Source organism: Vipera berus (genome assembly GCF_964194415.1).
Source record: "Vipera berus genome assembly, chromosome: 8".
In the NCBI taxonomy this organism is placed as follows: Eukaryota; Metazoa; Chordata; class Lepidosauria; order Squamata; family Viperidae; genus Vipera; species Vipera berus.
Genome location: NC_138211.1, coordinates 19,776,205 through 20,062,021, shown reverse-complemented (window position 1 = coordinate 20,062,021; position 285,817 = coordinate 19,776,205). Strand labels below are relative to the sequence as shown.

Below are 285,817 nucleotides of genomic sequence, written 5' to 3'. Positions count from 1 at the left end.
AGTTTGTCAACTGGCAGGAGTAGGCAAATAAGGCTTGGTGAGTTTATTGCCTTTTCAGGAGCATCAAATAAGGCAGCGCCCATGACTGAGGCTGCCCTCCTTGAGTCTGTTGATCCTCTACCTTGCCCCACATCCCTGCCCCACGTGAAAAAGGGGGAGGACTGGCAAAGCCAAACAGGAGAAATTGAAAAATGGGCTCAGAAAGAAGATGTCTTCCCCACAGCCCCAAAGGAGTTCTTCATCTTTCCAGATTTAATTTACATAGCAAAAAAAAAACTTTATAGGCACAAGTGCGTGAAGGAAAGTGACTGTGATATGCAAGGAAGGCAGATTTTACAGCAAGAGGAGGCAATTGAGCATCCAAAGCCTGTTATTGGGCTATTAGTTCCTCCCTCTCTAATTACCTGCTCCAATGTCTTTCTCTGGCTCTTTTAACCCTTTCCTTCCAGGGTGGACAAAAAATCTTTTTTTAAAAAAAAAGAAGAAGAAGAAAAGCTTACACTTTCCTTTTAAAAATAGAAAAATCTCCTTTGATTCCTGGGAACTTCCAAAAACCCACAATGCCATTTGATGACGGGGAAAAAGGGATGAATTATGCCTGTTTTCTTGGACTTGTTATTTGAACTTCCCAGCCTAGCCTGGGATCACCTGGTGGTCTCCCAGCCAAGTACAGGTAGTCCTCTACTTACAACAGTTCATTTACCAACCATTTGAAGCTATGTCACTGAAAAAAGTGACTTATGACCATTTTTCACACAACTGTTGCAACACCCCCATGGTCTCATGATCAAAATTCAGGCACTTGGCAACTGACTCATATCTATGACGGTTGCAGTGTCCCAGGATCATGTGATCACCTCTTGCAAGCTTCTGACAAGCAAAGTCAATGGGGAAGCCAAGTTCACTTAACCATGTTATTACCTTAACTGCAGTGATTCACTTAACAACTGTGGCAAAAAAGGTCATAAAATTGGGCAAAACTCACTTAACAAATGTCTCGCTTAGCAACAGAAATTTTGGGCTCAAGTAAGTACGTAAAGCACTACCTGTGCTAACAAAGTTTGATCCCACTAAATTTGTATGGATGCCTAGCTGGCTTCCTCTCCCTCCTATATATTTTCAGGATTCTGTGAGCTATAAACAAAAATGGGGGTCGAAAAAGTCAAAATGTCAGCCACTGCAGTGTGACATCTTGTTTGTGCATCACATCACACTACGGTGGCTGCCTTCCTGATTATTATTTTTTTTTGGACCGTATCCTGTGGACATACTTGAACAGAAGCATCGTTCACTCAGCATCTCTGTGAAAATATGAATGTTTGCAGGATGGAGAGCAACACTTGGAACGGTGCTCATTTGGCACACGGCAAAATGCTTTGGCAGAGGCTCTGCTATGTTGCGAGTGTGAAATGAGGCATGCACCTCACAGCTGGAGAGGAGCAGAAGGTGTTAGAAAAACCACATGTTTCTGGCAACCAGTAGCCAATTACAGGCTTCAATTGCCACCGTGCTTGATTTTGGGTGGGCAATTTTCTGTCTGTGGATGTGTAAAGATTCAAATAATTGTTCCTTCAGTTTTGTGAATGTCACAAGGTTCTTTTAAAAATAAAAAAATCAGTCTTTTGCTACCCACGTGCTAATTCCTTGGAAAAAGCAGAATTTTATCTTGGGGATAAAGTTTGATCTTTCTCCATTCTTTTTCTGCATTTGAGCAGGCACGATGGTCTAATCAGTTTCACAGTCTTTTACTCCTAGTCGTTCTTCTCCAGACATCCTTCTGGATCCTTCAGCCTTTGCTATAGGACACTGAGCTTCTTGTCAGACTCAAAGATTCTGACAGATTTTTTTTCCTTGTTGATGTTACTTGTATGGTTGACAGATAAGTGAACAAATGAAAGCTGGGGAAAGAAATTGATTGTCAGGCGCAAAGAATCAGGATCAAGTTTCAATCTAGCTAATTCATTGCTCATGCCTATAGGATAAACATCTTGTCAACTGGTGATTAGCACTAAATTGGCACTAGATAAGAATTAACTGAATTCAAGAGGGGCTTGGCTAGTCTTAGACTGTTTTTGGTGACGTAAGGACTCCAGGCTGTTTCCTCGCTTGACTCCTTCCCCAAGCTCTCCCTGTCCTCTGGTCTATGGAGATTGTCAGTCATCCAGGTCATAGTTATCCCAAAGGTGCTTTTTCACGAGGCAATTGGACTTGCTTATTTTTTCTTTGAAGGCGTTTTGCTTCTCATCCTAGAAGCTGTCCCTGTCCTCTTCTTGCCCTGATTCAAGTCAGCCCCATCAGTAAGTTTCCTTCAGAACATCAAGGCTTCCACTGGGATAATTTTGGACAATAAGTGATGGATAAATTTAAAAAAAAAACACTGGGATTGAAAACAAGTCATCATTGGCCCCATATAATGTCTGCTCTTTCCTTAGGAACAACACTCTCTTTCAAGAAAGGTGTTCAACCCTTTTTCCTGGGGAAAAAAAGCAAACCCAAAGCGGTTATGGAACTCCCTTCCTCTTCACCCTTACCCAAAGGGACTATGGATGGCATCACCGGAGCTTAAATCCAAAGGCATGTAGGGGCAGGCTCTCCTTTCCCCTTTTAAAAGGATCGCTAGACACCGGCGGGAAGAAAGAGACCTCCATTTCAGCCCAGATGCTTTTCTGCAGTGAAGGACCTTATTCTAGACTCTATTAGAAAGGCAGTAGGAAATTGGTGCTGACGCTAAGCAGAGCATTAAAGGGGAGAGAGGATTTAAAATTAAGAAAACATCTGAGATTTGAAGGCATCGAGTAATTTCAGCTTAGGGAAAGAAGATGAATGGAAAAGAGGTTGACCGCCTTCAAATATTTAACAGACTCTTTCCAAAGGATGTCGGATTTCTGTGGAAGGAGATTGAACCTGGGCATAATGGATGCAGCAGAGCCTTGGTAAAAGATTCAGATGTGTCACAAAATAAAGATAGGAGAATTTGGAGAGAAGCAGCCCCATCTGATTGGCAGTCATCCATTTTCCCCCCCCTTAACAGTGTTTCCAGTCAATTCTGTTCTTCTCCTCTCTTATTCCTTCTGCTTCTCCTTCTCCTTCTCCTGTCCTTCCCCCTCATTCTTCATCGTCATCCAGAAGAAGCCTCACACCCCAAAAATATTATGCCCTCTAACCCAGTATTTTTAACCTTTCTGCCTAACATCCCAGCTCTCTGTTCCACGAAGAACCTCTATCTCCAATGGTGTCAAACATGCAACGTCCTCAACTTACAGCAATTCATTTAGCAATTCATTTAGTGTTCAGAGTCACAACGGTGCTGAAAAAAGTGACTTACGGCCGTTTTTTCACACTTACGACCATTGCAGCATCCCCTTGGGCACGTGATCAAAATTCAGACGCTTGGCAACTGACTCACATTTATGACGGTTGAAGTGTCCCGGGATCATGTGACCAGCTTTTGTGACCTGACAGGCAAAGTTGATGGGGAAGCCAGATTCACTTAAAAATGGTTTCACTAACTTAACAATTGCACTGATCCGCTTAACAGCTGCGGCAAGAAAGGTCATAAAAATGGGGCAAAATTCACTTAACCACTATCTCGTTTAACGACATATATTTTGGGCTCAATTGGGGTCGTAAGTCGAGGACTACCTGTATTCAAAGTTATCGTAACCCTGAAAAAAGTGACTTATGACCAGTTTTCACTCTTACAACCATCGCAACATTCCTCATGGTCACGTGATCAAAATTTGGGTGCTTGGCATGTGGGGGGGGGTCACGTGATCCCCATTTGCAATCTTCCCAGCTGGCTTCCGACGAGCAGAAGTCAATGGAGGAAGGCAAATTCACTTAGCAACCGCATGATTCATTTAACAACTGCAGTGATTCATTTAATTGTGGCCAAAAGGTCGTAAAGTGGTACAAAACTCAACTACTGCCTTGCTTAGCGATGGAACTTTTGGACTTGGTTGTGGTCATAAGTGAAGGACTACCTGTACTATAGATTCTGATATTTCCTCTCAGATAATTCTGTTCGCTGTCTTTTTATTTCCTCCAGAATTATACTTGGCGCGTTCATTTTAGATTCCTTCCCCAGAATTGTTGAAGTGGTTGAAGGTCACGTAAATTAATCTAGTTGGATCAGCAGCTGAAAACATCTTTCTTCTGCTATTTACTGATTTTTAAATTTAAGCTGGATGATTATACTTCCACGTTTGGTTGTTTTTGAACATGTTTTGCCAAGCCTGGTGCTTCATCACACGGAGAGGAGGATATAAATAGAATTAACCAAAATAAAGAAATAGCTACTTATTTCACAGAGTCAACTGCTTACGTTCCCCAGCAACCAATGCAATATATAGCCGTCTTCAATAAGATCAGTTAAAATCCTTATCCTGTGACAATTCCTTTAACCACCCATGTTGGTGGCCTGCCATGTACAAGAGAATCAAATCCACATTTTCTGCAGGGGGCAGCTAAGAAGATCACCCGTAAAAAGCAAGCAGAGCTTTGATTGATCAGTGGAACAAGTTGCGAATGCTCCAACACTGGAAGTTTTTAAAAAGAGACTGAAATGGAATTATGGGGTCTCCTGCCTGAGCAGGGTGTTGGACTAGAAGACCTCCAAGGTCCCTTCCAACTCTGTTATTCTGCTCTGTACCATCATGGGTGCCACCTTGACTTTTTGATCCTGGGAACACGCCTGGCTGTGCCTTTTGTTGTGGTCTGTCCAGCCATTTTCATCCTATATCTCTCATTATTAAGTAATGACATGATTTCTTAATTTTATTTATTCAATTTATATGGCCACCCGTCTCATGAGATGTTACTCTGGGCAGCATATAATGATCCAAATCGGGTAGCTTTTTGTCTTCTGTCTTTTTTTCATAATCATAATCATAATAGTAAAGTTGGAAGGGACCTTGGAGGTCATCCAGTCCAACACCCTGCTCAGGCAGGAAACCCTATACCATTTCAGACAAATGGCTGTCCAGTCTCTTCTTAAAAACTTCCAGTGTTGGAGCATCCACAGCTTCTGGAGGCAACTTCTGTTCCACTGGTTAATTGTTCTAACTGTCAGGAAGTTTCTCCTTAGTTCTAGGTTGCTTCTCTCCTTGATTAGTTTCCATCCGTTGCTTCTTGTCCTGCCTTCGTGTGCTTTGGAGAATAGCTTGACTCCCTCTTCTTTGGGGCAGCCCCTGAGATATTGGAACACTGCTATCATGTCACCCCTCACCCTTCTCTTCATTAAACTAGACATTCCCAATTCCTGCAACCGCTCTCCATATGTTTTAGCCTCCAGTCCCCTAATCATCTTTGTTGCTCTTCTCTGTACTCTTTCCAGAGTCTCAACAATTTTCACAGATTTGAAACATAAATAATAATATTTGGGAGTAGAGAGGTGCATATACAATGTTGCTTAGATATTAATCCTCAACTGATGAGCCCAAAGCTTTGTCACAGTCCTAGACAACAAGCATAATATTTCTGGGGGGGGGGGTGTCTTGGGGGGAGTTGATGGGAGAAGATTTCTGTTCTGAAGGTGAAATTGAATATAGAATCAGTTGCTTGAGGAATGTTCATCTGGCATTTTTTCTCTATCAAATGAAGTTTTCCAGCTCCATTTTCTCCTCTTGTCTTTGAGGTGAATAAAATGGTGAATGCATTCCACTGTAAAATATTAGAAAGAAAACAGTTGGAAATTAGTTAGAAATTAGAAAGAAAATGAGTCTCTGGAAAGAGTGCAGAGAAGAATAACAAGAAAGATTAGGGCACTGGAGGCTAAAACATACGAAGAACAGTTACAGGAATTGGGTATGTCTAGTCCAGGGGTCTTCAAACCTGGCCCTTTTATGACTTGTGGACTTCAACTCCCAGAATTCCTCAGCCAGGCACGCGTGATAGCCGTGTTCCAATATTTGGGGGGCTCCTATAAAGAAGGGGGGGGGTCAATCTACTCTCCAAAGCACCAGAGGGCAGGACAAGAAACAATGGATGGAAACTAATCAAGGGGAGAAGCAACCTAGAACTAAGGAGAAATTTCCTAACAGAGAGAACAATTAACCAGTGGAACGGCTTGCCTCCACAAGTTATGGGTGCTCCATTGCTGGAGGCTTTTAAGAAACTGGATAGCCACTTGTCTGGAATGGTAGGGTCTCTTGGTTGAGCAGGGGATTGGACTATAAGACCTCCAAAGTCCTTTCAAATTTGTTATTCTGAATTCTGTAGTTGCTTTCCCCTTTGCATCCCAAAGCAGGAAGAAGACCAGGTGCCATGGCTGCTTGCCATCGCCTCCTGCCTCACCTGGAGGATGCAAAAATACCCTTCTTTCCACCACCAAGGCTGCTGTGTACGGCTGACCGCTAGATCACCCTGCAATGAGGTTTTTTTTTGGCTTTGCTGGAGGTAGCCAGGACTTGGTAAAATGAGCAAGCAACCTGCCACTGGCTGGAAAACCTCCTACGCTTACCTAAAGAATCCAGTCACTTTAATTAAAGTGGGAAGCTCTAAAATTACTGGTTTCTGGCTTGGCCAGAGATGTCTGCTGCTTTGCGGTCAAGGGTGGGTCTTGGATAGACCGAAAAGGCCATGTAGGAGCCACACAGCTTGCACCGTGATGGACAGCAGAGTTTATCTAGGTCCTGGCAAGTGTGAATGTAACATTGTCACCCTGTTTGTGCTTTCAGGTCTTGGTGGGTCCAATTGCAGGTTGGTTCTCCTGCATTTTGTGGTCATGTGGCTCCCTTTCCTGATCCACTTGTGTCTGGACTCCCTCTCCCATCATCCCCGCTGGTGTGCTGGATGATAGGACACCCCTCTAGACACCTGGAGAGTCTCAATTTAAGCAGAGCTCTCAAAAGGTATCTTGAAGGGCGGGGGAGGGCCCAGATTTTTAGGGACAGATATAATAAATTTGGGGAATAGATGACTGGCTTCCGCATTGGTGCCGGGCTCAGAGATGGATGATGTTACGGAAGGGGCAGTACTTGGGGAGAGGGGGTTATGGTGCTCCAGGAGCCAAGCCAGGGAGGTCATCAAACCTAGTTTGCTTTGTAATTGAGTGTTTTTTTGGGATTGCTTATCCCAGCTTCAGCAACACTCCCAAGAGGTGATGGTTAAAAAAAAAAGTCTGGAATAACCTATATTGAAATTTTTATTTTTACTATACTGACTGCAATTACACGAGATTAACCTAGTTTGTGAATTAACCCGGTTTCTGGGAGGAGACAAGGCACTGATCCCTCCGCCGCCGCCTCCTCTTCTCACCATTCCTGAGTCCTCGGCTCCCCCTAGTGGATATTGGCGGTCATTGCTGACAATGCAACTCGCTCTGCCCCCGGAGATTTCTTATTGGTTGCCTGTTGCCGTCCCCTCGTCTTCGATTGGACCAAGCGCCTTTCTGTATCCGGAAGGAGGTAAGATGGCGGCTGTAAGACCGGCGTGGGCGGATGTTTTTTCCGGGGGGGGGGGGTCGCTGCATTTTCACGTGTCTTTAGCTGAAGGAGGGGAGAGCATTGTAACACATACACCCCCTCGCAAGAATTATTAGGGCTAGAGCAAAATTGGCTTGTGTTGTTATTCCCATATTCCCACCCCCATCCTCCACAGCCAGCATGGACCAAAGAGGGGAGCTGGGACCCGACAGGTCTGCCAGAATTCAGCAGGCATCAAGATAGAAGGTGGCTTTCGGTGGCGGCGTTTATCTTAATGTGGAAATGCCTTTTAACTTTCCAGGACTTTTTAAAAATCTCCCTTGGGGTTTCCTCGTGGTGCCCCATCCAAGTCACAAATCAGCGTTTGGCTCTGAAGAGAGCTTTGGAGCCAGCTAAGGATGCTCAAGGGATGAGCTTAAATGTCTACGGCAAGGGTCTTCAAACTTGGCCCTTGTATGGGAAAAAGCAATAACAGGACATTGATTGTATATAAGGATTGAATGCAAGCACAATTAAGACATGTATAAGCTAAATAGTATTGCTAAATGTAACAAAGATGTTTTTACTTAGTTAATAATAACTGTATTAGCCTAATATGAGATAGTAGCTATTAAGGGAAACAGAGAGGAAATATCTGATGTTGTAACTTGAGATGTATACTAAAGACTTATGTATGTTATTGAATTATTGATTAGCCCAGTCACCACGCTGCTTTTGAAATACTTAATTGTAAAATTAGAAAATTAATATTATTTTAAAAAACTTGGTCCTTTTATGACTTGTGGACTTCAACTCCCAGAATTCCTCAGCCAGCGTGCCTGGCCAAGTTTGAAAACCCCTGGTCTATGGACTAGTTGCCTTGTGAAAAGCACCTTTGCGTTGAGCTTAAACTGCGCCCGTTCTGCCGATGAATTGAAATTTATTTATTTTATTTATGGATGGATGGGACTTATATGCCGCCCTATCTCCCGAAGGACTCAGGGCGGCTAAGAACAATAAAAAATACAGTAATACAAAAGTTAAAAAAGAATTAAACTAGCAGCCCCAATACTAAAATTAAAAACATTTTAAAAATCCCTGTCGTCAGTCCAGGTCAGCCTGATGGAAAAGGAATGTTTTAAGGCCACGGCGAAAGGACCGGAGATCCGGGGCCATCCGGAGCTCAAGGGGAAGTTGGTTCCACAGGGCAGGCGCTCCCACAGAGAAGGCCCTCTCCCTGGGGGTCACCAGCCGACATTGTCTAGCCGACTGCACCCTGAGGAGGCCCTCCCTGTGTGAGCGCACCGGGCGATGGGAAGTCGTTCCCGGCAGCAGATGGTCCTGCAAATATCCCGGGCCAATTTTGCATTGTGGATGTCATACCAGCCCATCTCTTGCTCTCCAGAACTGCAAAGAGGGACTGCCCTGTTTCGCTGGCTACTTTTGGGGTGTCTTCCCTCCCCTGAAAAATTTGGCTCTCCCTCTCTTTAGACCAGGGGTGTCCAGCCTTGGCAACTTGATGAATTTTTGGTCTTTGTTTTAATGCAGTGCCCTGGATTTCTATAGCAACTGAACCACAAATTATTATTAGTTATTGTAGCCTGTCTTGCCTTTTCTCCGAGTGCTCCAGGAGATACCATGAGGGTCATTTTCTAAATTCAAAACTGGTGGCTTAGAAATAATAACAGGTCCGATTTTTATTTGCTCAACCATTCTGATTGTACAGTTTTTGCAGCCATAAGTTACAATTATTAAAACTGGCCTTGGCAATCCGCAGTTTTGTTGGCAGTGCTTTATTATTTTGTTTAGATTTGGCGTAGCCTTTCTTCCAACTAACAGACATCTCTTTGTTTCATGGCTACCTTATATTGCAGCAATTTGCCTCATTAGTTGGTGCTGATTTACTCTGCATCGGGTTTAGGTGCCTCTGATTTAAAGCACCAAGCCACATTAGTGTTTGTTGTAAATAGTAGAGAGTTGAACTTCACCTTGATTGCTGTAAAATGTGCTAAAAGTTCCTTCTTATGGGAGATGGCTGCAGAATATAAAGCAGCAGATACCCTGGTGACGTTAATGGCTACTACGTTGAGATGCTTGTGGATGATACACATGGAGGGTGTTAATTTTTAGGAGCCTTAGATGGTTGCTAGTAATTCACTTTTCCTACTTTAATAAGGCATCCACTTCTAAAAGACAGAGCAGAGGAGCTATAATTAAATGGAGGCAGGGTGCCTGATGTGAGTGTGCTGATAGGTAGGAAAACCACTTCCTTTTCGCTCCTAAAAAGCTGAAAATGTGCATCAGTCATGATTGGGTAAAACAAATTCAGTCCATTCTTTGAAGACTCCATAAGCTTTAAATTGGGGGCCTTTGTAATTTTTCAGCATCTCATCAGTGACCCCAATTTGAGTTTATTTCAAGGCTTTAACAATGGGCTTATTATTCCTTCCTCGCAGAAGGCAAAAATCATGTTTCAGGAGGGAGCTGCCAAATGTGGTTGGTGTGTGTGATTGAGTGGGATAGCAGTGAATGCGAGCATGCACAAAGAAAGAGAAAGAGAATTTGGAGAATCATGTCCCTCTCCTGGTTTAGAGCTTTAGAGAAGATACAGCAGTTCCTAACAGGTTGAGCACTATTATTGTTTGGCCATCGCAGGCTAAGAAATAATGTTTTTCTTGCGTAATTCTGTCTTTGTTCCAGACTGTAGTGAGTAGAAAAAACCTCTTTCTGGAAACGGCCTTCTCTTTTCTAGACAATGTGCTGATCCGTGGTTGACTCATGTATCAGAGCCACATCTTCTCCTTTGCCAATAAAGAATTTTTTGAGAAGATGGAAGAGTGGCAATGACTTGGTCACCGGGACACCATGAGGATGGGACCTGTTCCTGCCACCCCTCTTCAGTGCAGAGTGTTTGCCAGACTCTGGATGAGATGGATTTTGAAAGAGGTATGGAAACTCTGGGAAAAGATGCAGAGGCTCAAGATAAGGACAGGATGACTAGCTTTAACTACGTGGCTGTCTTCCCAGTGCCATGCTGCTGGAGATGACAATCCTGGAAGCTAGTGGTTGCCATCATTCCTTGTGGCAGTGAGTTCCAAAGTGGATTTTTTTTCTTTATCAAAATACTAAACAGCAGACTCTTGTCACCTCATTGCACTTTTTGTGGTGTTCTTCAAGGTATATGGTTGGTTTACAAGAAAACAAAGCACGGTTTCTAAATACTAATTTGTTGGAGAACAAGCAGGGGGAAAGAGATCTCTCTCTCTCACACACACACACACACACACACACACACACAGAGATGTTTTCTTTTTACTTTTATATATTTTTTATTATTTATAAGTGAGATTTTACTGAGCTCAAGAATTTGTAGTTCTTTTTTTAATATGAAAACAATTCTGTTTTGTTTTGGTAATTTTTGTTCACGTTACATTGAGCATCAGTTGTACAGTCATGGTAATTATCTTTCCATAAACAAGTGTTTTTGGAAATTTATCTCTGTTTTTAAAAAAGATAACCTCTGTTTTTTAAAAGAGAAAACAGTTTCTAAACACCTACTGTCCACTGCGGGACAGAATGGTGGTGTTTTCTCTCTTTTTTTTTTTTTGAGACAGTCAGAATTCTGCAAAATACAGTCTTTCCATTTCTTCAGGTCCCTTCATCCCGCTGGTTATCAAGCAATGAAAGGAGAGGAGAGAGAAACACCTGTAGAGTTTGGATTTAATCACAGTCTGAAAAAGGGAGTGGATGTTGGAGAGAACCTGGCTGAGCCAGCGGAAGGAGTCAAACAGACTATTTGTCTGGAATCCCTGTGTGGGCACAGGAGAATAAAGTCCAATCTCCCTTGAATGCCATTGAACCTTATTTAGCCTCATACAGGTGCAAACTGTCAGTCTGAGAAGATTCCTTCAGAGAGACTTGAACAATAAAACAGCTAATTGAATTATTTACCTATAGATTTGGTTGTTCCCCCCTGACAGTGGTTGAGTTGCAGTTCCAACATAGGCAGGGTTTCTGATTGATTAAAGCCTGTCGCTAATTTAAGGTGTTCCTTATTCTGAATCCCAGCAAAAGGATTTACCATTTTTACTATAATAACAATAACAACAACAACAACAATAATAATAATTGTTTGCGTAGGGATCTGGAATGCTGCGCTGAATGGAGACCTAGAAGGGGTCAAGAGACACATCCTGAGACATGGGAAACCTAATGAGCCAGACCCTTTTGGATACACAGCTTTGGTGAGTGCATTCAAAAGCAGGCAGAACAAGTAAAGAGACTCCCAAAGGTTTCAGAATGAGCTAGCCCTTTCGTGGGACGTGGACCACTAATTTAAGAGTCGGTTCAGAATAACTTTTTACGGGAAGTTCTGCTGCATGTTTTGGAATGGAAACAGGGTTACCCTCAATCTTGGTCAGAGTTCCCTGGAAATTGTCAAAATATTTCAAGAAACCTGATGGCAGGACTGTTAAGTTGGGTTAGGGCCGTGGTGGGCACACGCACCATCGCCCCACTCCTAGGCCTTCAGCTGGGCTTTATAAAACCTTTTCGCTTTAGGCCTCCGCCGCCTTATGCAAAAAAAAAAGTTCAGTCAATCAATTTCAACTTCTCGTGGGGAAAAAAAGATTCGCAAAGTTGGAATTGATTGAACATTTTAGTCCCACCCAATCTACCGTTACCACCGCAGCCATGCCCCCCAATGGGCCATGCCCGCCCAATGGGCCACACACCCAATGGGGCCACACACCCTCAATGGGCCACACCACCCAGCACCTGACGATACATAAGTGGGTTTTGGGTTGCAGTTTGGGCACTCGGTCTCTAAAAGGTTTGCCACCACTGGGTTAGGGCATTATAGCGTGCGAGGAAATACGTGGTTTCATCTTCTGCCACTGGAGAATTTAGCACAGCAAAAAGATCCACGATGGATTCTTTCCGCAGGACGGAAGGCAACGTTTTCCTTGTTGCAAAAAAGGCGAGGCTTTCTCGACTTACTGTCACAATGGAACGCAACATTTCTGTTGCTAAGCAAGACAGCTCTTAAGTGAGTTGTGCCCCCATTTTATGACATTTCTTGCCACAGTTGTTAACTGAATCACTGTAGCTGATAGGTTGGTAGCACTGTTGTTAAGTAAATATGGTTTCCCCCTTGGCTTTGCTTGTCAGAAAGTCGCAAAAGGGGAACACGTGACCCCAGGACACTGCTGTCGTCGTAAATATGTCCCAGTTGCCAAGTATCCGAAGTTTGATGACGTGATCACGAGGATGCTCCAGTGGTCGTAAATGTGAAACATGGCCATAAGTCCCTTTTTTTTCACTGCTGTTGTAACTTTGAACAGTCACTAAACAATCAGTTGTAAGTTGAGGACTTACAGCTCAATTGCTTTACAACAGAGGTCTTCAAAGTTGTCCCTTTTATGACTTGTGGACTTCAACTCCCAGAATTCCTCAGCCAGGCACGCGTGCCTGGCTGAGGAATTCTGGGAGTTGAAGTCCACAAGTCATAAAAGGGACAACTTTGAAGACCTCTGCTTTACTGCTTTTAATGGTGCCCCATTAAGGGAGCACCCACTTCTGAAGGAAGAGTCTCTAAAACTCCAGTGGGGAAAAAAATATCTTTACTCTTTACTCTATATTAAAAAAATGTTCTGTATTGACCTTTCTTTGGAACAAATTAGAACAAAAATGCTAGGCCATAGTGTTGGGAGATTTTCAATCTCTGAGGCAGAGCGCATTAAACTTTTATTAGCAAATGCATTTCTTTATATTAGCATCAAGTGCTAACTTTATTATCTGCTAAAATTAGAAAATAGTTAATTTTACTAGATGCCAAGTATGTGGTAACTCTAGGTTTAAATTTGTTAACTTGTTTTAGAGCTGTAATTTTAGATATTCTTAGAGCGTTCTTAATGTCTGCATTAGTTATTGTATTTTAAATCGTTGGTGTTTTAATGTGTTATGACCAGTGGTTACCACAATACACTTTCTTATTTACGGAGGGAGGGGGGAACTAATTAGATGTCTGGTTGATTTATTAGGTAGAGAACTAACAATGTAGGAAAAAGTGCTTTACATATGGTATGGAAACCTGAAAATGATTTATAGTAGGTCTTTAAAGCAGCTATAGCATCCTTTGGGCTTGCACAGATGCATGGAAAAAGATGTGGCTGTTTTAATGAATAGCGGGGAAGTGTTCGTGTGACACACATCTTCCAGATGTCTCTAAAGCAGTCTTTCTCAACCTCAGCTGCTTTAAGCTGGGGAATTCTGGGAGTTGAAGTCCACACACCTTAAAGCAGCCAAGGTTGGGAAACACTGCCCAAAAGCATTGTCAGCTTCTCCGTCCATCAAGTCACATATAACCTAAATGCAGTAGTAACAGCCCTGTAAAGCAAATTGCGTGATATCAGGACAATGAAAGCAGGAGACAAATATTTCTCTTAAAATAGCAACATGAACAGGAAAATGAAATAACCCAACTTTTATTGAAGATCTGGGAATTTTTCAGCCCGGGGGGCCACACCTAGCCTTTTGACTGTCCCTGCCCAGCCCATGGATTTTTGCCTGGATTGTGGGACAGAGACCAAAATTCTTCAAGAAAAGAAGCAAATTATAAACAGCTTCCCAAGAGAAAATTTAGGTCTTCTGGTCTCTCGTACCTTTTGGTCCTGAACTGTTTAGATTTTACGGAACCAGGTTCTTGACAGGGAAACAAACGATGGAAGTTAATGAAATTGATCCAAGGAGAGCAAGGCTGATTGATTAGTTGCCTGTGCTAGTCTTCACCTTGTCTAAATTTAACTTCGGTTTGTTCGTGCTTTTACCCCCTCGATGGGTCCCATCAAGGATTCCAGCCTCCTTGGCACCTGTTTTAACAGGGGGAAGGCAGAGACAGACTTTGCATCCCAGGGCAAATCGGGATGTATCGTTGACATTTTGGTTCCAGATCTGAGTTCGCACGAGGCACAGTTAGGCAAGGTAAAGCCTTGCTTGTTGCATTCACACAACAGGCTAAGCTTCATTTCTTTCAACCTGAGGACCTTCATTTGGGAAACTCTTGGTTGTGTGAACCCAGCTTCGTTTGATTAGTTTGTGATTTGATTTGTTTGGGACACAATGTATTGTGTGGCTCCAGAAAACAGGTTTGTACAGTAGTCAAGGTTACAATTGCTTACTGGCAGGGGTCCTCAACCTTGGCAACTTTAAGACTTGTGGACTTCAAAGCTGGCTGAGGAATTCTGGGAGTTGAAGTCCACAAGTCTTAAAGTTGCCAAGGTTGAGGACCCCTGACTTAGGGCATATGGTATGAATTCTCAACTACACACATGTCACCCACTCAGAAGTTGAGGTGCCACACAGGCCAGACGTGGTACATTTTTCAGACAGCGAGCGTTTCTCTTTCTGCAGCACTATGCCAGCCGCAACGGGCATTATGCCATCTGCCATTTCCTTCTGGAGCATGGAGCCTCCTGCAATGTCCGCACCCATGGCGGGGCCAGCCCCTTGCACCGAGCAGCTTTCTGTGGTCACGCAGCCATAGCCAAACTACTGCTGGGCCACGGAGCTGATCCAGCTGCCACGGATGACGATGGGAAGACCTGCCTCCACAAGGTGTGTGTGCAATGTGTGTTTGTGCAGAACACCCACCCACCCCCGGTGCCCCCCTCCCGCCCCTTGCTAGACACCACTCCACTTTTTTCCCGAAGACCAAGAGCCTAAAGCTTTAGTTAGACCATCACAGGCCATCTCCGAGACTGTATTGTGGACAACTTAAAAGAAACTTAAGTTTACAGCAAGCAGCTCCAGTCAATCCTACGGAAGCCTTTTTTTTTTGAAGACAGCTTGTACGGGTAGTCCTTGACTTACCACGATTTGTTCAGTGACCGTTCAAAGTTACAACGGCACTGGAAAAAGTGACTTACCACTGTTTTTCAGATTACCACCGTTGCAGCGTTCCTGTGGTCACGCGATCAAAACTCAGATGTTTAGCAACTGATTTGAATTTATGATGGTTGTAGTGTCCTGGGTCGTATGATCACTTTTTGTGACCTTCTGACAGGTCAGCTGGGGAGTGAGATTCACTTAACAACTATGTTACTAACTTAACCATTGCCATAATTCAATTATCAGCAGTGGCAAAAAACGGTCGTAAAGTGGGGCAAAACCCAACAACTGTTTTGCTTAGCAAAAGAAACTGGGTGCCATTATGGCTGGAAGTCAAGGATTACTGGTAGAAGCAGTTGCCAACAATAAGTAGGAATGTGGGAATCCCGAGTGTTCGTGTAGACTGCTGCTCACGTTTACCTTTTGAAAATTGCTCCATCTTTTCCCAAGTTCTCAAACTGTCAGAGATAAACATAGGAAGAGGGGCAGGGAATTTAGTGGGGAGCCCTGGAAGAAGCAGTGGGGTGCATCCACATTAGTTAGCTCTTTGCTAAGAGGGTGTTTTGTGACTGGCCATGAAGAGGCTCACTATTTCCCCCTTCCCCCCCCCATAGCTGCCATTTTGCGGGAGTGCCCTCAGTACAATTCCAGATGGCTCATTGGTCAAAAATGATTGGGAACCCCTGAAATGGAAGATAAGAAGTGGTGAGCCATGTTGTTGGCTTTCCCAATTGCATAGCTTCTAACCCAGGGGTAGGCAACCTTGGCTCTTTTATGATTCGTGGACTTCAAATCCCAGAATTCCTGAGCCAGCCATGCTGAGGGGAAAGGGAGAGGTTTCCAAGCTGAGCCATGCTGGCTCAGGAATTCTGGGAGTTGAAGTCCATGAATCATAAAAGAGCCAAGGTTGCCTACCCCTGTTCTAGAAGGTTCACAGCACTGTCTCAAAATTCCCAAATTGCCCTCTGGTGCAAAAATGCTTGGGGATCCCAACAGCAGAGTATGGGATGAGCCAGTGATTTTGGCTGGGGATAGTAGATTGTTCCTCTGTCTCAGTGGATAGGGAAGACAGGAAGCTCCTGGTGAGTTTCACATGATGAAGGTACCTAGACTGTTCCTGGCCTCCAGGCTATGCTGGAAATAAGTGTTCAAGTTTAATCATCTGGAGGTAGATTTACTAATAGTAAATGTGGCAAGGCAGCTTCCTCTATAAGCCCTGGGGAATTGAGCTGGAGTCATATCTGAACATGTTTGAGATCACATAGACCAGAGGTCTCCAAACTCGGCAACTTTAAGACTTGTGGACTTCAGCTCCCACAATTCCTCAGCCAGGGAATTTTGGGAGTTGAGGTCCACAAGTCTTAAAATTCCAAGTTTGGAGACACCTGACATGGACTAAGCTTTGTGTCTACATTCCCATCACCCAGGACTTGATATGCAGTTGAGTGTTTGCAAAAATTAAGTCATTCTTCCCTTGCTTCCTTCTCTTCCATCATCTTCCCCCACCACAAAGCCACCTCTGTTGCTCAGTTGGTCAAGGGGACAGGTCATGGGGTGGGTCTTCTCTTTCCACTGGTTGAAGAACCGCTGAGATGGTTCTTCTCTCTTTCTCCAGGCAGCAGAAAATGGGCACCAGGAACTCTGTGACCTTATCTTGGAGCACCACCCTCAGCTGAGGCATATGCAGGACAACAGCCAGAGACGTGCTGGTGACTTGGTTCCTGCCAAGAATGAAGGCTTGCAGAGGAAACTTTTAGATCTGTGATTTGTTCATTGACAACCTGGCTGTTCCCGAAGCCAAATATCCATGTTCCGTCTTCTCTTCTGAAATTGCAAAGAAACTGCTGAACTGAATTTTGTGCCCAACTTTGCAGTGTGGTATTTTTCAATTAGATGTTCTTCAGCCATGTGGAGATCACGGTATTCAAAATTGTCCAACCAACATGCTGCCCCAGAGCATCTATAGAGGTTGGGGAAGGAAGATATAAGGTGTCATTGGTCTGAACTTGGAGAGTGTTTCTGCCTGGCCTAACTTTAGGAGCCACAGAAATCAAGCGGATGGGGAAGATAGCAGCCATCACGCTAGGACAGGGGTAGGCAACCTTGGCTCTTTTATGACTCGTGGACTTCCAACTCCCAGAATCCCTGAGCCAGCACAGTAGACTCTGAAAGGTGTAGGGCAGGGGTCTCCAAACCTGGCAACTTTAAGACTTCCACTTTCGGGGGTTGAAGTCCACCAGTCTTAAAGTTGCCAGGTTTGGAGACCCCTGGTGTAAGGAATCTCTGTTTTCCAAAAGCAGAAAGATCAGTTGCACTGATTTAGAAAGATGACATTTTCATCTTGGTTTCTGCAAGCTTCCCCGTCACTGTGATCCTGGTTCATTTTCCTTTTTCCTTTTTTAGATTTGGTATACGGGTAGTCCTCAGCGTACGACCATAATTGAGTCCAAAATTTCTGTTAAGTAAGACAGTAGTTTAAGTGAGGTTTTCCCCCATTTTATGACACTGCTTGCCACGGTTGTTAAGTGAATCCCTGCAGTTGTTCAAGTTAGTAACACGGTTGTTAAGCGAATATGGCTTCCCCCATTGACTTTGCTTCTCAGAAGGTCACAAAAGGGGATGAGGTGACCCCGGGACACGGCAGTGGTCATAAATATGAGCCAGTTGCCAAGTGTCTGAATTTTGATCACCTGACCACGGGGATGCTGCAATAGTCAGTGAAAAATGGTCATAAGTCACTTTTTTCAGTGTCGCCGTAGCTTTGAATGGTCACTAAATGAACTGTTGTATGTCAAGGACTGACTACCTATACAGCTGTGTTAAATATCTTTTATGGCTGTTCCATTGTTTAATTGCTAAATCAATTAACAACACCTACATTGAGTAAAGGTGATTCCCTAGATCAGGGGTCGGCAACCTCGGCTCTTTTATGACTCGTGGACTTCAACTCCCAGAATTCCTGAGCCAGCATAGGAGTTGAAGTCCACGAGTCATAAAAGAGCCGAGGTTGCCGACCCCTGCCCTAGATTAATTAGGTTTTTTTCCCCTATGCAGTCCTAGACGTTAAGAGGATACTTGAATTTAATATCAATACTCTATTCCAAATTAAAAACACCCCCCAACAGATGACTGCCTGGTCTTTGTTTGATGACATCTCCTGAAAGGGAACTCCAGGGCTCTTAACGGATTGGAAGTTCTCGCTAAGGGTTCGTTGGGCCTTGCCTCCCTTCCACCATATCTGTAAATCAGGAGCAGATCTTGGTTTTGTTCTGTTTGACATCCTAGCTATTTGAAGTATGCTTTAATGTTCCTCTTAAGTCCAGATAGACTTAAAAGTTTTCCATATATTTTCCAGGCCCTGATCTTTGCCTTTCCTTCATTTACTCTGAAATGCTGCCCAGGACACAGTCTTAATTTTAATATAACTTACCAGGACTCTTTCTTTTAGACTTCTATCTGTGTCGCTTTAATGACACTGCACTCAGACAATCTGTCAAATAGTGAAAGAATATGTCACTTTGTTTACAGGCCCCGTTTTCCACCAAAGATGGTAGCCTTCAAATCCTTGGTTGGTAAGAGAGATAGCAAGCAAGGTTTTTATTATTATTATTATTATTGCTTTTAATCTATAAGCTGGAAAAAGGGAAACAAGTTACCAGATGCACAAAAATTAAAACCCAAACCAGGAAAGAAAGTCGGAAAAAGCCGTATTGAAATAGACGGATATAAAACAACAAATTGTGGCTTTATGCAAGTAAACCTTGGTCTGTGTTGCATCCTGTCAGTTTGGAAACCAGAATGCCTCTCCTAAAAGGATACGTGCTCTTGAAAGACAAAGGGTGCTTTTAAGGTTTTCTCCGTGTTCAGATTCCTGCAGATGCATTTGTTTTGTTATACCAACAAAAGAGCTTAATCATCTTCAAAGGCTTGACATTCTTAATTACTGCATTCAATCCCAGCAAAAAAGAACAGGGCACGTTTTAATCTCTCCCAAATTGATCTTAACAAAATAAAACTTGCTCAGTCTGATACAGGTAGAAGTTCCGTCCGCATTCTTTTTTTCTAGGGCTCTTCTCAACTGGCTTTTCTCTAGAGTCGCTGGGCATACAACGCTGAGCATCTCCAGCTTAAGGTGGCCGTGGAATTGTAAACGGCACATCTGCCAAATTGGGAAAGGTTGGTCTGTCCAAATAGAACACTTGGGCCACACTAGCCTTTCACCGAAGCTCTTGCTAGGATAGCCCAGGGTGACCAGGGTTGCCCTGGATCACGGAGTGGGGGTAGCTTCTGGAAGAGAACAGAAGGTTCTTCCCATGTTCTGTTTGGGGGAAATAAAACCGGCCATTTGAGTAGAGCGGGGGTCTTCAAACTTGGCCCTTTGATGACTTGTGGACGTCAGCTCCCAGAATTCCTCAGCCAGCGTGCCTGGCCAAGTTTGAAAACCCCTGGTCACCCAGCGTGCCTGGCTGAGGAATTCTGGGACTTGACATCCACAAGTCATCAAAGGGCCAAGTTTAAAGGCCCCTGGAGTAGAGGGACGTCACCCTCTTTCTAGATAATCTGGAGATGAGAAATAATCTTGGCAGGCTAGATGCTTTCCTTGGTGGACTTCGTTAAGAGTTGGTTCCTCAAAGAGGCAAAAGGAATTTCGGGGCTCTCAAATGAGGCAGCCTGGGAGAAGAGGTTTGCTCAAGAGAATCCTTCCACCCACTAGAGTTTTGGTGTCCCAGAGGTGGGTTTTCCAAAAGACAGTTGATCTATCATTTTTTGAAAACATTTCACTTCTCATCCAAGAAGCTTCTTTAGTTCCAACTGACTGGTGGGGAATGGAAGTCTTTTTGTAATTTCCCCACCAGTCAGGAACTTGGAGCAGCTTCTTGGATGTTTTCAAAGGAAAAACAAAAAAGTCCGGTTGCCTTTTGGAAAAAGCACCTTTGAGATAACCATGGTCTGGACGATTGAGAATCTCTACAGACCTTTAGATTTCTGGGTGGGTTTTTCCCCCCCCGCACCTAGGTATGGAAGATAGCCTGATACTAAACCATCTGTTTTTGGTGAAAGATGTAATGAAGCACCTTCTTGCGTCTTCTTCACGAAGAGAACAGTTGAACCTCAGCAGGCCCAACTATAAAAGTCAACACGGGACATGGTTGCCTGTCTTTGTGGGAGCAGCAACAGAGGCTGATCTTCTCTCCTTTTGACAGAATTGCCTCTGGCTGCAGCTTTCCTCGTGGGTCTCTCTGCTTGGCAGAAAATGGGGAAAAAAGTCTCCCTCAAATTGAACTTGACACCGCCATTTTGTGTATGAACGTATGTAGAGCTTTGGTGATGAAATGGTAATTGTTTGTCATTGGGCTGTTCTAGGACAGGGGTAGGCAACCTTGGCTCTTTTATGACTCGTGGACTTCAACTCCCAGAATTCCTGAGTCAGCGTGGCTCAGCTTGGAAACCTCTCCCTTTCCCCTCAGCATGGCTGGCTCAGGAATTCTGGGAGTTGAAGTCCACGAGTCATGAAGGGGGCCATAGTTCCCTCATGGTGGCTCAGGAATTCTGGGAGTTGGAAGTCCACGAGTCATAAAAAGAGCCAGGCTTGCCTACCCCTGTTCTAGGACATCTTCTTTTCCTCTCCCCCGCTTTTTCCTTTCCCAGCCCAGCATGTAGCCATGTTGTTTCCCGGTGGCCTCTCTTCTAAGGATGACCCAGCTTCAGGCCTGCTTTGGTTTTCGAGAGAAGCCAAGGTTTCTTGTTTCTTCCTGTAGGAGAGCACATTCCCAGGTGGTTGCCAGTAGCATCTCAAAATAGTCAACCGAGTGATCAGGAGATCCTGTGATGAGGCAGAAGAGCCAACATATCCCCCGTCTGGCTTTTCCTCCATTCATCAGTCTGTGCGCTGGGGCTGCCAGCGGGAAAGCAAAGTAGGGCACGACGTTTGGCCTCTGGCATCTCTCGCCTCGGAGAGCGACAGGTGAACGCCCACCTTTTTCTTAGGGCAGGTATGGCACTCTTGTTCCTGCAGTGGGATAGATCCTGCAGTGGGATAGATCACCTGGCACTATGGCTGAGGGCACTGGAAGAGGGAGGCCTTCTTTCTCTTGCGCCTCTCTTCCCGGATCTCACCTTCAGAAGAAGCTCTGGCTTTTTGAAACAGGATACCTGCTGTCCTTGAAAGCCAAGCGGAGGGGCTTGTTTTGAGCGGGAAGAGAAGGAGGGGAACGCCATAACAGTGTGGGAAGATAGAATGTCAGCCTTGCGAGGCTATTTCCATCTGTAGCTGTAACACGAACTCTGGCACAGCCTAGTGACACACAGTCCTGGATTTGGCCTTGCGGTAATCCTTCAGCCTTTTTCGCACCAGGCAGGGACTCACAACAGCAGCCAAGGAAACCTTGAGTTGGTTTAGGGTGGGGGGAAATAGGAGGGAACCTGGCTAGATTCCCATTTAATGCTTCAAATGTTAAACTGTAGTTTATAAACACAACGGCCTAATTGCGTAACCCTGATAAGCCATACCTTGGCATAACGGGGCCAGAAATCTTCTCCAGAGGTTTGCTACAGTTATGAAAGAATATAATAGAATGACAGAGTTGGAAGGGACCTTGTAGACCATCTAGTCCAACCCACCCATCCAAGCAGGAGACCCTACACCATTTCTGACAGATGCCAGTCCAGTCTCTTCTTGAAAGCTTCCAGTGATGAAGCTCCCACAACATCTAAAGGCAAACTGTTCCATTGGTTGATTGTTCTCACTCAGGAAATTTCTCCTTATTTCTAGGTTGAATCTCTCCTTGGTCAGTTTTCATCCGTTATTCCTTGTATGGCCTTCAGGTGCTTTGGAAAATAGGTTGACCCCCTCTTCTCTGTGAGACCCCCCCCCCCTCAAATCTTGGAACACTGCTATCATGTCTCCCCTGGTCCTTCTCTTCATTAGACTAGCCAAGCCCAGTTGCTGTAACCGTTCTTCATATGTTTTAGCCTCCAGTCCCTATGATTTCTTTCATGAGCTCATAGCAGGAATAAACTCTGGATGTTCTGCTTTAAATGTCAATGTAACATATTTTCTGTGCATTAATCCCCAACCCACCGAATGGCTTCCCTAGGTAGGTCACTATTATATGATGACGTTCACACAACATGTTCACTGGGTGTCTTAGAGGGGCCAAAGATTAAGTTTATTGTTTCCTTTGGTTAGAATGCTTTTAGCTGAGCATTAGGCAAGCCAGCCTGTTAAGTTAGTTCATAGTTCAGTCTAGGTACAAACCTAGCAAAAGGGTTTAATTAGTTATCAGGTTAAGTGTGTGTGTGAATGCAGCCATTCAGTTCTTTAAACATGAAGCCCTGCAGGACTCAGATATCCATGTTCAAGGAATTCACATTTCCCTTGGAGATTGAATACATCATGCCTTTCTACTTTAGTCATCGGCACCCGGCAGAAGACCTGATGATATCATAGCTCATCATGGTGTGTCATTGTGCAACTCTTCCACTTTCGTGATCAACACTTCTAAAATTCCTTTCCCCCCCCCCCCAAATTGATTATTAATTTTACTAAGGCAGGAGGTCTCAGATTGTATTCAGTAAGAAAATTATGGTCTAATACGTCAAACCATTCTCCCCACTTCTGGCTGTGCTGGGAAGTCCAACAATCGTGGTTCTTGGTCATTCTCTATCCACTCAGCAACGTGGAATTAATTTGACATTTTAAAAATGGGATTTTTGTGGAAGTGTGTCTGAAATGAGGCTTGCCTCGTTTCAATTTTTCTCCGAAAAAGCTCAGCACTTGATTCTCATTCTTGTCTTCAGAATGAAAACTCCCAGGTGACAAGAAACATTTTCCTAAAATGAGTGAGTCACTCTCAGGTGCACGATTCTTGTATTTAATGCTCCTACATTCTCCATTACTCAACCATAAATATACAAATTGCTGTTAGCTAATGGTGGAAGCAGCCTATTATGAAAAATGTCAGCTTTAAAGTCTGACTACTAACTAGCCTTAGAGGTGCAAAGCTGCATGAATCTGGAAATCTTGGATCTTCTTAATGTGTTGGACTCTTAACGCCCATCAGGGCCACTAGCAAGGGACTGGGGGAGTCTTAGTCCCGAACACACCCTAGACCAGGGATCCTCAACCTTGGCAACTTTTAAGACTTGTGGACCAACTCCCACAATTCCTCAGCCAGCAAAGTTACATGGCACTCCAGCAAAGCTGGCTGAGGAATTCTGGGAGTTGAAGTCCACAAGTCTTAAAGTTGCCAAGGTTGAAGACCCCATGTCTAGACCCCATCCTCGCCCATCCTCTGCCTTAGCTCTGCAACAATGCAGGGAAACATTTCCCCAAATGGCTTTTTCTGACAGGCTGTAGCCATTTCTCCTGGGCCGATAGGAAAGCCAAATCTGGTTGCATCAAAAGCTTGGGAAGCTCAACAACTGAAATGTTGACTTAATGGCCGGTTCCCTCCCTCTGTCCCTCTGGATATGGGCACTCACTAGAGGCATTTAATGAAGTTATTTTAGCGGGTGTTACATGGCACTCCAGCAATCCAGTTGCTGGGCCCAGAGGAGTTTTGGATGGCAGCCTAAATCCACCCTTCCCAGGACGGAATAAATGCAGCTGCAGCCGGACAAGTCAGCGGAGAGAGCATTGTGGCTCTGGAAGGGAGGACCATGGAGATCCTCAGCATTCAGCAGTTGGTAAGACTGAGAAGAATTGGGGGTGTGTGTGGAGGAACTGCAGATAATAAAGCATTAGATAGATTGATAGATTGATAGATAAATTGACTGATGATAAATTGATGATAAATGATAAATTGATTTATAGAAGATGATAAATTGATAGATGATAAATTGATAGAAGATAGATGATAGATAAATTGATAGGTGATAGGTGATTGATTGATAGATGATAAATTGATTAATAGAAGATAGATTATAAATTGATAGATGATAGATGATAAATTGATTGATAGAAGATAGATGATAGATAAATTGATAGATGATAAATTGATAGATGATAAATGATTTATGGAAGATAGATGATAAATTGATAGATGATAGATGATAAATTGATTTATAGATAGATAGATAGATAGATAGATAGATAGATAGATAGATAGATAGATAGATAGATAGATAGATAGATAGACAGACAGACAGACAGACAGACAGACAGACAGACAGACAACCTTGTCATTTTTAACTGGGCACAGTGGCACACATTAAAAATGAAATCTAGTTACTTGCTCTCCAAGTGTACACATACATAACACACATTTAAACCTACTATATACAACATATATATAGACCTACACCCTTACATATAACAATGCAAACAATTGAGGGAATTGGGTATGTGTAGTTTAACAAAGAGAAGAATTAGGGGGTGACGCGATAGCTGCCTTCCAATGCTTGAAGGGCTGTCACAGGGAAGAAGGGGTCAAGCTATTCTCCAAAGGGCAGGACAAGAAAAGATGGGTGGACAAGAAATGATGGGTGGGAAGCTCATTAAAGAGGGATCCAGCCTAGAACTAAGGAGAAATTTCCCGACAAAACAGTAAATCAATGGAACAACTTATCTCCAGAATTGTGAGTGCTCCATTGCTAGAGATCTTCAGGAAAAGATAGGACAGCCATTTGTCTGGGATACAATAAGGTCTCCTGCCTTGAACTGGAGGTTGGACCTGAAGGCCTCCAAGGGTCCTTTCCCAACCCTCTTATTCTATGTTCTAATCCAGTCCAAGACTGACTTGTGAGTTTGGGTAAGAGTGTCCCACTTGCAGATCAAATCATAAAGATGATATGAGGGGAGAATGCAGAAAACTGTGGGATGGGTTTTTACATCCCTCAGGCCAATTAAACTTCTGATGTCTGCTTTTGCATCACAGTCAGGAATTTGATTAATTTGAACTCTTGATTCCAACAACTCCCCCACCACCACCCCATTGATGAATGTGATGTGCGAAACCAGCTTGGTTGGGTTCCATGTATTGTATGAACCTAGAAAAATGAGGTCATGAGAAAGCTGGTTAAATTTGTTATCCAAATGCAGGCAGACTCTACTCAAATTTCATTTTTGTTTTCAAGCGGGGATTTTTTTGAAAAAAAAAAAAACAAACAAGATTGCCTCTCACATAGAAACCTCTTGTGTTTCTGTGCCAGTTTAGCTGATGTGTGCAGGCACTAAATTTTTCCACGGTGAGGCAAAGCCAGCGTGCATGGGGAACGGCCAGAAACTGGGTCATTTCAGTAACCGGAGGAAATAGCCTTGGGCCAGGAAGGGAGCAAAAATTCTTACAAAAATTTGAACGGTTGCTCCTCAAGGGGGAATTAAGAATAAAATCACAAACATCCAGCACTATGCAACTCATCAGCATTCATGGCCGACAAAGCAGGCTTCTGAAAACTTACGGATTGAAATTCAGAACCCTTTTTAAACGTTTCTCTTTAATCTTACAATATTTCAGCTCACCTGCACTGAGCTGAGATCTGGATCTGCATAAAATGTGGGGTATTTTAACTTACAATATGATGGATCCCTTTTTGTAGCTGGTAATGAATCATATTTTTGCCACTAGCAAGTGATGAATAGCGTGATGAATAATGTATAATAAATGTTGAGTAAAATATAATCATATATTCATCACCGCTTCTACGTGCCTTCTCAAACTTTTGGCAAAGATCAATGTTGTCATAGTTAGACCTGGCTATCAACCTGGTCTAGTTGTTTGCAGAGCTTTGGGTTGTCTGAATCCATCTCCCCCCAAATGACATAGATGGGTTTATACAACTCTAAACTAGGATCCTAAGGGATGAGGTGGCTCAGTGGGTTAGGACGCTGAACTTGTCGATCAGAAGGTTGGCAGTTTGGCGGGTCGAATCCCAAGTGCCGCGTAACAGAGTGAGCACCTGTTACTCGTCCCAGCTTCTGCCAACCTAGCAGTTTGAAAGCACGTAAAAATGCAAGTAGAAAAATAGGGACCACTACGGTGGGAAGGTAACAGCGTTCCGTGCGCCTTTGGCGTCTAGTCATGCCGGCCACATGACCACGGAGACGTCTTCAGACAAACGCTGACTCTTCGGCTTTGAAACGGAGATGAGCACCGGCCCCTAGAGTTGGAAACGACTAGCACGCATGTGCAGGGGAACCTTTACCTTTACCTTAAACTAGGATGCTATAGAATGGTAGCTAATAGCCCAGTGTCTGTGAGAACATTATCCATTGACTCAGACTGTTGTGTGAAACAACCAGAACACTGGTTGTTTATTGGTATGGATGTGGCACACACTGTGAATAGCAATTTTCTTCTTGTCCTGGATTTGGGGTGTCATGTGTTAATGTGAACCCATACTCCATATTTTCTCCCAGAGTTGAATGTTCTCTGAATAGAAATATGGGATATAAGTTGAATCAATAATTTGAAAGAGGACTTCATAGATGTTTGTGGTGCCTGAAGGCAAGTGCTTGAAGAACTGTGAGCTACAGAAGATGAATCAGCCAAGTTTTCATTCCCAGGAGCAGACACGTTTATCTGCCTGCACAATGTGTGATGTTCTTTTTTAAAACCAAACTCTCAACTGTAATCTTCCTGCTGTTTTCGCTTCTGCCTTGTTCGCTGGATGGGCTCTTCTTAACATGGTAGATTAGACTGAAATAGGAGTAAATTGTTTCTGGTTCAGCACATTAGAAAAAGTCCATCTAAGTCATCACGTGTGTAAACCAGGCCATTCTATTAAATCAGAAAACAGGATGATTGGTTGGTGAAGGGATAGGATGTACTGACAACCATGATTTAGGGCAGTCTTTCTCAACCTTAGCAATGTGTGGGCTTCATGCAGGCTAGGAATTCTCTAGGAGTTGAAGTCCACACATCTTGAAGTCGCTAATTTGACAATCACAGGCTTAGGAGTTGTCCTATGTACACTTTGGGAGATTGAGCAACGTGTGGCTGAGATTTGATGCACCACGCCCTTTTTTCTCAAGTGTCAATACCGCTTTTTTCCATGATTTTTTTTGTCCGCTGACACTATCAGCTTAACAATTAGAAATATGGAGGAGTCTTTGACATTCTCAGCCTTGGACCGGTCAGTTTTCCTGCCCTGAATGGATAACAATCCATCCAATATTCCTTCTCAAATACTGAATTATATTTTGAGATGGTCTCCTTCTAGGTGGCGAGGCTGTGGGATTTCCCTGCACCCCTTTTAAAAAGGTCCAGATGCCTCATGAACTCTGCCAAGAAGAAAGCTCTAGATTGGGGGGGAAATAAGTCAAGAAAATCTCTTGCCTTAGAAGGAGAGAATCGTTTATGGTACAATAAGGGATCAGAAAGGGCTGCAGGAGGATGAGCCCAGTTGTGCCTGTGGTATCAATAAAGAGTTGGCTCTAGGCTCCCCGTCCCACCCCTTCCTCAATCCTCATTTGGCACGGAGCACCCGAGAAACCAGAAATCAGCTGTTCCAATTTAGGTTGATCCATCAATTCCCACACGTCTGAGCCCACAAACATTCAAGATTCCTGATTCCCAATACAATAGCACAAGGGTAGGCAACCTTGGCTCTTTTATGACTCGTGGACTTCAACTCCCAGAATTCCTGAGCCAGCATGGCTGAACATGGAAACCTCTCCCTTTCCCCTCAGCATGGCTGGCTCAAGAATTCTGGGAGTTGAAGTCCATGAGTCATAAAAGAGCCAAGGTCCCCTTCCCCTGCAATAGCACTAGGTCAGGAATCAGAAGCCTCCAGTCCTTAAACCTAATCTGGTGTAATGGATTATTTGACCCACAAGGACTCTGCCGAATGGTAAGGAGCATGGCTGTGATTTTGTTACCTAGTGATGCTTTATTTTATTTATTTATTTTAATTCCATTTATATCCCGCCCTTCTCCAAAGACTCAGGGCGGCTTACAAGCTTAGCAGTAGCCTTCATGTTCAAAAGATCTTTCCTCTCTACATCCAAGTAGGTGGAAACGTAGTATGATGGAGAGAAGTCTTGGGTCAGTTAGAGCAGACTGTTTGTTTCTTCAGTTGAGGGTCTTCACAACTCCCCAGAAAACCCTGTGAACGCTTCATAGGTGTCAATGGAGGAGAGAGGTTCTCCCCAAAACATCAACAAATCCATTCCTGGCCTTGAGACAGCAGGGATCTTATTTTTAGTGGCTGCCTCAGGCCAAAAAACCTGCTTGCCCTCTTATAAAAAAACCATTCAAGATTCCTAGGAGTTTGTTAGCCTAAGAAGGAAGGAAGCAGGTTGACCATCTTGTGGTGCCTGGAATTCCCCAGGAGAGCAGTGGAGACATTCCTTGGCTGCTTGGCCTGAGAAGGTGGGAATGCCAAGATGGGATCGGGTTTCGATAGCGATGAGGTTGAGGGCTCCTGTTCCCTGAGCCATAGGCTGCTTCAGCTGGTTCATTTCAGAAGACCTCACGGAGAAGTGCTCAACTTGAGTTCCTGGGTCCCCAATTGGTCCCTAAAAAAAGCCCTTCCCCAGTTGGGTTCTTTAAGGAGACAGAAAGTGATTTAAAACAGGATGGCTGTCTTAAGTTCTTTGGTTCCCCAAATATACAAAGCAAGCAGACCGGCTGGTTTTGCACATTTAACCCAGTTAACTGAATAAGCCCGTTTTCTGGGTTTGCCCAGTACAGTGGATTCTAAACTAACCAAGCTGGCTGATTTCTCCAACAGGCTAAAGCACTGCCTCCTACTCTCAGCAACTTTCAGATGTGTGGACTCCCAACTCCCAGAATTCCCCAGCTGGGGAAGTCCGTCAGTTGAAGTCCACGCATCGGAAAGTTGCCGAGTTTGGAGAAACATTGAGCTAAGCCCTACGAGTGCCGATTAACCCTCCTTCCCCAAACTGCGTCCCGTGTGCAAATGCAGCTGCTGGTCCTCAATTTGAGTAGGTTCACGTGTTGTGTGAATGCAGCTGGTATTTCTCCCGAACTGTGAAGGCTCTGTAAGTGGGGAGAGACAGAGGGCAGACCCTTGGTCTGAGGGCTCCTTGCTCCCCTTTTATTCCCCTAAAGGGGGTCTGCATCCATCAGGAAGCCCCTTTGGACAAGCTCCCCGATGCTCTACTGGATCCTGCCCTGGGCAGAGGCTGTAATAGGTGAGCTGCAGGGGTCCTTTTCCTCCCAATTAGTGGAGTGAGCGGGTCCCAGGGGATCTTTCCCTGGGCCACAGAGGGGATTTGGGACCCGCTCTGCCTCTGGCGCCTGGCTGTCTCTGCCTGCCCTTCGGCAACCCCTACTGGCAATGTGACCGGGCACTGACACCGCATCATGTTTTTGCAGAGTGTCACACCCTGAGGCCTGTGTATAAATAGAAGTGGCTTCATCTGGGGCATGGGAGGCATGTCAGAGCTGTTCCCCCCCCGGTGAGGGAGGGGCACGGCTTGGATGGCTTGGCACTTTGCAGAAACAAAATGCCTTGGCCAAGGAGGGCACTCCAGGTAGCTGGGTGAAGGGAAGGAGAAGAAGGTTCCATAAAATTGGGCTATTATGGCGTTCCATCGTCTGTCCTGAAAGCTAGAAACCCAACAGAAAACTGGTTTTTCATAGGATCCTCCCATCTTGGGGTTGGAAGGACCAGATCTATTCAGTGCAGGGATCCAGATCAAATTCTAAGCTTGTAAGCCGCCCTGAGTCTTCGGAGAAGGGCGGGATATAAATGGAATTAAAAATAAAATAAAAATAAAAATTCTCTCCAGATGTCTGTTCAGCTTCTGCTTGATCCCCTCCAGTGAAAGGAAGACACCCTCCCTGGCCAGTGTCCCGCTTCCCTTACTTTTAGGAGGTTCTCCCCCCTACCTCCCCCCCAAAAAAATTAGTTGGAATTTATCTCCCCTTGTTGTTGTTAGCTGCGAAGTTAACCTTTTTCAAGTTTTTGGAGAGGGTGAGCATATCCCACTTTCAAAATCTCAAAATCGAACCCACCCAAGTTTCTCCTGGTGAGTTTCCCGCCTGTTGCTTGTTCCGAGTGGTGAGAAGGAATTTTTTTCATGGTGCCTAGAATTGGATCCCATCCCATCTCTTCCATTCAGACTCTGCCCATCCCCAACCTCGTGCCTTCTAAAGGCAACTGATGCCAACCACCGTCCCTCACCAAGCCGACAAATTATTCCCCAAGGTGATGGGCACTGGGACTGAACCCGGGTGAAAGCTGCCGGATCAGAGCCACCCCTGTTTGTCCTGCCTGACATCCAGATGCATCTGTGCTTGTTTACTTCGATAATTTATATCCTGCTGTTCCAGAACAAGGCACATACCCAGCAGATGACAAGGCTGGAGTTTGATTTAAAACACAATTAAAATAACGTGACAAAGCAATCAACCAGAAATAATTCATAAGCTGCTGTCGCTTTAAAAATGCATGAGGAGCCAGAATTAAAATAACAACATGTGATGGAATTGTTTTCTAAGTTCATCTCAAGGCAGCCAGTGAAAGAAAAGCTGTAAATGGAATGCTTAACACAATCCCCTTTCCTATTTCTGTCATTCCGTTGCCAATGTTGGCAGATAGACTTCGCCTGAATCTGGAGGCTTTGTTAGGTGCTGGTGTGACTATTTATGCCCAATATTTTTTCTTTGCAATGAATTTTTGTGGTTTCTCTTTAAACCAGCTAAACAAGGGCATGCAGCTAAGCCTAGTATTGACACTTGTCCCTCATTTTTCTGTTCAAGTATCTCCCTAAAAGAACAGTTTAACCCACTGCATCTGGATCAAGCCGTTCAACTTGTTAATTTTTTTAACCTTAATTTTAGGTTATTTGTGGTGATGATCTGCATATTCTGAGTAACGGCATCATTTTGATAATCAGGGAAATATGTCATTTGCATCCGCAGACGATATGGATGGATGCAAATGTCATTTGGGATTTAACAGACACCTTTCGCTCTCCAATTAGTTTGCTTGAATCACAAGAAGTAGAACACGTTTGCTGTTGTTTCTGATTAAGTGCCACTTGGTATGCCTTGTTTTCACACAAACCCCCCAAACTGGGTCAGATAAAGACCTACCAAGTATATTTGCTGACTTTGAGTAGTATTAACTTTGGTGTGAATGAATTAATTCAGTAATGAGTTAGGAGTGTTGTCGGGATGCAGCCTTCCCTACAGGGTAGCCCTTCTGAATACAAGTGGGGAAGGAATTGATTAATTAATTGAATTGTCTGGATGCCCATCTCAATTGAATGGTTCTGGATGGCTAATAAAACCAATAAGCTGCAACTATAACACCTCCCTCAGACTTATCTCTATTTGTGTAGAACTGACACATCTAGGAAAAGAGATGGACAGTTCCCCTCATTCCCAGAATTATTAGTTGAGTCTTTAAAATACCCCACCCAACACCCAAGCACCACCCTCTTTTTTTTGAACTCAGATTTTTAACCCGTCTTGTGCTTCAGTTTGAGTGACAGTCCCAGTGGACCTTGATGCTTCTGCTCAGTGGTGCTAGCTACCAGCTGTCCTTCCCTAAGGGGAAGAGGGGGTCAAGCTATTCTCCAAAGCACCTGAAGGCAGGACAAGAAGTAAAGGATGGAAACTTATCAAGGAGAGAAGCAACCTAGAACTAAGGAGAAATTTCCTGACAGTGAGAACAATCAACCAGTGGAATGGCTTCCCCCCAAAAAAGTTGTGGCTGCTCCATCACTGGAGATTTTTAAGAAGAGATTGGACAGCCACCTGTCTGAAATGGTCTCCTGCTTGAGCACGGGGCTGGACTAGAAGACCTCCAAGGTCCCTTCCGACTCTGTTATTCTGTAATACAATTTTCTCATGGAATTGAGTTTCCACCTTTCAGTGAACCCTTCACATTTTAGGTTCCCCACCCTTGTAAAGAGATGGAAGCAGAAGGAAGGGGCAGTGCCGCAGAATAGGGTCTTGATCCGTTCTCCATAATTTGTAGCTCACCAACACAGCTCGGTGTCGTCTAGAAAACATGACTCCATGAGTGATTGCCCCCATTTTATAGTGGTTGTCAGTTCCAGGGCCTTCTTGATGATGGCACCCATTTTGCAGTAGCCCTGATAGACTAGCAAGGCTAGTACTCTTTCAGGGAGTTTTCTGAACAATAAAGATAAGAGGGCTTGGTATCCCACTTTCCAGGAGCCTGGGCTTTCCCGTTGTGTTAGATTTTAGCTTTCATAATCCCTAGCAGCACAGCTATGAGGGGTGGGAATCATGGGGGATGAAATCCAACATATCATTAGTCTGAGGAAGGCAGAGTGGCATTTGACAATCTCAGCAACTTTAACGTGCGGGAAGTCAACTGCCAGATTTCCCCAACCAAAGTCTGGGAGCTGAGGTTCACACATTTTAAAGCTGCTAAGGTTGAGAAATATGGCTGTAGACCCTCCCTCCCTCCCTCCCTCCCTTCCTTCCTCAATCATCCAAATCAAGGTTGCCCCAAAGGTGCTTTTTCAAGAGGCAACTGGAACGTTCTTTGTTTTTCCTTGAAGCTTCTTGGATGAGAAGCGAAATGTCTTCGAGGCAAAAGAGTGGCCGCTTGAAAAAGCACCTTTGGAATGCCTTCCTGGTTGCCTTTTAAATCTAGAGTGAGCCTCAGTGTCTGGATTCCACTTCTGGAATTTCCATCTCCATATGCATTTTTCTTTCTTCAAGGGCATTGCAGAGAAGTAACTACAACAACCGATCAAGGAAGCCATATTAACTGCTAATAGAGCAACAGAGCTTGAAGAATAAACACTCATTAGCTCAAGAACTAAACCAATTGTATTGCCAAAACATTATTTTAGCACGATGGACCTCCTGCTGTGGCTGATGAGTTAATTAGATAGCCAAAAGTAGAGCACAAACAAGGGGGCATCTCTTAAAATTTGTGACCTGCCTCCCCCTCGCAAAGTGCATGCCGATTCTCTCCACCTCCCCATTCTACACCCCCAGCCCCAAACACACACACACACACACACACACTTTCCAACTGCTGTTTTCTATTTCTATTTTCTGGCTCGGCTCCCATATCATCTATTTGAGGAAACAAATCACCTCTTTTATTAAGGCTGCAAATGTTTTGTTTTTATTTCTGCAAACTTCTGGATTCCTTCTACTAGACCCACGCTTCCTTGTCTCCCAGCAGCCCCCATTTGGGGGTGTAAATGCATTTGAAGGTCTCTCACGACCCAGAGCCAGGGGTAGGCAACCTTGGCTCTTTTATGACTCGTGGACTTCAACTCCCAGAATTCCTGAGCCAGCAGGAATTCATGAATTCTGGGAGTTGAAGTCCACGAGTCATAAAAGAGCCAAGGTTGCCTAACCCTGACCCAGAGCATCCTTCTTATGATTGGTTTTCTCCCTGGTCTCCTTCCCTAGGTAAGTGAGGAACGGCCCGAAGAGAAAGTTGGCTGTTTTGCAGCAAGGGCGAGAGACACAGCCTGGGAGCCTGAACGATGGCGTTCAGGTCAAGCTGGGCCCTGGTGGGAATCGGTGGAAAGAGAGAAGCAGAAAGCGGAAGACGAGAAGAAGAAAAAGGTGAGCCATTTGCTGAGTTTCTGTAAAAGCTGTAGAAAGATGGTGAAGCAGGAATTCGGTGCTAGCAAAGTGGAAAGGATGGTGTGTGTGTGTGTGTGTGTGTGTGTGTGTGTTTGTATCAGAAGGACCCGAGACCAATTTTGGCTGACTTTCAAAGTTTGTTAACATATCCTTTAAGCACAAAATAGAATTTCTGGAATCCTTGGGGTAACTTTCCTGACCTGGCTTACCATGAAGGTTTGGGATCAATCTTGATAATCTCTTAAAGAGTTTCTCTGCCGTCTCCAGTACCAAAGAGAATCAAGATGGAGTTCTTTTGATCATCTTTATAATGCTTCTGCACGTCTGAACAGTACCCAGGCTGGAAAGAAGGGAGCACCCTTCAGGGGCTGCAAAACTCCAGATTACCACCAAAGGTGACAATGGTGTGACATCAAGATGGTGTCAGCTCTTACAATCCACATGAATGGGTTTTCTCCAGGATGCATTGAACCCCAACTTGATCTTTCAGATTGTCCAATAGTGCTTCAACAATCACACTAATTGAGACTATTCACCTTCCTGCTGCAGCAACTACTGCTTTGCTGCCATTTAGGGGTGACCCTGATGTTTGCAGCTTGGATAACCTGGATCTGAAGAGGCCAGGTTTGTCACCACTTAAACAGGGATCTCACTTGCTTGACTTTGGGCCAGGCCCTGTCTCCTGGCTCAACAAGATTGTTTTTGGAGGAATAGATGAATGGGCATCATCATGTGAACTCTTGTGGGGTGTACAATCTTTGTGGGGAAGCATGCTTTGGATTATCCCAGTTGGGCTTGGGCCAGACTCTGGCTGACCTCTAGAGGGCAGCAAAGAGATCCAGAATGCTGATTCCTTCTCCCTAGGGGTCTTCTAGATCAGGGGACCCCAACCCCTGGTCCATGGACCGGTACCGGGCCGCGGCATGCCAGCAACCAGTCCGCAAAAACAAGCAAAGCCCCATCTGTGGGATGCAGGCAGCACACAAAACCACGTGCTATCCGGTCCACGGAAAAACCTCTCTCCACGGAACCAGTCCCTGGTGCCCAAAAGGTTGGGGACCTCTGTTCTAGATATTTGCAGCTCAGATCTGGTGTCCTGACTTAACAACTGTGCAATGAGCTTATTGTTTCTCACAATGGCGCTATCATCTTTTCCAGCTTGAGGCCCTCAATCATGCCAGGTTGAAGATTGACACCTTGGAAGACTTGGCGGCCATTGTCAAGCGTCACAAGCAGAAGAAGAAATGTAAGAAAGTGGTCCTCCCCAAGCCCCAGGAGCCAGAAATTATTGTGAGTATTCTGGGGGGTTTCCTCAAACGTGCAAAATCTCTTCGGCTTGTTTGAGGAGGAGTCAGGCTGCCCTGAGAGCTCCAAGGGTCTATCTCCGAGATGAAATTAGATTTGGCCGTGTCCAGAGACAGCTTAGAGCACCCCGATCAGACACTGGCAAGAGCTAAAAATGGCTTTGCTTGTCGGAATTCAAAAGTGGACTTTTGGGGGGCAACCGATATACACTGGGCTCCACCCTGCTTGCCTCTGAAACTTGGCTTTTCCCCAGAAGCCTGTGGGCCATCTTGGCTTGGCCGGGAAGTCCCCTGGCCTTATGGTCCACCCCAGGTCCCAACTTACAACCACAATTGGGACCAGAATTTTTCATTTCTATGCAAGCAGACTTTTAAATGAGTTGAGCCTGACTTTTTGACTTTTATTTATTTATTTTATTTTTATTACATTTATATCCCGCCCTTCTCGTCCTGGTTTTAAGTGAATCACTGGAGTCGCTAAGCGAGTCACCTGGCTGTTAAGTAAATCTGAATGTCCCCATTGGCTTTGCTCGTCACAACCTCGCAGGAAAGGTGGCAAATGGCCACTGGAACCATCGCAAATAGGTGCCCGTTGCCAGGTGCTCAAATTTTGGTCACATGAGCGCGGTGACGCCACGACGGGTTGTGTGAGGACTGGTCATAAATCCCCTTGTCCAGTGCTGTTGTACCTTTGAACGGTCGCTAAACGAAAGGTTGTAAGTTGGAGACTATCTGGACTTTCTGGCTGCAATTCCAGAGGAAACAAATATTATCAGAGCGGGGGGGGGGGGGCGGGGAGCAGCTGAGATCCTGAGTTTCAGGAGATTCTCCAGTTCTCTTTTAAAACTGGCTCAGTCGCTGAGATTTGTTCCCGTATCTGATCCAATTTAAATGCTTTTTTTAAATCGGTGGCAAATCCCCAAAGGCCTACGAGTTTTAAGACGGAGATAAGGAGAGCCACATCTCTTTATACACATTTTTCAGATTAAGTACAATTTCATCTCCTTCCTCCACATGTTTTCCAGCTGTTTCTGTTCTTTCACCGTAAACATTCTTTAGGTGGCATTGAATATAGCTGTATACATTTCTTTTGCTTCTTTCATTCATTTAGCAGCACTATTTTGAAAGGCAGTCAGTCTCAGGGGAAGCCTCTATTTCTGGAAAAGACAAATGTAAAAAAAGGAGGGTGGATTAAAAAAAAAACTTGCAATGAGAAGATAAAAATTATCCTTCTCTTTCTGCTTCTTTATATAAAACATAAAGACTTCTTCGTGTCCGTGATGTTTCCTTGGCAACAAGATGAAGGTAGATTGCCATTCTTAATAAAAGGAATAACGGAATAACAAGAGCTAGAAGGGACCTTGGAGGTCCTCTAGTCCAACCCCCTGTTCAAGCAGAAGACCCTATGACATCCCAGTCAAGTGGCTCTCCAGTCTCTTCTCAAAAGCCTCCAGTGATGGGAGTACCCACAACTTCTGGAGGCAAGCCGTTCCACTGGTTGATCGTTCTAACCATCAGGAAATTTCTCCTTAGTTCTAGGTTGCTTCTCTCCTTGATTAGTTTCCATCTGTTGCTTCTTGTCCTGCCCTTCAGGTGCTCTGGAGAATAGGTTGACCCCTCTCTTCTTTGTGGCAGCCCCTCAAATATTGCACACTGCTATCACGTCTCCCCTAATTCTTATTTTCACTCGACAATTCCCGCAACCGTTCTTCATATGCTTCCAGTCCTCTAATCACCTTCGTTGCTCTTCTCTGCACTCTTTCCAGAGTCTCAACATCTTTTTAATAATATGGTGACCAAAACTGGATGCAGTATTCTAAGTGTGGGCTCACTAAGGCTCTTAAGCACCCCAAAAAAATAAAACTTCCGTCTTTTCTTTTCTTAGATAGAATCAGTGGAGCCAGAGCAGTTTCTTGCTGCCGCGTTGGACAACCAGATTCTTGTTGTCAACAAATATCTAGCAGATGGAGGAGACCCCAATACTCATGACAAGGTATGGTGGGATCATCAAGGAGCGCCCGCCCTGCCATTTGCAAAGGGACTGACATTTCATTCGAAATCTGCACGATGCTTGAAGCAAAGGAAGGGTGGGGGGAAAACAGATCCCAAGTTCGTTTTAGACAGCTAGAATTTGAAATCCAAAGCAGTGCTGCAGTTTCATATTCATATTTCATATATTTTAACGTTCATTTTGTATTTATATATTTATAGCCCGTGAATAGGGGCTACAGGGTCATAAAAAGGGAGTTTAGGACATCTGAATGAATGGGGACAAAAAAAGGGGTGGTGGTTTCCCCCCCCTCCCCCCGCTTTCTAAACTATGCATCCAAAATTTTGCCTTTTTGAAGTGATTTTCTGCCAGTTGAGCTGGTCGCATTAAAAGTAGCACGGTATTCAAGCGCCACCTGCTGGCCACCAAGTGCATTGACTGTGCCACATCTATAGACCAGATGTCTATGGAGATTCTCAGCCATCCAAGGTCACGGTTGTCCCAAAGGTGCTTTTTCAGGAGCTTTTTCAGCTGCCTTATGGGGAAAAAATCACCTTTCAGTAGAGAAACTAGTACCAATAAAGGAGAATATTTGTAGCTTAGGGTTGGAACGAGGGGTCCTCGTTTGTTTTCTTGCAGACATTTCATTACCAGACTAATATCATCAGTTCTAGTCAGTATTAGCACTGATGAGGTTGCCTAGTTTGGTAATGAAATGTCTACAAGAAAACAACCAAGCTCAGAGAGCACCAAGGATCCCTCAGAGAAACTAGTGGTGCATAAAAGTGAGTCTTGGGCTGTATCTGGCACAGGATGCTTTGTAAGCATGGATGGACGCTTTACCTTCCTTCACCCTCTTTTCTGTGAAAGCTGTGCATGGGGAAATAGATGCATTAGGAATACATTGCCCCCCTCCCCCAGACCAGAGTGGTGGGAAAGCCAGGCTGGAGAATTATCCCAAAGCGATAACCTCCTCATTGCTCTCTGCCACAGTTCCAATGCACAGCCCTGCACCGAGCCTGTTTGCGAGGCCACAAAGAGATTGTGGACAAGCTGCTGGAAGCGGGCGCCAAACTGGAGCCAAGAGACATGGTGAGCCTCGATTGACGGCTTATGAATCCCCAATCCCAGAGTTTCTGAGATCCCGGAGTGCTGATGTTGCAGAGAATATGGAGCATTTTGTACAAAGCGAGAATCGCTTTTTCTCCTTGCATGCGTTCCAGGAGACCTTTTCCCTGAAATGGGAGGACTGGGTCCCTGGTTTGTCAGCCTTCCCAACCTGCTTTGTCAGCCTCCCCCAATTTCCTTCCTGGCAGGAAATAGTAGTTCAACAGATGCAGCACTCACAGGTCATGGAAAGCTAGTTACAGCATGCCAGACATTGGATGCCCATTTGCCTGGATGGCATAAGGACTCTTGCCTCTACAAAAGTTTGAAATAACAGTAACAAATTTTGCATATGCACTATAATTTTGAAAAGCCAAGTTTTCGCACCCACTGGAATATCGTCTCACACCCCAGGTTGGGAACCCCTGCTCTAGTTGGACTAGAAGACCTCCAAGGCCCCTTCCAGCCGTATGCCTCTAAGTGGCACGGGTTGCAGCATTTCTGCCTGCCTGCTACTATGAAGAAAAAAATGGTTGCACTGGTAAAACTTCTCAGCACAAAGAGGGAAGTGTAGAAAGTTCGTCTCCAAGTTGCTCAAATATATTTTTTCCCCATACAAAGTCACAATGCATATTCTAAAATGAAAAGCCATCCTCTATTTTCACTTCCTCTTTGGAGGGGTGGGTCTGTTCAAATCTTTGTTCACACATTTAGAAAAAGTCAAATTCTGAGGCATGGATTACAGACATGAACTCAGTTCTGCTCCACCTAGCCTGCTCCACTCCTTCTACCACAAAAGACCAGCAAGGAAGGCATTAAATATCTCTGCCAACGGATATTCCGAGGAAGTAGGAGCCTAGCACTTATAACATGTTTAGCCTTGGCTAGGACCCAGAGGAGAGGTGCTTGGATTCCAGAGCCGGATTGATTGGGAACTGAAAATATTTCAGGAGGCAGATAACATCTATTCCGTAGTCCAGAAAATTGGATAGGTGCAGTTCCCAGGAATCAAGAGTGTCTTTACCTTTCTTAAAACAATAAAAAGACACCTCTTGTCCCTTGGGGCAGCAGAGCTAGGATTGTGTTTTTAGAGGTAGGGGTGCTTAAGGTGAGAGCTGCCTGTTCTGGTCCAACTTTCTCCTGGGTCGATCCACGGCACGCGTATCCTTGTTCTAGTAAGATGGCAACGTAGCCTTTGTCAATTGGTTCCTTTGGATCGCAGGTCCCCAAATTCCTAGCTATGCTGGCAGAGGAATTGCGGGCGTTGTATTCCCAGCTCCTGTAAATAGAAAGCCACTTTGGTAGTACTAGGCAACTAATCGGCACCTTTTGATGCTTTTCCTATCCGGCTACTGAGCAGGATGACCAGCAAGTTCTCCAAATGGTCTTTCTAAACTTTCCATGTGATGCATTGGAGGGTCTTCTCCATTCCCTCCTAAGAGTGGAAATCTGACCTGCGGTATTTGGAAGGTTGGAGAAGGCCTAAGAATGAACTTAGTGAGCCTCTTCTGTTTTGTTTGGCACAGCTGGAGGCAACCCCCTTGTTCTGGGCTTGCCGTGGGGGACATCTGGACATCCTCAAGGGGCTGATCAGCCGTGGAGCCAAAATTTCCACACGGGACAAGGTAAGCAGTGGAAAGATGGGGATCCCCTTCCCTGCACCTAAATAAGCCACGTCCCCACCTAAGGATTCATGGTGGACCTTCTGTTCTGGTTGCAGCTATGGAGCACCCCCTTGCACGTGGCTGTCCGGACTGGCCACTGTGACTGCGCTGAACATCTCATTGCCTGTGGAGCAAAGATCAATGCCCAAGATAAGGTGCAGGAAGCAGGGGGATGAATGCAGGGGGTATCTGATTCTGGCCATGTCCAGCTCAACCTTCATTAGGGTGCTGTTCTCCCAATTCTCTTTTCGTGGGAGAAACATTGATAATAATGTTCGATAGCCATTTCTATGCCCTTTAAAATTGACCCAATGATAAACTCTGATCATGATCAAACATAAGAGCAATGATAAGGCACCTCTACAGGATATCAATGAGGTGGTGTTAATTTCTTTGGCACTAAACGTTCTTCAACCAAGCCATTGGGTAGGGACCGTGGCTTGGTGGCAGAGAACTTATCTGCATCCCGCAAAACTCAAGCTGCCAGCTTCTCCAAATTCCTGGTGGGGAGAGGTCTACATTGGGACTTTGGAGCACTTTGCCAGTTAAGGAGCAGATTGACACAATAAAGCAAGTCTAGGTTATTAATGCAGGTACTTCATATAGTAAATATACAAAGCTCAACAAGGAAACTTTTTATGGCTTATTATGAGATGGGTCTGGATAATGCTCACAATCTGGCTGGCTTCACTATTGTATTCTCTTTGAACAGTTTGAATCCAGTGCATTAATCCATGTCTTGGCGCAGTGTATGAACCAGGTCGTATAATACAGATTCCTGACTTTCCTTGCCAAGGATGCCACTCCAAGGATTGGACAGGGGTCTTTGCTGGCTGAAATGCTGAAATTTTCCAGTAGCCCCTTCCCATCTTAGAAGCAGGAGCAAGATGGAGAGGACTTCATGCACTCTTGCATTGGCTGCATCTATAAAATATGTTTCACCAAGTCACTAAGGACCCAATCGATCAGAGGTGTCCAATCTTGGCAACTTTAAGAAGTTTAAGTCCACAAGTCTTAAAAACTGCCAAGTTTGGACACCCCTGCAGTAGATGCATTTGGACTACACATTAAGCTTGATTACTTGAGACTCATTGTTGGTGGCTTAACCTGAAATCCAAACCCAAACCCAAACCCAGTCTGGTTAGTCCAGGGGTAGGCAATCTGGACTCTTTTATGACTCGTGGACTTCTATACCCAGAATTCCTGAGCCAACTATGCTGAGTTGGAGTCCACAAGTCATAAAAGAGCCAAGGTTGCCTACCCCTGGGCTACTCCAAAGCAATGTGCAAGGCCAGAAAATGAGTTAATCCATAACCAAATTAAGTGTGTTGTACGAGCGCAGACACTCTCTCTTTTCCTGGCCAGGAAGGAGATACGCCTATTCATGATGCAGTCAGGCTAGGACGATTCAAGGCGGTCAAGACCCTGCTGATGTATGGGGCAAATCTTAGCATCCAGAATGAGGTGAGCAAAAAACTCAGGATGGTGGTGGGGTGCTCCGTTGCTAATGTAGCATCTTAAGTGGGGGCAGAGATACTTTTTGGAAGTATCTGGAAGAACGCGAGTCAACCTGGTGCTTTAGTGCCCCTATTCATATGGAGATGCGTAATTTAATCCAGAGAGGTCCAACCTTGGCAATTTTAGGAAGACCTTGGGGGGTTGACCTCCACACTTTCTAAAGTTGCCAAGGTTGGACCTCCCTATAATTTAATCCCTTAACCATTCCTCATTGTGGGACAATTCCCTAAAAGGTCTTTCAGTGGCTGGAACTGTCACAGATAGTTCAAGAAGGCAGGTTTAAACGTACCTCCATCATATAATGCTTTTGTTATAACTATTATCAGGAGTTAGTGCAAAAGTGAAAAGTGAAAGAAAAATGGCCTTGTAGTTTTGGGGAGCAATGGCAGGCCTGGGGTGGGTCGGAAGGCCCGCTTTACTGGAGGGAAGAGTTGTGATGCACGTTCTGTAGCTGCCCTTCCGTTGAGTGAGGATATTTTGTTAGGTTCTTTTATAGCTTTATGTTCTCCGAGCATAATGAAAAAAACATCCTTCTGGATGGATGACCAGTGAGTTGAGGCAGCAAAAGGAGTGGGGAGTGGTCATATAGGCCAGGTACAGGTTAACTCTTCCTCATGAGGACTGGCATGCTGTTGAGTAAGAGAGAGCAAGTCCCAAAGGTGCTTTTTCAAAAGGCCCCTGGACTTTTTGTTTTTTCCTTGAAGACATTTCGCTTCCCATCCAAGAAGCTTCTTCATTTCAGAAGTGAAGAAGCTTCTTGCATGAGAAGTGAAACCTGACCTGGATGACTGAGAATCTCCAGACGGGAGGGGGGGGAGAGAGAGTGAGCTTTGTGGCTTGTGTCCAATGGATTTTTTTTGGAGGGGGGGCTCTACTTTGCTTCTAACTATGAGCCACTCTTGTGTCTTGGCAGGAGACAGTCACCCCAGTAGACCTGGTGAAGGACTGGCAGACAGGGATCCGGGAGACGCTGCAAATGTGCGCCAACCGGCAGCAAGGTCAAGCCAGGAGCTGCTGAGTGTGCATGCGTGTCCGGGGGGGGTGGGGGGTTATCTTGGATAATGGGGTATTGACTCTACAAGCCAGCAAACCCCACCCCCTTACCTTCACCACCCTGTGACCAACTCTCACCATCCTTGTCCCTGTTTTGCACCAAACTGGGCAGATTAGCCTTTCCTCGTCAATCCTGGTGTGGAGAGAACAACAACAGCAATAGTGGGGAAGAGGCTTCTTGAACCCCCAGCTGAGATGGGGCAGCCGGCTGGGCTCTGGAACCTCCTGCAATTTTTGTCTCTGGAGATGGGAGACTTTTTTTGTGCATGCAGCAAACCTGGGCAGGGGGCAGCCTTGGCACTCCTGCATTCCTCCTGGCTGCCGCTAGAGGGCAGCCCGGCTGGGCCTTAGGCAAGGGAAGTCTCCAGAGGGAAGCTTTTGCCTTCCGGCCTCCAAAGTCCAGCGGGCTTACGCATCCTGGAAGCCGGTGTGTGTGTGTGTGTGTGCAAGGAGAAAGGCGAGGCTCCCCTGCCAACTGCAGGGGGCCAAAACAGGCCTGACCCAAGCATCTGCCAGTTAGGGATGCAGATTTTTTAGGGGACTGTAAATGTCACGAGAGCTGACCCCTGCAGCTGGGTCAGCCTCCAAGGGACGATGCCACTCCGGTAGCCCAGCTACTCCCTGGATCTGCGGAGAAGCAAGTCCCGCCTTTTGAGAGGAAGCGTCTGGCCTCGCTGCCAACCTGCCACGTATACTGGTGGGGTCTGGGCATCAGCTCCGCTGGAAGGGGCATCTTGTCACAGCCCTCCCCGATGCTGGGGTCGAGGGCTGGGGAACTCTCTTCCAGAGGCGGGGTGTCCTGCGGGGAGCTCCTCAGGACCCCGGAGGGAGGCCAGATTGAAATCCTCCCCCGAGCTCCTTACCCCAAAAGATGAAGCTCTTCTCTGGAACGAGTCAGCATCTCCTGGTGAAGCAGATGAGAAGCGTTATCCACCTGCCTTTTTGGGCTCATCTCTTCAGTCGGTAAAGCTGCCGGCAGCTGCTCCCTCGTCGCCATTTCCAGCCATTGCTGATCTGGTGTCCTCTCTCTTCCCCCCCCCCCCTTCGTTCCTTGGTACATTAAAGAGGACGACGAACTTGGTGCTACAGCACTGGATCCTCCGACAATTCAATCCCTTCAATGAAAGAAGGGGCCAAATACGGCCAACAGCGCAGTTTGCACAGGGCCGGCCGGCCATCCTTTTGCAAGCTCCATGACGGACTATTCCAGAGGGTGGGGGGCGACACATGCCAAGCAGGCACCCCCCTTCCCTCTAGTAACTCCCTTCACTTGGGGGACTGGGCTCCCCCTATTGACCTCTACCTATTCATGACTTCCAAGGTCTGCCTTCAACAAACGTGCCCCAGAGCCGGGAGGGGCATCAATGAAGCCAGCCTTGCTCTCTCTCTCTCTCTCTGGAACGGGATTCGTACCCTACCGGCTCTGGTGATTATTTATTTATTTATTCCCGCCCTCCCCTTCTCTCTCTTTTCCAGAGGAAGGGCGGCTGAGACGATTACTTGAATTTTTCTTTGTAAACCAGTGACGACTTGACTTCTTTGCATCGACTGTGACCCCAAAGGTGTCATAAATGATACTGTAGTCCTTTTCTCTTAAGTCGGGGTGGGGGTGGGGAAACTATAGCCCCTTTAAGACCAGGGGACTTCAACTCCCAGGGTTCCTGAGCCAGCATGACAAACTCCCAGGAATTCTGGGAGCTGAAGTCCCAGATAAAGGGGCCACAGTTGCCCAGCCCTGATTTAAGTCACACCAGGCCATCGTGCCCAGGCAATTCATCGGTCTTAGCCACCTCCCTGGCTTTGAGGTTGCTTGGCAGTGGTCTTTGGTCTTCGGTATCATCTCAGGACTGTCCCCCCCACATCCATGCCCACCGCAACAGCCCCTGACTGCGAATGGAGGGTGTGTGTGGGCAAGACTGGGGGGTGTGGGGGGGTTCCAGAAAGAAATTCCACTTAGGGGGCTAACTGTACATTGCTAAGACTTCTGTCCCTCAGAACTTTGTGAGGGCGGTGCTGCTGTGATGTGATTTCTCTTTTGTAAATAATAAAAAGTATTTCTGTGTCTTGAAAGATGGGGAGTTGAGAGCAAGTGTGGCTGTTAACAAAAGGTTGGTCTTGAAATCGCTCGTCTTTTCTAGGCTGGAACGTGACTTTTACCTTGAAAGGTAAAATTTATTTACACCCACTGAACAGACATTTAAGGCCCCCAATTTCTGTGCAAAAAAAACCCCCGCCCCCAAAGTCATCACCTTGTCCGTAGATTGCAAGAGTCCTCCAGTCCAAAGTTCCTGGCAACAAAATGCTAGTGTATCAGTGAGGGAGGTTCCAGCCCAGCCCAGTCTTTGCTGTGCTAGCTTTCTACCTGCGGGGTCCTGCTATTTCTCCCCAGGCACTCTGTGGCAAGCATTCACCATGGTTGTCTTCTTGGAATCATCTCAGATGCGTTTCCTGAAAGTATGGCATGCCAGCCAGCCGAATTAGGAGGGAGATGCTAGTTGTTCTAATGCTGCCAAGGAAACGGAAGAATCTGCTTTTCAAGGCAGAATAAGGATCTACTCAACCTGGTTACTAGAGCAACCCATTTTCTGAATCCCCCCCCCCCAATACACCAATCCCAAAAACACGCTGGGTTCAACCCACATGCTAAACTGCAAAACAAGCCAAGGTGAACATTAACCTAGTTTAGCATGTTGTGCCAATGCCTCAGCTAGATCTTGAGTGGACCAGGCTTCGCCTGCATGTGACTGCAGACCAAGAGACAACATCTGCCCAGCAGTAACCATCAAAGGATGGTAAGGAAGGAGAGACCTATTCCCTCTGGTGTGTAAGCAGCCACCGCACATGTTCGACAGCTTCTTCTCCTCCTCCTCCTCCTCCTCCAACTGCTGTCTTACAGATTAACTGGGCCTAATCCTGAATACATAGTTTGAGGGCCTCACAATGGCTGACTGGCAAAAGAGCACATCTCCGGCAAAAGGATAGGCCTGCCCAAATCAGACTTTCACCCCTAGGTCTTCTTGAGGCTGGGGAAAAAACAAACAAACAGTGCATCTCTCCAGCATGATATGCTTCCTAAGAAAAAAGTGGGGGAAAGGGGGGGTTTAACCCCCATCCTGTTTTTAATCCCTGACCCTGAATCATGGCGATAACTCACCTCAACTAGGAGAGAGAGAGAAAAAGATACAGGTTTCTCCTGCCATCATCAGTAACTTTATATTCAGGGGTAGGCAACCTTGGCATGGCTCAGGAATTCTGGGAGTTGAAGTCCACGAGTCATAAAAGAGCCAAGGTTGCCTACCCATGGGATAGATAATCCCACCGGAAGATACAGCTTGTGGGCAGGTTACAAACAAAACTACCCAAACTGAACAACGCAAACAATTCAGACACGTTCTGCTGTTGGCTGTGAAAAGGGAGAGGCTGAGTGAGGGAGGAAAAGGGAACGGGATCCTCCCCTGAACCCTCGGGTTTCTTTATCGACTTGTAAAAAATAAGATTTGGGGATGGGCACGTCCCAGAGGGAAAATACTGTGTATAGTAATGAGACGAGGGAAACGTCTCTCTGCCAAAGCCGGAGCGGAGAGCTTCTCTCGCCCAAGGGAAAAAATGGAATTGCCAGCCAGAGCTTGGAAGAGGAAATCCAAGACGGAAGATAATCCGGGGGAAATCGGAGATCCGGTGTTCTTCCCAAGTGGGCAAAAGGGGCAGCCCCAGAAAAAAAAAGGGGGGGGGAAAGCAGCCACGGGAGAGAGAACAGGCTGGGAGCCACGTAGCTGCCTCCCCGCTTCGCTGTAGCAGGAGTCTCTTGGCAGAAATCCCTGTTTGATGCAGGGGAGCTGATCCAGGGCCAACAGGAAGCTGGCAAGCCCAGTGCCAGGAGGCAGATGTATGTGCAAGATTCCCAGAGCTGGTCTTTGGCACTGTTTGGGCAGGGAGTGTGGGGTGCTGGGCCCGGTGCAGGCACTCGGGTGAGCTTGGGGCTTCCCAAGAATCATGGCTTGCAACCCAGATCAGCATCGGAAGCAGGCAAGATGGCAGGCCTGCGGGGTCGGCCCCAGAGCCGAGATGGGGGCCTGCCAGCCAACGACAGGTGGCACAAACGAACTTTTCAGGCCATTGCTGCAAAATCGGGCAGAGTCTGGCAAGTGGAAGTGCTTTTAGGGGAGCTGCAGGCGGGGCCCTCCAGAGATTTGCATGGCAGGGAAGTGAAAGCAGAGACGCTGAGAAGGCAATGAGCAGGAATGGCCTGGAAACCGCCCACCCCCACCCCATCCGTCCATTTGCACCACAGCCATCAAAAGAGTGGAGTCTGTATTTGCTGGCCACTGCTCTCCGCCACGAACGCCCACCAACCCTCCGCAATCAAGCGCTGCTTACAAATTGTCTTATGCGTAGTAGCCCAGCCGGAGCACTGGAAGCCACTGGAGTTTGGTCCAGCCAGGTCCCCTCCCCCCGAGAGGGCCAGGCTCCTACCGGCTTAGGAATTGTCTTTTTGCAAACGCAGCTGGCCAACGAGAAGTCCGTCCGGAACCCGGGCAGAAGCCAGGAGAAGTGCTGGAAATTTTAAGGGAGGGGACCCTCCTGGGCTGGCCCGCCTGCAGCCCTAACGCCACATGTGGAAGTCAAACCCCCGTGCTCTGGCTTGTCTCTTCCTGGAGATTGAACTTGCTTCGGCTTTTCCCTGGAACATGGAGACAAGGAGCAGCCATGAAATGTAATGGCACAACCCTCGCAGCGGCCTGGCAGCAAAACAGGATAATCTAAGGGAGGGGAAGCTTTCTGACCAGGAAAGCCAGACGTTGCAAGCTGCAAAACAATTCCCCCCAAACCCCTGGCTGAAATCTCAGCTCAACCCAATCTCTTAGACCAGGGGTTGGCAACCTTGGCTCTTTTACGACTGGTGGACTTCAACTCCCAGAATTCCTGGGCCAACATGGCTCAGCTTGGAAACCTCTCCCTTTCCCCTCAGCGTGGCTGGCTCAGGAATTCTGGGAGTTGAAGTCCATGAGTCATGAAGGGGCCATAGTTCCCCCATGCTGGCTGAGGAATTCTGGGAGTTGAAGTCCACCAGTCATGAAGGGGCCATAGTACCCCCATGCTGGCTCAGGAATTCTGGGAGATGAAGTCAACGAGTCATAAAAGAGCCAAGGTTGCCTACTCCTGTCTTAGACAGAGCACGCTTTTTAAATGCCAGCCTTCCGCTTGCAAGGGGGAATGAATGCAGCTGGCCTACTTGACAGGTATGTTGTGGGACCCTGAAATTGATAAGACAAATAAACACTGTCTCTTCCTTACATTAATTGACATGTGATCTATTCTACAAAGCTTTACATGCATGATTTAGGGATTGCTGGTGGACAGGGACCTCTGTTGACCCTCTTTGCACATTTTCCCACTCATGTTAATCTCCGCAAGGTCCAGACCAGTATTTTTTATTTATTTTTTTTGACCTTGGCAGCTTGAAGAATTCCCCAGCAACTTGGTTATTGGCCCAGGGGCCTCATGGCATGATGTACATCCAGGTGTAGCAGCATTCCCTGAAAGTGCCATCTTGGTTCCCATCCCGGCCAGAGTGTTTGAAATCCTCCTTGAGGACTAGAAACTTTTGAGGGTTTGCACAGGGTTGGCCCCTGACTGTCCAAAAGGGAGAGTGCCAAGGCAGGAGAGGGGAGGGAGGAAACAAAAGAAGAAATCTGAAGATATTTACCTTGTGGTTTAAAAAAAAGAAAGAAAGAAAGGGACTCCAGGCTATGGCAGAGAGGCCTGTGTTAAATGCAGTTTTCAATTGTGCCAAAGAAAGAGAGATTTAGCGGGAAGGCTGGAAGGAAGAAGGAAGAAACAAACAGGAGGAAGAGCGTTGTTTAGCTCCTGTGGAAGCAGAGGCGCAGAAAGAGAACAAGAGAGACCTTTGGAGAAGCCGGGCCAAGAGCTCCAATGATAAGAGGCTCTTCGGAAGCCACTCGAGGCACACACACACACACACCCCTCCAAGTGCCTGGATGTGACCCGCCCCACCTGGGGTCATCCACTCCTCCTGCCCCATCACCTTCTCCCGGAGCTCCTTAGCTCCCCAAAGCTCTTTCCCTTTCCCCTGCAGAGCGAGCCAGGCGGCCCCTTCCCTCCGCAGTCTACGCTTAAGGTGCCCACCAGCCCTTTGCTCGCCCTTTCTCGCTTCCCTCTTCTGTGCCGGAGGAGGCTGCGAGCTCTCGGGGGCAAAGGCTTCCACCGTCAGCTCGAGGGGCTGCCAAGAGCCAAACGGCTGTCAAGTCAGGGGAGGGTCCCAACCGCTCGCCCCAGAGGTGAAAGGGCCCACCTGCTGCCGCGTTTTTGTCATTGAGGAGCTTCGTCTGGCTGCTGGGGATGATTTTCAGATCCACGGCCTCCGGGGATTGCGGCGAGTTCTGTATCCTCGAGGCCATAAGAGCGTTGAGGTACTGCAAACGGGTGACCTGAAAAGACGCCGCCACGTGCGGAAGTTCAGCCAAAGACAGGTAGTCCTCGACTTATGACCCACCAGGGAGCCCAAAATTTCTGCTGCTAAGTTTGTTAAGTGAGTTTTGCCCCCTTTGACGACCTTTTTGGCCGCAGCTGTTAAGTGAATCACTGGACTTGCTAGTAACACGGTTGTTAAGTGAATCTGGCTTCCCCGTGGACTTTGCTTGTCAGAAGGTCGCAAAAGGGGATCATGTGACCCTCCCGGGACACTGCAGCCATCATAAATATGAGTCAGCTGCCGAGCATCTGAACTTCGATCGCATGCCTGTAGGGATGCCGCAACAGTTCATAAAAATGTTCACAAATCACTTTTTCCCAGTGCCGTTGTAACTTCGGTCACTAAATGAACTGTTGTAATTTGAGGACTACCTGTAATATTAATAATAATCACCACTGTCACTCCAACTACGATACCGCTCTTTCCCTTCCTTGGACAAACCCAGAGCCAAGTGAAAAAGAATAAAATCTTCAATTAAAAAAAAACAAAGCACAATTCACAGTGGCGCAGTGGTTAGAATGCAGTACTGTATGCAGGCGCCATCCATTGGGGTAGCCATCTTTCCTTCTTGCCAGGGGGTCTCCAACCTTGGCAACTTTAAGACTTGTGGACTTACAACTCCCAGAATTCTCCAGCCACACAGTCTGGGAATTGAAGTCCACAAGTCTTAAAATTGCCACGTTTGGAGACTCCTGATCTAGTCAACCAGTAAGAACTTGTTAAAGTTTCTACCCTGGAAGTAAAGGAGAAGTGTGTGGAACAAAAAGCAAGTCTGTTTGCAACTTCTGAACTTGCTGTGTCCCTGCTGTGTCCCAAAAGCCCTTAAGACCATTCTATTTTTCAGGGAGGGAGTCGTTTCTTTGGTCCAGATGAAACATTTTAAAAGCCATAGCCTTTTTCTGAATAATGGCACGGTGGTTAGAATGCAGTATTGCAGGCTGACTCTGCCCACTGCCAGGAGTTCGATCCTGAGGTTCACTCAGCCTTCCATCCTTTCAAAGTGGGTAAAATGAGAATCCAGATTGTTGGGAGCAACCTGCTGACTCTGTAAAACTGCCTAGAGAGGGCTGTAAAGCACTGTCAAGCAGTATATAAGTCTGCTATTGCTATTTTAAACTTTCGATTAAACAACCATTTGAGATAGCAGTCACCATGCAAATATTCCAAGAGAAAACGAGGGTCTTTCAGCTGGCGTTTGCAAACACATGATCTGACTTCCCCATTGAATTTGCTTGTCAGAAGATCACAAAAGGTGACCACGTGATCCCGGGACAATGCAACCATCATAAATACATGCCAGTTGCTAAGTGTCCAAATTTTGACCACGTGACCCTGGGGATGCTGCAATGGTCGTAAATGTGAAAAATGGCCATAAGTCACTTTTTCAGTGCCATTGTTAACTTCGAACGATCACTAAACAAATGCTTGCAAGTAAGTGGAAGACTACCTGTACTCACTGGCTTATACAAACTTAGATCTCCCTCTGCCTAGCAAATCACTGGCGGTCAGTGCTTACCTTGATGAACTGCAGATCAGTGAGTGCTCGGACGGTGTAATCAGGGCAGTATGCCGAATAATTGGTGGGCTCTGCGCAGTCAACCTGTTGTTCACGACGATTCATCCGCAGAGTGGACACTGGGGACTGATGGACTGTTGAAAGGAAAAAGCAACACTGTGGGTGGCTTGGAAATAAGATAGTGAAGCCATGATTATTTTTTTTAAGGGAACCAGGTTTCTAGTTCTCATGAAGACAGCACATGGTTCTGAACGGATTTGTTGCCTTTGCTAAAAGTTACTACAGGTAGTCCTCGACTTACGGCCACAATTGAGCCCAAAGTTCTTAAGTAACTTTTGCCCCACTCTATGACACAGTTCCTTGCCACAGTTGTTAAGCGAACCATGGCAGTTGTTAAATTAGGAACAAGGTTGTTAAGTGAATCTGGCTTCCCCACTGATGTTGCTGGTCAGAAGGTCGCAAAAGTTGATCCTGGGATCCTGCAACCATCATAAATATGGATCGGTTGCCAAGTGTCTGAATTTTGATTGTGTGACCAGGATGCTGCTGCCATGGTCGCAAGTGTGAAATATGAGTCGTAACTCATTTTTTTCCAGCGCTGTTGTAACTTGGTGCGCTCATTAAAGCAATGGCTGTAAGTCGAGGATTTATCTGTATTTTGATTTCTGAGTGTGCATATGTGGATCACTTTTTCAATGAGGAAAAAGGCATAGGAGGAAATGTACTTTTTCATCCCACCATGGATCCCAATTCAGGCAGAGACCTCCGGGTGGATGACAGCCATCAACTAGGCCAGGGATAGGCAACTTCGGCTCTTTTATGACTCATGGACTTCAACTCCCAGAATTCCTAAGCCAGCCACGTTGAGGGGAAAGGGAGAGTTTCCAAGCTGAGCCATGCTGGCTCAGGAATTCTGGGAGTTGAAGTCCACGAGTCATAAAAGAGCCAAGGTTGCCTACCCCTGGACTAGGTTAACACTGGGAAGGCAGGAATGAAAACTGTGGCAACCTTCACACTAGCAAAGCAACACAAATAGGAGTTGAACAGCCTCTGGCCTCTGCTTTAAAAGGGTGAGCCAAATACACACCGATCTCCCACAGCGGGGCATTAAGAGTTAGCTGGCAGAAAGGTCTCTGGGGTGAATTCCCCACCTCCAAAGGGGCTGCTCCCCTCAAGACTGAGCACGGGACTCACCTGAAGAAGGAGCGGTAAGTGCTGAGACACCGTAATAGGTGAAGGCGCCATTTTCAAACTTCAGCCCTTCCTTCCCAATCTCGACTTCAACCCTGCCCTGGCAGAGGAGGAAAAAGGCAAAATAAGCAGAGGAATCTCGGGCTGGATGGAGAAGGAATAAAATGCACTTCTAAGATTCCCAAATCCAATTAAGAGCCTGGATTTTGGTTGTTCCCTTCTTCTTATAAAAGGCTGGTTTTTTTTCTTTCTTAATTCTTCCTTTCACTGATTAGGGGTCACCCCAAACACCTGCCCCAGAGAGACGCACATGGCATCAATCCATCTGCTTTTTCCAAATAGCAAGGCCCATTTTTCTTCAGAGCCAAGGATGGTTGCCTTTTAAATCACTGCTCTGTTCTCTGCTTGTCAACGCTGCTAACATCGGATGTTCTTGCTTTGACAACATATGGAGATGCAGCCATTTTCCTTCTTATCTTTTACTCTTAGAGTTGGAATTAGATGATACTGGGGGGCGGGGAGGAGAAATGTGCATGGGAGTTAGTTAAGACATAACAATATTGCAACAGTGTGAGAACCAAGGTTTTTTTGAAATAAGAGATGATAAGAAATGGCGGGTTCTCGGGTTGGAGAACCGGAGGGAGAGCCTGCATTTCAAACTAATTGGAGAACGTGATTTATGACTGTCAATTAGAGGAGGGAATTGTGCTTTGATGCTATGTGCTCAGGGGAGGGGAATTCAGATTTTGGCATTGCCTATGTACGTGCCGATGCTATGCTACTGGAATAAAGATTCTTTAAGGTAAACAATGCCTACAAGTTCTTTGAAGAGTTTCATTTGTCGGAACCATGACACTGCTGTTTTAAGTACAATCTGTAGGCTTAGTTAAAACAGTCATATTTATAAAAATACTCATAATGTACAGTCCTTCACTTCCAACCGTAGTTACAACGGCACTTATGACCATTTTTCACACAACTGCTACAGCATCCCCATGGTCATGTGATCAAAATTTCGAGGCTTGGCAACTGGTTCATATTTATGATGGTCACAATGTCCCAGGGTTCTGTGATTAAATTTTGTGACCTTCTGAACGAGCAAAGTCAATGGGGAAGCGAGATTCACTCAACAACTTTGTTACTTAACAACTGCAGGGATTTGCTTAACAAATGTGGCAAGAAAAGTCATAAAATGAGGCAAAACTCACTTAACAAATGTCTCACTTAGCAACATAAACGTGGGGCTCAATTGTGGTCATAAGTCGAGGACTATTATGCTCTGTCTAGGACAGGGGTTTTCAAACTTGGCCTTTTTATGACTGGCTGAGGAATTCTGGGAGTTCAAGTCCACAAGTCATAAAAGGGCCAAGTTTGAAGACCCCTGGTCTAGGATATCCAGATTTATTTGGAGATTTTACTGAAGTCTCGCCCAATCTTGCACCCTCCAGATGTGTGTGTGTGGGGGAACTGCAAATCCCAGAATTCCAAGGAACTCAGGAGACCTCACACCCATACCTTCCCTCACTTCACCCTGAGTTCTGCAACTTGCATAAACGAAGCCCTTCATTAATGTCTGTTCCAGCGTTTCAATTCTGGGTCTTTTTCTCCCAGGAAAAAAAGGTGGGAAAAGTCAGCAAAAATCCCAGATTTGATCAATGCTTCGGTCTAGCCTGAGAATCGCTGGTTCCCCCTTCAGAATCTGGGAGGCCAGGTGGGGAAATGTGGTTTCCACAATTGCTTTTAACACACTACAGTCGGCTGCTGTTCTAGCATCACAGCAGAAAGGTGGCACGTGCATATTGCACAACTAAAATTTTAAAAACAGCTTGGCATTTCTTAAAACGGTGGGCCATCTTGCAGCTCAGCTGATACTCACACAAGAGAGACAAAATCACCTTCCTTCCTTTGCTTCCTTTTTTTTCCTGTTCGTTTTACATTTGTTTTAATTGAAACAGGGAAACCTGGCACGTTGCAAAGTAAAGCTTCTCTCTCTTGTATGCTGATTTCCAACTCTCCCAAGGCGTTCGCTTCCAGGCAATTCTTGGAAACATCCAACCCGACAAATAAGATAAAAAGTGGCGCTGACAAAAAAATAAGCCAAGTTCACACGCTTACTTTCTTTCTTTTTAAAAAATAAATTGTTTTCTAACCAGCTCCTTAGCCATGTGACACTTTATGAAAAACATATCTCCTAGGCACTTAGGGTAGGTGTCCATGCGGGGCACAAATGGAACCTGCCCATTTGGTGAGAACGCCTAAGGAACTTGGCCAAGAGCTGCCCTGTCAAAATGAAGGAGAGGGATGTGGACGGGACCACAGATCTTCTCTGTGTAGGCCCCCCTTTGGGGATTCTCCCCACACCCCACAGGTCTGTCAAGTTCTCACCCTCTTGACTTTTACCTCTTTAAAGTTTTGTTTCTCTGCGCTTTCAACCTGAGGTATGTGGCACTGGCAGTCCCGACGCCTTCAGTGTTACGACTTCAGTGTATTGCTACTGCTATTTTTATAATTTTAATGTGTGTAATCTGCCCAGAGCAGGGGTAGGCAACCTTGGCTCTTTTATGACTCGTGAACTGGTTCAGGAATTCTGGGAGTCATAAAAGAGCCAAGGTTGCCTTCCCCTGGCCTAGAGTGGTTTCCTTTGGGCAGGCAAAGGATCGAATACCGAGTCTCTAGCCCACTCTGGAGGGAGGACACACAATCTGACTCTCCTCTTCCTCCTCCTCCTCCTCCTCCTCCTCCGCAATTCAGCCTCCTCCTGGGTGTGGCATCTCACCTCTTTCCCACTTCCATTAACAGTTGACATTAGGACTTGCTACTCATCCCAGGCCAGAAGAATTGAGATGCCGGTGGCTTTTTTCCTCCTGAATGGAGTGCCTGAGGAACAAGAGCTAGCATCTCAGGCTTTTGACTCAGGAGATGGTGAGTCCTGTTCTGGGTTCTGCTTATGCATGAGAAAGGGGATGCAAGGAAATGGCACAATGGACCAGACCATTTTGAATTCCAGGTAAGAAGGGAGGCCGCAGAAGGCTCCCCTTCCATTTAACGACTGAGCAATATTCGGTCTTGGAAACTACGGGGACTTACTAAAGTGCTATTGAAAGTCTTCCAATCCTGCATAGGATTGAAAGTGGTCAGTCCCATGCCTCCCCATTAAATACAGTGGTGCATTCCTTCCCCCCCCCCCCATATTCTCTCCATGCTGCTTTCCAATATGGCTGGCTGGGGAATTCTGGCAGTTGAAGTCCCTAAGACTTAAAGTTGCTAGATCCCTACACTACAGATCCTCAACTTACAGCCACAACTGAGCCCCGGTTTTATGTTAAGTGAGACATTTGTTGTTGTTTTTGCCCCATTTTACGACTTTTCTTGCCACGGTTGTTAAGTGAATCACTGCCGTTGATAGGTTAGTAATCTGGTTGTTAAGCGAATCAGGTTTCCCCACTGACTTTGCTTGTCAGAAGGTCGCAAAAGGGGATCACGTGACCCCGAGACACTGCAACCGTCATAAATATGAGTTACAGTTGAATTTTGATCACATGACCACTGAAGAGGCTGCAAAGGTCATTAGTATGAAAAACAGTTCTAAGTCACATTTTCCAGTGCCACTGTAACTTTGAACGGTCACTAAACACATTATTGTAAGTTGAGGACTACCTGTAAAAGTTCAAAGTATTCTTTAATATTTCAAAATTGATAAGGGTTGCAGTCTCTCTCCAGACAAGATAACAAGAGCCTCTTGAACGGAATAGAATAAAAACTTTGTCACTTTAAATGTACACATTAAAAATGTAATTACATTGTATTCAGCTCTCAAAGAATAACCATTATGTATACACCCACATGCACACATATATATGACACAGAGAAACATCACAATCTAGTTCGGATGTACACATATATATGGTGACAAAAAAGGATCCTGCAAATTTACAAGGCAGATGGCACAAGGAACAAAAGCTGTTACAGTAGTACTGTTATAAATACTTTGAAACCTCCTCCCAGAGGGGAGCAACAGAAACAGACCATGAAGTGGCTGTGTGGGATCTCTATCAATGTTTCAAAGCTCTAAGCACATATAAGCGCTTATAAGCAGTATCCTGAATCACGGGAAACGAGCTTCCTATAGTGTACTCAGCTGTCCTTACCACTCTCTGAATGGACCTTCTATCTTGGGCTCTGCTACCACCAAACCAGACAGTCGTGCAGTTTGTTAAAATGCTCTCAATTCTGCCTCTGTAAAAAGTGGCCAGGACAGAAGGAGTAAGAACCAGCCGTTGGTTCCAGAATTGCCAGCCTGCCAACCTTCAAGCATTCTGATAGGGCAAGAAGGTCATCTAATCCAACTCCCTGCTCAGGTCAGGACCACTAGCCCATCGGTGACAATGATCCTCTATCGGAAGTATTCCTCAACTCACGAGACAGTCTGCTCCTCCTGGGCTGGACCTGGAGGCCCAGCAGCCTTGTTGCATTGTTGGCCAGAGGTTTGCTTTGTTTCTCAGCAGTTGCTTTAGCCTCCAACCTGATCCTTGAACCAGGGCCTTCACCCTCCCTCAAAGTCCTCCCTGTGCACACCCTAGACATATAGTACCTGCAGGATGAGGACAAAGTAATTGACCGGCTGGTTGCGCTGATACAAGTAATGCTCAGCGGCCAAGCGATTGCAGTCGTCAAACTTCACTTCCTGGTTGACGCTGGGGTGCTGCAACAGATGCAACAGGACCTTCTCCGAAATTCGGCCTGGGCTGAAGAGATCCACCTCTGGAAGAGGGGTGGGGGGTGGGGTGGCAACAGGGGAGGCAGAAAACACAGCTGCCATCATATTTTTGAAAAAAAAAGAAAAGAGCTGATTTATTTTTAAAACCAGGGGTCTGCAAACTTGGCAACTTTAAGACTTGTGAACTTCAACTCCCAGAATTCCTCAGCCAGCTGGCTGAGGAATTCTGGGAGCTGAAGTTCACAAATCTTAAAGTTGCCAGGTTTGGGGACCCTGGTTTTAAATACACAAAGCAGACAACAGCAAGGAACTCAGGAATGAGACAAAAAGGTTTTGATTTAGCATCTCTGGAAGAAGGAAGACAGAGAACCAAGTTGGCTTCCCATTTCACTGGCTTTCATGCCTAAGGGAAGCCTAGTTGTTTGGTTGTACTTTTACACCCTCCAACAACAGGAGTTTTCTGGCCAATATACAGCTCTAGTAATCACAAAAAATCTAGTCATATTCAAAACATATGAAATGAAGCCTATTTGACTTAACACTGAAGTAAACATTGAAATACGCCTGGAAAAATGACAAGAGAACATTTATGAGCATTTGTTAGAAATATAGAAATCTTTATTTTGCTTGCAAAATATATTTTAACGTATCAGCTTGGAAGAATCCATCTTGCATTGATTAAACCAAGTTGTGCACGACTTCGTAAGACGCTAACGTGCAAGGTCAAAAAGAGTTATTTTATCCAGCAGGTTTTCTTGCATTTAACTGACTGCTGAGTATTATTATTATTGTGCTAGGACAGAAATATGTGCAACCTGAAGCTTTGTGTTTATCAGGATATGTTTGCCTTTCTCTATTATCTTCTTGAGCTTCCTCTCAATATGCAAATTTTATATTGCTTTATCCCAATTTGGAGGGATTTTGTAATCAGCTGAACCAACAGTTGAGTTGGCAATGAATGCTGAAGATAAGAAAAGTGAAATGACAGCAAACAGATTACTGCACTGCACTGCACTGCACTGACTACAAAAAATGTTTTTTCCCTTTTGTATCATTTCATTATTTTATTTGTTATGTTTATATTTTATCTCTTATCCCGTGGGAGCTGCTCCAGATAAGAAAATGGACTTACGATCAAAAGACACATTGGGCATAAGAAACACAAGACAGCTGTTGAGTGGTTTGCAGAATTGATTAATGTTGACCAACTATGGGGAACTGCAATGAATCACGATTTGCTGATCTATTTATGTGTGTAAATATGTCACAAATGAAGGCAAATATACATGTCCCAGGATAATGTTGCAGGATCCAAACTGGGTCGGTCACTGGGACCAAAGGTTTAATCTTCCGAGCTTTTGGACTCCTGCTGAATCCTATCCCCAGGAAACTTCTCTCTACCAGAATGTTTGCTTTGGGCTAGTCTGTTTATTTATTCTATTTACCACCAGCTTATCTAGTACTTCAGAGCTGAGAAAACAACAGCCAATGATTTAATACCGACCATCAACACCCCAATCCACAACTAAAAAGCCACCCACAAGTAGACACCACAGAAATACCAAGCGTAGAAAAAGCCCAAAGCAACGTGGTGGTAGGGAGAAGTTATTGTGTCTTGGGTTTTTACCCCAGCTTTTTTTTTGGCGTGGTGTAATTTTGTTTTATTCTTTTACGCATTCTTTTCTAATCTGCGTGGATGCCCAGCTTAGAGGGATGTGAGGTTTGACTGTACTGTACGGGCTGTTCAGGACTGGCTCCTTGGCCCCCGTGGTTAATCCTACGCAACTGGTTACGCTTTGAATGAAAATAGTGTAGCTCAGGGGTCTGCAACCTTGACAACCTTAAGACTTGTGGACCTCAGCTCCCAGAATTCCTCATCCAGGCTGAGGAATTCTGGGAGCTGAAATCCACAAGTCTTAAAAGTTGTCCAGGTTGCAGACCCCTGGTGTAGCTAATAAACTGAATTTAAGAGAATGGTCCCCTTGCTCTAGGGATTCTTGATACCCGACGACACTGGGCTATCATCCTGCCTATGGCAGCCTAATGGAGGTCCTTTTCCTTTCTATTCTACAGTTCAAGATTAAAAGGTAAAGGTAAAGGTTCCCCCGCACATGCGTGCTAGTCGTTTCCGACTCTAGGGGCCGGTGCTCATCTCCGTTTCAAAGCCGAAGAGCCAGTGCTTGTCCGAGGACGTCTCCGTGGTCATGTGGCCGGCATGACTAGAGGCCAGAGGCGCACAGAACGCTGTTACCTTCCCACCGCAGGGGTCCCTATTTTTCTACTTGCATTTTTACGTGCTTTCGAACTGCTAGGTTGGCAGAAGCTGGGACGAGTAACAGGCGCTCACTCTGCTACGTGGCACTCGGGATTCGACCCGCCAAACTGCCGACCTTCTGATCGACAAGCTCAGCGTCCTAACCCATTGAGCCACTGCATCCCATTCAAGATTAAACAGCACGAAATGCTGCTAGTCCTTAACCAGCCATAGCCAAAATCCAGCAAGGACTCTGAGGGATCTTTTCTATTTTTTTCTAGGTTGCCCTGGTAGAAAACAAGGAAGAAATAGGAAAGATAAGCTGGGATTGGATTGGAAGGCCTCCAAAATCCCTTCCAATTCTTTAAGTCGGTTTGGCCCAGTGGTTAAGAGGCCAGATTAGCAAGTGGGAAACCATGAGGTCGAGTCCTCCCTTAGCCATGAAAGCCAGTCCCTCTCTCGCAACCCAACCCACCTCACAGGGTTGTTGTTGTGGGGAAAAGGACAGTGTGTCAGATATGTGCTCCACTTTGAGTTATTTGCAAAAAATAATAAAGGCAAGATCCAATTTTTTTTAAAAAAAAAGCAACAATGATTCCACAATAAGACATGCTTCTTTCACGGTCCTACCTCTAGATAAGAAGCGCTGAGTAGCTAGGAGTAGCTGAGGGGAGATCTTCACCTTGTATTCATTGTCAGAAACTTTGAACAAGGAGAAATCTTCTTTCCGGCGGTCCATCAATGTTCCAAGCGGAGGCGGCTTTTTCTTCAACCGGTGCTCCCCTGGAGTTTGGAGGAGGTGAAGAGACAGCGAGAGGAATCAAACTGCACAACTGTTATGGACGTCTGCACAATTCTGTGCAAATTCAGGACAATCACAGGACATCATTATGGCTACAGCCTTCAATTTTGCACCCTGGTATCATTTTAAATAACCCCATCTCCCTCCAAGACTGCAGCCCAAGGAACACAAGAAAGGAATCTCAAATAGAATCACTGAATATGGTTTTCCAGATGTTGTGGCTGACCTAGCGTTCTCAGCATCCTCACCACTGGCCACGCTGGCATCTGTATCTTAATACCTGGCAGACCAGAAGTTACCCATCTCTGCTTAGAGGGTGAGATTCAGTTTTGAGGATGTTGATTCAACTAAAATCCCACTTCTTTAAACACCCCAAAAGCAGATAAAAATGATTGTAGAAAAAAAAAACTAAATCTAAAATGTCCCAAGCATCATTTCCCCCTCCACCTACACTCGTTGAAAATGTTCTGAAAAGTGAGCTATGCAAGTATGCTTTTACAGACACCTGGTAGAAAAAAATTACTTTCGTCTCTTTCAGTAAGCTACACAGCTTTGGAGGTGTGGAGTCAAGAAACAATTAAGGAGAATATTTGTAGCTCAGGATTGAAATTAGATGTCCTTGGTGCTCTCCAGACTTGGCTGTTTTCTTGCAGATGTTTCATTATCCAAACTATCCGAAAAGTGCTTTTTAAAGAGGCAGCTGGACTTTATTCTCCTTGAAAACGTTTCCCTTCTCGTACAAGAATTCAATGTTCTGGAGAAGCTTCTTGGATAAGAAATGAAACGTCTTCCAGGAAAAATAAAGAAAGTCCAGTTGCCTTTTGAAAAAGCACCTGTGGGACGACCATGACCTGGATGACTGAGAAGCTACACGTGCTATTCACATCATCAGTGCTAGTGAGGTTACCTGGTTTGGGTAATGAAAAGTCTGCAGAAAAACAACAAGAAAAACAACCAAGACAGAGAGCACCAAGGACCCCTCAGCCAAGAAGCAATTAAGTGAATTCTGAGGGAGATCTGAATTATGAACAATGCTTTCAAGCTTTGAGGATATCTATCTATCTATCTATCTATCTATCTATCTATCTATCTATCTATCTATCTATCTATCTATCTATCTATCATCTATCTATCTATCATCTATCTATCTATCTATCTATCTATCTATCTATCTATCTATCTATCTATCTATCTATCTATCTATCGGATCTATCATCTATCTATCTATCTATCTATCTATCTATCTATCTATCTATCTATCTATCTATCATCTATCTATCTATCTATCTATCTATCTATCGGATCTATCTATCTATCTATCTATCTATCTATCTATCTATCTATCTATCTATCTATCTATCTATCTATCTATCTATCATCTATCTATCTATCTATCTATCGGATCTATCTATCTATCTATCTATCTATCTATCTATCTATCATCTATCTATCTATCTATCTATCTATCTATCTATCGGATCTATCTATCTATCTATCTATCTATCTATCTATCGGATCTATCTATCTATCTATCTATCTATCTATCGGATCTATCTATCTATCTATCTATCTATCTATCTATCTATCTATCTATCTATCTATCGGATCTATCTATCTATCTATCTATCTATCTATCTATCTATCTATCTATCTATCTATCTATCTATCTATCATCTATCTATCTATCTATAGGATCTATCTATCTATCTATCTATCTATCTATCTATCTATCTATCTATCGGATCTATCTATCTGTCTGTGTCTGTCTGTCTATCTATCTATCTATAAAGAGAGAGATAAAATAGATATCTATATCTAGATAAAACAGATATATCTATATCTATATCTATATATGTGTGTGTCTGTGTATAGATGTATAGATGTGTGTATAAAATGTATATATATATATATGTGTGTGTGTGTGTGTGTGTGTGTGTCTCTGTGTGTGTGTGTCTGTGTGTCTGTGTGTCTGTGTATAGATGTGTGTATAAAATGTGTATATATATATATGTGTGTGTGTGTGTGTGTGTGTGTGTGTGTGTGTGTGTGTATATATATATATATATATATATATATATATATATATATATATATATATATATATATATATATATATATATATATATATATATATATATATATATATATATATATATTATCTATCTATCTATCTATCTATCTATCTTAAAATACAAAATGTTTCCAACTTTCCTCTGAAATGTTTCCAACAACTCCTACATCTTCTTGCCACTAAGGGTGGGATAGAAGAGTCCTGAAGCCCAAAACATCTAGAAGGCATTTGGTTCTTGACCTTTGCTGCAGAAATGGAAGCTTTCATGGACTTTGTAGTAGAATAAATAACCTGTCTTAAATTCCCAGGCACTTGGTGTGCTAAACTGGTAGAAATTGGGGAGGAAAGCCTGAAATGGAGCTTTGTGTGAAGACGGCTTGCTAAATCCCCGAAATAACTCAGTGTTTCTCAATCTCAGAGATTTTAAGATGTGTGAACTTCAACTCCCAGAATTCCCCAGCCAGCATGCTGGAGTTGATGTCTACACATCTTAAAATGGCTGAGATAACTGTATGCAGAGAAGTGTCTTTGTTCCCTCATTCTGGCACCTGCCATTGCTCCTCTGCTCTCGGGCTGGGTTGATGGGCTTCAGAGCTCTTGAAGGCAGATTAGTTGGGCTAAGGAAAATAAGGGGAGTCAGGAGCAGAAGAGAAGATGCCTTAAACAGGCCATACCTGTGTTGGAACCCACTTACTGTAGTCGTCTGACTCATCCATGATCTCCGACTTTATGATCTCTTCAATGACGTCTTCCAGGGTCACCAACCCCATGGCCTCATAGAACGGGTCCCCTTCCCCTTCGTTGTTCACCTTCTGCACAATAGCCATGTGGGATTTCCCTGGAAAGAGAAGGAAGCCTCCAAACGCTCAGCACCCAACGGCAGAGTCGGGGAAAAATGGGTCAAGGCTGCCATCGTTCCCCTCCCAGCACAAGAGAAGAGCAGACAAGGCTTCCTGAGGCCTCCCCAAAGCCATGGATGGGGTGGGTGGGTGTACAGGGAGCAGGACCCAAATCATAGCGCCACCTACGGGACCCCGTGCCCTCTGAGATTTAGATGGTCCCAATCTTGTTGGCAAGACCGGCCTGTTGCTCCAAGTCTTGTCCTAGCCAGCCTGCCGAGTACAATTTCTACATACTTTAAAAAAAATAAATCAGGGGTTGTCCAGCAGTGACCTTTCCAACTAACACTTTTAATTAAAAGGCAGAAGCTTTTGTGAGCTGCATTTCCCTTCTTCAGAGGTCGGGAAGGTTTTGAATTAGATCTTGGTGTAAGAGCTATTTTATTGTTCACATGGTCTGTGCTTTAAATTGTGGTTACTTGCCTAATAATGTATGCTGATGTAGTCATGAAAGTCAAATAAATATTCCCAAAATGGGCATGATAGCTGAGCTACTGCACCTGGGCTGCAAAAAACTGGAGAGCCACTAGGAGGTGACTAGGGGGCAGGGAGATAGAAAATACTGCCATCTGGTGACACATTAGAGTTCTGCAGCCCACAATTGATGATCACTATCTCATTTACTAGGACAGGGGTTGGCAACCTGAAAAAGGAAAAGAGCCACTGGGAACCGGTTCCATCACACACAAAAAAAAATGGGAGCCGCGTGCGTGCGTCCATGCACGCGCATGCGCAAAAAACGTTTTGCGCATGCGCAAAATGGGGTTTTTTGCACATGCGTGGACGCCTGCGGTTGCCGCTTTTTTTGTGTGTGTGATGGAACCAGTTCCCAGTGGCAGCAGCGCCGCTTGTTCGGAAAGCTGCCGCGGCTCGTTTGCAGAGCTGCCGCCTTCGGCAGCCTGCAAACGTGCCGCGGCAGCTTTCCCAAAGAGTGTCGCCGCTGCCCGTTCGCGTGGAGGTGCGCGTGCACCTCTCCAAAGGTTTGGAGAGGTGCGCGCACACCTCTGCCCATTCAGAGAGGTGCACGCGCACCTCTCCAAAAGGGCGGTGCCACTCTCCATTTGGAGAGGTGCGCACGCACCACTGCCTGTTTGAAGAGGTGCGCGCGCACCGGGCGGCTGGGAGCCGCAGGAGACGGTTCAAAGAGCTGCATGCGGCTCCGGAGCCGCGGGTTGCCGACCCGTGTACTAGGAAATATGGGTATTCTCTACCAACTCTCTCATCCCTTAATCTTCAGTTCTGCCCCTGTTGTCTTTGTTTATTTACTTCTCTGGGCAAGTGCAATCCAAAGCCATCACTTCTATTTTCTCTGGGTACAGATGCATTTCTGAAAATAAAAATTATGCTGGAAGACGCCAATTAACATTGCAACAGATCAGTTTCTATGTTTTTAATTAAAAGAAAACATATTTTTTTAAAAAAAAAGGTCATTTGGGGAAGGAGTTTTGATAAGAACCAAGGAAATGACCACGGACTGCACTTTGGAGTTACAGATTTTAAATACGTTTCTTGTGGGCAATATGATGGATAATTATTATTACTTTGCTGAAAAGCTGACCTAGCAACAAAAAGTTTCGAAAAATTCTCTAGTGGAGATAAATGCATTAAAATCTAATTTCCATTTATTAGCAATGCTGAACAAACTTTCTTCCCTAATGGATTACCTCCATCTGTAATAGCAGATGGATAAGCAGAATAGCAAATATGATTTTTTGAAAAGTGTTGACACGTCTTCAAGCACAAAATATATATTCTCTTTCACACACAAACATGCAGACACAAATGGATACATTCCCTCTTTTATTAATTGCTGTTTTCACTCTTTAATTTTTTTTTTAAAAACCCTGTATTTTCCAATATTGGTGTTTCATGGCACTGAAGTTAAATAAGCGAACGTGACAGACAACATCTTTGCAAAAATGCAATTAAATTGATCTAAAATTGTATGGTTCATAAGGAAAGAGAGACCCCAATCTGAGTAATATTCGATATTTTCATTTGGCATAAGGTCTGTACTTAAGCACAATACCAGATGCATTTTTCATCCACAGGCTGGGCTAAAGGGAAGGGTCTCAAATCCTACATGGATGTTTTAGGGCTGGGAGCCACAACCAGGGTCTCCCTGCTCCTAATCCAGACATTTCGTCACTACCCCAGCCTGCTTCTCACAGCAAGATGATAAGGACTAGAGTCACAGAAAAGGCACCAAAGAGCATGCAACCCCTTGAATTATCCAGAACCGCCCGCTTGCAAGGAAGAGGATCAGTACCAACTGGCCATCTTCCCAGATTTTGCAATTACAAAGTGCTCCTCTGCCTTTTGGGGACTGCACACTAGGTCCATTTTGGTTGTAGAGGTAGTCCTTGACTTATGACCACAGTTGAGCCCCAAATTTCTGTTGCTAGGGCCAGGCCGTTAAGTAAATTTTGCCCCATTTTACGACCTTGCTTGCTACAGTTGTTAAGTGGATCGCTGCAGTTGTTTAAATTGGGAACAGGGTTGTAAAGTGAATCTGGCTTCCCCTTGTCAGAAGGGTCACAAAAGCGGATCACGTGACACCAGGACACAGCGAGGGTCATAAATATGAATCGGTTGCCAAGCGTCTGAATTTGGATCGCGGGACCGTGGGGATGCTGCAACAGTCATAAGTGTGAAAAATGGTCGCAAGTCGCTTTCTTCAGGGCCGTTGTGACTTTGAACCGTCACTAAATCAACTGTTTAAGCCAGGGGTCTTCAAACTTGGCCCTTTTATGACTTGTGGACTTCAACTCCCAGAATTCCTCAGCCAGCTTTGCTGGCTGAGGAATTCTGGGAGTTGAAGTCCACAAGTCATAAAAGGGCCAAGTTTGAAGACCCCTGGTTTAAGCCAAGGGCTAACTGTAGTGCGCTGAAAGGAAAAGAGGGTCCATGTCCACAAAGAGGCCTCTGCCTGAATGGGACGCAGATCCAGCCAACTCCCACGTGGGTTTGGCTCTCTGCCAAGTGCTTCCGTGGCACTGAGCTCCTATGCAAGGTGTCTGAGCTCACGGCATCAACAAACACAACCTAGGTCCGCCCAGGTAAGGCCTTTCTAGATATGCCGATGGTGCTTTTGATTCTCTCCCTCTTCATTAAACTAGACATTCCCAATTCCAGCAATCGTTCCTTATTTAGCCTCCGGTCCCCTGATCATCTTTGCTGCTCTTCTCTGCACTCTTTCTAGAGTCTCGACATCTTTTTTACAGCGTGGGGACCAAAACTGGATGCAGTATTATTCCAAGTGTGGCCTTACCAAGGCCTTGTAAAGTGGTATTAGTACTTCACGTGATCTTGATTCTGTCCCTCTGTTGATGCAGCCTAGCACTGTGTTGGCTTTTTTGGCAGCTGCAGCACACTGCTGGCTCATATTGAAGTGATTGTCCACTAGGACTCTGAGATCCCCCTCACAGTTGCTACTATTGAGCAAGGTACCTATAATAGTGATGGCGAACCTTTTAGAGACCGAGTGCCCAAACTGCAACCCAAAACCCACTTATGTATCATCGGGTGCCGGGTGGGCGTGGCCCTTTGGGTGGGTGTGGCCAATTTTGTGGGCATGGCCCATTGGGTGGGCATGGCTGCGGTGGTAACGGCAGACTGGGTGGGACTAAAAAGTTCAAGCAATCAATTCCAACTTTGCGAGAACTTTTTTTTCCCCGCGAGAAGTTGAAATTGATTGATTGAACCTTTTTTTTTTTACACGGCGGCAGAAGCTTAAAGCGAAAAAGTTTTATAAAACCCAGCTGAAGGCCTAGGACTGGGGCGATGGTGCGCGTGCCCACAGAGAGGGCTCTAAGTGCCACCTGTGGCACCCGTGCCATAGGTTCGCCACCACGGACCTATACTATGCCTGTGCATTTGGTTTTTCTTGCCTAAATGTAGGACCTTACTTTTTTCACCATTGAATTTCTTTACTGCTTCATTTTTACTTTGTCCTGCTGGACTTATTGCTCAGAAACAAAGCAAGACCCGTTTTTTCTAGCAAGAGCCATGCAGGAGGACATCCAACAGCTGGCCATTAGGGAAAGGGGACGGTCTGTACATTGTTATCAAGATCCTCATTTGGCATCCCATGTGAAGCTGAGAAGCTTAAGAAAGGTCCCTCCTTAAAAACCAAGAACTTTGCCAGTTGCAGAGTTTAGCCACTGGCTCTGACTTGTGGGGGTTGTAGTCCGACTTCCCTAGAGGTCACCAGATAGGGAAGTCTCAACCCTCCTGAAGGTTGCGGAAGATCCTTCTACTTTGTAGAGAGGGGGGAAAAAATTAGGTTTAGCCATTTCCTTCCAAACAGTTGACCTGCCCTTAGCTATGGAAGTTCTCTGGGGGTGACTACCTCCCTGGGTTGTTAAGGGACACCTGGAAGAAGGAATTTTGGGGGGGGATTGAAGGAAAGGTGGAACGCAAATCTATTGAAGAAAACCACTTACAGCCTAGAAAATAATTATTTGAAGGAAAAGACAAAAACAGTTTCCAATTATGCCAAATCTTTGTCTCAGATCTTTGGGATACTTTGCTACCTTACTTGAGATGAGACAGCTGATGGACTGGCTGCATTTGGCCAATTCTTATCCGTTTGCTTTCGTGATAAATCCTCCTCCGTTGGCAGGTTTTGAACCCCCGTTTTGTGTACGATCCGCCTTGCCCGTTGTCACGCACAAAGTGGGGGCGCTGATGTTTCTTAAATACAAGTGAGCTCTTCCAAAGCAGCTGATTTCACTCTTTCGGGGATACCCCTTTAGGAGAAGAGGCCCTTCCTCGCCTCAAAGTTTCTAGGCTCAGCACAACGGTCCGGAATGTGCTCCATGCACTAACCCTGGCGGCGTGCCAGCGAGCCTCTCCGGAGCCCATCCAAACACCAGCAGGAGGCTGTTTTGTTCTCATGCACACTCCAGGCTACTTCAAGGCTGATGACGCCACCCACAAGTGGCATGATGGACACCTTTCAGCTGGGGTCAAAGGAGGAGCTGAGCAAAAGGGGGAAGTCAGCTTTCCGTCCCCGAGACCTGCAGAGCAAGAAGTCCAGCTGAAGAAGCAAGGAGGAACTGGCTGAGAGGGCATGCTGCCTTCTCGGAGCCCCATCCACAGGCGCAACCCATGAAAACCTCTCCTGCCTCCGCGGAAGAAAGAAGGGCGGCTCTCCATCCATTACCACAGGGGGGGTCTCCAACCTTGGCAACTTTACGGCTTGTGGACTTCAACTCCCAGAATTCCTCAGCCAGCATGGCTGGCTGAGGAATTCTGGGAGTTGAAGTCCACAAGCCGTAAAGTTGCCAAGGTTGGAGACCCCCTGAATTACCAGGTTCGAATTTCTCAAGCGTTGTTTTTTTTTTTGCCCCCCAAACTTGGCAACTTTAAGATGTGTGGGCCAACTCCCAGAATTCATGATGGCTGAGGAATTCTGGGACTTGAAGTCCTCACATCTTAAAATGGCCGAGTCTGAAAAACACTGAGCTGGAGGCAGAGTATTTCACAGAGGATAAACAGTACAGGGTAGCAGAATTGGAAGGGACCTTAAAGGGACCTTCTAGTCACGCCGCCCCCCCCCCCTTTCATCAGGCAGAAGACCATATGCCATTCCGGATAAACAGCTGTCCAATCTCTTCTTAAAAACCTCCAGTGATTGAGCACCCATAACTCCAGGAGGCAAACCATTCCACTGATTAATTGTTCTCACAAAGAGGAATTTTTTCCTTAGTTCTAAGTTGGATCTGTCTTTGTTAAACTTCCATCTATTACTTCTTGTCTTGTTCTCCGGGACTTTGGAGAACATGTATTTGGAGAATTTGGACAGAAGCAGAGAATTTCATGGAACTGCAGTCCAGATATTTCAATAAAAAGCATGCAAAAGCCATCCATTCTGGTGCAGGTGAGATGTTTCAGGTTTCTGGGAACACCTGCACTGCCAGATAGAGCAGAGGCCCCCGACCTTTCGGGCACAAGGAACCGGTTCCGTGGAGAGAGGTTTTTCCATGGACAAGAGGGGACGTGGTTTCGCATGCTGCCTGCATCCTGTGGATGGGGCTTTGCTTGTTTGCGTGGACCGGTTGTTGGCATGCTGTGGACCGCTGCTGGTCCACGGACCAGGGTTTGGTGACCCCTGAGATAGAGGCACATATAAAATGGTTTTTAAAGTAAAAAGGCAACCAGCTCAAACCTTTGGATAAAAATATTTGCCCGTTCCCCAGAGCCTGCTGCTTGGGAGAGAGAAAAATAGAGTGGGCATTCATGATTTGCTTTGGCCTTATCCATCGCTTTCAACAGACGTGGCAGTTAAGGCCACGCTCCTGCACTTTCACAATTTTATTTTGTCACTGAACGCAGCCACATTTAACCAAGAGCTAACCCAACCACATTTGGCAAAGAGTCCTAATGCATGCAGAGCACAATTAAGTTACAGTTCAGCATGTCACCCATACTCAGAATACCAAGTTCACTACAAGTCTCAGGTTCTTCCACCAATGCTCATTTTAAACTGGAGCAAGAGAATTTGTTTCAAACTTTTAGAGAAGAGAAACTGCAGTGAAACCTTCATGGCTGGGTGGGTTTTCCTACCAACGGACAGTCTTGGGTAATAAAAAAGAGAATTTAATCTTTAAAGAAAAATTATAAAAGAGAAAGTGCAGGGAAATTTTTCAAGGAGAGACGATGTTGTGCCAGACAGATTTAATACCCAGAGAGATGAGGTGTCTTCTATTGCCTCAACTATCCTGGTGCTGTGATCACTCCAAAAGCCTGCAGTTTCCCTGGCGTTTTTAAATTTCAAGAAAAGAAATTGAGGCTGTTTTACAGAGAGCGGGGGGCTGGGGGCTGGGGGGCAGCCGGATGGAGCCCAAAATGAAAGTTGCATCATTGAAAGCAACACCGTTTGAAGTACAAAAGCCTTGTTAAAGCTTTTTGAGAACAGCAGAAAAACGGAAGTCTTTTTTCCAAGGAAAGGAAACTTTTGAGCAACTTTACAGCACGGGTTGGAATAGCATTAGTTAATTGGATAAATCGTAGTTAAGCAGGGGCAAATGTGCCGTGCGTGTATAGCCACTCTCTTCCCACCCTCTCCGAGTCTAGCTAAAAATATCAACATGTATAAACAGGCCTTCGTGGACCACTTGCTGGGTGGAAACCACAAGTATGAATCTGATGCATTCCTATAACCATTTGGCAAATGCAGCCAAGCGAGGAACAACCATCTCTGCGCACCGCATGACTCTGAAACAGAGGCACGTTGTGATAATCTACATTCCGATGTGCGGTACCTTCCATAACTTACTGCAATCAAAGCTCCTTGTTAATGCCCTGTTTATCCTCCACAATTAAAAGCTGGAGGAGAGTCTCAAGCTTTCTAATTCCAAAAGTTATGCCAACACTCAGCAACTGCATTCCATTCAACGCAGCAGGCGGGCACCCACTTCACCCCCAAAGATTCATTTGATTTGGCTGTTGGGGTGAATCGGAGCGAAACCGTTAATTCCTGCCCCATGTCGGGTGCGGAGAATCTCTTGGTTATGAGGTCAATCAAAGTGAAGGGAGTCTGGGGGAAGTGCGGTGGCGGTGGGGGGGGGAGGGAAAAATGAAAGCACGAGATTCTTTGGGAGGTTTAAACTCTGGCATAAAACAACCTGGCCTTCTTAGAAGAAAGTGCAGGAGTGGCGAACTCAACCTGTGAATCGGTTGTTTTGTTCTCCGCGAGAGCAGCCAGATCCCCACAGCTATGCTGAGGTCATGGGTGTCACTGGCTTTCCTGCCAAGCAGTTCAGGAGGTAGCTGGAGAAACAAAGACACACACACACACACACACACACACACACACACAAAGGGGCAGGAAACACAGGTTCTTTACTAATGCAGAATAAATTTTCTCTGCCAAGGATACCGCTGCCAAAACTACAATAAATAAACATACAGTATTTACAAATTGAATTGCTTTCCTTTTTAATTTTTTTTTATTAATTTATAATATAAAATACAAAAAACACAAGAGAAAATAGTAGGAAAAAATAGGAAAGAGAAAAGCGAAAGGAAAAGGGAAGGAAGGGAAGGAAAGGCGTTGACCTCCAACTCCCTTTGGTGCAGTAGAATAAGATAATACTGTAGCATCAAACCGCAACTTTTTATTTTTAGATAGTAGTATAAACTAGCCATTTCTACTACAACAAACCTACCTGATTGGTAAAATCCAAAATCCAAGTTTCATTCCCCCCCCCACCTCAAGCACAAAGTCCTTTGCTTTTCAAACGCTCCATCTAGGGCCTGGTTTAGTTCAGATATTGCAACTATAGCAGGGGTAGGCAACCTTGGCTCTTTTGTGACTCGTGGACTTCAACTCCCAGAATTCCAGAGGCAGCATAAAAGAGCCAAGGTTGCCTACCCCTGCACTAAACCATGGTTTGCTTGATTGACATCTACTACTACCATCACCAACACCACCAATAACAGGGTTTTGGGGCTTGCACAACATCGGTGCCAAAATCAAACCAGGTGGCAGTTTAACATGACTGTGTGAAGCCAGCTTCTTCCCCAACTCCTCCATTTTGGATATGGTGAGACTGCAGACTTCAACCCATAGCCATTGGCAGTGGATTATGGGAATTACAACCCCACTGGAAAAGACTGGTCTTTGGAGAAAAGACTTTCACTGCAGCCAGGGATGATATCAATTGTGCAGTGAGGTCATGGTGTGTGTGATGTCACTTGGCCCCTTAGAAAAATCCCCATTCCAGATGCCCTCACTGTAGGTCAGGCAACTGAAATACATCCCCGTCTCCTTAATCTAAACAAGGGGTCTCCAAACTTGGCAACTTTAAGACTTGCGGACTTCAACTCCCAGAATTCTGGGAATTGAAGTCTGCAAGTCTTAAAAGTTGCCAGGTTTGGAGACCCCTGATCTAAACTGATGTTTTCTCTGGCTTCTGCCGGGGAAAAAGCTGACTTGTACTAACTAGCAGGAAGAGGAATGTGGATCTATTGTACCGTCGAACAACTTGTCGACAACACGTTGGAGAAGAATGTATGCAGGCGTCTAAATGAGCCGGATCTCCAATCATACAATGTGGGAAAGGTGCAAATCCCACCCAAAAAATAAAAGCACCAAAGAGCAGACACAATTTTGCAGAGGGAAGTGGAAAAAATGAACCACTTCAACAAGGTCAGTAGAACCAATCGCTAGTGGCTGTTTGAAATTAAAAGGAAACACATACACCCCCCCCCAAAAAAACCTACTTGTGACCTGATTTCGAAGTTAAGATAGCCACACGCCCCAGTCGCTTGATCATATTTTGCGCACTTGGCAACTGGTTTTGCATGACCGTGATTTTTTTACATATTTTTTTTTTGTGGGGGTGGGGGGTCAGTTGCCAGCAATTACTTCCAGTTTACAGCAAAACACGCCCATTGGGTAAAATGGATTCGCTTAGTGACCACTGCATTTGGTTAACGACCACTGCGTTCACTTAACAATTGTGGCATTCGCTTTAAGAAGTGTGGCAGGATAACAAGTAAGTGCACTAACTCCCTCCACAGGTAAATGGAACCTCTAGGGCAGGGGTCCTCAACCTTGGCAACTTTTAAGACTTGTGGACTTCAACTCCCAGAATTCCTCAGCCAGCAACTCTGGGAGTTGAAGCCTACAAGTCTTAAAGTTGCCAAGGTTGGAGACTCCTGCTCTAGGGACAGAGCAGCATGATGACCTACCTTAATGAACTGCGTAGGCAGATCAAATGGCAAAACTCAGGTAGCTCATATCACCTGCCCCGGGCACGGCCTTTCTACCTACCGGCACCTGTCTTTTATGAATACGCAACTGTTTGGTTGCTGCTGTGCTGTTCCTCCAACATAGTGGAAAAGCAGAGCATTATTATAGGAATATCAAGAGAGCAGCCAAGTTATCCCCATGGTTCATTTCATGAAGGAGGCAAAAGTGCTTAAACCCATTCCCCCATCGTGGCCAGCTTCCGGGTTTTTTTTCCCTCTGAAGGTCGATCGAGAGAACACCAATTCATAACAGGCTACATCGTTTTGGAAATATGTAGAATGCAGAGATCTCAAAAGCCCGGGGACCGTGCTTAGGCTGGGAAGTTCAGCAAGATGAGGTCTTATTCATTAAGATTAGATCTTAATCATTCAAGATTAAGCTTGGGTGGGAAATCTCTGGGCTGTAAAACTAGGCTGGGCTGTTGCCGTGATCGTTGCACACACCGATCTGCAGAATCAGTCGTGTGTGTGTGTGTGTGTGTGTGTGTGTGTGTGTACATACTTCCCTCAACTTTATAGAGGTAAGTAGCCTGAAATCATAAACAATGATTTCACAAGTAATAAATAACCCAGAAGTCAACAGTAACGCAGAAGACGTCTAGCTTACCTGAGTACAAAGAATTTTCTTTTAACAGTAGGGCTTTTTGCTTTGTTTCTTTTTTGGCTAGAAGAAAGCTGCTTAGCGCACCTTGGCAGACTCTTGTGCGACTTTGTTTAGAGAGCCATGCAAACCAGACCTGACTTGTTTCACCCCGAGCGTGCCAGGAGCCGAGCTCACGGTTGCTTTTTGGCTTCTGCACCTAGTCTGTTAAGACAGACGGCAGAATTTCAGTTGGGCAGAGCCATTAGTTTTGGTCCACTGCTCTGCTGGCAGGAGAAATTCTCGTTCAGAGAACTGCAGCATTTTGCAAACACCCCCCCCCCCCGCCGCCATGATGTTAGTTCCAGCAGAAGCTCAGCGTCTGGCAAATCCTGGCTTAGCGTGGCTCGCCGAAAATGGCAAGGGCATTGCTGCGCCCAAACATATTCCTGGAGCCAACGCCTTAGGCAGGCCTGAGTTTTTATTGATTTAAGGCTTTTCACTTCTTTAATCCCCAAAGCGGAGATACCGAAATCCAGAACAAACATTCCCTTCTTGCTAATATTTATCTGGTCCTTTGAAATTCAGGATGAACCAGGAACGGTTCAGACACCAGGAGGGGAGACTTCAGTGGGCTACAGGGGGGTGGGGGGGGATGCTTGCCTTGGGCGTATCCTGGGAGAAAGCAAAAACAGGAACTTGGGGGGGAAAGGGACGTTTGCCAAAGGGAGGACGGTATTTTGGAATTTTGCATTCCCCCCCCCCCGCCTGAAATCAAAGGCGTTGCCCTCCCTGCTCCTGCCTGGGCACCTGCTGCCTTTGTTGTTGCTGGAAAGACACAAAGTTCTATCACACCATCCGTTTCCACAAAATAAAGACAGTCCAGAAATAGAAAATTGAAAGGGGGGTGGGGGGGAAGAGGGGGTGCTCTGAAAAGACGCTGGAAATATAAGACTTGAGTCAAGCTGGAGAAAAGTAACTTACTAAATTGAGAGCAGTTGAAGGTGAAACCTTATTCCTACACTCAATGCAGAGAAAAGGCTGCACTCCACAGGTTAAAGCAGCAAGGGCCACTGGGCAACGCTTACTTGTTCCCTGGGTAACGTACAAAGTAAGGTAGTCCTTGACTTACGGCCACAATGGAGCCCAAAATTTCCGTTGCTAAGTGAGAGACAGTTGTTGGGTGAGTTTGGCCTCATTTTACCACCTTTCTTTCCACAGATGTTAAGAGAATCGCAGCAGTTGTTAAGTTAGTGACGTGGCTGTTAAGTGAATCTGACTTCTCCATTGATTTTGCTTGTCAGAGGGTCGCAAAAGGGGATCTTGTGACTCCAGGACGCTGCAACCGTCATAAATATGAGCTAGTTGCCAAGCCTCTGAATTTTGATTTATTTATTTATTTTATTTATTTATTCGGTTTATATACCGCCCTATTCCCAAAGGACTCAGGGCGGTTTACAAGGCAAAATTTAAAAACAATCCAATATAAAATTAAAATAAATTAAAATAAATTAAGCCATGGGGTTCTTGCAAGGGTTGCAAGTGTGAAAAGCGGTCGTGTCACTTTTTTCCAGTGCCGTTGTTAAGTTTGAACAGTTACTAAGTGAATTATGGTAAGTCGAGGACCACCTGTGTTTCATAAGTACCTAAAATTAGATGCCATCTATTGGTTAATTTTATATCCCTTCATTCAGGAGCTGAAGGGAACATAAATAGGGTTTCCTCCTATTCTTTGTTCCCATAAGAGCAACCCAGTGAGGTAAGCTCAAATAAATACTCCCGAAGTCATCTAAGGTGTGCCTATGGCTTGAACCCGGTTTCCCTTCTGCCAGCCCAACATCTTAACCACGATAATGCACCCTCATATCTTATTGTTAGAATATTTTTTAAAAAAACTGAAGCAGAGCAACAATAGACTTTTATTTATAAAACTAACATGCCGTTTATACCACCTCTGCTCAGTCTGCAGCCTTCCAGGTATATTAGTTACCCTTCCCATCATCCTTAGACAGCAGTCTGTATCTGTGAAAGATGGGTGCTGCAGTCCCGTGCAAACACAATTTGCCAGACTGCGAACGACTGGCCTACATACCGCGAATGGTGATGTCCATACAAGGTGTTTTATTTCTTTCATTTAATCAGTTCATTTGCTGGATTTGCGCAATGAGGCCAAGATTAGCAACACAAAACTTATTTTCGACCAACCGGCTCCTAAGAGTCCTATGTGAATCCAGATCATGGCAACACCAGTTTTGTTAATTTAAAACATTAACTGATACATTCAAATGAATGCAAATGCAATGAAAAAAATGAATGTATTTGGTGTTGGGCGGGGGGGTATAAATCCTCCAAATCATCTCTTTTGAAATACGGAAGTTGACAACTGAGGGTGTGGCAGGAGCTCGCAACTGTCCACATCCTACAATTCAGTTATTAGATTTATAGCTTGCCTTTATTTCATACAACTCAAAAACATACGTAATAGCATACATAATGCGCCCGCCTCCTATTCTCCCCACAAGAACCCTTTGAAGTGGGTTGGGCTGAGAGACAATAATTGCCCCAAAGTCACCCAGCTGGATTTCAGGCCCAAGACAGGACTGGAACTCCCAGCACCTTCCCCACTATAAGTCCTCGACTTATCACCACAATTGGGTCCAAAATGTCTGTTGTTAAGTGAGTCAGCTACCACTTTGTCCCATTTTAGGATTGTTCTTGCCACAGTTGTTGAATGAATCACTGAATCGTTGTTCAGTTACTAACACGGTGGTTAAAAGTGAATCCGGCTTCCCCACTGACTTTACTTGTCAGAAGGTCGCAAAAGGGGATCACGTGACCCCGGGGACCCTGCAACCCGTCATAAGTACAAGTTGCCAAGCGTCCAAATTTTGATCGCGTGACCATGAGGCGGCTGCAACAGTACCACAGTAACTTTGAACGGTCACTACATTGTTGTGAGTCAACGACTAGCCACACACCAAACAGACTCCTCAGCAATGGCTGCTAGAAGTGGTGCGCCAGTTGCGACCCTACCTGGACCGAGATGCCCTGCGCACAGTCACTCATGCGCTCGTGACCTCTTGTATAGACTACTGCAACGCTCTGTACATGGGGCTGCCCTTGAGGACCACTCAGAGGCTTCAGCTGGTGCAGAATGCAGCCGCGCGAGTTGTGATGGGGGTCTCCCGATACTCCCATGTAACACCTCTTCTCCGCGAGCTGCACTGGCTTCCGGTTGCCCTCCGGGTGAGATTCAAGGTGCTGGTGATGACCTATAAAGCCCTAAATGGTATGGGTCCGGATTACTTACGGGAGCACCTGCTGCCGGCGTCATCTTCCCTTCGTCCTGTGTGCTCCCACAGAGAGGGCCTCCTCAGGGTGCCGTCGGTCAGAGAGTGTCGGCTGGCGGCCCCCAGGGGGAGAGCATTCTCTGTGGGCGCGCCAGCCCTTTGGAATCAATTACCGGTTGAGCTCCGGATGGCTCCCGACCTTTGCTCTTTCCGCTGTGATCTGAAAATCTACTTATTTGAACAGGCCGGCCTGGTCTAAGGGTTTGGGGTATTTTTAACTATTTATTGTTAGGACTTAATTAATTTAATCTTACTTTTAACTTTTGTATGTAATGCTTTTATTGCCCTGTACACCGCCCTGAGTCCTTCGGGAGAAGGGCGGTATAGAAAATTAAATAAATAAATAAAATAAAATAAAATAAAATAAAATAAAATAAATAAATAAATAAATAAATAAATAAATAAATAAATAAATAATTAATTGAAGTCAGATCTATCAGTTCCCCTGCTGATGACTATATCTCATGGAAGAGATCTTGGGGATGTACATGTAAATACTAAGAATTTAAGAAACGATTTTTTATTTTATTTTATTTTTAAAAAAACCATGTCAGCCTATAACAGGGGTCTTCAAACGTGGCCCTTTGATGACTTATGGACTTCAACTCCCAGAATTCCTCAGCCAGGCACGCTGGCTGAGGAATTCTGGGAGTTGAAGTCCACAAGTCATCAAAGGGCCACGTTTGAAGACCCCTGGTTTATAAACCTAAGACAAAAAGAGGGGAAGGAGAGTGGTCTGATCTTGTGGAGCTGATCAATACAGAGAGGCATACACTGAATTGTAAATGAAGGCTCCAAAATGTTATCCTTAACATGGTTGCCTTTGCACATAAAAGAGGAATTTGTGACAGGGACCTGTAAATGGTGGTAATGGAAGGACCAGGGAAGAGTGTGGGGAAATATTGCATAGCATCTTGAAATGAAGGTGATCCAGGGGAATTTTTCCCCCTCATGAGATGACAAGGCTGAATGAATGCGGGGGCGGGGGGGGGGAGGGAATGAGTAAGAGAAGAAGTGACTGGGCCTTTTGGAGACTCCAGAAAAGAAAAAAATGGGGGGTTTGTTGAGTAATTTTTTGTATTAATCAAATCAGCATTAAAATGATTAAAACTAAAAATACAAAGCTGAACCTGAGGGAGTACATCCACCTCAATAGTGGAACAAATCGAAACAAATCTGTGGCCTGACAACGTAACCAGATCTTAAGGGACTTCTGGGACATTAAAGGGGGCGGGGCTAACCTCATGTCTGAGGAGAGAAAGCTCTATGTGGTGGGTGCCACAGCAGAGAAGGCCCTCCACGTGGGACCGGTCAAATATACGTCCTTGACAGACGTATCCAGCCCTGCCAGATCTAATAGGCTAGGCTGTTACGTACAAGTAGGCCTTGACTTACAACCGTTTGTTTAGTGACCTTTCAAACTTACAACAGCAATGAAAAAGTGACTTACAACCGGCACACACAGTTATGACCATCACAGCATGGAGATCAAAATTCACGTGACCAAAATTCAGGTTTGTTGGCAACTGGCATAGATTTATGCAATGCAGAGCAGTGTGGAAATAAAAAAAACGTGTTACATCTGCAGGTGCAGACAATGTAATTGGTGAACTATTAAAATATGGAAGTGATTTCTTTCTAGAATGGCTCTTCAATCTGTTTAAAAAGTGTGTGAAGACCGCACCTCTGCCGGAAGGATGTTGTTACTTTTCTTGTGTATAAAGGGAAACAGTAGCAAGAGTGAATATCAACATAGCAGACTTGTTTTGTTAAATTTGCCTGAAAGGATGGATACTCTGTAGAATTCCAGATGAAAGAGTGTGAGATGTAACAATGAGCAAGCTTTAGGTGGGCAGGCAATGTGCAGACCAGATGTTTACTTTTTTAGCAGCTGACTGAGAAATATATGCAAGTATGAAAGAAAATCTTGTCAAGTCTGTTAATTTAGAGGAAGTATATGATAAAGTGGGTTTATCAGTGGGTTAGGACGCTCAGCTTGTCGATCAGAAGGTTGGCAGTTTGGCGGGTCGAATCCCGAGTGCCGCGTAACAGAGTGAGCGCCTCTTACTCATCCCAGCTTCTGCCAACCTAGCAGTTCGAAAGCACGTAAAAAATGCAAGTAGAAAAATAGGGACCACTACGGTGGGAAGGTAAACAGTGTTCCGTGCGCCTTTGGCGTCTAGTCATGCCGGCCGCATGACCACGGAGACGTCCTCGGACAAACGCTGGCTCTTCAGCTATGAAACGGAGATGAGCACCGGCCCCTAGAGTTGGAAACGACTAGCACGCATGTGCGGGGGAACCTTTACTTTTCCCTTTTATATGATAAAGTAAGCAGCCTTGATTTAAAAGGTAAAGGTAAAGGTTCCCCCGCACATGCGTGCTAGTCGTTTCCGACTCTAGGGGCCGGTGCTCATCTCCGTTTCAAAGCCAAAGAGCCAGCGCTTGTCCGAGGACGTCTCCGTGGTCATGTGGCCGGCATGACTAGACACCAAAGGCACACAGAACACTGTTACCTTCCCACCGTAGTGGTCCCTATTTTTCTACTTGCATTTTTACGTGCTTTCGAACTGCTAGGTTGGCAGAAGCTGGGACGAGTAACAGGCGCTCACTCTGTTACGCGGCACTCGGGATTCAACCCGCCAAACTGCCGACCTTCTGATCGACAAGCTCAGCATCCTAACCCACTGAGCCACCGCGTCCCTTAGCCTTGATTTACAGAATGTTAAAGAAGAATTCAAAAGAGAAGCGCAGTAGGCTAGAGGTGAAGATGCTTGCCTGCCCCTCGGAAGGTTGAGAGTTCAGTCCTAGGCAGCGGTAGATGTTTCTCTATCAAGGAGCAAAGAAAAAAATATCTATTGTAACAGGAAGGGCAGACAATGCTCAGCTCCATTCAGTCGCCCCCACTCCATCCTGAAAAAGGGATTAAAGCAGAGTTCCCCACCTTTCCAGCTTTGGGGACCGGCAGGGAAAAGGGTGATTTTGAGCAAGCAGCCCGCAAGCTTGTGCATTGCTCCATTTGCGCGAGCGGCGGGCACGCAAGCCTGCTACCTGACAAATGGAGCTTGCGTGCACGCACTCGCCCACTGCTCGCACAAGTGGGGATACGCACACGCTTGCCCAATGCTTCCGCAGCCCGGTTCCGAATGGCTCATGGCCCAATAGTGGGGCACCGCCCTGGGTTTGGGAGACCCCTGGATTAAAGCATTGTAAAAAAAAAAAGAACTTAAAAATTCATTATTATATGGGATAAGAGCAATATATGATGGAAATGAAGTATGTATAAGAATAAATAGAATGCCTGGTAATTCAACATTAAAGGAGTATGACAAAGATGTGTGATATTCCCTTGGCTGTTTATATATTGATGGAATGTTTGTGGTGTATGAGGAGGAGTGTTGGCTTTGAACATGAACACATGAACATGAACACATACTCTTGTATGTAGATAATATCACTTAGTCACTGAGAACTCAAAACAATTTTGGATGAATGTTAGATTGCATAACATAACCACGACAACGGATCTGAAAATTACTCATACGGGCAGTCCTCAATTTACAGCTCTTCGTTCAGTGACCGTTTGAAGTTACAACAGCTCAGAAAAAAGTGACTTATGATCAGTCTTCACACTTAGGACCATCGCAGCATCCCCACAGTAATGTGATCAAAATTTGGGCACTTGGCAACTGGCATGTATTTGTGACAGCCACACTGTCCTGGGGTCTTGTGATCATGATTGGTAACAAACAAACAAAACATCGGAATGAATCAGAATCGGAGTACATAGAAGCGCGTGTGATAAAACAAAAAAAAAATAGGGTCAAGACTGAACAGCTGTTGAAGTGAATAAATTGAATGCAGAATACAGGTAGTCCTAAACCACAACTGAGCCCACAATTTCTGTTGCCAAGTGACACAGTTAAGTGACTTTTGTACCATTTTAGTGCCTTTCTTGCCAGAGTTAAGTGAGTGGATCACTGCAGTTGTTAAGTTAGTCACACAGTTGTTAAGGGAATCTGGCCCACTGACTTCGCTTGTCAGAAGGTTGGCAAGTTGTAAGTCGAGGACTCCTTGTAAAAAAAAATGAATAACCAGCATGGGAAAAGGAAAAGGCTGGTTCACAGCCAGCGGATGAGTATAAATTGAATGGAAATATATATATGTATATTCAAGATGTATATTAAAAGGAAGACTGGGAACTTCAGGCCAATTGCCAAATGCCAGAATTTTGATTGTGTGACTGTGGGGATGGTGCACCAGTTACGAGTTCAAGGACCAGTTGCGTGTCACCTTTTTCAGTGCCATTATAAAATGGTCACTAAATGAATGGTTGTAAATCAAGGACTGCCTGTACTCAGTTTCACCCTGAGATGTGAAATGTAAGATGTAAAACATATCTGAGTCTGGGCATCTTCCACTTTGACTAGAAGGTGGCTTGCTTCCATGCCACGAACACAACTTCACTCTCCCTCAGGGGGAGAAACTTGGGTCTGGGTTTGTGAAGGGGAACCCAGCTCATTTATTACTGTCAAAATTTATAACTATATAGAGTCCTGTGACACTTTAAGGACCCACAAATACATGACAGAATCAAGTCAAATTTTGTAACCCATTTGGGCAGTAGGGCTTAATTTATTCTCAATTTTCTGTATTTGTGCATTTTGACATTTATGTCACTGTTCACCGCCCTGAGTCCTTAGGGAGAAGGGCGGTATACAAATCAAATAAATAAAATAAATAAATAATAAATAAATTACATTACAGCAAGGGATATTTTTCTTCCTGACACAATCGTATCTACCAAAGCACCAGAAGGCAAGACAAGAAACAATGGATGAAAAATAATCAAGAGGAGAAGCAACCTGGAATTGAGGAGAAACTTCCTAACAGCGAGGACAATTAACCAGTCGAACAGCTTGCCACCAGAAGTTGTGGGCACTCCATCACTGGAGGCTTTTAAGAAGAGTCTGGACAACCACTTGTCTGAAATGGTATAGGATCTCCTGCCTGAGCAAGGGACTGGACTTGAAGACCTCCAAGATCCCTTGCAGCTCTATTTCGATTGACTAAACAATCATTTTCTATGAGCAAGCAATTATGTTGGATATAGAAAAAATATTCTATCCAATGAGTCCCAGCCTGCAGAACTGTGCCAGTCCAGTGGTGTTTATTTTTTGCAGGACTTAACTCACCATGTCCCAAGCCAGACTGAGACTTATTCATAAACAGTCCTTATGGTTGAAAAAGCTGGTTTTATAGTTGGACTTTTTTTTATTTTGCCCCCAACCCATATTTTATGCCCACAGGATCATTTTAAGCCACCAAGCACCGTTTTTTCACATGCAGAAACAGCAGACAAATATGGTCACAGACAGTGATCACATTTACACATATATCTCAGGAAGATACAAGTGTCCATAATATAAAGGGATATGTATATAAAATACACGTTTTCCCTCTTGAAGGATCACACGTGCAAACTTATGTAGAAAATGCCTATTGAGGAACAAAATATGGAGCAATCTCCCATCCTGGTGTCCTTCAGGATGTTTTCCTTAGCTGTGACATCTGAGGATTATGAGAGCTGAAGTCCAATCTGGAGGGAAAACTGGCTTAATAGTTTGAACTGCATGGCATGCTGCTAGACCCTGTGGGCCTTTTTACGATGCATTTCTGCTGAAGGTTTGCATAGTTCAAGAGCAGAGAGAGAGGTTAGAGAGTTCAACAGCCAGCAATGTTCACAGATAATTAGATGGCCCAATAAAATTTATCATTTTACTCCGCTCTTGTAACAACTGATAAATCATTAAAGCACCAAGATCAGAATGTACTCCCATTAGAAGCTGTCTTTAAGTACATGAAATAATTTATTCATACACTTCCTACTACAGGCTCTCATTGGATTGTCTTCTCAATTTTTACTGACTGATAACAATTGCACCTAAGACTAAAGATGCACTGAATCATTGAGACGGTTTTGCCCTACTTTATGAATTAGAGATGGTCATTCTCTTGGGTGTCCATAGCAAGATTGTCATACAAGACAACTTTGGAAATATTTTTAAAAGTGGTGCAAAACTGATTCATTAAATGTACTGCTAAATCCCTTTAAATAAAATAAATTACAATACATCTTGCAAACTTTCTAACTTCAAAACACCCCAGATAATACCATTCCTGGACCACTTTAAAAAGGATAAAAGTCTTATTTCATGAGACAGGATGCTACAAACAGTGGGGGACAGGGAAAAAGGAAGACAATTTCAAAATTAGCCCAGCATTTCTTGCTTCTTCACCATTAACACTCTAAGGAAGAGTTCTAGAGCAGGGGTCCTCAACCTTGGCAAAGCTGGCTGAGGAATTCTGGAAGCTGAAGTCCACAAGTCTTAAAGGTTGAGGACCCCTGTTCTAGAGAACTCAGTATCTCAGATAATCTTTTGTACAGTTCTGGTTTGTTCTAGGAAATCAAATGATTATTTTTTTTAGAGGAGGACAAGACGTTAACTGTAAGCATAACCTCACAGAGCTATTCGGAGAATGAAATGATTGGCTGGGCAAAGAAAATGTCACGCATGCAATTTTGAGTTGTGAGAAAGATGGAATAAACATGTACGCCACAAATGGAGGCGTGAACAGATTCTGCAAGGTGTCACTGGATCTTACTGAAAGGATTCCTATAGGGCAGAAGTTCCAACATTCTGTGAGCAGAGGAAAGGATCATGGCAATAAGCAAAATATTTATGAAAGCTATCTTCCAGGATGTTTGTTCATCATCCCTGATCATCTTGCTGGACAATCCTTGCTGGACAACCCTTTAGATAAAACTTCTAAAGAAACTTTCAGGATAGTTCGAAAACCAATTGTCTGTTATATAGCCAGATGCTCCCCAGAATTCAGGTTGCTATCAGTCCCGATGTTTATTTTTTTTATGAAAACTGGATAAGCAATCTACTATATACCCAGTATCTGCTGTGAAAATATAAAGATACATATTTACCTCTCTTGAACTCCTCCAACACAGCATCCAGTTTGGTGTCATTGAAGACAAAGTGAAGCGGGTGATTGTAAAACTTGATGATGGTGCTTAGAGGGGTGCAGTCATCAGGGTCCACCAAGGCCAAGTCCTTGACATAAAGCATGTCCACCAAGTTGGTGCGCTCATCCTCATAAACCGGGATGCGGGTATAGCCGCTCTGCATGATCATGGACATGTTGTTGAAGTCCAGCACCGCGTTGGCATTCAACATGAAGCACTCATCCAGCGGGGTCAGCACATCCTCCACAGTCTTGTTCCGCAGGGCCCCCTTGCTGAACTCCTCCCGCACAAACTCGTTGTAGGGGTCACTGTTGCGGACCATGTCCAGGATCTTCTCCCGCAAGAGATACGTACTGCTGTCATGCCGCAAGGCCAGCTGCAGCACCCGACTGAGCGGCAGCGAGACGGGGAAGGTCAGCAGCATGAAGAACTGGGTCAGCCAGAGTCCGCGCGGTGCCAGCGAGAGCCCCCACCGGGAGCTGACGACAAAGGGCAGCACCTCGGCCAGCAGGAAGGACAAGGCGGCCACGCCAAGGATGGCAGGGACCAGGGCCCCCACGGCCCGGTAGAAGAGCACGGCCAGGGCGGCGTGGGCCAAGGCGCTCAAGAGCAGCAGGGAACACAGGACAAAGGCCCCCCGCTGCCGCACGGGCTCCAGCGCCTTGGAGGCCCCCCGCTCGGCCTCCGAGCCGCAGTCCCGCAGCACGTACAGCTCGGCCGGGTCCAGCCACAGGGTGCTGAGCTGCAAGGTGCGCAGCAGGGCCAGCAGGGCCAGCAGCAGCGCCACCAGGGTGCCCAGCAGCCAGGGGGGCAGCGGCGGGGGCCAGGCCTCCGCCCGGCCACCCCCGCCTTCGTCCTCCGTCACCAGGAGGGCATCTCCCGGGGCGGCGGGGGCCCATTGGCGCCCGGGGCCCGCCGGGCTGCAGAGACGGTACCGGCCGCGGGGGCCCCCGGGGGCCACCCTGACCGTCAGCAGGGCGGCGTGCTCGGCGGCGGGCAGGAGGTGGTGGGCCAGCACCTCCGGGCCTCCGGCGGGGGTGGCCAGGGGGTCCCCCGGGGCCCCCCCGCAGGGCGCCTCCTCCGGCACGAAGGCCGCCCAGGGCCAGCTGCGGTTGTGCAGGCCGGTGCCGTAGAGGCGCAGGCGGAAGGTGGCTCCCGGCGGGGCGCGCACCAGGCCCCCGGAGGCCGAGGCGCCGTCCTCCAGGCGGAAGCCCAGCACTTTGGGGCAGGGCGGGCAGGGCCCCCCCGCGGAACCCCCGGCCTCCGCCTCTCCCGCGCCGGACGACGGCCCGTCTCGCAGCGCGGCCCCGGCGGGCCACAGGACGGCGGCCGCTGCAGCCCAGCCGCAGAGCAGCGCCAACCAGCCGCCCTCGCCCGCCATGGCCGGAGGCAGCGGAACCGCGGCGGCGGCGGCGGCGGCAGAGCCGGAGCAACTCCGAGGGGGAGTGGACGGGCCAGGGAAGGTCAGCTGACTGCCCTCCGAGCGCCGTCGAACCTGCCTGCGGCGCCCGGGCCAATGGCGGAGCCCGCCCGCCGCCGCTCAGCCAATCGGCGACGAGGGGGGGTGTGGCCGGCGCGGCGGGAGGACCGGGCTCAAGTTCGGTGGCACCGCGTTATAAACAAGACGGAGAGGCGGGGGAGCGGAGGGGGCCGCGATTTAAAGGGGCCGCGACCCCCACGTCGTCCGCGTGGCGGGGCGGCTGAGGACTTCGAGAGGGGGAGGAGCAGGAGGAGGAGGGGGCTGAAAGGGCCCCTGCAGCTAGTCCAGGGGTCTTCAAACTTGGCCCTTTTATGACTTGTGGACTTCAACTCCCAGAATTCCTCAGCCAGCTTTGCTGGCTGAGGAATTCTGGGAGTTGAAGTCCACAAGTCATAAAAGGGCCAAGTTTGAAGACCCCCTGAGCTAGTCTAAGGGGCCGGGTAAATGTGAATTGCATTCGATTTATTCTCCTTACTGCTCCTAGTTGCAAAGCATAATTTTTGGGCCAATTTTTGGGCCAATGGCATATCATTAATATAATTAATTAGGATAGAGGTTCAAACAACCATCTGCCCCCTTCAGATCATCGCCTTGCAAAAAGGTCTAATTGCATTCAATTTCTTCTCCTTACTGCTCCTAGATGCAAAGCATAATTTTTGGGCAAATTTTTGTGCCAATGGCATATCATTAATACAATTAATTAGGATAGAGGTTCAAACAACGATCTGCCCCCTTCAGATCGTCGCCTTGCAAAAAGGGCTAATTGCATTCAATTTCTTCTCCTTACTGCTCCTAGATGCAAAGCATAAATTTTGTGCAAATTTTTGTGCCAATGGCATATCATTAATATAATTAATTAGGATAGAGGTTCAAACAACGATCTGCCCTCTTCTGATCGTCGCCTTGCAAAAGCGGTGGAAAGCCAATGCTTATTTGCAGCGAGGCTTAGTCGAGAAGCAGAATGGTGGGGATATGCAGGTAGTCCTCGACTTACCACAGTTCGTTTAGGGACCGTTCAATGTTGCAACGGCACTGAAAAAAGTGACCGATGACCGTTTTTTCAAAGTTGCAACCTTTTGCAGTAGTCCCATGATCACGTGATCAAAATTCAGCTCCTTGGCAACTGGTTTATATTGGTGAGCCTTGCTGTGACCAGCAACGGGGAAGCCAGATTCACTTAGCAACTTGGTTCCGAACTTATCAACTGCAGTGATTCACTCAACAACCGTGGCAGGAAAAGTCATAAAATGGGGCCAAACTCACTGAACAAATATCTCACTTAACAATAGATACTTGGGGCTCAATTGTGGTCATACGTCGAGGTCTAATTGCATTCAATTTATTCTCCTTACTGCTCCTAGATGCAAAGCATAATTTTTGTGCAAATGTTTGTGCCAATGGCATATCATTAATATAATTAATTAGGATAGATGTTCAAACAATAAGTAAAGCATTATGCCTAAAACCTAATTACCGCAGTGCAGAATGCCTTTCCTAGTGGACTTAGCTTTTCCTGAACTGTGCCTTAAAACAAAGGCACCTTTCTAACCATATCCCTGTCCCTACCTTGCTACCTTGCCCAGTTTACACAACAGATACCCTAACAGAGGAAGACCAGTGTAGGTATACTTTTGTGGATAATGCATGCTTATGGCACGTTGATTTTAGCAGCCATGATTACTTGGTGCAAAAGAGAAAAGTTGACATTTGACTCACAAATCTGACTGAAGAAACGAGTCAGCTGTGGGCAATTACACTATCAACCTTGAAAGCAGGAGCTGTTTTGTCTGTCTTTGAGGTTAACGGGTCTGCTCCAGGAAACGAGATAGACTATTCTATAAATGGTTTGCAAGGACACTTTTGTTTTCATCCCCAGAGAATACAAGCCAGGAAAAAAAAATCAAAACAGGAGAACCAACAGAAGTAGCTCCCAGATCTAGATATGCAAAATTGGGCGTCCACTTGGTTCCCTAAAGCCTCATATGTGCTCCCCCAGGGATCCTTTCTCACTTTGCCACTGCGTTGAACTGATTCAGTTACAATGATGTTTGTGTTCCATCAGATTTAGGGTTTGTCCATGCACAACTCTGAAGCATGTCTAAAACAACTATGTGCCTCCCAACGTGATGCCTCTGGCAGTTCAGAATAGAGGCAAGAATTTAGTTATTGATTTATATTTCAATTTATACAACCAGCTCTTTCAAATTCTTGACCCTTGGCTGCCAACAGCAGTTAGAAACATCGTATAATAATGAAATTACCTCTATACACAATTGGTAACCAAGGTTAAAAACCAAAATCACAGTTTTGATAGTAATGAAATTCTCCTCAGTTACAATATCCCAAACGGGCTTTTTCACAAGGCAACTGGACTGTCTTGTTTTTCTTTGAAGACATTTCACTTCTCGTCCAAGAAGCTCGTCCAAGAATTAAAATAAAATAAATAAAATAAGCTTCTTCAACTCTGACAAGATGGTGGGGAATGGAAAGATTTATACTCCTTGCAGACAGCTAGTCACTTGCATTCTTTTAGAGAGCCTTTGATGGCACCCTGGAGGTTTATCTGTGTCGTCAGGGTCACCTGAGTACCGCAATTGGGTGTGGAGCCTTCTTGGAACCGCTGAAAGGACTGTGTTGTTGACTGGAGATAGATAATGGCGTATCCCTCCCCTTCTGTTGAGAGAGGGCTGTTCAGTTTTGACATAGATGGCCTCTTTGATCCCTCTTTCAAACCAGCGGTCCTCTCTGTCCAAAATGTGGACTCTGCTGTCTTCAAAAGAGTGACCTTTTGTCTTTTAAATGCAGATGGCTAAATCTTGTCCTGATGGGCTTCTTGGATGAGAAGTGAAACATCTTCAAAGAAAATCAAGAAGGTCCATTTACCTCTTTGGGATAACCATGACCTGGATGACTGAGAATCTCCATAGACCCTCAGTTAAATAATAAATAAATAATAAATAATAGCTGTTGAAAGATCAGAGGTGTCCTAGTCACCTAGTGGCCACAAGGATGTCACAGAAAATCTAGTCTAGTGAAAAGAAAAACTAGAGGAGACATGATAGCAGCGTTCCAATATTTGAGGGGCTGCCACAAAGAAGAGGGGGTCAACCTATTTTCCAAAGCACCTGAAGGCAGGACAAGAAGCAATGGATGGGAAATAAAAGAGAAAACCAGCCTAGAAATAAAGAGAAATTTCCTAATAGTGAGAACAATTAACCAGTGGCTTGCCTTCAGAAGCTGTGGGCACTCCATCACTGGAGGTTTTTAAGAAAAGACTGGAAAAGCCTTTGGTCCAGAATAGTATAGGACAGTGATGGCAAACCTTTTAGAGACCGAGTGCCCAAACTGCGACCCAAAACCCACTTATGTATCATCGGGTGCTGGGTGGGCGTGGCCCTTTGGGTGGGTGTGGCCAAGGGTGGGCATGGCACATTGGGTGGGCGTGGCTCCAGTGGTAAAGGCAGACTGGGTGGGACTAAAAAGTTCTATCAATCAATTCCAGCTTTGCGAGAACTTTTTTTTATCCCACAAGAAGTTGAAATTGATTGATTGAACCTTGTTTTTTGTACACGGCGGCAGAGGCCTAAAGCGAAAAGGTTTTATAAAACCCAGCTGAAGGCCTAGGACTGGGGAAACAGCGCATGGGCCCGCAGAGAGGGCTCTGCGTGCCACCTGTGCCACCCGTGCCATAGGTTCACCACCACGGGTATAGGATCTTCTGCTTGAGCAGCGGGTTGGACTAGAAGACCTGCACAGTTCCTTCCAACTCTTGTTATTTTTTTTATTCCGTTCTGAAAATATTTGTATTTTTTAGCTGAAGATTTGCAAGCAAGATGAAATGCTTCCTCACTTAATTGCCCCAGCATGATATTAACTCTGGTGCTTGAGGTTCCCTTGAACTGTTGCATCCGTTTTACTTGGAAAACCTAAAGCTCCTGCAGATCTTCCACATGCAAAGGAAGCATTTTATCTCTGGGCAGATATCATTCTGTGGAGTCCTTGATACTCTTTGAGCTTGGCAGTTTGCTTGCCGATGGTTCATTACACAACTAAGTAACGTCATCAGTGCTAGTGAGGATGGAGTTTGCTGCTTGTTTATCTATAGTAGCTTGTCCTGTCAAAGTTGGTGGAGTGTTGTTTCTCCTTAGTTTCTCCACTTTGACTATGGTATTCTGTTTGTTTTCAAGCAGAAAAATATGATGATGATGATTCATCGCACAGTCAGCCAGATGTTTAGCTGATTTTTTAAATTAATAGGTGGCATTTTTGTCCACCTATTAAATTCTTCCCAAGTATGCAAACGTTGTAGTTAGAGATATTGTTGCGGGATGCAAGCTATTTCTAGGAAAGCTGCCTTTAGCAACTGACTGATAATTTTGTCAATGCTGATTTATTATTATTAAAGACATGTTAGATCCAGCTCTCTGAAGATGGCTCTGATGCTTGTAAAGGAAAAAAAGGGGACAACCAGATGCAAAATAGAGGGACTCAGTTATAGTGGTGTTGGGGGCAATGTTTGAAGAGCTGAAGGACCAGGTTAGGGACAGGTTGTCCTGGAGAAAACTGAACTGATAGCACATTATCAATCAACCGGACCAGATTTCAGTTCATACATTCATACGGAGTGGAATGGGACAACTCACCCTGGCCAACTCATCACGGCCATCTTGCCACGGTCAACTTGCCACATCCAACTCATTGCAGGACAATTCAACAATTCCACTTATTTAAAAAAAAATTAAAACATTATTTAAAATAAGTTTAAACATTATTTGATTCTAATTATTTTAATTTTTGCCATTCACATTTCATTTTGTCTCTCCTTTGGCATCCTTTCTTTAATGATTCTATTCCATTATTTCTTCAATATTGGTGTAACCCTTGTCCTGCGGCAAGTTGGCTCTGCCGAGTTGGCCCTGGCGAGTTGTCCTAGACCCCATATGGGGGTGGTTGATTGATTAACACAGATCCCACCACCTCCCCCGCCTGCTCCAGCCTACCCTTCTTTTAATTGGGCCATGAAGTTCTGGATTTTATACTAATGTATTCATGCTGTTCATATAGTTTCTATTTTTATGATTGTAAGCCACCCAGAGTTACCTTGAGGTAAGATGGGCAGCCTATAAAACAATAAAATAAATAAGAGTTGGAAGGTACTTTAGAGGTCATCATGTCCAACCTCCTATATTTCAGGTACATAATACAAAGATCTAACTCGCTGGAGAAGGCTCGGATGCTGGGAAAAGTGGAAGGAAAAAGGATGGACCAAGAGGATGGACTAGGTTACAATTGTGATGGGTGTGCACCATTGGAAATTGCTCAGAATCAATGGCAATTTGATAGCATGGTCCAACTTTTCCTAAGGATATTGCATCACTTAGCAATATCATGTGCTTTGCTTTGGATACGCATCACTTCGGATGTTTTCCAAAAATGAACAACAACAAAATCAATCAGTCCTTTAGTCAATCAGTCATTAAGAAGTCTGACTGGGCCTACTCAGAACCAATGGCTGGAGAAAAATCAAAGCTAACATCTTGATATTTTTCTTTTATTCTTCACATGCATGCAGGCATGATGATGGAACCCAAATTGACCAAATAACTTTATATTATTACTGCTTTTTTGCCAAATAGTTCTATTTTCTGGAAGTCAAAAACATGGGCTAAACCAGGGGTAGGCAACCTTGGCTTTTATGACTCATGAACTTCAACTCCCAGAATTCCTGAGCCAGCCAAGCTAGCTCAGGAATTCTGGGAGTTGAAGTCCATGAGTCATAAAAGAGCCGAGGCTGCCTACCCCTGGGCTAAACCCCTCTTCTTTGCACCATGTCATGGTTAAAGTTAAGAGTATTATTTGGTTTCTATAGCTAACTACGTATTATGATGTATAAACATTTATAATTCGTGGCGTTGTCTGCATCAAATTCTAACATTGCTCACCCACCAATCTCTCTACTCTGTTTTTAGCTGTTGCTCAGGGAAATTGCGGTTTGGGCGCTAGCCATAAATTGCAGGTGGAAGCCAATTAGCTAAGATGGTTAATTTGCCATTATCAAGTTACCCTTGACTTTAATTTGACTGCAGAGAGGGTATTTCGACAGCAGGAGAAAGATAAATCCGCTACGGGATAAAACAGGCATCAATCAACACGAAGACAATGGACACACCTGGGAGTACCCCCTACCCCAGCCCCCAAGTTAGGAAAACGTCTAGCCTATGATAGTCAGAAGCCATGCAAAGTGTTTACTGATGTTTTGAAGAAAGGATTTGTCCAGCACATAGTTATAGTTGGTCTAGTTAGGTGAACCTGGGCCATTTTTTTTGGACCTTCGGATCAGCCTCATTAAAATAGTGTCCTGGCTTCAAACAACACACTGATCCATGGAATCATTCCGATAACCCCATTGCCTGCATTCACATGACATATCAAGGCCACTGTTAGCTGATTATTCATCTTGGCTGCTGTTTGTATGGATTTTGTCACTGGTTTTGCTGTTTGAATGTCTTTTGGTTGTTTTAACGGTTTTGTAATCTTTGAATGGTAAGCCGCCCAGATTCACTTGGCAGAGTTGAGCCCCATAGAAAATTGAACGAATGAATAAATTGAATTGACTAAGTGCACTGAGTTACAAATAGCAATAGCATTTACACTTATATACCACTTCATAGTGCTTTACAGCCCTCTCTAAGTGAGGGCTGTATCTAAGTGAGTCAGCATCTTGCCCCCAAACAATCTGGGTCCTCATTTTACCAACCTTGGAAGGATGGAAGGCTGAGTCAACCTTGAGCTGGTCAGGATTGAATACCAGACTGTGGGCAGAGTCAACTTGCAATACTGCATTCTAAACACTGCACCACCACAACTCTTGGCTTAATGGTCTAATCACCTTTTGCCCGGGTGGGGGTGGGGGGGAGCCAAGCCAGATTTCAGCCCCTTTGCTTTTCCATGGGGTCCTTGGGTGTCTCTGAACTTGTTTTCTTCAAGATGTACTGATGTTACCTAGTGGGTAATGAAACGTCTGCAGAAAAACAACCAAGCTCAGAGAGCACCAAGGACCTACAAATATTTTCATCTGTTGGTACTGATGCAAAACACTTCACTGCCCCCTTTGAAACCAGGAGTCCCCATCACTCTTTGCTTTCCCTGAGTAATTTCTGCACCAGCTAAACAAACTATGACCAGAAAGAACTGGTTAAGTACTGCCCCACCGCAAATTTAAAATGTGCTCGGCTAACCTCTGGCTGTGTCACGTGTCCTGATGCCACTGAATGGTGCGCGGGCAACTCTATTCCAGAAAGAAGCTAAAAATAGGTGAGGTTGGGAAAGAAACCAGGCGTATTTGATTTCATTCCTTCGCACTGAAAAATAAATCTAATTCATTTACTAATTCGTTCATGTGAAGTGTTGGTACCACTTTACAAAGCCTTAGTATGGCCACACTTGGAATACTGCATCCATACTGGTCACCACAATATAAAAAAGATGTTGAGACTCTAAAAAGAGTGCAGAGAAGAGCAACAAAGATGATTAGGGGAGACTAAGATATATGAAGAACGGTTGCAGGAATTGGATATGTCTAGTCTAGAGAAAAGAAGGACTAGGGGGGGGGACATGATAGCAGTCTTCCAGTATTTGAGGGACTGCCACAAAGAAGAGGGGGTCATCTTATTTTCCAAAGCACCAGAAGGCAAGAACCAATGGATGGAAACTAATCAAGGAGAAACAACTTAAAACTAAGGAGAAATTTCCTAATGGTGAGAACACTTAGCCAGTGGAACGGCTTGCCTCCAGAAGTTGTGGGTGTGTCATCACTGGAGGTTTTCAAGAAGAGACTGGACAGCCACTTGTCTGGAATGGTATAGACTCTCCTGCTTCTTTAGGGCATTGGACTAGATGACCTCCAAGGTCCCTTCAACTCTGCTATTCTATGTTCTGTGTTCTACTCATTGGTCATAGCTAATTTTAATTATTGAAAATTTTCTCATTCTGATTTAATTTGATCATCGATCTCCGGAGTGATGCAAATTGCAAGGTTGCTAATTGACCAGAAACACCCCCCACCACCACCACATAGGTTTATGCTGCTCATTTGGCTTTAACAATCAATGAAGGTTCTCACTAATGATGATTACATAAAGTCGCCAGTTTAAAACCCTTTGGCTGGGAAAGCAATTCCTTCTTAGATGCCACATATCTGGAAAGAAGCTTCTGCTAGCTCACTATTCCTGGAATTCTAATTATAAAACAGATGAGACTGAGAAAGGGGGAAAAAACATTTTCATCACTCTTTGATTTGATATTATTTATTTTACCTTTCTTTTACAGCGTATCTTCCCCCCAAGGGAACTAGAATCTTAAAGCTTAGTGTTTGTATTTTAAAATCAGAAACAAAGACAATAAATTACATTAGGTCACCCACAAAGGGGCAAAGGTTCAGAAACATTGTGCTTTCCGTAGGAATAATAATATCAACAGTTTTAAAAAGGGAAATAAGAGACTCCACACACAACAAAAATGTTTAATGGTTGGACAAAAAGCTACATTCAAAGGAAACGTATGGATCGTCCAATTAAAGCCGTTTGAAAGCGCAAAAAAATATCTATTTATAATATCCCTGCAAGGAAGAAAGGAGACCATCCCTGGTTGTAGGTCGAGCTGCCTCTCCTGCATAGTTTAAGTTATACAGGAAGAGAAATTCCTTTCCTCCCAAATTCCAGAATCAAGTATTGCTAGAACCATACCCAACTCAAACCCATTTCTGCTTAGCCAAGTTCGTGCAGCAAGGATAGCAACGGAAAATGGCAGAGGAATGAAAAGGAACAGATAAGACAGTTGGTCATCTTTCCCCCCGAAGTTCTTAAAAAAAAGAAAACAAATTCCTGCAATTAGGAAAATAGAGTAGGGTAGAAAGGATCTTAATTCAACATAAACACAGACACACAAATGCATCCTCCCTTTTTCTTTTTTTTAGGACCAGGGGTGTCCAACTTTGGCAACTTTAAGATATGTGGACTTCAACTTTCAGAATTCTGGGAGTTGAAGTCTACAGGTCTTAAAATTTAACAAGACTGGACACTCCCGCTTTAGACTGTTCTTCTGCCTCAAAATTCAGAAATGGTATTGGGTGTTGGGAGTTCACGGCTCCAAACAACAGCAATTTGGTTTGTGAGAAAGTTCCTTGGCAGAGAATCAGAGTTGGTTGAAGAGGTAGCTTGAGAGTTGATGGAATTGAGCATCTCTGTTTCCTTCTCACTTACTCTGAGCCCGTTTTAAACTGCAAAATTCAGATCAAGGCATAGAGCCCAACCTGATTAGCTGTGCTTAGGCCAAGTGACTATGAAGCGCAGGACTAACTTGCCGAGTGGAATTTCTGACCTCAGTCTTGGCTTCTGGAAAACGAGAACCATGTTCATAACCGCACTGTATGCTCACCATGGAAAATGGGACACATTCCGAATTTGACCTTCAACCTGAATGCAAGCCCCGTGTGGGGACAAGATGTCCACCGGCGCCCATTTGTTTCTGCCCTAAACGAATGGCAAATTTTAGGAGGAGGACCACAGCTTCCAAATGATTCATGCTTTTATCTTGGAACCCCCACCAGTTTTACTGTCAGCTTTCCCCAAGCTGGAGAGCAAGATTCCCACAGCTGAGGCCCAAGCCAATCTTAAGCACAGGAAGAGTCTGCCATATCCCATTTTTCCTTTCCAGTTGTATAGAGTGGCTTACTGGTAACAAACTCACGCTAACAAAGTACCGTACTTCCTCCTGCTGCACAACTTAATTAGACCATACATTCTAGTTCAATGGAAACAGGACCTTTTTCCGTTGGGAGCAAAATTAGCGAACTACGTTTCTCTACTTATCTTTAAATTGCCAAGGATGCAACTTCAGGCTGCCATCCTTGTTATTTTTCCCCAGACATCGTGGTGATGTCTGGCACTGCTATAAGAGAAACCTTCGACATCTCCAAGAACGGAGATGGACATTCTCAAACTTGAAACTCCAGCTGATTTGGGGGAGGCCAGAAAAAGGGTCCCCACTATGCAACTGCTTGGGGCAATCTCAAGCACAGTATGAATTCTGGGATTTGACTTTAAATTCCTTTTGGCTGAGGTCCTGAGGTTACATCTGCACCAAAGCCATTTTCTGTGGCCCTTAGAATATCCTTGAATGGCAGCTGTGCAAATGGGCAGCCTGAACGGCCATCGCTAAAATGCACAGTATTATGCAGTAGAGTTAGTTTTAAAAGCTTCTTCTCCTCTGGATGCGAAACTCAAAAAGAATCAAAAATTCCCCCCCCACCTCTGCCCATAGCAGCTCTGGCTGCTTAGGATTTGCCCATCCTGGTTTTGTTCATAGCAAACCGAAGCCTTTTTTTTCAAAGCGCTTCTGGGATGCACTGGGCTGATAAGAGGTGCTTACAATGATTTGCAGGTGTTTCTCCTATGGATACAGAGCTGCAACGTGATCCTGAGTTATGAAATGAAAATCAGTATGCAAAATAAACCATGATACAAATGAGAGCGAGCAAAACCCGCCATCTGTCTCTCCTCATGAGCTCCTGCACTAGAAACCCCTGAAGAAGGATTCACACAGAGGTGAAACGGAGAACCTCTGAGTAGGAGATATATCAAGCTAGGTCAGGGATCTTCAAACCTGGCCCTTTTATGACTTGTGGACTTCAACTCCCAGAATTCCTCAGTCAGGCACATGTGCCTGGCTGAGGAGTTCTGGGCGTTGAAGTCCACAAGTCATAAAAGGGCCAAGTTTGAAGATCCCTGAGCTAGGTCAACTATTCCCCATAACACACAATTCTGCTGGCCACTCATCTGTTGTGCAAGATGTAATGATTAATTTTAAAACTTTTTTCCTTTACGTAGGAAGCATATCCACTTTAGGAATCCCTTTTAAGATTGACCAAACCTCACTCGGAAGTTGATGAGGCTCTGGAGAATAAAACCTCTGCAATAAATACAGTAAGTGCCATGCCTCTTTAAACAAGGTGCCACGATGTTTTTAATTATTTTAATTTTCTTAATTAAATTCTTAGTTATATAGAGGTTACTAGGTAACTCAGGTGAAATCATAGCTGGGATCTATTAGCATTGTTGTAGCATTGTTAATCATACACTATTTATTAGTGTGCTTGATCCTTTATGAGATGACAAGGGTAGGTGGGGTTTGGGTGAGGAGGAAACTACACTCTTGAATTCAACTGAAAAGAAGAAAGAGGGCAAAACAGAAATGAGAATCATTTAATTCAGTTACATACATTTATGATTTGAATGGCTGACCTTGCTTGATCTCAACAAGTTAAACAAGGTCAAACCTGGTTATGCTGGGACAGGACACCACAAGGAGATGCCAAACTGCAAGTTAGACCACTATTTAAAAAAAATCCTGCAAAAGGCAATGGGAAGTCACTTCTACATTGTCACCCAAAAATAACACAGAAGTATCCATAAAGTCAGGGGGTATCTAATCCAACTCAAAAGAAGAGTAGTGTATGGTAGGCAGCCATCTTGAACTTAATTCCCTCCAGATGTGTTTCATTACAACTCCCATAATGCCCTAGTTTTCATCACCTTTTATCTCTAGGGATGAAAGCCTTACAGATCTGGATGGTTCTCAAGTGTGAGAGAAGCTGTCATTGTGCCCAAGGCCTTGACAGCAAGGATAGGGGGGGGGGAGGAATTTAAAACTCCAGCCGGTTTTGAGGGTCACAGGAAGCAAATTGAAAAGTGGGATGTCTTTTGTAGAAGAAAGCATGAGAATTTAAGACGGCAGGGAGACAGGAATGAAAACGTTCAACCAGGAAGCGCAAACGATTCTGTTTTCTGAGATGGGTTTGCAAATTTTAAAAGGCGTTTCTGAATGGTAACTGATTACAAGTGGAGGGGTTAAATGAGTGTACATTCATAGGTGCTCTCCAGCCTTGAAGAGCTGACTCGCTAATTCAACATCTGGTTTTTTCAAGTTTGCAACATCTGCTGAAGACCTGAGCATTCATACACACAGGACAGACTCCGTGGCATTGCTGCTTCAGATGCAACACCTGTCCCAACGAATGCATCCATAAATGAAACTTGCCTATTTGCTTTGATCCACCGATCGTACTCAGTGTCTTGTTCGCAAAAAAACTGTTATCGAAGATGCCTCCAAGTTGTCCCCACGTCTCACACCCATATGTGTTGTACACGAAGTTGCTTTATATCAAGGTAATAACTGCATGATATTTGGCCACTGAAAATTAACCGCCTGAGCTCCTATTTTGATTCCAACCAGTAGAAAACAATTATTGTAAAAAGCTACAGAAAAACAGAAAGGATAACATTATCTTTGGATAATGTAATAATCAAATTCACTCAGTTTTCCTATATCCCAATAAAACATGGTTTACTTGTGGTCCACAACTGAACCTGGAGGACTTTGGATCCAAGTCAGGATGAAAAAGAAATACAACAAAATATAATTGGTTACTATAGTCACAGCCACGTGTTTGCATCATCTCCCAAAAGATGATCCAAGCATTTTGAGCTGGAATGACAATCCATTTTTCAGCTGCAATACTCGCAGAACGTTCCAATTTTTAATCTTGCCTTTAATTTGCAAGCCCCAAACACCGCAAAGTGATCCCAAAGCTTCCGATTGCACCAGAAACTCACGCCAATGCATAGGGTACCTTGAAACTGGAAATCAAGAGACTGACTATATAGAACTATAGCCCCATTTCGAGTTGTCAAAATGAACAGTACCTCCGGAGACAGACAGTGGAGCATATTCATTTAAATCTTCCCCGGTTAAAAGGAAAGGAACAAAATGAGAATTATTAACCCAAACGAAGACAACTCCCTGCGAGCAGAAACAAAGTACATCAAAGGAAAAGCTGTACCTCTGCTCGACATTTGTCTCGCCACGTTAAGTTTTCTATTTGCAGAAACTTTGGAAAAAAAACCCCAAAACCTAGAGAGGCATTTATCTGAGATACAACCAGATGTAACGTTCAGTTGACCTCTTGCTGTTACTTATCCCACGACTGATTCGGTTAGGGTCCCTTGAAACAGAAGCCAAAAGCTGGAACGAATGGAGAACCCGGGTTGAATCAGGAAAATGAACTTTCTCCCAAAGCAGAGGTCCTTCTGAAAAGGAGAAGGGACAGATTCCACCAACGTGAAAACTCTGGCTGGTTCCTCCGTGTCAGGCACATCCCTGCTCCTCCAATACCCCAATGGCTTGATTAAAGGGGGGGGGGAACAGATAATCCCAAATAATAATGTCTCAGAACTCCCTGAGGTGGGAAAACGAAGTCTTGTCTTATTAAGAGAGGCTGGCTGGCATCTCCACAAACCTGCGTCCCCTCCGTCGAGTTGGGTGCCGCCTTTGTAACTACGTGCTCCTTTTTGAAGGACACCCTTCCAGGGTGGGGAAGGCAGTGCCAGAACTGGGCACTCTGGAAAAAAAAAGGCAGCTGCTTCAAGGTTCCTCTGGCTCTGCCTGCGGCCTGCCTTCCTCTCCGCTGTATTGAGTTAAAAACCAGCCCAGAGAAAGGGGGAGTCTAATTGTCCTGCTGGTCCAGCTTGCTCTGATGCAGGTAGGGAAGAACCCAGAATCGTGCAGGTGACCCAGGATGGGGCCTGTCACCTTAGAGTAGGTGGCTTCCGATTGCTTTCAAGGCTGGCTGGCTTGCTTTCCCCTCCCAGTTCCAAACCCCCTCCCTGGAAAAAACAGGGCAGGCGAGTCGGGAACAGTACCAGAGAGTGCAGATTGCAGCTGCTACCTGAGGTTGATATAGACACACAATCGGAATCTTCTGCGGGCACTCTTGGGTCTTTGGAAAAGGAAAAAAGTGGGCGAGCTGGGCCGGGCCAACTGCCCCAACGCCGGGGTCAGACCACATTCTCGGGGGGGTTGTGGTTCGTCTTTTGATGCTGGCAGTTCCTTTCGTTCAGGAGGCCAATCATCTCGTTGTTGGACGGGGTGCTCCCTTTTTCTGGCGAGGAGGGGTCCGGTTTGGGGGGGCTCCCGTCGGGGGATTGCGGACAGCTCTCCAGGCGGGAGGCCATGAGACCGTTTTGGTACTGGAGGCGCGTGATCTGCAGGGCAAAGAAAGAGAGCGCGGGTGAAGCTCAGTGCGAAGAAGCACGATTTAAACAATGATACTGAAACATTATGATCAACGTAGGATTGGTCACTTAGCCACCGTTTGAAGTTATGACGGACTTCGAAAATGGGACTTACAACCTTGATTTGAAATTCTGATGTCTGGGCCCACCCCTGTGGTCACGTAACCACACTTTGGGTGCTCGATTTATAGAACATAGAATAGGTGGGGGGGAAATGGAACTTTGATTTTGTTTTACCGATTAGATAGATCTGTTGTGATAGAAAATGGCTAGTTTAAACTATTATGTAAAAGTAAAAAGTTGAATGGTTCAAAATTGGGAAAGGAGTCCGGCAAGGCTGTATACTGTCACCCTGCCTATTTAACTTACATGCAGAGCACATCATGAGAAAGGCAGGGCTAGATGAATCAAAAGTTGGAATTAAGACTGCCGGAAGAAATATCAACAACCTAAGATACGCAGATGATACCACTCTAATGGCAGAAAGTGAAGAAGAACTAAAGAGCCTCTTGTTGCGGGTGAAGAAGGAGAGTGCAAAACTTGGGTTGAAACTTAACATTAAGAAAGCCAAGATCATGGCATCCAGCCCTCTCAATTCCTGGCAAATAGATGGGGAAGAAATGGAGGTAGTGACAGATTTTATTTTCCTGGGCTCCAAGATCACTGCAGATGGGGACTGTAGCCAAGAAATTAAAAGACGCTTGCTCCTGGGGAGGAAAGCCATGGCAAATCTAGACAGCACACTAAAAAGCAGAGACATCACCCTGTCAACAAAAGTGCGTATAGTCAAGGCTATGGTCTTCCCAGTTGCAATGTATGGCAGTGAAAGTTGGACCATAAGAAAGGCTGAGCGCCAAAGAATTGAGGCCTTTGAACTGTGGTGCTGGAGAAGACTCCTGCGAGTCCCTTCGACCGCAAGGTGATCAAACCGGTCAGTCCTAGAGGAGATCAACCCTGACTGCTCTTTAGAAGGCCAGATCCTGAAGCTGAAACTCAAATACTTTGGCCACCTAATGAGAAGGACTCACTGGAGAAGAGCCCAATGCTGGGAAAGGTTGAGGGCAAGAGAAGAAGGGGATGACAGAGAATGAGGTGGCTGGATGGAGTCACTGAAGCAGTCGGCGTGAGCTTAAAGGGACTCCAGAAGATGGTAGAGGACAGGAAGGCCTGGAGGAACGTTGTCCATGGGGTCGCGATGGGTCGGACACGACTTCGCAGCTAACAACAACAATAAAAAAGTTGAGGTTCGATGTTAATGCCTTATTCAAGGCATTTAAAGTCAACGCCTTTTCTTTCTTTCTCCCCTTCTTCTCCTCACTCCTCCCTTCCCTATTTTTCCTACTATTTGCTTTAGTATTTTTTTGTATAACATAAACTAATAAAACTGTCTAAACTGAGAGACTTATTCAAGTCTCTAGGGCACGTGGAAAGTGAAACTAAAGTAAATCTTGGATAATAGGACGCAGTTTAATTTAACAGCAATTTATTCTAATAGATGAAATTGAAATTAAGTCTTCCTTGCTTTCTTTATGAATAAATCTAAGAATTACTGGAAAAAAAAGAACATAGAATATTAGTGATGGAAGGGACCTTGGATGTCTTCTAATCCAACCCCCTGCTCGAGCAGGAGATCCTATACCAGGCTGTTTGTAGCATCCTATAGTCAGGTGACCAGAATTCACCATGTTTTCGGATGAAGAAACGGTAGTTCATATAGTCAGGGTCACAGAACAAGATTGCAGAAACTGATTCTAAACAACAGCACAACACAGTCGCCACAAGGGTGTTAGAACGAGAACGTCTGTAAGAGTTATTCTATGCCGTTAATGAAAAATTGGTGGAGTTGAAAAAAGCATTGAAAATGAGGTTAAAATATTGTGGGATTTCCAGATACAAAAACTGACCAACTCTTGGAATGAAACACACCAGATTGAACTGTGGTTGAAAAGAAAGAAGTGTGGATAATTGATGAGGCAATACTGGAAGATAACAAAAGACAGACAACTGTAGAAAATCACAAACGATCAAGAGCTGAAAACAGAAGATGAAAGATTATGGCAAAAATCAGCCATGGTGGTTCCACTGGTTAATAGGTACACTGGATGCCATGTCAAAAAATTTTGGGTGGCACTTAGAAAATTTGCACATTGACAAAATTTCTATTGGTCGATTACAAAATTTCCAGCCTGCTTAGATCCACACATATACCATGTTCTTTGGAAAACTCAATGCATACAAATGCCAACATCAGCAAAAGAACTGGCAGTTGTGATTTCACACTGTGCTGTATGTAATACTAACTCAAGCTGGGCATGGTGGAAAGCAATCTTATATTATGTGCGTGCATAAATTATGCAAAGAAAGCATGTTTGCAACGCCTGTCCGTATTCCTCTTTTGCATTATCTATTGCTTCTGCCAATCATGGGGAGGATGAAAAGCACTGATTCCTTAACCTAACAAATCTTCATCAGCATCATGCATTTTCAGCAAGGACTAGCAACATGGACAGAAGTCACCAAAGGGGAATCACATGACCTCAGGATGTTGCGGCTGCCATAAATATGAAGCAGTTGCCAAGAATTCAAATTTTGATCACATGACCATGGGGATGCTGCAATGGCAGTGAAGTGTGAAAATGGTCATGTCGTTTTTTCCAGTGCTGTTTGTAACTTTGGTCATTAAACGAACGGTTATAAGTCAAGGACAACTGTACATTCCTGGGAAAAAGAAATAAAATAACCCAGAAACACTGTAATCATTTCAGTTGGTTTCTGCTGAATCTATCCATCTTCTTCAGAAATAGAATCTTCTACTGCAGGGGTGTCAAACTCAATTTCATTGAGGGCCGCATCAGCATTGCGGTTGCCCTCAAGGGGCCGGGTGGGTATGGCTTACTGGGTGGGCGTGACCTAGTGGGTGGGCGTGGCCAGCTCTACATTGTTCGCATCAAGGGTGCCTATGGGGGCCTGGGCAGGAGTGGGACAGATCTGAGGGTCTCTGGCAGGAGGAGGGTCTCTGGGCCAGGGCCAAGGCAGTGGGGGCCGTTCCCTCACTGTTTCCAGGATGGCTTCGCGGGCCGCATGAAACCACTTCACGGGCCGGATCCGGCCCCCGGGCCTTGTGTTTGACATGTCTGTTCTACTGAATGCCCATTATCTAAAGATGGAAATGCTCTGCGAAATATTTATATTAAGGCAATCAAATAACTAAAGGAGAGTTGATTACCCAACTATTTTTTTTAAAAAAAAACACACACCATATCATCCCTGAAGTAAAAGGTCCACAGTTTTTAGGGGTCCCATGAAGGAGAGTGGGGGACGGCTGTGGGAATGTCTGGCTGTTCCAGGGGCAGAAGCTCTGACAGAGCAGATCCACTTCCTAGGTCTCCCTAGATGCCGTTGCTTGATTGACGGCACCTGACCCCGTCTGACCGCACAAGACAGACAGATAATATGAGAGATGGGTGGTCTCTAGCACATGTAGGGTTATCCAGCATCCTGAAGCGCATTTTCTTCAGAGCCCTAGCCACAAGGATTCCCATCCAGTTATCTGGAGCCGTGGTTAGAATGCAGTACAAGTAGTTCTCAATTTACAACAGTTCATTTAGTGACCATTCAAAGTCACAATGGGATTGAAAAAAATGAGTTATGACCCTTTTTCATAGTAACGACTATTGCAGCATCCCCATGGTCATGTGATCAAAATTCAGATGCTTGGCAACTGACTCGTATTTATGACGGTTGCAGTGTCCGGGGGGGGGTGTCACGTGATCACCTTTTTGCGAACATCTGAGAAGCAAAGATTCACTTAACCGTGTCACTAATTTAACAACTGCAGTGATTCACTTAACAACGGGGGCAGGAAAGGTTGCAAAATGGAGTAAACTTCACTTAACAAATGTCTCCCTTAGCAACAAAAATCTGGGGCTCAATTGTGGTCATAAGTCGAGGATTACCTGTATGGCAGGCTAACTCTGCCTACATATCAGGAGTTCGATCCTGACCGGCTCGAGGTTGACTCAGCCTTCCCTCCTTCCGAGGTCAGTAAAACGAGGACCCAGATTGTTGGGGGCAAGAGGCTGACTCTGTAAAACCGCTTAGAGAAGTGGTATATAAGTCTAAGTGCTGTCTAAGTGCTATCTGTGGTCCAGACATTGTGAAAGACGTCAAGAGTTTCTCTCGTGACACTCTCCACTTCTTGTGCCCTGAGATCGACACTCATGAAGCTCCAGTGGACACATCTTCAAGACAGAAGCAACCCCAGCTGGGCCCAGCCAACACTGAAATAATAACTCAGTCAATATACAAAACCGGCTTGTTAAGGAGAAGCCATTCTCCTAAGAAGCCAGCTTTCTCTATTTTTAAATAAATCTGCTTTTATGGTATTTGAATGGATAAAATGAAGAATTAGTTCAGTTAAAAACTGTTGGGAGGCTTAGGCCTCAGGCTCACCTTGACATACTGGAGATCCGTAAGAGCACGAACACTGAAGTCTGAGAGATACTGGGAAGTCACGTTGGCACTAAGCTGGTTGTTGCTGCCACTGAAATTGGAAGAGATGGACTCGGTGCGCTCGTGGTAGCAAAGAGACGCTGAGCGATTCAGATTGCTCATATGAGATGGAGAACGTATTTCTGAAACTAGACAGAGAGAAAGATGATCCAGGAATCAGGTTCCATCTATGTTCCTCCATTTAAAAAAAATTCTTTCTTAAAATGGCAACTCTTACTCTGTTTGGGCTGACCTCAAAATAGCTAAGCAAAGCTGGATCACAATGCTGCTAAGGACACCTCAGGAACCTGACCATAAAGTCACCAGACATTGAGGTGGACATGTGGAGTCTTCACCTAAAGCAGGGGTAGGCAACCTTGGCTCTTTTATGACTCGTGGACTTCAACTCCCAGAATTCCTGAGCCAGCATGGGGAAAACTTTGGCCCCTTCATGACTTGTGGACTTCAACTCCCAGAATTCCTCAGCCAGTCATGCTGGCTCAGGATTTCTGGGAGTTGAAGTCCACGAGTCATAAAAGAGCCAAGGTTGCCTACCCCTGACCTAAAGCTTTCTCCCAGAGGCTCATGGGAACGGCATCTCCTCTTCCAGTTTTTTTTTCTCCGTAACAATATCAAGTAAATTAGGCTGACTGGCCAAAAGTCACCTAGGGAGCTTTTGCAGATGGTTTTGAACCTGGGTTCTGCTCCCTCACTGAATTCATGAGTCCACATTTTAGGGTCTTAGGATCCCAAAACATAGTTTGGAATGGCATGTGAGGAACACACCCTTCAAAGTCGGTGGGGCAGGACAAAATTTAAGTCTGGCCTCACTTAAATGGTTTCTCTATATTTAATAGTGTTGTTGTATTCCATTCTAAAAATTACAATTGAGTGGTAACTTTTGAAGAGTCTCTGGGGCCTGGACTTGTTCCTCATCGTGTCACTTCAACACTGTTTGAAACCCCTCTCTTTTTCAATGCAGAAAAAGATGAAGAAACCTGTCTGGCACACAAAACATTTGACTGTATATCATCTTCTTCTAAGTCCAGTTCATACATGGATAACCTCAGAAGAATATGGGGTATCATGTCTGGTGGACATCATTTGCATGCCATCATGTTATCATGTCTTCTGCCGGGGGGTCTGTGACTTTAATGCAAGTGCATACACATCTATGTGCTCCAAAAATATGGGCAGGCTTGCAATTAAAAAAAAACAACAACAGGCCAATTGTGCCTCCTAGCTACCACCCAGATTAACTGCATAGAATGTTTCTGTGCAAACAATAGCCTATCCTAGGATAGGAGCATTCAGGAAGCAGCAGCAATGTGTTGGGACTTCAACATCCAGAATTCATAGCCAGCAACAATCTTGGCCTGGCTGGATCGGAATTCTGGGAATTGAAGTCCCAAGACAGCTGATGGATGCCAAGCTGGGGAAGGCAGTTTTCGTGGCTTTGGCATGGCAGATAATTTTCATTTAATACATTTAATAAGCATTTTAATAATAATTTAATAAACATTTGAGTTTGGGACTGAAAGGAGAGCTAGCGAGGCATCTTGGCATTTTCCTGGGCAATTTTCTGTAACAGCTGCCTGAAGATCCTGTGTTCCTGAGCAAAGTTCTAAAGAGCAGGTCCCCAAACTCATGCTGAAGCACACACACTCCACCCATTGCAAGATCTTAGTTCTTAGAAAGTTCTTAAAGGTCCTAAGAAGAGCTCCACAATTCTTTTGCTACGTGGCGTTGCAGAACAAGATGCAGTGAGCCGGAGAGCAATCTTCACAGCCTCGCTTAAAAGGAGACAGGCAGGAAAGCTGAATATAGTGTGCTATTATATTATGCATCACACTCCTAGCTTTAGCAAAGGGCCCTTAACCAAAGTCAAGTTAAAAACTCAGAAACTGCATTTGTGCAAAAAGCTTAACTTGGTTTGTGTTAAATTGGTTTAAATATTTATTTTGTTTTGTTGCACACTGAGAGCTAGATTGATGCTGTAGTTAAAGGTGTGAGATTAGAACCAAGGGACGTGAGTTTTAGACATGAAAACAGCTGGGGGACTTCGGTCAGTGCCCTCTCTCTCAGCACTTGATAGTAAGTAGCAAATCACTTCTGAAAATGTTGCCAACAAACACCCTGATTATCACCTATTCTCCTCACAACAGGGCGTCCCCAGGAAGGCACAATTTTATTTAATGCAAAAGTCAGTTTGTTCAATTAGTTTATGATTCGATAAACTCCTCACCCCCCATGGGATTCATTCAGTAACAAGTTTATTTTTGCAAAGCCAGGGGGGGGAGAGGAAGGTAGAGGAGAGAGGGGGAGAACCCAAGGCATTTTGGTGACTAGGGAATTGAAACCACATCTCTGCATCCCCCTGTGCCATCTGCACTCCAAGGATCTAAAAAAGTCAAATCATGGCAACTGGATCAAAATTTGTTAATCTGAGATGTTTCGATACTCATCCAAGTAACTTCATCAGTCTAAATAAAAATAAAATAACAATAATAATAATTAGTTAGGCAGAGAATCAGACAGTCGTTGGAATCTACTAACTCTTGCTACACCAACTGCAGAGGTTTCTCCCCAAAAATGTATTGCAATATGTAAATGAAGATGAGTAACAAAATGTTTCAGATTAAAAAACTTTGATCCGGTTGCCATGATATGACCTTTCGGGAGGCTTTTGGCCTGAATGATTGAGTCTCCATTTCCAAACTCCGAGCATCTTTACAAGGAATTATGGTGCATTATCTCATTTATCTTATCTCATTTATCTCAAAGAATTGAGGCCTTTGAACTATGGTGCTGGACAAGTGACTCCTGCAAGTCCCCTGGACTGCAAGGCGTTCAAACCGGTCAGTCCTACAGGAGATCAACCCTGACTGCTCTTTAGAAGGCCAGATCCTGAAGCTGAAACTCAAATACTTTGGCCACCTAATGAGAAAGGACTCACTGGAGAAGAGCCTAATGCTGGGAAAGATTGAGGGCAATAGAAGAAGGGGACGACAGAGAAGGAGGTGGCTGGATGGAGTCACTGAAGCAGTAGGCGTGAGCTTAAAGGGACTCCAGAAGATGGTAGAGGACAGGAAGGCCTGGAGGAACGTTGTCCATAGGGTCGCGATGGGTCGGACACGACTTCACAACTAACAACAAATCTCATTCTATGGCCAACGCTCCTGCATCACAACCTATGCCCCTAAAGTCCAAGCAAAGCATTAATGCGCAGCACTCACCCCCAAGCATCAAATGCAATTTTTTACCTGACAGCTTGGAATGCAAGGACCCTCGCTGTATAATGGACTGGTGCTGGGATCTGTCCGGCGGTGCTACAGGCACACGGGCACACCGAATGGAGGAGGAGAAGGTGGTGTTGGTGATGGTGGAAGCGGAGAAAAGAGAGAGGCAAAAGGAGAAGAAAAATCAACAATAACATTGCCGTGCATGTAATGACAATATTATAGGTGACAGGAAGCAGAGGTGGCAAACAGAGCCCTTTTCCTGCCTTCAAGGACGCCGGCCCTGGGAAAGGAATTGACAGCAGCACCTGAGGCGCTGGGTTCCCAAACGTCGGACCAGAACCGGATTGAACTGTTCCCTCAGAGGGACAGAGTTTTAGACGTTGCCTCGCTCACACCGCACTCAACCCCTGTAATAAAAAGTACAAGCATGTGCCCCCAAAACATCTGAGTTCTCAGTCAAACTCAAGTCTCAAATCCGCTGCCAGAGCAGGGCCCTCCCCCCCCAAACTTACTCTCCAGTAGAGTGGAGTCTTCAAAGTAGGGAGATGACAGAGGCTTTGCAAGAAATGTTAGCAAATGGAAACAACACACACACACACCCAAATCCTGACTGAAGCACGAAAAAAAAACCTTATGCAATCTTCTATAGACAGGTAACAAGATGGTGGGTTTGTTGTCACTGTGAGTTGCGGTGGTGGTGGGGGCACGAAGGGAGGCTCAGCCAACCTCACTGTATACATGTTGTACTTTGATAATCAAGGTTCCTTCAGGAAGTTCTCAATTTACAGCAGATCACTTAGTGAAGTTACAACGGTCCTGAAGAAAGTGACTTACCACCATTTTTCACACTTCTGATGGCATCCTCATGGTGACGTGATCAAAATTCAGATGCTTGACAACTGACTCATACTTATGACGGTTGCAGTGTCCCGGGGTCACGTGATCCCCTTTTGTGACCTTCTTGACGAGCAAAGTCAATGGGGGAAGCCAGATTCACTTAACAACCGTGCCGCTAACTCAAACCACTGCGGCAAGAAAGGTCATAAAATGGGGCAAAATCCACATAAGAAATGTCTCCTTTAGCAACAGAAATTTTGGGCTCAACTGTGGTCGTAAGTCGAGGACTACCCGGATGCCCTTTTTCTCACTTGGGATGCAACTTTGCAAAAAAATACTGCAATGCGTGCAAAACTGTATTGCAAAAAAAAAGTACCTTATCTAACTAAACACAGTCTCTTCCATGATGTCTCTAATGGGTACTTCCAATACTTTCCTAAGACAGGCATTATGCCAGGGGTCCTCAAACGTGGCCACTTTAAGACTTGTGGACTTCAACTCCCAGAATTCCCCAGCCAGCCATGGCTGGCTGGGGAATTCTGGGAGTTAAAATCCACAAGTCTTAAAGTGGTCAGGTTTGAGGACCCCTGCATTATGTGAAAGAAAATAGAGAAAGACAAAGCAGGTGATGAGATAAAAATCATTATGCATCATAGACTCAGCTGAAATGGATCCTTGAAATGATGGTTTTACTCCTTGCTCATGGCAGAAATCCCCATGAAGGCATCCCCACAGATTGTCTAAACACATCCAGCATCCATCAACTTCTAAAGTTGTGAATTCCAGGGTGTGCATGACTGTAGGGGCAGCTACAATTTAAGCCCTGCCCCTTTTGTACATGCACCTAATAAAAAGACTGTTATCATACCCGCCCCTGGACAATTTTGCAGAAAACTAACAATAGCTACTTCTCTCAGTTCCTCCTCCTAAGACTTAGCTTCCATAGCCCTGATCATGTTGCCTTTCTCTACATCACTTTCTCCGACTTGTTCTTTAAAATGTACAGTAAAATGCAAAAATCTAAAAAAAAAATGGCGGGTGACTTTGAAAATCTATATTGGCATCTCTTAGTGGGGAGATGGTTCAGTGCCTGGATGATTAAAAGAAAACCCTAAGAGAATACACACAAGACGAAAAAGCGGTGCATAAAAGCGCTTCTGCTTGAGAGTTGCAAGTAGGTCAAGAAAAGCACAGAAGCTCAGAAGAGGAAGAGAGGAAGAAATGAAGGAAAGGTATGGATGGACAGAAGGAGGAAGGACAAAGAGAAGGAAGGGAGGGAGGGAGGGAGGCATGGATGGACAGAAGGAGGAAGGACAAAGAGAAGGGAGAGACGGAGGAAGGAAGACGTGGATGGACAGAAGGAGAAAGGAAGAACAAAGGGAAAGAAGGGAGGGAGGAACGGAAGGAAAGAAGGGAGGGAAGGAGGCATGGATGTAGAGAAGGAGGAAGGAAGGAAGGAAGGAAGGAAGGAAGGAAGGGAGGGAGGGAGGGAGGGAGGGAGGGAAGGAGGGAGGGAGGGAGGGAGGGAGGAAGGGAGGGAGGGAGGGAGGGAGGGAGGGAGGCATGGATGGACAGAAGGAGGAAGGACAAAGAGAAGGGAGAGACGGAGGAAGGAAGACGTGGATGGACAGAAGGAGAAAGGAAGAACAAAGGGAAAGAAGGGAGGGAGGAACGGAAGGAAAGAAGGGAGGGAAGGAGGCATGGATGTAGAGAAGGAGGAAGGAAGGAAGGAAGGAAGGAAGGAAGGAAGGGAGGGAGGGAGGGAGGGAGGGAGGGAGGGAAGGAGGGAGGGAGGGAGGGAGGGAGGGAGGGAGGGAAAGTAAGGAAGGAGCTAGCAGGCATCTTGCCTTATTTGACCACCCCTGGAGGTACCCCTGATGGTGGTCTCCAGAAGTTACAATCCTCAGTTTCCCTAAACCCTCAGCAGCCCGGCCAAAGGCCAAAGGTCTTTCTGCCTAGCAAGGATGGCAATTCAAGTCCAACTTATGGGCCTCAGGTTGGAGAAGACAGTGATTGACTTAAGTACTGCCTATCCTGGAGTGGAAGCTGAAAGGCTGAATGTCGACCACTAGATGGCAGAAACTTAACATTGAATGTTACCGAAACCAGAAGAATCAACTGTTGTCAAAGAAGAAACTGCCAGCTTGGGTGGAGAAACTTCTCTTAGGGAGTCCTCCCACTGCATTAAAAAGCTGGTTCTGACTGGGTCAAGGCAAGCCTGAGAGCATCGTCTCTCTCGACTGCTCATTTATGATGCAGCTGTTCCTCTGGACCTACGGCGTCTACTTTTTGACACCCGTCCTCTGCCAACTTGTGTTATTTATGAACTCGATTCTTTTTCCGCATTTCCATTAAAAATGGGCAGACAAGGTGGCTTAGGGCTGAAAAACAGGCACAAAGAGTGTGTGTGTGTGTGGGGAAATGTTAGCAAAAAAAAAAAGCAAGCATTGGAATAATAAGATCAGTGACTTTGGAAAAAAAAATCTGGTCAAATAGATGTACTCTGGGTGCTTTCCCAAAGGCAGTGACAGCCCTAGGTGGTAGTCCTCGACTTACGACTTTGGGTGACTGCTCCAAAAAATGGACTTACGGCTCGTCCTTGGGCTTACGACGGTTCCAGCATCCTGCAGTCACCTGCCTGCGATTTGGGATCCCCATTGACTTTGCTTGTGGGAAGTTGAATGGGAAAGTCGGCAGTAGCGATGATAAAGCGGCCCATAAAACGGGTCACTTCACTAAGGTAAGCATCTTTGTCGACTTGACCCTTGCTGGAATACAGGTAGTCCTCAGCTCACCAACCTCAGCTGAGCCCCAAATTTCTGCTGTAAGCAAGGCAGCTGTTAAGTGAGTCTTGTCCCATTTTACAACCTTTTCTGCCACCGTCGTTAAGCAAATCGCTGCAGTGGTTCATTGAATGACGCAGTCGTTAAGGGAATCTGGCTTTCCTCCCTCCACTGACTTTGCTTGTTGCCGATCAGTTGGAAAGGTTTATTGATTTATTTTACGAAGCACCAGAAGGCAGGACAAGAAAAAAATGGATGGGAGCCAACCAAGGAGAGAAGCAGCCTAGAATTAAGGAGAAATTTCCTAACAGTGAGGACAGTTAACCCGTGGAACAGCTTGCCACCAGAAGTTGTGAGTGCTCCATCACTGGAGGCTTTTAAGAAGAGGCTGGACAGCCATTTGTCCAAAAGCTACAGGGTCTCCTGCTTGAACAGGGGATTGGACTAGATGATCTCTAAGGTACCGTTCAACTCTATTCTGATTCAGATGATTCAGGTGATCACATGACCCTGGGACGTTGCAACTGTCAGGAATACATGCCAGAAGCCAAGGGCCCGAATTCTGATCACGTGACCACAGGGATGCTGCAACAGTTGTAAGTGTGTAAACCAGTCTTAAGCCACTTTTTTCAGTGCCCTTGTAACTTCGACCGGTCACTAAATGAATGGCTGTAATTTGAGGACTACCTGTATTACATGCAAAATCATAAAGATAAATGTATGGGTGATTCTAGTCCCCATGGATATCTAAGGAGCGGGGGAGGCTCAATACAAGTAGTCCTCAACTTACAACAGTCCGCTTAGTGACTGTTCAAAGTTACAAGGGCACCAAAAGTCAGACATGACTGATTTTCACACTTATGATCATCGAAGCATCCCCATGGTCATGTGATCAAGATCCAGGTGCTTGGCAATTGACTCGTATTTATGACACTTGCAGCGTCCTAGGATCATGTGATCCCCTTTTTGCGACCTTCTGCCAAGCCAAGGCAATGGGGAAGCCAGATTCACTTAACTACCAGGTTACCTATTAAGTACTGCAGTGATTCACTTAATAAGAGTGGCAGGAAAGGTCGTAAAATGGGACAAAATTCACTTAACTCCTGTGTGTTCTCCCCCTACCCATCTCCCCTTTGTAAACCTCTCCATTTGAGACACGTGCGCAACATTCACAACTTTTGGCCAGGGTTCTCCCGCCCCACACTACAAATGATTTGTTTCTGCCTCAATCTAATTTCTCCATGCATCAGGAAAAAAATCTATAAAAAAATCCCTATTATTTGTCTGAAATGGTATAGGGTTTCCTGCCTGAGCAGGGGGTTGGACTAGATGACCTCCAAGGTCCCTTCCAACTTTATTATTATTATCATCCCCAGGGCTGCCAGCTGAGTTCATTATTTTATAAATTTTTATTGCTTTTATATAAACATATATTTAAACAAAAAAATAAAATAAAATAAAAAATATATACATATAAAAAAACAAGACATAACATAAACAATACAATCAACAAAAATACAACAAGAATACTTAGCTTCCATTATTACTAATCTTACTAATCATTTTCGGGTGACTTCCTCATGTCCCCCCTATCTGCGTTTCTTCATTAATCATCATTAGCAATTTCTATTTCATAATTTTAAATCGTATTTGATATCTATCTATATTTAATTTCTTATCATTTAACAATCATCATTTCATATTGTCCTTAATATTAAACATTAAACTGGGCTGCCAGCTGAGTTCAGATGAAATGAACTGAGAAGGACAACTCGGAGACAAGAGAGGAAAGGAGATTTGGTTTATTTTTATGGCTCTTTTATTGTTTTATGCAGTTACCTACGGCTGAATGATTACTGCTTATCACTTTGCCATTTTGCTTGCAAACACAGATCTTTATTGGTGAGATTTGGGGTGCAGCCCAAAGTTTTAGTTGCAACGGTAGGTCATAGGCCATCTCCGAGACTGTATTGTGGACAACTTAAAAGAATCTAATTTTAAACCAAGCAGCTCCAGTAAATCCTATGGAAACCCTTTTGTATGGGTAGTCCTTGACTTACAACGATTTGTTTAATGACCGTTCAAAGTTGCAACGGCACTGAAAAAGTGACTTATAACCAGTGGTGGGATTCAAACATAACAACCTGTTCTCTGTGTGGATGCCACTTCCGGAAGTCCATTCTGGGCCTGGGCAACAAAAAATTAGCTACCGGTTCTGCCAAAGTGGTACGAACCGGCTGAATCCCACCACTGCTTATGACCAATGTTCACACTTAGGACCGTTGCAGCATCCCCATGGTCACGTGATCAAAATTCAGATGCTTGGCAACTGACTCACATTTACGACGGTCGCAGTGTCCCGGGGTCATTTGCAACCTTCTGACGAGCAAAATCGATGGGGAAGCCAGACTCATTTAACAATCGTTTCATTAATTTCACAGCTACAGTGATTCACTTAACAAATGTGGCGAGAAAAGTTGCATAATGGGGCAAAAGTCACTTAACAAATGTTGGGCTCAATTGTGGGTCATAAATCAAGGATCACCTGTAATTTGTTGAGTTTTCTTGATTGGGGCGGGTAAGGCAAAAATACTGAATTTTGGAGTCTTTGCTCCTTTCTGAGCTTGCTTGTTTGCCTGCAGGTGTTTTATTGTCCAACTAGGAAACATCATCAGTGCTCATTCAAAACACTGAATAAATCAGTGAGTCAACGAATAAACGTTGGAGTCTCAATGTGTTATCTGACATTTTTCTACGCCTCCCTCCTGTCCCCCCCACCCCCCACCCCGCCAACTGAAGTGGGGCACTTACTTGTGACAGAGGGACTCAAAGCCATCACTCCGTAATAAGAGAAAGGCCCCGTTTCAAACTTCATGTTCTCCTTGCCGGCTTCTACCTCCACTTTGCCCTGACAAAGTAAAGCGAAAAAATAAAATAAATTTAAAAAATCACCAGCCTAGCAGCTCACATTGGCTGCCTCTCAGACGCCTTTCGGTGCAGATAAAAAAGGTCAACAGTTTTATTTTTTAAGGAAATATGTATGGCTTTGCGTTTCTCCCCTTTTGAATTCTAGGGGGGAATTTCATCTGGATTGGGACCCTACTTTGCAGAGTATAAGTGGCGGGGAGAGAGGGGAAAGTGACACCTTTGGGAAATGGCCGTCATTCCCAAGCATTGCAATCTTTACAAGGAGTAAACTGGGATTAAAAAAAAACCAAAACAGAATTGCAAATATAAGGGTTTCAATCCAGATTAAGACAACGGGGAGAAGAGGTATTGAAATTAATACTTAGTATATTTATTTAAGGGACGCGGTGGCTCAGTGGGTTAGGACGCTGAGCTTGTCGATCAGAAGATCGGCAGTTTGGCAGGTCGAATCCCGAGTGCCGCGTAGCAGAGTGAGCGCCTGTTACTCGTCCCAGCTTCTGCCAACCTAGCAGTTCGAAAGCACGTAAAAATGCAAGTAGAAAAATAGGGACCACCACATGTGTGCTAGTCGTTTCCAACTCTAGGGGCCGGTGCTCATCTCTGTTTCAAAGCCGAAGAGCCAGCGCTTGTCCGAGGACGTCTCCGTGGTCATGTGGCCGGCATGACTAGACGCCAAAGGCGCACGGAACGCTGTTACCTTCCCACCGTAGTGGTCCCTATTTTTCTACTTGCATTTTTACGTGCTTTCGAACTGCTAGGTTGGCAGAAGCTGGGACGAGTAACAGGGGCTCACTCTGTTACGCGGCACTCGGGATTCGACCCGCCAAACTGCCGACCTTCTGATCAACAAGCTCAGTGTCCTAACCCACTGAGCCACCGCGTCCCTGGGGGGGGGAACCTTTACCTTTTATATTTATTTATACTATAGTCCACATTTAGAGCTAAAATGCAAATATCTATCTATCTATCTATCTATCTATCTATCTATCTATCTATCTATCTATCTATCTATCTATCTATCTATCTGATTTATATAATTGTCCAACTCACTTTTATGTGACTCCAGGCAATTCACTATCAAACAAATATATACCATAAAATCAGCAATGTAACGAATAAAAATAAAAACGCATAGCAGATGAGCCTAATAATTTAATCCAGGCGAGTCCATCCTTGGCAACTTTAAAATTTGTGGATATCAAGTCCCAGAACTCCTCCTCTCCAGCCAGTCTGTTTTAACCCGTTTTAATCTATCATCCCCTCAGAAGATGGCTCTAATGCACACCGAGCCCCAGGTTCAGGCACAAAGCCCAATATTCAAGATCTTACGAAAAGCCAAGAGGGATGGGCCAATCTAATCTCGGAAGGGGGATGATGTTCGGAAAGACGGGCAAAAAAAAGGCAGGGGAACATAGCTGGCTGGGGAATTCTAGGAATTGAAGTCCACATGTCTTAACGTTGCCAAGGTTGGACACCCCTTACTTAGTTTTCAATTACTAGAAAGTTCTAGCAGGTTCTGTGGCCTGAAAAATAAAAAAAAATCTGTTTTATAACACCATAGATGTTCCTTGGAGCTGAATCAAGCATTATTCAGAAAAACTGTATCTGTTGACTGAGGGGATGAGAGTTGGGGGGTGGGCATCCTGAGGCAATTATCACCATTAAGATGCAACAATTAAAGCTCTTTAAAAGCTCCTGCTGTTTTTTTTTTCCTCCTAGGAACTCTGCCAACTGAGGAGAAATTCGGCTCATATTTCCTAGGCCCGAAGCTGCTCTGAGATTCCATGGATTGCAAATGAATCCTAAAAACACACCCAGATCCGACCACAATCCTTCCACCTTGGTTAAACCCAGACCTACACAGGGGCATTTGGAATGCGCCACGATGTTGTCCCGCACATCAAACCATTGCTGAAAGGATGCGCATAATGTAACTTCATTACTGTGCAAATGAGCCGAGTTACATAATTTGAATTGACGCAAATAACACGGTTTCTTCATTGCGCGAATGACATGAAGGTATATAGCGTTGCACGAATAATGTGAATAACAATTTCATCACTGTAATAGGAGAAGAACAGGCAGAGCTGAGAGGCAGAGTGAAATGAGTCATCAGCTTGGCATCGTTACATTGCCACAAATGGTCCAAGACCAATCCCTCCTAAATTTTGTTGACCCTTATCTGGTACCAATTGAGCTTTAGTTGACTAAATTCTTGTGTATAGGCATGAGCAATAAATTCCTTTTTGAACTACAATTTACCATATGGTCCTGATCCTGACAATCACCGCGAGAACGATGCAAGTTATGTAATTCTAGCATTGCCTGAAAGAAGTCAACGATGTAATTTCATTGCTGCACAAAATGGCATGAACAACGTAATTTCATCCTTACACAAAAGGGAGAAGTTACGTAATTTTAACACTGGGCAAACGACACCAACCCTGTCATTTCATTATTTTGCGAAGGCTGAGAGTAGTGTAACTTCATCCTTCGTTGAATGACACGAATAACGCAGTTTCGCCATTGCACGAATGGCACCAATTAGTCATCACTCACAGCCATTGCAAAATGATGACATGGTGCATGTGACATCACCCTGCCCAACAGGCTCCTAAGCCCTTTCCCCCTCTGCCTTCCTCACAAATTGGTCTCCTCCTTGTCAAGTGGAATCCGAGGCAGCCCCATTACCTGAAGGATGAGGATGAAAAAATCAGCCGGCTTGTTCCGGTTGAAGAGGAAATGCCGGGCACACTTCTTGTTCTCCTCATCAAACTTTAACTCGTTGATTACATCACGGTGCTTGAGAAGGCGCAACAAGATCTTCTCCGAAATGAAACCAGGTGTGAACTGCGTCACCTCTGGGGGAGACAAAAGGCAGAGGGTTGACAGCAAGATCCCAGTATTTGAGGGGCTGCCACAAAGAAAAGGGGGGGTCAGCTTATTTTCCAAAACACCAGAGGGAAGGACAAGAAACCATTGATGGAAAGAGGAGAAGCAACTTGGAATTAAGGAGAAAATTCCTAACCATGAGGACAATTAACCAGTGGAACAGGTTGCCTCCAGAAGTTGTGGATGCTCCATCACTGGAACTTTTTTAAAGAAGAGATTGGACGGCCATTTGTTTGAAATGGTATAGGGCAGGGGTAGGCAACCTTGGCTCCTTTATGACTCGTGGACTTCAATTCCCAGAATTCCTGAGCCAGCATGGCTCAGCTTGGAAACTCTCCCTTTCCCCTCAGCATGGCTGGCTCAGGAATTCTGGGACGTGAAGTCCACGAGTCATAAAAGAGCCAAGGTTGCCTACCCCTGGTATAGGGTCTCCTGCTTGAGCAGGGGGTTGGACTAGAAGACCTCCAAGGTCCCTCCGGACTCTATTCTGACAAATGCCTGATGTGAGACTCAGCCAGCAACCCGCTAATGGCAGTCCCACTGGGGAGGCCACAGCAAGCAATCACCTCCACAGGAAGCATAGAACTAATCCTCGACTTACGACCGTTTAGTGATGTTCAGAATTACAGCTGGTCCTCCAGAGCTAATTATGACCCAGTTTCAAAATTCTGATGGCTGCTCCCTCCCGGTGGTCACGTGGATTGCATTTTGGGCACTTGACAACTGGCTGGCATTTAAGGCCCTCTGGTGCATCCCGCAGTCACATAACTGCAATTTACAGGGGTTGTGCCTGCAACTGGTATTTACTTCCAGCTTCCAGCAAACAATGCCCATTGGGTACAAAGGAGCGGCTTAACAACTGCAGCATTCACTTAATGACTGCTGCATTGGCTTAACCACCACTATAAAAAAGGTCATAAAACCGGGCGCAATCATCTGGTGACCTGCTTAATGACTGAGTTGACTTACGACTGTAATTCCAACCAACTCCACCGTTGTAAGTTTAGGACTACCTGAACTTTGCGTTGGGCTCTAATATTGGAGTCTTGCAATTCTGATTCTGCTGGACTTCCTCCCCTTCTTACATGTAGTAATTCTATATTTAGAATTCGTGGGGAGGTCAGAGCCATTTCTGAATGTTATCTGGATCTTTTAACTTAAAAAAAATATATGTGTCAGCCTCTTTAGCTTAGGGAATGGTTCCTGCAACCGTGCTACTAACTTAACAACTGCGGGGATTCGCTCAACAGCTATGGCAAGAAAGGTCGTAAAATGGGGCAGCAACAGGGCATTTGGGCTCGACTGTGGTCGTAAGTCGAGGCCCCCCTGGAATGTGAAGGTGCTGGATCAGCAGCCAAGAGACTCAGTTTTAATCCCCCCAGTCCTGAAAACACTCTAGGAGACTTTGGGCCAGTCCTCCCCGCTCATCCCAAAACACAAGTGTGGCTAATGGGGAAAGAGACCCAGGTTCTAGTCCTTCTTCAGCCATAGAACTCCCTGGAGAAGCAGGTCAGGCTTTTCCAGTCCAGCCTACCTCACAGGGTTGTTCTTGTGGGGAAAAAGAGAATGAAAGGGCAGTAGGTATTCTAATTTCAGCTCCTGCAGAAAAGCTGGGCTGTGAGAGTGAGATAAGTAAGTGTCAGATGACAAGTGTCTAGAATTCCCACTTCATGCCAACTTAATTTCTACACTTTATATTGCACATTCTTAGAGAAGTGGGAGAGTGTTAGCAAAGCAAAAACATGGACACACGTGTGCTAATTGGCACATAGAAAATGGCAGCCTTGAAATGCCTGCTTCTCATTAAGATTTATCAAAAATTTCTAAGTCAATGTAACTGTTATTTTATTAAGTCAATAATTCTTTCTCAAAGATAGTGACAATAGACAGGTGGGGAAGTAACTTGAGATTTGTTAATTATGAGTATTTATGTTTACATCATCGATTGTATGGATATGTTTGACTGTATCATTTTCTCCTCTTTTTTGAAATGTGTAATGATGAGAGCATCCTTTTGCTTGCAAGTGTTATTCCCTGGAGGGCACTATTCCCAGCGGGCACTGTTAACAAGGAATACTGCAGTGAGCCTTGATTATTTGCTTTGGGTTCTGAGTTTTGATTCTACAATATTTGCATGCCGATTGTGGAACTGAAGCTCCATCTATAGAAGAGCAGGCAGAGCTGGGGGTGGTGTTAAATGTGTCATCAGCTTAGAATCCTTACTGTTGCCACAAAAGATCCATGTCCAGCCCTGCTTGAATTCCTTTGACCCTTATCTAGTGCCAATTTAGTGTCCACCATTAGTTGCCCAGATTCTTGTGTATCGTTGTGAACAATAAATCTTTCTGAGTTACAGCTTGACCTATGGTCCTGATCCTTTGTGCCTGACAACATTGTGCATGGACAGACATGCTTTGGGGAGCACACAAGATGCACTAGTATTTTCAGAGGTGCGGGTTGAGAGTGAAGCTGGGGGTACACCTTAAAATTTCCTGATGTTTTATTCCCCTCCTTCACCCCTTTTTTGTTTTTACAATGCATGATGCCCACTGAAAGATTTCAGGGGTATCCTGACACACAAAATGAGAATCTCAAATGCAGGGGACTCTCGTGGGAACGCTGCAACAGTTGTCAATGAAAAACAATCCAAATTCACTCTTTTCCAGTGCCATTGTAATTTCAAACGGTCACTAGACAAATGGCTGTAAGTCGAAGAATGCCTATAATTAAAATCTCCTTTCCCTTTCTCAGAAAGCAGGATTTTTTTCTCCCCTCTCCCCAACTAACTTTACAACATCTGGGCCAAACGCTTCTTTTTTTTTTTTTTTGCTGGTGCTTAATTGCCCGGGTGGGACAGGGCGTGGGGTGGGAGACAAATAAACAAGCAAAGCTCGAAGGAAACTCCCCATCAAACCTAAAGCCACAGCAGACAGGATAATGGAGGCTTGCCTTGCTGAGTCCGCAGACCCCTGTAATTTCCCCATGAGACAAGGCCGGGGGGGAGAGAACGACCTGCTGTGTGACTTTCTTGTATTAGTGTCTGGAATCTGCTTTGTTGAATTGTGGGCAGCGGCTCTGTCTGATCGTGGGATGAGAGAAGGAAGTAGCCTTGGCTGAACTTTGGGGCAGAACTACAACTCCCATTGACCCAGCCACCCAGGGCTTCTTTTGGTGGTGGAGAAAGAAAGTCTTCATGTGCTGGGCTGGGGCTGGAGAGAGGCTGGTTCGGGCCTTTGCGGAATAATTCTGGACCCAGATCGTAGCCTTCAACCCAACCTTCTTCCCGACGGTGCAGAGATAAAATGAAAGGAGATTCCCAGGATAACAATTGAGCCCAACATTTCTGTTGCTAAGCGAGACATGTGTCAAGCACGTTTTGCCCCACCTTGTGACCTTGCTTGCCACTGTTGTTAAGTGAGTCACTGCAGTTAGTGGTTGTTAAGTGAATCTGGCTTTCCCCCATTGACTTGGCTTGTCAGAAGGTCACAAAAGGGGATCACATGACCCCAGGACATGGGAATCGCCATAAATATGACTCAGTGGCCAAACGTCTGGATTTTGATCACCTGACCATGGGGATGCTGCAACGGTTGTAGGTGTGAAAAACAGTCATAACTCACTTTTTCCAGTGCTATTGTAACGTCAAACAGTCACTAAATGAACTGTTGTATGTCAAGGACAGGGGTCTTCAAGCTTGTTAACTTTAAGACTTGTGGACTTCAACTCCCAGAATTCCTCAGCCAGCCTTGCTGGCTGAGGAATTCTGGGAGTTGAAGTCCACAAGTCTTAAAGTTGACAAGTTTGAAGACCCCTAGTCAAGGACTACCGGCACTCTGCTTTGACCTCCCGCTGAAAAGTGGAATGAAGCAGATAAAAAGAAAAGTCATTTCTTTGCAAGAAGGGACAAACATGTTTCTCTTACCGGTGGAGAGAAAGCGATGAGCTGCCAGAAGCAACTGCGGCGAGATCTTTACTTTGGACTCTGTGTCGTTGTCTTTGAAGGCAGAGAAATCTCTCTTGTCCTTCTTGTGGCTCACACGCTTCTTGGTGCGGTTGTCAGCTGTGGTGACAACAAACGAGGAACACGTCATTAAAGACACCACAGTGTTCACATAAGCTGCTCAGCCCAGTCCAATGAATTAATGTTATCACTTAAGCGTGGTGTGTGGCACAATTCATCAGACCGTATGAAGGGAAATTCATGGCATCGTGGAAGAGACCCAAATGAGGAAAAATCTTTATGTCGGGGTCAGGAAGTATTTTGGAGACTGGAGTCCATTTGGAATTTGGAAGGTCTGTGTGGAGCTGTGCCACAAAATGGCTGCCATGGAAGACTTTACTCTTCCCAGAAGGGCCACGATGATGATGACTGTGGCCAAATTCAAAATGTCTACTGACCAGAAGGTTCCCTACCATCCTTTTGTAGATGCTACAGACAAAGAAGGAGGATCCTACAAGCTGAAGTTTTGCCTTGTCGGCCTATCACAATTACAACTTTGAAATTAAGACAATATTTTCAAAACGAGTCAGATGGGACAGGTGGATTGATGTCCATCCAGGTTGGCACATGAGGTCATTGTGGTCTCCTACTAGTAATTGATGTAAATCAAGATCATACTATGCCCATTGGCCAGAAATCTAATACAATAAAAGATCATATATAATAAAACATTCATGAATTTTCATAGATAAGCAAGGTGGCCACTGCAAGTAACCATTCAGACCTGTGATGATGATACACTTAATAATATACATATTCCTCCCATCAAAAAAAGTTAAGATTTAAAATGAACTTAACTGTACATATCCGATTCGTCCAGGATCTCTGATTTGATTATCTCCTCAATAACGTCTTCCAGAGTTACCAATCCCAATACTTCATAGAAGGGGTCGCCCTCACCTTCATTATTCACCTTTTGGACAATAGCCAGGTGTGATTTACCTGTGGGAGAGAGGGTTATTAGTGACAGAAATCAAAAATAGCAAGGTGGGTCCATGCTCAAAATCCAGCTGGCAGCTGGCACAGTTTCCTAAAAGAGCTGTTGAAGAGTTTGGGCGAAACAAGCTCTATCATCACCCTCATGGTTGTGGCAAGTAAACTATTCAACATCTTCCCATGCACCCAAGGTACAGACATCTCTAATAGCCTTTTCACAAGACAATGAAAATCTGGCTTTACCCAAACAATAAGCTGTAACTGTGAGAGGAATCTCGGAGTCCTAGTAGACAACTTAAAATATCAGCCAGTGCTGTACTGCAGCTGCCAAAAAAGGGATGAATGCAGTCTGAGATTGCATCAAAAGAGGAATAGTATCAAGATCATATAGGGATGCGGTGGCTCAGTGGGTTAGGACGCTAAGCTTGTCGGTCAGAAGGTCGGCAGTTTGGCGGGTCGAATCTCGAGTGCCGCGTAACAGAGTGAGCGCCTGTTACTCGTCCCAGCTTCTGCCAACCTAGCAGTTCGAAAGCACGTAAAAATGCAAGTAGAAAAATAGGGACCACTACGGTGGGAAGGTAACAGCGTTCTGTGCGCCTTTGGCGTCTAGTCATGCCGGCCACATGACCACGGAGATGTCCTCGGACAAGCGCTGGCTCTTCGGCTTTGAAACAGATATGAGCACCGGCCCCTAGAGTTGGAAACAACTAGCACGCATGTGCGGGGGAACCTTTACCTTTACCTTTTATCAAGATCATATGAAGTGTTAGTACCGCTTTATACTCCCTTGGTAAGACCATTTTTTTTAATTGAATTTCTATACCGCCCTTCTCCCGAAGGACTCAGGGCGGTGTACAGGGCAATAAAAGCATTACATACAAAAGTTAAAAATAAAATTTAATTAAGCCCTAACAATAAATAATTAAAAATACCCCAAACCCTTAAACCAGGCCGGCCTGTTCAAATAAATAGGTTTTCAGATCACGGCGGAAAGAGCGAAGGTCAGGAGCCATCCGGAGCTCAACCGGTAATTGATTCCAAAGGGCTGGCACGCCCACAGAGAATGCTCTCCCCCCTGGGGGCCGCCAGCCGACACTCTCTGACCGACGGCACCCTGAGGAGGCCCTCTCTGTGGGAGCGCACAGGATGAAGGGAAGATGACGCCGGCAGCAGGTGCTCCCGTAAGTAATCCGGAGCCATTTGGAATATTGCACCTAGTTCTAATCACCAAAATACAAAAAAGATATTCAGAGAAGAGCAAAAAAGATTAGGGGGCTGAAGGCTAAAGTACATGATGAATGGTTGCAGGACTTGGGTATGTCTGGTCTAATGAAGAGAAGGCCTAGGGGTGATATGATTGCAGTCTTCTAGTACTTGAGGTGTTGTCACAGAGAAGAGTGGGTCAACCTATTCTCCAAAACACCTGGGGGGGGGGTAGGAAAAGAAGTAACAATCCAACCAGGAACTAAGGAGAAATTTCCTGTCACTGGGAACAATGAACCAGTGGAACGACTTACCTCCAGAAGTTGTGGGTTTTCCATGACTGGAGGTTTTTTTAAAAAAGTTTGGATTGCCATTTCTCTGAAGTGGTATCGGTTCTCCTGCTTCAGCAGAGGGGTGAACTAGATTAGAAGACCTCCAAGGTCTTCTAGTTATTCTGTTATAATAAGGCTGGGATGATCTCTGCCAGGAGTCTAAGTGATAATGGTGCTGTGATTCTGCTTTTATTTTCTCGATTTAATGAAATTGTTTTTAATCTTTTCTTCACTGGAGAGATGCATGTGTGCATTTTGCTAAGGATGACTTTGGGGCAGCAATCTAAACTCAGCCTTTACCAATGGAGAGGACTGATCTGTGATTTCTAACATGCATGATGCAAGACTGAAGAATTGCCATATTGCTCCTTCCACGGAAGTCTAACAGTCACTGGATCTAGCTGAGTTGACAACCATAGTCTCCATGTGATGCTTTCTAGTTGAGTGGTAATTGCAACTCGTAGCAATCCTACACAACCAAAGGGTGATGGGTATTGTTGCCCCAATTCATCTGGAGGATGTCATGTTAAGCTTCAAAATAGTGTCATATGCTTGACTTTGCCCACCCTAGCCCTGTTCCAGACACTGAACTTGATCCATCTTTCATGATGAAGATGCAACTCGTCTTAAGCCATTTGAATAGATGTCTCAGTTCAGACCAGGTTTTTCAGAACAAAACCGAATAACAGAGTTGAAAGGGACCTTGGAAGTCTTCTAGTCCAACCCCATGCTCAGGCAGGAAATCCTATACTATTTCAGAAAAATGGTTGTCCAATCTCTTCTTAAAAACCTCCAATTTCTGAAAGCAAGCTGTTCCACTGATTAATTGTTCCGTCTGATTAATTGTCCTGTCATTAATTGTTCTAACTTCAAAATCAAAGCTGGCTAAAGCTTGAAGGAAGCTGTAGTCACTCAGAGGCACCAGTGTGGGGAAGAGCTAGTAAAACACAAGCACATTTTATTACTGAGAAGCAAAAACAACAATATACAGCCACACAAGGAATGGAAGAACAAGAGAAATGGACGCTCTTCTGTAGAGTTACAACTTATGCCTTCTCTAAAGGTTGGGAGGCTGGCAAGGCACCAATTTTGGGGATAAGATTTTTCCAAAAGTGCAATGGGGTGTGTTTGTCATCTTCAGCATATAAAAAGAGGCACCACTTCACCTATTTAGTCATAGCTGCCATCTTGAATTTTTTTGAATCTGCCTAAGTCGCTCACCTCTAGGAATCCAAGGTTCTTGTTTGCTCTGAATAAAGAGATAAATGATACTAATAAAGGAGAACATTTGTAGCTCAGGGTTGACATGAGAAGTCCTTGGTGCTTTCTGAACTTGCTTGTTTTCTTGCAGACATTTCATTACCCAAACTAGGTAACATCATCAGTGCTAAGGTAAAGGTAAAGGTTCCCCCGCACATGCGTGCTAGTCGTTTCCAACTCTAGGGGCCGGTGCTCATCTCTGTTTCAAAGCCGAAGAGCCGGCGCTTGTCCGAGGACGTCTCCGTGGTCATGTGGCCAGCATGACTAGATGTCAAAGGTGCACGGAATGCTGTTACCTTCCCACTGTAGTGGTCCCTATTTTTCTACTTGCATTTTTACGTGCTTTCGAACTGGTAGGTTGGCAGGAGCTGGGACGAGTAACAGGTGCTCACTCTGCTATGCGGCACTCGGGCTTCGACCTGCCAAACTGCCGATCTTCTGATCGACAAGCTCAGCGTCCTAACCCACTGAGCCACCGCGTCCCTTCATCAGTGCTAGGTATGGGTAATGAGATGTCTGCAAGAAAACAAGCAAGCTCAGAGAGCACCAAGGACCCCTCAGACTTTTGATGGGGGAAAGGAGAGAACCAGAATTGGGGAAAAAAATCCCAGCAGAAAAGCCACAAGAGATTTTTAGGGAAGGGAAAGGCAGAGAGAAAGTTCCCACATAAATATACCCTTTTAAAAGTCAGACACACAACCCAGCTCTGTTGCCTGATGCTCCCTCTCTGGGAGACTCATGCAACACAATGGGGGATCACTTTGAATAATTCACGCTATTATAGCATTAGAGGAAAAAAAGGCAATTAGAGATCTCGGCATGTGGCAATTAGGCAGCAAAAGAACCCATGGCTGCTTTTCTCGCTGTGGGTGGGACCAGACCTCCCATGCTCACCCAGGGGCTTCCTCAGCGGCTGCCGTTGGCGACTGGGTTTCTATAAGCTGAAAAGTGGTGCGGCAACTTCTCAGCTATGCTCTCCCATCGATGCTGGGCTGCTCCCATGAGAATAACCGTTGGAGGGGGGGGGGGTGGAGGGCTGTTCTGAAGCCAGGGACCCCAGCCTATGTCCCCAGCTCTTCTCCTCTAGAGCATCTAACTGTGGTGGGTCCACTGATCAGGTATGGCTGTGGCCCACTGACTAACTGGAGAGAGTCACATTTCAAACAAAGCCACAGGTTTTGGTTTACAAACCACACGGGGTCCACCGAGTGCGCCAAGCTAAAACCAACAACCCATGTTGGGTTTTAAGCATGATTGGCAAATCTTGCTTGTCAGCACACAGCCGTCGTTAACAGAAGCCCATCCCGTTCCCTCAGCCGGGCCTAATTTGCCAGAAGGTCATCAGGAATACGAGAGCATTTACCAAAGTAAAATGCCAAGACTATGGCAAGACAGCCAAGATCTCAACAATCACTACACTTCATTACAGCCTTGACCTACAACCACAATTGAGACCACAATTTCCATGGCTAAGCAAGGTGGTTGTGACATGAATTGTGCCCAATTTTGCCATGGCTGTTATGCGAATCATGAGGTCATTAAGTGAAGCCGGCTTCTCCCCCTTGACTTTGCTTGTTGGAAGTTTACTGGGAAGGCTGCCAATGGTGATCACATGATCATGGGACCCTTTAACTGTCACAAATACATGCTGGCTGCCAAGGGTCCAACTTTTGCTCACAAGATCATGGGGATGCTGAGTGACGGCCGTAAGTACGGGGACCTGTTTTAAGTCACTTTTTTCAGTGACATAGCTTCAAACGGTCACTCAACGAATGGTTGTTAAGTCGAGGACTACCTGTAGGAACAATCAAATGATGTTAAAATAAAAACAACCACCACTTCTGGACAATGTCACTGCACAATCTTGTGTGCTCTCTGTGGCTTCCCACACACAAGGAGTGGTGATGCCCACAGGACTAAGCAAGGAAGGGCAGATAACATGCTCCACCCATCGTATATCATGATTGGGCGAGATCTGGCTTAAAAGCAGTAACTGTGAGAGGAACCTTGGAGTCGTAGCGATCACTTGACTATGAGCCAGCCGTGTGCAGCAGCTGCCAAAAAAGCTAATACAATCCTGGGCTGTATAAACAGAGGCATAGAATCATGATCATGCAAGCTATTAGTACCACTTTATAAAACCCTAGTAAGATCATACCTGGAATACTGCAGCCAATTTTGGTCACCATATCACAAAACAGATGTTGAGAGTTTGGAAAAAATTCAGAGAAGAGCAACTAAGATGATCAAAGGCCTGGAGACTAAAACATACGAAGAACGGCTGCAGGACTTGGGTTTGGCTAGTCTAAAGAAAAGAAGAAATAGGGGAGACATGATAGCAGTATTCCAGTATCTGAGGCGCTGCCACAGGGCAGAGGGGGTCAGGTTGTTCACCAGAGCACCAGAGGGAACGACAGGAAACAATGGTTGGAAACTGATCAAAGAGAGAAGCAACCTGGAATTGAGGAGAAACTCCCAGACAGTGAGGACAATCAACCAGTGGAACAGCTTGTCTCCAGAAATTGTGAGCACTCCATCACTGGAGATTTTCAAGAAGAGACTGGACAATCACCTGTCTGAGATGGTACAAATTCTCCTGCTTGAGCAGGGGGCTGGACTAGAAGACCTCCAAGGTCCCTTCCAGCTCTATTCTATTCTATGATGCTGCATGCACAGGTGAAAAAGGCAGTTCTTGCATTGCAACCCTGTGTTTGTCATCAGAATCGGCAGAGACTTCTCACGAGGAGGGGGCACCTTGCTGTCAAAGAGCCATTGATGTTCTCTTGGCCTTGAGTGTCCATGGAGATTCTCAGTCATCCAGATCAAGGTTTTCCCAAAGGTGCTTTTTCAAAAAGGCAACTGGATTTCGATTTTCCTTGAAAATGTCTTGCTTCTCATCCAGAACTGAAGAAGCTTCTTGGATGAGAAGCAAAACGTCTTCAAAGAAAAACAAAGTCCAGCTGCCTTTTGAAAAAAAGAAATTTGGGGGATGTCTTGGCCTTGAGGTAGAAGAAGAAGAGCAAAACCACACAATTTCTCTATTTCCAATTCTGGTGGAGCATTTTGGAAAGCCGAGGATTTCCAATCCTATTATTCTATGTTTGGGGATAGAACATAGAATAAAAGGGTTGGAAGGGACCTTGGAGGTCATCTAGTCCACCCCCCCTGCTCAAGCAGGAGACCCTACACCATTCCAGACGAGTGGCTGTCCAGTCTCTTCTTAAAAACCTCCAGTGATGGAGCACCCACAACTTCTGGAGCCAAGCTTTTTCCATGAATTAATTGCTCTGTCAGGAAGTTTCTCCTTAGTTCTAGGTTGGATCCCTCTCTAATGATCTTCTATTCATTATTTCTTGTCTTGCCCTCAGGTGATTTGGAGAACAAGTCAAGCCCCTCTTTGCTGTGACAGCCTCTAAAGTACTGGAAGACTGCTATTAGTCCTTGTCTTCAATAGGTTAGACCGGGGGTAGGCAACCTCGGCTCTTTTATGACTGGTGGACTTCAACTCCCAGAATTCCTGAGCTCAGGAATTCCGGGAGTTGAAGTCCACCAGTCATAAAAGAGCCGAGGTTGCCTACCCCTGGATTAGACATTACCTAGCAGTCCTAGGCTGCATTGAAAGAGGAATAGAATCAAAATCACGTCGAGTATTAATACCACTTTACAATGCCTTGGTAATACTTGGAATACTGCATCCAGTTTTGGTCGTCACCATGTAAAAAAGTTGTTGAGACTCTAGAAAGAGTGCAGAGAAGAGCAACAAAGATGATCAGGGAACTGGAAGCTAAGACATAAAGAATGGTTGCTGGAATTGGGTATGTCTAGTTTAATGAAGAGAAGGACCAGGGGGGACATGATAGCAGCCTTCCAATATCTCAGGGGCTGCCCCAAAGAAGAGGCAGTCAAGCTATTCTCCAAAGCGCCTGAGGGCAGGACAGGAAGCAACAGATGGAAACTAATCAAGGAGAGAAGCAATCTAGAACTAAGGAGTAATTTCCTGACAGCGAGAACAATTAATTAGTGGAACGACTTGCCTACAGGAGTTGTGGATGCTCCAACAGTGGAAGTTTTTAAGAAGAGATTGGGCAACCATTTGTCTAAAACGATATAGGGTTTCCTGCCTGAGCAGGGGGTTGGACTAGAAGACCTCCAAGATCCCTTCCAATTCTGTTATTCTGTTCTGTTAAGCTCCATCAACCATTCATCCTTTTCGATGCACGATGATGGCACAACTACTTCCATGTTTCTAACAATGGCAGGGCTAGAAATGAAGAGGATAGGAGTTCTTCTCTTTTTCCACCCAAATCCAGTGAAACATCTATTTTATCCTCTAAGAGCAATTATCCTTCTCCTGTGCCCGGTTATGCCCTTTCTATCCTTGTGATTCCATTACTGGGCTTGTTTGCCACCTATCTTTTCCCTCTCCATTAAATCAGAAAGAGGAAAAACAAGATTTCTTTCATTGTAAACCAAAGGTCACCTAAAACAATTCTTCAAAGGAACTTCTTTGGGAGGAGCACCTGCATGACGCATGACCAGGCAGAGAGAAAAGGATGGTGCAAATTGGTGTTTGGCAACTACAGTCCAACATTCTTCTCTTGGGTTTTTCATAAGCAATCTACATTTGACAGCAAAGCATATTGGTTTACCACTTTTTGTTTTTTTCTTTGGTTTTGGAAGGTGGGGAATGCTGTCAGAACTCACCTGGATAAGGTAAAGGTAAAGGTTCCCCCGCACACGCGTGCTAGTCATTTCCAACTCTAGGGGCCGGTGCTCATCTCCGTTTCAAAGCCGAAGAGCCAGCGCTTGTCCGAGGACGTCTCTGTGGTCATGTGGCCGACATGACTAGACGCCAAAGGCGCACGGAACGCTGTTACCTTCCCACCGGAGTGGTCCCTATTTTCCTACTTGCATTTTTACGTGCTTTCGAACTGCTAGGTTGGCAGAAGCTGGGACGAGTAACAGGCGCTCACTCTGTTACGCGGCACTCGGGATTCGACCCGCCAAACTGCCGACTTTCTGGTCGACAAGCTCAGCGTCCTAACCCACTGAGGGAGGCCAAAACAAACCTAGAACATGCCTGGGGTTGAGCTGCAGGAAGATTGTCCACCTTATGCAGGACCTATGTTCTGTTGACATCTAAACCTCAGGAAGCATGAAGAACATGGAATTATAGGGCTGGAAGAGACCTTAGGCGTCTTCTATCCAACCTCCTCCTCAAAGTAAGAGACCTTATACCATCCTGGTCAGTGGCTGTCCAGTGATGGAGCACCCACTATTCCTGGAGGCACGCTATTCCATTGGTTAATTGTTCTCACGGTCAGAAAATTTCGCCTAACTTCTAGATTGGATTTCTCTTTGACAAGCTTCCATCCATTACTTCTCATCCTGCCCTCTGGTGATTTGGAGAATAAATCAATCTCCTCTTCTCTCTATAGCTCCAACAGGTAGACGTTAGGTCCCAGCACCCATGGCTGACCAAACGGCGAACACGTTACCAAGGGTGCAATATTAGCAAGTCCAGGTTCTAGAACCCCAAATTCAGACAGACACACCCACCGAAAATTATTATCCATCTCTGGATCTCCATCTCTATGTTTACAGTCAATAAGGCTAATCGACAGCACAGAGGTGTCTGCTTGGGAATCAAGGGTACCTGCAGAATATGGTTCATAAACGGCAGCCATGCACAGGTTAAAACCAGGCAGAGTTTCAAACATGCAGGTAGTCCTTGATTTATGACCATGTGTTTAGGCATCATTTGAAGTTATGATAGCACTGAAAAAAGTGACTTGGGACCGGTCCTCACATTTACAACTGTTGCAGTGTCTCCACAGTCATGTGATCCCAAATCGGAGTGCTTGGCAACCGGTTTGCATTTATCATGTTTGCAGCATCCTGCGGTCAGTTGCTCGCCATTGGCGACCTTCCCAGCTGGCTTCTGACCAGCAAAGTCAACGGGGACATTTTTCCAGTACAAATGTGGTTGTAAGTTGAGGACTACCTGTACTTCACAAGCTCCATCAGGAGAAAGATAAGGAAGTACTTCCACGCCAAGTTGCTTACCACCTGCTTGGAGAAAAGAATTACCCTCATTTTGTTTAACGAGCAGACCAATTTCAAACTGGCAACCTGGATCTTGGCATCCTAAGAGCCCTGCATGCCGAGCACGACACTAGGCCAGGATCCGACAGAGAAGCCAACCTTAAGAAGCAGAGGCTGACTTCTCTTGGGGTTCCCTTCTCACCCAGCTCCCCTCTGCTACATAAACCCCAGGATTAAAGAGTTTAGGAGGGTAGGAAACTGTGGGTGGTAAGGCCTCAAGGCACTTGAAGAGAGGGAGAGAGGCTGGTAAAAAAAAAATCAGAGCTTTGGCAAGAGCAGGACAAAGCAGAGATCATGCTGGTGGGGTTTTCTCTGGCCTCAGGGGTGGAAAAAAGACCCAAGAATATCAGAAAGTCACTTATGCATCTGGTTATACTGGTTCATTTAACACACTGTTGTTGTTCTGTTTATTCAGGGCTGCAGAGAGGAATCTGTCCCAACCTTGGGACTGAACCTAGGACCTTCTGCTCTCTCCTGCTCAAGAACGCCATTGGGGGTGGGGTGGGGTGGGGGGTTGTCAAAAGAGTCAAAATGTCAGCCATATCTAGGTGATTGAAGCCCTGTTCCTGGCTCTGCTTCAATTCTTGGAAGTCACCTGATAAGGAGCCAAAAGCCTCTGTGCCTTTCCCAATGGGCTTTCCTGCTGTCGGAATAGCAATGGCTGTCTGGAGTTTCAGGTAGATTAGAGGGGACAGCTTCCTCCTTCAATTGAGGCAGAAACAGGGTTTATTTTTTGGCATCTTCAAGTCAGGTTTTGACTTGTGGCGACTGCCTGGACACACATCCTTGCAGTTTTCTTGGCAGCATTTTTGAGAAGTGATATGTTATTGCCTTTTTCCAAGGGTTGACAGGGAGGGACCAGCCCAAAGTCAACCAGCCGGCCTCTGTGCCCAAGATGGATCTAGAACAGTGCCTCCCCCTCAATCTTTTGGGCACCAGGAACCAGTTCCGTGGAGAAAGGTTTTTTCCACGGACTGGAGGGGCCTGGTTTCAAATGCTGCCTGCATACTGCAGATGGGGCTTCACTGATTTGTGTGGCCCGGCTTCTGGCAAGCCACGGCCCAGTGCCAATTCACGGCCCGGAGATTGGGAACCCCTGATCATGATCTCCTTATTGCTAGTCTAGCACTTTCACCATTACATTAGACCAGGGGTAGGCAACCTTGGCTCTCTTATGACCCGTGGACTTCCAACTCCCAGAATTCCTAAGCCAGCCATGGCTCAGCTTGGAAACCTCTCCCTTTTCCCTTAGCATGGCCGGCTCATGAATTCTGGGAGTTGAAGTCCACGAGTCATAAAAGAGCCAAGGTTGCCTACCCCTGCTTTAGACTGACTCTTACAATGACTTTGACTCACGAGTTGACTCCTGGTGGCCTACATGATAAGTCCCTACAGTTTTCTTAGCAGCATATTTCAGAAATGATTTTCCAAAATCTTAGTCCCAGGGCTGAGTGAGTGTGACTGGTCCAAGGTCACCTACTGACTAAAGCAGGAATTGAACTCAATGGTCTTTCTGCTCCTGTCCAGCCCCTTCACCAATGTATCTCACAGAGTGACCTTGGGACCTTTTTTTTAGCCAAAGCCCATGTTCTTATCTGATCGTGGGTTTCAGAGGCAATCCAATTAGGGTTAAAGGTTCCCATAAAGGGGAAGACTGCTTAAAATCACAGAATCATAGGGCTGAAAGGCACCTTGGAGGTCTTCTAGTCCAACCCCCTGCTCAAGCAGGAGTCCCTACACCATTCCAGACCAGTGGTTGTCCAATCTCTTTTTAAAAACCTCCAGTGATGGAGCACCCACAATTTCTGAAAGCAAGCTGTTCCACTGATTAATTGTTCTCACTGTCAGGAAATTCTTCATTCTAGGTTGGATCACTCTTTAATGAACTTCCACTTGTTACTTATTGTCCTGCACTCCTTGGAAAATAATTTGACTCTTCCTTCTATGTGACAGCCCCTCAAGTCCTAAAAGACTGCTATAATATCACCCCCAGTCCTTCTCTTTGTAAGGCTAGACCTAATTCTCTCAACCATCCATCAGTTTAGCCTTCAAGCCTTTATCATCTTTGTTGCCCTTCTTGGCACACACTGCCCAGGGTCTCAACATTTTCAGAAATGATCTTCTCAAATATCATCCACCGGCTTCATATCTAAAGCAGGAGTTGAACTCACGGTCAAGACATCCATGCTACATATTGTGTCAAAAATATGCTTCTAATATTCATCCATACACAATTATCAAAGGTACAGAGAAATTTACATTTTTCTCCTTAGAGACAATAGGATGACAATGTGGTGCAACAGACTCTCAATATGTCAGGGACTTTTGTTGCATTTCCTATGTTTGCTATTGCTTTTGTATGTTGGTTTCTCATTTTGTGATTTGTTAACTTTCCAGAGATGTTTGCTAAAGATGGGGGACCATCTAAATTAGCAAAAAAATGACAGACAGACAGACAAGTATGTCATACAAAAAGAGTGAGGCATGGAACAGGTTGCCATAAGACACAACAGAGATGCTGATGGTAAAATGGGCTTTAATCACCAGTGCCTTGTGACCCTCAGTGTCTCAGTATCATTTATGAAGTCCCCGAGAAGCCCCCAATAACTGATTCTGACCTCACCCACCAGTTTCTCATTGCCCTGAGGTCACACTCGACCTGAAAAAAAGAATTATTTGCCATAAAAAGACTTTTAAAAAGGCTTTAAGGTTCTGAGGCATTCAGGTATGTCTCAATGCCTGACTATTTTGCAGTCCTGAAACCTATTTGAATGATGCACCACAGGAAAAAACACATGTGAACTCCACGTGAACAAAAATATCCTGGCATAACGTTGCAGCCCTACATTAAGCTTGCTGACTCGTAAGTAAATCTGGTTTCAATTCAAGGAGAGTGTAGATACACTGCTAATTCAGCTTTCTTGAACATGATACAAGTTATCTGGACTAGTTTGCGAGACAGTGAGTGTTAGATGTGGTCAGACCCTTAGAAACCATCAAAGCCTCTTCTTCAACAAGACCACTTCAGTTGCATTCACAAAAATTCTATCTGTTTTAACTTAATTTTAAGTTGTTGGTTGTCTTGAGTGGCTGACAGCCAGCACAGTTAAGTTAGCAATCCATCACAGTAATGAACGATAATCCACACGATAAACTCTTCAAGCAGGAGGGTTGTATCTTCCAAAAACGTCAGATGTTCACCACCCTTACAAATTAGAAACCCACTTGTTTGAAAGGACGTGAAACTTTCTGCAAGCCGAGAAACATTTTGCAAAATGCGTCCCATGCTTTTTCCAGGGAAGGCCTGTCACCCCAAAGAAAACAACCGCAGACATTTGCTAGTTTGGATCCTTGGAAGCCTTAGTTAAAAGCTTCACCACTTAGGAAAGAAGGAGGAAACGTGGTTTGCGGAAGTACGTGGCTTGTTCATAGCGCCTGTCAAAAAAGTATTGTTATAATTGTTGATTGCAAACCAAATATGAGTCAGCAGCATGATGTGGCTTCAAAAAAGACAATAGCATTCATAGAAGTATAATTTCCAGGCCATGGAAAGTAATTGGTCCACTTTATTCTGCGTTGGTGGAACCCCACCTTGAATGCTGTCTGCGGTCATGGGCACCAAACTTTTAAGAACGAGTCAAGCAAACTAAAACAAGTGCAGAGGATCAAGGACGGGCCTGGAGCTTAAAAAAAAAGCCTATGAAAAGAGAATGAAGGAACTGGGAATCAGTCTAGAAACAAGGAGAAATTTCCTGGCAGTTAGAACAATTAATCAGGATAGTGAGAGCAATTAACTAACTGAACGGCTTTGCCCCAGAAACTGTGAATGCTCCATCACTGGAGGTTCTTAAGAACAGATTAAACAACCATCTGTCTGAAATGGTGCAGGGTCTCCTGCTTGAGCAGGGGGTTGGAATACCAGACCTCCAAGGTCCCTTTCAACTCTTGTTATTCTGTTCTGTTATACTCTTTAGCCCTGAGAAGTAGAGGGCACAGATTTATTTTTTAGAAGTCACATCTACAAAAGCCACACTTACTCAGCCTTCCATCCTTCCGAGGTAGGTAAAAGAGCCTTGGTGGAGCAGTGGGCTAATGCCTCCTTAAGTAACACCAGCTGCCTGCAATTAGTGCAGGTTCGAGTCCCACCAGGCTCAAGGTTGACTCAGCCTTCCATCCTTCCGAGGTAGGTAAAATGAGGACCCAGATTGTTGGGGGCAATTAAGCTGACTTTGTAATAATGCCGCTTGGGGTGTGTGTGAAAGCCCTAACAAGCAGGCATATACATAGAATGAAGGCTACTGCTAAGCTTGTAAGCCGCCCTGAGTCTTCGGAGAAGGGCGGTATATAAATGGAATTAAAATAAAAAAAAATGAGGATCCAGATTGTTGGGGGCAATAAGCTGACTTTGTAATAATGCCACTTGGGAGGGCGAAAGCCCTAATAAGCAGGCATATACATAGAATGAAGGCTACTGCTAAGCACATTGATTTGTGCTTCTTAGATTGTAAGCCGCCCTGAGTCTTCGGAGAAGGGCGGGATATAAATGGGATTTTTTAAAAAAATACAATGATTCTGGGAGGCGTACATGTTAAAAACAAATCTAGTGCAATAAAACCAAAATTTAGGTGACAACTGCCAAATATGGGAAGGTGGTTGCGGGAAAGCAGATTCCAGTCAAATGTCTTAATTCCAGGTCTAGCGGCAGAAGCCATTTGACAGAGAAGTGGTGAGATCTTGGATGTAATCAAGTCTAGGTTGGGCAGCAATGGAGATATGGAGATGTCCTTCGTGCTTTGTGAGGATGGTCTATGAATGGGGTTTGGAATGGGCTCAGGAATTCTGGGAGTTGAAGTCCACGAGTCATAAAAGAGCCGAGGTTGCCTACCCCTGGTCTACCCTCTCATAAAGCAAAACTTCTAGCACTGATGATGTTACCTAGTTTGGTAATGAAATATCTGCAACAAAACAACCAAGCTCAGACAGCACCAAGGACTCCTCATTTCAACCTTGAGCTACAAATATTCTCCTTTATTGGTGTCAGGAGACTTTTAATAGGCATTTCTTCTCCAAATCGGAGCCTGGGCTCATAGTTAAGATGAAGCACTCAAAAGATTTTACGATCCCATGAACCCAGCAGCAAATTATGAGGAGATGCTAAACCCAAGTCCTGAAGAACCACAGCCGTCTCCTGTGGTCTAACCTCCTTTTTAATTTTCTTAGCTTTGCCACTGAAACAAGTCCTTTGCTGGGGACTTCAGCTGTCTGACGTGTCTCAAGGCGGTGTTCTGTTTCCTCTCACATCCTCCTTGGGATCCCAGACAACTGTATCTGAAGCGGATTAAGTAACACAAACTCTAGATCCAAAAATAGGCAAGGATGACCTCACTTGATGAGCAAGCTCTTGCAGGCCACAGAGCCATCCTTAACCCATCGGCAAGATGCTAGGCTTTGTGTCTCCAAATAAATCCTGGCAGTGACCATGGACCTATCCCTCACGCTTAAGTGCTGCAAGCTTGATAGTGAAACAGCAATAAAGGTATTAATCAGAATAGAGCTGGAAGGGACCTTGGAGGTCTTCTAGTCCAACCCCACGTTCAAGCAGGAGACCCTATACCATTTCAGACAAATGGCTGTCCAGTCTCTTCTTAAAAACCTCCAGAGATGGAGCACCCATAACTTCTGAAGACAAGACCTTCCACTGGTTAATTGTTCTCACTGTTAGGAAGTTTCTCCTTCATTCCAGGTTGCTTCTCTCCTGGATTAGTTTCCATCCATTGTTTCTTGCCTTGTCTTGTGGTGCTCTGGAAAATTAAATGGACCCCCTGTTTCTTTGTTCCAAATCTCTTTTTCTAAAAGAGACAAAGAACAGCAGGATGCTGCAACCCCTACTGTCAAATGGAGAACTTACCAAGGGTCTAGAACCGCAGGAGGATTTAATTCTCACCACCCTGCTGATCGAACTTGCCAGGGGATGATGGCAACTGCAGAGCATCTCATTTGGAAGACTTTGAGCTGGGGATGTTGGGCTAGAGATCTAGTTCCCACAAAGGCTTGATCATCAACTCCCAGAATTCTCAGCAACAGCCACACTGGCTAGGGAATTCTGAGAGGTAAAAACTATACTGGGGAAGTAGACCCCGGGCTCTCTAAGCAGGAAAGCCTTAGGCTGCTGCACGTTGATACAGGTAGTCCTTGACTTACAGTGATCTGTTTAGTGACTGCTCAAAGTTACAATGGAGCTGAAATAAGGGACCACTGACTGGTTTTCATATGACAGTTGCAGCATCCCCATGGTCACTCTTGGCAATAAATGTACCGGTATTTATAATGATTGCACTGCCTCGAGATCTTGTGATCATCATTTGCAATCTTCCGGGGTGAGCACAGTGGTTAGAAGGCAGTACCGCTTCGGCTAACTCCCGGCTACCAGCAGTTTGGCAGTTCGAATCTCACCGGCTCAAGGTTGACCCAGCCTTCCGTTTTTCTGAGGTCGGTAAAATGAGGACCCAGATTGTTGTGGGGGGAATAGGCTGACTCTGTAAACTGCTTAGAGAGGGCTGTAAAACACTGTGAAGCGGTATATAGATCTAGGTGCTATTGCTAATCCCAGCCAGGTTTCGACAAGCCAAGTCAATGGGGGAAGCCAGGTTCACTTACCACATGATTCACTTAACAACCATGGGGAAAATGGTCGTAAAATGAGGCAGAGCTCCCTTAACAACTGCCCTCACTTAATCATGGAAAATTTGGGCTCAATTGTGGTCGTAAGTCAAAGGGACAGTGAACACCAACATCTGATTATCACCCACCAGTAATTTTCAGGAAAAATTGCGCAAAATCTCAGGTTTGCTTCCTAAGAATATCCTATTTCTTGGAAGCTATTGGATGCCTTTGTGAAACCACTGGGCCCTACAGCAGTCATTCAAGGCAGACCAACCTGGAAACCAAAGGCACACAGGCTAATGTACAGGCAGCTCTCGACTTCTGACTGGTTGCTAAATGCACTTTTAAAGTTACAACAGACGCCAGCCCAAAAAACTACTTACGACCTGTTTTTGAAGTTACGACAGCCGAACATGCAAACACACACACACACACACACACACACACACACACACCTTGGTTACGTGATTACATTGTGGGCACTAGGCAACTGGCTTGCTCACCTTTGCAGCTGTTTGGGGGTGTCCTGCAGTCATGTGACTGTGAGTTCCTATGTTTGTTTTTTTCCTACTGTTTCTGGCAAAAACTGCCCATCAGGGAAAATTGATTGGCTTAACGACTGTGGGGTTTGCTTAATGTCCACTGCAAAATATAGTGGTTAGTTCTAGGTTGGATCTCTCTTTAACAAGCTTCCATCTGTTGCTTCTTGTCCTGCTTTGGAGAACAGGCCAACCCACTCTTCCCTGTGACAGCCCCTCAAATCCGATTATGTCGCCCTAGTCCTCCTCTTCATGAGACATAGCTAGTTGCCTCAAGCGTTCATTGTACAATTTAGCCTCCAGACCTTTAATCAGGGGTGGGATTCAAATATGGGAACAACAGGTTCTCTGTGTGGATGCCACTTCCGGAAGTCAATTCTGGGCAACCAAAAACTGGACTCTAAAAGTTTCAAACTTGGCAGAAATGGCAAAAATTTCGGCATATTTGAAAGAACACTCGCAACAGAGATATATCTCGGAATGGAGAAGATGGATTAATTATATTCAGAATAAATATGGGACTAAAAAATTTCACCTAGCATATGAATGAATATTAGAATTATAAGATGTATTATTATTTACTTATGTTAAAGGGGAGTTAAAGTGCGATAGGATTTAAAGCGTATTTATAGTTGGTTAGCATATTTTAGCTTAAGTTTGTTAGAGGCAATACCCTGTATTCAGCTCTGGGAAGTCGGGGGGGGGGGATGTGAGGTGGGAGGGGGTGGGAAGGAGCATATGTTTAAAATGTACTGTAAAACCTTTCAATTAAAGAAAAAAAACTGGCTACCGGTTCTGCCGAAGTGGTGCGAACCGGCTGAATCCCACCACTGCCTCCAGACCTTTAATCATTTTGGTTGCTCTTCTCTGCACTCTTCTCTTAGCCTCTCCACATCTTTTCTGCCTACTTCCCTGCAAGATTTCAGGTCAAATGTCTGGTTTCCATGTAGCAAAAGAAGCAAGAGATTATTATATTATTTCCCCTTGCCCAACCATGAAAGCAGCCCACGGTTCTACTTCTAAAAAGCCCTACAGAGCGTGCATATTTATTCCTGGATGTAATGTGCCATAACTGCACCACTGCTCTGCTGAGGGCAAAGGTGAAGTAAGGCAAACTGCACATAGGAAGTCACCCACTTGTTTTGACTCAGCAAGGAGCTCCGGCTGACTCACTCCAGCCTTTTGGCACAAGGACAAATGTCATGTTCAACCTCATCTAGAAGGCTCATTTCCCACCCTCAGGGTCAGAAGGAAAATTCTATGGAAACACTCCAGCCGCGTATGATAAAATCCTGGATTCGGTGGCTCCGGACAAGACTATTTCCAACTTATTTAAAATGAAGGTTTGAAACTAAAAATTCACACGCTGGCTGACTGCGTGGAAGAGGATCTCATCCCACCTCCTTTAGCTGGGTCAGTGCAAGAGCCAGCTCTTCCTCTATAAAAATAAACAAGAGAGGGAGATTCTATTAAAAACTATTTTTAGACAGTAAGGACAGACGTACGTACAAACAGCCTCACTTTGAGATGAGCCAAAGGGACTGGAAACAAGCCTCAGATTGATTCACTTTGAGATGAGTCAAAGGGACTGGAAACAAGCCTCAGATTGATTCAGATCCCAATCGAGGGAATGAAGCTCAGTCAGTGGAGATGCAGGCTACACAAGATCACACGCAACTAAAAGTAAACGAGCAAGACCCGTAATGTAAATAAGGACCTTGAAGACCACAATTATTTTGTGGAGAATGTCAACCACCCACAGGCTTGTTGAAACCAAATGCCATGCCTTCTAATTTGCTAACAGAGATGTCAAAGGTTGCCAGGACCACGCCCCAACTTTGAAAAACTTTTTGTTTGTTTGTTTGGGGTTTGGGGGGGTTAAGGCAAATTCTGAATGGAAGTACCTTTGACCCTAGAGTGACAGGTCAATGGCTAATCTGCCAATGGACATCTCTGACATTCTCTAGGTGCCGGCCAGGGCATCAGGCTAGAAGCTGGGAGATTGTGAGTTCTAATCCTTGGGCACAGTTGGGTGACCTTGGATAGGTCACTACCCATCAGGCCTAGGAAGGAACAGGGAAAGTGGGAAATAACTGCACTTATGATGTGAAACTGGCTTCCCCCGTTGGCTTTGCTTGTCAGAAGCCACCTGGGAAGTTTGCAAATGGCGATTATGTAACTCCGGGACAGTGCAACAGTCATAAGCACATGCCAGTTGCCCTAATTTTGATCACGTGACCATGGGGATGCTGCAATAGTTGTAAGCGTGAAAACCGGTCATAAGTCACATTTCCCAGAGCTGTTGTAACTTCAAATGATCACGAAATGAATGGCTGTAAGCAGGAGATGGTGAATTCTAGTTCCATGAAAGCCCGCTGGGTGACTTTGAGCCAGTCACTCTCAGCCCAACCCGCCTCACAGAGTTGTTGTTGTGCGGAAAATAAATGGAGGAAGGTTTGCTGGATATTTTCGTCTGCCTTGGATTGATTGTAAAAATAATGAAGGCGGGATACAAAGAAATAAATAAATAAAGTAAAAACACTTCCCATATTGTGCTATAAACACAGCAAGGGCTCTCCTGACTATCTGCACCGTGTTAAAACACCTTTGAAGCATATGAGATTATGTCAGGGGAACAAGGTGGGCTAGGTACTTTATTTTTAGTATATGTCTTTGGTTTTATTTGCTCTTACTATTGTTAGCTGCCCAGGGTGGTTTATTTGAGATGGAGAGCCGTATAAATAGACTGACTAAATATGTGGCTGAGGTTGGCAAGATAGTGTCTCTCCCCCTAGACTAGGGGTAGGCAACCTTGGCTCTTTTATGACTCGTGGACTTCAACTCCCAGAATTCCTGAGCCAGCATAGAAACCTCTCCCTTTTCCCTCAGCACAGCTGGCTCAGGAATTCTGGGAGTTGAAGTCCATGAGTCATAAAAGAGCCACGGTTGCCTACCCCTGCACCAGGGCAACACTGAGCAAAGACTCCTGTAGCCGTGACCTCTGGCAGCTTATCGAGTAAGCCTACGCCAGGGGTAGGCAACCTTGGCTCTTTTATGACTCGTGGACTTCAACTCCCAGAATTCCTGAGCCAGCCATGCTGAGGGGAAAGAGAGGTTTCCAAGCTGAGCCATGCTGGCTCAGGAATTCTGGGAGTTGAAGTCCACGAGTCATAAAAGAGCCAAGGTTGCCTACCCCTGGACTCTATGGAGATTCTCGGTCATCCAGGTCATGGTTGCCCGCAAAGGTGCTTTTCCAAAAGGCAACTGGGCTTTCTTGTTTTTTCGTGTTTTTCTTTGAAAACATTTCACTTCTCATCCAAGAGGCTTCTTTGGTTCTAACAACCGTTCTTGAGTTTGAGTTTTGAGTCCAGGGCTGGACTGTTGCAACACTTTTAGCAAGAGGACTCAGAAAGAAAAAATCTCCATCCTTCAGCAGGGAGATTAAAGTTATCAGGATCAGATACAAGAGTCAGGAGAAGAAGAAGAACAAGGTTAAGAAAGCGCACATGATCCAATCTGATGGATCTATTTGATGATGCGCTGAGCTTGCTGAAACTTTGCTGTGTCTATTTTTAAAAGGAAGGAACAAAATGCCCCAGCCTCCTTCCCATGCACTGTCTATCAGGCTTATGTCCACACTACCACCAGCAGCAGCACCTGGACACACACACACACACACACACACACACACACACCAGGATTGCCTTCTAACCCATGAGTGCAAAGATCTGAACTTGAAAAGCAGGTAAGAGCAGAATAGTTTGAGGGGGGGAAAACAATGAATTGCAGGTAAGAGGACCAGGTTTTCTGCCCTTAGGGCGGGGCACAGCCTGTGAAATAAGCCAACAATCTGAGTTGGGAAAGAGGCTTTATTGACATCTACTTCTGTCCTGACCAGACTTACCTTTACTCTTCTATCTGTACAGGTAAGCCCTTGACTTACAACAGTTCATTTTAGTGACCATTACAACGGCCCACTGAAAAAGTGACTTATGACCTTTTTTCACACTTACAACCATTACAGCATCCCCATGGCTATGTGATAATAATTCAGATGGTTAGCAACTGGCTCATATTTACAACCGCTGCTGTGTCCCGGGGTCACGTGATCCCCTTTTGCGACCTTCTGACAAGACAAGTCAATGGGGAAGCCAGATCCACTTAACAGTCGTGTTACTAATTTAACAACTGCCGTGATTCCCTTAACAACTGTGGCAAGAAAAGTCGTAAAATGGGGCACATAACAAATGTCTCATTTAGCAACAGACATTTGGGGCTCCATTGTGGTCCTAAGTCGAGGACTTACCTGTAGAGCATCTTATGGGAGTTTCTGAATGCCTTGCGGCGGCAGCTGTCCCAAGGACGCTGCCCCAGTTAACCTGACTGCCCTTTCTAGATGCACCAACCCACCCCAGGTTCAAATACATGTATTGGCTGTTCACCCAATTCAAGTGTGTAACAACCACACCTCAGTTTGAGAACTCAGAGTCGCCTTATTGGTGAGATGGGAGGCATATAAACGTAATAAAATAACAAATGTCAATAAGAAAAACAAAAATGTCTGGATAGTGGAAGCAGCAGTGCCTGGAGACAGCGGAAGAGAAAGAACTGGAGAAGATAACAAAATACAAAGACCTGCAAATAGAACGACTGTGGCAAAAAAAAAACAAAGGTAGTGCCAACAGTAATAGGCGCCTTGGGTGCAATCCCAAAACAACTGGAACATTACTAGAAAACCATCGGCATTGACAAATTCACCCTCAGTCAATTGCAAAAGGCAGCTCTATTCGCAACAGCTTACATCCTGCAATGATACCTTTAAGACAATCAAACATCCACATCTGCTCCTGACAAGAAAAATGGAGTAGTTATTTACGTTAAGAATAATTTAACAGCTAATTTAATTGAAACAGATAAACAAGGAAGATATGTTATAATTGAACTATTAATAGAAGACAAGAAAATACTTTTGATTGGATTATATGCACCTAATCAACAGCAAGGAGAATTTTATAAACTATTACATAGCAAGATAACTCAATGGGATTATAAATCTTGTATTTTTATGGGAGACTGGAATGGTGTTTTGGATGTACAAATGGACAAAAAAGGCCTTTTTAGAAGTATACCAAGTCATGCCAGATTGCCGAAATCTTTTTTTGAGATGAAAGACGATTTGGAATTGAGAGATGTTTGGAGAGAAAGAAACTTGCAAGAAAAAGACTTTACTTTTTTTTCTGATAGGCATCCATCTTTTTCCAGGATTGATTTTGTATTAATTACTAATGATCTTTTTTCTAGGATTAAGAAGATTAAGATATGTCCAAGAACTATATCAGATCATAGTCCAGTATGGTTGGAAATAGAAAAAGACAACAGAGATAGGCGATCTTGGAGACTAAATGAAAATTTGTTTAGATATCAAGAAAATGTGGAAGAGTGTAAAAAACAGATGAAAGAATTTTTTAATATGAATATGTACAAGGGTACCTCTATTGAAATGGTTTGGGATGCAAGCAAAGCTTATATGAGAGGAGTGTTAATATATTTGAATAATAAGCATAGACGTAAACTGGAACATAAGCGAGAAGAATTAGAGGAGGAAATTAAGAGGAAAGAAAAGGCTTTAATTTTGAATCCATCTGATGGGAAGATTAAAGAGGTAATTACTTTATTAAGAGGTCAGTTTGATATGTTGATGGCAGATCAAGTGGCAACTAATTTGCGGTATTCTAAACATAACACTTTTTGTAATGCTAATAAGCCGGGTAGGTGGTTAGCTTATTTGTTAAGGAAGAAACAAAGGTTACATAATATAGATAGAATAGATTACAAGGGTAAAGTGGTGTTTCAGCAGAATCTTATTAAAAAGGCCTTTGTTGATTTTTATTCTAAGTTGTATGTCAGGGACAAGACTCAAGATGTAGATATAGATAGATATTTACGAGAAGTTAATATCCCTGTTCTTACACAAGAGCAAAGAGAAGGGATGAATCAAAATGATGAAGAAATTATTTTAGCAATTAAGCAATTAAAGGTGGGGAAAGCACCAGGAACAGATGGTTTGACTGCCGTCTATTATAAAGATTTACAGTCAGAAATGGTGGAACCTTTAAGAGAATTGTTTAGGACAATTCAATTTGGAGGAGAAGTGCCTTCATCGTGGAAAACAGCCTTTATATCGTTGATTCCGAAGGAAGATCAAGATATTACCCAAGCCAAAAATTATAGGCCAATATCGCTTTTAAACACTGATTACAAGATATTTGCAAAAATTTTAGCAAATAGATTAATGAAGGTAATGCAGCAAATGATTCATAGTGACCAAACTGGATTTATAAGTGGTAGACAAATGAAGAATAATGTGAGACATATTGTAGATTTATTGGAATTTTTGGATAGAAATAACCAGGTTTCTGCAGTGCTGATCTTTTTGGATGCTGAAAAAGCTTTTGATCAATTGGATTGGAAATTTTTATTTAAGGCATTGGAGAAAATGGAGTTTGGGGAAAAATTTTTACAACCTATTAGGGCAATATATCAGAAGCAAACAGCTCAAATAATAGTTAATGGTAGTTTGACAGAAACATGTAATATTGAAAAGGGTACAAGACAGGGGTGTCCGTTGTCACCTTTGTTGTTTATTTTAACGTTGGAAATATTATTGATTAAAATACGAGATTCAAATAAAATTAAGGGAATTAAAATAAGAGATCAAGATTATAGATTGAGAGCGTTTGAGGACGACCTGGTTATTACAGTAAGTCAACTGACTTACTCAGTTGTAGAATTGATGGAGATAATAACGTCATATGGGAAAGTTTCTGGATTTAAGATAAACACGCAAAAAACTAAAATATTGTCTAAAAATATGACTATAGAACAAAAGGTTGTTTTAGGAGAATTAACGGGATTTGAAATATTTAAAAAGATTAAATATTTGGGGGTATATCTTTCGGCTTCAAATGTAAAATTATACAAAAATAATTATGAATTGTTATGGTTAAAAATACAAAAAGAGTTAGATGGTTGGAAAAAATTACAATTATCCTTATTGGGAAGAATTGCAGCAGTAAAAATGAATGTTTTGCCAAAATTTTTATTTTTGTTTCAAATGATACCTATACTTAAAAAGGATTCAAATTTGGAGGAATGGCAGAAAGGTATTAATAAATTTGTTTGGGCAGGGAAAAAACCACAAGTTAAATTTAAGATAATGCAAGACATACGTGAAAGAAGTGGTCTTAAAATGCCTAATTTTAAATTATATTATGAGGCTGCTGCTTTATCATCAATTAGTGATTGGTTTAATTTAACACAAGGGAGATTATTAAACCTTGAGGGTTATGATTTGTTATTTGGTTGGCATGCATATTTATTGTATGATAAGAAGGTGGATAATGTTTTTAAGATACATATATTAAGGTATGCTCTGTTGCGGGTATGGAAAAAATATAGACATAAGTTAAATTATAAAATACCAATTTGGGCAATACCTAAACATGCAATAGAAAATATAAATGTTGGATTTAAACATGATGTGATTACATACAAAGAAATTTTAAGGATAGAAAGGAATGTATGGTAATTAAAGCCATATAATATTTTAAAAGAAGAAAAGATTGTACAAACTTCGTTTCAGTATGGGCAGTTACAAGCTAGATGGAAGGAAGACCAGAAAACTGGTATTTCAATAATTGATGGAAATTTGGTAAAACAAATTAGAGATCAAGGTCAATCACATATAAGAAGGATATATAATGCATTGATAGAAATTGATTCAGAAACGGAACTTGTTAAGGATTGTATGATAAAGTGGGCCCAGAATTTTCAGGAGGTTATAACAATGGATACTTGGGAAAAGATTTGGGTCAGAAATGTAAAATTCACACAGGCTCAAAATTTAAGAGAGAACTTCTACAAAATGTTTTATAGATGGCATTTAGATCCTAAAAAATTAGCAAGTATGTATCCGAACTGCCAGCCCAAATGTTGGAGGTGTGGTGGTGAAGATGCAACGTATTTTCATATATGGTGGACCTGTAAAAAGGTTAAGGCTTTTTGGATCAAAATTTGGTGGAATATGCAAAAGATATTCAAGAAAAAGATAAGATTTTCTCCACAGTTATTTTTGTTGGGTATTGTTGCGGATTGTACTGTTAAAGATACTAAATTGATGTTGAATTTAATTACGGCAGCAAGACTTTTAGTAGCGCAATATTGGAAGAAGGAGGAACTGCCTACTATAGAAGAGTGGACTTTGAAAGTTTCAAACTTGGCGGAAATGGCAAAGATTTCAGCATATTTGAAAGAACAATCGCAACAGAGATACATTGTGGAATGGACAAGATGGATTGAATATATTCAGAACAAATATGGGACTAAAAAGTTTCATTTAGCATTTGAATAAGTATTAGTTTTATATGATGTTTACCAGTTATTATTTATTATTGGTTAGTAATTTAGTTATGTTTAAGGAGAGTTAAAGTGGGCCAGAACTTAATATGTTTTTTTTAGTTAGGTAGCATATTTTAGTTTAAGTTTGTATTAGTTAATACCCTGTATTCAGCTTTGGGAAGTTGGGGGGGAGGGTTAGGGAAGGTAAGGGAGAGGGTTGGGGGGGAAGGGGGTTTATATTTTCTAAATTGTATTTTAAAACTTTTCAATTAAAAAAAACATCCACATCTGCCTAGCCCAGGTTCTTGAAAAGGACTCGACGGGGATACAAAAATGCCAAATGCAGTCTGAACATTTGGCTGATTGCGCAACAAAGTAAAAATAAAACGATAAAAGCAGAGAAATCGCCGCCAGAACCTTTGCAAAACTCCTCAACTTCACACTCTTCAAATTCATCCCTTATTTTGTAGGTCCCTCTCTACAGCTTGTAAATATCTAGACTCAAAAACATTTCTAAAGCTTTCTAGCCACAGGGATGAACTGGAAGAATCAACACACACACACACACACACACACACACACACACACACACACAAACTCCAAGACTAGTGTGAAGAGTAGCTTTTTCTAACAGAGTGCTTTTTTGGATGCCGGATTTGCAACATTTACACTTGTTAGCTGTTCCTTTTTTATTCAAACAATTTTGAAAATTGTTTCAAATTTTTTCCTGCCTAATACAGATAGTCCTCGACTTACGACAACCAATTTAGTGACCGTTCAAAGTTACATTTGGCACCAGTGGTGGGATTCAAATAATTTAACAACCGGTTCTCTACCCTAATGTAGTTTATTAATTCATGCATTTAATACTTAAATAAGAACAATAAAAGAGGAACTCAAAACTAGATTGTTTTAAGAAAGAGTTTTAAAATATTAATGAAAAAAATGTGAAATAATACCTGACAAAAAACAATAACACTGGTATTTACGATATTTCCATACTGCTTCTTGATTGGCGTCCTCACTTTGCAATTCTCTTCGTTTTTATCCCAGCATCAACGGCTGTGTGATTTATCCTTAACCACCTTTTCACTGTAGGAGTAGTATCCCATTCCTTTAGAGCAGGGGTCCCCAACCTTGGCAACTTTAAGACTGGTGGACTTCCAACTCCAAACTGGCTGAGGAATTCTGGGAGTTGAAGTCCACCAGTCTTAAAGTTGCCAAGGCTGGAGACTCTTGCTTTAGAGGTAGGCCGATTAGACTAATAGTCACTGTGTTTGATGTATTAGAAACAGCAGGCAACTTCTCTATGTTCAGTTACGCTCCTCTTCGAAAAACCCCTTTCCGCTTCTGCTGAACTTACAGCAATTGTAAGTTATCTTACAATTATCTCTTTACTCTCCTACCATCCGGTAGGAGATATAGGAATATAGCCAGCCGTACCAACAGGCTGAAAAATAGCTTTTATCCGTGGGCTATTAGGCTTTTAAATGAGACATAATCTTATGCAGAATTGACTTGGGAGGCCGATGTGTGGTGTAGTGGGTTCACATGGTGTGGTAGGATGGAGGGTTTGTTGTCACTGTGTGTTGGGGGGAGAGAGCACGGGGGGAGGCTCAGCTAATCTCAATGTACACATGTTGTACTTTGACAATAAAGGTTTATTATTATTATTATTGTTCTGACAATATTTTTTAGCTCTTTGAACACATCGTTAGTTGCGCTCTGTATCGTTAGGCAGGAAAAATTTCCATAGCCTCAACCCCAGCTAATACTTGGAGGCCTTGCCCCCTTTCCCGTGTGCACAAATTGGGAAACTAGAGAGACGAAGTGTCTATTCCTGAAATTACCACCTACGTTTTCGCCTGAGTGATGTGATCGAAGGTGCGGCGTCTCCATTTGGTTTCCATCGGTCCTCTCTTGGATTTTGGGGGGAGTATTTCTTCCCCCCCCCCAAGCCTGGAAGGAAGTTGGAATGAAAACCAGAAGGGGGTCCGGAAAACTCAGATTTATCATAACCAGTTTGCCGAACTCAACCAAAAAATTATTAGGTATCAGTTCTGCCGAACTGGTGCGAACCGGCTGAATCCCACCACTGAACAGCACTGAAAAAAGTAACTCGTGTCTGTTTTTCACACGACCGTTGCAGCATTCCCCCATCTTCACGTGATCGACATTCAAACGCTTGGCAACTGGTTCATATTTATGATGGATGCAGCGTCCCGGGGTCACGTGATCCACTTTTGCGACCTTCTGCCAAGCAAAGTCAATGGGGAAGCCAGATTTGCTTAGCAACCATGTTACTAACTTAAAAACTGCAATGATTCACTTTAACAACTGTGGCAAGACAGGTCGTAAAATGGGGCAAAACTCACTGAACAAAAGTTTCACTTAGCAACATAAATTTGGGACTCAATTGTGATCATCATTCGAGGACCATCTGTATCACTCGCTGCCAAGAAGCTCTCCAGAAGGATTTTTCCGGAAGCTGGAAAGGGGCAAGTAGGAACAAGCAGGCCACAGATCACTCAGAATGTATCTGCTGGGCTGTAACATTCAATGGGATGATCTGGAATCAGGCAATTTCCCACATCGCAGCTTCAGTTGTGATGCGATGATGCCAACGGAAGCTGGCCAGGCCCCCATTTTCAGCGCAGTACAGCTGATCCCTTTATAGGGTGACTAATGGCTCGCTGATGGCAAAGCAGTCATTAATCTTCTAGGAAGGTCACACCAAGCGGAACAGTTGCAAAGCAAAGGAATGTTGTGGCTTTCCTGTGGGTTGCATTAACCCAACACGCTGAGTTAAAGCACAGTTAACTATTTAGTGGCTCTGTATGTTATGCGAACTCAGCCAGTGTTGTTAGCTTCTGGTTCAAAGTAGCTTGCAAACCTAAGAGGCGGGTTAATTTACATAAGCCATGGTTCAAGTAATCGTCAATCAGCAAGCTATGCAAAAAGAGTCTTTAATTTTATATGGCTAGGTCTTCACCCCGTGTACACATAACTTCTTGCCCCCCTCCGCCCCCCCGGGGCTGTGTGCCTGCATGCTAACAGAAGGAGATGTGCCCATACAGAATGTTGCACATTCATTGGCTAAACCAGCGATGGGGAACCTTGGCCCTTTTATGACTTGTGGAAGACAACGGAAGTGACAACGGAAGAAGATCAGATCACCAAACCGGCTTGTACCAGGATCTTGGAGGCCGTTTGCCCTGAGAATGGAAGGTTACCAGTTTCACACCTCAGAGTTTCTCAAAACGTCTTACCAGCATCATATTGGCTGGCTGGTGTGTGTGTGTGTGTGTGAGGGAGGGACTGTTCATGGGGGGAGGGAGCGTAAAAGGAAAAGAAGAGCTTTTGTATTTTGCACGGGAACACCAGATTCCGCCCGACTTTACTGCAACCACTTTCTTTCAGTAAAAGTTCCTTTGCTTCAACTAAATGGGAGTCGCGAGTCCTACTTCCCAGAGTGAGCAAACTGGGGCAGTTCTGGCAGGTTGCCAGTTAAGGGCTAGCTGTATGTTGTAGCAAAAGAGACCCTGTTCCCAGGAGGCACGGTGGCTCAGTTGCTGAACGATGCTGGAGAAGGGGTGTGCTCCATCGGTTCGAGTCCTAGCACCCTGTGAGGGAGTGAGCCTCTGTTTCTGCCCACCCAGCAGTTCGAATGCATGCAAATGCAAGTAGATAAATAGGTACCATTTTCAAGTGGCTGTACGAATTCAACCAGTGCAGGACCTGTCCGAATGGGACAGCCGAATGTGAGGGGGACACTGGTGGTAGGGAAAGCCCTGCATGACACTGCAGAACGCTGTTGTGAGCGCGGAGTGAACTGAACAAATTAGCAATCAGCAGCAGCAGCCAAACAACTACTTTGTATTAACACTGTAGTCTCCTGGCTGATGTAACATGACCATACATTAAATAAATAAAATAACCTGGTCCCACTCAGGGGTGGTGTCAGGGAGTCTTAAGCTTGGAACCCCCACCCCCGCAACAAATCACAAGTTGTGATTCCTGTCTCACTGATTCCACTGGGGCTGGACAAGGATTAACAGCACCCATCCTCAGCAATCATATTGCAATCCACACTGCAAGAAAAACACAGACGGGACTATGAAGTTCGACAAAACGAACCACATTCCATCTTTCAAATTGCAAACCAATTGCAAAACCACCACTTCAAAACCAAACCCATCAGTGAAAAATATAAGCTTGCTCAAAAGCTCTGTGTACCCTCTAAAGTCTGGACTCATGTTTGAGACCCCTATTCTTACTCCCTTCCCTCAAGATTTGCTGTCTGCTACAGCAACAGAAAAAAAATTAAGCTGTCCAATACAGATAAGTCTTCCATTTATGACCACAACTGACCCCCGAATTTCCATTGCTAAGCAACAGTTGTTACGTGAGCTTGGCCCGGATTTCACCACCTTTGTTGCCTCAGTTGTTAAGTGAATCACTGCACTTGTCAAGTTAGTAACATGGCTGTTAAGTGAGTTTGGCTTCCCCATTGACTTTGCTTGCCAGAACAAGAGGATCACACGATCCTGGGATGCTGCAACTGTTATAAACAGGAGTCACGTAACGCTGTGGATGCTGCAATGGTACGAAAAAAAAGTATGAAAAAAAGCTTACAGATCACTTTTTTTTCAGGGCCGGTGTAGTTTTGAATGATCCTGGCCAAAGGAAACCAGCTACCATTGTAGGTTAACTCTGGGCATGACCTAGATAGTTTTGAGAACCCTTGCATTAGACTATCTGATTTTCTTCTGCAGCTACTTCTGGGTAAGAAAAAGCAGTCTATTTTTAAAAAAGCTCAGCCAGCAATCCTATCAGCAGACAAACAAACAATTGCACACAGCAGTAATTATTGTTATATTTTTACCTTCTCCCTTGTCTATCTCAGTCTGAGAGTTAAAAGCAGAGGGGAGCTATCTTTCTAAAAGGAAGATTTCACAAAATTCACTAAACCATGGATTGCTTCTCTGATTGGTTTTGACACATTTCCCAGGCTCTAATATTATTTGTTTGGCTTAAAGGGTTGTGTCAGTGTAACCTGAGAGTTTCAGTCTTCTTTGCGAAGGAGTAGAAATCCTTTGCCTGCAACTGTCTCCTTTACAATCACCCAGAAACGTCCTCGCCTTCACAATACGGCAGGGGCTTCTTCCATCCAGGGGGAAATTGGGGAAGGGGGATAACCCCAGAGGTTGACCTTTTTTTAATGATAGCCCCCCTCCATCTGGAAGAGCTTGTCTTCTGAAATTAAATATTCACCTACCTAGATGTTTCAGAAGATCACCGGCTTCTGTCTGAAAATAGCAATGGGTTTATATATAGCCTAACTGCTTTGTTTATTATTGGATTTAGGCATGGATTTTATGATTCACTGACATTTTCTCCCATATATTGTAACTACCTAGAATCAGAAGAGGGTAAATAACTGATGATAAGTCAATGGACTTCCTGCTTTGATAAAGGCGGGATGGGGGATGAATAGAGGAGGGGTTCCCAATCTTGGCAGCTTTAAGATATGTGGACGACAACTCCCAAAGAAATTCTCCAGCCATGCGATTTATGGTAATGAGCATCATTGTTGTTGGGTTTTTTTAATTCGGAAAAAACACAAGATGCTGGCTGGGGAATTCTGGGAGTAGAAGTGCAGACGTCTTAAAAGTTGCCCAGGTTGGGAACCGCTGGGGTAGAGGACAGGTGAGGGAGGATCAGTTCTTACGGATCTCTCCCGGCTGAGTTCCGTAGATTAGCCAGGATTTCAGATTCCAAAGTATGTAGCAACACTTAAAACCACAACAATCAACTTGCCTCCAAAAGTGGGCTGCTGAAGTTAAGAACATTTGGGGGTGGCAAGGTATGCTTTGTACCTGTAGTGGGACGGCGAACTCATTTCAGATACGTACTGTAAATCGAAACTCTCCTTCCATTTAAGGAATTGTCCCTGCATCAAGAAACTTGGCAGTCCACTTGGTTTGGGGACACCGAACTAAATCATGGTTTGATGACTAAACTACAGTCTGGATCCACACACACTGAGCTAGAGGTAGTCCCCTCAAAATCTTGGGCGGGCAGGAAACTGGAGCTTCTCCCCAAGTTTGCCACTGAGTAATGATTGCTAGCCTGATGGGTGGAGGAAAAGTTAATCCAGAAAGATAACTTTCATCATGAGATCAAATTCCCTCGCTGGAAGAGAACCTCACCACAAGCTACCTGAAAGCTAAGCGTGGTTGTCCAATTCAACAAAAAAAAAAACAAAGCTCACTGCCATAAATCAGAGGTTTATGAACCACAATGTCTGGGCTGAAACGATCCCGTAAGCCCCAAGCAAGCCCATCATGAGCTGGCTTGCAAAAGGCAGGAAATCAGTCAATGTTCCAAATGCTTGCATGGCTTCAGCTCTGCCCTGAAACAGTGGGAGGAAGTGCACTGCCAGGCAATCAGCACCACAGGTGTTTCCATCACATCCTAGATTTTTAAAATATACACGCTCCCCAGTCCACCTCTTGGAGCTAACATTTGCGGACAGCTTTCAAGATAGTGTGTTGTTAAGAAGAGACCGGACAACCATTTATCTGAAATGGTATAAGCTGGGTTTCCTGTTCAAGCAGGGGGTTGGACTAGAAGACCTCCAAGGCCCTTTACAACTCCATCATTCTATGTTCTATGATGGGAATCTCACCCCAACAGATCTGGAAGGTAATAAACTGGACTAGTTTACGGTGAAAGCAAACAAAAACCGCATGAACAGGTTTCATAATCCCATCGAAAGAACTTTCCTAATGTTGTCCTCACCAAAAGTATGTGGAGCAGTTCAAGGCAGAGAGCATGCCATAAAACACAGAATCACAGAGTTGGAAGGGAACCTTGGAGGTCATCTAGTCCAACCTCGGATCGAGCAGGAGATGCTACACCATTCTGGACAAATGGCTGTCCAATTTCTTCTTTAAAACCTGCAGTGTTGGAGCACCCACAACTTCTGAAGGCAAGCCGTTCCACTGGTCTCTCACCGTTAGGAAATTTCTCCTTAGTTCTAGGTTGCTTCTCCCCTTGATTAGCAGGAAAAGAACGGAGCAGCACTTGCTTTGATCCAGCCATCAATCAGCCATTATATACTTGCCCCACAAGAGATGTTTCAACTTCTTTCCAACAAAAATCGGATTGCCCTGCAGTGGCAAGAAAAACAGCTGCTAGCCCATTTTAATCGCTTGACAAGCTCAGGTTTTAGTTCTGGGGTTCTAGACATCAGCTAAATAGGCTTATCAGATTCTCCCTCTTTAAAAAAAGAAAAGACAAAAATCCTAAATCAAAGATCGCCATGAGATTTCTATTGCATGTAGTTCTCGACTTATGACCGTAATTGAATCCGCAGCTACAGCTGTAAGCCATGATGGTCATTAAGCAGATCACCACATGACCGTGCCGGATTTTACCTTTTTTTGTCACAGTTGTTCAGCAAACATCACGGTTGTGAAGCAAACCCATTGCTCACTATGGGGTTTTTTTTTGGCTGGAAACAGGACATCAAAAAGACTAGTTTTTGACAAGAATCTTAAAAATCAGCTGGAGGCCGCCAAGGCTGTTGCCAAGCCCTCAAAATGAAGACACATGACAAGGGGCGGGTGTGAACATCAAAACTTCGAATCCGGATTGTAAGCCCCTTTGTTGTGGTCTGTCATAAGTCCAAACAGTTGCTAAGCAATGGGTCATACTATCTGTATCATGTTTCAATTTACTTATGAGCAATGCTGACCTCCATTTTAAGTGGAATCGATGCCCTGTTCTAGTTTCTGTGCCACAATAAGCTTAGTTTCCAGAAGGCCTTCGCTTGTGCGCCAATCCTTACCACAACAGGACAAACTACTAGGTCATTGTCTCTTTGCTGCCATCTGATGATGATCAGGTCTGGGCAGCCTAGAAATGGCAACTCTATGATGCCTTCCCTGACCTGCAAGCAAAAGAAAGGGCGTACTGTGAATTTATTGGGAATACCACAGTAGTCCTTGCCTTACGACAGTTCATTTAGCGACCTCTTGAAGTTACAACAGCACTGAAAAAAGTGACTTATGACCATTTTTCACAGGTAGGACTGTTGCAGCATCTCATGGTCCTGTCATCAGAATTCAGACGATTGGCAACTGACTCGTATTGATGAAGGCTGCAGTGTCCCGGGGTCATGTGATTGCCCTTTGTGGCTTTCTGTCCAGCAAAGTCAATGGGGGAAGCCAGATTCACTTAACAACCGTGTCACTAACTCATCAACGGCAGTGATTCACTTAACAAATGTGGCAAGAAAAGTCATAAAATGGGGCAAAACTCACTTAACAATTTTTTCACTTAGCAACATAAATTCTGGACTCAATTGTGGTCATACGTCCAGGACTACCTGTATGCATCCACTGGGGAACAGCAACGCAACAAAGCAGTCCATCGGAGGAGCTGTACAAGTGGATGACGTCCGGTTAAGAATGGCAAACTAGGATTTGTAGGGTGATCCATGAACAACCAAGAACCTTACGTAGGGAAAAACAGTAAAGCTGTCTAAAAGCCATGCTGGCTAGAGAATATTGGGCCTCGGAATCCAAAACATCTGGAATATTTCTGGTTGGTGCCCCATCTGAGAGCAGGACAAGTAGTAAGGGGCAAAAAATCACTAAATTAAGATCAAAACCACGTAGTAGGGCTGTGTTACTATTATCCTTCTCATCTTTCTAAACCTATTCCTTTAGCCTCTTATGAATATCACTTTGTTGTATGTATCTTATGACTTATGTTGATGGCTTATTTAGTATCTTATGACTATCACTGGGTGTTCCATTATTTATGATTGTATTGTACGATTATGATCATGTATCACTTGTTGATTGTACGTACACTGAGAGCTTATGCACTAGAGACAAATCCCTTGTGTGTCCAATCACACTTGGCCAATAAAGAACTCTATGCTATTCTATCTTGACATCCAATCCAGAACTAAGGAGAAATTTCCTGGTGGAACAATTAATCAGTGGAATGGCTTGCCACCAGAAACTGTGGGTGCTTATCACTGGAGGTGTTCAAGAAGAGATTGGACAAGCATTTGTTCAATGCAATAAGATCTCCTGCCTTGGACAGAGGATTGACTAGAAGAACTATAAGATCCCTTCCAGACCTATGATTCTATGTGCTATGCTGTAAGTTAACCCAGCTCAGAAGCACCCACGTTTGTCACGGAGAGCCAAATGACAGGTAGTCTTTCTAAGAAGTGTGTGTGTGTGTGTGTGTGTGTGTGCACTCACAGGGCTACAGTTAAAAAGGACACAACCTTAAGCAAACAGGTTCTGGAACAAAGAATTACTTGAGTGCACAATTGCTCCTCCCAAAGACGCAGAGATTGATGGAATCTTACGAAAGCTCCATGCGGCCCCAACCACATAAGCTCTTTAAGCTGAGCATCTCTTAACTTCCTGGACCAAAAATCTTCTAAAATGAACAGATATCTCCCCGTCCTGGCAGGCGGAAAGGCTGAAACAAGCCCAATATTATGCTGGCCAACCCTTTTGGACCCTGATGCTTGAAGGCTGAAGAACTGCAATCCAAACAAGAGGCAATATAGTTGGGAAAAACTTCTTCTGATGTTAAGGTTGGGAAAAAGAATGGGAGACATATGAGGAGAAAGCTTAGGATGAAGGAAAGAGTCTTTTCAAAAAATTATTGATTTAGGCCCAGGACTTTAAATTTAAATAGAAAACCACTGCCACTAAGTGGTGATGAATTCAACCAATAGGGTCAAGTCTATTTTCAGCCATAATCTTCTAACCACAGAAGACTGGGAAACAGGAAAAGATTCTCCCTAAACATACTGTAATCTTTCCCCCCCATTTACTTATTCTTAGCCTACAGAACTTCCAAAGAGCTCAAGGCAGTATACATCCGTCTGATTTTTGCTGGAGGTTTTTAAGAGGAGATTGGACAACCATTTGAGCCCTGGTGGCGCAGTGGTTAGAATGCGGTACTGCAGGCTACTTCTGCTGCCTGCAGTTCGGCAGTTCGATTCTTACCAGCTCAAGGTTGATTCAGCCTTCCTTCCTTCCGAGGTCAGTAAAATGACGACCCAGATTGTCAGGGGCAAGATGCTGACTCTGTAAACCGCTTAGAGAGGGCTGTAAAGCACTGTGAAGCGATATATAAGTGCTACTGCTTATTGCTATTTGACTGAAATGTTATAGGGTTTCCTGCCTGAGTAGAGGGTTGGGCTAGAAGACTTCCAAGGTCCCTTCCAAAGTCTGTTAGTCTGTTATTCTTATTCTCATTTTAAAAAAAAATGTCTTCACAAGGAGATTGCAGCAAGAAACCGATGGCCCTAAGTAGGGTGAGAAAATCCTTGGATCTCAGCATCAAGGAAGGCTTAACAATTGGGTTGAGGAACTGGACTGGTTTAGCTAGCTTCTCCCCAGCTCCTCTTCTCTTGGATCTGACTGGGCTGGGCCAAAACAGCAGCTTTGTCTCTTTCCCAGACATCATTTAAATCCAGGTTAGAATAGCTAGGGTGGTTCCCCTCTAGAAGGGCCTTTCTATGTCTGTCAACGTTGCAATGTAAGAGTTGGTTCAGAGGTTGACCAAGATCCAGGAGGCTAATGCCTCCTTAAGTGACACCAGCTGCCTGCAATTAGTGCAGGTTCGCATCCCACCAGGCTCAAGGTTGACTCAGCCTTCCATCCTTCCGAGGTAGGTAAAATGAGGACCCAGATTGTTGGGGGCAATTAAGCTGACTTTGTAATAATGCCGCTTGGGGGTGTGTGTGAAAGCCCTAACAAGCAGGCATATACATAGAATGAAGGCTACTGCTAAGCTTGTAAGCCGCCCTGAGTCTTCGGAGAAGGGCGGGATACAAATGGAATTAAAAAACAAAAACAAAAAAAAACAAAAAACCCATTGCAAGCGTCTCCATCATCAGGGCAGAGACCCATCAGATCACAGGGAGACTACAGATAGTCCTTGGCTTACGACCAGAAGTGAGCACTAAGTGAGATGGTGTTAAGTGAATTTTGCCCCATTTTATGACCTTTCCTGCCTCCGTTGTTAAGCGAATGGCAGCAGTTTTTAAGTTAGTAACACGGTTATTAAGGGAATCTGGCTTCCCTGCTGACTTGGCTTGCCAGGTCACAAAAGGGGATCACGGGACCCCAAGATGTTACAAGTGTCATAAATACGAGTCAGTGGCCAAGCAGCCGAATTTTGATCACGTGACCATGGGGGAATGCTGCAAAGGTTGTTACGTGTGGAAAAAGGTTGTAAGTCACTTTTTTCAGTGCTGTTATAACTTTGAACGGTCGCTAAATGAAAGGTTGTAAGTCGAGGACTACCTGTATTAAGGGAAGGAAAAAAAAACCACGCGCACCCTTTACCTGAAAGCACAGGGGGATAGTTCTTGATGAGAAATGATTCAGTTTTTAGGACGTTGGAATTCTTGTAGCTCCATCTTCTCATTTATATTTTGCTACAGGGTTTCTGTAACAATGGTGCTCCATAAAGGATCCCTTTTATTTTAGGCAGCTGCCAGATAAGTTGGCACCAGTCCTGCATTTTTCCAAAGGCACAAAACAGGGTGAATCCTGGGGAAAGGATCCTTTGAGTTTCTTTCTGACAGTTGGCCTAGGTCAGGGGTAGGCAACCGTGGCTCTTTTATGACTCATGGACTTCAAGCTGGCTCAGGAATTCTGGGAGTTGAAGTCCATGAGTCATAAAAGAGCCAAGGTTGCCTACCCCTGGCCTAGATCTTTTGGAGAAATTCAAGTGAAATGCTCCTCTGGGCACCCCGTCAATAGGCAGGAGGCTAACCAGCTTCCAATTTATGGCACTAGCAAACAGTACCCAGGAACTCTGAACTTAATCTAGCGCCACCTAGTGATGGAACAGTATGAATGACAGTATCCATAAAGGGAATCTCCCTAAATTAAAATCGCACACTCTTAAAAATCTAGCTTTTTCCAACCCAGCACCTTCCAGTTACGGTCAACTACAGTGCCCAACCTTCCCAGAAAGAATTGAGAAAACAGTTGGATTCACTATGCAGTAGGTCCATCACTTCCGGTACAATCCAATGTGTCACAGACCCCGCACAAAATCTAGAAGAGTTTTGCAAGTTTATCCTTCCTTCCTTCCTTCCTTCCTTTCCTTTCCTTTCCTTTCCTTTCCTTTCCTTTCCTTTCCTTTCCTTTCCTTTCCTTTCCTTTCCTCCCTGAAAAGCAGCTGGAGATACATTCTGAAAATACATGTGCTGGGATTGTCCAAAAATTAAGACTGCAAATTGGGAGGAACTCATGCCCCTGTGTGACCTGCATACAGGTGACGAGGGAGAAGCATCGCTGTGCAGGTTCTGCATTATCTCTTCTAGCATTATTGTTATCTGCCACGCTAGGAATACTTGGCTCAAACTACAGTCTGAGCAGTTACTATGTGTTTGCGTGTCCCTGTCTGGACTCACCCCTACCTCAAATACCCAGTGCCTATTGCAAGTCTTCTCTTGCACAAACTCTTCACCTATGAACTTGTCCTCCATTTTTCAAAGCTTGCGCAAGATTTCTCTGCAGAATTTAAGTCAACTCTGAAGCACAGGATCCTAATCACTCAGTCATCTAGTTTTTAAACACACAATGGTATGTTTGCACAACATGCCAGACTAAGCTTAAATAAAGATGGGCAGTCTGTTGCTCAAGGGTACTGAGGGAAAGCAAGCATTGTTTGGCTCAAACAATGCTGCTCTATTAAGCCACAGAATGACTTACAGGGGTGACCATAATGGAGCTCCAAATTTCTATTGTTAAGGGAGACGGCTGCCCCACTTTACAACCTTTCTTGCCACTGTTAAGTGAATCACTGCAGCTGTTAAGTTAGTAACACGATTGTTAAATGAATCTAGCTTCTCCCACGGACTCCACTTGTCAGGATGTCGCAAAAGGGTGATCCCACGACCTGGGATACCGCAACCGTCATAAGTGACCCTGGGGATGCTGCAACGGTGGTAACTATGAACAACGGTCATAAGTCACTGGTGTAACTTTGGTCACTAAATGAACGGTTGTAATTCAACGATTACCTCTCCTTGCAGTGCTCCAATATTTAAGGGGCTGCCACAAAGAAGAGGGGGTCAACCTATTTTCCAAAGTATAGGAAGGCAAGACAAAAAGCAACGGTTGGAAACTAGCTGAGGAGAGAAGCAACCTAGAACTAAGGAGAAACTTCCTAACGGTGAGAACAATCAACCAGTGGAACAGAAGTTGCCTTCAGAAGTTGCTGGCGCTCCGTCACTGGAGGCTTTTAAGAAGAGACCGGACAGCCACTCGTCTGGAATGGTGTAGGTAGGGTCTCCTGCTTGAGCAGGGGGTCGGACTAGAAGACCTCCATGGTCCCTTCCAACTATGTTCTCTGTATCCATTTGGAAAAAGCAGGTTTTGAGAACACAACTGTGTTCTTGGATCTCAGGTTCAGCACCAGCTTGTTAAGTGACCTGGGTCAACTCATACAGCCAAAGGGGTCTGAAGAGTCTCTCTCTTCAAAGACCTAAACCCTTCGGCAATGGGATGAAAGCTCTGACCTTTTTAAAAGAGGACTGTCAGCATTCCAGCAACACCCACTCATTACAATGTTTGCCTCCTCCGCTCATGTCTCTAATGCAGCTTTCCAACACACAGCCCTTTCCAACTCTGTTGGAGGTTCACTTCCACAATTCCTGACTGGCTAGAAATGAAAGACGGCTAAATTAGGAGAGTCTTTTTTTTCTTTTTCCCCCAAAGACTCTTGAACAAGCATAAATGTTATGTTCAATATATGCCTAACGTGATAGCATCTGGCTGAGTTTGCATAATAGGAAAAATTAAACTACGGTTGGCATATTTGTGGTTCAGGGATCCTGGCCATCATCAACTTCACATTCTGAGGAATTCTGGGAGTTGAAGTCCAGAAGTCTTCAAACTGCCAAGTCTGAAGAGCCCTGGGGTTGCCCAAACAGGGAGCGTGGGTCCAGGAACAGTGCCTAGAATCTTCTCGGTTTGCCCATCCCATTTGCCAGCTCCCTTCTTTCTTGCAGCAATGCTTAGCTCCTGTCCACGTTTTCTTTTCAGTACAGGAAGTCCTCGACTTACAACAGTTCACTTAGTGACCATTCAAACTTACAACGGCACTGAATAAGCGACGGACTATTTTTCACACTTAGGACCGATGCAGCCTCCCCACGGTCAGGTGATCAAAATTCAGATGACTTGTATTTATGACGGTCACAGTATCCCGGGATCACGTGATCGCTTTTGCAATCTTTTGACCAGCAAGGTCAATGGGAAAGCCAGGTTCACTTCACAACCGTGTTGCTAACTGAACAACTGCAGTGATTCACTTAACCACCGTGGCAAGAAAGTTCATAAAATGGGGCAAAATTACTTCACCAATGTCTCTCATTTAGCAACAGAAATTGTGGTCGTAAGTCAAGGACTGCCTGAGTCAACCTCAGCCTGAGTCAGATCATAATTGCTCTCTTGAAATATTTTCAGCCAGTTCCCCCATCCTGAACTATCTTCCCAACCTGCTTTTTTCTTAACCCAAGTTGCATCTCCTGCTGGGTCTAATTAGCGTCTTGCTAAATGCCACCTCATCTCTGCTCTCTTTCTTAGGCCTTATCCTTCAATGGTTCCTCCTCTATCCCCAGTACCACTTCCTTCAGATCATGCTTTAGCTTCCTTCAACATGCAAGGTTTTCAACCCGAGCAAAAAAAAAATATTCCAAATTTCTTTCTCTCTCAGAAAGTTACAAATTATTTACCTCCCTGGATCATCTTGTAAGCTCTGGTCAGTTGAGGCCAGATGATTCAGAGCATTAAAGCCAAAGGTTCCTGCTCAAAATGCCCTGATGTCTCGGTGCAATTTTTCATTCACAGTGATCTGCGGTTCCCGAAGTGACCATCACACACTCCAGTCTGACATTGTGGGCTTAAGAGAAGCAGCAAACTCGTAGTAATAACGCAGGATATTAAATTTTGGAGGAGAAGGCAGAGATACTGAGCTAGTGTTCAACAGACATCAAATAACCCTTAAATATTAAAAAAATCCCATAGCACCCTTGTGTTTGCAGCAGTACTTTGGGGTACCATGGCAGAGATTTCGGAACCACAATATATATCCTTATGTAAGAGATGTTATCAATTTCAGCTCTTATAACTCCAGCACTGCTTGTCCAAAATATCTGGAGGCACCAGATTAGAAGACATTATTATTGTATGTTATTGTACAGGTAGTCCTTAACTTACAAGTACCATTTGTTTAGTCTTCTCTTAATAGTCTTCTCCTCTTTGAGCAATTTTATCTGACCACTGTTGGCTCTACAAACCATCTATCAATTTGAAGGATTTTTTAAAAAAAAACACTCAAAAGTTCTGCCTACCAATTTTCTTTCAAAAGAAGAATCTCATTCCCCAAACCTATCCTTCACTTTTCTATCGCGTATCCCAAAAAACAGCACCCAAAGTTATGTTATCTTCCACATTATTGGTGCTGATGGCTTACACCCTGATTGCTTTCCATCTGCAGCTTAATTTATAAATTACATGCTGGGGGAAAACCCTTTAGCTTCACATCTTCTCCACTGTGGCTGAGTTATGTGCAAAGCCCTAGAATCAAATGATGATATTAGAGTGGGTAGCAGCTATGAAAAAAAAAATCAATGCAAGGGATGATTAATATAAGTTAAAAATAAAAGTGCTCATGCTGTAATGCATTCTGAAGTCAGAAAAACAATGTACAGTTATGGTTGCTACTCTGGGGAAAAAAGCATGGAACAAAGCTGGAAAAAGTGCAGAATAGGGCATCCAGAATCATCAGAAGAGTATAAACATCTCTTTTAAAAAAATCTAGAATCTTTGGGAAACTTATATTTTAAAAAAGCAACTTGGGAGGGTATGATCGAGGACTTCAAAATTATGCATGACCGAGATTTTTGGCTTCTGCAACTCCTAGAATTGGGGGCTGATAGGAATGAGATTTAGACTAGATAAAAAGAAACCCTTTTATACAGCTAGTGGAACCCATTACTACACGATCTGTTACGGAAATAAAATTCAATCATAAATGTAGATTGGGAAAAAGCATATCTCCAAATCTAGGTGAACAATGCTGAGAGGGTAGCCAGTTTGCTATTTAAATTTCATGCATGGAGCTTGGTTCAAAGAAAAAAGGAAAAAGAAAAGAAAAGAAGTGCCCAAATGAATACATAAATAAAGTTCAACTGTGGGCTCCTTGGTGCTATCTGAACGTGGTGTTTTTCTTGCAGATGTTTCATTACCCAACCAGGCACACTGATGGTGATGCCTAGCTGGGTAAAGAAACACTAGAAAAATAATAAAAACACCCTGCCAAACTCAAAAGACCATCAAGGACCCCACAAATAAATAAATCTTCAGAATTAAATCTGACTTGTTTAATACAATTAAGTTTAAAGTAGAATAAACAGGAGAGTAAGTTCAGGACCGTAAAGACTTTGAACTGCCACTGGTATCTACTCAACTGGGGAAATTTAATCAAGATATGAGTTCTCCTCTGAATGTTGTTAAGTTCTGATTCAAAAAAGTCATTGTCATGCTAAATATTTATTTATTGATTTGATTTGATTTGTATACCGCCCCTCTCCCTAAGGACTCAGGGCGGTTAACAGTGACATAAATAACAGAATGCAACATAAATAACAGAATGCAAATAAATAGCACACATTGTTAGGCTGCTGATGTTAACTCGATGGGGAAAGTTTATGAAATATGGGTGTTCTCCCAGGATCTGATTCCAATGGGTCATTGTCATATTCAAAATTGCTCATGCTTAGCCTGTTGGTCTAGAGGAGATCAACCCTGACTGCTCTTTAGAAGGCCAGATCCCGAAGCTAAAACTCAAATACTTTGGCCACCTAATGAGAAGGAAGGACTCACTGGAGAAGAGCCTAATGCTGGGGAAGGTTGAGGGCAAGAGAAGAAGGGGACGACAGAGAATGAGGTGGCTGGATGGAGTCACTGAAGCAGGAGGCGTGAGCTTAAATGGACTCCAGAAGATGGTAGAGGACAGGAAAGCCTGTCCATGGGGTCGTGATGGGTCGGACACGACTTCGCAGCTAACAACAACAGCCTGTTGGTGTCTACTCCACGAGGGAGGTTTATTCAATATGGGCGTTCTCCAAAGGCCCGAAGCTCTGGTTCCAATGGGTCGTCGTCACACTATGCATGTTGTAATGCTCAGAGCATTTGGCTGCACCCAAATGTGGCAAATCAGACCCCATTAACCTTTGAGTCACATGCTCCACCAACACAAGGGAGGCATTTCTCTCCAGGGGAACCACCCATATATGATCTAGTTTCACTTTTGGTTGCAATGTTGTGCCCAGATTTGTAATCTCATGATTAGATTAGATAACCTTTATTGTCATTTTTTTTTCCTGTGGGCACAATGGCACACATTAAAAATGAAATTTAGTTGCTTGCTCTCTAAGTGCACACTTACATACTATATACAACATATGTATAGACCTACACCCGTACATATAAGTAACATATAAATATTAATCACTGTCCATCTTGAATACATAACGGAAGGACCCTGTTTATCTACGGAGATTCTCAGACATCCATGTCACGGCTGTCCCAAAGGTGCTTTTTTCAAAAGGCAGCTGGACTATGTTTTTTTTTCCTTTGAAGAAGAAGACATTTCGCTTCTCATCCAAGAAGCTTCATCAGTTCTGGCTGGATGGGGGATGGAACATGGAACATCCATCCAGCCTGAACCGATGAAGGCTCTTGGATGAGAAGCGAAACATCTTCTGCTTCCTCAAAGCAGGGGGTCCCCCACACATAGTCAAGTTGCCTTTTGAAAAAGCACCTTTGGGATGACCCTGTTTGGATTGCAAACATAGGAAAAAGTTACACGTTCACTTACAGTTACGGTACAAAAAGACAACAACTAATGACTTGCAAATAACATTTTCCCTTGTTCAAGGAGTTATTCATCGACTTACAACAGTTCGCTTAATGACTGTTCAAAGTTACAACAGCACTGAAACAAGTGACATGATTGTTTTTCACACTTAACGACCATTGCAGCAGCATCCCCCCCCCCACGTTCACATTATCAAAATTCAGATGGCTGGCAACTCACTCATACTTACGACGGTCACAGTGTCTCAAGGTCACATGATCACCTTTTGCAACCTTTTGACAAGCAATGTCAATGGGGAAGGCAGATTCACTTCACCACCGTGTTGCTAGCTTATCAACTGCAGTGATTCACTTAACAACGGAGGCAAGAAAGGCCATAAAATGGGGCAAAAACTCACTTAACAAGTGTCTCGCTTAACAACAGAAATTCTGGCCTCAACTGTGGTCGTATGTTGAGGACTACATATATACACAATGCATTCTTATTTCACACTGTGGTTGGGAACAATTGTAAAAAACAAAAAAAAAAAGCTTTTCCGCAAATGCAGGCTGCATTTTCTTTCCGGATCAAACAAGTGTCGATCCATTGGTTGCGACAGAAATTGACCGACTGGCTTGACGTTGGGAGCCCAAGAGTGACGGCTGACCCAAAGTCACCCAGCCGGCTTTCGTGCCTAAGGCGAGGCAAAAACACCCCATCTCCTGCTATCCAGCTTGGTGCCTTCAACATTAGACCAAACAGGCTTAAATGACTACAAAGTCAAGAAACACGACTGTTCTTCCTGTTAACTATTTTGGCACTAATGCAGCATATAAAAGACAGGTCAAGAGTTTGCAAATGGATTCACTGCTTTGAAAAAAATTGGAGTGGGGCTGTTTCGCAGAGGGGGGGGGAATTAATATTGTAGCAATTTTAATCAGTATTGAACAGGGGTGGGGAATAGCATGTGTACAGGTAATCCTCGATTTACAATGGTTCATTTAGTGTCTGTTCAAAGTTACGACAGTACTGAAAAAACTGACTTTTGACCATCTTTCACACTTATGACAATTTGCAGCATCCCCATGATCAAAATCCAAGCACTTGGCAACCAACTCATATTTACGACGGTTGCCGTGTCCCGGGGGGGGGGGTCACGTGATCCCCTTTTGCGACCTTCTGACAAGCAAAGTCAATGGGGAAGCCAGATTCACTTAACAACCGTGTTACGAACTCAACAGCTGCAGTGATTCGTTTAACAACTGTGGCAGGAAAGGTCGTAAAATGGGGCAAAAAAACTCACTTAACAAATGTCTTGTTTAGCAACATAAATTTTGGGGTCAGTTGTGGTCATATGTCAAGGGCTACCTGCCTATATGGTGCGGTGTTTTTCTTTTTTTATGCACTTCTTAAAACTCTTGTATACTTTGTGTCTTTTGCTTTGTTGCTGTTTTTCAAATTCCTTGGAGTTTTCTATTTTAACTTTTCTTCGAGTAAAATAAATAGGGTGAAATTAAAATCAAGATGTAACATCGATGTTGGGGAAGTTCTCCCGTCCCATCGTCCTCAAAACAAATAACAGCAAGGTGGGAGATCTATGAATTCTTTGAAATGCTTGGCTGATAAAAGTAGCCCTGTAGCTTTAAGGATCTGATGTTTAATAGCATCATCTGATGGCAACACAGGTTTTCTGATCCTTGGATGGGAAGAGTTAGAAGCATTGTTAGAAACAAGGGAAGGGTAACCAAAGAGTCAACATGGTTTATAAACTCACACCTTGTCCTGGGGCAAAAAGCACCCAGGGCAAGCTGTATTCCAGCAGGGCCACACTGTTCTAATTTACAGCTGGACTAAAGTGGGATGCAGCTTCCCAGCCCTTCTCACCCACTAAATCTGGCCCTACACCGGAAGGATCGCATTCCGGAAGGATTTTCTTTCTTGCTTTCATTCTACTGGATCAGCTCCCTTGTTTTCCAGCAAGTGAGAGATACGCATCGTGCGAGGAAGAACCTCTTGATTAACTAGTTTCAAAAGTTGCCTTGAAAAGAAAAAAAAGAGGATTCACTTTTTCGTTGAGGGATTGCACACATCTGCCTGCTTCTAGACTGCTGTACAGCAGCTGGGAGAGCCCCTTAACGAATGTTGACATCCAAGCACTACCAGCCAACAATTCCGCTTTTCTCTGGCTTGTTCTGCCATGTCAGCAGAAGTGGCATCCGAACAAACATCTGTAGGACAAGGCTGCAAAACTTGCTCAAGGAAAGAAACCCAGCCATCCTTTACAGGCTGTTTTATTTTTTTTTTCCCCAGAAAAAAAAGCTTCTGCTGTTAATATGTAATGTGTGGAGGATTGGGTTTGCACATCGCCTCAAGCTATTATTTGCTTAAGGAGAACACATTGAATAAGCCAGAGCTGGCTGGGCTGTATAGTCCTGTCAATCTGGGTTTGTAACTATCTGCCGCAGAGGCTGCTTTTCCGTTAAAAGCATAGTCGAATGTGCCCAAAAGGCTGTGATAGCTTAGTCAGTGCAATGTGTGAAGAACAGTCCTGAGACAAATGAATTCTAGGTATCTTAGGGAGCTCCAGAATCTAGGGACCCTTTTGCTGGATTTCGTCATAACATTCTGCATTAGAAGCCTTTGACTAGGAGGAGGTAACCTGCGTTCTAGCCACCAGGATGTAAAAGCACGCTCCCTAACATTCTGGAGATATGCAAAAGAACCTGCATCTTTGCAAGACGTGCCCTCGATAGCAAAAATCACCAAGGACAGGCACCTTGGCCAGACTGATACAACCTTGACTTACCCTTTTTGAATTCCTCCAGCATGGCGTCCAGCTTGGTGTCATGGAAGACAAAATGGACAGGATGGCTGTAGAACTTTGTGATTGTCTTGAGGGTGGTGCAGTCATCAGGGTCCACAAAGGCCAAGTCCTTGATGTACAGGATATCCACAATGTTGGACCGTTCTTCCTCAAAGACTGGTATACGGGTGTAGCCGCTTTCCATGATTTCGGACATGGTGTTGAAATCTAAGATGGCATCGCTGTTTATCATGAAGCAGTCATGAATCGGGGTCATGACGTCCTCCACCGTCTTGGTCCGAAGCTCCAGGGCTCCCTGGATCATGTTCAGCTCCTCCTTCACCAGATCATTGTAAGGTTCGGTGATCTTCAGCATCTCCACCAGCTTCTCCCGGTTGTAGACCGTGCCAATTTCTTGGCCCAGCAGGAAGTCTAGAATCTTGCTGATGGGGTAGGAAATGGGAAAGGTCAAGAGCATGAAGATCTTGGTGAGAACGATGGTGTTGGCCCCCACGGCCAGGCCGTGGCGGGAGCAGAGCGCCTGGGGCACGATCTCCCCAAAGATCACAATCCCAGAGGTGGAAGCCACCACCGCCACCAGCCCAGAGCCAATCAGGTCATCCAGCAGGATAGTGAGCGTGGTGTTGACCAAGACGTTGCCCAGCAAGAGCGAGCAGAGCAGATAATTGCCCTTGCGGCGGATGGGTTCGATTTTGCCGGCGTAACGCTTCTCCTTCTCGCTGCCACACTTCTGGACGATGCGCAGCTCCATGGGATCCAGGGCCATCAGACCCAGGTTGAGCCCACTGAACATGCCGGAGAGGGCCAAGAGGGTCAGGAGGAGGAGGATCTGCAGCCAGAGAGGCAGCAGGTGCTGCTTCTCCTCCACCACGCGCAGGAAGGCATCCTTGCCCTCCAGGCGCAGCCAGGGCTGGCCGGGATCGCTCCGAGTGCACAGGACGTAGAGCTTGGAGCGCTCGGCCTTGCGCAGCAGCTGCACCTTCACGCCGATCACCGCCGAGGTGGCGCGGAACTCGCCGGCCTGGGGATGCACCACCAAGTCCTGCGTCTTCTCCGGGCAGGTGGCGTTGGTCCAGCGGGGCCGGCTGGCGTTGCCGGCGGGCAGGCCCGCCTCGGCGAAGTAGACCGCCTGGTAGGCGCTGGCGCTCAAGCCCAGCCCGTAGAGGCGCAGCAGGATCCGGGCGCCCTCCTGCACCTGCAGCACGCCCGCCTCCTCCAACTCCAGCTCGGACAGCGGCCGGTCGGTGTGCTCCAGCCGCATGCCCAGCACTACCACGGGGCCGCCAGGGTCGTGGGCGGCGCCCGCCCGGCCGGGGCTCAGCAAGAGCAGCAGGAGCAGCGGCAGCCCCGGCTTCGTCCAGACCGCTCGCGGGCTCCCGGCTCCGGCCTCCTCCCCGGAGCCGTGCAGGGTCCCCGCCCGGCGCAGCGCCATGTTCGACTCGCCTGGCTCGCCGCGGCTCCTCGGCAGCCGCTCGGCTGGCTAACTTGGGCTCGCCGAGGGGGAGGGGCTTGGGCACGTCACGGGTTCGGCTCATTTGCATGCGGCCCGCCCCTTTCCCTCCCGCCTGGGGGGGGCGCCTTTTAAGGAGGCGCCGGGAAAAAGGGGAGGGGGGCTGGGCTTTTAAGGAGGCGCCGCGCCTGGCCAGGCGGAAGGGGGGAGCTGCGCCTCGGTGGGGGGGGGAGAGGAGGGAAAAGGGGCGCTTGGCACGCGGGGGGGGGGAACTCGAGCTAGGACGGGGACAGGCCGGGTCCAAGCCCTCTCTCCCCTTCCCCAGCCTTGGAGGAAGCTCGCCCCCCTCCCCTCCCGGCAAAGATGTCGGGGCGCCAATGCAAGCCCGGAGCGCTTTTGGGTGGGCGAGCGATTATTCATCTCTGGGCTAGGAAACTTTGCAAAAAGGCCCCTTCATCGTGATCTGGATGGATGGATGGATGGGTTTCCCTTTTTTTTTTCCTCCCCCCAAAATAAAGAGTCTAGACCAGGGGTAGGCAACCTCGGCTCTTTGATGACTCGTGGACTTCAACTCCCAGAATTCCTGAGTCAGCGTAGCTGACTCAGGAATTCTGGGAATTGAAGTCCACGAGTTCATCAAAGAGCCGAGGTTGCCTACCCCTGGTCTAGACCAGGGGTCTTCAAACTTGGCCCTTTGATGACTTGTGGACTTCAACTCCCAGAATTCCTCAGCTATGCACACTGGCTGAGGAATTCTGGGAGTTGAAGTCCACAAGTCATCAAAGGGCCAAGTTTGAAGACCCCTGGGACTCTAGACCAGCATTTCCCAACCTTAGGAACTTGAAGATGCGTGGACTTCAACTCCCAGAATTCCTCAGCCAGGGAATTCTGGGAGTTGAAGTCCACGCATCTTCAAGTTCCTAACGTAGGGAAACACTGCTCTAGACCCACCATTTAACCAGGATGGAAGGAGGTCTTCTGCCTCGAGCAGGAGGTTGGACTAGATGACCTCGGGGGGGGGTGTCCCTTCCAGCCTTACGATTCTATTTTTCGATTTTCCGGTTGTTTGCGCCTGCTCTGCGCTTCTAGGTTCTAGGGGTGGGGTGGGGGCCAGGTGAAAAGGGGGCGCTTGCGTCGCTTGGGACCCAAGGTAGAGGGATCGGATCGGCTGAGCGGGAAGGCAGGGGGTCGAAAAGACCCGCATTAGCCCGAAACGCAAAGCCGGGGTCCCCCCCAGTGGCGTAGCGTGGGGGGTGCAGGGGGGGCCGGCCGCACCGGGCGTAACATCTGGGGGCGGCGCATTAGATGCATTTTACTTTACTTACATCAGTATTTTCATAACAAACAATACATGTGCTTAGGGGGTAAGGGTTTCTTTAACTAATCTGGTGGAAGAGACCCGAGTGCTAAAATCCACGGGTTAGGGGGTGCAAATTACTTGCCTTGCCCCGGGTGCTGACAACCCACGCTACGCCACTGGTCCCCCCACCCACCCACCCTACCCCTCTGCGCCTGGCTTTTCCCGGCCGAGCCGTCTTGCGTGCTGGCAGGGCCCGGCCGGGCTGCAGCTGAGCAACGCAGCCCCGTTTGCTTCTCTTTCCCCGGGTGAGGAAAACCCCTCGGTCGACGCCTAAGGAGCGGCAACCTCGCCCAGCACCTCCCAGTTGCGCTTGGCTTTGCCAATCCGGTCATTAGCCTAAGCCGCGGTGGGATTTGCCCGCTTTTTCATTTAGCCTGACACGGGAACCCGGCTAATTGAGGCTTAAGTCGAGAGCTACAGTCCTGATCAGTTGGGAGAGCTTGGCGTGCCCACAAGGTTGCTTAAATAAAACGAAAAACTTTTCACAGCTGCTGCTGCCGGCGGGAAGTGGAATTCCAACAGCTCGGCTTGGAGACCGGAGGGAACTGCTGGTGTTACTGCCCTTGTTCCTTCATTGAATTGACCTCTTGCCCTTTTCCTTGAATGGACCTCGATCGGTTTATTTAGTGGAAGTATTTGGATGTGTTGATTTACTGCGTGCGGCGGGTTGTTTTTTAAAGGGTTTATTTTTTTTCTTCCATCAGGCTGACCTGGATGGATGATGGGTTTTTAAAATATGTTTTAAGTTTTAATTTTTTAACTGTGTAGTTAATTTATTTGGGGGCTGTTATTTAATTCTTTTTTTAATTTTTGTATTGTTGTTTTGTATTGTTGTTAGCCGCCCTGAATCCTTCGGGGAGATAGGGCGGCATATAAGTCCCAAAAATAAATAAATAAATAAATATTGTGAAATGTGTCGGTGAGATTACTAGGCGATGAGATCGATGATCCACCAGCTGTATCCTTATTCAATCCAGGCCATCCCAAACACAGCAACCTGCGCCCCAAACAGGCAAACCTCCCCAGGAAAACAAATACAAAAAAATCAACTGCCTCTTTTAGCCTGAAAACTAAACAGGATGAGGCTCTAGTTAAGGCGCTGAAAAGAGACCACCAGGGAATTGTCCTGCTATAGATTGCATCTTTGGCTGATCGAAAAGAGAGCCAGATGGGGGGGGGGGTGATTAGTGATGGGGTGAGATGCACCAGGTACAGCACACACACACACACACACACACAGAGTATTAACACTGCGTGGTTTCTAGAACCCTCCATCTTTTGCAATTTTATAATGATGTTTTACATTTTTAAAATTGTTAATCTTATTTGGTTTTTTAATGTTTTACTATACAGGTAGTCCTCGGCTTGCAACGGCAACTGAGCCCAGCTTTTTTGGTTGCTAAGTGAGACATTTGTTAAGTGAGCTTTGCCCCATTTAGCCACCTTTCTTGCCACAGTTGTTAAGTGAATCACTGCAGTTGTGAAATTAATAACACGTTGGTTAAATGAATCTGGCTTCTCCATTAACTTCGGGAAAGGTGATCACATCACACACACACACACACACACACACACACACACACGGGACACTGCAACTGTTGTAAGTATGAACCAGTTGCCAAGCATCTGAATTTTGATCACAGGACCACGAGGATGCTGCAATGGTTGTAAATGTAAAAAAAATGGTCACATCACTTTTTTCCAGTGACATAACTTTGAACGGTCACTAAATGAATTGTAAGTCAAGGACTACCTGTCTCCTGCTTGGGTGGGTGGGGGTTGGACTAGATGACCCACAAGGTCCCTTCCAACTCTGTTATTCTAATTCTAATTCGATTGTACCATTGCCCAGAGCCATCTGTGTGAGAGATGGGCGATTAAGAAGTTTGATATATAAACAAATAAATAAATAAAGTCTTTACCTTGGTTTCTCCTGTGATCTGCTAGAGAGCTGCAAATCTTGGCTGATCTCAGAGAACCAACCCCTGGTTGAACTTGGTTAGTAGGTGACAGGGCAGCCGGGAGAATAAATAAAAACAAATGGAAAGGGAAAACATCAGAAAAGGGGAAAAAAAGAAACCTCAGAAAAGGCAGAAGCAGACACCCCCCCCCCTTCATAGTCTGTGGCCCTTGCATGCACCTTTCAGTTAAGTTAATGGGTGGCACTTGATTCAAAGGTGTCTTTAGTAATTTTGTTGCTACTGACATTTTAATTGAGTATATGCCATCAAGTCAGTGCTGACTCTTCACCTAGATCAGTGATGGCGAACCTTTTAGAGACCGAGTGCCCAAACTGCAACCCAAAACCCACTTATGTATCGTCAGCTGACGGGTGGGCGTGCCCCATTGGGTGGGCGTGGCCCATTGGGTGGGCGTGGCCCATTGGGTGGGCGTGACCCATTGGGTGGGCGTGGCTGCGGTGGTAATGGCAGACTGGGTGGGACTAAAAAGTTCAATCAATCAATTCCAACTTTGGGAGATCTTTTTTTTTCCCCGCGAGAAGTTGAAATTGATTGATTGAACCTTTTTTTTTTTTTTGCACACGGCGGCAGAGGCCTAAAGTGAAAAGGGTTTATAAAACCCAGCTGAAGGCCTAAGACTGGGGCGATGGCGCGCGTGCCCACAGAGAGGGCTCTGAGTGCCACCTGTGGCACTCGTGCCATAGGTTCACCACCACGGACCTAGATAGATTTTTCTCCAGGAGGATCTGTCCTTGACTGGATCCTTCAGGACTTCCAACTGTGTCCCTGTCACTGCTGTAAATCTGAGTCCATCCACCTTGCTGTCATCCTCCTCCTCCTCCTCTCTTTCCTTCCTCCTTTCCCAGCATTATAGACTTCTCGAGAGAGCTAGGTCTTTGCATAATGTGTTCCAGGGAGGATAAGAAAAGTCACTAATGGCAGAAAGCATAAGGGCAAGCATATAAAGTCTCCTGATGCCTTCCATCTCGAATCTCACCAGCTCAAGGTTGACTCGGTCTTCCGTCCTTGCGCGGGTCGGTAAAACGAGGAGCCAGATTGTTTGGGGGCAAGAGGCCGACTCTGTAAACCACGCAGAGAGGGCTGTAAAGCATTATGAAGCGGTATATAAGTCTAAGTGCTATTGCTATTGCTGACCCTGCTTAGCTTAGACAAGGTGAACCCAATGCTGCCACCTGCTGAGGCTTTTCTGCTAAAAAGCCCTTCTCCATAGCCTACTACAGTTTCTGCAAGGCCGTTTCAATTATTGGGTCATTCGTGTGATTTTTGCCGGTTCAGCAAAGCGACAACCTGTCATGCTGGTACCTCCATCACCGTGGTGGGCATATGCATCTTGCAAACAAGGTGACTGACGGCAATCATCCAATTAGTAGGTTTCCTCTCTCTCCGTGTCTCTGACTCATCTGTCATTCCGTGCCAGGTTTCTAAAAAGCTAGCAGCTGATGGGTGTATTTATAACACCCTTTATGAATAAAGAGATAAAGCAATGGGCGCAGGTGGGTGGAAGGCATCCATGACACCAAGGAGATCAGATCCAAAGGTGAACAAAGTGATACTAGTAAAGGGGATTTCCAGAGTTTGTCTTGAAGCAGGATGGCTTCATTCCCCAAATGTACAATCACCATTCTGGTACAACTGGAACCTTGCCCTATCGTTAGCTTCCTCTGCATTTTCTCTCTGATGTTTTTCCAAAATGAATGTTGTCTTGCAAAAGTTAATTACTGTAGCTTTTTTAAAAATAAATTGATTATTTCTATTATTTTAATAGAAGCAGATGTGGAGACTCTGGAAAAAGTGTAGAAAAGAGCAACAAAGATGGTTAGGGGAATGGAGACTTAAGATATACGAAGGACGGTTGCCGGAATTGGATATGTCTGGTCTAGTGAAAAGAAGGACTAGGGGTGATATAATAGCAGTGTTCCTATATTTGAGGGGCTCCTACAAAGACAAGGGGGCAACTTATTTTCCAAAGCACCAGAAGGCGAGGCAAGAAACAATGGTTGCAAACTAGCCAAAGAGAGAAGCAACTTAGAACTAAGTAGAAATTTCCTAACAGTGAGAGCAATCAGCCATGGAATAGCTTGCCTTCAGACGTTGTGGGTGCTCCATCCCTTTCACAAAGAGACTGGACAGCCACTTGTCTGAATGGTATAGATAGACTTTCATGTTTGTGCAGGGAGTTGGACTAGATGACCTCCAGGGTTCCTTCCAAGTCTGTTATTCTATGTTCTAAGTCAGAGAGAGGTCTTAAGCAGGGGAGAACAAAACATGCTGACGACAAATCTGAATGACTTGTGCCAAAGGGAGCTACCCTCTCACTGTTTCGTGTGTGTGTGTGTGTGTGTGTGTGTGTGTGTGTGTGTGTGTGTTTTGCTGGAGTCAATACATTTGGATTTTCTAGAGACTTTTACCCAACCATTGTAAAGAGCCCTGATAATCTTAGCAACCATGGAACGGAGCAGAAATCCTCTTATGAATCAGTAATGTCTTTTTGGTCTCATTCCCACAATCTAAGTGCATCATCAAGGAGGTTAAAGTATTGTGGGAACATCATAAAGAGGCCAAAACAGGCTTTGACGTGCACAAGGCTAGTTCCACCAGTTAATGATGTTATATATAGCCCAGTCAATTGCCCCATTTTAATCTATTTGTTGTTAAGTTGCTGGCCTAGAAACCAGGAGACGGTGAGTTCTAGACCCAATTTAGGCATGAAAGCTGGCTGGGTGACTTAGGGCCGGCTACTCTCTCAGCCCAACCCACCTCAGAGGGTGGAGATTCTGGAGAAAATAGGAGGAAGAATTATTAGAACATAGAATTATAGGGCATAGAATTATAGACCTTGGAGGTCTTCTAGTCTAACACTCTGCTCAAGGCAAGAGACTTTATGTCTTATATATCTTATAGGTGTGTTTGCCATCTTGAATGGACCAAATATATATATTTTAAAAAATTGTCTTCATACAACACTAAGCCACGGACAAGTAATCAGTTCTTTATTAAGTCAATTCACTTCCTTGAGTTAACTTAATCCCTTTAACTAGAAAGTCAGTCTATCAGCTGAGTTAATAGAACACCAAGTCCACAAACTAGCCAACTCTAGTTTAACCTAGAGCGTCAAACAAATCCAGCCCTAGACTTAATGCATGCATTCTGAACTAGGGTTTGTTTGGGGGGGGGGTAGCACTAAAAATTCTGTACCATCAAAGAGCCACTTATTGCAAAGAATTAGAATAGTAGAGGGAACTAGAACTTTTCCCCCCAAATCTGTATTGGCTGCAAGTCTTGAGCATAGCACAGCCTAAGGCAGGGGTGTGAAACTCAATTTCATGGAGGGCCGCATCAGCATTGCGGTTGCCCTCAAGGGGCCGGGTGGGTGTGGCCTGGGTGGGCGTGGCCTACTGGGTGGGCGTGGCTAGAGTGTGTATGGCCTACTGGGTGGGCATGGCCAGCTCTAAATCGTTCGCATCAAGGGTGCCTATGGGGGCCTGGGCAGGAGTGGGACAGATCTGAGGGTCTCTGGCAGGAGGAGGGTCTCTGGGCCAGGGCCAAAGCAGTGGGGTCTGTTCCCTCACTGTTTCCAGGATGGCTTCGCGGGCCACATAAAACCATTTTGGGGGCCGGATCCGGCCCCCGGGCCTTGTGTTTGACATGTCTGGCCTAAGGGAACAGTTCTCTTGGCTGGGATAAATATTCAAATATTCTTGTCAGGCACAAATAAGCAGGTGCATCCATTGAGCTCAAAGCAAGAGTTTATTATTACTACCTCTAATACAGGGGTCTTCAAACTTGGCCCTTTGATGACTTGTGGACTTCAACTCCCAGAATTCCTCAGCCAGGCACGCGTGCCTGGCTGAGGAATTCTGGGAGTTGAAGTCCACAAGTCATCAAAGGGCCAAGTTTGAAGACCCCTGCTCTAATACAAGAAGTTAGTCGGTCAAAGCTAAATTTATGCTAGATAAGGGTCAACGGAATTCATGGGAGGGGAGATGACTTAGTTCTCTTGTGGCAACACAATAACTCTAAACTGAGGATCTCTTTAACCCTGTTCTCCAACTCACTTTTGCTCTTCTACACCTCTTCCCCAACGAGCTGGGAGAACTAATCCTAATATAGAAGAGTTGGCAAAAAAAAAGCATAGTCAGGAACTCCAGGGATATTTTATTTCAGGACTAGCCCTGATGATGTTACCTAGTTTGGGCAATGAAACATCTGCAAGGAAACAAGCCAGCCCAGAGAGCATCAAGGACCCCCCCCCTCATCCCAACCCTGAGCTACAAATATTCTCCTTTATTGACATTTTACTTCATCTCAGCACCACTTAGTTGCAGCTTTTGGTTTCTATCTTCCTGTCTGCTTTTTGTTTGTTAGCAAATTAAATGATTCCTTACTAGAGGATGATGATGATGATGATGATGATAACTTTATTGTCACTTTGAATGTACACCAATTGACATACATCAAAATGAAATTTCATTGCATACAGCTCTCAAAGGGTCACCACCTCCGATATATACTTCTTGTTCGGGGCCCGCTCAAATTTCACATGGTCCATTTTAGTCTCTAGGGAGGGAACGATGGCACACAGGACAGATGGAAATGGGGCTCCATGTGGATTAGCCCTCAAATTCGCTTGTATTCTGACAACCTCGCCTTCTTTCCTTTTTCTGATCCTGACTCTTCCACCTTTTCCTTAAAGAGGCCTTGCTTCTTTTCGCCCCTGGAGCACGCTGCTGCTGCCACCAACTCCTCCAAAAGCCCCACTCCCTTCCTCTGGGCCTGCCGACAGCCTCATCCGGTTCCTTCGCCCCATAAGCTCCAGGTCCTCTCCTCCTCTGCCTCCTCTGGAAACAGCCCTGATTTGCAACACAATCCATCACTGGGCCAGCAGTCAGATCTTGCTGCTGGTAGAACAAATTCAAACAGCGCCAATGACTTTTAACGGTCTCACCAACAGTTCCAAAACAACTAGAAACTCGCCAGGCCAGCAAAGATTGTCGGTCGTATGTCGCATGTTACCTTAGTTCCACCATGTTGCTCAAACACATTAAAATCTTCCTGATCATGTGGCCTATAGCCCTTACTATCCCTCCCAAAACTATTCGCCTTCAAGAGCCAATGCAGCCGCAGCCATTCCAGGCGCCGCCATCTTAGAACTATATAGAACTATATAGAACTATATAGAACTAATATAGAAGAGTTGGCAAAAAAAAGCATAAGTCAGGAACTCCAGGGATATTTTATTTCAGGACTAGTCCTGATGATGTTACCTAGTTTGGGCAATGAAACATCTGCAAGAAAACAAGCCAGCCCAGAGAGCATCAAGGACCCCCTCATTCCAACCCTGAGCTACAAATATTCTCCTTTATTGACATTTTACTTCATCTCAGCACCACTTAGTTGCAGCTTTTGGTTTCTATCTTCCTATCTGGTTTTTGTTCGTTAGCAAATTAAATGATTCCTTGCTAGAGGATCTAGATGTCCCATAGGATGCTTGTCTCTCCACATGGCTATGTTTCTTGACACAAAGCCCTTCGGTTCCTTGTTCCTTCAGTAAATATTCATGGAGATTCTCAGCCATCCAGGTCAGGATTGTCCCAAAGGCTTTTTCCAAAAGACTTTCTTGGGTTGTTTTTTTTCCTCCAAGATGTTATGCTTCCTCCCCCCCCCTTCGGAAGCTTCAGTTCTAACTGAACATGGGAATGGAAAGATTTATATTCTTTGCAGTCGTCTCCTCAGCACTCTGAGGATCCATTATTAGCACTCTGAGAGTCTTTGAGCCTTCAGTACAGATAGTCCTCGACTTACAACAGTTCATTTACTGACCGTTCAAAGTTACAATGGCATAGAGAAAAGTGACCTACGACTGTTGTTCACATGGCATTGCAGCATCCCCACGGTCACGTGATCAATATTTGGCCACTTGGCAAACTTGACTCATATTTATGACAGTTGCAGAGTCCCGGGGGTGGGGATCGTGTGATCACCTTTTGCTGCCTTCTGACAAGCCAAGTCAATGGGGAAGCCAGACTCACTTTACAACCGTATTACTAACTTAACAACTGCAGAGATTCACTTAACATCGGTGGCAAGAAAGGTCATAAAATGGGGGGGGGAAATTCACTTAACAACCGTCTCACTTAGCAACAGACATGTTGGGCTCGCTTGTGGTCATAAGTTAAGGACGACCTGTGTTGCATTTGTGCTAACAGCCATGCATTGGGCCTGGTCACCTGCCTAAACAAAGAGCGGGAGGGAGGGATGGAATTCTCTTGTTTAAAAGCTCAGTCCTAGAAAGAGGATTTTTCTGCTTTTGTCCACTCTAGTTAGCAGCTTAGCTTCCTGACTTAAACAAAGCAGCCACACCCTACTGGGAACTTGGGTAAAGTGTGGGAAGGCAGTCTTCCCTGGAAGGCTTCTGTGTGATAGGTGATTACATCTGTTTTGTGTAGAGTTACTGTTTTGCATCTGATTTCCCCAGCAGGCAAACCAATACTTTGCTCTCAGTTCTGGCTGACGTTGTAACATTAATCATGCTAATAGACAGGCGCAGGGCCTCTTTAGGGGCAGCACCTTAGTTTTGAAATGCTCTTGCAAGAGAAGGACCGCTGACTCCCATGCAGTTTTATTGAAAGTGGCAAGTGAAGACACGCCAGTTTATAAAAACACTTACTGTATAAAAAGCTGTTGCCCTAGGACAGGGGTAGGCAACCCTCGGCTCTTTTATGACTCACGGACTTCAACTCCCAGAATTCCTGAGTCAGCATAGCTAGCTGGCTGAGGAATTCTGGGAGTTGAAGTCCACAAGTCATAAAAGGGCCAAGTTTGAAGACCCCTGGCCTAGACCGACATGAAGATGCTAATGAGGTGTAGAAGTTGGTGAGATCCCTTCACTGCACTGCAGAAGACATTGGCCACATCATACATGTCAAGGGTGAACAAGGAGAGCTTCTACAAAAGTGGGCAGACATTCTCAAATGTTGGCGTGATCACTTTGATGGAATATGCAACGAAGAGTTTCCACACACCCTGATCCCTGTAGGCAATGTAATCCAGCATCCAGTCCAGTCCATCACTTTGCCACATGAAAAATGGCAAAGAGACTGGACCAGATAACATCCCAGCCCAAATCTGGAAGAAGATGGGACATCAGGGTGCGGAATTCCTGGCAAGGCTTTTTAACAAGTGCATAGAATGAGATCCCAACTGCCTGGCAGACTAGTGTCACAGTACCCATTTGGAAAGGCAAAGCCGATGTTACTGTTTGTGCCAATTATCGACCAATTTGCCTCCGATGCCACACAATGAAAATCTTTGAACGTGTGATTGATGACCACCTGTGGAGCATCATCACCATTTCACCAAGCCATTGTGGGTTTGTAAAAGGTCACAGAAGGATGGATGCGATCCATGCTGTCCGGCTGCTGATAAAAGAGGCATAGGGAAAAAAAGGAGAACAGTCCACATGGTCTTTCTAGACCTAGAGAAGGCATTTGATCAGGTTCTGCATGATGTCATCTGGTACTCGCTACACTCTCATGGCGTCCCAGAGACCTACATCCGCTGGGTGTAGCTCCTCTACAGCAATGCCACCAGCTCCATCCGCCATGCTGCTGGCATCACTGAACCATTTTCCATCCAAGTGGGTGTCCGCCCAGAGTCCACCCTGTTGCCACTTCTGTTCATCCTGTGCATGGACATGGTGACTGCAGACCTGCAAATGCCACACCTGTGGACCTTGCTCTATGCCAACAATGTTACGCTGGCTTGCAAGACCCAAGATGGAATTGAGCTACTGGTAAACCAATGGAAGACATGGCTTGACATATTTGGAGTGCGACTTAATTTGGCGAAAATTAAATACCTGGAATGTGGTGTCCAGACAGATGGTACGATCGTAGTCGATGGCACCCCTCTTGTAAAGGCCTCTTATTTTTGTTACCTCGGATCTGTATAACAACTGATGGTGACATGATTCTGGATATCTGGGCATGAGTCAACGCCACCTCGATAAAGTGGCAACAGGTTATTGGTGTCCTCTGTGACTGGAAGATCCCATTGTACCTTAAATTTGTATTTGTATTTGTATTTGTATTTGTATTGTATTGAAGATCTACTGCATGATTATCCTCCCAGTGTCAGCCTATGGGGCAGAATGCTGGCCAACAACGAAAAAACACGAACAGGTCCTGCACACAATGCAAATGCGAATGATCAGATGGTCATTGGAGACCACGCGGCTGGATCATATTCCAAACAAAAATATCCAGAAGGCCTTCAAAGTTGCCCCAGTTCCAGACAAAATGAGAGAAGCCAGGCTGCAGTGGTATGGACAGAGCTAGTGTGGAAACCATCATGGGGCGGACACTTGCACTCAGCTGAGAGGGCCAGCGGCCCCAAAGGCGACCAAAAAAGCGATGGATGGACTGCCTGAATGAAGATATGCGAGCCATAGGCTTATTCTCTGCCGATGCTGCAGACCCGATGATGTGGCGGACGAAAGACAAAACTGCAGACCCCGTGATATGATGGGAATAGCACAAAGAACAAATGTCTGTGGAGCAGTTGAGGCTACTTGGGGGTTTGTCTGTGCCCTCAGGGTGACCTGAATCAGAGTGCAAATGGTTGTGGAATCTTTCAGCAGTTCCAGGAAGATTCCACAAGTGGAATTTGCAATCTGATTCAGGTGACCTTGAGGACACAGATAAAGTTGAAAGTCCACAAGTCTTAAAGTTGTCAAGGTTGGACACCCCTGGTTTAGAACATCACAACCACTTGGAGTCACGCAATGTGCTAAGCCAGAGTTCCCCAACCTTTCCAGCTTTGAGGACTGGCCGGGAAAGGGAGGAGAGGATGGTTCTGTGCCAGCAGCAGGCACACGTACATGTGCAACTCCATTTGCACGAGCAGCAGGCATGTGCAACCACCACTTACCCAAATGGAGTATGCACGCAATTGCCCATTGCTCGCGCAAGTGGGGATGCGGGTTCATACTTCCCTGCCACTTCTGCAGCCTGGTTCCAAACCACTCAAGGCTTGGTAATGGGCCACGGCCCAGGGGTTGGAGACCTCTGTGCTAAGCTTTCAAAACAAGCAAACTACACTAAGGCAACCAATAGAAACCAGGATGGCATCACACCAGTGGTAGGATTCAGCCAGTTCTCACTAATTTGGCAGAACCGGTAGCTAATTTTTTGTTGCCCAAGCGCAGAATGGACTTCTGGATGCGGCATCCACACAGAGAACCGGTTGTTCACATATTTGAATCCCACCACTGTGTCACACCTACCAGGATAACCTCAGGCATATGGAGTAGATAATGTACTTTACTTCATTAGCCTAATGAGATCGTGATAAGGTGCTTCCTCCCTTGTCATTGCTGCAGACATCCATGAAACTATGCTATTTCCTCCCTAGAGTCATCCCAATTTTTTTTTATCTTGATGCAACCATGCTGAAAACAGGGTTTGCATCACTTCAGTAATGGTAATGAAAAGAGCAGAGGCTGTAAACCTCAGGTGGGACAATAGCCTCCATTGGGGGTCAAAGTCAGCAGCCAAATTCCTTAAACTCTTAACCTGAGTCTTAGATTTAAAAAAGAAGTCAAGTAATGCATATTTAAGGATACTTCTCTGCAGGAAGGGACTGTTTCTGTTCTCCCAGCCTTTGCCAAGTGCTGCCGAGACAGCTCGGGGAAAAAAAGCAAGATGGCAGCCACGTTAATGTGTAACGACCTCCCCTTTTTTTATACAGGTACTACCCGACTTACAACAGTTTGCTCTGGGACCTTTTGAAGTTACAACGACCCTGGAGAAAGTGACTAGTGACCTTTTTCACACTTAACAACAGTTTGCCGCATTCCCCGTGGTCACATGATCAAAATTCAGATGCTTATACATGTATTTATGAGAGTTGCCAGGTCACGGGATCACATCTGCAACCTTCTGACAAGCAAAGCCAGTGGGGAAGCTAGTTTCACTTAACCACCATGTTGCCATATTAACAACTGCAGGTATTCACTTAATAACTGTGGCAAGAAAGGTCCTATAGTGGGGCCCAATTCACTTCACAACTGTCTCACTTAACAACAGAAATTTTGGGCTCAATTGTACGTTGAGGGCTACGTGTATTTCTTTTAATTTCATTTCTTTTAACATTTACATAGTCTTAGTATGTTTTAGTATGCCCATAATGTTTGATACCACTGTTTCTAGGTTGCTTATTTCTTATGTAAAACATTACATTTCATCATTCCTTGTAAAAAAAAAATAATTCACTACCTTGCATTGCCATATAAAAGATTTTATCAGCTCCTTTTTCAGGTAAAGAGGTAGATCAGATCTTACAGTATCGTTCCAATTATCTCAGATTGTTTTTATTCCTTTGTGCAGTGCTCTGGGTCATTTGGGAGGTGTAATAAATATTATTAATATTAATCATCCATCTCTCTACTTGTCTTCCAAAATCTGATCACACTTGAATCACACTATAGGTTTTATGTTCAACACAGATGGTTTTTTTTACTGGGCACTGCCAAGCAGTTTCTTAAAACCAACTGACTTGTTCTGCACACAAGTTCCGTCTTCCCAATAATAGTAGCATAAAGGGACGCGGTGGCTCAGTGGGTTAGGACGCTGAGCTTGTCGATCAGAAGGTCGGCAGTTTGGCGGGTCGAAACCCGAGTGCCGCGTAACAGAGTGAGCGCCTGTTACTTGTCCCAGCTTCTGCCAACCTAGCAGTTCGAAAGCACATAAAAATGCAAATAGAAAAATAGGGACCACTACGGTGGGAAGGTAACAGCGTTCCGTGCGCCTTTGGCATCCAGTCATGCCGGCCACATGACCACGGAGACGTCCTCGGACAAGCGCTGGCTCTTCGGCTTTGAAACGGAGATGAGCACTGGCCCCTAGAGTCGTAAACGACTAGCACGCGTGTGCGGGGGAACCTTTATTATTTATTTATTTACCTTTACCTTTACCTTTAAAGTATAACAGCAGCCTAAAGAGCAGAGCAGAAGAGGTCAAAAAATTCAAGATGGTGGCCACGATGGCATCAAAGCTAGGCTCCTTTGGCACATGTAAAAAAGGGTGAGGTTTCGTTCTCACTGTTGCAGCCGCCATCTTGATGTTTTTCCTTTCCTTTTTCTTCTTTAATTTTTTTATAAACTGCAAACCCCAAGCAGAACATTGCATTATTTGAGTACAGTGGTATTGATACAATATCAACTAGAGATTAAAGTATTAATGCTCTAATGCTTAGATAAACCTTTAAAGATAAATGAAGTTTATATCAATATGATTTCTAAAATGTCATTGTGGATAACCATAACATAGTTCAAATTTTGTATCCAAAACTAAATGTGGCATTAATAAACAATATCGCACTATTTTTTTTATACAATAAAGGGTTCCGTTTTAAGCTTCAAACTTAACACTAAGATCTCCTTTGTGTTGTTTCTTATTGTCTGTGCAAGTCAGAGATAAAAAGACCAAAACACCAAAACAAAACAACTTTTTCTTATTAATATCTTTGGCATTCACAACACCCAACTCATTTCATATCAGTTTTAGACTTTTCTCTTAGTTTTCCAAGCTTTTCACTTCCATCCTCCACCGATCTATTTGCAAACCCAGAAGTACTTTTATTGTCATTCTATGGTTCCAAAAAAGGATGTTAAATTATCGTACCATTTTAAGAACTCCGTGACATTATTTTCCAGTGCCTATTTAATACCAAAAGGAAATTAGGCAATCAAATCAAATTGGTTTAATTGTGTACTTCTTCTATACTTAGTGAGTTAAAACTGGATCCACACTACATACAGTCATAAAGAGCAAATGCTAACTTCACTGCAAGTAAATGCTTAGAATTTGGAAGAAACGTTTTCCAAAAACCAGAGGAATACAGTATTAGTTTCATATTCAAAGCCTTCAAGGTTGGGCACCAGCTGTCAAAGGACAAGAGTTAGCAATCTTGCACCAATTAAAAAAGGCAGTAAAAACAGGCACACTAAAATCAGTTTATTTTTTTTTAATGTAAAACATTGAAGGCAGAGCAGGGGGGGGGAAACCCCTTTGTTTCCAAGTACTTCAAAAAATCTCAGCAGCGACAATGCGAGCAAAACAATGTTTCTTTTTAAATGATCTTGATCAATATTGGAAAAACTAGGCACAATTACATTGAATAATGGAGGGTTAAGAACAAATCCTGATCTGTAAGCTACATTGGAAACTGGAAAAATATTCAGAAAGCAGCAGAGTAAATAATTATCAAGAGGACTAGATGGACAGCTTCATGAAATCAAGTGGAACCTGGAGGATCCATTTACTTTTGGCAACCGCAGGTCCAGATTCACTGACCAATACAGGAAGTCCTTGACTTACAACTTAAAAGTGGCCATACGAAGTTACCGTAGCACTGAAAGAAGGATCTTAACAAAAAAGAGCTCACACTTGACAACAGTCACAGCTTTCCTACGCTCACGTGATCGAAATTGGGGTGCTTGGCAACTGGTGTATTTGTGATGGGGGCAGAATCCTGGGGTCACGTGATCAGCATTTGAGACTTGCTTCTCTCAAGCAGTGGGCAAAGGCGGATTCACTTAAGAACTGTGTGATTTACTTAACAGCAGCATGGATTCGCTTAACAACTATGGCAAAAGGGTGTGAAATCTGGCACGACTCATTGAACAACCTCCTTGCTTAGCAATGGAAATTCTGGCCCTACGCGTGGTCGTAAGTTGGGACTACCTGAAATGCAAAATTCCCCTTTTCTCCAAAGCGAAGAGCTGGATCACCCTAGCTATCTCCTCCTCCTCCTCCTCTTCCTCCGTATCTTGCTCTCCTTTGATTAAATGTGGAATCTGCTTTAACTTTGATCCTACTGTTTACATTTCCTTCCACCATATAGCAGAAGAATTAGCCTCACCCACTCGCTCTGCTCTTTAAAAAGCATATTAAGTCCTTCTCTGTTGTTAAAACAACAACAACAACAAAACCACAATATGCTTTGCAAAATTGGCTGCACTGCAGACCGGACAGCAAACTCCTGCTATTAAGGCTCTGTGCAGCTTTAAAAATAAACGCTGGTCAAGAGGTAAAATGGACTGTATTAAAACAAGATATTTATAGCTTACCTAAAATGAATCTCCAGGGGGATGCATCATATAGACAGGACAAGTTTACTTATCACATTTCTGTACCATTCATTGTACTTGCATGACCTTCCTTCCTTCCTCCTTTCTTTCCTTTCTTTCTCTGTCTCTTTTTCTCTCTTTTTCTCTTTCTTCCTCCCTCATTTCCTTTCTTTTTCTTTGTCTTTCTTTTGAGCTCTGTCTTTCTTTCCTTTGAGCTCTCTCTCTCCCTTCCTTCCTTCCTTCCTTTTTTCCTTCCTTCCTTCCTTCCTTCCTTCCTTCCTTCCTTCCTTCCTTCCTTCCTTCCTTCCTTCCTTCCTCCAAGCTGCAAACTCAAACAAGACGCATGAAAAGTCATAAAGCTGAAGATTCACCTTTTGTGTTTCAATCAAGTGACTCTACTATAATTATCCTTAAAAGGTAAAGGTTCCCCCACACGTGCGTGCTAGTCGTTTCCGACTCTAGGGGCTGGTGCTCATCTCCATTTCAAAGCCGAAGAGCCAGCGCTTGTCCGAGGACGTCTCCGTGGTCATGTGGCCGGCATGACTAGGCGCCAAAGGCGCACAGAACGCTGTTACCTTCCCACCGGAGTGGTCCCTATTTTTCTACTTGCATTTTTACGTGCTTTCAAACTGGTAGGTTGGCAGAAGCTGGGACAAGTAACAGGCGCTCACTCTGCTACGCGGCACTCGGGATTTGACCCAACAAATTGCCGATTCTCTGATCGACAAGCTCAGCGTCCTAACCCACTGAGCCACCGCGTCCCTTATCTTTAGAATCATTTAATTGGAAAGAGCCATTCAGTTTATGGAGCCCTATTCTCTGCTCATGCAGAAATCCCACTTAAAGCATCCGTTTTCATTTTTCCTCCCCAGAACTTAAGAATTTTGCATTAATCTTGGTTACATTTTGTTAATTTAAGGCTTCTACTATTCTCGATACATTTTTTTGCAATGGGCTTTTAGGAATTCTCAACCACACAGAGCATCTTTTCTCCACTTTCTTCCCATTGGTCCAAATTCATCGAAATCTGCTTTTAAAAAAAATCAGGATACAAGTATAGTTAGTTTTAGTTGGATTTAATTTCAGGATTATATGCACCCTTTCTCTCAGTTTTCCTGGTGTTTCCCATTCGGGGAAGTTCTCCCTTTTGGTTCAGATCTTGTCAAAGACTGCCGAACCTTGGAAAGAGAAATTTCTCCGTAGGGTTTTAGAATTTCCCAGAACCATGTTTGGTGGGATTAATTTGCATAAGGTCCCTATCATGGAAGGGACGTGGTGGCCCAGTGGGTTAGGACGCTGAGCTTGTCGATCAGAAGGTCAGCAGTTTGGCGGGTCGAATCCCGAGTGCCGCGTAGCAGAGTGAGCGCCTGTTACTCGTCCCAGCTTCTGCCCACCTAGCAGTTCCAAAGCACGTAAAAATGCAAGTAGAAAAATAGGGACCACTGCGGTGGAAAGGTAACAGCGTTCCGTGCGCCTTTGGCGTCCAGTCATGCCAGCCACATGACCACAGAGACATCCTCGGACAAGCGCTGGCTCTTGGGCTTTGAAACGGAGATGAGCACCGGCCCCTAGAGCCGGAAACGACTAGCACGCATGATGACCCTATCATGATGACTCCATTCCTTTTAGAAAAAGCTGCAATTGATTTTGGAATCAATGTGGTGCCAGGTAGTCTGGACTCCCAGGAGGGAGGGGCTGCATTCCAGAGACAGTTGGGAGAAAAAGGGTTAAGTATATCTTTAATGAAGCAGTTAGAATAGAATAACAGAGTTGGAAGAGAGTTTGGAGGTCTTCTAGTCCAACCGCCTGCTCAGGCAGGAAACCCTAAACCATTCCAGACAAATGTCCAATCTCTTCTTAAAAACTTCCAGTGTTGGAGCACCCACAACTTCTGGATGCAAGTTGTGCCACTGGTTGATTGTCCCCACTGTTAGGAACTTTCTCCTTAATTCCAGGTTGCTTCTCTCCTTGATTAGTTTCCATCCGTTGCTTCTTGTCCTGCCTTCAGGTGCTTTGGAGAATAGCTTGACTCCCTCTTCTTTGGGGCAGCCCCTGAGATATTGGAACGCTGCTATCGTGTCACCCCTGGTCCTTCTTTTCATTAAACTAGACATACCCAATTCCAGCAGCCGTTCCTTATATGTTTTAGCCTCCAGACCTCTAATCATCTTTGTTACTTTTCTAGCTTGCTCCCAGAAATTGTGGATGCTCCATCACTGGAGATTTTTAAAGAGGATAGCCCAGGGGTAGGCAACCTTGGCTCTTTTATGACTCACGGACTTCAACTCTCAGAATTCCTGAGCCAGCTTTCAGGAATTCTGAAAGTTGAAGTCCACGAGTCATAAAAGAGCCAAGGTTGCCTACCCCTGGGCTAGACAGTCACTTGTCTGAGATGGTATAGGTTCTCCTGTTTGAGCAAGGGGCTGGACTAGAAGACCTCCAAGGTCCCTTTCTATTCTATTCTATTCTATTCTATTCTGTTCTGTTCTGTTCTGTTCTGTTCTGTTCTGTTCTGTTCTATTCTATTCTATTCTATTCTATTCTATTCTATTCTATTCTCTGCACATCTTCTGGAGTCTCAACATCTTTTTTGCATCATGGTGACCAAAATTGTTGCTTTAGTTGATTACAAATTTTGGTGATTGCAACTGTTTTGTGTATTATTGCTACTTTGGTAATTCACTTTATGTCATTTTATTTTATGTCTGCTTTTCAATTTTATCACTTATAGATGTATGTACAGGTAGTCCTTGACATACGACCACAACTGAGCCCAAAATTTATGTTGTTAAGTGAGATATGTGTTAAGTGAATTTTGCCCCATTTTACGACCTCTCTTGCCACAGTTAAGTGAATGACTGCAGTTGATAAGTTAGCAACCGGTTGTTAAATGAATCTGGCTTCCCCCTTGACTTGGTCAAAAGATTGCAAAAGGGGATCACAGGACCTTGGGACACAGGAACGGTCATAAGTACGAACCAGTTGCCAAGCATCTGAATTTTGATCACATGATCATGGGGATGCTACAAGGATCGTAAATGTGAAAAATGGCCAAGTCACTTTTTTCTTGCTGTTGTAACTTTGAATGGTCACTAAATGAACTGTTGTAAGTTGAGGGCTACTTATATTTTTGTTGTAGGGTTCCTTGGCCTAAAAGGCATAGCAAAGCTTTTTCATTTCTTTTATTTGATTTGAATCTAGTGCTCTTGACCTCACTGCCCAATCCAGTCTCTGGAATTTCTGAGCAGCCACTGGCATTATTAACATGCAGCATAATTCCTCCTTTAGGATGGGTGCTTTTCCTTAGAACAAACTGGGTCCTTCAGCTGCCATGATGATTTCCTCAAGTTCAGGCAATACGCCAAAATGAAATTAAGGTTAATTGAACCATGCTTTATTCAGCTGACCATGTTCTGTCCTCAAACACTTGTTCGTTTGCAGTTGGCTTCTTAAACCTCTAATCCAGTGGTTCTCAACCATGGATCACCTTTAAATACCTTTTGGGGCCATGGACTGTGGCCACAGTTCCCCAAGACTTAACTCAAGATTTAAATCATAACATTTCTTCAAGCCTTTGCAGACCCCCTATGATTACATCAATCCCCCCACCCCCACCCCCGGGGGTCCATGGACCATAGATTGAGAACATTGCTCTAATCCAATGTTTCTCAATGTTGACAAACTGAAGATGTGTGTATTTCAACTCCCAGAATTCTGGGAGTTGAAATCCACACATCTAGAGGTTGCGTCATTGGGAAACACTGCTCTCTTCTAATCGATCCCACGAAGCAGGGACCATCCTATGCAAATAATGGCTGAAAATGATGAAAATCCTAAAATACCTGGCGGTTAACCCAGACTGGATGGGATCTGATCCAAAAAGCTCCCCGGGTCTCCTGTATGCACTAAATGTCCTAAAATCCACCATTACTGAGAAGAGACTGCCAGAGATCAATAACTATCTGAGCCAGCTGAGAGGTGATCTCTTTTTTCCCCTTATCACTTCTTGCTATCTGACCATCTCTTGACAGTAGCTGTGGACTGAACCATTTGAATTTCTAATGCATTATGAAACAACGTCTTCCCTTTGGTCTTTCTTGTAACTGCAGAACCATTTATCCTGAACATTAAAAAAAAGCCTTGGAACTATTTAAGTTTAGTGCAGTCTGATAAAGGAGAAAATTTGTAGCTCAGGGTTGAAATGAGGGGGTCCTCGCTGGTCTCTGAGCGTGGTTGTTTTCTTGCAGACGTTTTATTACCTAACCTAAGTAACATCATCAGTGCTAGAAGGAAGTAGTGTTTGTGGGGTGGTGGTGGTGTTGGTGGAGGAGGAGGAACATTGGAGTCCTTGGTGATCTCTGATCTTGGCTGTTTGCTTGCAGACATTTCATTACCTAACCTAAGTAACATCAACAGTGTTAGAAGGGAGCAGTGTTTGTGGGGGGTGGAGGAGGAGGAGGAGGAGGAGGAGGAACATTGGAGTCCTTGGTGCTTTGTGAGCTTGGTTGTTTTCTTGCAGACCTTTCATTACCTAAACTAGGTAACATCATCGGTGCTAGAAGGGTGTGTGTGTGTGTTTGTGTTTTGGTCTAAGACACAGGTCTGCAACCCGTGGCTCCGGAGCCGCATGCGGCTCTTTCAGCCGTCTCCTGCGGCTCCCAGTCCTCTGCCATGTGCAGTCCAAAAAAAAAAAGTGGGACTAAAAAAGTTCAACCCATCAATTCAAATATGCAGGGTAGGTGCATATCTCGCCTTGGCTCCACTCTTCCGTCAAACCCTGTTCTGTGCATGTGCGCATGTACGCGCAAGTGCACACATTTTTTTGCGGCTCCCAGTTTTTCCTTTTGTGAGGGAACCGGTTCCGAGTGGCTCTTTCACTGTTTCAGGTTGCTGACCCCTGGTCTAAGAGAAGGTAAACGAAACCCCACTTGTAGACAAAACCCCGTTTCCTTCTAACACTGATGATGTTACCTAGTTTCGGTAATGAAACATCTACAAGAAACAACCAAGCTCAGAGAGCACCAAGGACCCTTCATTAGTGCTGATTGCCTGACAGAATTTCAGATCCATATGCTCATGAGATCAGAAAGGTCCCAGTTTTTTGGCTTTGCATGGTATCCTGAAGCCTCGTTGCTGCAAACAGCATTTCCTCAACCTGCTGAGATAAATCAGAGATTACCAGTTTACAGTCAATGCACTTTTCCTCACTGTAGCCTTCAGCTGTTTTTCCCTCATGTGTAGACCCATTGGAAATGAGCTTATGAAATCTCCATAGCAGCGGTCCCCAACCCCTGGTCCGTGGACCGGCACTGGTCTGCAGCATGCAAGCAAGCGGGTGTACAAACAAGCAAAGCTCCATCCTCGGGATGCAGGCATTATTCAACACCACACTCCCTCTGGTCTGCAGAAAAATCTTTCTCCATGGCACCGGTCCCTGGTGCCCGAAAGGTTGGGGACCTCTGCTCTACAGTATATGGATTTCACTGTCTTCCTTTGCTTAATGGTCTGATATTGTGTCCAGAAGTACAAGAAGTGATGGATGGAAGCTTATTAAAGCGAGATCTAACCTAGAATTAAGAGAAATTTCCTATCAGAGATAGTAATTAATCGTGGGAATTATTTGCTTCCAGAAGTTGTGGGTGCTTCAATCACTGAAGGTTTTCAAAAAGAGATTGGACAGCCATTTGTACAGAATGACGTAGGGTCTTCTGCTTGAGTAGGGGCCTGGACTAGAAGACCACCAACATTCCTTCTAATTCTGTTATTCTGTATTGTAGGATGTTAACCATTGCCCCTCAATGGCTCGGCTGGGGCATTCTGGGATCTGAACTCCACAAATCTTGAAGTTGCCGAGGTTGGACTCCTCTGTTCTAAACCCTTAGTTTGATGGTGAACTCAATCACAGCAAGAGTCCAACATCCTGAAATCTGAGAAGAAAACTCATTACAATGAATACAATCATTAACCAAAGTTGCTGCTTCTAATTCCATTTAAGGATTAGTTCTAGTACTGAACGTACCAGGATTCAGGTGAGAACACAGCTGTCTTATGCTGTATTGCAACAAAAACAACAACGTACTTTGTGATTCCTTCAAACAATCCCAGCTGTATTAAATGGTTTATTCCAGAGGTCCCCAACCTTTTGGGCATCAGGGACCCGTTCTGTGGAGAAAGGTTTTTCCATGGACCAGAGAGTGTGTGGTTTTGTGTGGTGCCTGCATCCCACAGATGGGGCTTTGCTTGTTTGTGCAGACAGATTGCTGACATGCTGTGACCCGGTACCGGTCCACGGACTGTGGGTTGGAGACCCCTGGTTTATTCCATTGCAGATATATACACAAACTGAGGAAGGAGAGAACCAGAAGGAGTTACATAAGAAGAAAGAAACTTCAATGAACAGAATGAAACATAGTATACTAAGCAGTCTGTGCTTAACCAAGGTTAACTGAATAAATCACAATTGGCTGGATTTACCTTGTTCGGTAAGCTGTGGTTTAAAACCACCCAGAGAGAGTTCATACAACTCTCTAAATATAAACGTAAGAATCATTATTGGGGGTCGGCATGTTCTGTGAATACAGAATAATAGAATAGCAAAGTTGGAAGGGACCTTGGAGGTCTTCTAGTCCAGCCCTCTGCTCAATCAGGAGACCCTATACCATTTCAGACAGGTGGCCGTCCACTCTCTTCTTAAAAGCCTCCAGTGATCAAACACCGACAACTTCTGAAGGCAAGCCGTTGATTGTTCTCACAGTGAGGAAATTTCTCCTTAGTTTTAGGTTCAATCAGAGACCATTCAGTTTGACAGGTTTGAATGCAACTTTTTCACAACAAGAAGAGTTAATGCACAATTTGGATCATATGGCAGAACTAGACACTACCGGTAATCCTTGAGTTACAACCATAACTGAGACCAGAATTTTGATTGCTAAATAAGATGGTTGTTAAATGAGTTGCATCCAACCTTATGACCTTTTTTAAACTATGGTTGTTAAGCGAATCACTGCAGTTAAATGAATCATATAGTCGTTAAGCCAGGGGTACCTCCCCCGAGCAGAAACCGGCTCTGTAGAAAAGCAGATGTGATAATCCATTAGGAATGCTGGAGGCCTGCGGCTAGAAGTTTAGGAAGATAAAGACAGCTAAAATCTACATACCCCACCGAAACTCTAAGATAGGACATAATAGGATTAACCCACAGATGCCCAAGGGGGATACTCAGACTCAGGTCAAAGTACATGACACAGGAAATACAAAGCCTCAAAGACGGATAGGAAATGACCTCAAGAGCCCCAGAGGGTATAAAAACCCACTCCCCACCTGTGCTTTCTTTCTTTTCTTCCATCTTTCTGTCTGGCTCTCCTCTTCAATAAACTGCAACCTTTTTTCTAAAGCAGTCGCCATGTTGTTTATTCCCAGCTTGGACTGGACCCTGATGAAGATTTTTCATTCAACACCCTGTTGTGAAGCCATCTTACATTCATAATACTCCGCATCAATGTTTCTCAAACTTAGCAGCAGTAAGGTGTGTGGACTTCAATTCCCAGAATTCCTCTGCCAGCACTCCCAGAATTTACAGACAAAGGGTGCATACTTCCCCATGTCCGACATAGCTTCCACAGTTTTATGAGAGGACAATGCTCTGAAAAATGAGAATAACAGAGTTGGAAGGGGTTGTGGAAGGCTTCTATTCCAACCCACTACTCAAGCAGGAGACCCTATAGTTAGAAAGTCCAGGTTTACTTTTCAGGGTGACACTACTTAAGCTTCATTGTTTCATGTGCTCATTTCTTTGTACAACTATGGAATTCAGGGTAATCTCTTTTTTTCCTGCTGAGGTGATCCTCCACAAAATTCAGTTATCTCTTTATCAGCTTCTCAGGAGTTAACATTTAATCTACCAGCAGCCTCTGTCTTCATGTTCCTATCTAGGCTCATTGATTGTAACAGAGTAGCCACTGTGGAATTCTCCATGAACTTTTGTAGGCTTCCTCTTAATAGTAGAGCATTGTTTGTTTGTTTTTTCTTTTTTAAAATAAAATTTATTTTTGTTGATCTCTTGTGAGATTGTTCCAGCTTTTCAAAAGGAGAAGGAAAGCTGGAAATCCTTTGTCACGTGCCTTTATGCCAGGGGTCTTCAAACCTGGCCCTTTTATGACTTGTGGACTTCAACTCCCAGAATTCCTCAGCCAGGCACACGTCATAAAAGAGCCAAGGTGGCCTACCCCTGTTTAAACTTGTTGCCTAGAGCAGGGGCCCTCAACCTTGGCAACTTTTAAGACTTGTGGACTCCTGATGTTTTGCTACCGTGGACTAACAGCTCTCTTTCTACAATGTCTGAAGTACACAGTAATCAGACCCCTTTGCTTGGTGCCCAAACTTCCTAAAAGAAAACAGAGGGAAAGCAACACAATCTTAAAACAGTACACTTAGTCCTTGACATACAACCATTCATTTAGTGACCATGCAAAGTTACCACAGCACTGGAAAAAAGTGACTTAGGACAGGGATCACCAACCTTGGCAACTTTCAGACTTGTGGACTTCAATTCCCAGAATTCTGGGAGTTGAAGTCCACAAGTCTGAAAGTTGCCAAGGTTGGAGACCCCCCCACCCCCCCACCCGGCTTAGAGAGCATCTCAAAGCCGAGGCTAAAGCAGGGCTTTATCCCTTTAAAGCCGGAGGGAACTTTTCACTACGTTTCCCAGAACCCTTCACGGTGCTCTCCGTCGAAACAAAGCGTTCTGCCAATCAACGAGGGAGAAGGAACGCGAAAGGGGGCGGTGCGCGAAGGACGGACCAATCCGGAGGCCGCGGGCATCCTCGAGCCCACTCGGGACTGACGGAGAGAGTAAGATGGCGGCAGCAGCGGCGGCGGCTTGGCGAGCCGGTAGCGGGGATGGCAAACTCCGGCGGCGGCTGCTGCTGCTGCTGTTATGGCTGCCGCTGCTGCTTTGGGAAACCGGGGCGGAGCAGATGGAGGAGTACCTGAAGCGGGAGCACTCGCTCACTATGCCTTACCAGGGTGCCGCCTCTCTTTCCCCCCTTCGCGATTATATCGGGGTGACTTGCTCGGTGGAAATCCGTCCGGTGAAGCCCCTGCCCAAGACAGGATGTTTTCCGCCTTGGAGAGGCTCCACCTGTTGCATCTCTGCCTGTTAGGGCACCGGGCTTTCCCTAGAGTTACTTTCCTAGTGGCGGGGGGGGGGGGGAGGGAAACTGTTGGGGCTGACCGTGCTGCCTCAGTTGAACGTTCCCCGTTTTGCAGAATGCAGCGTGCAAAGAAGCCGCGTGCATCTGGGTTGCAGAGTTGGGGGGGGGGGGTTGGCACAGAGTTTATCCAGGGCTGGGGCCAAGAGGTCCATTGCTGGGTGCAAGGAGAAAATACAGTAGGGGAAAGTTTCCTTGCTAATGTTGCTAGCGAAGTGGGAAAGTGGTTGCATTTCCACCTGTGGGGGAGGCCAAGTGAATGCAAGGTGGTTGTTTGCTGTTCATCCAGCTGGAGGTTTTGAAATAGGCCCTTTGGGCCCAAAACCTGACCAAGAGGCTGGAGCTGAGAAAGGCAGCATGATGGGAGTGCAACTGCTGGGATTTGGGTGCAGGCTTGGGTGGGTGCAGAGGGGATGTATCCTGTTGCAATTGAGTGGCATTTCTAAAGACCCTCTGCTCAGGGGGTATCCTCCACTTCCATCAGAGTCAAGCGGTTGGCTTCTATTGAAACTTGGCATCATAGCTTTAGCGTCTGATTTCAGGCTTGGCTAGGGTGTTTTGCAACACACAGCTAAGCAGTGTGTGAATTGTGAGGGCCAGAATGCTCCAGAACTGTAGTGTGGTTATTCACCTGGGTTTGGAAAGAGACTTTTAATGAAACCAAGGCATTAGAAAGCTGGCATACCACATACGCACGGAACCAGCCTTGCAACATGGTCTTTGTTAGCAGCCTGACCTTTGGCTTTGTAAATTTTCCCCAAGAGGTTTAATATTGCCTTTCTGGACAATGTTTCATAACTGACCACGTCCCCCATAATGGCCATTTTGGTCAAAAAGAGGCTCAACCTCTGACGTGGAGACGTTGTTGGGAACTAGCTTTGACCTAGCGAGCAATCTGTCCTTAACATTCTTTGTTTTTCAGGTGTGGGATCTGGCAGTTCCTCACTCTGGGAGCTTATGGGCAATGCAATGGTGATGACCCAGTTTGTTCGTCTCACCCCAGATATCCAAAGCAAGCAGGGTGCTGTGTGGAACAGAGTGGTAAGGCTTAATTGCCTGAGGGCGGGCTCTGGGAATTCATTAGGGCTGGAATAATTGTTAGGTACCTCCTCTGTTGATGTTATCCTGCCTGTAGCAAAAGGAGGGAAGGGTGAAGCAATAGCGAACTTCCTGGGGGAATGAAGGCTTGCAAAAGGGCCTGATGTGCAAAGGTGATTTACTCTGCTCAGTTGGAAGGTGTAGGCTGATACTGGATTTTGCATATTGCATTAAGCCGTAATCTGCTTGGCCATGATTTAGGAAATAAGAGTTGGTTTCACATACTGTCCTTTGGGAAAGTGTCCTTCAGGTCAGCAAATGTTGCTCACGCTTGGCTGAATATGCTTTTGGCGGATTCTTTTTATCTTTTAGGATAGTGTTTCTCAACTTTATGACGTGTGGACTTCAACTCCCAGAATTCCCCAGCCACCCTTGCAAAGTTGCTGAGGTTGAGAAGTACCAGTAGTCCTTTGACTTACAGCTACAATTGAACCCAAAATTTCTGTTGAGCGAGACATTTGTTAAGTGAGTTTTGTCCCGCTTTATCACGTGAAGTACTAATACCACTTTACAATGCCTTGGTAAGGCCACACCTGGAATACTGCATCCAGTTTTGGTCACCACGATGTAAAAAAGATGTCGAGACTCTAGAAAGAGTCCAGAGAAGAGCAACAAAGATGATTGGGGGACTGGAGGCTAAAACATATAGGGAACGGTTGCTGGAATTGGGTATGTGTAGTTTAACGAAAAGAAGGAGTAGGGATGATATGATAGTAGCCTTCCAAAATCTCAGGGGCTGCTCCAAAGAAGAGGGAGTCAAGCTATTCTCCAAAGTGCCCGAAGGCAGGACAAGAAGCAACAGATGGAAACTAACCAAGGAGAGAAGCAACTTAGAACTAAGGAGAAACTTCCTGACAGTTAGAACAATTAACCAGTGGAACCACCTGCCTCCAGAAGTGGTGAATGCTCCAACACTGGAAGTTTTTAAGAAGAGACTGGCCAGCCATTTGTCTGAAATGGTATAGGGTTTCCTGCCTGAGCAGGGGGTTGGACTAGATGACCTCCAAGGTCCCTTCCAACTTATTATTATTATTATTATCTTTCTTGCCACCATTGTTAAGTGAATTGCTGCAGTTGTTAAATTAGTAACGGGGTTGTTAAGTGACTCTTCCCCATTGACTTTGCTTGTTAGAAGGTCGCAAAAGGGGGATCACCTGACCTTGGGACACTGCAGCCGTCATAATTGAACTGGTTGCCAAGTGTCAGAATTTTGATTATGTGACCATGGGGATGCTGCCACAGTTGTCAGTGTGAAAAAAATGTCATAAGTCAGATGTCTCCAACCTTGGCAACTTTCAGACTTGTGGACATCAACTCCCAGAATTCCTCAGCCAGCTTTGCTGGCTGAGGAATTCTGGGAGTTGAAGTCCACAAGTCTGAAAGTTGCCAAGGTTGGTGATCCCTGTCATAAGACACTTTTTTTCGGTGCTGTTGTAACTTTGGCCAGTAAATGAATGGTTGTATGTCAAGGACTACCTGTACTGTTTTAAGATTGTGTTGCTTTCCCTCTGTTTTCTTTTAGGAAGTTTGGGTACCAAGCAAGGGGGTCTGATTACTGTGTACTTCAGACATGGTAGGAAGAGAGCTGTTAGTCCATGGTAGAAGGAGTTGATAGTGCCTTTTCTGCTTAGACATTATATTAAAAGGTATATGTCTCACAAGTAATCTACATTTGCACAACCAACTTGTCTCGTCTTCTCTTCCCCACCATCCCCTGCCTCAACCCAATTCAGGGGTCTTTTATCAGCCATTCCATGCATTTGATGAATGAGCTGCAGCTCAAGAAACTCTATGCCTTTAATAAAATTTTAGTTGGAAGAGGTGCTATCAAATTCATGATTTCATGGAACGCAACTATCCATATATGCTTAGTTTGTTTCCCGATAGGTACTTTGGGGTGTACTGCAAATGGTTACATTTGCATTTTGCAAAAGATGAATTTTATTATGGTAACTGCAGCTAATAGGATTTTTTCTAAGATCACTGAAGCAGCAAACTTCTGTTTTTAAATCAACCATAAATTCCAATGATTTGAGAATTTATCATAGGATGTTTTGTATCAAAAGCGAGTGGGTTGGATAACAATGTTATGGTATTTCCTATTTCATGGTTTGCATTTGGGTTGAGGAGGTGCCTGAGCAAATTATGAAACTAACTTCAACTGGACACCCACATTCTTGTCTCTAAAAATTTAAACTTAGAATTTGAAAATCCTGTGCGGCTAGTTCACAGGTCTGCAACCCGCGGCTCCGGAGCCACATGTGGCTCTTTCAGCCGTCCCCTGCGGCTCCCAGTCCTCTGCCATGTGCAGTCCAAAAAAAAAAGTGGGACTAAAAAAGTTCAACCAATCAATTCAAATATGCAGGGTAGGGGCATATCTCGCCTTGGCTCCACTCTTCCGTCAAACCCTGTTCTGTGCATGTGCGCATGTACGCGCATGTGCACACATTTTTTGCGGCTCCCAGTTTTTCCTTTTGTGAGGGAACCGGTTCCGAGTGGCTCTTTCACTGTTTCAGGTTGCTGATCCCTGGGCTAGTTTGATGGAATAGAATAATAGAATAGAATAATAACTTTAATGTCACTTTCAATGTACACTAATTGGCATACATTAAAATGAAATTTCATTCCATACAGCTCTCAAAGGGTCACCACCTCCTATATACACTACATAATTATGACAACAATCAATCAATAAATACAGAATTAGGCAAATTACCCACACATATGACGCAGAGAAATAAGTCTAGTTCGGGTTATGTACACATGTGCCTGATGAGAAAAAAAATACATTACCCAATATCAAGCTGTGATTTGCTTGTTTGTGGTTTCACACGTTCTATGTCCCCAGTTTCTAGAGGCTTAGCCAGTAAACCAATTAAATAGCAGTTTGGGACAATATATAAATCTAGTTTATTGTGGTGTCCTGAAAGTGAACCTTAGCAAATTGTTTACTTCCACCAAAATGTTAAAAGTTGACTGGTTGACATTTTGGCTTTCATCAAATGAGTCTCTTTTTTGTGGACTTGAAGTCTCTAATAAAAGAAAAGGCTGGAATTCAATGTTCTCATATAAAGATTGCAGAATCCGTTCCTCTTCTTGAGCAATGGTGGGTCACGGGATTATCTCTCGGGCTAACTTATTTCCCAATGGAAGTTATGTGCATAGAAGGATTTCAGCCAAGTTGTGTTTTAAGATGAAGGGGTCAATGAAGGCTCCTGCCCTCTCACTGGGGATGAAGGGAGTGTAGTCTTTAACAGTCCTGGTTGTCTTAGGTCAGGGGTGGGGAATTATGGCCCTTTCATGACTTGTGGACTTCAACTTGCAGAATTCCCGAGCCAGCCATGCTCATGGGAGTTGAAGTCCACAAGTCATAAAAGGGTCATGGTTCCCCACTTCTATCTTAGATGATGAGAATCCTCAGGTTGGTTCTGGATATCAGGATCAGCTCCGAATGTTGGTCTGTTCTGCTTTCCAGAGGCATTTCTGAAGGCTATTGAGAAAGCAAATGCTAGACAAGAAGGACTTTTTGGTTCTGATTCAGCAAAGCAGTAACTGGGAATTATGGGCACTGAAGTCCAACATGCCTGGAGGGTCTGAAGCAAGAGAAGGCTGCCTTATCATCACAAAGCAAGGCCTGGGTGTGGGTGTGTCCATAAGCTCTAACTTGGTTTATTGTTCTGGCTTAGGATGCTATTGTGTTTTGTAAGTAAAATAACAGAATAACAGGACAGAATAACAGAGTTGGAAGAGACCTTGGGGGTCTTCTGTTCCAACCCCCTGCTCGAACAGGAGACCCTATACTATTCTAGACAAGTGGCTGTCCACTGTCTTCTTAAAAACCTCCAGTGATGGAGCACCCACAACTTCTGAAGGCAAGCTGTTCCACTGGTTAATTGTTTTCACTGTTAAGAAGTTTCTCCTTAATTCTCAAGGTTGCTTCTCTCCTTGATTAGTTTCCATCCGTTGCTTCTTGTCCTGCCTTCAGGTGGTTTGGAGAATAGGTTGACCCCCTCTTCTTTGTGGCAGCCCCTCAATTATTGGAACACTGCTATCGTGTCACCCCCTACTCTTTTCTCTTTGATTGGCCATACCCAATTCCCGCATCCTTTCTGCATATGTTTTACCTCCAGCTCCCTAATCATCATTGTCGCTCTTCTCTGCATTTTTCCCAGAGTCTGTAATTCTTTTTTATAACATGGTGACCCAAATTGGATGCAGTATTCTTAAGTAGAAAGGGACATGGTGGCTCAGTGGGTTAGGACGCTGAGCTTGTCGATCAGAAGATCGGCAGTTTGGCGGGTCGAATCCCGAGTGCTGCGTAACAGTGAGCACCTGTTACTCGTCCCAGCTTCTGCCAACCTAGCAGTTCGAAAGCATGTAAAAAATGCAAGTAGAAAAATAGGGACCACTACGGTGGGAAGGTAACAGCATTCCGTGCGCCTTTGGCGTCTAGTCATGCCGGCCACATGACCACGGAGACGTCCTCGGATAAGCGCTGGCTCTTCGGCTTTGAAACGGAGATGAGCACCGGCCCCTAGAGTTGGAAACGACTAGCACGCATGTGCGGGGGAACCTTTACCTTTACCTTTATTCTTAAGTATGTGGACTGGAGCTTAGCATTTTAACACACAGTGGTGGCTTTGTCAAAAAACCATGATTAAACAGCGGCTTAGTGAGGTGTATACCATGATTGTCTCAGAGCCTACTTGAGACACATAGATGGCAGCTTTCTTCATTTTCTTTTCTGTAGAAAGCTTGATAAAACTTGAATTGTGAGCAGAGCTAGTGCAAATGCTTCCCATTGGACTGCTGCTGAGATTTCAGCTGTCAAATCTCAAGGATATTTTAAAACTTTACTACAGACAGGACTAGAGTATAACGTGGTCGCAAAAACATCAGCTTTTTAAAGTCTGGGTCTAATATCCCGATAATCTGCTTCGCTGATTCTGCAGCATTTGCACTTGAGAGAATTTGTTCATCTTTATCGAGTTGTTTGCTTTCTGGCTCAGCGTGCTGTTCCCTGTAGTTTAATCATGCGAGTTGGGATTAATTACTTTCTTTCTAGCCCTAAATATAGCTCAGCTGGAAGGGGAATACATAGATTATTGGCACAAGGAATTGGAAAAGTGCCGCTTGGTGCTGCTTAGTGTGTGGGAAGGTTGTCCTTTGCAACCGCTAATGTGCAAAAACAGTTGTCACCTTCAGCTCTAATATTTGCAAGCACTTAAAAATAAACGAAGCGTCCGGTAAATGTTTGCACTCTAGCTGAAAGATTCTCTTCTGTCAAGATGGGAAGTAGAAAATGTTTACGGAATAGAATTAAGAACATATTTATGTTTTAATAGGTGTATTTTAGATATTATAATTTTTATGAAATGAGATAAAGGAAAATTGGGTTACCCGACAGTTAAATACTAAATTTTTTATTTATTTTTATTTTATTTTTATTACATTTATATCCCGCCCTTCTCCGAAGACTCAGGGCGGCTTACAAGGTTAGCAGTAGCCTTCATTCTATGTATATGCCTGCTTATTAGGGCTTTCACACACACCCCAAGCGGCATTATTACAAAGTCAGCTTATTGCCCCCAACAATCTGGGTCCTCAAAATGGATGTTAAAGGTTAAATTGGAATACTATAATTAAAAATTAAAATTGGTAAAATTTTATAACAGGACATTGATTGTCTCTTGAGATCTATTAAGATATGTATAAGCCAAAAGGAAAAAAAATGTATTTAGAAATGCCATAATGAAATTTTTACTGGATTTTGATATAATTAGAAATTTATTAGTATAAATATGAAATAGCCAATGTCAAGGGAAACTGAGAAGAAATATTTGATGGTGTCACCTGAGATACTTACTAATGATTGTATTACCGATCTGTTGTTTAACCCAATTACCACATTGCCTTCTAAAATGTTATTCTTAACCCTATAAAATCTGATAAAGTCTTTTTTTTTTTAAAAAAAAGATTCTCTTCTGTGTGTGAAGACACAGACTTGGGGGAGGAGATGCATAAATGAAATAAAGGCACCAACCTTTTCTCTCAAAGGTGTTTTTTCAAAAGGCACCTGGACTTTGTTTGTTTGTTTTTCCCTTGAAGACCTTTCGCTTCTCATCCAAGAAGCTTCACTGGTTCTGGCAGGACGGTGGTGGGGATCATCTGATCGTTAGCACTCTCTGAGAGCCGTTGTGGCCACTCTGTGTTTTATCTATGATCTTTCCATTTCTCTCCCTCCCCCGCTCCATCCTGTCAGAACTAATTCTCCCACCCTCCCTATACCAGCCTGCCAGAACAGATGAAGCTTCTTGGATGAGAAGTGAAAGGTCTTCAGGGAAAAGAGCCTTGGTGGAGCAGTGGGCTAATGCCTCCTTAAGTAACACCAGCTGCCTGCAATTAGTGCAGGTTCGAGTCCCACCAGGCTCAAGGTTGACTCAGCCTTCCATCCTTCCGAGGTAGGTAAAATGAGGACCCAGATTGTTGGGGGCAATTAAGCTGACTTTGTAATAATGCCGCTTGGGGGTGTGTGTGAAAGCCCTAATAAGCAGGCATATACATAGAATGAAGGCTACTGCTAAGCTTGTAAGCCGCCCTGAGTCTTCGGAGAAGGGCGGTATATAAATGGAATAAAAAAAAATAGAGAAAAATACAGGTGCCTTTTGAAAAAGCACCTTTGGGACAACCTTCACCATGGATGACTGAGAACATCCATGGGCGCCAACCTTTTGTTCACGCTTTGCGAGGCCTGGGCAACTTCAAAGCAATTAGAAGTGACTTTCCTTTTGTGAATGTTTGTTGCTCTGTGGCAACTCTCTATTGATGATACCCAACTTTTTCTTTCCACCCCGAACCAACCCAGTGATGCCCTCTCCGTGATGTCCCGGTGCCTGGAGGCGGTTCAGGTCTGGATGGGGAGAAACAGGCTTCGTCTCAATCCCGCCAAGACTGAGTGGCTGTGCATATCGGCATCTCGGGTTAACCAAGTTATTCCACCTCTAACGATGGGGGGCGAGGTGTTACCCCCCGTTGATAGGGCTCGCAACTTGGGCGTCCTCCTGGATTCACGGCTCAATTTTGAAGATCACATAGGAGCCGTGACCAGGGGGGCTTTTGCACAGGTTCGCCTGGTGCGCCAGTTGCGTCCCTATCTGGACCGAGACGCCCTACGCACAGTTACTCATGCGCTTGTGACCTCCCGTTTGGACTACTGTAACGCTCTCTACATGGGGCTGCCCTTGAAGACCACTCGGAGGCTTCAACTGGTGCAGAATGCGGCCGCGCGAGTTGTAATGGGGGTTTCCCGATACTCCCATGTAACACCTCTACTCCGCGAGCTGCATTGGCTTCCGGTTGCCCTCCGGGTGAAATTCAAGGTGCTGGTTATTACCTATAAAGCCCTACATGGCCTGGGTCCGGGGTATTTGAGGGAACACCTGCTGCCGGCTTCAAACGCCCTTCGCCCAGTGCGCTCCCACAGGGAGGGTCTGCTCAGGGTTCCGCCGGTAAGAGATTGCCGGCGGGTGACACCCAGGGATAGGGCCTTCTCAGTGGGAGCGCCTGCCCTCTGGAACCAGCTGCCGGTGGAGCTGAGGACTGCCCCCGACCTCCGATCATTCCGCCGGGGCCTGAAGACCTGGCTCTTTGAGCTCTCGGGCCCAGGCTGAGGAGAAAATTATTTTAATTGGGGTTTTTAATAGTACAGGGTTGATTTAATATTTTTAACTTGGTTTTTAACTTTTGTATGTTTGATTTTTAACTCCCTGTAAACCGCCCTGAGTCCTCAGGGAAAGGGCGGTATATAAATGCAATAAAATAAATAAATAAATAAATATTAGTGGAATGATGCTTTGGCTTAGAGTCCCCCTTCTCCCACCTTTGACTCTTAAAACAATTAAAAAAGAAGAACCGGTGTCAGAGTTTCCATATAGGTAGTCCTTGATTTAGGACAACTGTAGGGAATGGAACATCAGTCAAAAGTTGTTGCGGTGATAAGTCAACTCTACATGGCCAGGCTCAATTTCGCAACCATTTTTACAATGCCACAAAGCAACTCGCGGCCGCCATTAAGCAAATCAGATGCAAATTCATTCTTCTGAATTAGTGGGTTTTCTTCCTGGAAACTGACAAAATATGTCAGCCAAAATATGTCAGCCTTGGTGGAGCAGTGGGCTAATGCCTCCTTAAGTAACACCAGCTGCCTGCAATTAGTGCAGGTTCTCATCCCACCAGGCTCAAGGTTGACTCAGCCTTCCATCCTTCCGAGGTAGGTAAAATGAGGACCCAGATTGTTGGGGGCAATAAGCTGACTTTGTAATAATGCCACTTTGGGGGGGGGGCGAAAGCCCTAATAAGCAGGCATATACATAGAATGAAGGCTACTGCTAAGCTTGTAAGCCGCCCTGAGTCTTCGGAGAAGGGCAGGATATAAATGGGATTAAAATAAAAATAAAAAATAAATAAAAAATTGTGTGACTGCAAGACATTGAAACCATTTGTAAGCTGGAAATTGGCAAAAAAAACCACTGTACATTGCAATCATATGACTGAAACTGGCCTTAAAAATGAGCGTTCCAGGTGCTCAAAATGTGATTGTATAACTGTGCTCTATATGTGCATTTAGCAATAGCATCAGCATTTAGGGTTATATACTGCCCCATAATGCTTTCTAGTACTCTTTCAGGTGGTTGACAACGTAAGCATTATTTGCATATTAACCCCAACAATCTAGGTCCTCATTTTACCCATCTTGGAAAGGATGGAAGGCTGAGTCAACCTTGAGCTGGTCAGGAGTATCTTGTATCTATGTGTGAAGCGATAGTCATAACTTCAAGGGCAGGACGTAAGTAGCTTTTTGGAAATCTTGCATAACTTTGAATGGTCATTAAACAGCTGGCTGTAAGTCAAAAGCTACCTGTGTATCTGGATATCTGTAAATAATGAATTATTTGTAGCTGATCCTTTGCACGAGTCATTTACCAATAGTGTACGGGACAACATCCCCACTATAGACTGGGGAAATCTGGGAGTTGAAATCCAGACCACCTTAAAAGTTGTCAGATCTCAGGAACTCTGCACTAGACTAGAACATTTTCACAAGCTGGCCCTTAGGATTTTCATCTTTGTGCTGAGGACTCTGTTGCCTTGCAGAACCCCAGTGGGAAAGCACCCCTTCCCTTCTTCAAAACCCACCTCGTTAGAGAAGTTTCCCAATTCTAATGTTCGCTGTTGAATTGAAATAATTTCATGGTCTGGGATCACAGATTATCCTAAACCAGGGGTAGGCAACCTTGGCTCGTGGACTTCAACTCCAAGAATTCCTGAGCCAGCATAGCTGAGGGGAAAAGGAGAGTTTCCAAGTTGAGCCATGCCGGCTCAGGAATTCTGGGAGTTGAAGTCCACGAGTCACAAAAGAGCCAAGGTTGCCCACTCCTGCCCTAAACCATAGTTTAAACCCTAGCACATAAAGCACAGCATACAAACTATGGTATTTGGGATTCCGTATTGGATGAAGGCCAAACCAAATACCGACCCATCTGGTTTGGTTGAATATGTGAAGCTGGCCCTGAATTTGATTGCACCCAGGAAACCAAGCTATGATGTGTCTCTCTTTGTTTAGAATGTGACAGCAATCCGGAACTTTTCCCCCCATAGTTTATAGTTTTTTCTTTGTCTCTGTTTTGTGATATATAAGCTGTTGTACATTCTGAGCATTACACACACACAAAACGTTTTAGCAGAATTTATCCTGCTTTGAAAGGATCCATTTCCTTGAGGAAGCTATGCATCTTGTCTGCAAAGAAAGTGTTAAATACATTTTTCCCTTAATCAGAAAGATGTTACATAAGTTGTGGGTGCTCCAACAATGGAGACGTTTTAAGAGATCGGACAGCCATTTGTCTGAAATGGTATAAGGTTTTTCCTGCTTGAGCAGGGGGTTGGACTAGAAGACCTCCAAGGTCCCTTCCCATTCTGTTATTCTCTTAAGCCTTTAATGGCTCTCTCTTTTCTAAATTGCATCTTTTTTTGCTTTCAACAGCCTTGTTACTTGAGAGACTGGGAGATGCAGGTCCATTTCAGAATCCACGGGCAAGGGAAAAAAAACCTCCACGGTGATGGCTTTGCCATCTGGTACACAAAGGATCGAATGCAGCCAGGTAAAGACATTTTCAGATACGTGCCAAGCTTTGATCTCTGGTGCTGCAGCCTCTTGGCAGCAAGCCAGCCCATTTGCTGGCAGATTTAGAAAGATGTCCTTTCCTTGGCTACGAGTATCTTTTATACCTGTTGATGCTTTTCCTTGATTTCTTCAGTGGACAAAAACTTTATAGGGTGCTGTGTATATGAGGTATAAGGACGTTTCCCAATTGGATCCTAAATTGTCTTCTGGCCCAGGTCTTCTTTTGAATTAAACTAGAAACCTTGTGTTCTTTCACCAGTATGTGTTCAAAAACAAAGGCCGTTGTTAGATATTGTTAAAAAAAAATAATCTCAGAAAGCCTAAGCAAAGTTTGTCCCAAAATTGCTTTTTCCAAAAGAGAAATGCTGTCTGTTGTTTTTTTTTTTTCATTTGAAAACGTTTCTCTTCTCCTCCAAGAAGCTTCTTCGGTTCTAACTTGACTGGTGGACAATGGAGAAGCTTTTTGGATGCGAAGCAAAATGTTCGCAAAGGAAAAAAAAGAAGTCCAGTTGCCTTTTGAAAAAAAGCACCTTTGGGGCAACTTATGACCTGCATGATTGAGAAGTCTCCATAGACACTAAGCAGAGTTTTCTTTCACTTTCTAAACCTTTTTTCTCGTGAGGGCCAGGTCCTCCAGAATTTAATTGGGCATGTGCAGAAGAGAATCTTTAAGCTTTTCCACTATATAAAAAAAGGGGAAATTCCGAGGGGTCCTTGGGGATCTCTGAGCTTGCTTTCTTGCAGACTTTCTTGCACTGATGATGTTACCTAGTTTGGTAATGAAACGTCCGCAAGAAAACAAGCAAGGTCAGAGAGCACCAAGGGCCCCTGGTTTCAACCCTGAGCTACAAATATTTTCTTTTAAGGGAAAATTCTTTTGGCTTTTCTAAAAGCATGAATTGATCTCTGGAGAAAGAGCTGCTGGACACATTTTGTTTGTCTGTTCCAGGGCCGGCCTTTGGCAGCAAGGATAACTTCATAGGGCTGGGCGTGTTTGTAGACACCTACCCCAATGAGGAGAAGCAGCAGGAGGTAAGGGCCACCCCGGGATGGCTGTGCAGGCAGCAGCAGAAGGCTGGGGAGGGGGCATTGGCCTCATCCTGCTCGGACATCGGAGCTGGGCTAGGAAGACCATTGGCTGCCATGATTGTTTCCAAGTTCCAAATCCTTCACGGCTTGCGAGGAAGATGAACCTTAGGTGGAGAATTTGCTATTGGGTGTATTCTGCTTTTCACCCTCAGCCTTCTACCTGGCGCAACCCACAGAAGCTGGTGAAGTTTCAGGTTGTTTGGAACAGTTTGAGTTGTTACGGGGAAAGGGGCAATTTAGGCAGAATGGTGAACCTGTCTCCCCTGGGGTAGAAGTAACAGCTGGCTGGGCTTTGGCTTAATATCATGGTTCTGACAAATGAAACTCTTCAAATAACTTTGAGGCATTGTTTACCTTAAAGAATCTTTATTCAACTAGTATAGCATCAGCACGTACATAGGCAATGCCAAAATCTGAATTCCCCTCCCCTGAGCACATAGTATCAAAGCACAATTCCCTCCTCTAATTGGCAGTCATAAATCACATTCTCCAATTAGTTTGAAATGCAGGCTCTCCCTCCGGTTCTCCAACCCACCATAGTATCAAAGCACAATTCCCTCCTCTAATTGGCAGTCATAAATCATGTTCTCCAATTACTTTGAAATACAGGCTTTCCCTCTGGTTCTCCAACCCGCCATTTCTTATCATCTCTTATTTCAAAAAAACCTTGGTTCTCACACTGTTGCAATATTGTTATGTCTAACTAACTCCCATGCACATTCCTACTCTCCCCCCCTATCATCTAATTCTAACTCTAATTCTAAGTAAAAGATAAGAAGGAAAATGGCTGCATCTCCATATGTTGTCAAAGCAAGAACATTTGAAGCTGAATTAGCACTAGATAAGAGTCAATGGAATTTACAGGAAGCCAGATTTGGGTTTTTTGTGGCAATGCAATAACTCTGAACTGATGACACGTTAAACTCCACCTTCCAGCTCAGCCTGACCTTCTACTGTTCCCTACTTAATTAAACTAAAAAGGCAGCTCGTCTGCTGTAGAAGTTGAGGTTTTAGACCAGGAGTCAGGAAAACCGAGTCCGGTCCCTCCTCAGTCCCTGTAACACATTTGATGACTTTGGGCCAGTCACTTTTGCTCAGCCCAGCCTACCTTACAGTGGTTATTTTAAAATGTAGAAAAGAGTTCTGGGTACCCCACCTTTTGCTCCTTTATGGGAGAAAGGTATTAATCTTTATCGATAAATGAAGTATATATAATTAGTCTTTTTTTCCAAAGGCAGGTAAGATGCAGAGTCTGGTGGGTGCCATCTAATCCGTGGGTGTCAAACGCAACACGTCACATGATGCGTCGCGATGTATCAGGACTTTTTTTGCATTGCCGGAGCTGGGGTGGACGCTGCCCCCGTATGATGCAACCGGCCCATGGGCTGGCAGTTGTGACACCCCTGATTTAATCTATCCCAAAATAGAGCTGTATTAGTGCTGTATGGTAAAATGTCCAGCCTCTGCAACTTTTAAGACCTGTGGAATTCAACTCCCAGAATTCCCTAGCCAGCCATGAAGGCTAAGGAATTCTGGGAGCTGACGTCCACAAGTCGCTAAGGTTGGGACAGAGAATGCCGACCTGTTCTTGCAAAGTTGGAAGCCAGAATTTTTCTGCTTGCTTCGGTCTGTATTCTGGTACAAATGACCTTCGTAAGGCAGGAATCTCTCCTCCAGCCCCTTTCCGATTCCACAATCCCCTAGCTTTCCAGCCTAGGGACACTTTCCAACCTTTCCCCTAATGTAAACAGCAGGTTGTGGAGGAGAAGAAGAAGCCCAGGGATTGGATGAAGGAAGATTAAGTCAGCTTGAGACAATCGGTTGGGTGACTCTCTCTTGCTTCTGTCCCCTCCCCTTCCCTCCGGCTTTGCAATAACCATTCTGGATTCTCAGGCCCAGAAGAAGAGGTATTCTTCAGGAAACCAGGTACTTCATATGCTCCCTTTCTAGATCCTTTATTCCAGCCTTGTAGTGTAGGCTTTGCCCATTCCATCTCTCTCTCTCTCTCCTTGCTGCTTGATTCAGCTATCACCTCTGGCAGGTAATGGAACAGCACAGCCTGGTGCAGAGATTGTTGGGCACCCTAGTCTCTTCCTTTCCCTCTATAGACGTGATTGTAAGAGCCATGCTGGCACGCAGTGGTTAGAATGCAGTATTGCAGGCTGACTCTGCCCCACTGCCAGGAGTTCGATCCTGACCGTTTCGAGGTTGACTCAGCCTTCCCTCCTTGCGAGGTGGGTCAGATGAGGACCCCAGAGAGTCGGGGGCAATATGCCGACTCTGTAAATCGCTTAGAGAGGGCCGTAAAAGCACTGTGAAGCAGTATATAAATCGACGTGCTGTTGCTATTGTCAACAAGGCATCTTTTTTTTTGGCGGCTTTTCCTTGCTGTTTGGAGAGGTGTCTAGTTCCAGTTCCCCCGTTTCAGATTCCTCATGTGGCTGGAGCCAGGAAAAGCAGAGGGCCAAGGGGGTCAAGGGCAGTATTTCTCAACTTCAGCAACTTTGAGATGAGTGGACTTCAACTCCCAGAACCCCCCCCCCACTCTCCCCCGGCATCCTGGCTGAAAGTTCTGGGAGCTGAGGTCCACCAAGTTGCCAAGATGGAAAAGCGCTGACTTAGGTACCTGGCTTGGTTAAAGCAAAGGGATATTGCAGGCCTCTTTCCTTTGTCTCTTTGGTTGTGAGAACCTCAACACCCAGATTTCCTTAACCAACATGGCCTATGCTGAGGATCCTGGGAGTTCACTTTCACACCTGGTGGTTGCCTAGTTTTGAGGGTCTTTGTTTGTACTGCTTCCTTCCGGGCCAACAATGCTGCTTGCTCAAGGTTGCAGGAGCCTGGGAAATGCTGTGGTGTGTCCACAGGGGTGGTAGGGAAATGCATTTTCCAGCCAGAGAAACTGGTGGGAGAATGTCCGTGGGGTTCAATGAAGAGAGGTGCGTGGCTTAGTTCAAAACCTCCATGCGACGTGTAACTAACTTGTGGACCTGGTTGCCACACATGACTGGTTGAGATGACATTAAAAGGCAGCACAGAAATGACTGGAGAAGTCATTTCAACACACTTCAACACAGCTATGTGGAACACATGCTTACACAGAACCATCCCTAGGCCTATGGTTCCCAGCCTTTCTGGCTTAGCGGACCGGTGACGTGGGAGAGGAACTGGTTCCGTGTGAGCTCCATTTGCGTGAGCGCAGGCCCAGTACTGCGCCATGTCCTCAGGCTTGGGGATCCCTGCCCCAGGCCTTGGGGCCTCTTGCTTGCTTGCTTTCTCTTCTTGCTTTCCTCCTCCCCAAATCCAGGCTGCCTCTGACATCGCAGCCTTTTTGCCAAATGCATTTATAGGGCTGTCACCATCTGGCCAAATTGCTTGCTTCTCAGTTGTCTTGAACTGCCTTGCTTCCCAACACACCTCCTCCTGCTTTTGGCCTCTCCAGCTCAGCTCCATTGCATCCCTCCTCGCATGCTCCTTTCCACTCTGCTGAGTGTGAAAATAGCTGTTTGAATGGAAAGCCGGTCTCTTCCTTCTGTTCCTTCTCCAGCGTGTCTTCCCGTACGTCTCAGCCATGGTCACCAACGGGTCCCTTGTCTATGACCACGAGAGGGACGGGAGGCCGACTGAACTCGGTGGTTGCACGGCCATAGTTCGGAACCTGGAGCACGACACTTTCCTGGTGGTCCGATACGTGAAGAGGAGACTTACGGTGAGTGTCTACAGTCTGCAGCTGTAAGAGCCCTAGTGGCGCAGTGGTTAGAATGTGGTATTGCAGGCTCACTCTGCCAACTGTCAGCAGTTTGATTCTCACCGGCTCAGGGTTGACTCAGCCTTCCATCCTTCCGAGGTCGGTAAAATGAGGACCCAAATTGTTGGGGACAATATGCTGACACTGTAAATAACTTAGAAAGGGCTGTAAATCACTATGAAGCGGCTATATAAATCTAAGTGCTACTACTGTCTGTCTTCTGTCTACAGTATCTGTCTATTACTGTCTATCCGTCTTTATTATCTCTATCTGTATCTCAAGAACTCTGGTGGCGCAGTGGTTAGAATGCAGTATTGCAAGCTAATTCTGCCCATTGCCAGCAGTTCGATGTTCACCGGCTCAGGGTTGACTCAGCCTTCCATCCTTCCGAGGTCGGTAAAATGAGGATCCAGATTGTTGGGGGCGAGATGCTGACTCTGTAGTAAATCTCTGAGACAGGGCTGTAAAGTGCTGTAAAGCGGTATATAAGTCTTAAGTGCTGTTGCTATCTGGCAGTTGGAACTTCAGGTCTATCTGTACGGGATCTCTTACCTGTCATCTTGTTAAGGCATGGAGCTCTTCAAAGAATTTGTTGGGAATCCTTTTGGAGGTAGTCCTTGACTTACGACCAGAATGGAGCCTGCAGATTACTGTTGTAAGTTGTGACAGTCATAAAGTAGATCGCCCATGTGACAATCCCGTTTTAACAACCTTTTCTTTTTGCAGCGGCCATTAGATGTGGGGTGTTATTGTCAGAAAACTAGAACTAAATGCTGCTTTTCAGCAAAAATGTTATAAATTGTGGTGATGTGACCACCGGATGTGGCACAGAGCTGTAAACATGGGCTTGGCTGTCAAGGCCCCAAATTGCAGTCATTTGACTGGAGGGTGGGGGGCGGTGGCCGATACAGTTCAGAATCAGATTGTAAATACCTTTTGGGGGTCCATTGTAACTTAGAATGATTGCTAAGCGATTGGTCGTAAGCAGAGGACTGCCTGTTTTATTTTTTTCTCTCCCCCCCCTTTTTAAAAAAAATACAATATTGGAAATAGTGTCGTCTAAGTCAGAGGTCCCCAACCTTGGCAACTTTAAGACTTGTGGACTTCAACTTCAACTCCCAGAATTCCTCAGCCAGCCCTGAATTCTGGGAGTTGAAGTCCACAAGTCTTAAAGTTGCCAAGTTGGGGACCCCTGGTCTAAGGGACACCCTGGGAGATGCAGAGAAGCACTGTCAATTTATAAGGAAGGAATTGATTTAACTTTTATTAAATAACCTGAAATGAGTTATAATCAGGTTCCCATAATCTCATAATCTCTGGGTAAGTAGTCTTGCTTCCTTGGAACGCAAGCACATTTCCGGTGCCGTTTTTCAGACCTCTGGAGGTTTTCTTCTTGGCCTAGGTAGGATCTTAAAGCTTTTTTCAGAACCATCTTTCCTCTCCCACCCCATCAAGTTCTCCTCTCTTCGTTCTCCCCTCTGTCTGAAATTTAACCCGGAAGGAGGTGCCCCTTGTTGGTGTGCTCTGAGTGACAGTTCTAACACCCAATCATCACATCCTTCCCAAGGATTCTCCAGGTAAGCTTTGGAATGGATGCAGCTCGATAGAATGAGTCTTCTCTCGTTTGACTTGAGGTCTTGCTTGATATTGACGGAAAGCACGAATGGAGAGATTGCGTCGACATTCCTGGAGTCCATTTACCCCGCGGATACTTCTTCGGAATCTCTTCCCTCACGGGAGACTTGTCAGGTATTGCTCGTAAGCCCAGCGTAGCTGGAAGAGTCTTTTTTCTACTGTTTTTACTTCTGGAGAAGATCCTGCAGAGCTTAAAAACTTGCGACCAGGTGAAGGGAACCAGTAGGCAGGTTCCTGAATAGATTGTCTTCCAGATGTGATGGACTTTAGCTTCCACTATGAGTAAACTTGACTTATGACTGTTTGTTCAAAGACCACTCAGCGTTACAATCATGCTGAAAAAAAGGGACTTATGACCGATCCTCACACTTACGACTGATGCAACGTCCCCGAGGTGACATGAATCAAGATTCGGGTGCTTGGAAACCTGTTGGCATTGACATCCTGGGGTCCTGTGACCCTCATTTGCGATTTTCCCAGCTGTCTTCTTACAAGCAAAGTCAACGGGGGAGGCGGCCGGGAAAGCCGCCAATCCTGCTCACCTGGCGCCTCACTTTTTTAAAAAAAATCCCATTTATATCCTGCCCTTCTCCGAAGACTCAGGGCGGTTTACAATCTAAGAAGCACAAATCAATGTGCTTAGCAATAGCCTTCATTCTATGTATATGCCTGCTTATTAGGGCGACTGCAATGTTTTACTACCAACTGTGGCCAAAAAAAGTGGTAGAATCAGAGGTGGCCACATGAGGCTTCCCTTTACAACCATACAGTTTAATTTTTCAGTCCCAGTTACGGTCCTAAGTCAAGGACTACCACTTGAAGTCTCATGGGAGTTGAAATCCAGAAGTATACTATTTGAAATCCAGTGTTTCTGGAAAATATCAAGAACGGTGGGAAGGGTACTATGAACCCCCCCACACACAATTCTGGATTTTTCTTCTACAGGTAGTCCTCGACTTACAACCATAATTGAGCCCCAAACCTATGTTGTTAAGTGAGGCATTTGTTAAGTAATTTTTGCCTCACGTTATGACTTTTTGTGTCACGGTTGTTAAGTGAATCATTGCAGTTGTTAAGTCACGCGGCCAAAGTCACGGTTGTTAAGTGAATCTGGCTTCCCCCATTGACTCGGCTTGCCAGAAGGTCACAAAAGGGGATCACGTGACCCTCCCAGGACACGGCCACCATCATAAACATGAGTCGGTTGCCAAGCATTTAAATTTTGATTACGTGACCACAGGTGGGTGGGTGGGGAATGCTGCGATAGTCACAAGTGTGAAAAACGTTCATAAGTCATTTTTTTTCAGTGTGGTAACTTGTGAACAGTCACTGAACAAACTGTTGTAAATCGAGGACTATCTGATGTTGGATTTACACGTTGTGCTAAGTTTTAAGTGAGCACCGTGGCCGGCTTCATAACAATGTGCTAAACCAAGGCCAGCGATTTTAAAAATCAGCACAACTTAGTGCAGAAAATAGGGGTGGATTCCAGACAGGGTTTCAAATCCAACCTCAGCCACCGATCTGATTAAGCATGTTGTATGAACACAGCCTCAACTCTTAATATCAAAAGTCGGAGCAAAATTCAGTAGCCAGCTAACTGGGAAAGAGATTCGGTGAATGGCTCTAAGTCAGGGCTCTTCAAATGTGGCCCTTTTATGACTTGTGGACTTCAACTCCCAGAATTCCTCGGCTGAAGAATTCTGGGAGTTGAAGTCCACAAGTCATAAAAGGGCCACGTTTAAAGAGCCCTGGCCTAAAGCTTTAGTTAAAGAGTCACCTGTATTGGAGAAGATAAAATGAGGATGTGATGTTCTCAGTGGGACTTCTTTTGTTTGGTGTGTTGTGTAGATGCGATAAGCATTATCCATGAAGAACCAGGCCATCTTGCAACACAATCTTTCCCAATTTTCTGGGAGTTGAAGTCCACAAGTCATAAAAGGGCCTAGTTTGAACACCCCTGCTCTAAGTGGACCCCCTCCTCATTATCCCCCCTCCTCTTCGAACTCAGACAATCACGACATAATTTCTTTGAAGACATACCAGCTGACGGTTGAACGGACACTAGAAGAAGAGAAGCGTGACAAAGAAGTCTTCCTTCCAGTGGTGGAGAACATGAAGCTTCCCGGAAGTGAGTATAATGCTCAGTTTTACCCAATGAAATGAATCGGGGCAAACACAAGGAGGCCTGTTTTTTTTTTTAACACAACGCATAATTCAGTTTTAGGATGTATTAACTCTGAGATGTAGAACTGCAGGTTTCAAAGAAAGGTTAGACTGATGCCGTAAAGCAAAAAAAAAAAAAAATTGGGGTTAAAATACATTTGTGGTTGGAGAAAATGACTAAAAAACAAATAGACTTTAAACTAGATTTATTTTTGTCAGGAATAATAGGAGCTAATTATGAGAAAGATTGCCGATATTTAATACTACACGTACTAACGGCAGCAAGAATTCTATTTGCCCAACATTGGAAAAATGAAAACTTAGCCAGCTGAAGAAGTACTAATTAAGAAAATTCTAGAGTGTGCAGAAATGGATAGATTGACTTTAAAGAGAAAAGAGTAAGAAGACTCAGTGTACTTTAGAACATGGGATAATTTCTATCTGGCTAGAAAAACGAGTTGGAGAGAAAGGAATGTGATATGTCATTTTGAATATGAGCAAGAAGGCGGCTATTGAGTGCTTAACATATTGTTTATGATAATTAACTATCATCCATTATTTGTTAAACACATGAACCCAGACATTATGCTGTTTGCTAAATATTAAGAATATTATTTGGAAAAACCCCAACCCCACCTTATTCCTAACTCTATAAAAACTAATAAAATCTATACAAAAAGAAAGAAAGGAAAAGAAAGAAAGAGAGAAAGGAAAGAAAAGAAAGAAAGAAAGAAAGAGAGGAAGGAAGGAAGGAAGGAAGGAAGGAAGGAAGGAAGGAAGGAAGGAAGGAAGGAAGGAAGGAAGGAAGGTAGGTTAGACTGATTAATGGCAGACCTAGGGATCAATCTACTAGCCTTGAGTAGCCATGGGACTACCTCCAAAGGCCATCTGCTAGGAACCAATGGCTTCCACGGGACGTTGGTGGGCCGCTGTAAGAAAAGATCTGATAGGCCAGGAGTCCAGTCCAGCAAGATACTGCTTAGGTCCTTACAACAGCTGGGGCTTAAGGACTGGCACTGTAGGCAGAATACAGTTGTTCCTGGGATGGCGAGGCCTTTGAATTGAAAGGAGCGGATGCTGCATTTTGCTGATGGCAGCGTCCTGTTGGGTCTCTGCAGTGGTGAGTCCATTTCAGGAGACCCACTGCAGGCTGTTCAAACAAGGATCTGCAATGGAGTTTTCAGCAGTTGGTCTTCTTGGGGCAGGGGTCTCCAAACTGCTGGCTGAGGAATTCTGGGAGTTGAAGTCCACAAGTCTGAAAAGCGGCCAAGTTTGGAGACCCCTGACTTAGGGTGTCAGTGAAGTAAGTGCTGTGGAACACCCTAACTCGCATTGGATGCGTGGGTCTTTCTAGCTCAGCACATCCAAGTGGGAGTAGGGAACAGCCCGGGTTATCAACAAAGTCACTGAGCTAGAGCTGCTTCTTATAGCTGAGTCTGACCTCTGCCCCTGTCCTTTGCAGTGGAGACGCCGATGGAACCCCTGAGTGGCCTTGCTCTCTTCCTCATAGTCTTCTTTTCGCTGGTGGCCATTGTCTTCGCCATCGTCATTGGCATTATCGTTTACAACAAGTGGCAAGAACGGAGCCGGAAACATTTCTACTGACCCACAGGCTTTCCCTTTCGATTCCTCCAGTCCTCCTTGCTTTCTGGGTAACCATCGGATATCGTCAGCAAGGGGTGAGCACGGAAACAGGCAGCTCAGCTTGGGAAGCCCCCCTCCAGTGGGTCTCTCTGGCTCCTGAACCTAACAGAGGGCTGACATCTGGACTGGTGGGCTCCTGATGATGGGTGAGATGCCGTCATCTCCGCTCTTTCCTTTGCCTTCCTTGAACTAAGCTCTTAGCTCCAGCTTTCAGTGGGATGTGCGAGGCTTTGTCCGCACACAACGGACCCTCTGTTGACTCATTTGGGGGGACATTTCATCCGAGATTTGGAACTGCCATCTTCGGCTCCTCTAGCGGGGTTTGTTGGAAGATGGGAGCTGAGGTTTGGGGAACTGTCAAGCTAGCAGTGAAAAGGAAATTGGGATGTGGTAATCAGCAGTAATGGACTGAATGTTTCTTTGGGATGCCTTAAGTAGCACATTACTGCCTGGAAGGCAATGGCAGAGCCCTTGTAGCTTAAAAAAACCCCCAAGGCTCTTATCTTGTTCAGCCCAGCAACACAATTCTTTTCTTCTGTTCTTTATAGATCAGGAAAAGCATCATAGTGAAACCGCCGTCCTGCTGAATCAACCAATGTGAATCTCTTTGCTCCTTAAGCACAACACTCTCCTCGTCCTTTTCTTCCTTCTTCTGCTTCTCCATTTTTTTCCTCTTCCTTCCCTCTCTCCACTTCTTCCTTCTCCATTTCTTCTTCCTCCTCCTCCTCCATCATCTGTTGTTTCTACCTCTCCATTTGTTACTTCTCCATTCCTTCCTTCTCCTTTCTCCCCATTTCCCCCTCCCATCTGTCCTCCTGACATTTTTGGCTGCCTCAGACGTCTTTGCTGCTGTATGTTCTGGGTGAAATGAGGTGGCCCTTGCCAAAGAGATGAAATTGTGGTTTTTGCTGGGCTACCAAGTGATTCTTGAATGTTTGAGTTAAGGTTTGGAAAACTGTGAAGCTTGTTTGGCAGCTGGTGGGATTTAGAGCAGGGAGTATTGTTAAACTACTTCAAAAGATGGTCTTCTCCACTGACCATCTTTGCATCATTCAGGAATGAGCAAATGAGTCTGGCTTCCCCATTGACTTGGTTTGTCAGGTCACAAAAGGGGATCCCGTGACCCCAGGACGCTGCAGCCATCGTAAGTACATGCCAGTTGCTAAGCATCCAAAATTAGATCATGTGACCATGGGAAGGCTGCAATGGTCATAAGTGTGAAAAAGAGTCAGTCTCATTTTTCAGGGACTGTAACTTTGTACAGTCACTAAGTGAATGGCTCCAAGTTGAAGGCTCCCTGTATTAACTTTCATTTAATTTAAAAGCGGTTACCGTAGTTAAAAAACGATCTCTGTGATTTGACTGCTGCAAGTTCAGCAGCAACCTTTACAGGAAATCCACATTTCAGCAGTCCCTGAATCTCAAGTTCTTCATCCCTGAGATGAAAGTCCATTTCAAGCCATTCTCAGGTTTTTCTTCTTTTAAATTTCCACTTGCAAAGGAAAGACAATTGATGCCATTGTGCAAACGGCATCAACAATAAGTCATTAATAATTCGCATCATTTGCTCCCCTGGCATTTGGGTACGCATGACGACGTCCGGTGATAACTGGATTTTTTTTAAAAATAGACACGCTAATTGACTGAATTTTCTTCCCTGATGCTGCCTAGATACGTAGAGACAATCTCCTTTAATTCTTTGATGATGCAGTTGGAAGTTCTCAGTGTCTGGAAGTTAAGGGATTTGACCTTGTATACGTTTTGGAGCTCTAAGATTGTTTACTATTTATTATGTTAGCTTTCGTAGACTATTACCCTTCCTTTCCTTCAGGTGCTCAAGGCAGCATGCATGATGCTCTTACGTCTGTTTTTTCCTCATAAGTTCTGTGAGGTCAGCTGGGTTGAGAGACAAGGAATAGCTCAAAGTTGCTCCCTCCTAGTCTGTGTTTCTCAAGACTGGCCACTTTAATGTGTGGACTCCATTACTGGCTGGGGAATTCTGGGAGTTGAAGTCTGTACATCTTAAAGCGACTAAGCTTGAGAAACACTGCTTTAACCACTGCACCGCATTGACTCTTTCATTTATGAGACTTAGATCTCCTTTTCATTTCAAACCTTCTATGCAACACCCCTTCTGTAACAACAACCCTGTGTGGTAGATTGAGCTGAGACAGTGTGACTGGCCCCAAGGTCATGCATTGGAGAGAGTAAGGCAGAGGACCTTCACAAAGGTAGACCAGATCCGTTATACCAAAGTGACAAAAAGAAAAAACACGATTTAAATCCAAGAGAAGAAGAAAGCATGCGGTAGATACCTCTATAATTTCCATGGGTGTAAGAAGGAGACACAGGACAGACATGTTGGAGCCACTCATAAATATAGTCTTCCTGTAAGTTGATTCTTCATCTGGTTGACTGTTTGGTTTCCATCCATGACTGAATGGATGGGAACTTGGGACTTGTTGCTCCTAATGCTCTACAACAGGAGTCTTCAAACCTGGCCCTTTTATGACTTGTGGACTTCAACTCCCAGAATTCCTCAGCCAGGCACGTGCCTGGCTGAGGAATTCTGGGAGTTAAAGTCCACAAGTCATAAAAGGGCCAAGTTTGAAGACCCCTGCTCTACAAAGACCACTGCCCATTGGTAGTTGGCAATTCTTGCATGGTCAGATCTGGTACATAGGTATAAAAGGACTCTGTAGTAGAACTGGCTTTTGCCTTATTGAGGTAGCTTCACGGAATAATATTAAATACTTCTTTGTGTCTTGGATCCTGACGATCTGCTTTATTTAGATTAGTTTTAGGTAGAGAGGAAGTTACTTTGAATTGTGTGCCTTGTGTAGGCTGGAAAGCAGGCTTACTGTACTGTTGCTGTCTAAAATGGATTCCATCTTGATTGATCTGACTGGAGTATTCTCACTTAACAGCAAGCCCAAAGCCTGCCACTGATTTCAGATGATTCAAAATGGCGGTTGATTTAGGTTTGGGAGCATGGTCCGACAGCTCAGTTAAAAACCCATGTTCAGAGAGTAGCAAGAGGGCTACTCACATGAGAATAAACTAGTGCAGGGGTAGGCAACCTTGGCTCTTTTATGACTCGTGGACTTCAACTCCCAGAATTCCTGAGCCAGCCATGCTGAGGGGAAAGGGAGAGGTTTCGAAGCTGAGCCATGCTGACTCAGGAATTCTGGGAGTTGAAGCCCACGAGTCATGAAGGGGCCATAGTACCCCCATGCTGGCTCAGGAATTCTGGGAGTTGAAGTCCACGAGTCATAAAAGAGCCAAGGTTGCCTGCCCCTGAGCTAGTGCATTGGGTTCTTGGTCCAGGAGGTCCAATGTTGTCCATATGAGTCAGCTTTTCCAGCTTTGTAGGAAACACTGGAAGTGAACCAAAGTGTGTGCTTGGGCTCCTGAGCCACAACAACCTAGAACTTGGGTTTCAATAAATGTCCTTAAAGGAGAAATCAAAATGGGATTTGTTTCTACAGAAACAGTCCTGGAATCCACAGGGAAAGCATGAGTAGAAGCTCATTGTGAAATCACTCAATTCCTTCAATAGGACCATTGCCACATTGGTAGCAGAATTTCCAGAACAACACTTTGCCTTTTCTAAAAAAACAAACAAAAAAACCCATGTTTTTATTTCTGGCCAAACTGACTGAAATCTTATGCGCATCTGCCTATTTTTTTTCTTCATATATGTTTCTGCCTTGAAATAAACACAACTGTGAAATGTATAGTCTCTTCACTGCTGCATGAGCAGATGTGCAAAATTTTTGAGACTCTGAAATGATTCATTTTGACCTTTTGTTCCACCAGGGAATGGCCCTGACACAGAATAAAATATTAGGAGAATTATTAAGGTTGGTTACATGTCTTTAAGAGTTGGTTTCGTGAAGGCGTTGATGTGATATTTTCCTTTAAAAACATCAGGAGAGGAAGAGCCAGAGACGGACTAAGATTCTTCAGTGATCCAGACAGACATGATACACATATACACAGATAGGTATATGTATGTATAACAGCCTGCCAGTTACACAAGTCATGCTGAAAATAGGAATTTTCATCAATTTATTCTGCTTGGCTTGAAGTATTTAATTAACCTCAGCAACTTTTAAGACGGACTTCAACTCCCACCATTTGCCAGATACCAATAAAGGAGAATATTTGTAGCTCAGGGTTGAAAGGAACTTCACTAGCAGAGATGATGTTGATCTAGTTTGGATAATGAAATGTCTGCAAGAAAACAAGCTCAGAGAGCACTAAGGACCCCTCATTTGCCAGATAGCATCTCAAAGTGGGGGCAGTTGGGAAAAAAAAACATGCACTAACAGATGCCCTCCCATCATCGTGGACAGGAGTGTGAAACTGGAGAGGCGTTCCATGCCTATTTCAATTGTGAATCACCTAACTCCTGGGACCCCCAGGTATAGGAGTGGGGAACAGTATTTCCTATATATATTCCATTCCCTACTGTCCCTATGGTGACTGAAATACCTGACTGAGCCACTGGGGGCAGAGTTCTCTATAAATCAGATGACTGTGTTGCCTTATCTATAACAGAGCTTGCAGTTCCTCACTAAGCAACCGTTTAAAGTTACAAGGGACCCCCCAAAAAGCTTCTTATGAACTGGCTCTCCTTTTTAAAAGGTATCTCGCAATATTACAAAGAACACACATCATGTTTGACATGAGTTTACTCTTACTATCCAACACCTGGAAAGTTCAGCGGTCCATCATATTTCATCATACTGCAAAAAGGAATACATTTTGATTTCAGCATTTGAAAGGCTAAACTATCTAACAAATTGCCAATTTCACTGACAAAAAAAGAGCAAGGTGTTCCTATTCCATGCAACCACTGCTAGATGGATTATTTTTCTGCTGATATCGAATCCTATTAGCGCGTTCCAAAACTGGCAGAGTTTGAAACGTGAAGATTTGATTAAGGAACCAGAGCAAGGCTTTGCGTCTTGCGTTAATTTTTAGAATGACTGATTTGTTCTAAAAATCTGTCTCCCAACAATTTTCTCTTAAAAGGGCGGCGGGGGGGCAGAGGATATGTCACTGTTTACGGCAGAGCTGGAGAACCACGGTCATTTTATGACTTGTGGACTTCAACTCCCAGAATTCCTGAGCCAGCAAGGACACTGCTTTTTTAGTTAAACAAGCACATGCTGGGGTTGACTTTAAACAAGTTTACAATTGAGTACCTAAAGAAAGATGGTTGCTTCTCTATACTTCTCCTGTAAAATGAAATTTAAGAATGGAGAAGGATTGTCAAAGAGATCCCTATCTATGTACAAACACATAAAAGAGGGACACTCTGTAGCACGAGACTTCTGGCTTGCATTCTAAGGGGGGGGAAAGGAGTGCGACTATCTTAACGTTAAAAGTAAATAAGCATTACCATCTTTTAGTACAGCCTTAAACCTTGCAAATTCCTGTCAGCTAATTCTAGCCACGTGGGCTTATTATGAAAACTTCTAAACTCAAAGCAACCAGAACCTCGGGCGGTGCACTCGTCAGCAGCTACCATGGCACAAGCTGAAATACAGAAGTGGAGCATGGCATGCAGAAAACGGCATGAAATGCATAAATAAATTTACAGTCTTCCTGTAAGGAGGAGAACTTTAAACAATGAGGTATATACTGCAGAATTACGCTTTGCCTTTTTTTCTGTCCAATCCCATCCTAATTCCATGGAAAAATAAATACGCCACCCAGTGTCTCTTTGCTCGCCATGGATCTGACCTCAAGCAGGACGTCGCAGAAGCCAGTTTGTCCCTCTTCTCCTCTCGGGATTAAGTCCAACCAAACGGCAACTTTTCAGTAAATGGTGCACCAGTTACTCCCGTCGCTCGGCATGAGTCCCCCAGTGATTAAAAGAATCAGGTCCACAAACCACCAGATGCCAAGTCCTCCCAGAGTCAGCAGCTTTCCCACAGCTGTACCTGTGTGGCCAAGGCAGAAGCGGTCCACTCCAAAGCAGCCCAAGAAAAAGGAGTAGAGGAGAGTGGTAATGAAGTAGTGTCCAGTGTATCTGGAATACAAAAGTCACAGAGAGGAACCACATCCTCATAAAGGAAAAATATCCAAAGGAAGTTTAAGGTACCACGCACAGTACCCCCTCACGGCTATAACACGACACTGTGTGGGATATACGCTGCAGTGATTACAGGTAGTCCCCGACTTAAGAACTGTAATGGAACCTATTGCAGTCATAAGCATTAAAGAGTCATAAAATGGGCCACCCATGGGACCAAGCCAATTTTTCAGTCTTTTTTGCAGTGGCTGCTAAGCAAACCCAATATCAGAACCCACTCCAATCCACATTTTAGAAAAGAAAAACTCTTTGGAGACAAGTTTGCCCAAGTGGGAACTTTTACTAAAACATAGATGACAGTGGATAGGATGGACAGGATCTGGAAACTGACTCACAGATCAATACTTTTAAAGTGTCCCCGAGTAAAAACCCCACCCCTCGGTCCATTTGGTCAGTCCCGGATCGGTCAGGTTTCAGGTGTCAAAACCCTTGTGGGAAAGGAGACCCCCCAGTACATTTGCAACATTATTACTTCCTCCCCTTCACATTCCTGTGGGAGATACAGACCAGAATTTCCCCCTCCCTCTCTTTCTTTGTTCTTAGTTCAAAGGGTTTCTTCCCTGGTCTTTTGTGATGGCCTCCAGGCAGGCTGAATAAACAAACCTTGCATCTAAGGGATAGAGAGTGGGCAATTAACAACCCTGTCTTCTCTTTCCCTCCTTGGGAATGGCAGAATCCAGTAAGGGGGTGAGATTTGGGTTTTGCACAGAGAGGGAGTTAGAAATGAGATAAAAATGGATTCTGACACCCGCTGTTTGCTATGGGGCATGTTTTGCTGAAAAGTGGAAACACCGTTTTTTGGCAAAAAAAATGGTCATAAATCACGGCCATGTGGCTGCTGCAAATGGCTGTAAATGTGAACCGGTTGCTGAGCACCCAAAATGAAGTCGCGTAACCACATAAGGGAGAAGCAACTGTCGGAACTTGGGAACTGGGTGGTAAGTACCTTTTAGGGGCTCCATCGTAACTCTGACTGGTCACTAAGTGATCGATCATACGTTGTGGGCACCCTATACCATCCAAGCATGTAATTATTTAGGACTTATCCTTGACAGAAACAAAGCTGTATAAAATCAGCACCTGGAGTTAGAATGGAATTGCTGAATGACTCTTTTCTGAGTCATATTGAATATTTTATTTAATTAAATTGATACTTTACTTGGCCAAATGTGGTTAGACACACACAGAAGTTCACATTTACAGCCCTTTGCAGCATCCTGCAGTCACATGGCCTTGATTTATGACAAACGTTTTGCCAAAAAACAGTGTTTATTTCCACTTTTCAGCAAAACATGCCACATAGCAAACAATGGGACTGCTTAGCAGCCACTGCAAAAAAAGACTGAAAAATTGGCCTCATTTTATGACTGTCTCCGGTGCAGAAGCTGTCAAGGTACACGCAAAGCAACAGAATAATGATCATCATCATACCAATAAGAGTGGGGAATTAGAAAGATAAGGATAAATAATGCTACAGCCACACTATGTGGGAAATACACATAGATACCTACAGCCACACTACATTGGTAAATACCGTATATACTTGAGTATAAGCTGACTCGAGTATAAGCCGAGACCCCCAATTTCACCCCCAAAAACTGGGAAAAGTTGTTGACTCGAGTATAAGCCGATCCGCCGTTCTGCAAGCCTCCGCCACCGGCGGAGGCTGGATCCGTGCTCTGCAAGCCTCTGCCGCCAGCAGAGGCTCGATCCGCCATTTTGCAAGCCTGAATACACAGGAATACCCTGTGTGGCCGCGGCTCTCGGGGAAGCCCTGGCTGTCCGCTTCCTCGCTCCACGCTGCCATTCGGGGCCCGCGCGTTCCCCGGGCAAATCGCGGCGCCCAGCAGGCGAGGAAACACGCCCGCTCCAGTCGCCCCCCCTTCCCTCAGGAGACGCGAAGCAAGTGACCGCCCGGAGCTTACCGAGGACTTGCGCGCGGCCGAGGCTTCGGTGCTTCCAGGATCGCGCGCACCTCTCCCAAGCCGCCGCCGTCCGGAGACCTGCCGAAGTTTGGGGAAGTTTGGGGAGGTGCGCGCGCACCTCCCCAAACCTCCCCAAACGTCGGCAGGTCTCCGGACCTCCGCGCCCTGCCTGCCTGCTTCTTTCCGCTGCGGAAAGAAGCAGGCAGGCAGGGCGCGGAGGAACGGAGACCTGCCGACGTTTGGGGAGGTTTGGGCGCCTCCCCAAACCTCCCCAAATGTCGGCAGGTCTCCGTTCCTCCTGCCGACGTTTGGGGAGATTTGGGCGCCTCCCCAAACCTCCCCAGGTCTCCGTTCCTCCGCGCAGACCTGCCGACGTTTGGGGAGGTTTGGGGAGGTTTGGGCGATCCCGGAAGCACCAAAGCCTCGGCCGCGCACAAGTCCTCGGTAAGTTTTTTTATTGACTGGAGTATAAGCCGAAGTGGAATTTTTCAGCCCAAAAAGTGGGCTGAAAAATTCGGCTTATACTCAAGTATATACGGTACATATATGCAAATACTACAGCCATACTACATGGATAAATACACATTAGACAGCACCATGACAATTACAAGTTCAGGTTTTACTGATGAGCAGAGCAGCTCACAAAACCAAAACAAAAAATTAGACCTAACGTGTGCTGCACTTGGCTTCTGGCATTGTCATCCTGCACTGTCAACCGAAACTGCACAAATGTTACCAAGAAAAGGCACTCACTTTATGCACGGCTTGTTCCCACGCAGAAAAGTTCGCTGTCCTGCGCACTCAATGCCATCCAGTGCCCTGCAAAGGACTCGAGTGTGGCTGACGTCACTATATGCTTGGCCACCAAACTGTTGCGAGGAGAGAAAATGGCAGAACAAATGGAAGATTTATCGGCTGACATTCCTTGGTTTAGGCAACCTTGGCTCTTTTATGACTCGTGGACTTCAACTCCTAGAATTCCTGGAGTTGAAGTCCACGAGTCATAAAAGAGCCAAGGTTGCCTACCCCTGGTTGAGGCATTCCTTTGCACATATAAAGTATCCCTGGGAACTCAAAACGTCCTTTATCCAAGGAAAAGACAACAGGAACTTTTGCCCACCTTGAGACAGCCGTAACCTAATTCGTCCCGTGCGCTTGTATTTCCGTTATGGTCCACAGGAGCCTCACAGTCTATGAATTCTTCAGGTCTGCATATAAATCAAAAAATTGAGTTCAGATATGAGAAACCACTCTTGAACGTGGCATTTCTGATACAGTTAGTTGGGTGACTTACAACAACTGAGTGCAACATTTTCCGTGGCTAAGCGAGACAGTGCGTTGCGCCCCCTTTTCCACCCTTTCACGCCACGGTTATTAAGTGAATCACTGCAGTTAAAGTCAGTGGCACGGTTATTAAGTGAATTTTGTATTCACATGGCTCTGGGACAATGCAACCGGCATAAATACATGCCAGTTGCCAAGTGTCCGAATTTTTATCACGTGACCATGGGGATACTGCAACAGTGATCCATGGCCCGCCATAGCAGATTGCCCAGCTGCATCATGGCGGCCACGCCCTCTGTCCGCGCCCTGCAGCATCATGGGGTGGGAGGGCGGAGTGTGGTTGTCGCTGTCCGGCTGCCATGTCCTTGGATGCATTGCTCTACGCAGGCTGCGCCTGGGGCGACTCTCCTCTGGGGGGTGTGTCTGCTGGTGAGGAGGGGGCCATGGGGTGTGTGTGTCGGGGCTAGGGCGACGGCATGCGTGCCCACAGATAGGGCTCTAAGTGCCACCTCTGGCATGCGTGCCATAGGTTCGCCACCACTGATCTAGAGGTCCACCTATTCCCACTGTCTGTTCTAGAGGACACCGAAAATAAATGAAGCAGTGGGTCTCTCCATGACCAGACCTGGCTGCCTCCAGATGTGCTGGTATTACAAATCTTGGTATCTCCCATACGCTTGGCAAATGGATTCAAGAGTTTTAGTTGGCCTCAGCAGGTCTGGAGAAGGTGATTAACAAGAATCAACTTCATTCAGATCATGGCACATGGGTGCATGCAATCTGCTTGCTGTTTCTATTAAAATGACAAGCGGCAGCATCCCGTCACTTCCATGCCTTTCGGACAGATATCATGACATGTATGCAAAAAGATGGAATTTGCCTTGCAGTAGCTCAAACTGCTTCCATCAAATTAACCCACTGATAGCCTGCCAGCCCTACTGATGGTAGGCTAAAATGTGATTAGATTTACCAGTGGCTCAGTAAGGAGTGCAAACGCAGCTTAACAGGGTTGATTCCATAATTCATGGTTAAGTCAGGATACTTGAGATACTGGTTAATACAGGTTAATAGAACCCTAACTACTTTCACTCAATACACTGAATTAGTCCATCACATTTTTGCCTTTCTAATAATTAGCTTACATCACTGTTTTCAGCCTTGGAGATTTTAAGATGTGGGGATTCAATTACCACATCTTAAAAGTTGCCAAGTCTGAAAAACACTGGCTTTCAAGTTAACACGCATTAAGATTTTCTGGGCTGAACATGCTGATCTGTAAACATAAACTCTTTGCACGACATATCACACCACAGTAGCTGGTGCTTCCACTTGTACCGATTCAAGACAGCAATTTGAGCAAACCAGAGAACTTTGCAACAGCATGAATTACTGGCTGGTGGAGGAAACTACAGGTAGTCCTTGACTTACAACAGTTCATTTAGTGACCATTCAAAGTTACGACGGCACCAGAAAAAGTGACTTAGGGCCATTTTTCACACTCAAGATCATTGCATGGTCACGTGATTAAAACTCAAGAGGCTTGGCAACTGACCCATATTTGTGATGGTTGCAGTGTCTGGGGGGGGGGGGTCACGTTGCAACCTTCTGACAAGCAAAGTCAACAGGGAAGCCAGATTCACTTAATAAATCCTGTCATTAACTTAACATCTATCGGGGTTCACTCAACAAGCATGGCAAGAAATGTCATAAAACAACATTGTGTTAGAGAGAGGTGCGTGAGTAAAATTCAATAGGAAACTAACTGTTAGCATCCAGGACTTGATACATGATTATATGAATGTAACGAATGGCAGCTATAATCTGTATTAATATTTCATTTGTAGTTTTTCTCACATCATTCTGTGTGTAAAATGGTTACTGATTATAATAGTGTATACACATACACATTTGTTGTTGTTAACTGCAAAGTCGTGTCTGACCCATCGCAACCCTATGGACAATGTTCCTCCAGGCCTTCCTGTCCTCTACCATCTTCTGGAGTCCATTTAAGCTCACGCCTCCTGCTTCAGTGACTCCATCCAGCCACCTCATTCTCTGTCGTCCCCTTCTTCTCTTGCCCTCGACCTTTCCCAGCATGAGGCTCTTCTCCAGAGAGTCCTTCCTTCTCATTAGGTGGCCAAAGTATCTGAGTTTCCGCTTCAGGATCTGGCCTTCTAAAGAGCAGTCAGGGTTGATCTCCTCTAGGACTGACCGGTTTGATCGCCTTGCAGTCCAAGGGACTCGCAGGAGTCTTCTCCAGCACCACAGTTCAAAGGCTTCAATTCTTTGGCGCTCAGCCTTTCTTATGGTCCAGCTTTCACTGCCATACATTGCAACTGGGAAGACCATAGCCTTGACTATACGCACTTTTGTTGACAGGGTGATGTCTCTGCTTTTTAGTGTGCTGTCTAGATTTGCCATGGCTTTCCTCCCCAGGAGCAAGCGTCTTTTAATTTCTTGGCTACAGTCCCCATCTGCGGTGATCTTGGAGCCCAGGAAAATAAAATCTGTCACTACCTCCATTTCTTCCCCATCTATTTGCCAGGAATCGAGAGGGCCGGATGCCATACACATACATACATACATACAAGTAAATAAATAAATGAATGTTGTAAAATGGGCCAAAATTCACTTAACAAGCATTTCACTTAGCAAGAGGAATTTTGGCCTCCACTGAGTTCATAAATTGAGGATTACCGGGAAGGACTTTGGGTGTTGTTGTTTTTTTGGTGCTAGCCATGTTTAAATCTAAGGCTGGCTGGAAATGCACCCGAGATGCAATACGGGACCCTGCCCCGAACAGGGAGGCCAGTCTAGATGGCCTCTAGGAGCCCTTGTAACTCCATGCTTCTCTGGCGCGTCGCCCACCCAGAAGTGCTGAGAGTTCACCTCTACAAAGCCTGGGGGGGCCAGCCTTACCCCCATTCTGCAAGGCCAATTTCTTTTTTCTTTTTCTTAAAAAAAGTTAAATAGCCCCTCCCTTCGCCCCTCCCCCCGCGGCCGAGGCCCCTCCCACCCGTCCTCACAGGTGGTCGCAGAGAATCAGCGGCGCGTAGGGGCCTCGGTACTCCCAGGCGGAGGCGGTGGCTGCGTGAGGCGGCCGCGGCTGCCCCTCGGCCTCTTGCGCGGCGCCGGCGGGGCTCTGGGTGGCGTTGTGCTGGTGGGTCCGGGAGACCCCCTGCAGCAGGAGCAGGTTGCCCAGCAGCAGCGCCGCCTGCCCACACAGGAGCGCGTAACAAATCGGCCCCCCGGCCGCCATAGCGGAGACGGCGCCTTCCCGACTTCCGGCGAGGCCGCTTCGGAAGTACTTCACGCTGGCGCCCTTCCGGACCAATCGCGAAAGCAGTTCGTCTGAAAGGGCGGGCTGTGGCCGCGGCTCTGTCCAATCAGAGGCGAGGCTTCTCAAGCGTCGTCGTCGTCGCCGTGCATCAGGGTTTTTTTTTTTAAACTTGGCCCTTTTATGACTTGTGGACTTCAGCTCCCAGAATTCCTCAGCCAGCGTGCCTGGCTGAGGAATTCTGGGAGTTGAAGTCCACGAGTCATAAAAGGGCCAAGTTTGAAGAACCCTTGCCTTATGGTAAAGCTGCCAGAAATGCGCTTTGCTGCCATCTAGAGGCAATCAGAGATTTGCAGCCCAGGTCCTGCACCTGAAAGGTGAAAGCGGGAACCATTCAAGAAGCTCTTTCAGCCATCGCTCCTCCTACTTTCTCGAACGCAGCCCCAATTGGTCACAAGGCTGCTCCCGGCATCCAATAAGGAAAAGCGGTAAAAAAAGAATGGCGCTTCTCAGCCTGGCCGACAGGTGGCAGCAGGTGGTGCCACTTGCTGGAGAAGAAACAAGGTCGTGATTTATTCAAATTATGGACTTTGCAGAACACGTGGAAACAATGCCTGGTGTGATGGGCTATGTTGTGCAAACAACTTACGCCCAGAAAATTATGTTAAAAGCCAGTGTTTTTCCAAACTTGGTGACTTTACGATATGCGGACTTCAATTCCCAGAATTCCCCCTGCTGGCAAGGAATTCTGGGAGTAACGTCCATCCATCTTAAGTATTATCAAGTTTGAAAGACACGAAGTTAGCTTAAAGTTTCCAGGGATCTTCAAACGTGGCCCTTTTATGACTTGTGGACTTCAACTCCCAGAATTCCTCAGCCAGCATGCCTGGCTGAGGAATTCTGGGAATTGAAGTCCACAAGTCATAAAAGGGCCAAGTTTGAAGACCCCTGGCTTAAGCTAAATGAGGATGTACTATAGCTGGTGCAGCATTCATAAATGGACAAGGTTCCTTCTTGGCAGTGAGAACTTGATCAGCATGTATCAAGAATCACCTGGGAGACCTCAAGGTTTAATGGTAGGTATTTTATTAATGAACGATCAAAGAAATGAAATTTTGGGTACCCAAAGAGGGGCATCTGTTGAAAGTGATTTGAGAGGTCTGGAGAAATCTTGTGTTTGATTAGCTAGGCTGCCGCACGCAGCTAAACAGAGGGCTGTTCTTGAAGGAAACATAAATATGGTAGTGGGTCCAAAATCAGCAGGGTGGCTCCTGTTGCTTTGTGGGTTAGGTTTCTGTTGTTAGTCTAGAGACCAAATGCAAGGTGCTTGCAACTGTTGATAAACTTTTGCGGGGTTTGGGCCTCTTGTTTGAAGAAATTATTTCTTCTATTAAGTAGCTGGTCAAGGACTAAGAAATGCATCTTTTGGCTTTGCGGATGGCTGTTTGGAATCCAGTAGTGTCAGGGCCTTTTTTGGTGGTGACATTAACACTGGAATACTCTTTCCCAGCCTAGTCAATCAGTATTATTGTCCAGGAGCAAATCTGGGGTTCCTTTTCCTGGCGCAAGAGCCAATCAATGAGGTAGGAGCGAGGAAATTGGAAATGTATCACTTTATTTCTGAACAGAAATACAGTATTAACCTTGTGAACTCTAAAGCTTCCTCCTTCCGTTGTGTATTCAAGATGCACAGTGATTAATAGTTATATCTTACTTATACATAAGGGTGTAGGTCTATATACATATGTTGTATATAGTAGGTTTAAATGTGTGTTATGCATGTGTACAGAGTGAGCGCCTGTTACTCGTCCCAGCTTCTGCCAACCTAGCAGTTCGAAAGCACGTAAAAATGCAAGTAGAAAAATAGGGACCTCTACGGTGGGAAGGCAACAGCGTTCCGTGCGCCTTTGGCGTCTAGTCATGCCGGCCACACGACCACGGAGACGTCCTCGGACAAGTGCTGGCTCTTCGGCTTTGAAACGGAGATGAGCACCGGCCCCTAGAGTTGGAAACGACTAGCACGCATGTGCGGGGGAACCTTTATGCATGTGTCCACTTTGAGAGCAAGCAACTACATTTCATTTTTAATGTGTGCCTTTGTGCCCACAGTAAAAAATGACAATAAAGGTTATCTAATATGTAATCTATCTAGAAGCAAAGGGGCTCTCTGTTAGCAAACAAGAGACCTGGAAAAATCACTGAGCAGGACTGGCCTATCTTTATACGTCAGGGTACAGGAAATTCAAAACAGCAATGCAATTGGTTGGTTACAACTGTTCTGACTTTCTGTGCAGACAAGATGGGAGCAGACTTGAAAGAATTGAAAAGAACACAGGTAGTCCTTGACTTACAACAGTTTGTTTAGTGACCATTCAAAATTACAGTTGCACTGAAAAGTGGGACTTATGACCATTTTTCACAGTTATGACCTTTGCAGCATCCCCATGATCATGTGATTAAAATTCAGATGTTTGGCTTTACCAACGGAGGAAGAGTTAATTAAAAAAAATCTTCGAGTGTGCAGAAATGGATAGAGTGACCTTGAAAATGAAAGAGAAAGAAGATTCAGTTTATTTTAGAACATGGGATACCTTTTATCATTGGCTAGAAAAACGAGGTAGAGCAGGCATGTCAAACTCGTGATGTCACATGATGTCGCGCGACATATTGGGACTTTCCCCCATTACACGCAATGGGGTGGGTGCGGTTTTGGCGTGATGCATCTGGCCCGCGGGCCAGCAGTCTGAGATAGAAAGAAAGGAACTTAACATGTATTAGCAAGTTAGACGTTGGAACCTAGACAATATGTTGCTGATAAAATATTAAGCACCTGTGGTTATAAAAAGTTAATAAAAATATATATTAAAAAAAATCAGATGCTTGGCAACTGGTTCATACTTATGACAGTTGTTGTGCTATGTGATCCCTTTTTGTGACCTTCCGACAAGCAAAATCAATGGGGAAGCCAGGTTCATATACTAATCTGGTTACTAACTTGTCAACGACAGTGATTCACTGTGGCAAGAAAAGTCGGAAAGTGCTGCAAAACTCACTTATGTACCTTTTCAAACGAAGTGTCAGGACCCACCCCAAACCACGTCTTAGGAGGACAAAATTCTTGGAGTCAAATCCAAAAAGAATCTTTACTATGACATGCTTGGTTGTAGGAAACGAGACAGGACTTAATATTATTCCACGAAGTAAACCCTTATAAAGAGTTCCCGGTTTAACCCCCCTTAACCCCATTTGGTCAGTCCCCCATCCTTTCTCTCGTATCATCCCTCTCGTGGGAAAAAGGAACTTAGGACCCTTCATGTTTATTGCTGTCTTCCGTGACAAAAGCCAGATGCTAGCCCCCCCCCCCTTTTGTTTCCCCAGTTCAAAAGGCTTCTCCTTTCCTTTGAAATGCCTAATACCGGTTCAATACACATCTATTCTCTTCTCTTCGGGAGATGGCAGAATCCATGGAATAATGTTTGAAACATTCCATTTATGAATATGATATAAATGGATTCTGACACGAAGTGCTTTCAAGGTTGGTATCTCAGGGCTTCAGCGTTTTTATTAGCTTCTTCCGTGTAGTAGCCCTGTATCCTTACTGCCCATTTTGATTGCTGGCATCGTGTTTGTGTTAAGTTTTTGATGATAGATTTTATTTCTCTTTTTGGTTTTGTAGCATCTTGTCATTTGTAGGGGGCATCAGTAAGTTATGTGGTGGCTGTCCAATCTCCTCGCTTCATTCACAAAATTTGACAGAACGTGTTGTTCAGTTAGCATTGCATTCTTACAACCCTCTTGCATTTCTCCTTTGCTTCTTTCCATCCTTTTGTTGTTGTTGTTAACGTTGCTGCTGCTGCTGGTGCTCTGGGGAAAAAAGACCCAACGTAGCATGGTTAGTTTTGAATGCCTCCACTTTCAAGCTGTATTTTTCTTGGCAGATAGAAATTTGGAATTGTATTGGAGTTGTTCTACCAAAAGGATTGGTTTGCTGCTCTAAGGAAGACATTTTCCAAGTAATAACATTTTCAGAGAATATTTTCATGTGCTACACCTCTGTGTGTGTGTGTGTGTGTCTCCTCAACCTTGGAATTCTGGGAGTTGAAGTCCACAAGTCTTAAAGTGCCCAAATTTGAGGACCCCTGTGCTATACCATCTCAGTTACATTAAATTATACCTGGTGAACTAGATTTTAACTGCTTGGGGAGAACACAGTAATCATCCTGATACCTTTGTCACTAAGTGCAATAACTGTGTTGAGGGGCTGTGTAGTCTTAGCAGAAGCCACAAGTGGCACCCGCAACACACAACTCTTGATGTTAAATTGCCCTTTTCTAGTTTGGAAAGTAAACGGAAAGCAATAAAGCAGGGGTCTTCAAACTCAGCCCTTTTATGACTCATGGACTTCAACTCCCAGAATCCCTCAGCTAGTGTGCCTGGCTGAGGAATTCTGGGAGTTGAAGTCCATGAGTCATAAAAGGGCTGAGTTTGAAGACCCCAATAAAGCATCTGCTGTCAGGAGCAGAGCTTTCCTTATTGGGGTCTTTAAGCTTAGCTTCATTAGGAGAAAGCAGGAGTAGGGGAATTCTGGGAGTTGACGTCCACACATCTTAAAAGACCCAATTAAAAAAAACTACCAAAATTAAAACTACCAAGGTTGAGAAACCTTGAAAGGGACCAATAATTCCTTCTTGTGTCCACTAGGAACTGATGTTAAGAGTTACTACGGTATTTCTAGGCTGACTTAAGGTATCTCTTTATTATGGCAACTAAGGTAAAGGTAAAGGTAAAGGTTCCCCCGCACGTGCGTGCTAGTCGTTTCCGACTCTAGGGGCCGGTGCTCATCTCCGTTTCAAAGCCGAAGAGCCAGCGCTTGTCCGAGGACGTCTCCGTGGTCATGTGGCCGGCATGACTAGACGCCAAAGGCGCACGGAACGCTGTTACCTTCCCACCGGAGTGGTCCCTATTTTTCTACTTGCATTTTTACGTGCTTTCGAACTGCTAGGTTGGCAGAAGCTGGGACGAGTAACAGGCGCTCACTCTGTTCCGCGGCAACCGGGATTCGACCCGCCAAACTGCCGACCTTCCGATCGACAAGCTCAGCGTCCTAACCCACTGAGCCACACCGTGTCCCTATTATGGCAACTAGCCATAGGTAAATTAAACTTGCCCTCCTACCGGGAAAGAGCCACCACCCTATTTGAGGGGCCGTCAGAGGGAGGAGGGGGACAATCCGTTTTCCAAAGCAGAACCAGGAACAATGGATGGCAACTGTTCAAGGAGGGATTCAACCTAGAACAGGGGTAGGCAACCTCGGCTCTTTTATGACTCATGGACTTCAACTCCCAGAATTCCTGAGTCAGCTATGCTATGCTGACTCAGGAATTCTGGGAGTTGAAGTCCATGAGTCATAAAAGAGCCGAGGTTGCCTACCCCTGACCTAGAACTAAGGAGAAATTTCCTAATGGTGAGAGCAATTAACCAGTGGAACGGCTGGCCTCCAGAAGTTGTGGCTGCTCCATCCCTTTAAGAAGCATGGGCAGCAAAAAAAAAAAAAATCCTTTAAAAATCCCCCCTCCCCCTCCCTTCTCCCTCCCCCCTACCTCTCCCCCCTCCCCCCCTCCCCCCCCCACTTCCCAGAGCTAAATACAAGGTATATAAAAAAACACAATCATAAACAACCATATACTAACATCCATAAACTCTAAAATCCATCACTCTCTAGCTTATATAGGATAATATATATATATATTTTGAATTTTTTTTTGTTTTTTTTTGTTTTTTTTATATATTCTATATTAATAGTGTTTGTAGTTATCCTATGTGAGCTAGAGAGTGATAGATTTTAGAGTCTATGGTTGTTAGCATATGGTTGTTTATGATTCTTTTTTTCTTTTTTATACCTTGTACTCAGCTCTGGGAAGTCGGGGGTGGGGGGGGTGGGTGGGGAGGGGGGAGGGGTAAGGAGGGAGGGATAGGGGAGGGGGAGGGGGGACTGTCAAAGATAAAATGTATGATAAAACTTTTCAATAAAAAAAAAGAAGCATGGGCAGCCACTTGTCTGAGACGATATAGGGCAGGGGTCTTCAAACTTGGCCCTTTGATGACTTGTGGACTTCAACTCCCAGAATTCCTCAGCCAGGCATGCTGGCTGAGGAATTCTGGGAGTTGAAGTCCACAAGTCATCAAAGGGCCAAGTTTGAAGATCCCTGATGCAGGGTCTCCTGCTTGAGCAGGGGGCTGGACTAGACGACCTCTAAAGGTCCCTTCCAACTCTTGATATGCTAAGCCAGCCCTCTAAGCCGACTCCTCCCCGGGGGAGGTCCCGGGACGGGCAGGCCCGCCTCGCAGCCTCCATAGCCGGAGCGTCCTGGAGCTCCGCTCCGTCGGCGGGGATGCGGACAGCTGCGGGCGCTCGCGGCTTTGGGCTGCTGCTGCTGCTGCTGCTTTGCCCGGCGGCGCTGAGCTTCCCGGCCGAGCAACCCGGTGAGTCCCCGCGCCCATTCCTGGAGCCGGGAAAGCCCGCGGGGACGGCCCGTCTCTCCCGGCTGGCCGAGCCCGGCGCTGCCACCTTCGGGCAGGTGGGGAGTGATAGCCGGGCCGGGCCGAGCCGAGCCGAGAGGGGGCGGTGGGCTTCCCCGCAGGGCGCCCCGAAGGGCGAGTCAAGCAAGCCGCGGGAAGGGGCAGAGCCCTGGGGAGCCCCCGGGTGCGCGCTCCGCTTCCCGGCTGGGCGGAGGATGCTCTGCCCGGGGATGCCGGGCGGGGGGGGGGGCGGCGGCGGAGGGGGGGAAGGGGAAGAGGCCGGCCGGCCGCGAACGCCTCGCCTCGGCCCGAAGAGCCCCAAATTTGTCTGGGAAGCTCGGCGGAGGCCGCCCCGCTCTCTTCCAGCCCGGCTTTTATTTGGGGGGGGGGGCTGGAGCTTGGGGAGGGGCTGGAGCTGGGGGGGCTGGAGCTGGGGGGGGATGGAGCTTGGGGGGGGCTGGAGCTGGGGGGGCTGGAGCTGGGGGGGGATGGAGCTTGGGGGGGGATGGAGCTGGGGGCGGCTGGAGCTGGGGGCGGCTGGAGCTGGGGGGCTGGAGCTGGGCCTGGAGCTGGGGGGGCTGGAGCTGGGGGGGCTGGAGCTGGGGGGGCTGGAGCTGGAGGGGGCTGGACCTGGGGGGGCTGGACCTGGGGGGCTGGAGCTGGGGGGGGCTGGACCTGGGGGGGCTGGACCTGGGGGGCTGGACCTGGGGGGCTGGACCTGGGGGGGCTGGACCTGGGGGGGCTGGACCTGGGGGGGGCTGGACCTGGGGGGGCTGGACCTGGGGGGGCTGGACCTGGGGGGCTGGAGCTGGGCCTGGAGCTGGGGGGGCTGGAGCTGGGGGGGGGCTGGAGCTGGGGGGGCTGGGGCTGGAGGGGGCTGGGGCTGGAGCTGGGGCTGGGGGGCGGGCGCTCTTCGCTGCCCCCGCCTCGGAACCGCTTCCCCGGCTGCCTTTTGGCCCGGGAGGAGGAGGAGGAGGAGGAGGAGGAGGAGGAGGCGGCTTTGGAGAAGCCCCCTTTGATCTCGCGCCGCGATTGAGCGCGATGGACCGAGGCGGATCTGGGCGTTGAGGCTTCTTCGCTTTTCCTGCTGCGCTCCCGTGTGAACGCCCGTGTGAACGCGGAGCGGGGTCCTCGGGGCACAAAGCGGTCCAGGAGTCTGAAGCAAGGCTGGAGCTGCTGTATTTGCAGGGAATAGATTGACAGGGGCATCTATGTTAAATATAAACAAATCAACCTTTTGAGTAAGTGAAGGGCGTTAGAAAAGGTTTGTGTAGCAAGAACACACACACACACACACACACACACACACACACACACACACACCCTCCCTCTGTGACTGAAAGTGAGAGTCAAAGTCTGCAGGTGCTGGCTGGAGAATTGTGGGGGTTGAAGTCCACACATCTTCAAGCTATTAAAGTCGAGTGGGGAAATGAAAAGGCTTGCCTCCAGAAGGTGTGGGTGTTCCATCACTGGAGGCTTTTGAAGAAGAGATCGGACAACTGTTTGTCTGGAATGGCCTGGGGTCTCCTACTCGAACGGGGGGGGGGGGTTGGACTAGAAGACCTCCAAGGTCCCTTCCAACTCTGCTATTCTGTTAAGCTCCTTCTAGAAAAATCCAATTCCATAAATAGTGGAACAAATTATATGCTGCCAGGGGAGTGAGTGACACACACACACAAAATTAACACTGCCAGAGATCTAAACCGATTTGGGCCTAATTCAATAATTGCTAGGAATACTGTACATTTCCCCATAAACATGAACTGTAATCTTAAGAGCATTGTATGATATCATCTTCCTTTAAAATAAGCAAGCTATAGTTCAAGCATTGCGATGTTGGGCATTTCATGATATTCACACACACAAACAAATAATTTATTGAATAATTGATATACTGGGAAATTGCAACTCTTTAGATATTTTTTGTATTTCTTATTTGCTTATTTGTGTTGTGCTTTTTTTTTATTCTGTAATGTTTTCCAAAAGGTTTAACAAAAATAATTTTAAAAAGACTTTGAAACTAGGTGCCTAAACGACGGAACACAGTGGGCAGAAACACAAGAATGCCATTTTATAAGTTAGGGATTTGGAGATCTTTTTAAACTTTTACGGGCGGTCAAGCTGGGTGAATTTTACAAGCAAAACTTTGCAACATTTTTACATAAGGTTATAATCAGAAACAAGAACATAAATCTAAACTTGTTCCAGTCTTGTAAAGATTGTTCAGGGAGAGTTTTTTAAACGTTTCTCTAAAATGAGCAGAAAAGAGGGACGTGTTTGCTAATCTCTACAAGCCCACACCTGCCCTCTCCCTACAGGAAATAAATCCTATATAGCGTACTATATCCATCCAGGGTAACTGAGAGCGTTTCGGTGCGCCAAGACATCCTTGTTTGTGGTATGAAGTAGCCAAAATCAGCAAGATAGCGTCTGTTGTATCTGCCATCTTGCCTCTTCTGAGAGTTTTTGGGTCAGGTTCAGAGCACTTGTCTGCTTATTTCTATCTCTCCAAAGTAAACTCTGGGCTTTTGGCTATTGGGATAAGGAAAGTTATGCCCTATCTTGAGACACAGTCTTCCTCCTTGGATTTGACAGGTCCTGACCCTTGGATTTGACAGATCCTGACCCTGTTAGCCTCCAGGAAGGTTTGAAGACCAAGTGTGCATGTTCTGAGAGGTGGTTCATCGTGGTAGGCCCTGATTGTGGCTTGTCAGGTCCAGGTCCAAAGATGACACAGGTTCATAAATAGCAGCTAACAGTTTGAGGAACTGATTCATTTGTCCTTTGATGCAGAACTTGGGGTGTGTGTGTGTGATGAAGCAACTTGCTTGTTTCAAATTTCAGCTTTTGCTGAGAACGTAACCTTTACCCTTTTCATCTGCTCAATAGAAAGGAAAGAACAAAAGAGAAGCTCAAAGGGAAAGTAAGTGTGGGCAATGTGCATTTACAACATTTTGGATGTCAGGCAAGGAAAGTAACAAGGTTTCCCCCCCCCCATTTTAGTGCCCACTAAATGTGTTGAAATTCACTCTCTTTCCCAGGCACTCTCTTTCCCAGTGTGACCTGGAGTTACTTATCTGATAGCGATGAGACTGAGGTCATATAGATTTCCACTGCTAAGCAAGTGGAAATGACTTTTGCTCCATTTTACGACCTTCCCCAGTGACTTTGCTTGTTGGATGCTGGCTGAGAAGATTACAAATGGTGATCACGTGATCCCAGGACATGGTCTGAATTTTGTTCCCACGACTGTGGGAAGGCTGCAATAGTTATAAGTGTGAGAAATGGTTTTAAGTCCTTTTTTTCAGTGCTCTTGTATCTTCGAATACTAAATGAATGATTGTAAGTTGAGAACTACCTGTGTAGGAAGCTATTACATTGGGTAGAGTAGCAGAGTTTCTCAAATATCCGTAGATTTAAAGAACTTTCTTCTTTTTCATATGTGTCTGTTGCCCCAAGTAATAGATGAGATTTAAAACGTTCCCATTTCTGGCTGAATGTTGTCCTGTATTCAAAACGTGCAGTTGGACAAAGAGGTGTAAAATAATTTTGTTTGTTGTTGTTAGTTGCGAAGTCATGTCCAACCCATCGCGACCCCATGGACAATGTTCCTCCAGGCCTTCCTGTCTTCTACCATCTTCTGGAGTCCAGTTAAGCTCACGCCTACTGCTTCAGTGACTCCATCCAGCCACCTCATTCTCTGTCGTCCCTTTCTTCTCTTGCCCTCAATCTTTCCTAGCATTAGGCTCTTCTCCAGTGAGTCCTTCCTTCTCATTAGGTGGCCAAAGTATCTGAGTTTCCACTTCAGGATCTGGCCTTCTAAAGAGCAGTCAGGGTTGATCTCCTCTAGGACTGACCAGTTTGATCGCCTTGCAGTCCAAGGGACTCGCAGGAGTCTTCTCCAGCACCAGAGTTCAGAGGCCTGAATTCTTTGGCGCTCGGCCTTTCTTATGGTCCAACTTTCACTGCCATACATTGCAACTGGGAAGACCATAGCCTTGACTATACGCACTTTTGTTGGCAGGGTGATGTCTCTGCTTTTTAGTGTGCTGTCTAGATTTGCCATGGCTTTCCTCCCCAGGAGCAAGCGCCTTTTAATTTCTTGGCTGCAGTCCCCATCTGTGGTCATCTTGGAGCCCAGGAAAATAAAAACTGTCACTACCTCCATTTCTTCCCTGTGTATTTGCCAGGAATTGAGAGGGCTGGATACAACATTGTTTAATGGATGGAGGAACTGCTCGTTTGGTTATGGAAGGCATTCGACATGAATTCGGTGTCTTCAATGTATTTTTGTTCCCAGTATATTTGCTGCATGGGATCGGTCTGTTTCCATTTGTTCCCAGAATTTTCCAAAGAAGACAAAATCTCTCAAAATCGTCACGAGAAGGATGAGACACAGAAAAGAGTTTATTACCAGATGCCAAAGTTCATGGGAAACTATCCAAGCCTGACTTCCTAGAAATGAGATCACAAATCAGATTACCACCTGTTCGATGTGCAGTCTTCCCAAACATCTTTCCCGGGGATAAGAAAGAGGAGGAATTAATGTGGCTTAATGTCAAGATGTTGAGCTGCAAAAGTGTAATCCTTCTCATTTGAGGCTTCAAGCTGTCAGTTTGGTAAGCCGAGTGACCTTTTTTTTGGGCAGTTTTTTGAATCAAGATGATTCTGCAACATTTGCATCAACGTTGTGACAGCTGCGGTGCGCTGAGATTGTGAAAGGGGAGCAAGGCTTCCAAAATAGCCTTCCCCAGTGGTGAGATTCAGCTAGTTCCCACCACTTCAGCAGAACCGGTAGCTAAATTTTTTGTTGCCCAGACCCAGAATGGACTTCTGGAAGCGGCATCCACACACAGGGAACCGGCTGTTCACACATTTGAATCCCACCACTGGCCTTCCCCCCAAGTGGGCTGTCCAAAAGTGGGCAGGATTCTCGGGCCAAAAATGTGGATGTAGCCTCTTATCATCTTTGCTGGAAATCTTATTACACGTAATACAGGTAGTCCTTGACTTACAACACTACATTTAGTGACTGTTCAAAGTTACAACGGCACTGAAAAAAGTGACTAATGACCGTTTTTCATACTTATGACCGTTACGGCATCCCCACGGTCAGGTGATCAAAATTCGGAGGCTTGGCAACTGACTCGTATTTATGACGGTCACAGTGTCCCCAGGCGGGGGCGGTCACATGATCCCCTTTTGCGACCTTCTGACAAAGTCATTGGGGAAGCCAGATTCACTTAACAACCATATTACTATGTTAACAACTGCAGTGATTCACTTAACAACTGTGGCAAGAAAAGTTGTAAAATGGGACAAAGCTCACTTAACAACTGTCTTGCTTAGCGACAGAAATGGTCGTAAGTCGAATTCGATGCACGTCCTTCAGGCAAGAAACTGGAAGGGACTTGCAGTATTTCATTTGAGGTCTCTTCGTTTTGCAGGAAATTGACATTGTTTTACATGGATACTGTTCGCTTTTATGGAAAGCTCAGATGTTTATCTTGTAAAAAGAAAAGGAGGCAGAGGAGGAGAGGACCTGGGGCTTATGGAGCGAAGGAACTGGATGAGGCTGTCGGCAGGCCCAGAGGAAGAGAGAGAGGCTTTTGGAGGAGTTGGTGGCGGTGGCAGCAGCAGCGTGCTCTAGGGGCGAAAAGAAGCAAGGCCTCTTTAAGGAAAAGGTGGAAGAGTCAGGATCAGAAAAAGGAAAGAAGGCGAGGTTGTCGGAATACAAGTGAATTTGAGGGCTAATCCACACGGAGCCCCATTTCCATCTGTCCTGTTTGCCATCGTTCACTCCCTAGAGACTAAAATGGACAATGTGAAATTTGAGCGGGCCCTGAACAAGGAGTATATATCGGAGGCGGTGACCCTTTGAGAGCTGTATGCAACGAAATTTCATTTTGATGTATGCCGATTGGTGTACATTCAAAGTGACAATAAAGTTATCATCATCATCATCATCATCATTATCATTATTGAGAAGAACCGGCTGATTTCACTCGTGCCACTGATCTGCAAATTGATGTTGGCTTGTTTCTACTGATTTATTTCAGTTATTTCTGCCCACTTTTTTCAAGTTCCAAATGGAGCTGATCGGAGATTATTCGGAACATTGTGTTGCTTCTGCTCCTGAAGAACACAAGGCACTGTAATCCCCAGAGGATTAAACTGCATGCATGCTTAAATTTGGATTATAAACCACATTTGACACAAAGTACGGCTTAGTGTGCAGTACACGCAAATATTTGTGGTACATGTTAATATTTGAGGGGTTCGTATAAAGACGAGGGGTCAACTTATTTTCCAAAGCTCCAAAAGACAAGACAAGAAACAATCGATGGAAACTATTCAACGAGAGAAGCAACTTGGAATTAAGGTGAAATTTCTTGACAGTGAGAACAATTAACCAGTGGAACAATTTGTCTTCAGAAGTTGTGGGTGCTCCATCACTGGAGGTTTTTAAGAAGAGACTGGACAGCCACTTGTCTGAAATGATATAGTATAGGGCAGGCCTGGGTAGGCAACCTTGGCTCTTTTATGACTCGTGGACTTCAACTCCCAGAATTCCTGAGCCAGCATGGGAGAAACTTTGGCCCCTTCATGACTTGTGGACTTCAACTTCCAGAATTCCTGAGTCAGCCATGCTGGCTCAGGAATTCTGGAAGTTGAAGTCCACAAGTCATAAAAGAGCCAAGGTTGCCTATCCCTGGATAGGGTCTCCTAATTGAGGAGGGGTTGTACTAGAAGACCTCCAAGGTCCCTTCTAACATCATCATCATCATCATCATCATCATCATTATTATTATTGTTACAGTATCCATGGTTATGTTCTAAAATTGGATTATATTTCCATATTGAAGTGGTATGCTTAGTAAGAGGCATCTGGAGGATGTTTCTGAACATTTTTGTGAAGAGGGATTGTGCTAAATTTCCACGATAATCTGTCCTCACACAAGAGGCACACTGTACTCTCTCAAGGAGACTTCATTTATGCTGCCTCTCAACACAGATAACATGTTCATTTTTAGTGATAATGAATCCCGAATTCCCAGATTTCTTGAAAAACAAAAAGTTGGCCGTTCAAAATAGTTCTAACATCACTTTTTATTTTTTCTGTTGCAGTAATATTTTCTTTTTTCTTGAAGATCTTTCATATTTTGAAGCTAGTTTTCTACCAGCTGAGCATTTTTGAGGGTTACACTTAGTGAGCAATCGTTTCGTTTTGTTCTTGTTTTGTGGCGTGTTGTGAAAAAGCGAAATGGGGACAGCTGTGTAGCCTTTACAAAAAAAAAATCACTATATCGATATATTAGTGAAACTCTCCAATCTGTGCTATAGTTGAGTGAAACAGGGCATCATAAATAATTTTTTGAATTAGCGTACGTATCTCAAATGGGCTAGCTTACACAATATGTCCAAAATCTGGGATCCTCCTCCTCCTCCTCCTCCTCCTCCTCCTCCTCCTCCTCCTCCTCCTCCTCCTCCTCCTCCTGTATCCAGATCAAACTTTAAACTGCCAGAATGAAGCCTCCTTTGTGGCTTTGTCATTGGCAAGAAATAAGTCATTATCAATACATGTTTCTGGTAGTAGCTGACACACCAGCAGATGGGCTGAGCTCTGCATCTCTCCGCATTCACACAGTATGTTGTTATTCGCTAAAAGCCTCCACTTGAGCATGTTGGTTTTACATTTATTGACTCCAACTCTCAGTTTATTCAGGGCCCTCCAGGCAGTATATGGGAGGTCAGATCCTTCAGCCAGATCCTCGTTTAATGTTATTCCTTGCTCGCTGCTCTCTTTCCTCCATCTTTTCATTCGATTTTGTTCTTGTGAACAAAAATGACGCTTGTGAGATTGAAATTTGGCAAATTTGTGGTCAGTTCAAGAGTGCCCCATTGCCACACCGTCGTCTGGAGGCCAAGTAGACCAGTCCCACCATCAGCTGCTGGAGGGTGGTCTAGTTGTGGTCAAGCCAGCAGGAAGTGAGGTGCTCTGACTGCTTCTCTGTTTAGGTAAGGAAATATCTCTGAAAGGATGACATGGTTCATGGGTTGCCTAGTTCGTTCCTAATTCCAGCCTCTGTGTACAGTAGATCCCATCCAGGTGTTAAAAATGGTGCTCATTAGCTTCCGTTTTTCATACTGTAGATGCAAAGTGCCCAGATCTGTTTATTTCACATTTCCTTTTCTAGGCTTCTGATCCTAGCAACCAGCATGCCTTGGGGTAGGCAGCCTCGGCTCTTTTATGACTCATGGACTTCAACTCCCAGAATTCCTGAGTCATCAGGAATTCTGGGAGTTGAAGTCCATGAGTCATAAAAGAGCCGAGGTTGCCTAGTCCATAAAAACTTCTCATTCAGAAAGTAATCCTTGAAGGAATCTTGCTGGCTATTGTCTCAATAAGACCTTTCTAATGCGGGAAGCCCTTGATTTATGGTTGTGCAGGTGGTCCTCGAATTACAACAGTCCGTTCAGTGGCCGTTCAAAGTTACAACGGCACTGAAAAAAGTGACTTATGACTGTGTTCACACTTACGACCGTTGCAGCATCCCTCCCTGTGGCCACCTGATCAGCTTGGCAGCTGATTCATATTTATGACGGCTGCAGTGTCCTGGGGTTATGTGATCAGCTTTTTCGACCTTCTGACAAGGAAAGTCAAGGGAAAATCCAGATCCACATCACAACTGTGTTACTCATTTAACCGCTGCAGTGATTCACTTAACAACTGTGGCAAGAAAGGTTATAAAATGGGAGCAAACTCACTTCAGAAATGTCTCACATAGCATAAATTTTGGGCTCAATTGTGATTGTAGGTCGACGACCACCTGTAATTAAGCCTGGCGATTACATTGGTAAGTCATGACTGTTAGGTGTAAGCAACGAGATCCACATGTGTAAGGTTTAAGCCATTTAATTCAATATAATCTGGCCATAATACAGGAATTTCCCCAGACAGCCAGCCTTTGCCCGGGTACAGATAAATAAGGCTCTTTGGAGCTTTAGGCCAGGGGTGTCAAACTGCTGGCCCACAGGCCAGATGCATTATAGCAAAATCGTGCCCACCCCATTGCCGGCAATGGCAAAAAAGTCACGATACGTTGTGACACATCATGTGATGTTGCGAGTTTGACACCCCTGCTTTAGGCAGAGTCAGTTCTGGATCTCTTGCAGACACAAGGATTTGAGGCTACTTCTGCGCTTGAGGCCTCCCCCCGCTTCTTGGCTGGCTGCTCCCCAACATGACAGTTGTAAGGTGTGGCATCCTGTGACTGACCCAATTTTATGAGCTGCTTTTGCAGTGGTCATTAAATAAATGCTGCAGTTGTTCTCTATGGGTAATTTTTTTTGGCCAGAAGCTGGAACTAAATGCCATTCCTGTAACTGTGGAATGTTGCAAAGGGGCATAAATGTGGTGTTAACATCCAGCTTGAGAATCCAAATAAAACTCCAGGTACATTCCGTTTCCGAAAAGCTTATTATTTTTTGAATACACTGCAAGGATTATGTCAAAGTAAAACTAACTCTGAGGTTCCAACACCAATTCATAAACTTAAACAATAATTTTCCCAACCAAACCCCCAATATCTTACGTAACCCGTATCAACAAGTTCACTTTGTTATGGGAACCGTCTGCTTCAAATCCACACCTGTTCTGGTGTCCTTGACAAGGCTTCAGACTCCCACGATCTTCAGCTGAATTGAAGTAGTTTTGTTTCTTTTTCTTACCCACTTGAAAGTAACACCTCCCCCCCTTAATCTAAAGGCAAGTTGAAACACAGAGGCACGTAGCTTCCAAAGTTTCATCCTTGACATGTGGACTGGTTGCCGATCGCCATAATGCACTTCTGTGCCTGCAGGGAGTGGTTCAACCATTAGAACTTCACAACCTGGTCATAAATTCCATTTGGGTGACCCGTTGTAACTTCAACCAGTTGCTAAATCGGGTTTAGGACAATGTACCATGGCCAACTCGCCGTGGGACAACTTTCTATAGGACGCTTCAATGTTGTACTGATTGTTTCATTCAGTGACTTTTATTGTTGATGATCATGTTTTTGTCAAAATTATTGTAACTTTTGTACACGTGGATTGATGTTCTTTATTTTATCATAATTGGCCATGGTTCTGTTGACATTAATTTAACTTTTGTATTTGTCGAATTGTCCTGGGACGAGTTGACCTATTCAATGTTAAACCAGGGTCTGGAGACTAAACCATATGATGAACGCTTGAGGAAACTGGATATATCTAGTCCAGGGGCAGGCAAGCTTGGCTCTTTTATGACTCGTGGACTTCAATTCCCAGAATTCCTGAGCCAGCATGGCTCAGCTTGGAAACTCTCCCTTTCCCCTCAGCATGGCTGGCTCAGGAATTCTGGGAGTTGAAGTTCATGAGTCATAAAAGAGCCAAGGTTGCCTACCCCTGGTCTAGTCTAACGAAGAGAAGGACTAGGGGTGACATGATAGCAGTTTTCCAGGACTTGAGGGGCTGTCACGAAGAAAAGGGGGTTGACTTATTTTCCAAAGCACCAGAAGACAAGAAGTAAAGGATGGAAGTTCATTAGCAATCCAACCTAGAACTAAGGAGAAATTTCCTGACAGAGAGAACAATTAATCAATGGAAAGGCTTGCCTCCAGAAGTTGTGGGTGCTCCATCACTGAACGTTTTCAAGAAGAGACTGACAAACATTTGTCCAGGATGCTATAGGAGGTTGGACTAGAGGACCACCAAGGTCTCGTCCAACCCTATTATTCTATCTTCTGTTTATCTCGCAAGCTCTGATCTTCTGGTGATTTAAAAGCCAGAGCATTCGCTTTACAAGCTAACATGTCCTCTTCTGTTACAGGTTTTCAGCCACTTTCGCATCTGTCTGCCTACAAAATTACTGTCCCCAAGAGGATAGAACAAGAACAGCAAGAAGCCCAGGCACACAATATGGTATTTAAGCATGAGGGAACTTCTGTAACTAAATTAAGGAATTAATGGGAGTGTTGTGGGAGTGTATTTGGAAGCCACCACAAATACTTGACAAATACTGTACTCTCTGTGTTGCGCTTTTCAAGGGGTTATAGGGAATAAGCAGGTATAATAAGGCAGAGCAGAGGGAATGTTTGCCAATGGCCTTTTTGTGTTAGAAGTGAAGGTTGTATAAGGATGTTGGGGGCTTCTTACAAACTTGTAGGAAAGCCTTAGGGACACCACAAACTGGCTGTGCCAAACTCTTACAATAATCTTCACAGCAATTTTTCTCAACCTTGGCAGCTTGAAGATGTGTGGACTTCAACTCCCAGAATGCCCCAGCCAGCCCTGCTGGCTAGGGAATTCTGGGAATTGAAATCCACACATCTTCAAGTTGACAAGGTTGAGAAACAGTACTCCACTGTCTGGAATGTAGTTCTCTCAGCTAGATCTTTGGTTCTTGGGGATGATGGAAATGGTTGTCAGAATTGGGAAGGCGAGTCTTGTCATCCTGAAAATAGGCCCAGAAACCTATCTCTTGGGGAAGAGGAGAACAGCAGAGAATAATCTTCTGGAGCCTCAAGTTTTGCTGTGCAAAATTCAAGTCTGATCAAGTGATTTTTGGCTCCTGCAGCAAATAAATTCCACAAATGTCTTCCCTGGCAGTTAAGAAAAAATGCAGTCGGTCTCAGTTATCCTCAGCAATTCCTAGTGTTTGCAATAGTGGCGAACATCTATAGCTCGGGTGTAGGATGAGGGCGCAGGCTTGTTCTCCGAGCTTGTGGTTTGGTTTCTGAAGATTTCGTTGCCAGGCTAGGTAACATCTTCCCTTAAACACCCCTGAAGATGTTACCTAGCCCGATAACAAAACATTCAAAACCAAACCACAAGCTTGGACAGGGGCAGGCAACTTTGGCTCTTTTATGACTCGTGGACTTCAACTCCCAGAATTCCTGCGCCAGCATGGCTCAGCTTGGAAACCTCTCCCTTTCCCCTCAGGGTGGCTGGCTCAGGAATTCTGGGAGTTGAAGTCCATTAGTCATAAAAGAGCCAAGGTTGCCTACCCCTGCCCTATAGTGTCATTTTGAGGATAGAAGTTGAAACAGTTTATGCCCAGGATGTGAGGGGTCTTCTGAATAATGATGTATAAAATACTACCCCCAAGAATATATATATATAAGAGACACAGAAGATATGAAATATTTATTAAATATTGCTGCTTGACTCCCACTGTTCATTTGTTTGAGACTGGGTCACTAAGTATGATTGAAACACCAGCTAATCTTGCTTTCTCCCTCCCATGTTTTCAGGACGGGTTGTCGTTCAGTATTGTAATTGAAGGAAAATCGTATATAATTCATCTAAAAAGGAACAAGTAAGTGATGGCTGAGGAATTCTGGGAGTTGAAGTCCACAAGTCATAAAAGGGGCAAGTTTGAAGACCCTTGGTCTATGTTATGTTCTAAGAAGCCATTCAGGGTCATCACCCCATCATCCCTCCAAACACTGCACGTGTAACCTGATCGGATTTCCCTGTCTGTCACTTTGACTTCTCCTCCAAAATCTTGCCAGAGTTTGTTGGTTTGATTGCTGAGATAGCAATGCTGACTTACCTTTGGCAATGAAAGCAGGTTTCTTAGGCAGATGCTTGGCTTCATTGCTTGTGCTGTCATAGCACAGTTGTGTTTGGCCAGGTTTAACACCAACATTGTAGGTGGGTATTGGAAACTTATTTCAATGAAATGTGTCCATTTATTTATTAAATGTATAGGCCAACCACCACATCCAGAGGCGACTCTAGGCAGCTTAAAAGCAAAAGTATGAAACACTGGTCATTGGTCAATTTGGGGCACCAGGGACCAGTCCCATGGAGAGATTTTCCCGTGGACTGGAGGGGCAGTGGTTTCGTGCGCTGTTTGCATCCCGCAGATGCGGCTTCGCTTATTTGTGTGGACTGCTTTCTGGCATATCGTGGCCCGGTACCGGTCCACAGACTGGGGGTTGGGGACCCCTGATATAAGACATTAAAATAGAAATGTTACTTTAAATATTTTAAAATATAAAAATTTTAAATGAATCTATTGACATGCCATCCAAATGCAGCTTTTCCCCCCCTGTTCCTAAGCTTTGCTTGCCCCCCCTCCCCCTCAATCCTTCTCCCATAGTGCTCTTCATGTAAAAGTTACAGGGGGTAGAAAAAGCCAAAGGTTTATCAGGGGTGGGCAACCTTGGCTCCTTAATGACTTGTGGACTTCAACTCCCAGAATTCCTGAGCCAGCATGACTGGCTTAGGAATTCTGGGAGTTGAAGTCCACAAGTCATTAAAGAGCCAAGGTTGCCTACCCCTGGTTTAGTTGGAAAGGAAGGCCTTCCTTTGTTCCCTCATGCCTGTGGCTGAGGTTTGCTCAGCTGGTATCCTTTGAATCAGGTTTCTCTTACTTTGATTTTTTTAAAAAGCATTTTATGTTTGGCATTCATGTGTCGCCTCCCCCCCCCCTCCACTTCCATCCTTTTAGTGATCTGGTGTCTGAAAACTTCACAATTTACACCTACAGTAAAAGTGGAGATCTGCAAAGAGAAACTCCAGATCTTCAGGTATGTTTTATTTTTCTCTGAGGGTTGATAAGAATTAAAAAAAATGTTTCAAAGGATTTGCTCTGGCTGAGGAGGGTCTTGCAAGCCTTTAGTGATGAGGTCAGAGGAAGGTTGGGGGGGCTTTCTTTGTAGCCCCCCTTTCGGTCTGTGGAGAGAGGCGTTGAGTGTGTGCGCATATGTGTGCAAAGAGAGAGATTTTGCTTCTTCTCCTGCTTCTCTTTCAGTTTGTGAAGAGAGACTTAGGGAATGCTTTAGTAGAGAATACAGAAGAAATACAGGGGGAAGATTTTGATATTCCTGCATTTATTTAAGGGTGCACTGGAATACCGCAGTGTCAAAGAAGGTCATAAAATTGGACATGTCTCACTTAACAACCGTCTTGCTTAGTAATTCAGAAATTCTGGTGCCAATTGTGGTCGTGAGTTGACTTACCTGTCCAGCCAAAACCTTGGTAGGCCAGGACAAAGAAGAAGTGGGCAGGGAAGAATGGGAGTAAACCTCAATGTTGATTTAACGAATTGGAGTTTCAGATTAATTCAATGCATTCAATCCAGGTATTATGATTTTTGTTCTTTATATGTAATAAATTCCCCTTTTTGATCACCCTAGCAACAACACTGCCAATTCCTGGCACTGTTCCAGGAACCTCACCCAAGACTTGTGTAGGTTGGAGCAAATTCCACAATTATAATTCATCTGCTGGCAAATGATTAAATGGACGGAGTTAAATGGGTTGATATCTCAGGAGCTAGCAGGCAACGTGTGTGTTTTTTTTGTTTTTCTCTAACTTTTTGTCCTTTGGTGCTACACAGCAGGCTGTGGGACACCTGGTGCGTGGAGACTGTGACTCAATCATGTTCAGGCTTTTATTTATTTATTTTTAAAGATATTCATTATTTTTTTACAGTAACAGTCTTTAGTGCTTCGTGAACAGTGTGTTGTCTGGGTTCATATATTTTAAACAATGATAATTAATTTTTACAATTAATCAATATGCTGGTTGGTAATATATTTCTTGATCCTTTCTTCTTCCAGTAATATTCTCCTTTTGTCTACATTAAACAAATATAATTTTTAATATTTTCAGTATATACCAAGTTGAATATAAACCTTTTTTAGTATTTATGCATATAATAATAACATCAACATACAACATGTTTTTAATCAGCTTGTGTTTCCATTGTATTTATAAAAGTCATCTTATTAAGTCATTATATGTCCTGTTTTCAGGATTCTTATTAAAGCTTAGTTTCCCCTCAGTATTTAGACCACTCCTTACCAGTCATAATTTTCTCAAAATTCATTACCTTTAAATATCCAAACTTCATTTAAAGAGACCCTCTCAATGTTTTAAAATTTCATATATTCTAAAAGTATTATACTACTTATATATCTTATTCCTCTTACTATAGGGCCCCTTTACAAGTTTTATCTATCTAAAAAAAAAGAAAGAAAGAATACATATTCAGGCTTTTAACAGTGCCAGGCTGACCAGCTGGCTAGGAAAGTCATAATTTTCCTGCAAACTCCATCTCTGCAGTCTGTAAAGCATGTTTGGAGCATAGCAGGAACGTGAACCCAGCAAGTGATAGTCAAGCTCTCAGCAGCTTAGCAAAATTGCCAATGAGGTCCGGAGCACCATGGATATGGTCTTGAGGGGAACCATTACAACAGAGGTGGGGAACTGTGGCCCCTTGATGACTTGTGAACCAACTCCCAGAATTCTTGAGCCAGCCATGCTCAGGGCCATCATTCCCCACCCTTGCATTGCAGAAAAAAACCCAGACCTCAATTAACAGAAGAACAGAGTTGGAAGGGACCTTGGAGGTCTTCTAGGCCAATCCCCTGCTGGAGCAGGTGACCTATACCATTTCAGACAAATGGCTGTCCAGTCTCTTCAGAGATGGAGCACCCTCAACTTCTGGAGGCAAATTGTCCGACTGATTAATTGTCCTCAGTATCAGGAAATTCCTCCTTAGTTCTAGGCTTCTCTCCTTGATTAGTTTCCATCCGTTGCTTCTTGTCCTGCCTTCAGGTGTTTTGGAGAATAGCTTGACTCCCTCTTCTTTGTGGCAACCCCTGAGATATTGGAAGACTGCTATCACGTCACCCCTGGTCCTTTTCCTCACCATACTAGGGACATACCTTGGAGCACGGCTGGCTCAGGACTTCTGGGAGTTGAAGTCCCCAAGTCATAAAAGGGCCGTAGTTCTCCCCCACCCCCCGCCTTAACAGCTTCTGAATGTTCCTTCAGGGCCATCACCAAGAGCTCTTTATATCAGGGTTAAAGTGCTGATGTGGCCTTCTGCTCAGTTGTTTTTTTTTTAAATTTCTTCCTCCATTTAGAATCACTGCCACTACCAGGGATATGTGGAAGGAGTCTCAGATTCTACAGTCGCCCTCAGCACCTGCTTTGGGCTCAGGTAACTGGTCATCTTTTGTCCTTGTTCAATAGGGGAGAAGCTGACAAGCATCGGTCCAGAAGTGAGTTACCACTTTGAGGGCGGCGGGGGGGGGGGGTGTTTTAAAAAATCCCCTTTTAATCTTAGTTGAGGAGCTTGGCACCTGTTCCTGGTTTTTTTGACTTTCATACTTTGGGTCTGGATTAGGGGTAGATAGATAGTCAGGCCCAGAGCAGAGTTGAGCACCTATGAGGTATTGCTGAATGTGTCAGAAGCTGGTTTAGGTTCTAGAATGGAAAGTAACTGAGATCTCTGGATGAAACCTTGTTCTCAGGCTTCTTTCATCTCAGCCACAATTGAATAATTGAGGCAGGGGTGTTTGACTGATAGCCTGTGTGGCACTAGTGCAGGGGTAGGCAACCTTGGCTCTTTTATGACTCGTGGACTTCAACTCCCAGAATTCCTGAGCCAGCATAGCTGGCTCAGGAATTCTGGGAGTTGAAGTCCACGAGTCATAAAAAGTTGCCTACCCCTGCACCAGTGCAACCTGAAACTTTGAGTAAGCCTGTAAAACGTAACTTTAAATGAAAAATATAGGGGAATTGGAATTGTCTGCTTTTGTCAGGTTCAGGAAACCAGGAGCCAGGACAGAGTTCAAAAGCACCAGGAGTTTATTCCACGCAACCTAAACACAAGCCTCTGATCTACTAATGGTCAATGCCAATAGGTGCCCGATAACAGTCAATGGATCTCAAGGGGGGCTGCACATACGTCTCTCATAGGGGTGGAGTGACTCCAAACTGATGAAATGTTTGACCCCACCCCCACCCTCGGGGCTCAGCCTGGTTGTCTCTTACAGCTTTCATCACAAGAAAGCACTATTGTAATATTGGAACCCACATAGAAAAGGCAGGAGGTTGGCACTGTGACATCAGTGTGTCTCCCCTTGGTGTACACACCCACACTGGACATCCCTGAGAAATGGCTTTTTTGAAATTAAAAAAGGTCCTCCTCTCTCTCTCTCCCCTCCTCTCTCCTTTCCCCCTCCCTTTTCCTCATCTTCCTTCCTTTCCCCTCCCCTTTCCTCTTCCTTCCTCTCCCCTTTCCTCCTCTCTCCTCCTTTCCCCTCCCCTCCCCTTTCATCTCATTCCCTTCCCTCCTCCCCTTTCCTCCCCTCCTTCCTTCCCCTCCCCTCCTCTCTCCTCAGGTATGAAAACAAAATCTTACTTGGATCCAGTGATAGCTCAGAGCATGAGTTTAGTTCTCGTACCCTTATAATGAAGGGACGCGGTGGCTCAGTGGGTTAGGACGCTGAGCTTGTCGATCAGAAGGTCGGCAGTTTGGCGGGTCGAATCCCGAGTGCCGCGTAACAGAGTGAGCGCCTGTTACTCGTCCCAGCTCCTGCCAACCTAGCAGTTCGAAAGCACGTAAAAATGCAAGTAGAAAAATAGGGACCATTACGGTGGGACGGTAACGGCGTTCCGTGCGCCTTTGGCGTCTAGTCATGCCGGCCACATGACCACGGAGAGGTCCTCAGACAAGCGCTGGCTCTTCGGCTTTCAAACGGAGATGAGCATCGGCCCCTAGAGTTGGAAACGACTAGCATGCATGTGCGGGGGAACCTTTACCTTTACCTTTTACCCTTATAACAAGAACCTGGTTGGTGAAGATTTTATGTATGCCTGTGGGTGTGTGTACATATGACGAAAAAGTGTTTCCTGGCTGTCCTGGCATAGTCCCAAATGCCTCTAATTTCAGTATATTTGAGTCTTAATTTCTGTGTTTTTTAACTACTAACTATGATGTTCCCTAGCTTCTTTGAGATTCACCCCTATCGTTTGGAAAATTCGGCTGATGTCTAAGTTACTGTCATTGCCAGGGGCTTGGTGCAGATGAAGGACATCGCCTATGGCATTGAGCCTATAAACTCAACTTCTCACCACATTGTTTACCGGATGAAAGATGTGAAGAAACTTCCCAGGAGCTGCGGCGTCTCTCATCTCCATGGAAAGCGGGAAACTGCAGATGCTCAGAACCACTCAGATGTTTCTCTAATGGAGAGAGTAGGTGCCCTTTGGAAAGCTTTCATTGTTTACAATTTGCTATTTGCAGCAATGGCTGCCATTTTTTTAAAATTCCCCTTTGTTAAATTTAAGTGAAAAAGAAAAATAGATTAGACCTTCTGTATAAGAAAATAATATCTTGAAAGCACCTTGCACAATATGCATGTTAGGCATGAAAGCCATCTGGGTGATTTTGGACTACAGATGTCAAGCTCTCTAAGCTTGCTTGTTTTCTTGCAGACTTTTCAGCAAGGATCCCACAGTTCTTTTCCTTCCTCCTCCTCCTCCTCCTCCTCCTCCTCCTCCTCCTCCTCCTCCTCAACCCCACTCCCTTCTAGCACTGAAGATGTTACCTAGTTGGGGGTCATGTAACATCTGCCAAGAAACAACCAAGTTCAGAGAGCAACAAGGACCCCTCATTTCAACCCTGAGATACAAATATTCTCCTTTATTGATATAGATGTCAAGTGCCAGGGAAATTAGGAGATTCATGTGGGTCAAATGAGTATAAAGATTTATTGCTTATGCTTAAGCTCTCTACAAGAATCTGACCAACTAACGGCCCAGGGAGAAAAGAGAGGCATTCAAGGTGGGCTGGACTTAGATCTCTTGCGGGCATGCAGGGATTTGAGACTTATGACGTGTTTGTCCCCTCCCTCAGGCTCAGCCTGGTCATCTCCTACATCAGATTATGCTTGATATTCGACTGTAATGGAGTCTGACCATTACAATCATATGTTATTATTATTATTATTAATTTTATTTGTATACCGCCCTTCTCCCGAAGGACTCAGGGCGGTGAACAGGGCAAACATATAAAAATACAAAGATACAAAAGTTAAAAAAGAATTAAACACAATGCCCAAGGTAAAACAATAAATAGATATATTAAAAACAACAATAAAATCCCAACCCATCCCCCATCAGGCCAGGCCGGCTTGTGAGGGTTGTAAAGTGGTTCGCCCACGTGACTGATCTGATTTTATGAGCTCTTTTGCGGTGGTTGTTAAGCAAAACCCATTGCTTGTGATGGGGCCTTTTCTGCCAAAAACCGGAAGTAAAGGCCAGGTTTTGGCAAAAAATAAATTGCAGTCACTTGACCACAAGATGTTGCCTATGGCTGTCAATGCAGGCTGGTTGCCAAGCGCCCAAAATGGGGTCATGTGACCATCGGAACTTCGGAACCTGGTCATAAGGACCTTTTGGGCGTCCGTTGTAATTTTGAACAGTTGCTAAGTAAACAGCCATAAATTGAGGCCTACCTATAGTCACTGTCTCTCAGCCCAATCTACCCCACAGGTTCGTTGTGGGGAAAATTCGAGGGGGAAGGAGTATTAGGTACGTTCACTGTCTTGAGGTACTTATAAAGTTATAAAGGTGGGATTGTTAGGCATATGGTGCTAGCCTACAATGTTGGGTTGAAAATATATTAACCATAATGCTATGGCTTTAAGTTGTTAATTGGCCAATGGGTGTGTAAGTGTTCTCATGGCCATAAGAGGAAGCTAGGAACGTAGCTTCTCTCTCTCTCTGAATTCACTGATCTCTACTATTACTGTTTTTGCTCTGCTGTTGGTTTACTACTGTTGTAAACCTGAACTGTGTATTGACCTCTGGACCGGTAAGAAGACTTTGTATTTTGGATTGCTACTTGGACTGTTTATTTTTGACTGTGCATTTTTGTTTTTACACCACCTCAAAGTAAAATACTTTTTGCTTTTAGAACTCAGTGTATTTCTGTGTGTGATTTTTACTGCTCTCAGTACCCTTCCTTGTCTGTGCAAACTCTTTGGTAGCACAAGGAGACCTCTGCACAATAAATTCCTCAACACTGGTTATGGGCCCAGACCTGTACTGAGAGTTAGTACACACAGTATTCCTAGCTGAGTTTGTATTTGGTGTAAAATGGCACAAGAACTGTTGTCAGGCATCTCCTGGATAACCCGGTTGGATGGGACAAACTATGTTTCCTGGTCCACAAAATGCTGCTTGCTTTTGCGCAAGGAAGGACTATGGGCTGTTGTAAATAACCCACTAGATACTACTGCTTGGGATCCAGATGACGAAGAGGATGCAAAGAAGTTAGACAACTTTAAACGTAGCAACGAGAAAGCTCTTTGCATTATTGGACTAACACTGAATGACCAGCAGCTTGTCCATATTCGTGGTGAGGAGTCTGCTGCTAGGTGTTGGGATGTTTTGCGAAGGCTTTATGTTCGTGACAGTGTGGGTGCACATATACACCTTACACGTAAGCTGTTTAGGGCTCGTCTGCAGAAGAATGGAGATATGCTGACCCATTTAAATTACATGAAGGCAACTTTTCAAGAGCTTCATGAAAAGGAGCTGATTTTTTCAGAGTTGCATCAGGTCTACATTATTCTGTCATCTTTGGATGAGAGTTATGATGGATATGTTTCTTCTTTGGAAGTCCTGACCAGAGAGGAACTGACATTGACTAACATTACTGGGAGACTGCTGGAAGAGTCCAGAAGGAGGCGTGACAGAGACCAGCTGAGAGAGACACAGCCACGAGAGGAGCAGCAATTTACCACTGCTTACAACGTCAAGAAATGTTATTCTTGTGGGGCTAGAGGGCATATAGCCAAATTCTGTAGAAAGGGTAAAAAACAGAATGTGAATAGCAGTGGGAAGGCTAAGAAGGGCATTGGTTTGGCTATTTCTGGTGAATCAACATCCAGAAATAATGAATTGTGGGTTGTTGATAGTGGGGCTTCACAATGCATTACTAAAGTGAAAAAGAGGTTTGTTAATATGAAAAACAGCAACCAATATGTTTCACTGGCCAACGGTTGGAGGATGAAGGCCTCTGGTGAAGGTAATTCCTATTGTCCATGCATTGATGAACAGTTACCTATGTTATATATACCTAAACTAAGATTCAACCTGTTATCTGTAAGGGAATTGGTTAAGGTTGGGTTTGTGGTAACATTCAGAGGGGAGCAATGCACTATTGAGAGGAATGGAACCTGTGTAACTGCAAATTTGAAAAATGGTTTATTCGTTCTCACAAGTAACCAGGTTAGTACAGTTAAAGCTAACTCAATATGTGAGAACAAGAAGCCACATGATGAATGTATACATTTATTGCATAGGCGGTTAGGGCATGTGAACTTTAACTCACTACGTAAAACAGTTGAGTTAGTAGAAGGAATTAAACTGAAGCCATGTAGTAAGTATTTGAATTGCAATGCCTGTAAGCAGGAAAAGAGTAAGGCAACTCCTGCAAACAGGATAAACAGCTTCAAAACAACTGTACCTTTGGAAGTTGTGTTTGCTGATTTAATTGGACCCATGAAACCAAGTTTAGGAGGGTCATGCTATATGTTAAGTATATTGGACCACTACTCTAGATATGGTTTTTGTTATCTGCTTAAGTCAAAGGCAGACACTTTCCAACAATTTGCAAACTGGCTGAAGTTCGTGGAGAGAAAAACAAAGAGAAAGGTTCAGTGCATAATTACTGATAATGGTACTGAATTTACAAATAAGCGTTTTGTTGATATGCTAGAATCAGCTGGCATTGAGCATAAACATTCAGCCCCTTATAGGCCTCAACATAATGCTTTTGTTGAGAGACGTGGGCAAACGTTACAAGCCATGATGAGAACTATGTTAAGAGATTCTGGCTTAACAGATAGACTGTGGGGGGAGGCAGCAAAATGTGCAAACCATGTTCTGAATTTAGTTGTTAATACTTCTACTGGTAAAATACCATATACAATATGGCATGGTAGAAGACCAAACCTTGATTACCTGCACACGTTTGGCACCCCAGCTTGGGTCCACATTCCTGCACAACTCAGGAGTAAAGGCCAACATAGGGCTAGGCAATTATACTTTGTAGGTTATGAAGCTAACCATAGATCCTATCGTTTCTGGGAACGAGGCACAACTAATGTATATAACAGTGCGAGTGCAAAATTCCTTGAGCACGTTGGTTGGGATAGGTTAGAGCAAGTAACTGTTAATACTGATCCTCTAGTGTTTGAGGACTCCTCTGATAACGTAACTAGTAATGATAATGCATCTCCTGTAAATATAAAAGATGAAGAGGAGATAGGGGAGATAATAGATGAATCAGAGGAAGGAAAGGAGTCAGAAACTCAAAGCCCTGTAATTCCTTGGCATTCAACGCGCATCAGACATCCACCTGATCGCTATGAAGCCAGTGTAATATGTCAAGTTAGTTCAGTACCTTCTAACTATGATGAGATCAGGATGTATCCTGAAAAGGAACAGGCATCATGGAAAGCTGCAATGAACAGGGAGTTGAAGTCTTTGCAGAATCTTAAGGTTTATCAGAAAGCAAAACTGCCACCTGGTGAGCAAGCTATAGGTTGTAAATGGATATATAAGATAAAGAAGGGAGTAGATGGAACTATAACCCATAAGGCACGTTTGGTTGCACAAGGTTTTGCCCAAACTACTGAGGATTATGACGAAGTGTTTGCACCCAGTCTAAGGGCAACTACTTTAAGAGCAGCTTTAGTATGGGCGGCTAAAAACCAATATATGGTTAATCATGTAGATGTTGAAACTGCATATCTACATGCTCCATTGCAACATACTATTTATTTAAGAATACCACCAGGATTGACCAATGATAGAGACCATGATTGTTGGGAATTAAAGAAAAGCCTCTATGGATTGAAACAATCAGGCTATGAGTGGAACAAATGTATAGTTAATGAGTTAAGTGCATTAGGTTTTGTAGCCAGTAATGCTGATCCTTGTTTGTTTAGAAGAGAACACAACGGAGCATTATCTTTTCTCTTATTATTCACAGATGATATTGCAATAATAACAAAAACTGATTTAGAAGCACAAACTATCATTTCAAGATTGCAAAATAAATTCACAATTAGAAATCTTGGAGAAATTAGCCACTATTTGGGGTTAGATATTGTGAAAACAAATAGGGGTTTTAAGGTGTCACAAGCCAGTAAAATATCTCAGTTATTAAAGAGATACAACATGGAAATGTGTAAACCAGCAAAAACTCCGATGGCTATGGATTTTAAGGACACTAATGTTGAGAGTCCTGTATTTGATAAGACTATGTACCAATCTTTGATAGGAAGTCTTATGTATCTGAGTAATTGGACTAGACCTGATATTTCTTACTGTGTAAATCAATTAGCTAGGTACAACAATAATCCTACTGTTAGACACTGGCAATCAGCTAAACGAGTATTAAGGTATTTGAAGCAAACTATTCACTACTCGTTATATCTAGAGCCAAATCGTGAGTTAATCCTTACTGCATATGCAGATGCGAGTTTTGCCTCTGATTCAAACAGTCGTAAATCTACCTCAGGGTTGGCTGTAATGTTGGGTGATTCTTTGATTGGATGGAAGTCTATTAGACAAAAACACATAAGCTTATCTACAATGGAGGCTGAATTTTCATGTCTATCAGTGTTATGTACAGAACTGCTAGTGTACAAACAATTATTGTTAGATATGGGTTTAAATGTAAATGATCCATTTATTGTGTATGAGGACAATCAAGCTGCGATAAAGATGACTAATAATGCTGCAGTAAGAACAAGATCTAAACATACTGATCTTCGTTATTTAAATGTCAGACAATGTGTCAAAGATAAATTAATACAGTTAGAGTATTGTCCATCTGATGTAAATATTGCAGACCATTTTACGAAGGTACAAAGTGCTGTGAAACACAATGCTAATTGTGAAAGAATGTGCATAAGATTGTAAGAGTTATATATTATTCTACCCAAAGGGGAGAATGTTAGGCATATGGTGCTAGCCTACAATGTTGGGTTGAAAATATATTAACCATAATGCTATGGCTTTAAGTTGTTAATTGGCCAATGGGTGTGTAAGTGTTCTCATGGCCATAAGAGGAAGCTAGGAACGTAGCTTCTCTCTCTCTCTGAATTCACTGATCTCTACTATTACTGTTTTTGCTCTGCTGTTGGTTTACTACTGTTGTAAACCTGAACTGTGTATTGACCTCTGGACCGGTAAGAAGACTTTGTATTTTGGATTGCTACTTGGACTGTTTATTTTTGACTGTGCATTTTTGTTTTTACACCACCTCAAAGTAAAATACTTTTTGCTTTTAGAACTCAGTGTATTTCTGTGTGTGATTTTTACTGCTCTCAGTACCCTTCCTTGTCTGTGCAAACTCTTTGGTAGCACAAGGAGACCTCTGCACAATAAATTCCTCAACAGGGATTAAAAAACTCTAACAAATATTCTAAAAAGAATATCAGAGTTGTGTGGAAATAAGTCAACAGTGACAGAACATCTTAAGAAACTGCTTGCAAAAGTAGTACCCCCAGTCAGGTCAGTGATGCCCAATTGGTGGGTGTGACTGGGTCATTGAACCCTGCCCCCTTTTACATGCATGCAGTGTGCGTGTGCGTGAGATGCATGTTAGAAAGGGGCAGGCATGTTCAGTGGTATCTGCCATTTTGATATTGTTGATTCCCCCTTGAATAAAACCATGTCCTTCTCCTCTTAAAGCACCATCTAGTTTTGGTTCATGAGAAGCATAATTGACATATTATGAAATCTAAAGAATATCCAAGACATTGCTATTGGGTTTAAATGTCATATTAGAAATTCTTATCTGATGTAGCAGTGTTAAAGCAACAAGTAAGGTAGTGTGACATCACTCTATTTTGAAGTTAAGAATCAGGACAGAAATGTTAGTTTATTATGAACCCCTGTGGTTTCTCTCTTTTTCTTTTTGGTAGAGGAAAAGAAGCATTCTTCAACAGACAAGATACGTGGAGCTTTTCATCGTTGTAGACAAAGAAAGGGTATGATTCTTGTGGCTGTCTGTCCATCCGTCCATCCATCCATCCATCCATCCATCTACATCTATATCTATACATCTATGTATTTATATCTATATCTCTCTACCTGTCTATATCTGTCTATCTGTTTGTCTGTCTCCCTGCCTGCCTGCCTGCCTGCCTACCTACCTACCTACTTACCTACCTCTGTCTGTCTATCATCTATCCGTCCGTCCATCCATCCATATATCTACATCTATATCTATATATCTATATATTTATGTCGATATCTCTGTACCTGTCTATATCTGTCAGTCTGTCTTCCTACCTACCTACCTACCTACCTACCTCTGTCTGTCTGTCCATCCATCCATCCATCCATCCATTCATCCATCCAGTTTTTATATAGTTTTCATTGTCATAAATTAGGTTGCATTGAGCCTCTGGGTCACCAAGGCAGTTGCTGGCTAACATAAAAGCGTTTGGTTTGCAATACTGCCAAAGTGTTAATGAATTTGAGAGATCCCTGGGCTGACATGATGATGTGCCTCATCCTCTCCCCCCCCCATTTTCTCTCTCTCTCACAGTATTATTTGCTAGGCCAGAATAAAACTGCAGTCAGAGAAGAGATGGTGCAGCTGGCAAACCTCCTGGATAATGTAAGTGGCAGAATTTTCTGGCAAATGCACAGACTGTCAAATCTGTTGAATGCTGTTCCCAAGACAAATGCATTTTGCACTGAAAATAATGCTGATGATAAGAGAGGCAGTCCTTGACTTATGATCATAACTGGGACCGGAATGTTTACTGCTGAGAATTGCAGTTATTAAGTGAGTCACAACTGAATTTACAAGCTTTTTTGCTGCCATCGTTCAGTGAATCAGATGGTTGCTTAGGGACTCCGGCTTCCCCCATTTGCTTGTTGGAAGCCCCCTGCGAAGGTTGCAGATGACGATCAGAGACCCCTGAATTCTGCAGCCATCGTAATTACATTGACAAGTGCCCAAATTTTGATCATATGACTGTGGGAATGCTGCAGTGGCCAGAAGTGTGAGGACTGATTGCATGTCCCTTTTTTCAGCACCGTCGTAACTTTGAACGGTTGCTAAAAGAATGGTTGTAAGTCAAGGATTACCTGTCAAATAATAGACCAACATAAGTGAAGCCCATAAACGAGGTGGACACTTATGCCTTGTTTTTCACTTTGATAAAGTGCCTCCCCACCCCACAGTGCTGCTTGTGTTCAGGACAAAGCAAAAATATTCTTTTTTTCCCCAATAGGGAAATTAAGTGGATTGTCTCCATGGTTATCCTCTGTGCTGCAATGTTTATGTTCTGCAGTTCTTCCGCAGTGTTCATTTTTAATGTGTCCTGCTCCAATAATGTGTGGAGGAAAATTTTAAAGTCTGTTAAATATTTATAAAAGTACTTAGTAATTACCCTGCCTGCTGATCAGTTGAGGCCACTGCAGAGTACAAATAGCAATCCAGAAAAGAAATTGAATGCCGTTCGGTAAATGTGGGATATAAAATGTGATACATTTAAAGAAGGATACAAATGCAATGCTGGCCTGATTCTTGTAAGGCCCTCCCTGATTGTGCTCCAACCTAACCCTTTTTATATTAGTAGACTTATAAAGAGCCTCTGAAATAATTATTAGAGGGCATATAGATTATTTTCTGAATTAAAATGAAATACACATTTCAAAAGAGAGAGAGCCTAGGATTTATTTTAAATTCCTTCTTCAAGAGCTCTGGCTTTTTTCAGAGTACTCTAGAAAAAGAAAATATAAAAGTAAGAAACTTGTACTCATGACTGAATCTTTAGTAGTATAAAAAAACTCGTACAATTTACCTTTGTACATTTACATGGAAAGTGACAGAAAGAGCCTTGGTGGAGCAGTGGGCTAATGCCTCCTTAAGTAACACCAGCTGCCTGCAATTAGTGCAGGTTCGCATCCCACCAGGCTCAAGGTTGACTCAGCCTTCCATCCTTCCGAGGTAGGTAAAATGAGGACCCAGATTGTTGGGGGGCAATAAGCTGACTTTGTAAAATGCCGCTTGGGGGGGTGAAAGCCCTAATAAGCAGGCATATACATAGAATGAAGGCTATTGCTAAGCACATTGGTTTGTGCTTAAAATTGTAAGCCGCCCTGAGTCTTCGGAGAAGGGCGGGATATAAATGGGATTAAATAAAAAAAATAGTTTATTGGTATAGAAATGTAGTGCAATGTTACGCTTTACATCATTTTTCACCAGCGCTTGGAATTTTCTCCTCCTTTTAAGCTCTGCTTGGTTAGTTAATCATGTGTTACACAAGACAAAGGCATCAAGCCCCCCCCTCTGTGTGTGTGACCTTTATTTTTAAGCACCAGCCTTTGCCAATTTAGAACATAGAATAGGTAGGGTTGGAAGGGACCTTGGAGATCATCTAGTCCAACCCCCTGCTCAAGCAGGAGACCCTATTTATTTGATGTCCCAAAGTCTCCAGGTAGTGTATAAGGATGTGGGGAATGACCAGTTTGACAGACCCAGACTGGATTCACAATAAACCATTTGGTGGTTTGTACGATTTAGACTTAGAATATTGTATGAAGTCCATCAGTGGTTAAGCAAGACGTGCTTTAGTGTGATATCTGAACTTAATCGAATTTATTTTGAGGGAGCAGTAGAAAAACCCAGTGCCTTAGGCTAGGCCCGGGGTAGGCAACCTTGGCTTTTTTTTATGACTCGTGGACTTCAACTCCCAGCATTACGGAGCCAGCCATGCTGAGGGGAAAGGGAGAGGTTTCCAAGCTGAGCCATGCTGGCTCAGGAATTCTGGGAGTTGAAGTCCACCAGTCATGAAGGGGCCATAGTTCCCCCATGGTGGCTCAGGAATTCTGGGAGTTGAAGTCCACGAGTCATAAAAGAGCCAAGGTTGCCTATCCCTGGGCTAGACTAAAAATAGTCACCTGGGAGAAGACAAACCAAGCAAATGCTAGCGCTTAGTTGACTCTAGCTGATCTGGGTAAAAGCTATGGAGAGCCAAACCTGGTTAGTCTTTGGTCTGCAAGCCTGGGAGATTGAAAAAAATATATAACTGAAGAAGATGATAAACCAATTTTATTATATTGCCAAGAAAAAAACTGTGGCTGTGTCTATAAAGTTACTCGGAAACAAAGAGGTCTCTTTTTAAAATAACGGTCAGTCTTAATGCATACTATACTCAGCCTCCATTGGGAATGGGACCGCTCACCACGGCCAACTCGCCACGGGACAATTTAACAATTTAACATTTCATTATTTAAAGTAAATTTTTTTAAAAATATCTTTATTTTTGCCATTCAGAATATAGAATAACCGAGTTGGAAGGGAACTTGGAGGTCATCTAGTCCAACCCCCTGCTCAGGCAGGAAACCCTATACCCTTTCAGACAAATGGCTGTCCAGTCTCTTCTTAAAAGCTTCCAGTGTTGGAGCATTCACTGCTTCTGGAGGCAGGTTGTTCCACTGGTTAGTTGTTCTAACTTGCCAGGAAATTTTTTTTTAGTTCTAGGTTGCTTCTCTCTTCGGTTAGTTTCCATCCGTTGCTTTGTGTCCTGCCTTCAGGTGCTTTGGAGAATAGCTTGACTCCCTCTTCTTTGTGGCAACCCCTGAGATATTGGAAGACCACGTCACTCCTGGTTCTTTTCCTCACTATACTTAGAGACATACCCGATTCCTGCAACCGTTCTTCATGTTTTAGCCTCCAGTCCCTTAATCATTTTTGTTGCTCTTCTCTGCATTCACCTTTCATCCCACCCCTTCTCTTTCTCTAATGATTCTATTCCACCATTTCTTTGATATTAGTGTAACTCTTGTCCCGTGACGAGTTGTCCCGTGGTGAGTTGGACATGGTGAATTGTCATAGACCCACCTCCGTTATGTCCTCTGTTCCACCATGATCTCTGCTGTTTGCAGATGTACCTTACACTGAACATCCGCATTGTGCTGGTCGGCCTGGAGATCTGGACGTCTGAGAACAAGATCCGAATCGAAGGAAGCGCAGGAGATGTCCTTGCCAAATTTGTGCAGTGGAGAGAGGAGAACCTGGTTCCACGCCAACGGCACGACAGCGCCCAGCTTGTTCTGTAAGATCCGGGCACCTCCTCTTCTGGGCAAGGAGGCCACACTCTCTGTCTGCACAAAAGCCCCACAGGTAGTCCACGACTTACAACCACAGTTGGGACCAGAGTTTGCATTGTTAAGCAAGGCTGTTGTTAAGGGAGCCGTGGCCAATTTTAGGGCCATTTTTTTTCTTTTGGACAGCGTTGTTAAATAAATTACTGCAGTGAATTCGGTTGCTAAGCGAATCTGGCTTCCCCCGTTGACTCTGCTTGTCAGAAGCCAGCTGGGAAGATCGTCAATGGTGATCACATGACAGACATTGCAACTGTGGTAAATAGTTGCCAGTGGCCAAGGGTCCACTTTCTGATTCTGTGTCCGTGGAGATGCTGCAATCGTCGTAAGTGGGAGGACTGGTTGTAAGTCCTGTTTTTTCCAGTGCTGCTATATCTTTGAATGGTCACGAACCAAATGGTTTAAGTTGAGGACTACCTGTATTGCAGGCAGATTCCCTTTGCAACATCCTGTCACCTCCTCTGATCTAGAGATTCCAACCTTGAAAACTTGAAGATCTGTGGGGTTCAGTTCCCAGAATTCCCCAGCCAGCCGTGCTTAAGTCTTAAAGTTGCCAAGGTCGGACGTCCCTGCTTTAATCCCTTTCTTCTTTTCTCTGTGTCCATTCAAGCAGGAATGGAGCGGGGACATTTCCCCTATTTTGGAGATAGAATATGTGGCTTTGAAGACTTTCAGTCTAAAAATGCTGAGACTCATTTGGGAAGAAAATCCCTTGGCTGGCAGTGAGAATGTCGTCGTCTCCGCCCCCCCGTTCCTCCCCCCCTCCCCCCGCCAACATTTTAGGTGGCAAACCAAATCCTCATTCTTCCTTTGGTTAGAATGGATATGATTTGCTTTTTGGCTAGTAAGAAAATAACTAGCAATGATGTAGTAACGACTGCTTGCCAGCCGTACTGCGGGTGGTTATAAACAGATGGTAGTTTACCTTCAGACAAAATTAATTCTTAATGCTTAGTCGTCATTAACAAACGTGGATTATTTCCCTCTCCATTATAGGAGGAAGGATTTTGGTGGCACAGCTGGGATGGCTTATGTGGGTACGGTGTGCTCCAAAAGTCACGCTGGGGGCATTAATGTGGTAAGCTGCCATTAACTGCGCCTCACTTAAAGTTAAAAACAAAATTACATCTTTTATGACTGTGATAGAAAGTGCAGTAGAGATTGTCTTCGACTTATGACCGCAATTGAGTCCAAAATTTATGTTGCTCAGTGAGACATTTGTTAAGTGAGTTTCTCCCCCCCATTTTACGACCTTTCTTGCCACAGTTGTTAAATGAATCACTGCAGTTGTTAAATTAGTAACACGGTTGTTAAGTGGATCTGACTTCCCCATTGACGTTGCTTCTGAGAAGGTCCCAAAAGGGGATCACATGACCCCGGGACACTGCAACCGTCATAAGTATGAGTCAGTTGCCAAGCACTTGGATTTTGATCACAGGCCCACAGGGATGCTGCAACGGTTGTAAGTGTGAAAAACGGGTCCTAAGTCCCTTTTACCAGTGCCGTCGTGACTTTGTATAGTAAGTAAATGAATGGTTGTAAGTCCAGGGCTGTCTGCATTTTGGGATGGTTTAGATTCCAACTCTTCTCTTGCATTTTGGCAGCGCAGTCTGCAGGTCGGTAAACATGTGATTTATTTAGTATTATTTATTATTAAATCCATTTGCCGTGCCTCTTATAGTGAAATGACTCTGGGCGGCTTACAGCATGAAACATGAAAATTGTAACATATAAATATGTCTAAAACAATAAAAATAGAAGTCCCAATCCAGATAAAATTATAATTAAAAGATAGGGAGGGAACAGGATGTGTGGGGAGGAGGTGGGATTGCCTCTTAATTCATCAACCATCTCCATGGTGATGATATTGCTCTGTTAGGGCGCCAGGCCCTCTGGCAAAATCAGGTCTTCAGGCTCCTGTGGAAAGTCCCTGTGGTGTGCTTCTCAAAGACCAAGTCTGGTCTTCAGCTGGACAGAAAATGTTCTTATAGTCAGTGGTAGTAGTCAGTTCTCCAAAAGCAAGGAAGTGAGGCAGGCAACCCACTTTTGTGTTGAGAACTTGAGAAAAAAAACAGAGTGATGGCTCTTTTTGCTTCCCAACAAGTCTGGGATATAAATTCTGTAGGTTGCAAATAGGAACCGCTTTGGCCTTTTCCAAATGCTCATCTCAAAGCTGTCCCTTTTTCTAAACTGGCCGCCCATGTTCCAGCAGCTAGGAAACAGCTTGACGTCTTGGCTAGTACTGTTGGTGTAAGAATCTCCTGACAAAGGAATCCATGCCGTCTTCTTTGCTCTATGATATTTTGTAGTTTGGACCCAACAGCCTGCAGGCATTTGCATCCATTGTCGCTCATGAACTTGGTCACAACCTGGGCATGAACCACGATGACGATAGGAACTGCCACTGTGAAACAGGCAACTGTATTATGAACTCTGGAGCATCGTAAGTAACTCCCAATTCTATTTTCCAAAGGCCTTTTCACACCTAGTGGAAGATCAAACAGATTCCTGGGAATTGCACAGGTCAAACAGATTCCTTATGAACCCAGCAGAAAATTTTGTCTCCTGAAAGGTAGAGGAGGGACGTAGAGCAGGGGTCCTCAACCTTGGCATCTTTAAGACTCGTGGACATCAACTCCCACAAGTCTTAAAGTTGTCGAGGTTGAGGACCTCCCAAGTAGACGATCAGCTATACTGGACTTAATTCTCACTAACAGAGATGAAATGATAGAAGGGGTTGAAATTATTATGAAACATTGCACAATCAGACAGATGTTCAGATTGGATTTGCCATTTTTGTCTATTTATCAAGTCCTTTCCAAGGACCTGAGACAGGCAGATGTTGGTGTTTAATGCTGTTATAGATATTGTTGCAGGATTATTATTATATGCTCTATTACCAATCTTGCCTTATTTTGAAGCTAAGTAAAGCCCAGCCTGGTTAGTACTTGCACAGAAGACTTCCAGGGAATTTCAGAACTGCAAACTAGAACAGGAAGTAGAAAACATCTTAGAAGGCTGCACTATAGGAAGTCCTTGACTTACGGCCATAACAGAGTCTAGCATTATGTTCGTAAGCGAGGCTGGTCATTAAATCGCTCACCATATGACTGTGCCCAATTTTATGGCTTTTTGCAGTGGTTCCAAAGTGAACGCAACAGGGCATAAAGTGAATGCTGCAGTCGTTAGGCAAACACCGTGATTGTTAAAGAAATCCATTCTCTATAATGGGCAGTTTTTGATGGAAAACAGAAGCAAAAGCCAGTTTCTGGCGAAAATGTTGTAAATCACAGTCACATAACTGCAGGACGCTGCACATGGCCATACAGTAAACGTGGAGCAGGTGCGGAATGCCTAACGTGTGATCACTGACTGTTGGGTGGGGGCGACCATTGAAGCTTTGAATCTGTGCCGTAAGTAACCTTCAGAAGTATGTTGTAACTGTGAACTGCGAACAGTTGTTAAGTCACCTTTAACAAACCGCTGCTGGGCCTAAACAGAATAAATGACATTCAACTAAATAAAACGGTATGCTTTATTTTGCGGTGTTTGTTGTATTTTTCCCCAATGGCTGCACTCCACCCCTCAATGCCGGTCTATGAATGTAATACAGATTGATTTGATTTGACATACAAGTACTCCTCAACTTACAGCTGTTTGTTTAGTGACCATTTGAAGTCACAACGGCACAGAAAAAAAGTGACTTATGACCAATTTTCACTGTTGCCAATAAAATTACACTGATTGTGTTCATATACCCAGCGGTATTTCAGATTCACTAAAGATCTGAAGTCCCCAAACTGATGAAGGTTGGTGGACAGAGTTGGTGAGAACTTAGGATAACTACTCTTGTATAATGGTGACTAGGGATGAGGCTTGCTCATTCACATAAAGGTTGCCCTGGGCCTGAGCCACATATCAAGCGCTGGTCGATCAAAATGCTCTTTGCCATCCCTCTAATTCCACTCCCAAATCCAGAACACCATTGTATTTACCGACAGGCTTAACTGAAAAGCTTTTAAAATGTCCCCCTCTTTGTAGCGGTGCCAGGAATTTCAGCACGTGCAGTGAGGAAGACTTCGAAAAACTAACCCTGAACAAGGGCGGAAGCTGCCTTCTCAACTTTCCCAGGCCGGATGAAACCTACAGCATCCCGTACTGTGGCAACAAGCTTGTGGATGCAGGAGAAGAGTGTGACTGTGGGTCAGCGGAGGTAAGTAATGCACATAAAGACATCTTGGTTGCCAGGGCCAGTTTTAGCTTCCAACCCAGTTGGGAAAAGTGAATGAAATTTCAAGAAGGTTTGAGGAAGAGTGGAAATTGCCTGTGGATAATTGATATGTGCTTTAAGACCTAGTTTGCCCTGAAGAAATGTCTAATGGCTGGGTTAGGAGGAATACAGCGACCACATTCCCACACAGTGTTGTGTGAGGCCAGGATAAATGTGAAAAGTCATTTGCACATGGACACTCACGCCTAAGAATGCCCAGATCTACTTGTCTGCACACAGAAGACAGACTTTCATCTTTGGGTTAGGAGACGGGGCTGAAAACCCCTCTGCTACCTTCTGTATGTGTTGGGTCTTTTTCAGGAGTGTAAATCTGATCCCTGCTGTGAGGCAGGAACTTGCAGGCTGCGCTCAGGGTCCAGCTGCGGCTACGGAGATTGCTGTAAAGATTGTCAGGTAAGAACGTCTAAACTCCCGAAAGGCATAGCAGGTGGGGCAGAGGTGAATGAGTGCTTTACTTTGGGACAAGCATATCGTCAGAGCAATGCTGCACTTTTGCTTAAAAATAAGGCCTCTTGAGTTCAAAGCGGCCCTGGCCGCTTTCTGCTGAACAGGAATATCCCTAGGCCAAGGTAAGTCCAAAAACGCCAGACAAATTGGCCTTCAACAGGCACAGAGACATAAACAATATCTACATACCACTCAATTGTGGTTGTTAGCTGCGAAGTCGTGTCCGACCCATCGCAACCCCATGGACAACGTACCTCCAGGCCTTCCTGTCCTCTACCATCTTCTGGAGTCCGTTTAAGCTCACGCCTACTGCTTCAGTGACTCCATCCAGCCACCTCATTCTCTGTCGTCCCTTTCTTCTCTTTCCCTCAATCTTTCCTAGCATTAGGCTCTTCTCCGGTGAGTCCTTCCTTCCTTCTCATTAGGTGGCCAAAGTATTTGAGTTTAAACTTCAGGATCTGGCCTTCTAAAGAGCAGTCAGGGTTGATCTCCTCTAGGACTGAAGAGAGACAATAAACAAGCTAGAAAGGAAACAAATATCCCAAACACGGAATTACCAACTCGGACAAACAAGGTGACAGTAAACAACTAATCTCCGGGACAGAAAATATATATTTGCACTGAGCTTTCGTTAGGCGCTGCTAACATTGTCAAAGACACACAGCCTAGGAAGCTGGCGGTGGGAAGCAGGGTGATGAGGGCTATGCATACATCAACCAATACAGCTCAGCTGGATGTGACGCATCCAGTTATATGCGGGCAGTGAACCGATGGATCTGTCACGTTCGATGGCTAAATTATTGATAGTTAAAGGGCTATAAAAACAATGTCTCTCTAATGTTGGTTTACTCTTTGACAATGTTAGCAGCGGCTAACAAAAGCTCAGTGCAAAATATATTTTCTGTCCCAGAGATCAATATCTCTTCCTTTTTACATATATATATGTGTATATGTATATGTATATATGTATATGTATATATGTATATGTATATATGTATATGTATGTATGTATAACTGCAATGATTCACTTAACAACTGTGGCAAGAAAGGTCGTAAAATGGGCAAAATCCACTTAGCAAATGTCTCACTTAGCAACAGAAATGTTGGGCTTGATTGAGGTCATAAGTCGAGGACTAACTATAGTCTAAAGAAGTGCCAGGAAAGAGAAGAAAGACCTCAACTTACAATCATTTGTTAGCGACCATTTAAAGTTAAGACGGTGCTGAAAAAAATGACTTTTTACTACCAGTGTTCACACTTAACAACTTAACAACAATTAATCAATGGAACAACCTGCCTCCAGAAGCTGTGAATGCTCCAACACTGGAAGCTTTTAAGAAGAGACTGGACTGCCATTTGTCTGAAATGTTATAGGGTCTCCTGCCTGAGCAGGGGGTTGGACTAGAAGACCCTTCCAACTCTGTCATCCTATTCTAACTGTTGAAATATTTTCATGGTCATATGATCAAAATCCAAGCACTTGGAAATTGGCATGTACTTATGACAGTTGCAGCGAACTGGGATCATGTGATTGCCACTTGCAAAATTCTCAACCGGCTTCTCACGTTGCTGAGAGAAGCTGCAGTCACTCAAGGACAGTGGCCAAAAATCAGGCACGAATCCCTTAATAACGGCCTTGCTTAGCAACGGAAATTCCAGTCCCAGTTGTGGTCCTACCTGCAAAGGACTACCTGCAAAGAACCACACGTTGTTTTAAGCATGTTTTTCAAGACGATTTAAACCAAGATCGTCTGCTGCGTTTTCCACTTTGAAAAAGCAAATTTGATTCCCTAGCAACTCTGTAGTTTTGAGATAGCGCCAGTAGAAGGCAGACTCTAGCAATTTATGACTGATCTTGGGATGTGGGGGGGAAAGAGCCTAAACAGAGGCAGAATGCTTGAATGGAGACAATCAGTGGAGTTAGTCCTTGATTTACGACCACAATTGAGCCCAAAATTTCCATTGCTAAGCAACACGGTTATTACATCCCATTTTGCTCCATTATATGACCTTTCTTCCCCCATTGTTAAGCGAATCACTGCAGTTGTTCAGTTAGTAACACAGTTGTTAAGTGGACCTCCCCATTAACTCTGCTTGTCAGAAAGTTGTAAAAGCAGATCACATGACCCCAGGACACTGCAACCATCATAAATATGAACCTTTTGCCAAGCGTCCGAATTTTGATCATGTGGTCACGAGGATGTTGCAACGGTTGTGCGAAAAATGGCTGTAAGTCACTTTTTTCAGTGCTGCTGTACCTTTGAATGGTTACTAAATGACCCTATTGTTAGTTAAGGAATGCCTGTATCCAGAAATAGAAAGAGAATTGAGAAAAATGCTCCAGAAGCAGCACTGGACACCACTTCTCTTATTATTGCTAAGGAAACAATAGAGATTTCACCAAAAATGAAATTCAGTCCAAGGAATTCTTGCCCCCATCACCCGTATTTTTCCTTACCTCTAGATAGCATATTTTTATCTTTGCGTGGAATTCTTTGGGAGTAAAACCCACTAATGTGTCCTTAAAAATTGCATCCAAACACCTGGGAGGTATCCAACATTTTCCAACTACACTTTATAACCAAGCTGGGATTCACTGTGCATGAAAAGTTCACAGCTAATCATATTTACTCACTTTTGGAAGAATTACCTTCAGTCAGTTGAACAAAACAGTTAAAGGGTGGGATAACCTTTGATCATAGTTTTATTTGTTTGATAGACATTTATCACTTATATGGTTATTAGTCTGTCCTACAGAGCAAGTGTACACAGAGGAACATGATAATAATGATGATGATGATGATGTTGGAAGGGACCTTGGAAGTCATTTAGTCCAGCCCCCTGCTCAGGCAAGAACGTCTATGCCATTTCAGACAAATGGCTGTCCAGTCTCTTCTTAAAAACTTCCAGTGTTGGAGCAGGAAATTTCTCCTTAGTTCTAGGTTGCTTTTCTCTTTGGTCAGTTTCCATCCATTGCTTTGTGTCCTGCCTTTAAGGGCTTTGGAGAACAGCTTGACTCCCTCTTCTTTGGGGCAGCCCCTGAGATATTTGAACACTGTTATCATGTCAGTCCTCGTCCTTCTCTTCATTAAACTAGGCATACCCAATTCCAGCAACCATTCCTTATATGTTTTAGCCTCCAGACCCCTAATCACCTTTGTTGCTCTTCTCTGCACCCTTTCCAGAGTCTCAACATCTTTTTTACATCGAGGTGTAATACAATATGTTAGGTATAATACAATATGTTAGATGAGCTGTGATGAGTAAATGGTAAATATAATTAGTGGGACAGAATTAGTTTGAGGTTGGGTCTACTTACAAACATCCATTTCATGATTGTTTGAAGTTACAACAGCACTGTGTAGGTAGTGACTTATGACTGATTTGCACCCTTATGACTGTTGCAGCAATCTCAAGGTCACATGATCAAAACTTGAACGCTTGGCAACTGGCATGTATTGATGCGTGTATGGGGGATGCATGATTCCCCCCCAAAGTGATTTGAAATCTGTTGCCTGCTTTGACTGGCAGGGATCAGATCCACTGAGTTTTAATGCAGATTAAGAACAAAAAACAAACAAACAAAGGTTGGAAGTCACACATTTCTTCTTTAAAATTGTATTTTGTGTTCAAGAAACCTCCAGCTCGATTAGCTAAGATGTACAAAACTACATCCCCTAGCTGTTGGAAATGTTCTGAAGAAATAGGTACTTATTTTCATGTTTGGTGTTCCTGAAATAAGATGCAAAAGTATTGGCAAAGGATATGGATATGGGTAGAAGAAATATCAGGATGGAGAGTAGATTATAGACCAGAATTTTTCCTATTTGGCATAACAACAGAGAAATATACCAAAGAAGAGTTATATATAATGATACACATCATCACGGCAGCGAGAATGACGTTTCCCCAGAAATGGAAAAATAGTGAAATACCAGACGAGAGTGAAGTGATAAATAAAATTTGGGCATGCACAGAAATGGACAAGTTAACTATGGAAATTAAAAATAAGGATCAGTCAGATTATTACAAAATTTGGAATAAGTTTTACTTATGGTGGGAACAGAAAGGAAGGTCTAAATAGAGATATACAGGATGCTGATTTCACACATTATTAGAATAAGATGGTTGATAAGATCGAATATTGTATAATTGTATATAAATGATATGTACACGAAATGTATAGATGTGTATAAAATACAAAAATGATGTAGACAAGAAGGAGTGTCAGACCGTTAACACTTTGTCCAAAGTTTTAAATAATAAAATTTGTTTTTTAAAAAAAGAAACCTCTTTTAGAAAATATGGTGAACCAGTTGCAGCACTGGACGCTTTAATACAGATGTTTCTCTGTATTTTGGAATGATAAATTTTTAGACAGGTAGTTCATTTAGTGACTGCTCAAAGTTACAACGGTACAGAAAAAAAGGGACTTCTGAGCATTCTTCACACTTATGGCATCCTCATGGTCCCATGATCAGAGCTCAGAGGCTCGGCAACTGGCATGTATTTATGACGGTTGCAGTGTCGCAGGGCCCTGTGATGACCTTTTGTGATCTTCTGACAAGCAAAGTCAATGGGGAAGCCAGATTCAGTTAACAACTATGCTGCTAACTTAACAACCACAGTGATTCACTTAACAATTGTGGCAGGAAAGGTTGAAAATGGGGCAAAACTCACTCAACCCCTGTCTTTGCTTAGCCACAGAAATTTTGGGCTCAATTGTGATCTCAAGTCGAGGACATGTTGTTTTACATCACGTTCCTCTGTGTACACTTTCTCCGTAAGACAGACTAATAACCATAAAAGTGGTAAACGTCTATCAAACAAATAAAACTATGATGTGTTATTACTGATCAAAGGTTATCCCACCCTTTTACTGTTTCGTCCAGCTGACTGAATGTAATTTCTAGCATATAATTCTTCCAAAAGTGGGTAAATACGATTAGCTGTGAACTTTTCATGCACAGTGAATCCCAGCTTGGTTATAAAGCGTAGCTGGAAAAATGTTGCATTACTCCCAGGTGCTTGGATGTAATTTTTAAGGACACATTAATGGGTTTTACTCACAAAGAATTCCATGCAAAGTTAAAAAATATGCTAAGGTAAAATACGGGTGATGGGGGAATTAGCTTTATTTCTTCAAATATGCTTGAAGGCCCTTCCACGGTAATCGGAAGGCGCCTGGGGAAACCTAGTTCATTTCCTTAGGGGACCTCCCAAAGTTGACCGTGACCCCTTTTCCCATCTTCTCTCTCCAGTACCTTTCCAAGGGCACCGTGTGCCGTGAGAGCGCCAGCGAGTGTGACCTTCCAGAGTACTGCAATGGGTCTTCAGCCTTCTGCCCTCAGGATGTCACAATCCAGAACGGACACCCGTGCCACCAAGACAAGGCCTACTGCTACGATGGAGTTTGCCAGGATTATGAGTTGCAGTGCCAGAATATCTTTGGACCACGTAAGGAAAATGATGGTTTGAGTCAAAACGGCCAGAACATTTTGGCATTCGGTAGGAATGTGGTTCTGCTCCAAGCTTGGAATAATCCGATTAACTGCTGTTAATTGGGTTGTGTTGATTAACAACTGTGTCAAGAAAGGATATAAAATGGAGCAAAAAAACAAACAAACCTCATTTAAGAACTGTCTCGTTTAGCAGTAGAAATTTGGGCTCAATTGTACAGGTAGTCCTCAACTTACAACAGTTCATTTGGTGACAGTTCAGAGTTACAGCGGCACTTGGAAAAAGTGAGTTATGACCGTTTTTCAGAATTGCAACCTTTGCAGCATCCTCATGATCACATGATCAAAATTCAGATGCTTGGCAACTGCTTCATACTTATGACCATTGCTGTGTCCCAAAGTCATGTGATCCTCTTTTGCAACCTTTTGACAAACAAAGTCAATGGGAAAAGCCAGATTCACTTAATAACCAAGTTACTAACTTATCAACTGCAGCGATTCACTAAACAATTGTGGCAAGGAAGCTGGTAAAATGGGGCAAAACTCACTTAACAAATTTCTCATTTAACAACAGAAATTTTGTAGTTGTAAGTCAAGGACTGTCTGTATTACATGCTGCAGAGGCGAGGGGATTTGCTCCTGTTTGGGGCATTGGAAGGTAAAGGGGGGGGGCAAGGTGAGCTTTGGATTGCTCACCTTGCTTCCAAAATGTATCTTTTACAGAAGCCAAGGTTGCCCCGAAAATTTGTTTCTCGGATGTGAACTCCAAAGGGGATCGGTTTGGAAACTGTGGATATCAGAACCGTGAATACAAGAAATGTTCAAGCTGGTAAGAAGGCAGGTTGGGGAACATTTATTGAGACCTGATGGAGCTGTTTCCTAGAAGGGAAAGTCCAGGGTAGTGGTTGTGGCAAGGTGGGAGGATCTATGACAATTTGCCATGGCCAGCTCGCCATGGCCAGCTCACCATGGCCAACTTGCACAGCCAACTTGCCATGACCAGCTCACCATGGCCAACTTGCACAGCCAACTTGCCATGGTGAGCTGGCCATGGCCAGCTTGTCAAGGCCAACTTGCCATGGTTGACACACCATGGCCAACTTGTCAAGGCCAACTTGCTGTGGCCAGCTCACCATGGCCAACTTGTTAAGGCCAACTTGCCATGACCAACTCACCATGGCTAATTTGCACAGCCAACTTGCCATGGTCAGCTCACCATGACCAACTTGTCAAGGCCAACTTGCCATGGCCAGCTTACTATGGCCAACTTGTCAAGGCCAACTTGCCACGGCCAACTTGCACAGCCAACTTGCCATGGCCAACTTGAATTGGCTGTGGCAAGGTGTCCCATTCTGAGGTGGGATGAAGGAACAAGGTGCTCTGTTGGTACGTGTCCCAGTTCAAGCTCTTGCAGGATCCAGTCTGGGATGGTTACTGGGACTAGAGATTTTGTCTTCTGAGCTTTTGGACTCGTGCAGGAGCCCATCTTCAGAGAACCTCTCTGTAGCAGAGTGTATGCTTTGGGCTTATCTATTTGTGATATTTATATAGTGCCTGTTGTGTGTGGCTCTTTAGATGTAGATTGGGGTGTTGATGGCCGACTATTAAGCCATTGGCTGTGGTTTCCTTCTGCTGCCAAGCCCTCACCTCCTCTGTACTTGATATGCTGGGGATAAATCAGCATTCCTGTTGATTGACAAGGGGCCCGTTTCCCCAGCTTCAATCATTTTCCTGGCTGCTTTTGTGCCTGCTCGTCCAACAATCCTATCACACACAGAATAGCCCAAAGCGCACACACTGCTGGAGAGAAGTTCCTGGAGGATGGGCTCCAGTATGAGTCTGCAAGCTCGGAAGACTAAACCTCGGGTCCCAGTGAACAACCTAGATTGGATCCTGCAACTTTATACTGGGACACGTATATTTGCCTTCCATCCTAGATCGTTCCCTCTCGAGGATCTGTTGGGTGGCCCTTGGGTTCCCACCAGACTTCCTGGCCCATCTCCTTACGTTAGGTCTTGCTTTTCCATATGACGATTGAGGTCTGTCCATCTGGGAGCATCGGTATGGTTTTTACCCGACTACGATTAGAAAGCCAAGCCCCAGGCAAAACAGGAGGGATGTGGTGCAGGCCATTTCATTGAGATCAGTTCCCTTGCCAGGAATGCCATGTGTGGAAAGCTGCAGTGTGAGAATGTGGAAACCTTGCCGGTCTTTCGGATCAAGCCTGCCATTATCTGGACTCCCATCAAAGACACCACCTGTTGGGGCGTGGACTTCCAGCTAGGATCAGATGTGCCGGATCCCGGGATGGTGAACGAAGGCACCAAGTGTGCACCTGGAAAGGTATGTTAAGCTGGCATGGGCCAGTGCAAAGCCCCGAGGGTGACTTGGTTTCTTTTCCTCTGGAGAAGTGGGGGGGCGAAAACATGGCTGGCTCAGGAATTCTGGGAGTTGAAGTTCACAGATCATAAAAGGGCCGTAGTTCCTCACTCTACAGTAGAGCAGTGATGGGGAATCTTTTAGAGACCGAGTGCCCAAACTGCAACCCAAAACCCACTTACATATCGTTGGGTGCCTGGTAGGCGTGCCCATTGGGTGGGTGTGGCCCATTGGGTGGGCGTGTCTGCGGTGGTAACAGCAGAGTGGGTGGGACTAAAAAGTCCAATCAAATCAATTCCAACTTTGTGAGATCTTTTATTTCCCCCGTGAGAAGTTGAAATTGAGTGATTGAACTTTTTTTTTTTTGCACACAGCGGCAGAGGCCTAAAGCGAAAAGGTTTTATAAAACCCAGCTGAAGGCCTAGGACTGGGCTGACGGCGCACCTTCCCACAGAGAGGGCTCTGCGTGCCACAGGTTCGCCACCACAGCTCTAGAGCAACAGCTCTAGAGCATTATTGAGCAGCAAGCTGGCTAGGGAATTCTGGGAATTGAAGTCCAGACCTTTTAGGACTTGCCAAGGTCCAGAAACTAGGCTAGGTGTGTCCAATCTTTTGGCTTGCCCGAGCTACATTGAGTGACACTTGTTAAGTGAATCACTGCTGTTGTTAAGGAATATTTAAGTGCATCTGGCTTCCCCCATTCGCTTTGTCAGAAGCCAACTGGGAAGGTCACAAATGGCGATCACATGAGCCCGGGACAGTACAACTGTCGTAAGTACCTGCCAATTGCCAAGTGTTTGAATCCTGATCTTGTGGCCCTGGGGATAATGCAACGGTTGTAAGTCTGAAAACTGGTCATAAGTCATTTTTTTTTACTGCTGTTGTAACTTTGGTCACTAAACGAATGCTGGTCAGTCAAACACTACCTGTAGTAACTCTTGCTAAAAATCACATAATGATGTTAAATGTTTATGATCTTGTGGGCCGCATTACTAGCTATCTATGGCCACATGCAACGTGCGGTTAGCAGATTGGACATACCTGCTCTGGACCCATGGAAAGTCCTTCAAAAGAGGTCTTCCAGAATGGGGAGGGGGCCCCTACAAAGTCACTCTTGGAACCATTCAAGCAGCAGCTCTTTTGGGAGTTGTCTTTGGCTATCTCAGAATGCATGGACCCCTTTGCTTTGCTTTACGTTTACCTGAAAATTTGGGTAGTCCCCATCTCAATACATATGAACAGGGCCAGGCTGGGGAGGGGATGTCTCAGATAACCAGTGTTTAATAGCTTGTATGCAAATGAGCCATTCGGATGTTGCTCTGTTTCAGGTCTGCAAACACTACCAGTGTGTTAATGCGGCCATCTTAGATTATGACTGTGATATAAAGAATAAATGCAACGGGCACGGGGTAAGTTCCAAATGAAAAGCAGCTTGATTCTATAGGCCTTCCTGTTGGTTCCTGGGTTTGGTTTCTGGATCTAACATCTAGCTTGTAGAAATGTAGTATCACTGTCCAGTGATGTTTGCTAATGTCCTAAGCGTTGGGGAGTTTGTTTAAAGAAAGGATCATTAATTAAGATGACTGTCAAGCCCAAGGGGAAGTAACCAGATCCCAAACGATCTGGTCAGACGATCAGATTCTGGTAAGCAGGGGGAATAAGGTGGGTCTCCAAGGAGATCCAAACCATGGGGATATAAACGTGCATGTCAGAGTAGCAATAGAACATCTCCCTTTAAAAATTATATGTATTAAAATTTTCATACGATAATCATAAACTAAAAGTGAATAGGAAGAGAATAAAACAAGAGAAGAAAAATAAAAGCCAAATTAAGAAACATAGGGATGACCTTCTTTTCAACAGATAATTCTTATTATCTTTCCACCGTCTTAAATCTCTTACAAGTCTGTTCAACCCTTCATTTAGTCCTTATTTTTTGTAGTCTTCAAATCCATAAATCATCCATTCACTTTTTTTCTCCTTTCAGCACAAAGTTCATAGAAGGCTTCCAGCCTTATTGAACAAGTTTTTGATGTTTGTTCTCTGACTGAGCAATTCAGCTTTGTCATTTCTGCAAATTCTGGCCTTTTCACAATCCATTCCTTCACAGTGGGGATTTTCTTATTCAGCACTTCACTTTAAGCTTTTCAAGTAAGCTACGAACAGCACGGTGTATTCCCATCCACGTTAATGATATTCCATGGATTCTGTTTGCAGAGAAGCCCTAAAAATAAATGCTGGTGTTATTTTCCATCTGTTTTCTGCTTCGGAGTGGTGAGAAGCCATTCCATAGTTTGTCGGGAACATGGTTAGGGAACGTCCCTTGTCCCAAAGTTGCTTTTTTCCAAAAGGCAACTGGACATTCTTTGTTTTTCCTTGAAGACGTTTTGCTTCTCATCAAAGAAGCTTCTTCAGTTCTGCTTTTTCAATATTTTATTAATTTTTTACAATCACAAGTGCTTAATATTTTAACAGCAACATATTGTCTGGGTTTCAATATTTAGCTTACTAATACATATTAAACTCCTTTTTCTCTACCCCGTTTTTTTAGCCATTGATAAAATGTATCCCATGTTCTAAAATATTCTGAGTCTTCTTTCTCTTTCATTTTCAGTGTCAATCTGTCCATTTCTGCAGTCTAAAAGTTTCTTAATTATCTCTTCCTCCGCTGGTAATTCTTCGTCTTTCCAATGTTGAGCAAATACAATTCCTGCTGCAGTTAACACATGTAACATTAAGTATATACATTCCTTCTCATAATTTCCTACAATTATACCTAACTAAAATAATTCTGGCTTAAAAATCAATGTGTTTTTTTTAGTCATTTTCTCTTAACCACATATGTATTCTTGACCAAAATCTTCTGGCCTTAAGACATGTCCACCAAAGATGGTAATATGTGCCTGGTTTTTGTCTACATTTCCAACAATTACTAGACATTCAGTTCTGCTTTTTCAAAAGGGAGCTGGACTTTCTTGTTTTTACTTGAAGACATTTCTCATCTCATCCAAGAAGCTTCTTCAGTTCTGCAGAACTAAAGAAGCTTCTTAGATGAGAAGAGAAATGTCTTTAAGGAAAAACGATGTAAGTCCAGGTCCCTTTTGAAAAAGCACCTTGAGACGACCATGAAACTGGATGACTTAAGAATCTCCATAGAAAGTTCCTTGCATTCTGAAGAACATAGGAGACAGAATCAAAAGTTTGGACTAGAAGCCCAGCTGCTCAAGAAAGGGGCCTGTTTTGCATGGAACCGCTAAAGGTTGAATGGCATTTGCTCTGCCACCGAGTTCACCTAAATATTATTCTTCCCACCCTCAAACAGGTATGCAACAGCAATAAAAATTGCCACTGTAATTCAGAGTGGGCACCTCCCTACTGTGATTCGCCTGGATATGGGGGCAGTATAGACAGTGGACCTACTTACAATGGTAAGTCTCCAAAGTGGAAAACCTGTCCTTCAGAAAAATGAAGGAGGCTCACACAGAAGATTCTTTCCTTTCTTTCTTTCTTTCTTTCTTTCTTTCTTTCTTTCCAGACAGGGATATTGCAACACGAAACTGGATACTGGCATTTGTGTTTATAGTTCTTCCCATCGTGATAGTGGTACTCATTCTTTATCGTACAAGAAATAAAATAACGTCTTCCTGGTTGCCGTTCATGGACACCTGTTGCAGGTAAGTTTCCCCCCCCCCCCGCCTCTATTTTGCTGTGAAAATATCTCTCCAGAAAAGCCAAGCTTTGGGTTTTGAAAAAGAACAAAATATATCTGTTGTATACAATGTCTGTCTTTTATTTTATACAGGTAGTCCTTGACTTACAGCCATACATTTAGTGACCATTCAAAGTTAAAACAGCACTGGAAAAAAGTAATTTATGACTGTTTTTCACACTTACGACCATTGCAGCATCCCCAAGGTCATGTGATCAAAATTCAGACGCGTGGCACCTGGCTCATATTTATGACGGTTGCAGTGTCTCGGGGTCACGTGATCCCCTTTTGTGACCTTCTGACAAGCGAAATCAACGGGGAAACTAGACTGACTTAACAGTCCTGTTACTAACTTAACAACTGCAGTGATTCACTTAACAACTGTGGTAATAAAGGTTGTAAAATGGGGCAAAGTTTATTTAACAACTGTCTTGCTTAGCAACATAAATTTTGTGTTCAGTTGTGGTTGTAAAACGAGGATTACCTGTATATGAAGACATAATGTGTTATGGGGAATCTGGAAGATTTGATTTTTTTTTGAAAAGACCAGCTGAAGCAAACACCTGACAGGTTTCATGGGCTATGCTGGGATCTCAGCCATTGGAGGACACCCTGATCCTGCCTTGATCTAAGTTAGAACATTCATTTCTTATATGGTAGCTTGGTGTTGTTTGCTATGCCAATTGGTATGAATGTTATTTCTAATAAATACTAATGCTAATTTGCATCACAGAGATGGTACTTAACACCAAAGACTATGGCCCAGCAACATCAACCAGCCAATCAAAGAGTCCAAAATCAGACCATGACTCAGAAATATCCGAACAAATAACACTCATACCAATTTGCATCACATAAAAAGGTATTTAAAGGCCAGTGCTCTGACAGACGAGCACAATTTGAAATATACCAGTTTTAAAATAAGTTAGTATTTGAAGCAGGTTATTATGCACTGATTAATAACCAGTTCATTAATACAACAAATATTGCTGCAATTATACATTCTAAAATCTATATTTAAAAGCAAACTGCATGGATAGAAAGGCCCCACTCTATTCTTGGATTCCTAAACATAACTTGTGAATTATGAGCATCAGAAGCTTGTTTGAGGATAGAAATCTGTGATTTTTTTCAAAATCCATACATTTGGTATGAATTTTCCACCTGGGATTGAGGAGCTGATTGCAAACCGTTTGTAAAAAGGGACCCTTCAGCCCAGCAGCCTTTGTCTTTCTCAGAACCTTCCAGTTGTATTGTATTATTTTACCCGTCCATTTCTTTAGGTGCTTTCGCAGATCGGATGTCCGTAGGCAGCAGGCTGTTCGGACCGAATGTCCGCGCAACTTTCCATATTCTTCCAGAAGTGCATCATCGTCAGTGGTAAGACCAGAGTTATTTCCACTATTGACCAATCCTGATGGTTTTTAAGGAAAAACAAGAGGAGGAACTCCAGTTAGAAGGAATAGGAGCTATAAAGAGCTAGCGCTCCTATTCCTTCTGACAGACAGACAGACAACCTTGTTTTACTGTGGGCACAACGGCACACATTAAAAATGAAATTTAGTTGCTCGCTCTCAAAGTGTACACGTGCATAACACACATTTAAAACTGGACTTTCTCCTGCCGTTTTTCCTTAAAAATGCAGTGCAGGTGAGCAGGAAAAGTGCTGGACAACACATTTCCATGGTTCCTAATGTCTACAATGCTAATCCAACTATCACACAAAGGACAGACCAACAGACATTGCACAGTTGTCACCCCATTTATCGACTATCTCTTGTAAAGCCTAATTTGACGACTCCTCGATTTCCTTCTCCCACACAGGTGGTGTCATCCACGGACCAGCCACGTGTCCCGCCAAGGTCAGTATGGAGAGGATGGAGGCAAGCTGAGGATTCCAGCCCGACCTCTAACTTAGTGTTGGGAAGGTTTTCGTAGAAGGTCTCAATTGGAGGTCTCCTGCTCAAGCAGGAGGTTGGACTAGATGACCTCCCAAGGTCCCTTCCGATTGTCTTATTCTGTGTTCTGAGTTGTAGGTGTTCAGTGTCCAACACCCCACACACCATCGGCCATGCAGATTGCTGCAGCCAACCACTTTTTGGAGGCTGCTAATTCCCAGCTTTGCCAATGACCATGGATGGCGAATTCTTGACTCTCTCTTCCCTTTACAGGCCTCCACCCCCAGTGGTGAAAACGTCAAAAGCGTCGGATCGTATTTTTCCCGCTCGGCCGGCACCTTTGCCCCCTATATAAGAAGTGCCTCATTTGCCTTTTTTTGCAAGCCTGCACCCCACCTTCTGAGGGCTGAGCTGCCTCAAAACCTTCCATCGAGCGATTCTTGAAACTGTCTTTTCTTCCTTGGCACTGGATTAAGTGGAAAGAAAACAAAGTGGCGAATACGAAATGCAAAAACCAAGGAATGTAAACTCTTATCAAAATACCTCTCCAGGAACTGAAATCACGAGTCTGTCAAAACTGCCCTGTGTCCACGGCATTTGGGCTGCACTGCTGGACGACATCAGCTTGAACTGGAACAATCTTTTTGGATGCAAGGGCATCTGCCTTCTTTTTATGATTAGATTTAATCGTGCGATACTTGACATAAGCAATCCCACCCACCCAACTGCCAGACCCTGAGGGATTTTATTTTTTTTTAGAAAATGAAATAAGTCGAGGGAAGAGGGGCCTAACTGTTTTTAAGGACCGGTAAGCTGATCAAGAAGGCTAGTTCCCTTTTTTCACTAAAACCTACTTTACAGTACTGAAAAGTGTGATGATCAAAAACAAATGTAGTTCTGTGTGATTGGGAGAGAAATCAGAGGTGGTTGCGGGGTGCTTTTCTTTCACCAGGACATCCTGTGCCTTGGGGATATTGTGGCTATTCTTGAATTTTAAAAATTCTATAAATAATGCAAGCAACTGACATGGATAAATGTGTGTGTGGCACTTTAAATCAGAGGTCCCCAATCTTTTGGGCACCAGGGACCGGTTCTGTGGAGAGAGGTTTTTCTGCATGGATTTGTGTGTTGCCTGCATCTCGCGGATGGGGCTTTGCTTGTTTCTGCGGCCCGGTTGCTGGCATGCCGCGGCCCGGTACTGGTCCATGGACCAGGGGTTGGGGACCTCTGCTTTAAATGATAGACAGCCCAAAATACGACACAAAGTTTTAGGGTTGCATGTCATATTTTTGGGGGTGCAGCTGCTTCTCAAAATTCAGAGCCAGGAGGGCAAGTTATTTCTGTGGCTTTAGAGGATCTATTTTGACAGCTGCACTTTCCCTAAAAAGTTACATCTGTCTTCACCTGTAGTTGCATTAAGGTAGATTCAAGCTTCGGTAGAAAGTCTAACCCAGGAATAGAAGCAACATAAAATTGCTGTGCGTGGATTGGAGTTTCTTATTTGGAAATGCATGAAGCTATTTGTATCCAAGAAAATGTGAAGAATGATGGCTGTGCAATTTTATTCCCCTCTGCCGAGAAGCCAGACCCACTAAAGTCATTGGGACTTTTGTTTAGGCTCAAGGTTGACTCAGCCTTCCATCCTTCCGAGGTAGGTAAAATGAGGACCCAGATTGTTGGGGGCAATAAGCTGACTTTGTAATAATGCCGCTTGGGGGTTTGTGAAAGCCCTAATAAGCAGGCTCAGTGGGTTAGGACGCTGAGCTTGTCGATCAGAAGGTCGGCAGTTTGGCGGGTCAAATCCCGAGTGCCGCGTAGCAGAGTGAGCGCCTGTTACTCGTCCCAGCTTCTGCCAACCTAGCAGTTCGAAAGCACGTCAAAATGCAAGTAGAAAAATAGGGACCACTCCGGTGGGAAGGTAACAGCGTTCCGTGCGCCTTTGGCGTCTAGTCATGCCGGCCACATGACCACGGAGATGTCCTCGGACAAGCGCTGGCTCTTCGGCTTTGAAACGGAGATGAGCACCGGCCCCTAGAGTCGGAAACGACTAGCACGCACGTGCGGGGGAACCTTTACCTTTACCTTTTATACATAGTATGAAGGCTACTGCTAAGCTTGTAAGCCGCCCTGAGTCTTCGGAGAAGGGCGGGATATAAATGGAATTAAAATAAAATAAAAATAAAATATTATTGCAAGCTTATACAAGCAGGGCTGCCAGCTCAGGGGCTCTGACTGTTCATCGTTGACCCTGACATTGTTTTGTTATGAAAAGAGAAGAATTAGTAGGAAAACAGGAGAAGATTATTTTTTCTTTATTTTAATTCCATTTATATCCCGCCCTTCTCCGAAGACTCAGGGCGGCTTACAAGCTTAGCAGTAGCCTTCATTCTATGTATATGCCTGCTTATTAGGGCTTTCACACACACACACAGCCCAAGCGGCATTATTACAAAGTCAGCTTAATTGCCCCCAACAATCTGGGTCCTCATTTTACCTACCTGGGAAGGATGGAAGGCTGAGTCAACCTTGAGCCTGGTGGGATGCGAACCTGCACTAATTGCAGGCAGCTGGTGTTACTTAAGGAGGCATTAGCCCACTGCTCCACCAAGGCTCTTATAAATGGAAGATGATCCATCTTCCTTCTCAGGTGTGTGTATGTACAGGATGTGGTCAAAAAGTCCAAAGTGCTGGCCCTGATGTTGTGATCAAAGGTCTTCTCGTTTGAGTGCACCTGCAATAAATTAGGCGGAGCTTCAGTCACATTACAGGTAGTCCTCCTTTAGCGACCATACTTGGGATCAGCAACTCAGTCATTAAATGAAGTAATTGCCAGTTGAAACCGCAACTATGTTATGGTCTTCAATCATTCAGCTTTCCTTTGCTCTATAGCAGGGGTCTTCAAACTTGGCCCTTTTATGACTTGTGGACTTCAACTCCCAGAATTCCTTCAGCCAGGAATTATGGGAGTTGAAGCCCACAAGCCCACAAGTCATAAAAGGGCCAAGTTTGAAGACCCCTGCTCTACAGACCTGCAAGGATCATCAGTGGTTGTACTTTTTCATCCTCTTTGTTAAGTGTGAATGATTGCTAAACGAGATGGTTGCTAAATGAGGACTGCCTATATTATGGCCAGCAACTTGAGGTTTTTTTTACCATGCCTTGTGGGACACCCCTGCTTCTGCCAGAATTGAGGCAGGGCAATTGCACAACAAACCTCTGGGTTCCTCCTCCTTCCTCAAAGCTAATGCATTGTTAGCATGTACATAATTTTTAACACTGTGTGTAACTATCAACACATATTAAACAGCTAATTCTCTCTCTGCTGGCTGATCTTACAACTGTGTTTAATGAAAGATTTTAGGGATATTTAATCAGTTTCAGTTAACAAGAACTAACCTAGGACATTTGACTTATTAACTATTATTGGTTCCTTGAAATGATGATGGTACAGGAATTGCGCCTTGGTGCCAAAAAAAAGTGGCTTAAAGATTTAAAAAGCACTTATTGTCAGCTGTCCTGGATGGGTTAGAATCCTAATGCCCAAGTTTAGAAATGAAAAACTACGCCTTTGCACTGATTGCTATTACATTTGACATTCAGAAGTTTTCAGTTTTTTTCAAACCATGGAACTTGCTTATTTTATAAAATATCCTGGATTCCTGATGAAGAGAAGTGAGGTTTCTGGACATCAGCTGATAAGTCTTGCCCTTTCTGGGGGGGGGGCAGATGGCCAAAAATATTCAGATTCTCCCCCCATTCGATTCTGGAGAGCCCCCTAACAGAATCCCTAACAGGTTTGAAAAACCTTATTCTGATCCATGATACTATAGGCTGAAAGAAACTTTTTCATATTCGATTTGGGACGCAGAAAAAGTCCCAGGGTATCCCCTTCTGAATATAAAAAGGTAAAGGTTCCCCCGCACATGCGTGCTAGTCGTTCCCGACTCTAGGGGCCAGTGCTCATCTCCGTTTCAAAGCCGAAGAGCCAGCGCTTGTCCGAGGACGTCTCCGTGGTCATGTGACTGGCATGACTAGACGCCAAAGGTGCACGGAACGCTGTTACCTTCCCACCGGAGTGGTCCCTATTTTTCTACTTGCATTTTTACGTGCTTTCGAACTGCTAGGTTGGCAGGAGCTGGGACGGGTAACAGGCGCTCACTCTGTTACGTGGCACTCGGAATTCGACCCGCCAAACTGCCGACCTTCTGATTGACAAGCTCAGCGTCCTAACCCACTGAGCCAATGCTACACAATAGTGCTGTGCAAATTAGTGCCAGCTTTTCAGTTTCGGTGTGCTTTTCTATGCCAACCTAATGGGCACCACTGAAAATACAGAGGCGGAAACAATGGCAAAACTGTGATCTGGAGCGTACGAACGCTCAAACTGCTGACTAAGTACGCTAACATAACAGGCTGCCTGCACATTCTCCAACTTAACTTGTTTGCTCTGATATCTGCCTTGGTGCAAAATGCATTTTATTTTCTGAAACTTTTGACAATGGCACAAGGCAATTGCACCATTGATTGATTCAGTTTAAACGTCGCTGAAAAGATTCTGCTAGCTTTTGGGTCAGAGACTGGCGTTACTGTTAGACAAAGGAATTTGATCTCTCCTGGTGAGACAGAATATAGTTAGTTCACAATGGACTACGGATTCTTGCAGATCAGTGTATTAAAGCCTGAAATAATGATGAATAATTATGTTGGCTTATTCCTAAGTGGCATTAGCTGTTCAACATTCAGGTAGTCCTCAACAACCACAATTGGGGGTCATTGCTAAG

At 44.7% G+C, this 285,817-nt stretch overlaps 7 protein-coding genes and 1 long non-coding RNA gene across 21 annotated transcripts; 5 read left to right on the top strand and 3 right to left on the bottom strand.

Annotated features, from left to right (window-relative positions):
- The first annotated feature begins 9,088 nt into the window (after positions 1-9,088).
- On the top strand, positions 9,089-17,144 carry ANKRD39 (ankyrin repeat domain 39). 2 transcript variants are annotated; one of them, XR_014027180.1, is made up of 5 exons: positions 9,089-10,349; positions 11,544-11,647; positions 14,814-15,017; positions 15,342-15,465; positions 16,906-17,033. XR_014027180.1 is itself a non-coding variant. In XM_081333509.1 (4 exons), the coding sequence occupies exons 1-4, from the start codon at positions 10,247-10,249 to the stop codon at positions 17,053-17,055; spliced, it is 561 nt and encodes a 186-aa protein (XP_081189635.1). In that variant the 5' UTR covers positions 9,094-10,246; the 3' UTR covers positions 17,056-17,144. The 2 variants fall into 2 exon arrangements, 1 of the variants encoding a protein (XP_081189635.1); XM_081333509.1 differs by lacking the exon at positions 15,342-15,465 and having other exon boundaries at positions 9,094-10,349; positions 16,906-17,144.
- Positions 17,145-17,554: 410 nt separating this feature from the next.
- Positions 17,555-22,270, top strand: LOC308671368. Its single transcript, XR_014027181.1, has 4 exons — positions 17,555-18,173; positions 18,297-19,466; positions 21,050-21,283; positions 22,063-22,270. It is a non-coding gene; the product is annotated as an uncharacterized lncRNA (long non-coding RNA).
- A 1,578-nt stretch (positions 22,271-23,848) lies between these two features.
- Positions 23,849-44,018, top strand: ANKRD23 (ankyrin repeat domain 23). 2 transcript variants are annotated; one of them, XM_081333580.1, is made up of 9 exons: positions 23,849-23,978; positions 33,611-33,769; positions 34,949-35,080; positions 36,980-37,087; positions 38,078-38,176; positions 39,718-39,816; positions 39,912-40,010; positions 41,221-41,319; positions 42,287-44,018. In XM_081333580.1, the coding sequence occupies exons 1-9, from the start codon at positions 23,952-23,954 to the stop codon at positions 42,389-42,391; spliced, it is 927 nt and encodes a 308-aa protein (XP_081189706.1). In that variant the 5' UTR covers positions 23,849-23,951; the 3' UTR covers positions 42,392-44,018. The 2 variants fall into 2 exon arrangements, with proteins under 2 accessions (XP_081189706.1, XP_081189707.1); XM_081333581.1 differs by lacking the exon at positions 38,078-38,176.
- On the bottom strand, positions 36,043-84,550 carry CNNM3 (cyclin and CBS domain divalent metal cation transport mediator 3). 9 transcript variants are annotated; one of them, XR_014027196.1, is made up of 10 exons: positions 83,062-84,550; positions 62,165-62,308; positions 59,228-59,380; positions 56,218-56,387; positions 51,630-51,726; positions 50,436-50,569; positions 48,740-48,875; positions 43,290-48,060; positions 40,530-40,779; positions 36,043-36,251 (listed from the first exon to the last, which is right to left on the bottom strand). XR_014027196.1 is itself a non-coding variant. In XM_081333572.1 (8 exons), exons 1-8 carry the CDS (start codon positions 84,479-84,481, stop codon positions 36,211-36,213), a joined length of 2,295 nt encoding a protein of 764 aa, XP_081189698.1. In that variant the 5' UTR covers positions 84,482-84,548; the 3' UTR covers positions 36,043-36,210. The 9 variants fall into 9 exon arrangements, 3 of the variants coding, with proteins under 3 accessions (XP_081189698.1, XP_081189697.1, XP_081189696.1); XR_014027197.1 differs by lacking the exon at positions 40,530-40,779 and adding an exon at positions 39,216-39,470; XR_014027198.1 differs by lacking the exon at positions 40,530-40,779 and adding an exon at positions 37,433-37,619.
- A 10,841-nt stretch (positions 84,551-95,391) lies between these two features.
- Positions 95,392-167,444, bottom strand: CNNM4 (cyclin and CBS domain divalent metal cation transport mediator 4). The gene is made up of 8 exons (XM_081333577.1): positions 166,055-167,444; positions 120,681-120,824; positions 119,805-119,942; positions 115,682-115,851; positions 112,874-112,970; positions 106,464-106,529; positions 103,162-103,349; positions 95,392-98,679 (listed from the first exon to the last, which is right to left on the bottom strand). The coding sequence occupies exons 1-8, from the start codon at positions 167,331-167,333 to the stop codon at positions 98,473-98,475; spliced, it is 2,289 nt and encodes a 762-aa protein (XP_081189703.1). The 5' UTR covers positions 167,334-167,444; the 3' UTR covers positions 95,392-98,472.
- Positions 167,445-192,843: 25,399 nt separating this feature from the next.
- On the top strand, positions 192,844-218,502 carry LMAN2L (lectin, mannose binding 2 like). Of its 3 annotated transcripts, XR_014027202.1 has the most exons (10): positions 192,844-193,017; positions 194,125-194,243; positions 204,343-204,460; positions 205,433-205,515; positions 207,466-207,498; positions 209,120-209,281; positions 210,955-211,069; positions 212,967-213,086; positions 214,584-214,800; positions 215,314-218,502. XR_014027202.1 is itself a non-coding variant. In XM_081333578.1 (9 exons), exons 1-9 carry the CDS (start codon positions 192,849-192,851, stop codon positions 214,724-214,726), a joined length of 1,062 nt encoding a protein of 353 aa, XP_081189704.1. In that variant the 5' UTR covers positions 192,844-192,848; the 3' UTR covers positions 214,727-218,502. The 3 variants fall into 3 exon arrangements, 2 of the variants coding, with proteins under 2 accessions (XP_081189704.1, XP_081189705.1); XM_081333578.1 differs by having other exon boundaries at positions 214,584-218,502; XM_081333579.1 differs by lacking the exon at positions 207,466-207,498 and having other exon boundaries at positions 214,584-218,502.
- Positions 218,503-218,630: 128 nt separating this feature from the next.
- TM2D2 (TM2 domain containing 2) lies at positions 218,631-227,354 on the bottom strand. 2 transcript variants are annotated; one of them, XM_081333584.1, is made up of 4 exons: positions 227,107-227,354; positions 223,917-224,004; positions 223,550-223,665; positions 218,631-220,808 (listed from the first exon to the last, which is right to left on the bottom strand). In XM_081333584.1, exons 1-4 carry the CDS (start codon positions 227,337-227,339, stop codon positions 220,595-220,597), a joined length of 651 nt encoding a protein of 216 aa, XP_081189710.1. In that variant the 5' UTR covers positions 227,340-227,354; the 3' UTR covers positions 218,631-220,594. The 2 variants fall into 2 exon arrangements, with proteins under 2 accessions (XP_081189710.1, XP_081189711.1); XM_081333585.1 differs by lacking the exon at positions 218,631-220,808 and adding an exon at positions 221,319-221,481.
- Positions 227,355-233,612: 6,258 nt separating this feature from the next.
- Positions 233,613-283,512, top strand: LOC308671332 (disintegrin and metalloproteinase domain-containing protein 9-like). Its single transcript, XM_081333439.1, has 22 exons — positions 233,613-233,840; positions 244,729-244,820; positions 246,152-246,216; positions 247,357-247,435; positions 249,782-249,858; positions 251,717-251,900; positions 258,653-258,718; positions 259,282-259,353; positions 262,635-262,804; positions 263,850-263,931; positions 265,163-265,296; positions 266,895-267,066; positions 267,445-267,537; positions 272,853-273,048; positions 273,774-273,879; positions 275,210-275,393; positions 276,758-276,838; positions 278,752-278,857; positions 278,965-279,103; positions 280,422-280,518; positions 280,963-281,000; positions 281,310-283,512. Exons 1-22 carry the CDS (start codon positions 233,636-233,638, stop codon positions 281,389-281,391), a joined length of 2,520 nt encoding a protein of 839 aa, XP_081189565.1. The 5' UTR covers positions 233,613-233,635; the 3' UTR covers positions 281,392-283,512.
- Positions 283,513-285,817: the final 2,305 nt, after the last annotated feature.

What these genes read in the sequence shown, in the direction of transcription:
- LOC308671332 (XM_081333439.1), top strand. Translation starts at nt 233,636, where the DNA reads ATGCTAAGCCAGCCCTCTAAGCCGACTCCTCCCCGGGGGAGGTCCCGG. An exon ending in AGCACCTGCTTTGGGCTCAG is followed by an intron (nt 249,859 to 251,716) that starts GTAACTGGTCAT and finishes TGTCATTGCCAG; the next exon opens with GGGCTTGGTGCAGATGAAGG. An exon ending in GAAGTGCATCATCGTCAGTG is followed by an intron (nt 280,519 to 280,962) that starts GTAAGACCAGAG and finishes TCTCCCACACAG; the next exon opens with GTGGTGTCATCCACGGACCA.
- CNNM4 (XM_081333577.1), bottom strand. Translation starts at nt 167,333, where the DNA reads ATGCGGCTGGAGCACACCGACCGGCCGCTGTCCGAGCTGGAGTTGGAG. An exon ending in TTTTCATCCTCATCCTTCAG is followed by an intron (nt 112,971 to 115,681) that starts GTAATGGGGCTG and finishes TTACTTTGTCAG; the next exon opens with GGCAAAGTGGAGGTAGAAGC. An exon ending in CGGATCTCCAGTATGTCAAG is followed by an intron (nt 98,680 to 103,161) that starts GTGAGCCTGAGG and finishes TTTGCCCTGCAG; the next exon opens with ATCACGCGCCTCCAGTACCA.
- CNNM3 (XM_081333570.1), bottom strand. Translation starts at nt 84,481, where the DNA reads ATGGCGGGCGAGGGCGGCTGGTTGGCGCTGCTCTGCGGCTGGGCTGCA. An exon ending in GTTGGAGGAGTTCAAGAGAG is followed by an intron (nt 62,309 to 83,061) that starts GTAAATATGTAT and finishes TTCTCTTTCCAG; the next exon opens with GGAAATCCCACATGGCTATT. An exon ending in CTGATCTGCAGTTCATCAAG is followed by an intron (nt 48,876 to 50,435) that starts GTAAGCACTGAC and finishes GCGTCTTTTCAG; the next exon opens with GTCACCCGTTTGCAGTACCT.
- TM2D2 (XM_081333584.1), bottom strand. Translation starts at nt 227,339, where the DNA reads ATGGCGGCCGGGGGGCCGATTTGTTACGCGCTCCTGTGTGGGCAGGCG. An exon ending in CTGATTCTCTGCGACCACCT is followed by an intron (nt 224,005 to 227,106) that starts GTGAGGACGGGT and finishes ATTTATATGCAG; the next exon opens with ACCTGAAGAATTCATAGACT. An exon ending in TAGGTTACGGCTGTCTCAAG is followed by an intron (nt 223,666 to 223,916) that starts GTGGGCAAAAGT and finishes TCCTCGCAACAG; the next exon opens with TTTGGTGGCCAAGCATATAG.
- ANKRD39 (XM_081333509.1), top strand. Translation starts at nt 10,247, where the DNA reads ATGACTTGGTCACCGGGACACCATGAGGATGGGACCTGTTCCTGCCAC. An exon ending in CTTTTGGATACACAGCTTTG is followed by an intron (nt 11,648 to 14,813) that starts GTGAGTGCATTC and finishes CTCTTTCTGCAG; the next exon opens with CACTATGCCAGCCGCAACGG. An exon ending in GGAAGACCTGCCTCCACAAG is followed by an intron (nt 15,018 to 16,905) that starts GTGTGTGTGCAA and finishes CTCTTTCTCCAG; the next exon opens with GCAGCAGAAAATGGGCACCA.
- ANKRD23 (XM_081333580.1), top strand. Translation starts at nt 23,952, where the DNA reads ATGGAGATCCTCAGCATTCAGCAGTTG. An exon ending in CCCAGGAGCCAGAAATTATT is followed by an intron (nt 35,081 to 36,979) that starts GTGAGTATTCTG and finishes TTCTTTTCTTAG; the next exon opens with ATAGAATCAGTGGAGCCAGA. An exon ending in ACCCCAATACTCATGACAAG is followed by an intron (nt 37,088 to 38,077) that starts GTATGGTGGGAT and finishes TCTCTGCCACAG; the next exon opens with TTCCAATGCACAGCCCTGCA.
- LMAN2L (XM_081333578.1), top strand. Translation starts at nt 192,849, where the DNA reads ATGGCGGCAGCAGCGGCGGCGGCTTGGCGAGCCGGTAGCGGGGATGGC. An exon ending in ACGTGAAGAGGAGACTTACG is followed by an intron (nt 209,282 to 210,954) that starts GTGAGTGTCTAC and finishes GTTTGACTTGAG; the next exon opens with GTCTTGCTTGATATTGACGG. An exon ending in CCTCACGGGAGACTTGTCAG is followed by an intron (nt 211,070 to 212,966) that starts GTATTGCTCGTA and finishes CTTCGAACTCAG; the next exon opens with ACAATCACGACATAATTTCT.